Source organism: Biomphalaria glabrata, chromosome 7 (genome assembly GCF_947242115.1).
Source record: "Biomphalaria glabrata chromosome 7, xgBioGlab47.1, whole genome shotgun sequence".
Lineage (NCBI taxonomy): Eukaryota > Metazoa > Mollusca > Gastropoda > Planorbidae > Biomphalaria > Biomphalaria glabrata.
In genome coordinates this window covers 39,543,464-39,803,727 of record NC_074717.1, presented here as the reverse complement: position 1 = coordinate 39,803,727, position 260,264 = coordinate 39,543,464, and the positions used below count along the sequence as shown (strand labels likewise).

At 36.3% G+C, this 260,264-nt stretch overlaps 10 protein-coding genes across 24 annotated transcripts; 5 read left to right on the top strand and 5 right to left on the bottom strand.

Moving 5' to 3' along the window:
- Positions 1-10,870: 10,870 nt before the first annotated feature.
- LOC129927478 (uncharacterized) lies at positions 10,871-13,931 on the top strand. Its single transcript, XM_056036916.1, has 3 exons — positions 10,871-11,225; positions 12,849-12,925; positions 13,530-13,931. The coding sequence occupies exons 1-3, from the start codon at positions 10,882-10,884 to the stop codon at positions 13,787-13,789; spliced, it is 681 nt and encodes a 226-aa protein (XP_055892891.1). The 5' UTR covers positions 10,871-10,881; the 3' UTR covers positions 13,790-13,931.
- A 10,573-nt stretch (positions 13,932-24,504) lies between these two features.
- LOC129927189 (uncharacterized) lies at positions 24,505-28,185 on the top strand. The gene is made up of 3 exons (XM_056034572.1): positions 24,505-24,879; positions 26,103-26,179; positions 27,875-28,185. Exons 1-3 carry the CDS (start codon positions 24,536-24,538, stop codon positions 28,132-28,134), a joined length of 681 nt encoding a protein of 226 aa, XP_055890547.1. The 5' UTR covers positions 24,505-24,535; the 3' UTR covers positions 28,135-28,185.
- Positions 28,186-34,140: 5,955 nt separating this feature from the next.
- LOC129927146 (uncharacterized) lies at positions 34,141-36,100 on the top strand. The gene is made up of 2 exons (XM_056034387.1): positions 34,141-34,645; positions 36,007-36,100. Exons 1-2 carry the CDS (start codon positions 34,266-34,268, stop codon positions 36,098-36,100), a joined length of 474 nt encoding a protein of 157 aa, XP_055890362.1. The 5' UTR covers positions 34,141-34,265.
- Positions 36,101-41,243: 5,143 nt separating this feature from the next.
- LOC129927216 (uncharacterized) lies at positions 41,244-43,395 on the bottom strand. The gene is made up of 2 exons (XM_056034805.1): positions 43,324-43,395; positions 41,244-41,643 (listed from the first exon to the last, which is right to left on the bottom strand). Exons 1-2 carry the CDS (start codon positions 43,388-43,390, stop codon positions 41,384-41,386), a joined length of 327 nt encoding a protein of 108 aa, XP_055890780.1. The 5' UTR covers positions 43,391-43,395; the 3' UTR covers positions 41,244-41,383.
- Positions 43,396-56,177: 12,782 nt separating this feature from the next.
- LOC106067292 (eukaryotic translation initiation factor 6) lies at positions 56,178-66,917 on the top strand. The gene is made up of 7 exons (XM_013226458.2): positions 56,178-56,427; positions 59,252-59,337; positions 61,298-61,473; positions 63,529-63,639; positions 64,267-64,332; positions 65,713-65,894; positions 66,080-66,917. Exons 1-7 carry the CDS (start codon positions 56,321-56,323, stop codon positions 66,087-66,089), a joined length of 738 nt encoding a protein of 245 aa, XP_013081912.1. The 5' UTR covers positions 56,178-56,320; the 3' UTR covers positions 66,090-66,917.
- A 1,268-nt stretch (positions 66,918-68,185) lies between these two features.
- On the bottom strand, positions 68,186-182,622 carry LOC106067293 (junctophilin-1-like). 5 transcript variants are annotated; one of them, XM_056036797.1, is made up of 7 exons: positions 182,471-182,622; positions 127,090-127,864; positions 102,905-102,919; positions 92,027-92,828; positions 78,992-79,110; positions 76,333-77,387; positions 68,186-74,748 (listed from the first exon to the last, which is right to left on the bottom strand). In XM_056036797.1, the coding sequence occupies exons 2-7, from the start codon at positions 127,472-127,474 to the stop codon at positions 74,662-74,664; spliced, it is 2,463 nt and encodes an 820-aa protein (XP_055892772.1). In that variant the 5' UTR covers positions 127,475-127,864; positions 182,471-182,622; the 3' UTR covers positions 68,186-74,661. The 5 variants fall into 5 exon arrangements, with proteins under 5 accessions (XP_055892772.1, XP_055892773.1, XP_055892775.1 ...); XM_056036798.1 differs by lacking the exon at positions 182,471-182,622 and adding an exon at positions 160,324-160,659; XM_056036800.1 differs by lacking the exon at positions 182,471-182,622 and adding an exon at positions 135,171-135,181.
- Positions 182,623-205,754: 23,132 nt separating this feature from the next.
- On the bottom strand, positions 205,755-213,249 carry LOC106074527 (twisted gastrulation protein homolog 1-A-like). The gene is made up of 5 exons (XM_013235301.2): positions 213,041-213,249; positions 210,223-210,448; positions 209,313-209,519; positions 207,558-207,777; positions 205,755-207,012 (listed from the first exon to the last, which is right to left on the bottom strand). Exons 2-5 carry the CDS (start codon positions 210,431-210,433, stop codon positions 206,922-206,924), a joined length of 729 nt encoding a protein of 242 aa, XP_013090755.2. The 5' UTR covers positions 210,434-210,448; positions 213,041-213,249; the 3' UTR covers positions 205,755-206,921.
- Positions 213,250-222,535: 9,286 nt separating this feature from the next.
- Positions 222,536-235,979, top strand: LOC106075962 (E3 ubiquitin-protein ligase RNF166-like). 6 transcript variants are annotated; one of them, XM_056036818.1, is made up of 8 exons: positions 222,614-222,717; positions 226,188-226,329; positions 227,864-228,014; positions 228,875-228,978; positions 230,169-230,283; positions 231,458-231,565; positions 233,384-233,454; positions 235,606-235,979. In XM_056036818.1, the coding sequence occupies exons 2-7, from the start codon at positions 226,238-226,240 to the stop codon at positions 233,447-233,449; spliced, it is 636 nt and encodes a 211-aa protein (XP_055892793.1). In that variant the 5' UTR covers positions 222,614-222,717; positions 226,188-226,237; the 3' UTR covers positions 233,450-233,454; positions 235,606-235,979. The 6 variants fall into 6 exon arrangements, with proteins under 6 accessions (XP_055892791.1, XP_055892792.1, XP_055892789.1 ...); XM_056036816.1 differs by having other exon boundaries at positions 222,536-222,633; positions 233,384-235,979; XM_056036817.1 differs by lacking the exon at positions 222,614-222,717 and adding an exon at positions 222,537-222,592 and having other exon boundaries at positions 233,384-235,979.
- Positions 235,980-236,978: 999 nt separating this feature from the next.
- On the bottom strand, positions 236,979-245,718 carry LOC129927461 (uncharacterized). 4 transcript variants are annotated; one of them, XM_056036828.1, is made up of 7 exons: positions 245,700-245,718; positions 243,961-244,053; positions 242,971-243,128; positions 241,594-241,677; positions 239,362-239,493; positions 239,125-239,180; positions 236,979-237,230 (listed from the first exon to the last, which is right to left on the bottom strand). In XM_056036828.1, the coding sequence occupies exons 3-7, from the start codon at positions 243,125-243,127 to the stop codon at positions 237,123-237,125; spliced, it is 537 nt and encodes a 178-aa protein (XP_055892803.1). In that variant the 5' UTR covers position 243,128; positions 243,961-244,053; positions 245,700-245,718; the 3' UTR covers positions 236,979-237,122. The 4 variants fall into 4 exon arrangements, with proteins under 4 accessions (XP_055892803.1, XP_055892802.1, XP_055892800.1 ...); XM_056036827.1 differs by lacking the exon at positions 245,700-245,718 and adding an exon at positions 244,398-244,553; XM_056036825.1 differs by lacking the exon at positions 245,700-245,718 and adding an exon at positions 244,398-244,544 and having other exon boundaries at positions 243,961-244,074.
- A 5,067-nt stretch (positions 245,719-250,785) lies between these two features.
- On the bottom strand, positions 250,786-259,993 carry LOC106067850 (uncharacterized). Of its 3 annotated transcripts, none has more exons than XM_056036823.1 (6): positions 259,836-259,993; positions 258,916-259,072; positions 258,429-258,512; positions 254,864-254,989; positions 251,424-251,479; positions 250,786-251,005 (listed from the first exon to the last, which is right to left on the bottom strand). In XM_056036823.1, the coding sequence occupies exons 2-6, from the start codon at positions 259,067-259,069 to the stop codon at positions 250,883-250,885; spliced, it is 543 nt and encodes a 180-aa protein (XP_055892798.1). In that variant the 5' UTR covers positions 259,070-259,072; positions 259,836-259,993; the 3' UTR covers positions 250,786-250,882. The 3 variants fall into 3 exon arrangements, with proteins under 3 accessions (XP_055892798.1, XP_055892797.1, XP_055892799.1); XM_056036822.1 differs by having other exon boundaries at positions 258,916-259,070; positions 259,830-259,979; XM_056036824.1 differs by lacking the exon at positions 259,836-259,993 and adding an exon at positions 259,704-259,769 and having other exon boundaries at positions 258,916-259,070.
- Positions 259,994-260,264: the final 271 nt, after the last annotated feature.

Below are 260,264 nucleotides of genomic sequence, written 5' to 3'. Positions count from 1 at the left end.
TTTTTTTTTTTTTTTAAACCCTGCGCATCGTAATTTCTAAGACAGTCTCAGTAAGGAGTCTTCGTGAATAAAGCTTGTATTGGCAGTAACAACTAGGTGCAGATTGGCTATATGGGGCGTGTAGTGGACAAGAGGGATCACCGCGAAGTACTCCGCGGTTAATGAATGAATAAATAAATAAAGTTTGGCTTTCATACTTTAATGTTTATAGCATGCTCAGAGCGCTTTGGTCCAATCTCAGTTATGGACTAGTGGGGGGGGGGGGGGGAGGGGTATTTAGGAGAAGGTAAACACAACTCTGCCGGAGTTGGGTGTCGAACCTCGAGTCCCCTTCATATGTAACCAAGCCAAGCTAAGTTCAAGCGCACTTAGCCTCTCAACCACGTTCGTTCCAGATAAATATTTTCTCTAACCGAATTTACATTTATTTCTTATTTTTTTACTTTGAAAAATTATAACGGTCAAACTCGAGTTTTCCCAGTGCAGCTAACGAGCTTGTAATTTTAACCCAACAATATATAGCAGCTGTCAAATTGCTAGAGCTATTTTCGTGACCAGGTTTTGCCCACACGGAAGATTCTAAGAAGTTTCCACGAAGCTACCAATTTAATAGAGGTAATTTTAAAAAAAAAGTTTTGGTCTTAAAAAAATGGTTATAGAAAAAGAAATTATTTAAAATTTAGTCAGGAAAAGTTAGCAAAACTATTTTGTCTTTTAATAACGAAACCGAAAAAGTCTTCCGGATATTTAATAGTATATATAGTGTACGAGAAAAGTATTAGTAATATAAAACAGATGAATCCGGTTTATTGGACCATCGTTTAATCGAACCCTTCATTTACTAGGACAGAATCCTAAAGTACTCAGACAGATCCTATTATATGGTGAATCGGTTAATTTGACAAGCCGGTTGTTGTTGTTTTTTGGTAAACCAAAGCGATCGAATCCCGATGTCGTCCGATTAACCCGATTTGACTTAATAACAAACTGAAACCCCGAAGTGGTCCACCCAGGCAGGTAAAAAGGCAGGTTTCAATATTATCAGAAAGAAATTCTATCAAAGACAAATGACAGAAAATAATGAAAAAAAAAGTTAACAGATCTTGTGTAGTGCCCCAACGGTCCAGCAGACCAAAGGATAGGTGAAAGTGAATGTGAAGCTAGATTTGAACCTGGCCTAACTGATGTCTTTTTTTCTCTTTAAAAAAAGCAAAATTTTTTTGTGTGTAAATGTTGTAGTTAATATGACAGAGCTTATTTAATTTTGCAATAGAAATTTAAAAAAATATATATTTTTTATTAAATATTGTAAAACCATTTGTATAAATGTATTAAGTATATGGTAATTAGCTATCTCCCCTACTAAAGAGCCTCCCGTGTCTGTTACTATTAATAGTGAATAGTTGTAAAAGTGGTGTATTTTTATGAAAAAACTGCTTGCATAAGTGATTTAAAAAAAAAAAAAAGATTTTTCGCTTTCAGAAAAGAAAAAAAGTAGCCGTTGCATCAGAACTTTAAATGGACTAAAATATTGTGATGTCGGATTTTCACTATCTTTTCTAGTTTACGAGATCTAAACGAGACGGACAGACGGACAGACAGGCCACACAAAACTAATAGCGTTTTTTCCCTCTTTCAGAGCCGCTAAAAAGTAGATATAGATCTTGACACTAATATTACTTTATGGAGCAGAGACATGGAGAACCACCGTCATCTCCATGAAAAATAAAAGTTCAGGTGTTCATCAATATGAAGAATTTTTATGACCCCCCCCCCCCCCCCACCGGGGCCAAACAAGATCACTAATGAGAAAATGTGGCAACAAACAAACAAAAAAGAAGAAATCATTTCGAGACGCTGAGATAGGCAGGCCACGCCCCTGTATAGCTGGCATCCAGTTTGAACAGTTTTATTTTGTTTTGTCACAAAGCACAAGTGCTACAAAGTAACAAATCATAAAAATATAGGTACAAATAATAAACTTACTCAAGATAATTAATAGAAAAAGTAATAATACTGTCAGAGGTATTAATAAGCTATAAATTATAATTATTATAAACGGTTTTGTAACTATCAGATTCAGATCACACAATTCACAAACAGTGAAATGTGAAATGATTATCTTAGTACGTAACTGCCTTCCAATCCATCAACAATCCAACTTCGCAAGCCCTCACCTGTAAACCCCCCCCCCCCCTCCCAAGGAAAGATCAAGTGAGGACGGTCCAATAAAACATGGCGGTCAAATTTAAAAGCAGATGGGAACAGTTGGAGAGACTCGCCCAAAAAAACGAGACGCCCGGACGAGCCTGAATGGTGGCCTTATGCCCCAGACGGGTTCACAGGCAGAGATGAGACCTTTACACATAGATCGTCGTTGTTGTATTTTTTTTTGTTGTTTTGTTTTTGTTTTTGGAATACGTTCAAACAAAACACAACTTTTGTTCAAACTAATTGTAATTGTTTGCGTCTAGTTATTGAAGAACTTGATGAATTGACCTCATTCACTAATCGTATATAAACACATTTAGCCACGTCATAATATTGATAAAAACAATGAAAAATACCTATCACGTGACATCCACGATGGATGACATACTTTGTACAGAAGAAGTAGAGAATCACGTGGCTAAATGTTATTTTTTTACGATTGGTGAATGAGGTCCATTGAGAAGAAACAATTCTTTTAGGTAGAAACCATTTAGAAGTTAGGTTGCTAAGTTGCTGCTTAAAAGAACATTGATTTATTTCCTCCCATCATACCGCCGTTTTGTTTAACCGGATGAGCATTTAATTTCTCCTTCATTTTGTTTTTTATTCGGGAACGGTGATGAGCGGAATTGATTTTTTTTATTTTTTTTTTATTTCCTTTGCAAATTGAATCAGAAAATTGTTTTCAGTCGGTGATTTTAATCTGAATCAATTTCTCCTCTATCAGTTGCTCGCAGCCAGGGTATCAAGACTTGCCTCAGAGTAGAAGGAGTCGTGGAATTTATTTTCAAAGTTGAAGTGAACAAATTCTATTTCGTTTTTAAATGTCTGATTCAGGACTTAAGCTCTATATTATTTAATATATATTCATTATCTCGGTAGCTAAGTTTAAGTTTAATTAAAATATATCTAGGTTATACGAGAAAAAAAAATCGATTTGCGATATACCTATTTTAATCCCTCGGTTCAGCCTGACAGACACACAGTCGTACATAAAGTAATACACTATGTGGATGATGATTTTTAAAAAATATGAATTTAATACTATGATATTTTCACCATGATATTGACAGGTATAATGTGAATAATGAGTTATCAGAGTTAAAGATGAAGATACCAAATCTTATTTATATTCATAGCAATTTAATAGTAAAATATGAATGTAATGAGCATCTTTTGTGATATTGCATAACAACAATGACAAGACACGGACAGCGACTTTATCAACATCATCTGTTCTACAACTTACACCTTCGTCACTGTAACAAGAGAAGGCACTTCATAAGCTGTCAATGGAACATCAACTCTGACAATGGCAATCAAGGACTGTCATGAACATCTGGACGTCAACACTGGCAATGATGACGACTACACTGTCTATGTTAACACCAATACCTACAAAGTAAGCCCAACGTTGTAATGGGTAACGCCAACACTGAAACACACTCATTGTTATGTTGGAGCGTTCAGACTAGACCAATATATGAGATGAACTGCGCAGTGGTTTCCAAATCAGGGAGTTCTCCATATAGTTTTCTTTCTATTAGTGTGTTTGGGGCCAGTGTCTTATACGGGCCTCTTGGTAAAGAGAGCAGTTTTGGAGGACGTGGTCGGCATTCTCTGGTGATACTCCACATGGGCAGATTTCACTGGTTCCAAATTTGATCTTGCGGTACATGTGTTGTCGCATTCTGTTGTGTCCGGTCCTGAGTCGAAAGATTAGACGTTGGTCTTGTTGGGATAGCTTATAGTAAGCGTCATCTTTCTTGTGATTTGGACTCTTATGTCTAATCTAAGACTATAAATACCAACGAATCCGCATAAAGAATATCATAGCAATATGAAATAAAACTGACCCTAAACAAGGGTCAAAGAGTCCTACCCAGAACAGATCCAAGTCAATACAGCTAAGGCTGTCCAGTAGCGTAAAACTAAGAAGTATATAGGACCAAAAGAAACACGGCTTGTCTCTCAAGTACAAGATGGCGAAATGCTTACCTACTTAGACTTAGGTCCTCCCTACCCCGTTCGGTGCATTGAATAGCAAGCTGTCACTGGCAATGTCTGAGGCCTCTTCCCACCTGGTGTTCACTGCTCTGGGGTCCTCCATGAAAGTGTGGCGCCAAATTATACGAGGTCGTCCCTGTTTGCGCTTTTCTCGTATTGGCCTCCATGTCATCGCAACTCTTGGTATGCGTAGTTCATTTTGTCTGAAAACTTGTCCCACAAACCTCATGCGACGCTCTGTCACAACCTCACTAAGTGTTCGACTCCCAGTTCGGCATAGGATTTCCTTGTTTGAGACCGATCTGTATAACTAACTCCCAAATTCCGTCTCAACCATTTTTGTTGAGCCACATTTAGTCTTTTCTCAATTTTGACAAATGACTTCCATGTCTCACATGCATATGTTGCTGTTGGGATGACGAGTGTGTTAAGTAGGTGTATTTTTGTCTCGAGTCCAATGACTTGGCTTGTCGGAAATGCAACCCAAACTAAGTGACCAACGACATCACAAAACCCTGACAAAACGACAAGGAAAAAAAAAGACTACATAAAATTCTAATTGTAAAATGACGTCATAGGCCCTAGAAGAAAGCGCCGCGCCTTGAACATTTACGAAAAATTAGTAGATTTGTCTCTTTTAAGCTTTCCAACATTGATCTAATACCAGACATTCCATTAACTAATACAGGGTTTGAATGGTAATGAATGTTTAACACTAAACTCATGTATACATTAAGTGCTTCCAAGTAGACATCTGAATCAAATTTAATTTTAATAATAAAAAGATACTCGGATTCAATGACTTTTTAAAATACAATTATGTTGATCTATTTCTTTTTTCACTGTTTCTCTCTTATTCTCTTTCTATATCATTCTTTCTTTCTCTCTCTCTCTCTCTCTCTCTCTCTCTCTATATATATATATATATATATATATATATATATATATATATATATATATATATATATATATATCGATCTCTTTCTCGTTCTCTCTCCATTTCTCTCTCTCTCTCTCACTATCTCAGGCCTTGCAATCTATGGGTCAGATGATTTAAAGGTCACCTGTTTCTGTGGTCCACGGTTAACGAGGATGTCATGTGGTCAGCACAACGACCACCCGCCTTTATTTATTCCCAACTACTGTCAGGTACCCGTTAGAGCTGGGTGGACTCAGAGGTGCCCAAAGCTCCCGAAATTAAAAATCCCATTCATCACCAGGATTCGAACCCGGGACAATCTGGTTCGGTTCTGGATAAGTTACAGTCCATGTAAAGCTTATGAGATGTATATGATGAAATCATTGCAAAGATGTTAAGTTTGTGTAAAGCTAATGATATGTACATGATGAAATCATTGCAAAAATGTTAAGTTTGTGTAAAGCTAATGAGGTGTACATGATGAGATCATTAAAGTGATGTTAAGCTCGTGTAGCGCTAATGAGGTGTACATGATGAAATCACGGGACAATCTGGTTCGGTTCTGGATATGTTACAGTCCATGTAAAGCTTATGAGATGTATATGATGAAATCATTGCAAAGATGTTAAGTTTGTGTAAAGCTAATGAGATGTACATGATGAAATCATTGCAAAAATGTTAAGTTTGTGTAAAGCTAATGAGGTGTACATGATGAGATCATTAAAGTGATGTTAAGCTCGTGTAGCGCTAATGAGGTGTACATGATGAAATCATTGCAGAGATGTTACGTTTGTGTAAAGCTAATGAGGTGTACATGATGAAATCATTAAAGTGATGTTAAACTCGTGTAAAGCTAATGAGATGTACATGATGAAATCATTAAAGAGATGTTAAGCTCGTGTAAAAGCTAATGATATGTACATGATGAAATCATTACAGAGATGTTCACAGTTTGTGTAAAGCTAATGATATGTACATGATGAAATCATTAAAGTGATGTTAAGCTCGTGTAAAGCTAATGAGATGTACATGATGAGATCATTACAGGGTTCATGAGAGATGTAATGTTAAGGTGAATGTTATTAACAATAAATGAAGTCAGGGTTTGTCTGGCAAAGAGAATCGCCACCTCACACTTACACACACCCACTCATCCAACATCGTCTGTGCTCAATAGCCTGTGCGTGTGTGTCTGTACGCGCGCCTGTGACGGCGTAGGGACAATCTCTCTTCTTTTGACGTTTCTCTAGCCCTGCAATATCGTAACACAAATTTCTCCCAGACAGTTAAGCTGCTATTTATACACACGAACTCAGAAGCTTCCCTGGAGTAGCGATTTTGTCAAAAAGATAAATATAGATCTAGATTTAAGCTTTCCATCGCCTCTTTCAATAAGATGGTTACTTGGGAAATGGTAGGGGGGCGGAGAGATATTTAAATAGGAATACCAATTTGTTGACCAAACAAGAAAATCAAAACACTTTCTTTGGGACCCAGCGAAAACACGAAGAAAAGCCAAATCAATTATTTCATCAGCGCTTTACAAAGAATGTAAATCTTTAATATTTACAGCAATATATTTTCCTTTGTGTTGTATTGTAGTTATTGGGAGATTTTAAACTTGTTAACTGTTCTATACACAATTCCACCAGGTGGCTTTTTTTTTTTAAACACAGATTTTTATCACGTGATTGTTAGAGAAGTAAATAGACTCTATCGTTAAGCTTTCAGTCTATGTAAATAAGAGAGATGGTTTTGTATTTATGTGTAGAGTTTAATAGAAAACAATTAGAAACACCACCTTTGAAAAGGCCTGGGGGGGGGTGCAATCATTTTCTTAATGCCCTGTATTTGGTTTGGTAGACAAATCAAGGCCAAACCTGGTACCCGGGTCTTTCTTCTTATCTTATCTTATACATTACAGACGTTACTTCAAAAAAAAGAAGATGATTACGTCCTACGCGTCATGCATTCATTGATGTAGCAGTTAAATATGGAGCCATCCAACAATCTTTCTTAACGCGAGCTGGTCTAATGTGTTTCCTTTAGAGCCAAGTTTAAGTAGAGATTAGTTTCACGGCTGTAGCTGGGGAGGCAGACAAATTACACCCTCCCTGGTGTCGCCTACCTCCTTACTTCCCGCCCCTCAAGGAGGATCGCACAGAGGAAGGGAGGAAATGAGACATTCTTTAGTCAGCGCGGATTGGTCGGTGCCGATTGACTTGATACATGACTGAAGTGAACGTGATTGAATTGACTGATACATGACTGGGGAAGTCGTGTTTGACGTGACTGTTACATAATGGAATGGAACGTGAATGAAATATAGTCATTGACATAGTTTATGAGTTTTTTTTATCCAATTGTTTGAATCATTTTGAACGTGCTTCTCTCTCTCTCTCTCTCTCTCTCTCTCTCTCTCTCTCTCTCTCTCTCTCTCTCTCTCTCGGTAATTCGCAACTCATGTTGTAGGGAGACACTTTCGAGTGTTGCTTATCGTGAATGAAAAGGACATTTATTTACATAAGACAAAACAAATCTTGTACGTGCGTATATTGTAATCGATCGGTGTGTGAGTTTGGGGTGGAGGGTCAAGTCTGGCTGCCTGGTCGTGTGGTATGCACTCTGGGCTGCCGTCTTGATAGTCTCAATGGTCTCGGGTTTAAACCCTGCCGCCGCTAACTTCCGCCGTCCTGTGACGGGTTTGGGATAGTATGCAATAATTTTCAACTCTGAATGAACATTCGAAACATGTAAAACAAAACAAGTCAATAGGATTCTACCTTGTAGATTAATGTTTAAAGCTAGGAGCCACTAGATTAGGATGAAGCAGTAAATAGATTAGTGCGATACTTCTGGTAGGCCGCATGGAGTCACCAGCACTCCTTAAGAGTTAATCTCTTATGCGATATAACAAGCAGTCTTATCCATGTAATGTCTCTCACTTTGAGGTCTTTCCTACACTTTGTCCATCACATGTCCAAGAGTCGCCACTGGCTTACTTAATATAAATGGGGATATTTGTTTTATTGAATTAAATGACCAATCATTTGTTTTTACTTAAAAATTTAAGCTCGTGTGGGTACATAGGGGGAGGAGAACAGAAATGTCCACTGCCCAAATGTGACGCACGAAAACTATCAAATAATATTTTTTGCTCAAAACAAAGAAATATGAACACAGAAGCTTTATGTCATAAGAAATTGTATAAAAACAATAATTCTACACACCTGGGCTATGGTATGTTTTGTACCTCAATGGTCAAGCTTTACAAAGCACCATAGTAACAAATTACTCAGACCTATATGTAGGCCTAGAATTAGAAAAAAATAAAGTTTCCCTTTCAGGCCTAGAGATTATTATAATTATTATTATAGCTTTTATATAACGCTACTTTCATACTTATAGCATGCTCAGAGCGCTTTTGGTTCAATCTCATTTGTGGACCAGTGGGGGGGGGGGGCGGAGGGGGTAGGAGTTGGCCTTTAGGCGCTCAGTAAACACAACTCTGCCCGAGTCGGGTGTCGAACCTCGAGCCCCCTTCTAGGTAGCCAAGCCAAGCCAAGTTCAAGCGCAATTGGTCACTCGACCACGCTTCCCACGATAGATGGGACAGATGATGTAAAAGACATCCTTTTTTTTTTTGACGGATGTCTCGTGGCCTGCTTAACGACCAAGAGATTTACACTTACCTAAATAATGTTAGATACCCATTAGAGCTGGGTGAACACAGAGGCGTCCTAAAAATCACGAAATGTAAAACAACAGGATTCAAACCCGGGACACCCCCCCCCCCTCGCGGTTCATCAGCCACCGCACCTCTATATATAGAATTATAATCATTTTTTTTTAAAAAGGAATCACAGTTGTATATAAATCATTCAAATTTGATTTATCAAATGAAATGCTAATTTTTTCTCTCTAATCTCATATTTCATTCGAAGATAGACGTTATAACCTGGTCTTTAATTAGTCCGGGTCGTGTTTGAACCCAAACCATCTGGGATTAACAAACATCCGCGTTTACCATTAAAACTTTAAAATTACAGCGTCCAAAAAAAAAAAAATAGTTCTATCCTTCATACTGGAAATATTTAATTAACAATAATCTTAAACAATAACGAATGACAAAATGAAACGTCAGTAGTAGAATTTCAAAGTAAAAGTACCGCACCCACAATATAAAATAACTTTCTCCTTAACAACACCCTCTCTCCCTGTCCTCACGTCATCCATCAATTAGGTTTTCATTCAATCCAATCCCTCAGGCCAGGCTGACACTGGACCATATTTTCACAATTATTTGTTTTCTAAGTATTCAGGGATATTAACAAGGCAATTCTAACAATTACAAAGTCATCTGGCTGATCAAAACATTCACGTAAACAACACCTTTGCCCCGCACACTATGCCCCACACACTATGCCCAACACACTTTGCCACGCGCACTTCTGTTTTGTATGAAGTGAGAGAGGATTGTGATTGTTGAAAGTTTGTACTTCACAGCTTGCGGTATTCATGCTGAAAATAGTATAACTTTTTAATCTACCACATAGATCAAGACAGATGACCCATGGGGTTGCGTCCAAGTTTATGTGAAAACACAAACTCCATTTGTTAATAATATGGAGTCTTTTTTTTTTAAATAATAGATTGAGAAAAATTAGAAAACGACAACAGAAAAAAAAAAGGAATAAAGTTGAGGGTTAGGCCCGGTTAGGGCTAGATGATTAGAGATCGATCATTAGAGATTAGAGATAGATGATTAGAGATCATTAGAGATAGATGATTAGAGATCATTAGAGATTTGAGATAGATGATTAGATATAGATCATTTATTCAACTTCTACTTCAATCGTAAATCTCAAAATATTATAAAGTAACCTCTTTTGTTTTATGATAAAAATGTTTAATAGATTTCAAATAATATGTCTAGCTCTACAGTCGAGCATTACAACTGTAGCTATGTAGTGTTATACTGTCTTGTTTGAAAAGTCATGTGTGTAGTGTTATACTGTCTTGTTTGAAAAGTCGTGTGTATAATTGGTCATTAAATCGCTTTTCTCGCTATTTGGTTTTGAGAATCTGGGTACATCTTCGTTTAAACAATGGCTCTAGCCAAACCACAAACTTGACCTGGTGACAAATTGTAAGATTCAGCCTGAAGCCAAGAGTGAGGCCTATGGATAAGAAACCCGGGGAAGTGGTGTGGGGGTGGGGGGTACAGGGTGAAGTATATATAATAGATTTCTATTTTTATATTGCCAAAAATAAGCGAAAAGGAAAAGGCTTAATCTATGAATGTAACCAATTTCAACGATCCTTATCGTCTAGCTCTAGTCACCTTGAGTCTTTGAATCGTGACATTGATTATAAAAGAGTTGAATTGAAAACAAAACCTTAGGCTCGCAAAGGTGAGAGGGAGACTGGTGGTCATTGTCTTCTAGTGGTCGTTAGGATTGGTTGCAATTGTACGTTTCAATGGGCGACTGGTCAAGCAGACGACACTTTGGTGCACACATTGGTAAAAGTCCGTGTTATCACAAGGAGAATAATGTCCACTCCCCGTATACCATCAGGGGGAAAAAAGGTCTAAGATAAAACAAAAAATACAGATAAATATATGATGTCACCACCCGTATGCCTAAAGCTAACTATAAGCCTATATATAAGAGGGGAATTAGTTGCTAGCTTCTGTCACTTCTTGTATGACTTTTGGGAAGAGCAACAACGTTAGGAAAGAAATGTTTCATTTTATTCACCTTGTGCGATTTTTGGCAGATCTAAATAAACTCCAAAGTGGCATGATTGCTCCATTTTTAATTGACATGGAACTTTTCCATCTTGTCGTGGAAGACCTATTTATGTACTATAGATCCAAATCACTGAACCTGGGATTAAATCGCGGTGCAACGGATTTAAAACTTATCTACAACTTTGTGGCTTCTTTGCATGCATGTTGCATCGAGGCAGCCCTTGATCGCTACAGCTTGCATAATATATACAGAGTCAAGACGTTACACAGGTACCTTACAGAACATGATGTTGTATCAGCCAGAGATTTTTCTTTTATTCGTGGAGCAGATGGGTAAGTCTCTCTTTTTGAATGATACTTCGATTAGACTATCTATATATTATATTTATTTTTTGCAAAAAATAACCTTACAATCATCTAGATTAGTTATATAATTAGCAATTAAAATAAATTATAAATTATGGCTTTTATATAGCGCTACTGTCATGCTTATAGCGTGCACAGAGCGCTTTAGTCCAAATTCAGTTGTGGACCAGTGGGGAGGAGGGGGTATCTAGGAGAATGTTTTTCCGTGCTGCCTTTAGGCGGTCAGTAAACACAACTCTGCCCGAGTCGGGTGTCGAACCTTAAGCGCACTTAGCTTCTCGACCACGCTTCCCACAATTATCGGTGCAGATGTATTGTCCAGCAATAATATATAATCGTATTGGTTTAAACCAGTGATTCCCAAAGTGGTCTATATAGACCCCCAGGGGTCTACGAAGACTTCCAGGGGGTCTACGAAAGTGAAAAAATAAATTGGGGGTCTATGAGAGGTCCACGGGGGTCTATGATAATAGATTTCATTTAAAGCAGATCATTTTAATTTTTACATTCATTTAATGTAATTATTTTATACAGTAATATATGATTTTTACCTTGGTAAATCATTTAAATATATATCCTGCTAATCAAACCTTGGCTTGGCTTGGCTTCCGTACCGGGGGTCCCGGGTTAGAATCCAGGTGAAGACTGGGATTTTCAACAATATAAGTTAAGCAGGGGGTCTACCGAAAAGCAGAAAACATGGCAAGGGGTCTAATAGACAAAAAAGTTTGGGAACCACTGGTTTAAACAAACAAATCTATGTTCTAAATCAAGTATAGATCTCTGTTCATATATCAGTAATTGACATGTTCTTAAACGGAAACAAACGACATAATAGAAACAAAAAACTTTATTAGTTGTTTTTGTCTATTGTATATATTTGTTGTTTCAAAACGTACACTGCCAATGTAGAATGTGAGATTTAAATGTGAGACTTGAAGAAATAATACACGAAGCAGTTGATCTTTATCGTAATTAGGTCAGGGCGGGATGTGTGTGTGTGTGGGGGGGGGGTGTTTAGTCCATTATACTTTGGAATGTCTCTGTTTTGTTTAAGGATTTAAATTAAAATCGTAATTTATTTGTTTATTTCCATTTATTATAAATTTTCCAACAACATTTTAAACTACATTTTAAATAGAGACGAAATGAGACCAGCTTAAAAAAAAATAAAAACACTAAAATTCATTGCCTTTGAAACTAGTGGAGAGACTACCTGCTGACATTCTGTTCATGTAGCTTTTCTTTTTTATAAAGCGTATGTCAACTTACTCCGTCTGTCTTTCTATCTGGTATACATTTGGAAACACGTACTTTCTCACACTTCCTAGGAATCGAATAAAACATTTACACACTTATTCATTGATCCTAACAAAACATAAATAAAAAAAAAAAAGTTAACCAATTAGTAAATGAAATCGGTTTATAAATTATATTTGCCTAATACCAAAAATTGAAATACATACAGTATTTAGATATATAGTTGTAAATGTGGAGCTTTTCTCCTTAAATATGCATTCTCTCTCTTTATTTATATTTTGCTTACTTTTGTTATTTAGCTGTAATTGTATTTACACCAAACTTTTTCAGATCCCTTCAGATGCCAGTTATGCCTGGCCTATATAACGTCCTCAGAAATTGTCTCTTAGATCTCATGGCTATACAACGTAAGCATGAACTTTGTTTCATTCTTTAGAATAAAGACACAAAGATAGCAATTCGTCCCATCAACACGTGGTTATGGGACAGTGTGCAAGTGTGTAGGGGTGTGATAATATCCCCTGTTTCCTCCTCCGAAATCCGACAACTCTTTTTCATATTTACAATTGATTGAATTTTAAATTGAAGTGAAAAAAGGGGGCCACAAAATGTAATAATTAAATATCAATAAGTAACTAATATGTATATGTAGCATATAGATATAGCTATTTTTACAACTGATGTGACACAATTGTCTTTACCTCACTAAACGCTAGTGCTACAATCACCATATCGGAGTGGAGGGCGGCGAAATGATATAAGAGATATAGCCTATCTTATTTTATCTAATACAGACTTTATTTCAAAAAAGAAAACGATTACTCCCTGTATATTATTATCATTAGCATGAACTATATTTGTACACATATTTTGTGATTTGTCTGTGAAATTTTCGTGTGATCTTCCCTGCCCAGTCTTCACCCCTGGATCCGCCAATAATTATGGGTCGAAGAGTCAGCATTCTGGAGGATTTATGGGTAAAATAACTGGTACCTTATTGTCTATTTTTAGATCACAAGGACCGCATCTGTCAGGTGGCTGACAAGGCAATAAACAATGTCCCACTGGACAGTGATGAGGAGACTATACTTCAGGACACACTCAATGAGTTAGAGACACGTGAAGAATGTGTCGTCTTATTTTATAGAACAGAATTCAGCCAGGAAGACAAGGATCTGTTTCAAAGGTTTTTGCAATTCATGGACCTGAATGAGCGGCTGGAGTACATCACAGAAGGAATCAACACGCTCTTATGGCATGCTACGGAATGAGAGCTCCCTTGGCAGAGGCACCAACTGATAGTGTTACAATTATTTCAGTTATATGTTAGTGCAAGGTTTGTGTCAATAACATTCTAGTATGTCACTTTAGACATTATTTATTATATGAATTTAAAACAATTTTGTAATGATTCTGGATGTTTTGTTTTAATATGTTAAGCTACCTTTTGCTGTATGCTTTTTCTTATGTACGTGTACATAATTCCATTAGCAATTTCATAAATAAAATTTTAAAATTCCCTTTTTAAAATTCTTCTTCGTTTTAATTCCAAGTCATTAACCTTCAATGAAAACACTTTACTTCGAAAACATAGATGTAATTAATTAAAAGCTTTAGATGGAAACTATTTGATTTGAATGAGGTCTTTAATTATGTGCCTTCAATTTCACTGTTACAGACATGTACTTAATATTATTAAAAATACATCAAACACTCTTTCAATGTCAAATATATGATTATTTAACTTAAAATCTCGTTGGAAAGCACTTTGAAAGGTACACATATTGCCATGCAACTTGGCTTAGTTCATATACATATGCAAATTCATAAATAGTATTTTATTATTGGGATAATGCTATTTAAGTTAGGACAATATTAGAATATGCATCGTCTGTTTGAGATCCCTCAACGTAAGAAAAATCTTTCAACTAGAACAAAATACAAAATAAAACAGTGAGATTTATAACAAAAGAATGTTCCAGTTTGATTGGAGTGACACCATTAGTAAAATTACTAAACTTTGAGACACTTCAGAACAGAAGAATAAAAAGTAAAGTGTATAACACATAAAACACTATATCATAACTTACAAATAGAAAAACAAAACCTAATAAAATACTAAAGAAAGACACAAGAATAGACGCACATTTCTTATTCCATATGCTAGAACAAAATCATATAAGGGCTCCTTGACTCATTTTTCCCTTGTGTGATTAGAGAATGGAATGAGTTTAAGTCATTGATTAATATGCATGACTAGATTGACACATCGAATAACGATGTCGTCCGATTAACCCGATTCAACTTAATAAAAAGTAGACGTAGATCTAGACCAGTGGTTCCCAAACTTTTTTGTCTCGTAGACCCCTTGTCATGTTTTCTGGTTTACGGTAGACCCCCTGCTTAACGTGTATTGCATATTGTAAATTCACCAAATCCATTGTTTGTAAAAACTTATATCTAGCTTGTAGTGAGTCGAAGAATGAAGAAGTAATTTAATTTAATGGTTCATTTTAAGTTATAGAGATCTATTTTATTGATAAAATCCAAATTTAAACCAATTAAAATAACAATTTATATATATTACTAGAATCACAAAACACACAGGGAATGTGTTGTTGATTTTTTCAGGTTTATCATCCCTTGCTACGGTTATTATGTTTCATATAGGAATTTGTTGTTCAATGAAATAGTCCTTCAAACATTAATTTATTTTTTAATTTGCCTTAAGTAGGCCCTATCATTGTAAAAATCATCTCAAGGAACAGCTTCTCGTGTATTTCTTGATCTTTCACGTCTGGCTCAATTATTGGGTTCGCGGAACTATTTTCATTAACAAGAGAAGCGGAGAAGGCGAATAACTGGCGCCTAAAACAGTCAGCTTTAGGCAGGAGGGATTCCTTGGCTTGGCTAGAAACCCACCTAGCAGGAAAACGGAATTCAAACCTCTGCTGCCTTGCAGCTATACCCACATATGGGAAAGATTTCGTTGGTCAACCCTGAGGAAAAATAAGGAGCCAGCGACCATCAGGCAGATGCAGCACACAGCGCTAATCCTAAACTATATATGTCATTTGCAAAGAATTACATAATGTGCCATTGAATATTAGATGTAGGATTGTGTAAAACAGTTTTTTTTAAACTACTTCAAGGGCTGGTAAAATAAATGTTTTATCTATAATGTTTTCCATGTTTGACTATAAGTAAAGAGATCTTGTAAGACTCACACAAACCACCATCTTCTTTTTATATGATGATGAAGGGAGATTTTGTGGGTTTATTCTGAACTTTATCTTTGAGAGTTTGAAAGTTTTTCAAAGCTTTATCTTTTATCAAGGTGACATCGTCTCAAATTATCCTCCAGTGTAATTAGTTCATATCGACATGAAAAGTAAGTCACTTAGGCAACCGCTTATTTGACAAGGAAGGCATGAATGCCAGATTTAAATAATCAACGCCTTGCAATCTACATTTCTGTTTGTTAAACATTTTTTTCCATGATCGTAGACTCCCGTGGACATTTCATAGACCCCCAATTTATTTTTTCACTTTCGTAGACCCCTTGGAAGTCTTCGTAGACCCCTTGGGGTCTATATAGACCACTTTGGAAATCACTGATCTAGACTTTCACTGGAGATAGGCAGGCCACACCCCTCGCAAGCTCGCATCCAATTTTAAGTTTTACTTTATGGAGCAGACACGTGGATAACCACCGTCATCTCCATGAAAAATAAAAGTCCAGGTGTTCATCAATATGAAGAATTTTTATGACCCCCCCCCCCGGGCCCAACAAGAAAAGAAGATATCATTTCGAGACGCTGAGATAGGCAAGCCACACACCCCTCGCAAACTCGCATCCAATTTTAACAGTTTTATTTTGTTTTGTCACAAAGCACAAGTGCTACATAGGCAGTCAAAGTAACAAATCATAAAAATATACAAACAATAAACTTACTCAGGATAATTAATAGAAAAAGTAATAGTACTGTTAGACGTATTAATAGGCTATAAATTCTATAAATCATAATTATAATAAACGGTTTTGTAACTATCAGATTCAGATCACACAATTCACAAACAGTGATTGTCTAAGCACGTAACTGCTTTCCAAACTCATCAACAATCCAACATCGCAAGCACTCACCTGTAACCCCCCCCCCTTCCCCCCAAGGAAAGATCAAGTGGGGACGGTCCAATAAAACATGGCGGCCAAATTTAAAAGCTGATGCCAAGAAGATAGGAACAGTTGGAGAGACTCGCCCAAAAAAAAAGAGACGCACGGACGAGCCTGAATGATGGCCTTATGCCCCAGACGGGATCACAGGCAGAGATGAGACCTTTACACATAGATCTTCGTTGTTGTATTTTTTTTTTCGAATACTTTCAAAGGAAACACAACTGTTGTTCAAACTAATTGTAGGCTCATGTTTGCGTCTAGTTATTGAAGAACTTGATGAATTGAGAAGAAACCATTCTTTTAGGTAGAAACCATTTAAAAGTTTAGTTGCTGTTTAAAAGAACGTTGATTTATTTCCTCCCATCATACCGCCGAAAGCCATTTTGTTTAACCGGATGAGCATTTAATTTCTCCTTAATTTTTTTTTATTCGGGAACGGTGATGAGCGAAATTGATTTCTTTTTTTATTTCCTTTGCAAATTGAATCAGAAAATTGTTTTCAGTCGGTGATTTTAATCTGAATCAATTTCTCCTCTATCAGTTGCTCGCAACCAGGGTATCAAGACTTGCCTCAGAGTAGAAGGAGACGTGGAATTTATTTTCAAAGTTGAAGTGAAAAAATTCTATTTTGTTTTTAAATGTCAGAGTCAGGACTTAAGTTCTATATTATTTAATATATATTCATTATCTCGGTAGCTAAGTTTAAGTTTAATTCAAATATCTCTAGGTTATACGAAAATAAAAATATTTTTCCCATTAAATTATAATTATTATAATCCCTAGGTTCAGCCTAACAGACACACACAGTCGTACATAAAGTAATACACTATGTGGATGATGATTTTTAAAAAATATGAATTTAATACTATGATATTTTCACCATGATATTGACAGGTATAATGTGAATAATGAGTTATCAAAGTTAAAGATGAGGATACCAAATCTTATTTATATTCATAGCAATTTAATAGTAAAATATGAATGTAATGAGCATCTTTTGTGATATTGCATAACAACAATGACAAGACACGGACAGCGACTTTAACAACATCATCTGTTCTACAACTTGCACCTTCGTCACTGTAACAAGAGAAGGCACTTCATAAGCTGTCAATGGAACACCAACTCTGACAATGGCAGTCAAGGACTGTCATTAACATCTGGACGTCAACACTGGCAATGATGACGACTACACTGTCTATGGTAACACCAATACCTACAAAGTAAGCCCAACGTTGTAATGGGTAACGCCAACACTGAAACACTATAGAAATAAGTAACTCCGATGTCTTCTTCTTCGTTCTCATTGTTATGTTGGAGCGTTCAGATGGCTAGACCAATATATGGGATGAACTGCGCAGTGGTTTCCAAATCAGGGCGCTCTTCATATAGTTTTCTTTCTATTAGTGTGTTTTGGGGCCAGTGTCTTATACTGGCCTCTTGGTAAAGAGAGCAGTTTTGGAGGACGTGGTCGACATTCTCTGGTGATACTCCACATGGGCAGATTTCACTGGTTCCAAATTTGATCTTGCGGTGCATGTGTTGTCGCATTCTGTTGTGTCCGGTCCTGAGTGGAAAGATTAGACGTTGGTCTTGTCGGGATAGCTTATAGTAAGCGTCATCTTTCTTGTGATTTGGACTCTTATGTCTAATCTAAGACTATAAATACCAACGAATCCGCATAAAGATTATCATAGCAATATGAAATAAAACTCACCCTAAAGAAGGGTCAAAGAGTCCTACCCAGAAAAGATCCAAGTCAATACGGCTAAGGCTGTTCAGTAGCGTTAAACCAAGAAGTATATAGGACCAAAAGAATCACGGCTTGTCTCTCAAGTACAAGATGGCGAAATGCTTACCTACTTAGACTTAGGTCCTCCCGCCCTGTTCGGTGCATTGAATGGCAAGCTGTCACTGGCAATGTCTGAGGCCTCTTCCAACCTGGTGTTCACTGCTCTGGGGTCCTCCATGAAAGTGTGGCGCCAAATTATACGAGGTCGTCCCTGTTTGCGCTTTTCTCGTATTGGCCTCCATGTCATCGCAACTCTTGGTATGCGTAGTTCATTTTGTCTGAGAACATGTCCCACAAACCCTCATGCGACGCTCTGTCACAACCTCACTAAGTACTCGACTCACAGTTCGGCATAGAATTTCCTTGTTTGAGACCCAATCTGTGTAACTGACTCCCAAAATTCGTCTCAACCATTTTTGTTTAGCCACATTTAGTCTTTTCTCAATTTTGGCAGATGACTTCCATGTCTCACATGCATATGTTGCTGTTGGGATGACGATTGTGTTAGAAGGTGTATTTTTGTCTCAAGTCCAATGACTTGGCTTGTCGGAAATGCAACCCAAACTAAGTGACAAACGACATCACACTAAATCATGACAAAACGACAAGGAAAAAAATATACTAAATAAAATTCTAATTGTAAAATGACGTCATAGGCCCTAGAAGAAAGCGTCGCGCCTTGAACATCTACGAAGAATTCGTGTGTTGTTATCTTTTAAGCTTTCCAACATTGATCTAATACCAGACATCCCATTAACTAATACAGGGTTTGAATAGTAATGAATGTTTAACACTAAACTCATGTATACATTAAGTGCTTCCAAGTAGACACCTGAATCAAATTTAATTTTAATAATAAAAAGATGACTTGGATTCAATGACTTATTAAAATACATTTATGTTGATCTATTTCTTTTTCACTGTTTCTCTCTTATTCTCTTGCTATATCATTCTCTCTCTCTCTCTCTCTCTGTCTCTCTCTCTCTCTCTCTCTAAATATATATATATATATATTTATATATATATATATATAAATATCGATCTCTCTCTCGTTCTCTCTCCCTTTCTCTCTCTCTCTCTCTCTCTCTCTCACACACACACACACTCTCAGACCTTGCAATCTATGGGTCAGATAATTTAAAGGTCACCTGTTTCTGTGCTCCACGGTTAACGAGGATGTCATGTGGTCAGCACAACGACCGCCAGACTTGATTTATTCCCAACTAATGTCAGGTACCCGTTAGAGCTGGGTGGACTCAGAGGCGCCCAAAGCTCCCGAAATTAAAAATCACATTCATCACCAGGATTCGAACCCGGGACCCTCTGGTTCGGTTCTGGATATGTTACAGTTTATGTAAATCTTATGAGATGTACATGATGAAATCATTACAGAGATGTTAATTTTGTGTAAAGCTAATGAGATGTACATGATGAAATCATTACAGAGATGTAAATTTTGTGTAAAGCTAATGATATGTACATGATGAAATCATTACAGAGATGTTAAGTTTGTGTAAAGCTAATGATATGTACATGATGAAATCATTACAGAGATGTTAAGTTTGTGTAAAGCTAATGATATGTACATGATGAAATCATTACAGAGATGTTAAGTTTGTGTAAAGCTAATGATATGTACATGATGAAATCATTACAGAGATGTTAATTTTGTGTAAAGCCAACGAGATGTACATGATGAGATCATTACAGAGATGTTAAGCTCGTGTAAAGCTAATGAGATGTACATGATGAGATCATTACAGGGTTCATGAGGGATGTGATGTTAAGGTGAATGTTATTAACAATAAATGAAGTCAGGGTTTGTCTGGCAAAGAGAATCACCACCTCACACTTACACACACCCACTCATCCAACATCGTCTGTGCTCAATAGTCTGTGCGTGTGTGTCTGTACGCGCGCCTGTGACGGCGTAGGGACAATCTCTCTTCTTTTGACGTTTCTCTAGCCCTGCAATATCGTAACACAAATTTCTCCAAGACAGTTAAGCTGCTATTTATACACACGAACTCGGAAGGTTCCCTTGAGTAGCGATTTTGTCAAAAAGATAAATATAGATCTAGATTTAAGCTTTCCATCGCCTCTTTCAATAAGTTGGTTACTTGGGAAATGGGAGGGGGGAGGAGAGATATTTAAATAGGAATACCAATTTGTTGACCAAACAAGAAAATCAAAACACTTTCTTTGGGACCCAACGAGAACACGAAGAAAAGACAAATCAATTATTTCATCAGCGCTTTACAAAGAATGTAAATCTTTAATATTTACAGCAATATATTTTCCTTTGTGTTGTATTGTAGTTATTGGGAGATTTTAAACTTGTTAAGTGTTCTATACACAATTCGACCAGGTGGCTTTTTTTTTTTAAACACAGATTTTTATCACGTGATTGTTAGAGAAGTAAATAGACTCTATCGTTAAGCTTTCAGTCTATGTAAATAAGAGAGATGGTTTTGTATTTATGTGTAGAGTTTAATTGCAAACAATTAGAAACACCACCTTTGTAAAGGCATGGGGGGGGTGCAATCATTTTCTTAATGCCCTGTATTTGGTTTGGTAGACAAATCAAGGCCAAACCTGGTACCCGGGTCTTTCTTAACGCGAGCTGGTCTAATGTGTTTCCCTTAGAGCCAAGTTTAAGTAGAGATTAGTTTCACGGCTGTAGCTGGGGAGGCAGACAAATTACACCCTCCCTGGTGTCGCCTACCTCCTTACTTCCCGCCCCTCAAGGAGGATCGCACAGAGGAAGGGAGGAAATGAGACATTCTTTAGTCAGCGCGGATTGGTCGGTGCCGATTGACTTGATACATGACTGAAGTGAACGTGATTGAATTGACTGATACATGACTGGGGAAGACGTGTTTGACGTGACTGTTACATAATGGAATGGAACGTGAATGAAATATAGTCATTGACATAGTTTATGAGTTTTTTTTATCCAATTGTTTGAATCATTTTGAACGTGCCTCTCTCTCTCTCTCTCTCTCACTCTCTCTCTCTCTCTCTCTCTCTCTCTCTCTCTCGGTTATTCGCAACTTATGTTGTAGGACATTTATTTACATAAGACAAAAAAACAAAATCTTGTACGTGCGTATATTGTAATCGATCGGTGTGTGAGTTTGGGGTGGAGGGTCAAGTCTGGCTGCCCGGTCGTGTGGTTATGCGCTCTGGGATGTTGTCTTGATAGTCTCAATGGTCTCGGGTTTAAACCCTGCCGCCGCTAACTTCCGCCGTCCTGTGACGGGTTTGGGATAGTATGCATTAATTATCAACTCTGAATGAACACCCGAAACATGTAAAACAAAACAAGTCAATAGGATTCTACCTTGTAGATTAATGTTTGAAGCTAGGAGCCACTAGATTAGGATAAAGCAGTAAATAGATTAGTGTGATACTTCTGGTAGGCCGCATGTAGTCACCAGCACTTCTTAAGAGTTAATCTCTTATGCGATATCACAAGCAGTCTTATCCATGTCAATGTCTCTCACTTTGAATTCTTTCCTACACTTTGCCCATCACATGTCCAAGAGTCGCCACTGGCCTACTTCTAACATAAATGGGGATATTTGTTTTATTGAATTAAAGGACCAATCATTTGTTTTTACTTAAAAACTTTAGTTCGTGTGGGGACATAGGGGGGGGGGGAGAACAGAAATGTCCACTGCCCAAATGTGATGCACGAAAACTATAAAATAATAATTTTTGCTCAAAACAAAGAAATATGAACACAGAAGCTTTCTGTCATAAGAAATAGTATAAAAACAATAATTCTACACACCTGGGCTATGGTCGTGTGGTATGTTTTGTACCTCAATGGTCAAACTTATACAGAGCATCATAGTAACAAATTACTCAGACCTATATGTAGGCCTAGAATTAGAAAAAAATAACGTTTCCCTTTCAGGCCTAGCGATTATTATTATTATTATTATAGCTTTTATATAGCGCTACTTTCATGCTTATAGCATGCTCAGAGCCCCCTTCTAGGTAGCCAAGCCAAGGCAAGTTCAAGCGCACTTGGTCTCTCGACCACGCTTCCCATGATAGATGGGACAGATGATGTAAAAGACATCCTTTTTTTTTTTGACAGATGTCTCGTGGCCTGCTTAACGACCAAGCGATTTACGCTTACCCAAATAATGTTAGATACCCATTAGTGCTGGGTGAACACAGAGGCGTCCTAAAAATCACGAAATGTAAAACAACAGGATTCAAACCTGGGACTCGCGGTTCATCAGCCACCGCGCCTCTATATATAGAATTATAATCTTTTTTTTTTTCAAAAAAGGAATCACAGTTGTATATAAATCATTCAAATTTGATTTATCAAATGAAATGCTAATTTCTTCTCTCTAATCTCATATTTCATTCGAAGATAGACGTTATAACCTGGTCTTTAATTAGTCCGGGTGGTGTTTGAACCCCAACCATTTGGGATTAACAAACATCCGTGTTTACCATTTAAACTTTGAAATTACAGCGTCAAAATAAAAAAAAAATAAAAATAAACTTTTCAATTTTAGTTGTATCCTTCATACTGGAAAAATTTAATTAACAATAATCTTAAACAATGACGAATGACAAAACAACACCCTCTCTCCCTGTCCTCAAGTCATCCATCAATTAGGTTTTCATTCAATCCAAACCCACAGGCCAGGCTGACACTGGACCATATTTTCACAATTATTTGTTTTCTAAGTATTCAGGGATATTAACAAGGCAATTCTAACAATTACAAAGTCATCTGGCTGATCAAAACATTCACGTAAACAACACCTTTGCCCCGCACACTATGCCCCACACACATTGCCCCGCACACTTCTGTTTTGTATGAAGTGAGAGAGGATTTTGGTTGTTGAATGTTTGTACTTCACAGCTTGCGGTATTCATGCTGAAAATAGTATAACTTTTTAATCTACCACATAGATCAAGACAGGTGACCCTTGGGGTTACGTCCAAGTTTATGTGAAAACACAAACTCCATTGTTAATAATATGGAGTCTTTTTTTTTAAATAATAGATTGAGAAAAATTAGAAAACGACAACAGAAAAAAAAAGGAATAAAGTTGGGGGTTAGGGCTAGATCATTAGTGATAGATCATTAGAGATAGATCATTAGAGATTAGAGATAGATCATTAGATATAGATCATTTATTCAACTTCTACTACAATCGTAAAACTCAAGATATTAGAAAGTAACCTCTTTTTATTTAGGATAAGAATGTTTAATAGATTTCAAATAATATGTCTAGCTCTACAGTCGTGCATTACAATTGTAGCTTTTGTAGTGTTATACTGTCTTGTTTGAAAAGTCATGTGTATAACTGGTCATTAAATCGCTTTTCTCTCTATTTGGTTTTGAGAATCTGGGTACATCTTCGTTTAAACAATGGCTCTAGCCAAGCCACAAACTTGACCTGGTGACACATTGAAAGATTCAGCCTGAAGCCAAGAGTGAGGCCTATGGATAAGTAACCCGGGGAAGTGGTGTGGGGGTGGGGGGGGGGTACAGGGTGAAGTACATATCATAGATTTCTATTTTTATATTGACAAAAAAAAAGCGAAAAGGAAAAGGCTTAATCTATGAATGTAACCAATTTCAACGATCCTTATCGTCTAGCTCTAGTCACCTGGAGTCTTTGAATCGTGACATTGATTACAAAAGAGTTGAATTGAAAACAAAACCTTAGGCTCGCAAAGGTGAGAGGGAGACTGGTGGTCATTGTCTTCTAGTGGTCGTTAGGATTGGTTGCATTGTATGTTTCAAGGGGCGACTGGTCAAGCGGACGACACTTTGCTGCACACATTGGTAAAAGTCCGTGTTATCACAAGGAGAATGATGTCCACTCCCCGTATACCATCTGGGGGAAAAAAGGTCTAAGATAAAACCAAAAAATACAGATAAATATATGATGTCACCACCCGTATGCCTAAAGATAACTATAAGCCTATATATAAGAGGGGAATTAGTTGCTAGCTTCTGTCACTTCTTGTATGACTTTTGGCAAGAGATACAACGTTAGGAAAGAAATGTTTCATTTTATTCACCTTGTGCGATTTTTGGCAGATCTAAATAAACTCCAAAGTGGCATGATTGCTCCATTTTTAATTGACATGGAACTTTTCCATCTGGTCGTGGAAGACCTATTTATGTACTATAGATCCAAATCACTGAACCTGGGATTAAATCGCGGTGCAACGGATTTAAAACTTATCTACAACTTTGTGGCTTCTTTGCATGCATGTTGCATCGAGGCAGCCCTTGATCGCTACAGCTTGCATAATATATACAGAGTCAAGACGTTACACAGGTATCTTACAGAACATGATGTTGTATCAGCCAGAGATTTTTCTTTTATTCGTGGAGCAGATGGGTAAGTCTCTCTTTTTTAATGATAGTTCGATTAGACTATCTATATATTATATTTATTTTTTGCAAAAAATAACCTTACAATCATCTAGATTAGTTATATAATTAGCAATTAAAATAAATTATAAATTATGGCTTTTATATAGCGCTACTGTCATGCTTATAGCGTGCACAGAGCGTTTTAGTCCAAATTCAGTTGTGGATCAGTGGGGAGGAGGGGGTATCTAGGAGAATGTTTTTCCGTGCTGCCTTTAGGCGCTCAGTAAACACAACTCTGCCCGAGTCGGGTGTCGAACCTTAAGCGTACTTAGCCTCTCGACCACGCTTCCCACAATTATAGGTGTAGGTGAATTGCACAGCAATAATATATAATCGTATTGGTTTAAACAAACAAATCTATGTTCTAAATCAAGTATAGATCTCTGTTCATATATCAGTAATTGACATGTTCTTAAACGGAAACAAACGACATAATAGAAAAAAAAACTTGTTTAGTTGTTTTGTGTCTATTGTTGTTTTTTTTGTTAGAAACGTGCACTGCCAATGTAGAATGTGGGATTTAAATGTGAGACTTAAAAAAAAAATACACGAAGCAGTTGAGCTTTATCGTAATTAGGTCAGGGCGGGATGTGTGTGTGTGGGGGGGGGGTTAGTTCATTATACTTTGGAATGTCTCTGTTTTGTTTAAGAATTTAAATTAAAATCGTAATTTATTTGTTTATTTCCATTTATTATGAATTTTCCAACAACTTTTAAACTACATTTTAAATAGAGATGAAATGAGACCAGCTTTAAAAAAAAAAACAAACACTAAAATTCATTGCCTTTGAAACTAGTGGAGAGACTACCTGCTGACATTCTGTTCATGTAGCTTTTCTTTTTTATAAAGCGTATGTCAACTTACTCCGTCTGTTTTTATATCTGGTATACATTTGAAAACACGTAATTTCTCACACTTCCTACGAATCGAATCAAACATTTACACACTTATTCATTGATCCTAACAAAACATAAATCAATAAAAAAAAAAAGTTAACCACTTAGTAAATGAAATCGGGTTATTAATTATTTTTGCTTGATACCAAAAAGGGAAATAAATACAGTATTTAGATATATAGTTGTAAATGTGGAGTTTTCCTTGTTAGATATAGCTTCTCTCTTTTTTTAATATTTTGTTTATTTGTTTTGTTTAACTTGCAATTGTATTTACACAAATCTTTTTTTCAGATCCCTTCAGATGCCAGTTATGCCTGGCCTATATAATGTCCTCAGAAATTGTCTCTTAGATCTCATGGCTATACAACGTAAGTATGAACTTTGTTTTATTCTTTAGGTTTAGAACAATAAGAGCGCAGTAAAGCGCTTAGCTTACGAACCAGCTGTAATGGCTACCTGGCATTAGGTTGGTAAAAAAAGTAAAGGCGGTTGGTAGTTGTGCTGGCCACATCACACCCTCGTTAGGCCAAAGAAACAGATGATCTTTACATCATCTGCCCTATAGACCACAAGGTCTGAAAGGGGAACTTTACTTTTGACTTTTACCCTATAACCATTACAACTTTTCACTTGCGCTCTCTTTGTGGGTGGGGACACAATTTTTGATAAAAGATGGCCGGAAAGTGGAAGGGTATTTAGAAAATGGTTATAATGATTTTCCTAGAAATTTGACAGTCTATGCTTTGTTTTCAAAGAAAAATAAATTGCTAGGTTATTTGCCACACTCTATTTTTACGGTTATTTTTTTTTTTTGTAAGAAAATTTGTCCAAAATTAAAATTTGGATACCTTCTTTCCATCATTGAAATTGTTACTAATGACATCAAAGAATTTTTTTCTCGGCTTTAACGGGAATTCCCGCACTTGACTCCAATGTCTCTTAGTATTCAATGAGAAGTGTTATAGACATACAATAAACTACCGCAGTTGGAGTAGTCTTATACAAAAGTTTAACTTGGATTCAAATTTCCCCTTTCTACTGCCTCACTAATCTAGATAATTATGGCAGAAAGGGGAGGGGGGAGGTAGTACTTCCTGTCCTAAATGCGCTACTGCCAAACAAAGAAACAAAAACATTTCGTCAAATGTTTCTTTCAAGCCGTGACCTTTGGCTACCTAGCCATATGCAATTGTATGGTGATATTTTGTTTCGATAATGCCGGCAATCCCCCCTCTATCCTGTGGGAGGTTAGTGCTAGGATGTTATAATCCCCGATTTAAAAGGAACATTGGGATCATCCGTCTGCCCTTTTAGTCTAAAAATGTGTAACCCGCGACCATTTTTAAAATAGTCCATATAATGTTTCAATAAAGAATAAACTACTAAACATTCCTATATTATTTTTCATTCAAAAATAAAAAAAAGTCCAGTATGGGTATCTAACTCCATATTAACCCAACCTTCAGTTCATTATGCACTGCGCTACAGTGGCACAAAGATAGCAACGCGTCCCATGAACACGTGGTTATGGGACAGTGTGCAAGTGTGTAGGGGTGTGATAATATCCCCTGTTTCCTCCTCCAAATTCTGACAACTCTTTTTCATATTTACAATTGATTGAATTTTAAATTGAAGTGAAAAAAGGGGGCCACAAAATGTAATAATTAAATACCAATAAGTAACTAATATGTATATGTAGCATATAGATATAGCTATTTTTAAAACTGATGTGATACTTCTAGACACAATTGTCTTTACCTCACAAAACGCTAGTGCTACTATCACCATATCGGAGGGGAGGGCTGCGAAATAATATAGAAGATACATCTTATCTTATCTAATACAGACTTTATTTCAAAAAAGAAAACGATTACTCCCTGTATATTATTATCAATAGCATTAACTATTTTTGTACACATATTTTGTGATTTGCTTATTAAATTTTCGGGTGATCCCCCCTGCCCAGCTTTCACCCCTGGATCCGCCAATAATTATGGGTCGAAGAGTCAGCATTCTGGAGGATTTATGGGTAAAATAACTGGCACCTTATTGTCTATTTTTAGATCACAAGGACCGCATCTGTGAGGTGGCTGACAAGGCAATAAACAATGTCCCACTGGACAGTGATGAGGAGACTATACTTCAGGACACACTCAATGAGTTAGAGACTCGTGAAGAATGTGTCGTCTTATTTTATAGAACAGAATTCAGCCAGGAAGACAAGGATCTGTTTCAAAGGTTTTTGCAATTCGTGGACCTGAATGAGCGGCTGGAGTACATCACAGAAGGAATCAACACGCTCTTATGGCATGCTACGGAATGAGAGCTCCCTTGACAGAGGCACCAACAGATAGTGTTACAATTATTTCAGTTATATGTTAATGCAGTTTGTGTCAATAACATTCTAGTATGTCAATTTAGTCATTATTTATTATATGAATTTAAACAATTTTGTAATGATTCTGGATGTTTTGTTTTAATATGTTAAGCTACATTTGCTGTATGCTTTTTCTTATGTACGTGTACAGAATTCCATTAGCAATTTCATAAATAAAATTTTAAAATTCCCTTTTTAAAATTCTTCTTCGTTTTAATTTCAAGTCATTAACCTTCAATGAAAACACTTTACTTCGAAAACATAGATGTAATTAATAAAAAGCTTCAGATGGAAACTATTTGATTTGAATGAGGTCTTTAATTATGTGCCTTCAATTTCACTGTTACAGACATGTACTTAATATTATTAAAAATACATCAAACACTATTTCAATGTCAAATATATGATTATTTAACTTAAAATCTCGTTGGAAAGCACTTTGAAAGGTACACATATTGCCATGCAACTTCATATACATATGCAAATTCATAAATAGTATTTTATTATTGGGATAATGCTATTTAAGTTAGGACAATATTAGAATATGCATCGTCTGTTTGAGATCCCTCAACGTAAGAAAAATCTTTCAACTAGAACAAACTACAAAATAGAGCAGTGAGATTTATAACAAAAGAATGTTCCAGTTTGAATGGAGTGACACCATTAGTAAAATTACTAAACTTTGAGACACTTCAGAACAGAAGAATAAAAAGTAAAGTAGCTATAACACATAAAACACTATATCATAACTTACAAATAGAAAAACAAAACCTAATAAAATACTCAGAAAGACACAAGAATAGACGCACATTTCTTATTCCATATGCTAGACCAAATTCATACAAGGGCTCCTTGACTCATTTTTCCCTAGTGCGATTAGAGATTGGAATGAGTTTAAGTCATTGATTAACATGCATGACTAGATTGACACATTAAATGCGTAGGACGTAATAATCTTATTTATTTTTGAAGTAACGTCTGTAATAGATAAGATAAGAAGATGAACTAAATCTATTCATGTACATGTCGCTCGGACATTGCAGCGTATTGGCGGCCGATGACAAAAGGGAACCTGGAATAAGCACATTCCATGTATACTATATAACATTTACAGAATGCCACTGTACTGTAGTACAGTTGTGAAGGACGGGCAGACATTCCACACAAAAGTAATAGCGTCTTTTTACCTTTCTAGGGTTGCTAAAAAAACAACATGTTTTTGTTTTTTTTTCGGTCTAATTACAATTGTATTGTAATTTCTGGTTGAAATTTGTTTTGATTAGTTTTTGCGATCAAGAAATACAGGTTACCATTAAATGATTATCTCTTGGAATCGTTTTAAATTTGTAAAAAGCTCGACTCCAATCATAGCACAATATTGTGCATTGTTTTTAGCGACGATAAAAGTCGTGACGTAGCCAGACGAATGACGTTGCAGAATAAGGGTACATGATAGGAAAATAATATATATTGTATAAAGATATATACTAATTAGACTGCAAATTAAAACAACGGATAGATAGACAAGGCCATCATCCACATCTGTAAATAAACATCAGTTGAAGTCTTCACAAGTTTTATTAAATATATTTAATTGTTGTGTCCCTTGGATGTATTCAGACTCGAGTTTAGAAAAATGAAATAGTATCAAACGGGCAACACACAAAATCCAAGCCATATGCTAGAACAAATTCATACAAGGGCTCCTTGATTAATTTTTCCCTTGTTTGATTAGAGAATGGAATGAGTTTAAGTCATTGATTTACATGCATGACTAGATTGACACATAAAATGCGTAGTATGTAATAATCTTATTTATTTTTGAAGTAACGTCTGTAATAGATAAGATTGTGACGGGCCTCGTGTATGACGTGTTTGAGTGGCTTGTTTGGTGTATAGGGAATGATTTTTTTTTAATTGCCACACACTGGTCCACCAGAGATAAATCGGGAGCAGACACGCAACGAGACAAACAATGGAGAAGGATACAAATGTTGAAAAATTAAAGAATAATTATTTACATAAATATACAAAGTAGAATAAAATAAAGGGGGGGGGGATTTGCATCTATCTCGTTAGCAATATTGTATCATCATACTAAGCACTTAATTAGAGAGTATGTCACTTTCGTCTTCTGCACTTAACTGGTTGTCCTGCTGGTGTGGTAGCTGGCAGTGTTCCTGGCAGGAGGTCTTCCAGCTGGAGGTGGCGTTCTAGAGGGTCGCCGGTGATACAGTTCTTGTGGAGTCTCAATCCAAAGTTCTGATATCTGTAGTGGACACAGTAGGGCGGGTGGCCGGCTACCGTGGGCACAAAGATGCTGCGGGCAGAGCTGATCTGCCGTGGGCAGCGTCGTTAGCAGGATAAGTCCAGTGAGTTGCATAGATTTGGAGAAGCTATGATGTCTCGCACAGACACGTGGGTAAAGTCTGGCTGAAAGGTCGTGTGGTTATGCGCTCTGGACTGTTGTCTTGATAATCTCAATGGTCTCGGGTTTAAACTCTGCCGCCGCTAACTTCCGCCGTCCTGTGACGGGTTTGGGCTAGTATGCATTAATTATCAACTCTGAATGAACATTCGAAACATGTAAAACAAAACAAGTCAATAGGATTCTACCTTGTAGATTAATGTTTGAAGCTAGGAGCCACTAGATTAGGATAAAGCAGTAAATAGATTAGTGCGATACTTCTGGTAGGCCGCATGGAGCCACCAGCACTCCTTAAGAGTTAATCTCTTATGCGATATCACAAGCAGTCTTATCCATGTCAATGTCTCTCACTTTGAATTCTTTCCTAAACTTTGCCCATCACATGTCCAAGAGTCGCCTCTGGCTTAATTAATATAAATGGGGATATTTGTTTATTGAATTAAAGGACCAATCATTTGTTTTAACTTAAAAACTTAAGCTCGTGTGGGGACATAGTGGGAGGAGAACAGAAATGTCCACTGCCCAAATGTGACGCACGAAAACTATCAAATAATAATTTTTGCTCAAAACAAAGAAATATGAACACAGAAGCTTTATGTCATAAGAAATTGTATAAAAACAATAATTCTACACACCTGGGCTATGGTATGTTTTGCACCTCAATGGTCAAACTTATACAGGGCACCATAGTAACAAATTACTCAGACCTATATGTAGGCCTAGAATTAGACAAAAATAACGTTTCCCTTTCAGGCCTAGCGATTATTATTATTATTATTATAGCTTTTATATAGCGCTACTTTCATGATCAGAGCGCTTTTGGTTCAATCTCATTTGTGGACCATTTGGGGGGGGGGAGGGGGTAGGAGTTGGCCTTTGGCGCTCAGTCAACACAACTCTGTCGGAGTCGGGTGTCGAACCTCGAGCTCCCTTCTAGGTTGCCAAGCCAAGTTCAAGCGCACTTGGTCTCTCGACCACGCTTCGCACGATAGATGGGACAGATGATGTAAAAGACATCCTTTTTTTTTTTTTGACGGCTGTCTCGTGGCCTGCTCAACGACCAAACGATGTACACTTACCCAAATAATGTTAGATACCCATTAGAGCTGGGTGAACACAGAGGCGTCCTCAAAATCACGAAATGTAAAACAACAGAATTCAAACCCGGGACACCTTCCCCCCCTCGCGGTTCATCAGCCACCGCGGCTCTATATATAGAATTATAATCATTTTTTTTTTCAAAAAAGGAACCACATTCAAATTTGACTTATCAAATGAAATGCTAATTTTTTCTCTATAATCTCATATTTCATTCGAAGATAGACGTTATAACCTGGTCTTTAATTAGTCCGGGTCGTGTTTAAACCCCAACCATCTGGGATTAACAAACATCCGCGTTTACCATTTAAACTTTGAAATTACAGCGTCAAAAAAAAATTAGTTCTATCCTTCATACTGGAAATATTTAATTAACAATAATAAGTACCGCACCCACAATATAAAATACCTTTCTCCTTAACAACACCCTCTCTCCCTGTCCTCAAGTCATCCATCAATTAGGTTTTCATTCAATCCAATCCCACAGGCCAGGCTGACACTGGACCATATTTTCACAATTATTTGTTTTCTAAGTATTCAGGGATATTAACAAGGCAATTCTAACAATTACAAAGTCATCTGGCTGATCAAAACATTCACGTAAACAACACCTTTGCCCCGCACACTATGCCCCACACACATTGCCCCGCACACTTCTGTTTTGTATGAAGTGAGAGAGGATTTTGGTTGTTGAATGTTTGTACTTCACAGCTTGCGGTATTCATGCTGAAAATAGTATAACTTTTTAATCTACCACATAGATCATGACAGGTGACCCTTGGGGTTACGTCCAAGTTTATGTGAAAACACAAACTCCATTTGTTAATAATATGGAGTCTTTTTTTTAAATAATAGATTGAGAAAAATTAGAAAACAGAAAAAAAAAAAGAAATAAAGTTGGGGGTTAGGGCTAGATCATTAGAGATAGATCATTAGAGATAGATCATTAGAGATAGATCATTAGAGATAGATCATTAGAGATAGATCATTAGAGATTAGAGATAGATCATTAGAGATAGATAATTAGAGATCGATCATTAGAGATTAGAGATAGATTATTAGAGATAGATCATTTATTTAACTTCTACTTCAATCGTAAATCTCAAAATATTAAAAAGTAACCTCTTTTTATTTAGGATCAAAATGTTTAATAGATTTCAAATAATATGTCTAGCTCTACAGTCGTGCATTACAATTGTAGCTTTTGTAGTGTTATACTGTCTTGTTTGAAAAGTCATGTGTATAGTGTTATACTGTCTTGTTGGAAAAGTCATGTGTATAGTGTTATACTGTCTTGTTGGAAAAGTCATGTGTATAGTGTTATACTGTCTTGTTGGAAAAGTCATGTGTATAGTGTTATACTGTCTTGTTGGAAAAGTCATGTGTATAGTGTTATACTGTCTTGTTGGAAAAGTCATGTGTATAGTGTTCTACTGTCTTGTTGGAAAAGTCATGTGTATAGTGTTCTACTGTCTTGTTGGAAAAGTCATGTGTATAGTGTTATACTGTCTTGTTGGAAAAGTCATGTGTATAGTGTTATACTGTCTTGTTGGAAAAGTCATGTGTATAGTGTTATACTGTCTTGTTGGAAAAGTCATGTGTATAGTGTTCTACTGTCTTGTTGGAAAAGTCATGTGTATAGTGTTATACTGTCTTGTTGGAAAAGTCATGTGTATAGTGTTATACTGTCTTGTTGGAAAAGTCATGTGTATAGTGTTATACTGTCTTGTTGGAAAAGTCATGTGTATAGTGTTATACTGTCTTGTTGGAAAAGTCGTGTGTGTAGTGTTATACTGTCTTGTTCAAAATGTCGTGTGTGTAGTGTTATACTGTCTTGTTCGAAATGTCGTGTGTGTAGTGTTATACTGTCTTGTTCGAAATGTCACGTATTGGTCATTAAATCGCTTTTCTCGCTATTTGGTTTTGAGAATCTGGGTACATCTTCGTTTAAACAATGGCTTTAGCCAAACCACAAACTTGACCTGGTGACACATTGTAAGATTCAGCCTGAAGCCAAGAGTGAGGCCTATGGATAAGAAACCCGGGGAAGTGGTGTGGGGGTGGGGGGTACAGGGTGAAGATCACAGATTTCTATTTTGATATTGACAAAAAAAAAAGCGAAAAGGAAAAGGCTTAATCTATGAATGTAACCAATTTCAACGATCTTTATCGTCTAGCTCTAGTCACCTGGAGTCTTTGAATCGTGACACTGATTACAAAAGAGTTGAATTGAAAACAAAACCTTAGGCTCGCAAAGGTGAGAGGGAGACTGGTGGTCATTGTCTTCTAGTGGTAGTTAGGATTGGTTGCAATTGTACGTTTCAAGGGGCGACTGGTCAAGCGGACGACACTTTGCTGCACACATTGGTAAAAGTCCGTGTTATCACAAGGAGAATGATGTCCACTCCCCGTATACCATCTGGGGGAAAAAAGGTCTAAGATAAAACAAAAAATACAGATAAATATATGATGTCACCACCCGTATGCCTAAAGCTAACTATAAGCCTATATATAAGAGGGGAATTAGTTGCTAGCTTCTGTCACTTCTTGTATGACTTTTGGGAAGAGCGACAACGTTAGGAAAGAAATGTTTCATTTTATTCACCTTGTGCGATTTTTGGCAGATCTAAATAAACTCCAAAGTGGCATGATTGCTCCATTTCTAATTGACATGGAACTTTTCCATCTGGTCGTGGAAGACCTATTTATGTACTATAGATCCAAATCACTGAACCTGGGATTAAATCGCGGTGCAACAGATTTAAAACTTATCTACAACTTTGTGGCTTCTTTGCATGCATGTTGCATCGAGGCAGCCCTTGATCGCTACAGCTTGCATAATATATACAGAGTCAAGACGTTACACAGGTATCTTACAGAACATGATGTTGTATCAGCCAGAGATTTTTCTTTTATTCGTGGAGCAGATGGGTAAGTCTCTCTTTTTGAATGATACTTCGATTAGACTATCTATATATTATATTTATTTTTTGCAAAAAAAAACCTTACAATCATCTAGATTAGTTATATAATTAGCCATTAAAATAAATTATAAATTATGGCTTTTATATAGCGCTACTGTCATGCTTATAGCGTGCACAGAGCGCTTTAGTCCAAATTCAGTTGTGGACCAGTGGGGAGGAGGGGGTATCTAGGAGAATGTTTTTCCGTGCTGCCTTTAGGCGCTCAGTAAACACAACTCTGCCCGAGTCGGGTGTCGAACCTTAAGCGCGCTTAGCCTCTCGACCACGCTTCCCACAATTATAGATGTGAGAGGAGGACCCAGCAATAATATATAATGTTATTGGTTTAAACAAACAAATCTATGTTCTAAATTAAGTATAGATCTCTGTTCATATATCAGTAATAGACATGTTCTTAAACGAAAACAAGCGAAAAAATAGAAAGAAAAACTTGTTTAGTTGTTTTGTGACTATTGTATATATTTGTTGTTAGAAACGTGCACTGCCAATGTAGAATGTGGGATTTAAATGTGAGACTTGAAGAAATAATACACGAAGCAGTTGAGCTTTATCGTAATTAGGTCAGGGCGGGATGTATGAGTGGGGGAGGGGGTTAGTCCATTATACTTTGGAATGTCTCTGTTTTGTTTAAGGATTTAAATTAAAATCGTAATTTATTTGTTTATTTCCATTTATTATGAATTTTCCAACAACTTTTAAACTACATTTTAAATAGAGACGAAATGAGACCAGCTTTAAAAAAACAAAAAAAAAAAAAAAAAACTAAAATTCATTGCCTTTGAAACTAGTGGAGAGACTACCTGCTGACATTCTGTTCATTTAGCTTTTCTTTTTTATAAAGCGTATGTCAACTTACTCCGTCTGTCTTTCTATCTGGTATACATTTGTAAACATGTACATTCTCACACTTCCTACGAATCGAATCAAACATTAACACACTTATTCATTGATCCTAACAAAACATAAATCAAAAAAAAAAACTAACTCCGTCTGTCTTTCTATCTGGTATACATTTGTAAACACGTACTTTCTCACACTTCGTGCGAATCGTATAAAACATTTACACACTTATTCATTGATCCTAACAAAACATAAATCAAAAAAAAAAAAAGTTAACCACTTAGTAAATGAAATAGGGTTATTAATTATTTTTGCTTGATACCAAAAAGGGAAATAAATACAGTATTTAGATATATAGTTGTAAATGTGGAGTTTTCCTTGTTAGATATAGCTTCTCTCTTTTTTTTAATATTTTGTTTATTTGTTTTGTTTAGCTTGTAATTGTATTTACACAAATCTTTTTTTCAGATCCCTTCAGATGCCAGTTATGCCTGGCCTATATAACGTCCTCAGAAATTGTCTCTTAGATCTCATGGCTATACAACGAAAGCATGAACTTTAATTCTTTATAAAAAAAATAAGAGCTCAGTAAAGCGCTTAGCTTCCAAACCAGCTGTAATGGGTACCTGGCATTAGTTTGGAAAAAAAAGTATAGGCGGTTGGTAGTTGTGCTGGCCACATCACACCCTCGTTAGGCCAAAGAAACAGATGTCCTTTACATCATCTGCCCTATAGACCACAAGGTCTGAAAGGGGAACTTTACTTTTGACTTTTACCCTATAACAATTACAACTTTTCACGCGCGCTCTCTTTGTGGGTGGGGACACAATTTTTGATAAAAGATGGCCGGAAAGTGGAAGGGTATTAAGAAAATGGTTATAATGATTTTCCTAGAAATTTGACAGTCTATGTTTGTTTTCATAGAAAAATAAATTGTTAGGTTATTTGCCACACTCTAGTTTTACGGTTATTTTTTTTTTTTTTTGTAAGAAAATTTGTCCTAAAATTAAAATTTGGCTACCTTCTTTCCATCATTGAAATTGTTCCTAATGACATCAAAGAATTTATTCTCGGCTATAACGGGAATTCCCGCACTTGACTGCAATGTCTCTTAGTATTCAATGAGAAGTGTTATAAACATACAATAAACTACCGCAGTTGGAGTAGTCAAATACAAAAGTTTAACGTGGATTCAAATTTCCCCTTTCTACTGTCTCACTGATCTAGATAATTATGGCAGAAAGGGGAGGGGGGGGTAGTACTTCCTGTCCTAAATGCGCTACTGCCAAACAAAAAAACAAAAACATTTCGCCGACTGTTTCTTTCAAGCCGTGACCTTTGGCTACCTGGTCATATGCAATTGTCTATTGAGATATTGTTTCGATAGTCCCGGGTTAAAACATTGATGCAATCCCCCCGCTATCCTGTGGGAGGTTAGTGCTAGGATGTTATAATCCACAATTTAAAAGAAACATTGGCAGCATCCGTCTGTCCTTTTGGTCTAAAAATTTGTAACCCGCGACCATTTTTAAAATAGCCCATATAATGTTTAAATAAAGAATAAACTACTAAACATTCCTATATTATTTTTCATTCAAAAATAAAAAAAAGTCCAGTATGGGTATCTAACTCCATATTAACCCAACCTTCAGTTCATTATGCACTGCGCTACAGTGGCACAAAGAAAGCAACTCGTCCCATCAACACGTGGTTATGGGACAATGTGCAAGTGTGTAGGGGTGTGATAATATCACCTGTTTCCTCCTCCAAATTCTGACAACTCTTTTTCATTTTATATTTACAATTGATTGAATTTTAAATTGAAGTAAAAAAAAGGGGGCCACAAAATGTAATAATTAAATACCAATTAGTAACTAATATTTATATATAGCATATAGATATAGCTATTTTTACAACTAATGTGATACTTCTAGACACAATTGTCTTTACCTCACCAAACGGCTACTATCACCATATCGGAGGGGAGGGCGGCGAAATAATATAGGAGACATATCCTATCTTATCTAATACAGACTTTATTTCAAAAAAGAAAACGATTACTCCCTGTATATTATTATCATTAGCATTAACTATTTTTTTACACATATTTTGTGATTTGCTTATTAAATTTTCGGTTGACCCCCCCTGCCCAGTCTTCACCCCTGGATCCGCCAATAATTATGGGTCGAAGAGTCAGCATTCTGGAGGATTTATGGGTAAAATAGCTGGCACCTTATTGTCTATTTTTAGATCACAAGGACCGCATCTGTGAGGTGGCTGACAAGGCAATAAACAATGTCCCACTGGACAGTGATGAGGAGACTATACTTCAGGACACACTCAATGAGTTAGAGACACGTGAAGAATGTGTCGTCTTATTTTATAGAACAGAATTCAGCCAGGAAGACAAGGATCTGTTTCAAAGGTTTTTGCAATTCGTAGACCTGAATGAGCGGCTGGAGTACATCACAGAAGGAATCAACACGCTCTTATGGCATGCTACGGAATGAGAGCTCCCTTGACAGAGGCACCAACAGATAGTGTTACAATTATTTAAGTTATATGTTAATGCAAGGTTTGTGTCAATAACATTCTATTGTGTCACTTTAGTCATTATTTATTATATGAATTTAAACAATTTTGTAATGATTCTGGATGTTTTGTTTTAATATGTTAAGCTACATTTGCTGTAGGCTTTTTCTTATGTACGTGTAGATAATTCCATTAGCAATTTCATAAATAAAATTTTAAAATTCCCTTTTTAAAATTCTTCTTCGTTTTAATTTCAAGTCATTAACCTTCAATGAAAACACTTTACTTCGAAAACATAGATGTAATTAATAAAAAGCTTTAGATGGAAACTATTTGATTTGAATGAGGTCTTTAATTATGTGCCTTCAATTTCACTGTTACAGACATGTACTTAATATTATTAAAAATACATCAAACACTATTTCAATGTCAAATATATGATTATTTAACTTAAAATCTCGTTGGAAAGCACTTTGAAAGGTACACATATTGCCATGCAACTTCATATACATATGCAAATTCATAAATAGTATTTTATTATTGGGATAATGCTATTTAAGTTAGGACAATATTAGAATATGCATCGTCTGTTTGAGATCCCTCAACGTAAGAAAAATCTTTCAACTAGAACAAACTACAAAATAGAGCAGTGAGATTTATAACAAAAGAATGTTCCAGTTTGAATGGAGTGACACCATTAGTAAAATTACTAAACTTTGAGACACTTCAGAACAGAAGAATAAAAAGTAAAGTAGCTATAACACATAAAACACTATATCATAACTTACAAATAGAAAAACAAAACCTAATAAAATACTCAGAAAGACACAAGAATAGACGCACATTTCTTATTCCATATGCTAGAACAAAATCATACAAGTGCTCCTTGACTCATTTTTCCCTTGTGTGATTAGAGAATGGAATGAGTTTAAGTCATTAATTAACATGCATGACTAGATTGACACATAAAATACGTAGGACGTAATAATCTTATTTATTTTTTGAAGTAACGTCTGTACTAGATAAGATTATGACGGACCTCGTGTATGACGTGTTTGAGTGGCTTGTTTGGTGTATAGGGGATGATTATTTTTGAATTGCCACACACTGGTCCATCAAAGATAAAACGGGAGCAGACACGCAACGAAACAAACAATGGAGAAAGATACAAATGTTGAAAAATTAAAGAATATTTATTTACATTCATATACAAAGTAGTATAAAATAAGGGGGGGGGGGTTGCATCTATCTCTTTAGCAATATTGTATCATCATACTAAGCACTTAATTAGAGAGTATGTCACTTTCGTCCTCTGCACTTAGCTGGTTGTCCTGCTGGTGTGGTAGCTGGCAGTGTTCCTGGTTGGAGGTCTTGCAGATGGAGCAGGCGCTCTAGCGGATAGAAGGTCGCCGGTGATACAGTTCTTGTGAAGTCTCAATCCAAAGGTCTGATATCTGTAGTGGGCACAGTAGAGCGGGTGGCAGGCTACCGTGGGCACAAGGATGCTGCGGGCAGAGCTGATCTGCCGTGGGCAGCGTCGTTGGCAGGATAAGTCCAGTGAGTTGCGGAGATTTGGCGAAGCTATGACGTCTCGCACAGACACGTGGTCTATATAGGGACGTCGTATCTAACAGGTTAACGAGGTGACTGTCAAGTAGGTCGGCAAGTAGAGCCAATAGCGTCAAGTAGTAGAGCCAAATAGGCAGGTGGGCCAATAGGCAATTAAGTTCCAAGTGGGCAGATGACACTGGATAGTAGATCCAAGTAAATAGTATCCGATAGCACATATGGCCGTCTGCAACAAACAATGGAGCGAATTTGAATGGAGATAGAGCGTCCGTTCAAGGGGCGCAATTCTTGTTATAGTAAAATGAGTAAATGGGGAGATAATTCATATCTCTCACGTTGGTAAAGTTTGACTAAAGTTGCACCTTGGAAGGGCCAAGAGGCGTGGTGAAACGAATAATCTCCTTGATCAAAGAGAAACGTGGGTGGGGTGGAAGAAATAATGAAGCGTATTCCATCCCTAAAAAGGTAAAAAGACGCTATTAGTTTTGTGTGGAATGTCTGTCCGTCCGCCCGAACTCATTTAGTGGACAGTTGCACTCTGTAAATGTTATATTGTATACAGTATACATGGAATGAGCTTATTCCTGGTTCCCCTGTCCCTCGGAGCTGTGTCATCGGCCGTCAATACGCTGCAATGTCCGAGCGACATGTACATGAATAGATTTAGTTCATCTTCTTATATTATCTATTACAGACGCTACTTCAAAAATAACTAAGATTATTTCGTCCTACGCATTTTATGTGACAATCTAGTCATGCATATTAATCAATGACTTAAACTCATTCCAATCTCTAATCACACATGGGAAAAATGAGTCAAGGAGCCCTTGTATGAATTTGTTCTAGCATATAGAATAAGAAATATGATTCTATTCTTGTGTCTTTCTGAGTATTTTATTAGGTTTTGTTTTTCTATTTGTAAGTTATGATATAGTGTTTTATGTGTTATAGCTACTTTACTTTTTATTCTTCTGTTCTGAAGTGTCTCAAAGTTTAGTAATTTTACTAATGGTGTCACTCCATTCAAACTGGAACATTCTTTTGTTATAAATCTCACTGCTCTATTTTGTAGTTTGTTCTAGTTGAAAGATTTTTCTTACGTTGAGGGATCTCAAACAGTCTATGAATATTTTAATATTGTCCTAACTTAAGATAAATAGCATTGTCCCAATAATAAAATACTATTTATGAATTTGAATATATATATGAACGAAGCCAAGTTGCATGGCAATATGTGTACCTTTCAAAGTGCTTTCCAACGAGATTTTAAGTTAAATAATCATATATTTGACATTGAAATAGTGTTTGATATATTTTTAAGAATATTAAGTACATGTCTGTAACAGTGAAATTGAAGGCACACAATTAAAGACCTCATTCAAATCAAATAGTTTCCATCTAAAGCTATTTATTAACTACATCTAAGTTTTTCGAAGCAATGTGTTTTCATTGAAGGTTAATGACTTGGAATTAAAACGAAGAAGAATTTTAAAAAAGGCTTTTTAAAAATTTATTTATGAAATTGCTAATGGAATTATGAACACGTACATAAGAAAAAGCATACAGCAAATGTAGCTTAACATATTAAAACAAAACATCCAGAATCATTACAAAATTGTTTTAAATTCATATAATAAATAATGACTAAAGTGACATACTGGAATGTTATTGACACAAACCTTGCATTAACATATAACTGAAATAATTGTAACACTATCAGTTGGTGCCTCTGTCAAGGGAGCTCTCATTCCGTAGCATGCCATAAGAGCGTGTTGATTCCTTCTGTGATGTACTCCAGCCGCTCATTCAGGTCTACGAATTGCAAAAACCTTTGAAACAGATCCTTGTCTTCCTGGCTGAATTCTGTTCTATAAAATAAGACGACACATTCTTCCTGTGTCTCTAACTCATTGAGTGTGTCCTGCAGTATAGTCTCCTCATCACTGTCCAGTGGGACATTGTTTATTGCCTTGTCAGCCACCTCACAGATGCGGTCCTTGTGATCTGAAATAGACAATAAGGTGCCAGTTATTTTACCCATAAATCCTCCAGAATGCTGACTCTTCAACCCATAATTATTGGCGGATCCAGGGGTGAAGACTGGGCAGGGGGGACCACCCGAAAATTTCATAGGCAAATCACAAAATATGTGTACAAAAATAGTTAATGCTATTGATAATAATATACAGGGAGTAATCGTTTTCTTTTTTGAAGTAAAGTCTGTATTAGATAAGATAACTTGTATCTTCTATATTATTTCGCCGCCACACCCTCCGATATGGTGATAGTAGCACTAGCCGTTTGGTGAGGTAAAGACAATTGTGTCTAGAAGTATCATATTATTTGTAAAAATAGCTATATCTATATGCTATATATATATATTATATATTTGTTACATATTGATATTTAATTATTAAATTTTGTGCCCCCCCCCCCTTTTTTTTCACTTCAATTTAAAATTAAATCAATTGTAAATATAAAATGAAAGAGAGTTGTCAGAATTCGGAGGAGGAAACAGGGGATATTATCACACCCCTACACACTTGCACACTGTCCCATAACCACGTGTTCATGGGACGAGTTGTTATCTTTGTGCCACTGTAGCGCAGTGCATAATGAACTGGAGGTTGGGTTAATATGGAGTTAGATACCCATACTGGACTTTTTTATTTTTGAATGAAAAATAATATAGGAATGTTTAGTAGTTTATTCTTTAATTTAAACATTATATGGACTATTTTAAAAATGGTCGCGGGTTACAAATATTTAGACCAAAAGGACAGACGGATGCTGCCAATGTTCCTTTTAAATTGTGGATTATAACATCCTAGCACTAACCTCCCACAGGATAGCGGGGGGATTGCATCAATGTTTTAACCCGGGACTATCGAAACAAAATCTCACCAGACAATTGCATATGACCAGGTAGCCAAATGTCACGGCTTGAAAGAAACATTCGGCGAAATGTTTTTGTTTCTTTGTTTGGCAGTAGCGCATTTAGGACAGGAAGTACTACCCCCGCCCCTCTTTCTGCCATGATTATCTATATTAGTGAGACAATAGAAAAGAGGAATGTTGAATCCACGTTAAACTTTTGTATTTGACTACTCCAACTGCGGTAGTTTATTGTATGTTTATAACACTTCTCATTGAATACTAAGAGACATTGGAGTCAAGTGCGGGAATTTTCCGTTAAGGCCGAGAAAAAATTCTTTGATCTCATTAGGAACAATTTCCATGATGGAAAGAAAGTAGCCAAATTTTAATTTTTGACAAATTTTCTTTTCCTAGCAATTTATTTTTCTTCGAAAACATACATAAACTGTCAAATTTCTAGGAAAATCCTTATAATCATTTTCTAAATACCCTTCCACTTTCCGGCCATCTTTTATAAAAAATTGTGTCCCCACCCACAAAGAGAGCGCACGTGAAAAGTTGTAATTGTTATAGGGTAAAAGTCAAAAGTAAAGTTCCCCTTTCGGACCTAGTGGTCTATAGGGCAGATGATGTAAAGGACATCTGTTTCTTTGGCCTAACGAGAGTGTGATGTGGCCAGCACAACTACCAACCGCCTATACTTTTTTTTTTCAACCTAATCCCAGGTACCCATTACAGCTGGTTCGGAAGCTAAGCGCTTTACTGCGCACTTATTGTTCTAAAGAATGAAACAAAGTTCATGCTTACGTTGTATAGCCATGAGATCTAAGAGACAATTTCTGAGGACGTTATATAGGCCAGGCATATCTGGCATCTGAAGGGATCTGAAAAAAGATTTGTGTAAATACAATTACAAGCTAAACAACACAAATAAACAAAAATATAAATAAAAGAGAGAAGGCATATCTAAGGAGAAAAACTCCACATTTACAACTATATATCTAAATACTGTATTTATTTCCCTTTTTGGTATCAAGCAAAAATAATTAATAACCCTATTTCATTTATTAAGTGGTTAACTTTTTTTTTTTTATTTATGTTTTGTTAGGATCAATGTGTAAATGTTTGATTCGATTCGTAGGAAGTGTGAGAAAGTACGTGTTTATAAATGTATACCAGATAGAAAAACAGACGGAGTAAGTTGACATACGCTTTATAAAAAAGAAAAGCTAAATGAACAGAATGTCAGCAGGTAGTCTCTCCAGTCTCTAGTGTTTTTGTTTTTTTTTAAAGCTGGTCTCATTTCGTCTCTAATTAAAATGTAGTTTAAAGTGTTTTGGAAAATTCATAATAAATGGAAATAAACAAATAAATTACGATTTTAATTTAAATCCTTAAACAAAACAGAGACATTCCAAAGTATAATGGACTAACCCTCCCCCCCACTCACACATCCCGCCCTGACCTAATTACGATAAAGCTCAACTGCTTCGTGTATTATTTCTTAAAGTCTCACATTTAAATCTCACATTCTACATTGGCAGTGCACGTTTCTAACAACAAATATATACAATAGACACAAAACAACTAATAAAGTTTTTCTTTCTATTGTTTCGTTTGTTTCCGTTTAAGAACATGTCAATTACTGATATATGAACAGAGATCTATACTTGATTTAGAACATAGATTTGTTTGTTTAAACCAATACCATTATATATTATTGCTAGACAATGCACATACACCAATAATTGTGGAAAGCGTGGTCGAGAGGCTAAGTGGGCTTAAGGTTCTACACCCGACTCGGGCAGAGTTGTATTTACTGAGCGCCTAAAGGCAGCACGGAAAAACCTTCTCATAGATACCCCCCTCCTCCCCACTGGTCCACAACTGAATTTGGACCAAACCGCTCTGTGCACGCTATAAGCATGACAGTAGCGATATATAAAAGCCATAATTTATCATTTATTTTAATTGCTAATTATATAACTAATCTAGATGATTATAAGGTTATTTTTTTGCAAAAAAAAAAATATAACATGTAGATAGTCTAATCGAAGTATGATTCAAAAAGAGAGACTTACCCATCTGCTCCACGAATGAAAGAATAATCTCTGGCTGATACAACATCATGTTCTGTAAGATACCTGTGTAACGTCTTGACTCTGTATATATTACGCAAGCTGTAGCGATCAAGGGCTGCCTCGATGCAACATGCATGCAAGGTGGCTACAAAGTTGTAGATAAGTTTTAAATCCGTTGCACCGCGATTTAAACCCATTTGCAGGGATTTGGATCTATAGTACATAAAAAGGTCTTCCACGATCAGATGGAAAAGTTCCATGTCAATTAGAAATGGAGCAATCATGCCACTTTGGAGTTTATTTAGATCTGCCAAAAATCGCACAAGGTGAATAAAATGAAACATTTCTTTCCTAACGTTGTCGCTCTTCCCAAAAGTCATACAAGAAGTGACAGAAGCTAGCAACTAATTCCCCTCTTATATATAGGCTTATAGTTAGCTTTAGGCATACGGGTGGTGACATCATATATTTATTTGTTTTTTTTGTTTGTTTTATCTTAGACTTCCCCCCCCCCACCCCAGATGGTATACGGAGAGTGGACACGGATTTTTTCCAATGTGTGCTGCAAAGTGTCGTCTGCTTGACCAGTCGCACATTGAAACATACAAATGCAACCAATCCTTACGACCACTAGAAGACAATGACCACCAGTCTCCCTCTCACCTTTGCGAGCCTAAGGTTTTGTTTTCAATTCAACTCTTTTGTAATCAGTGTCACGATTCAAAGACTCCAGGTGACTAGAGATAGACGATAAGGATCGTTGAAATTGGTTACATTCATAGATTAAGCCTTTTCCTTTTCGCTTTTTTTTTGTCAATATAAAAATAGAAATCTATGATATGTACTTCACGCTGTACCCCCCACCCCCACACCACTTCCCCGGGTTTCTTATCCATAGGCCTCACTCTTGGCTTCAGGCTGAATCTTACAATGTGTCACCAGGTCAAGTTTGTGGTTTGGCTAAAGCCATTGTTTAAACGAAGATGTACCCAGATTCTCAAAACCAAATAGCGAGAAAAGCGATTTAATGACCAATACGTGTCATTTCGAACAAGACAGTATAACACTACAAAAGCTACAATTGTAATGCACGACTGTAGAGCTATTCATATTATTTGAAATCTATTAAACATTATCCTAAAACAAAAGAGGTTACTTTATAATATTTTGAGATTTACGATTGAAGTAGAAGTTGAATAAATGATCTATTTCTAATGATCTAGCCTTAACCCTCAACTTTATTTCTTTTTTTTTTCTGTTGCCGTTTTCTAATTTTTCTCAATCTATTATTTAAAAAAAAAGACTCCATATTATTAACAAATGGAGTTTGTGTTTTCACATAAACTTGGACGCAACCCCAAGGGTCACCTGTCTTGATCTATGTGATAGATTAAAAAGTTTTACTATTTTCAGCATGAATACCGCAAGCTGTGAAGTACAAACTTTCAACAACCTCAATCCTCTCTCACTTCATACAAAATAGAAGTGTGCGGGGCCTAGTGTGTGGGGCATAGTGTGCGGGGCAAAGGTGTTGTTGTAATTGTTAGAATCGCCTTGTTAATATCCCTGAATGCTTTAACCAACACCCTGCACGGCAGTGCTGAACAACTGAAGAAAACAGCACACTTTTTTTTCCTTGGCACAGTCTGCGCTCACAGCTCAGCAGCAAAAAGCTGGCTAAAAGAAGAAGAGCCATGAATGCTTAGAAAAAAAATAATTGTGAAAATATGGTCCATGTCAGGGTTCAAATTAATATATACTGCTGCTGCTTGTCTCTTGTCTTGTTGTGTTTCTTAACTTGGCTCCTGTGGCTCACTAGGGGTTTCTTGAATATTAAATAATGCTTGATACTTTCTTGGTTACTCAATTATAATTCATCAATACTTGCTCAAATACGAACACTTAACACTTGATATACATCAACTCTAACTCCTTATATTCATGAATATCGATAATACTTTAATACTTAATAAAGCACACGATTATATCACTCGTATGAAATAGTAATACACAAAACACCAGTCCATCAACTTATAAATATATAAATGCATAAATACCAGTCCAGGAAGTAAACGTCCAACCTTCCTGGACCGGGAGCAAGACCTTACTGACCTAACACATTGTCTCGCACATTCAACGAACTTAATCACTCAGTTCACAACACGTGCAACACTTCGCATTCATAACAAGGGGATATAACAACCATACCAAAATATTAAAGTAACATTCATTCTCGCCATACCTCTCCCTGACAGTCCAGTGTCAGCCTTTCCTGAGGGATTGGATTGAATGAAAACCTAATGGATGGATGACGTGAGGACAGGGAGAGAGGGTGTTGTTAAGGAGAAAGTTATTTTATATTGTGGGTGCGGTACTTTTACTTTGAAATTCTACTACTGACGTTTCATTTTGTCATTCGTTATTGTTTCAGATTATTGTTAATTCAATATTTCCAGTATGAAGGATACAACAAAAATTGAAAATTTTATTAAAATTATTATTTTTTTGACGCTGTAATTTCAAAGTTTAAATTGTCAGCGCGGATGTTTGTTAATCCCAGATGGTTGGGGTTCAAACACCACCCGGACTAATTACAGACCAGGTTATAACGTCTATCTTCGAATGAAATATGAGATTAGAGAGAAGAAATTAGCATTCGTGGCCAGCACAGCGACCAAACGTTTTTACGCTTACCCAAGTATTGTTAGATACCCATGATTTATGTACAGCTGTGGCTCCTCTTTGAATACATTAATGAATATATTTCTATATATAGAGGGGTTGTGGCTGAATGAACCGAGAGGGGGTGTCCCGGGTTTGAATCCTGTTATTTTACATTTCGTGATATTTAGGACGCCTCTGAGTCCACCCAGCTTTAATGGGTATCTAACATTACTTGGGTAAGTGTAAAAACGTTTGGTCGTTGTGCTGGCCACGAGACACCCTCGTTATACGTTGGTCCAAAAACGGATGTCTTTTAATCATCTGTCCCATCTATCGCTAGGCCTAAAAGGGAAACTTTATTTTTTTCTAATTCTAGGCCTACATGTAGGTTTGAGTAATTTGTTACTATGGCGCTCTTGAAATATCTGTAAAGTTTGACCAGTGGTAGGCCTACACAACATACAATAGCCGAAGTGTGCAGAATTATTGTTTTTATAAAACTTCTTTCAACATAAAGCTTCTGTGTTCATATTTCATTGTTATGGGCCAATACTATTTTTTGATAGTTTTCGTTATTCACATTTGGGCAGTGGACATTTCTGTTCTCCTCCCACTATGTCCCCACACGAACAAAAGTTTTTAAGTAAAAACAAATGATTGGTCCTTTAATTCAATAAAACAAATATCCCCATTTATGTTAGAAGTAGGCCAGTGGCGACTCTTGGACATGTGATGGACAAAGTGTAGGAAAGACTTCAAAGTGAGAAACATTGACATGGATAAGACTTTAAGGAGAGCTGGTGGCTACATGCGGCCTACCAGAAGTATCGCACTAATCTATTTACTGCTTCATCCTAATCTAGTGGCTCCTAGCTTCAAACATTAATCTACAAGGTAGAATCCTATTGACTTGTTTTGTTTTACATGTTTCGGGTGTTCATTCAGAGTTGAAAATTATTGCATACTATCCCAAACCCGTCACAGGACGGCGGAAGTTAGCGGCGGCAGGGTTTAAACCCGAGATCATTGAGACTATCAAGACGACAGCCCAGAGCGCATACCACACGACCAGGCAGCCAGACTTGACCCTCCACCCCAAACTCTAACACCGATCGATTACAAAATACGCACGTAAAAGATTTTTTTTGTCTTATGTAAATAAATGACCTTTTCATTCACAATAAGCAACACTCAAAAGTTGCGAATAACCGAGAGAGAGAGAGAGAGAGGCACGTTCAAAATGTCATGGTAAAAAAAATATGTATTCTCTTTCTATCTATCTATCTCTCTCTCTCTCTCTCTCTCTCTCTCTCTCTCTCTCTATATATATATATATATATATATATATATATATATATATATATATATATATATATATATATATAATTCTCTTCTTCGCTCAAGAGTTTGGAAGAGAAGAAGAAGTAAAGGAAAGATCACTCTCTTATTTCTGGTTTAATTTAATAATTTATACACCTTGAATTAACGCGGGTTCTATGAAAGTGCGGGGCCCACTGCGGTCACATAGGCTGCAGTGGCCTAAGGCCGCCTCTTCAAAATAGCGGCGTATAGCGGCGTATGCTACGCCGCCGGTCGACTAGTTATGTAATAAAGCTAAAAGTCCGGGTATGGTACGTAAAGTAAAGGATAGATCCGAATGGAGAAGTGTGCTATAGCAGGCCAGGGCCCTCCATGAGATATATCCGAATGGAGAAGTGTGTTATAGCAGGCCAGGGCCCTCCATGAGATAGATCAGAATGGAGAAGTGTGTTATAGCAGACCAGGTCCCTCCATGGGATAGATCAGAATGGAGAAGTGTGCTATAGCAGGCCAGAGCCCTCCATGGGATAGATCAGAATGGAGAAATGTGTTTTAGCAGGCCAAGGCCCTCCATGAGATAGATCAGAATGGAGAAGTGTGTTATAGCAGACCAGGGCCCTCCATGAGATAGATCAGAATGGAGAAGTGTGTTATAGCAGACCAGGGCCCTCCATGAGATAGATCAGAATGGAGAAGTGTGTTATAGCAGACCAGGGCCCTCCATGAGATAGATCAGAATGGAGAAGTGTGCTATAGCAGACCAGGGCCCTGCATGAGATAGATCAGAATGGAGAAGTGTGTTATAGCAGACCAGGGCCCTGCATGAGATAGATCAGAATGGAGAAGTGTGCTATAGCAGGCCAGGGCCCTCCATGGGATAGATCAGAATGGAGAAGTGTGCTATAGCAGGCCAGGGCCCTCCATGAGATAGATCAGAATGGAGAAGTGTGCTATAGCAGGCCAGGGCCCTCCATGGGATAGATCAGAATGGAGAAGTGTGCTATAGCAGGCCAGGGCCCTCCATGGGATAGATCAGAATGGAGAAGTGTGCTATAGCAGGCCAGGGCCCTCCATGAGATAGATCAGAATGGAGAAGTGTGCTATAGCAGGCCAGGGCCCTCCATGGGATAGATCAGAATGGAGAAGTGTGCTATAGCAGGCCAGGGCCCTCCATGGGATAGATCAGAATGGAGAAGTGTGCTATAGCAGGCCAGGGCCCTCCATGAGATAGATCAGAATGGAGAAGTGTGCTATAGCAGACCAGGGCCCTCCATGAGATAGATCAGAATGGAGAAGTGTGCTATAGCAGGCCAGGGCCCTCCATGGGATGTGGCGCCACAGGAATGTTTGTAATGAAATCTCAATTTCGACTGTTATTAGAAGAATCCCACCGAATTCGTATTTGTACAATTGCATGTCATCTGCGATATAAAGTTAACAATCTTCAGAAGTTCATAACTCTATTTTGACAAGTGAAAACTGTAGAATATTCGTGTTACACAAATAACAAACTAGTGTTTAAGAGGGAAGACATATTAGGAACTCCATTTATTACGTAAACACAAGCGGTGTTGCACTGACGCGCTAGTGTGCAAATGTACATATAATACCATTATGTTACATCTCTCTTCTTTAATTCAGAAAATCTATTTATCAGAATAACTAACAAACTAGTCAACTAAAAAGTCAATTCACAAATCAAGTCTCTTGGGTTTGTTAACTATTCTGCCTGAGCGTGTTACGTAAGGTTCATGTGGTCTAGAGGTGTTAGAAGAAGCAGTGTGTAGTGGCGGCTCACAATCTAGTGTAGTTTGTAATCTTGGACTCTCTAGATCTAGTGGTTCTGGTTGTTCTGAGATGTCATCTGGAAAGTCATAATTATTGTCAAATCTGTTTGCTTTCTCAGAAGACTTTCTGATGTGTTTTCTGTTTCTTCTGTAGACCTTATTTCCACTTTTGACATTATATGATCTAGGCTTAGAATGCTTCGAAACTACTGTTCCTGGTTTCCACTTAGAATTAAGTTGCATTCTGACTGCTGTTCCGTCTTGTAGTGGATTATGACTCTTAACTCCATTCCTCTTATCATAATAATGTTTCTGAGACTGTTTCTCGGAGTCAAAGTGTTTCTTCACCACCTTGAGATCTGGTGTCTTAGGTGTGAGTATTTCCTCGCTCGAAGGTAACAAATTTCTGGGTCGGCGTCCCATGAGTAATTGTGCTGGCGACAAATTAATATTACTCAGTGGAGTAGTTCTGTAGTCTAATAGCGACAGAGATTTGTCTTCGCTTTTCTTCCAAAGTTTCTTCACTGTTTGAATAGCTCTTTCAGCCTCGCCATTAGAACTCTGAAAATGAGGACTCGACATTTCATGCTCTATTCCGTATGATTTACAGAAATTCAGGAATTCCCTTGAAGCCAACTGTGGCCCGCTATCTGACCTTAACCTTCTAGGTATTCCATGGCATGCGAATATACTCTTCATTGCTTCGATGATATCTGATGTGGTTTCCTGTGACAGTTCTTTGACATCAATAAACTTTGAGAAGTAGTCAACTAGAAGAACATACTTTTTACCCTCAAAGTTAAACAGATCACACCCAACCATGCTGTATGGAAGGTCTGGTGTCTTGGTAGGCATTAGCGGTTCTGACACATTTTGATTCTGATGTTCAGCACACCTGCTACCATCCCTAACTGTCACTTCAATGTCTGCATTCATGCCTGGCCAATACATGACTTCTCTGGCTCGCTGCTTACACTTGACTATTCCTAAGTGAGACTTGTGAATCAGATTTAGCATGTATTTACGTAAGCTTGGTGGCATGACTATTCTCAGACCTTTGTATATAATACCATCCGAAGTTGATAACTGGTCTCTTGAATCCCAATATGGTCTGACTTCAATTGGAGTCTCGCTTCTTGTGTCTGGCCAACCAGTCATAATTACTTCCCGAAGCATTGAAAGTTCCTTGCTTGTACAGTCTTTAATTTCACTGTATTTCGAATCACTTACAGAGATCATATGCACTGAATCATCTGTAAATTCACATGTCTGTGTATCAGTATTTGGTAGATGTGCACGAGAAAGTGTATCAGAGATAAACATTTCCTTGCCTTTTCTGTAACAGACTTTCAGATCATACCACTGTAGTCTTATTAGCATCTTCTGTATTCTCATTGGTGCTGACAATAGAGGTTTCTTGAAGATTTGCTCCAGAGGTTTGTGATCATTATAAACTGTTACTTCTTTACCAAATATGTAGCAGTGAAATTTGCTTGTACTATACACAATTGAGAGCATTTCCTTCTCAATTTGAGCATATCTTGTTTCTGTATCGGTGAGAGCTCTTGATGCGTATGCAATTATACGACCTTCCTGGAGTAATACTGCTCCCAGTCCATCTGTACTTGCATCACATTCTATCTCTACGTTCTTGTTGACATCATAATATGCTAAAACTGGAGGGTTTGTACAAAGATGTTTCAATTCTTCAAAACTCTTGTTTTGTTCATGATTCCATTGAAATTCTACATCATCTTTTAGAAGCTTTCGTATTGGAGCATCTGCTTGACTTAGATTAGGAATAAATTTTGCTAGGTACTGAATTAAACCTAGAAATCTTCTGATTCCATCTTTGTCTTGAGGAGCTGGCATGTCAATAATTGCCTTTATCTTTGCTGGATCTGGTTCTAAACCTTTCTCTGACAAGATGTGACCCATATAAGGTACTCTGTTTTGCCTTATCTTGCACTTGTCATAGTTCAGCTTTAGATTGTACTTCGTTGCTCTTTGCATGACTTGTTTCAAAATGTGATCATGATGCTCAACATCTCTACCAGCTACTAGAATGTCGTCTATGGTGACATATGCTCCTTCAATACCTTGAAGCATTTCATCCATAATTCTTTGGTAAATTTCTGGCGCTGATTTGATACCAAAAGGTAATCGTAACCATCTATATCTTCCCAGAGGTGTGTTGAAAGTTGTGAGAAATGAAGATTCTCTTTCAAGCTTTATTTGCATAAACCCTGACTTGGCATCGAGAACTGAGAATATCTTCGAATCTGGAATATTAGTGATCACATCTTCAATAGTTTTCATCGGGTGATGTTCCCTTCTGATTGCTTTATTGAGATCTTTTGGATCAATACATATTCTAACTTTGTCATTCCTGAACGAAACAACCATGGAGCTAACCCATTCAGTAGGTTCATGTACGGCAGTAATAAATCCATCAGCCTGCATTTCTTTAAGTTTTTCTTCAACTTTATTGCGTAGAGATGCTGCTAAGCGACGTGGTGGATGAATAACTCCTTTAGCATTTTCCTGTAACTGAATCTTGTATTCTCCTGGCAGTGTTCCAGTTGTTTTAAGCATTTCAGGAAACTCTCTTTGTAACTCGTCTTCTGCCTTGGATTCTATGCTGTCAATCCGTTGTAGTAGTCCTAAACATTCTGCTGTGTCACCACTCAAAATGTTCTCTTGACGAATGTCTACTACCTCAAACCTTGCTTTCACCTCTTGGATATTATTTTTCAAAGGTAGCACTACTGCTCCTAAAGTCTTAATAACGTGATTAGAGTAAGACTTGAGCGACTTTGCTGAATAAGCAAGTTTTACTTTGTCTTTGAGCTTTTCAAACTCTGACTTGACAAGAATGTTACATCTTGCACCAGTGTCGATACGAAAAATTAATGTCTTGCCATGCACGACTAGTTTTACAGTCCACTTGTCTTCAACGACATTGATATTCTCAATATTACCCTTTTTATACTGGCTACTTGCAGTGCTAACAGATATAATATTTTCATCACTGTGACTGTCATCTTCTACTAGATTGACGTTGCGTCTTTTTCTGCACATTTGAAACCAGTGGTTTTTCTTTTTGCAGAAATTGCATGTGGTTCCTATTGCTGGACATTTTCCCTTTTCGTGGTTCTTGCCGCATTTACTACATAATTTATCTGAGTTGTCTTTAGACTTCTGCTTGAGTACATTGTGTGACCCTCTCTTGATCGCTAGAACTTCTTGGCCCCTAAACATTTTCACTTGGCTTTGCGACATCTCATATTGTTGTCCTATTTCTATAGCCTTGCTAAGGGTCAACTTCTGTCCCTGATCAAGAAGTCTTAATTGTACCTTTTCGTGTATGACTCCACTAATGATCAAATCAATAAGCATATCGTCTGGGTTGTCATACTCACAGTCCATAATGAGAAGCTTTAGGTCTTTAACAAAGTTATCAAAACTTTCTCCTTCTACCTGCTTTCTCTGATGTGCTCTAAATCTAGACACTCTTTTATTTTGTCTTGGCCTTATGTAGTCTTCTATTTTCTTTAATAGCAATTGCGGATCTCCCTCTTCACTATCAGTAATATTTAGAGTTTTGTAAACTTCACGGCCTTGTTGACCTATCCACATTCCCAGCCATCCGGCTTTTTGTTTACTATCGGCACCAGCTAACGGTCCTTTGAAACAAAAGCTCACCTGCTGTTGAAACCTTAAAAACTCTTGATACAGATCTTTAGCATTCCAATTCAAGATTGGTTGCTCAAAATAAAAAGAAGCCATTATTAGATTAATAAAAACCTTTGTCTGGACAGCTTTTCAAGTTTTATTCTGACACCATGTAGAATATTCGTGTTACACAAATAACAAACTAGTGTTTAAGAGGGAAGACATATTAGGAACTCCATTTATTACGTAAACACAAGCGGTGTTGCACTGACGCGCTAGTGTGCAAATGTACATATAATACCATTATGTTACTAAGGACACATATAGGTCTACACTCAACGAAGAAGTTCACTTGAAAGTAATAGTGGCTAATATAGCATGATTCAAACAATTGGATAAAAAGCTCATAAACTATGTCAATGACTATATTTCATTCACGTTCCATTCCATTATGTAACAGTCACGTCAAACACGACTTCCCCAGTCATGTATCAGTCAATTCAATCACGTTCACTTCAGTCATATAGGCCTATCAAGTCAATCGGCACCGACCAATTCGCTCTGACTAAAGAATGTCTCATCTCCTCCCTTCCTCTGTACGATCCTCCTTGAGGGGCGGGAAGTAAGGAGGTAGGCGACACCTGGGAGGATGTAATTTGTCTGCCTCCCCAGCTACAGCCGTGAAACTAATCTCTACTTAAACTTGGCTCTAAGGGAAACACATTAGACCAGCTCGCGTTAAGAAAGATTGTTGGATGGCTCCATATTTAACTGCTACATCAATGAATGCATGACGCGTAGGACGTAATCATCTTCTTTTTTGAAGTAACGTCTGTAATATATAAGATAAGATAAGAAGAAGACCCGGGTACCAGGTTTGGCCTTGATTTGTCTACCAAACCAAATACAGGGCATTAAGAAAATGATTGAACCCCCCCCCCCCATGCCTTTTCAAAGGTGGTGTTTCTAATTGTTTGCTATTAAACTCTACACATAAATACACACCCATCTCTCTTATTTACATTATAGGCTGAAAGCTTAAGATAGAGTCTATTTACTTCTCTAGCAATCACGTGATAAAAATCTGTATTTTTTTTTTTTAAAGGTCACCTGTTCGAATTGTGTATAGAACACTTAACAAGTTTAAAATCTGCCAATAACTACAACACAAAGGAAATTACATTGCTGTAAATATTAAAGATTTACATTCTTTGTAAAGCACTGATGAAATAATTGACTTGGCTTTTCTACGTGTTCTCGCTGGGTCCCAAAGAATGTGTTTTGATTTTCTTGTTTGGTCAACAAATTGGTATTCCTATTTAAATATCTCTCCTCTCCCCCCCCCTCCCATTTCCCAAGTAACCATCTTATTGAAAGAGGCGATGGAAAACTTAAATCTAGATCTATATTTATCTTTTTGGCAAAATCGCTATTCCAGGAAAGCTTCTGAGTTCTTGTGTATAAATAGCAGCTTAACTGTCTGGGAGAAATTTGTGTTACGATATTGCAGGGCAAGAGAAACGCCAAAAGAAGAGAGATTGTCCCTACGCCGTCATAGGTTCAGTGCTTTTTGTATAATTGCTAGTTACTTTTAAGTTACTTTTAAGTCTTATATCATGAAGGCTTTCTAAATTTAGTGATTTTACTAAAGGTGTTACTCTAGTCCAGGGTTTCTCAACCTGTGGGTCGCGACCCCGTTGGGGGTCGTTTGACGATTAGCCAGGGTTCGCCTAAGACCATTTTTTTCTATTCTTCTATTGCTGTGTGGGTGGGGGTCGCGGCAGAGTGGGGGATTGTAAAAAGGGGGTCGCCGTCGAGCTTAAAAGGTTGAGAACCGCTGCTCTAGTCAAATGCAAATGTAAACAAAGACAGCTAGGCTTAGTAAGTAAAGTTTTATCTTGTTTTTTTTGTTAATTCCCTTCCTCTACAACACACTAATATGTACCAATAACCATACTTTAAAGGACTGACATTTTAAAATTGTTACTAGGGCATCTGCATTAGAAATAGTCACTACACAAAAATTGGTACACGGATGACTTAGTTTGGCCACCCCTGATCTAGAGTTATTTTGGATAGATTAGATATAGGCTAGTGCACAGACTTTTATTATTTTTCTTTTTACACAAAGTCTGATGACGTATTTCACATGCACAATATCTCACGTTGCTTATTTTGATTCATTTACTTGTGTTGCACAACCACTAGATATTTAGAAGTCTAGATCTAGAAATCTAGTCTAGTTTGTTAGACAGTTTATCTTAGGATTGTTTCAAAATGGCAATTCGTGCTCAATTCGAAGGCAATAATGAAATTGGAGTTTTCGCAAAATTGACTAACAGCTATTGCTTGGTTGCGATCGGAGGTTCTGAAAATTTTTACAGGTGAGTCGCTCAAATTGAAATTGAGTCAAATAGTGAAATACAATTAATTTAAATTATTTTGAATTCAATAATTTTAGATCTAAATTATTCTAAATCAATTGAAGCCCATGATTGAGTAAAATTTATTATTAAATTTAATTCACTCTTAAAGTTAATTAAATCTAAATTTTTATAATTTTAAACTAAAATACTAAAATCTAAATATTCTGATTCTATTAATTTTTAAAATTAACAATCCTTTATTAAAGTTGATTACTTTATACTTTAAACTTTATCCTTATCCTAGAATCCTAAGAATCCTACTATTTCCTACTATTCCTACTCTTACTTAAGATTCTTAGCCTAGCTAGATTTAAAGATTACTCTAGAACTCTAGGTTTAATTAGTATTAGTAGATATAATCTATGTTTGTAATATGTTTTACAAGTTTTGGATGTTCCTTCAGTGCTTCAGCCTTCAGAGTTGAAGATACTAGAACTAGTAGTTTACATCTTAGTCCAAACCTCCAGCAGGATGATGGGGGATGGGAGTGGGCAGGGTTTGAACCCTGGACCATCCATAAATCCAAATGACAGTCCAGAGCGCAAACATAGATCATTAGATCTAGATCTATACTTATTAATACTAATACTACTATTAGCTATAGATGCGAAATTCCCTGGATGTTTACTAATTTTGAGTGGTGCGAAAATTGTGCCACCATTTTGAACATTTATTTTTATTAAATTTTAAGTATATTAGTGCTATTGAATTAAATTTGATTTTTATTTTAATTGACAATAAATAAATAGTCCTGTTAGAACTGTTAGAAAGGATTTCGACTGTTATTTTAGAAGTGGGAACATTTTTTCCGTGCTGCAAACACAACTCTGCTCAAGTCAGATGTCGAACCTCAAGTCCCCTTCATAGGTAGCCAAATAATTAGCCTCTTGTCCATGTTTCCTGCATGTATATATGTAAAAGTAAGTCCCCCTTTCAGACCTTGCACTCTGTATTGCAGATGGCATTGAGGTCAACAGCTAATGAACAGGGTGTCATGTGGCCAGCACAATGAGCAACTGCCTTTACTTTCCCCCTTTTAAAAAGGCAAACTAGTTAAGTTGTCTTGAGGCAGATAGTTAATAGAATATAATATTATATATGTAGTAGTAGTATTTAATAGAACTAATTAATTTACATTTATATTCTAATATTATATATTATATATATAGAAAAATATATTATAAAATTTGAAATTTAAAAAATTGTTAGAAGGAAGTGTGAGTTGAAAGTTGAAAATAAATATATTTCTAAGTATTATCTAAGCTTAGTGTATAGAAATAGAATAATCTAGATCATTGCTATAAATTTTACTATCTAGATTTATAAGCCATTGTAGTTTTTTAGAAAAAAATCCACAGATTTCTTCTAAGTTAAAGTATTTGGAATTATAATTTATCAACTTTATCAAAGTACTTGAACTTAGCTTGATGGCTTAGCAAGCTTTATTGCAAGACATAAATATTGTCATACTTTTAGATCTTAAATCTTAATTTAAAGATAAAGTCACATTTTTATTATAAAAATGATATCAATAACTAATCTAGTATATATATTGAGTTCAAATTACTTTTAAATACATAGTGAATGATTATACAATTAGACTATCTGGAGCCACTAATATGGTACAAATAAATTCCTTATAAATAATCCTCTTATACTAGATAGATAATAGCCCAAAATACTATTCATACATATATATATATTTATGAGTGTGTATATTAAATATATATACATATATAAAAAAAATGCATATATATATATATATATATATATATATATATATATATATATATATATATATATATATATATATATTCCACAATAATTATTTTTAATTCATGCTTTAATTATAAAAGCCAACTTTCATGTCTATAAACAACAATATCTTCATACACATTAGAATGAGCTTAATACAAGATTTATACTTTCAAACAGAGAGGTCCTGTGTTCAAATCTTGTTGAAGACTTGGATTTTTAATTTCAGGATTTAAAGATGCCCCTGAGTCCACCCAGTTATAATGGCTACCTGACTTTAATTGACAACATGACACCTTGCTAGTTAATTATTGGCAAAAAAAAACTTTTACATCATTTTTCTTCTTTTTTATTAAAATTTTGTCACATACCTAATACTATCTGTAGAATAATCTCTAGAGATTTAGTCTAAGTTAGTCTAGATTCTAGACATATACTGTATTATTTACATTTCATTTTTTACAAGCTCCCAATTGAGGAATTGTTCAAGAGTTAGCAGTTTCTGAAACTAATTTTTTACGAATATTTGTTAAATTTTGTTATTGTAATTATTGTTTTTTTTTACATCACATTTCAGTTGAGTTGTTCTACCGAATGTGAAATATTTAACTAATTACAATCATGTATAATTTGTTATATCTATTATTTGTACGTTTGGAATTGGCATAGAATTATTTTGGCTTTGCAAGTCAGTCTTTTCCAATAGCAGGTCTGTTGGGTTGATTCATTTAAATTGATACTATTTACTATATATATTGAGAGTAAGATGCCCATCCTAGGGAATGAAACATTTTTTTTAATGCTGATTTTAGCTGGCCAGATAACACAACTTCGAGGGCCATATGTGGCCAGCAGGCCATATGACATATGTTGAGCATTACTGTGCTATATAACTCAGTTTGATGGTTTAGTTTTAAAATCTATTGTTTAATTTTCACATTGACAAAATTTAAATTTATTGGACATCGGTTCTTATGCTTGTAATATCTATTGGCTTAAATTTTATTGTTTAAATTTTTTTTTTTAGTGTGTTTGAAGGTGAAATAGGTGACACTATCCCTGTTGTCCACGCAAGTATCGCAGGATGTAGAGTCATCGGTAGAATGTGTGTAGGTAAGGTTAATAGAAGTAGCTTAACTCTTTGACTCCGGAAAAACGCACTCGACATAGATTTAAAATGGGCAAGAAGTCGGATCAACGCTGACATTTTTTTTTTTCTATTTCTTCTGTTCATGTTTTTTATTGCTTAAATTCTTATCTAGAATAGTTTCCCTTTGCTAAACATCTGGAATTTCCTTCATTCAACATGTTTTTATTTTGTATGAAGATTTTAAAGAGACATTTATTTTTTCTGTGTGCCTGTTTTTTAACATGGAACCTCAACCAGGGCCATCTGAGCTTTGTAGCTCTAAATATTTCTTTGATGAGGAAGAATTTATTATTGAAAAAAATTCAGATGACAGTGATTTTGTTTTATCTGATGGTGATATTGATTCTAGATCTAAATCTAATGATATAGTGAATTAATTTCTAGATCTAGGGCTAGGTCTAGTAATGATGAAGTTTATCAGCTGATGAAGCAGTCCCACCACCAGCTAAAGTTCATTGTAGATCTAGAACTAATCTAGCTGTCTAGATCTAGATTAATTAGATAGAGGTAGATCTAGGCACTGAGACAGAACAGTTTCAGATTTTTTCCAGCAAGAAATATGGGTGTCAACCTGGACTTAGTCAGCACTGCATCTAATGAGTCAGCACAATAAATAGCTATGCTGACCATAGGATTAAATTGAACACCCCTGCTAGAATAAGATCCATTTTCAGAGAATGCATCTAATGAGCTGGACTGTTGTTTTTTTTTTATTGACAATGACATTGTTGATAGTCTTGTCAGCACAATAAATAGCTATGCTGAACATAGGATTAAATTGAACATTCCTGCTAGAAGAAGATCCATTTTCAGAGAATGGAGACCTATGACTTAAAAAGAAAGCCAGAGTATTTTAACACTGTAGGTCAGGGAGAACGGTTTATGCTTGCGCCCTGTAGGTCAGGGAAAACGTTCTATGTTTGCGCTGGATGCGAGTCGAACCCACACATTCATATTGACTGCTTCCATGAATATCGCAGCTAGAAAAAATATTTATATATTATGTACATGAAGAACTTTAGAAGAAAATACAATATATATATATAGATATATATATGCTGTACAGTTGGACTAGTTTTAGTATAAAAGTTTTTTGTTCCAAGTGTGTTGCTTTTTTTATGGGCTTTTTATTAATGTAGTGACATTGGATTATTAGTTCCAGTTTATTATTTTGCGTCTATTGCTGTTTCTTCTATGGTGTTTTGTAAACAAATGGATAAAAATGAGAAAAAAAGTTGTTTGGATTCAATTCGGACAATAAATTTCTTATAACATGCACCTGGAGGGATATTTTTAATGCCAGTTGTTGAGTTTTTCATTTTTAATTTTTATATTCAAAACCCAAAATTACAAGAACAACATGATTTGCAAGCTAGAAAATTTAAGAAATAGAAAGAGCATGCATTTCTCTTTAATTCTATATCAAATTTATTATTTTCTGATAAAAAATAAAAAACGTTATACAAACTGTACGTTAAATCAAAGCAAAGTAGCGCACTCCGAAATGGCGGAAACATTTATTCCGTACAAAGGTGGAAAAAAAGTCTGGAGTCAAAGAGTTAAGTACATAAGTTGTTTTTGCTCTACCTGTTAGTGCCGCCAATTTTTTTTTTTTTTTTTTTTTTTTTTTTCAAATTTTTATTTCAAAAGAACAAATTTTTCATTGTTTCACTAAAGCATTGCTGAGCTTGTAATATTTCTTTTTTTTTAGTAGCTCCAGTTTAGTTGTATTTTTTTAATGCTTATTTTCCTCTTCTGTGGAAAAGCTTCACATTACATTTCTTTTGACTGCTTTGTAGAGATTTAATGATATTTTTATTTAATGTTTTTTTTTAAATAAATAGTTGATCTAATATTTAAAGTATTTTATACAAAATATATATCTGCTTTATATTATATCTGCTTCAAATATTTTTCTCATAGGAAATCGTCATGGGCTCTTAGTACCAAACACAACCACAGACCAAGAGCTACAACACATTCGGAATGCATTGCCTGATACAGTAAAAATTTACAGAGCAGAAGAGAAGTTGTCAGCCCTTGGGAATGTCATTGCTTGTAATGATTATGTTGCATTGGTTCACCCAGATTTAGACAGAGTAGGTTTTAATTTTACAATCATTTTCGTAAATGATTTTTTTTTAGTAAACTGAAATGGTTAATCTCATCTCTATAGAGATAGACATTTGTGTCTATCCACTGTTTAGAATAAGAAGACAGTGTTACTATTAGGTCTGTGAAGACTGGGATTTTGAATTTTGGAATTTTAAGACACCCTTCAGTCCACTCAACTCTAATGGGTTCCTGTCTTTTGGTGGGGAAGTAAAGGGATTTGGTTATTGTGCTGGCCACATGGCACCCTCATTAACAATCAGGCATAGAAACAGATGAACTTTACATCATCGGCCCCCATAGATATCAATGTATTAAGTGTTACTTTTACTTTTAATTAACGGTTCATAATGTATTTTAAGAATTTTATAAATACATTTTAAATATTTCGGAAAGTAGAACTAAGGTGTTGTTTTTTTTTAAAATAAAAGATGATAATCTATTAGTGAGTCACAGTTGCCATTAAAAAATAATGGCTAATTACAGCAGGGGTGCCTGACTTGCTCAACTGGGAGTCATAAATCTCTGACACAGGTCAGGGGTAGCATAATCATAAAAACAAAATTCCCAGTGTAGCTGAGCCTCTGCAGTTTCATTGTGCATTGTGGGAAGATGTTTTAGGTAGCACAGCATAACAGGCTGAACATGCTTCGCAGGCAGCACTGATCTACATTATTTTTTCTAAACATCCCTGGAGAGTTAGGTCAATGAAAAAAAGGCTGCATATTTAAGAAAAAATAAATGTAGTTTAATTTTAAATTTTGGAATGAAGATAAATCATAAAGTAAAGAAAATCTTTTGACAAAAGTATGTGATCTTTAAATTTCTTTACATTAATCCATTAAATGCAAAATAGTCAAAGGTTATACAGTTTTATAAAGTAATGAATCATGACCACGTTATTTCACACTATTTAAACCTTTTTTCTTTCTTACTGGTTTATGCTTATTACGACATCAACAGAGATTTCTCCATACAAGATTCTCTGGAAAACTCTTCAATGTATACATATTGAGGACAAAAATCAAAGCCTGAAAGATACTTATCAGGGAACTTCTATGCTGATGATGTAGCTATTGTGGCTGACTCTTACTCAGCTTCTGAGTCTGGTTGACAGACTGTGTGCTGCATTCCAGAAGTTTGGCTTTAATAATAGTCAAAGCAAGACCAAATTACTAGTTCAAAACACAAGCACTCCACCTCACAGGACCATTAATGGCCAACCTCTGGAAATTGTTGCCAATTTCTGCTATCTTGGCTCCATCATCTCCAACGATGTGCTATAGGATAAAGACATCAACAATAGGATAGCCAAGGCAATGGGCACCATGTCATTGCTGTGGAAAAGAGAGTGGGACAATACCTTGCTGACTACCAATACCAAAGACCGAGTCTACCCGACCTGTATTATGTGCTCTCTCCTCTATGATAGTGATACATGATCAACCTACTCTAGGCAGGAAAATAAAACTGACTATCCCCCTCCTCTGATGCTTAAGGCAGATTTAAAAAAAAAACGTAAGATAAAATAATCAATGAAGAAGTGCTGCAAAGAGCAGAATGCCAGGACATCATCACTGTAATCAGCAGTAAGCTGGTTTGGACATTTTCACAGGATGCTATTAGGTCAACTCTCACCAAACTTTCTGTATGGTGATCTACTAGAAGACAGGAGAGCTGCAGGTCACCTACTTTTAAGGTATACCAATGTATGAAAACATGACATGAATCTCTTCAAAATTGACACCAACAGTTGGAAAAATGAGACACTGGATAGATCCAGGTGGAGAGCAAGCCTAAAGGAAGGGTCTTGGATTTCAGATGGCATACACACCAGAAGTTGAAATAAGTGTGAAAGTGCTATAGCGTCTGGTGATAACAGATGCCCAACCTGTGACTGCAGTGTATAAAGGATTAGCATCTTTAGTCACAGAAGTTGCAAATAGAAAAAATTGTCTTTCAAGATGTAAAATGCCACAGACATAAAACCTTTTGTTTTCAAAAATATTTTAGATTGTTTTTTTTTTATTCATTTTGTTTAGGAAACAGAAGATCTTTTGGTGGATACACTTAATGTAGAAGTCTTTCGTCACACAGTGGCTAACAATGTTTTAGTCGGTAGTTACACAGTATTCAGCAATCAGGGTGGAATGGTAAGTAGCTGCCAATAAATAGTTCAGATCACTATTATTGATTAGATTGCTAGATCTTTTTAACTTGTAAACGGCATACCATTTCATAACTGCTCTAGGTCTCCCCAAAAACATCTGTAGAAGATCTCTGTTTTAAAAAAGATCTTTTTAACTTGTATACAGCATACCATTTCATAACTGCTCTAGGTCTCCCCAAAAGCATCTGTAGAAGATCTCTGTTTTAAAAAAGATCTTTTTAACTTGTATACAGCATACTATTTCATAACTGTTCTAGGTCTCCCCGAAAACATCTGTAGAAGATCTCTGTTTTAAAAAAGATCTTTTTAACTTGTATACAGCATACTATTTCATAACTGCTCTAGGTCTCTCCAAAAGCATCTGTAGAAGATCTCTGTTTTAAAAAAGATCTTTTTAACTTGTATACAGCATACCATTTCATAACTGCTCTAGGTCTCCCCAAAAGCATCTGTAGAAGATCTCTGTTTTATAAAAGATCTTTTTAACTTGTATACAGCATACTATTTCATAACTGCTCTAGGTCTCCCCAAAAGCATCTGTAGAAGATCTCTGTTTTTATAAAAGATCTTTTTAACTTGTATACAGCATACTATTTCATAACTGTTCTAGGTCTCCCCGAAAACATCTGTAGAAGATCTTGATGAGCTGTCCTCCTTGCTCCAAGTCCCTCTAGTGGTGAGTTGTTGTTGTTTAAATCATATTCTCTTCCATTACTGAATTAATTTTGTGCTTTTGTTGTCATAATATTATTTGGTCTTCAGTATTTTTTAAGGAAATGTAAACATTGATACACTCCTTGGTCATGGCCACTTTCTTGTATGCTTGCAAATCTTGGGTGCTACGGCAAAACTAGAGAGGAGGATCGTAGCAGTGGAATTGAAATGTTATATTAGGATCCTTGGTATCACTTACAAACACTGTATCAATAACAGGATCACAATGGCAACTGGGTCCCACGATGACCCACTGACCACTGTAAAAAAATGCAAATTAAAACTTTATGTCTTATGTCTATTTCACAAGGTCTTCAGGGCTCACAAAAACCATCCTTCAGTAAACAGTACCAGGAAATAGTAAAAGAGGCAGATAATGAAAGTGATGAGAAGACAACATAAAAGAATGTCATTGAAAGTGATTCTATTGAAAGTAAAAGAGAGGAATGGAGAAAGACTGTTGATAGATCATGTATGGTGCCCAAAGATCCTACATACTAAGGGATAGGTGTCGGTGAAGGAAGCAGTGTTGTACAATGAAACCTGACTATCCCAATCATGGTTTTCAACAATCCATTTTACTCTCTTTTTTGCCAGTTTTAGCCTCTTCCATAGATTCCATTCCTTAATGTTGTACTCTCATTGCTTCCTCTGTCTGCCTCTGCTTCTTTGTCCTGGTACTGTTCTTTGCATGAAGGTCTTTGTGAGCCCAATCTCATTATTTATATGGCTGGACAGTCTTTGCTTGCAGATTTAAACAGTGGTTAGAAGCTCATCATGGGGCCTTTTGTGATCCTGTTTTGGATTTCCATGTTTGTATCTTTTAAAACTAGGATGTTATAACTGTGAACATTTCATCTTAAAATACAAACTGATGAGTCAATAAGCTCATTAGTGTCAATGTCACACTCCAGTGTGTAAACTGTAAACTAAGAGAGAGAATAGGCTCGTCACAAGTCTGGATTATTTCACACTTGACAGAGCACAGTCAACTGACCAGTGGAAGGTCAACTGTATCAAATGTTCTTGTGTCGTGATGTTTTTCAGTTTAATCATTCCTGAAACTTCTTTCTCAAGATACTTGTGAACGTTACAACATAAGCACTAACTTAAAGGCCAAACTGATGATTACAAAATACACCTCTTAGAATAAATTGTAGGCTACCTTTGTACAATTCAGTACACATCTACATACAATAGACAAGCTATAATGTTGGTTGGTTTTGTGTTTAATAAACAAATAAAAATAGTAAAAAAAAACAACTCCACTGCTAGTGAAACAGTCAATGCACATTTGAATCATGATCCTATTACATAAACTTTAAATTAACGTTTCTTTCAGGCAGGTACAGTGAACAGGGGTAGCGATGTCTTGGCTGCAGGCCTAGTAGTCAATGACTGGATGGCTGTGTGTGGCCACGACACTACTTCAACAGAAGTCTCAGTCCTAGAAAGTGTCTTTAAACTCAGTGACCATGAGCCATCACAGATACAGACACAGATGAGGGATTCTTTAGTAGATACGTACGTACAGTCCTTCATTGAAACTGTTGTGATATAATTTGATACTTGTAGTTTCTTTGTTCATTTTCACAGTTTCACTGCTATATGAGCATACTGAAAATATGTGTTTTACATTTAGGATTATCTTTTTGTTTTAGTAAAAAACTTTTATTATGCGTTAAATTATCCTTTCTTTGTTATTACAGGCTGTCCTAAACTGTTTTCTAACAAAGCTGAACTTCATCAAGACATCTTGCATTGAATTACATTTACAAATTGGCCCACTGTCAGTCATGATTTGTCACTACATCGGTTAAATTTTGTTTCGTGTTCAACTTGGTCATTAAAAAATATGAATTTATGTACATACTAAACAGACTTTTTTCATGTTAATCATTAATTAGTTATTTTTGTTAGTGCTGAGAATATTTCTAGTGAAACTTAATTTGTTATGCTGCGTATAAAGCTTCATTTTGAAATGTTGAGACTGTTCAACCTTAGTATGGCTGCCAAGTGTTCTTAAATCAACCTCATGAACAAAATTTTTTGACACATGTATTAGTTTTTATTTGATAGTGAAGCTATGGATAAGTTTGTTTAGGTTGAAAACTCCTTTATCTATACAATACTTACTTTTGGCCAAGGTGACTAACTTTGGTGCTTGGCGACCTAAATTGGACTTGTAATATATGGTCTCATGAGAATGAATAAGTAATCTGGCTGTTGGCAAACAAAGATATTCCCAGCTTTATATTTTGTCGTAAAACTGTTAATAAACTGAGATTTTTTATGTGCTTTCAAATATTTTATTGCCATAGGATATTAAAAAAAACATTATTTAAAAATTATAAAGATTCAAAAGCTGCATAACCAGAATTAAGAAAGTGTTTAGTACTGTATTAGTTTGTGTAGTGTGTTTGTGAAGAAGAATGCAAAGGATTAGAATCTTCAACTAAACAATTTAAGGAAGGTGATATAATATAATAGAATTGTAACTTTGCATTAGCAGATTGAGTATTAAATGATGGTATTTCTCAACAGCAATTGTCTTCAGAGCTTTCAATTAAGAAAAAGTGCTCGATTTTTTCATTTTTGTTAACACCTTACCATGACAACTAATTAAATGAAATGTATGTCTGCTAAAAACCAATTTGGTGAGGAAGTTCTCTTCTAAGTTTTCCTGACACTTGCTGCAAGTGTTCTTCGTAACCAATTAAAGTGAGGTAGGTATCTGAGCTGGTCTTGAAGCTTGTATGTGCATAAAACAAAAGCATTAAGTTAACTCTCATACATAATAGATGATCCATCCAATACTATAAAATTTCATTTAAAAAATAGAAAGCACTCCTTTCAGGCCTTGTGATCTGTCGGATCATTGGATGCTTTCTATTTATTATCTAGGCTTTAAAGCCATATGGATGAGTTGTAAGGACTACTGGTAGGACTTGGAGGATTTTGTCTGGAGCAAAAAAAAAGTATCTTTGAAATACTTTTATGGTCACACTATTACTTAGTGTGGTAGTTGACATTTTTTGGGCAGCATTCAGTCTAATAAAACATGGCTGTCAAGTGAAATAGACTATCATTTGGCTAAAGCTAACAGTGTGTTAGATATTCTTCATAGAACAGTTTGTATGTACAAGTTTTTATCATACTTTCTGTTAAAACTTGTATGTAGTCTGTTTAACAAATAAGCTTTTGGAATGAAATTTGGCAAATCAGATAAATAGTGCTTTTCTTATTAGGATTGAATTATGCTTGAAAGAAAATCTAATAATGATGTATTGATTAAAAGGAAGTTAAATTTACATTCAAACCACTTATAATGCATGTAGTTTTCTATTTTCTCTATTACTAGTATTAAGTACCAATTTATAAAATGGATGTGAATTGCATAGCCAAAACCTTGAACTGTGTTTGATATTTCTGTGTGTTTGGAGTTTGAATTTAGTTGTGTTTGCCAAGATGTGAGTTAGAAATAATGTAGAACTCAAGAGTTGAGGTCAATCGTGTTTGCCAAGATGTGAGTTAGAAATAATGTAGAACTCAAGTGTTGAGGTCAATCATGTTTGCCAAGATGCGAGTTAGAAATAATGTAGAACTCAAGTGTTGAGGTCAGTCATGTTTGCCAAGATGTGAGTTAGTAATAATGTAGAACTCAAGTGTTGAGGTCAGTCGTGTTTGCCAAGATGTGAGTTAGAAATAATGTAGAACTCAAGTGTTGAGGTCAGTCGTGTTTGCCAAGATGTGAGTTAGAAATAGTGTGGAACTCAAGTGTTGAGGCCAACAAAAAAATAGCACAACAAAAAAGGAAATGTGGCAAAAGGGAAACAAAAAAATTTATTCTTCAATAGCTGTTGTCATGAGTACATAAATCCTGGGCGTCCACCCAGTCAGACAAACAAATTACTTCAATATAAAATGGGGGGGGGGGGGGGGAGATGAGCAAAAGATAAAGCTGAGAAGAGGGGGGGGGGGTTAAAAAAAACAAAAACAATAGGGATCTTGAAAGTGTGTCTGAACAATAGTAAAGTGATCTGAAGAACAAATAGATCTGTTTAAAAATGACATCAATAAATAACAAGTCTTTAATAAATAAAGACTAAACTAGAGCAGAGGTACATGCTGCACTAAAATAACCAGAAATAAAATTGAAATAAGGTTACATGGGAATAAACTTGAGTTTTATGGTTCAAATGATGCAAACTTAACTGTTTGGCCTCTTTGAACCTGTTTAGCTCTAGTAGCTATCTCATCATAACTGATCAGTGACACTAATGAGAGCATTTCTTATACTCAGTTCTTCTTTCTGGTGCACTAGCCTTGGTGTTCTAGTACTTCAAGATATTAGTGTTCTTCAGCAATCATCCTAGAGAGAAAAAATATCATTTGGTGCATATTGTATACTGCATTTTTAATTCAAAGCTGTTCCTAGATTTTGTTTTCTCAACTTGAACCATTGTTGTTCTTCTCCAATTTGTTACAGAAAGTTGAATTTTTTCCACCATGTAACATTTACAGTCACACATTTGCATGTCAGGTCATAATTACTTTCATTTGTATATCTCATTAAAAAAAAAAAGGAACTATAGTATTGCAAGTTTTAAAAGGTAGATTATAAGATGTGTAAAATGAACAAATGGGAAAGGAGGAATAGATTACTACATGTCAATAGAATATATCAAGCAGACTCTTTTATTTATCTACATAGTAATGTCTATTTCAATTGATTTTTTTTATTATCATGAAGTTGTTGCCTCGTCTGCATATGAATGAATAGCTGACCATAAGTGTGTAAAAAAAAGATTTAGAATACAGGTTATCAAACGTCTGAGCAGATTTCAATGTTACTATTGGTATCAAGTAGTTGTGACTTTCACCAGGCATTGCTTTTATGCCATTGATGTATAGTCTGTGGTTTGGATTAAATTAAAAGTTGGTTAGGTTGATGTACTTAAACCATGAATTCAGAAATGTTGGCCTACTACTCTTTACGAATAGCTGTCTGGCTACAGCACCAGTCATTTGGTCATTGTTTGTTTTACGTTTTGGTTGCTCTTTACAAATTGTTACATCCTATCCTTAGGGATGGCAGTGGGCAGGGTTTGAACCCAGGATCACCTAGAGGACAGTCCAGACTGCAAACCTCATAACTAGGTAGCCATCCAAATTACTTGTTTTACACATATTTGCTGGTCTGTTTTTTGTTTTATTCTTCTGTTTAAGACTTGTTCAGTACTTTATTTATTATATATTATTATCAGATTTTATCTTAGTTTTGTTGATTTAAATGTTTTATGAAAGTTATTTCCTAAAAAGTTTTTGAGTTGAACCTAAAGATTTAACTCTTTCTCTCCTTATTGACAATACTATCTTTGTTTTGACCTCTTTAAATTAAATTAATGCTTGATTTTATATTTATAAATTATACTTTGTGTTATATAAAAAGAGTATGCATTTCCTTTTAAAGCTATACCAAATAAAACATTTTCTGATGACAAACCAAAAACGTTATTGAAGCTTAATCATAACAGGATAGTGAAATACTAATGAGCGAAATGAATAATTCCATCGGAACCTGGAAAATAATTACAGAGAGAAAGAGTTAATAAGAAAGTTTAAGCCTTGACTTGTTTTTGTTTTTTTTTGCTCAGCTTACATACGAACTGAGTCTTAAATAACAATTTTTTTCATCACATAAAACAAAAACTAATTCTATCTTGTAATAATGTATGGCTCCTATATCTATTGAGACCTCTAAGCACTGGTGACAGAGCAAAGCCTAGAAAGCAAATAGGAACTCTTGATGTGAAGACAACTAATATTATTGCTCAAACCACACACACACATAAATAAAAGAAATGATACAACGTATCATTGGGTCAAATTCTTTGAGTCTTCCTAATCATGTTAAATGAGCTATAACAATGACAACATGTTGCCTGGCCATTAAAATATTCAACCAGCATTGAAAAAATATCCTTTCTAAGTCACACACAAAGATGTGTACATGATTCATTTAGACTAAGAGAAAAAATGAAACAAAATCTTTGGAAAGGAAAATAAAAATGAACTTTTAAAAATTCATAGTATGTAAATATATATATATAAATATATATAGGTGCTGGTGGGGAGCTCTTCAACATGCTATAAATCCATTTCAGTTGTTAATTTAATTAAAAGTTATAAAAAAAATTACTACAGTTGATGATAGCATTAAAAAATGATGTGTTTTTGACAAAAAGAAAAAAAAAGTGTACACTCATTCTGAAAAAATTCACCAAAGAAATGTACAATGTAACAATGCTATGTTGTAACATCTTTCATATTGGCATCTTGTCTTTGACATTATTGTAAAAGACTAGAAAAAAAAATTTGAGTAATATATGATGCTTGTATGTACAAGGTCAAACTAGAAACCAGGAATATAAGCACTCCTGCAGAGCCAAGGTTTAACAAAACAAGATTACTTGTTTCGTTTTTTTTATTTGTAGAATGCTGACAACAGCGAAACCAGCAACTCATTTTTAAATCACTCATCTTAAAATATAGTTTTAACAATAGATTCCAAAACAGCTAAAATAATGTGTTTAAAAGTGTAAATGTTTTCTTTAGAAAAAAGTATTTACATACACAAAATCAAATTACCACTGAAAATCTCACTCTTCAATAACACAATCCAAGATAAATTTTTTATAAAAGATGTGGAAGAAATATAGAATTTTTCAGGATCAGATACAAATATCACATAATTTTTAAAAAATCACATGAAATTTTGTGAATGAAGAAGAGAAACCATTTTAAAGTGTTTCCATTTTGTATTGAGGATAAATCAAATGAATGAATGCAATAAAAGTGTTGCTTTTTAAGGCCTTAAAATTCCAGAAACAAAACAAAAAATAGAAATAAAAATGATTGAATTGATTAAACTCCATTCACACAAGAAAATAAATTGGTGTTTATAATTTTATAGACTATTTCATTACGAACTGATTTATAAGACATTAGTCAATCATGTCATTTTAGTATTAATTAAAAAATTGAATGAGGCATGACAGTTTTTCAAACTTATTACATTTCGAAACTGTTGTTTCAACAGCTTAACTTGTCTTCTTCTAATGTGGCGTACATAATAAAGTCAACTATCACATCACAGGGATTTTGTACATAAGCCAAATGATTGCAGGCCTATGGTGTAATTATGAAATTAGGAGTCTGTTAGTGTGGCTTATTTAAAACAAAAGTATGTTAATAGTAACAGTAAATACTATTGGCACAATATTTTTTTTTAATAATAGAAAGGGTTGAAGAAACTGATCTATGAAAAGTACATTTTCTTCTGTACTTGGCAACTATGTTTCATTCAAATTCTACATTGTTTAATAGATAATATAGTATTATTTAGATCTAGTTCCTTGTGTGTAAAATACATTTTATTAGACCAAGTGAATTTTGAAGTGCTCGTTAAACTTCAAAACAATCATTTTGATCTTCCTAAGAATTGTAAGGAAAACAGCAAAAGATATCCTCTTGTTACAAGAATTTAAATTGTATTGAATAGTCTACTTTTCTAGACCTTTACATTAATGAACTGTTATTAGAATGTTAAAAAAAAAATGCATTAAAAAATGATGCGTATGCAAATTAATATTAGGTTTAATATACTGGCTACATAACAGGCCTACATTTGTTATTTCTTGCATTCCAGTTTTTTCCAATATCATCCAAATATTTTAATAATAATAAATTTAAATAGTTTGAAATTATTCTATTACTTTGAAATTATTTCAGTTAATGAGAGAAAAAAAAATTTTAGTATTGAGAAGCAGAACCTGGCCAAGGAAATACCTGATTTCATTGGTCAATCTATAACTAACCTCAAGTCATAATTACAAGTTGTATATGACAACCATGACAAAGGGAAATAACCTTGCAACAAAAGGTAACAATAACTAGCATGCACATTGCATGCAAGAATAAAATATAAATAAATTGCAGAATTATTCAAAACCAATGAATTTAGCATTAATATTATCTAGTATGGAAAAATGTTTAAAAAATAGTGAATATTCAAGGGAAAAAAATGATTTTGAAAAAAAAAAAAGGTACGGTAATATAACATTTGTCGAAAGTGTATAGAAAAAAAAATATTTTAAAATATTCTATATTGCTATAATATTATAATGCAGTCTAGTCATCATTTTTATTCTCCCCCCTCCTACAAAAAAAAAAAACGCCATTTTTTTTTGACATTGAGGTTTTGCAGAATTTCCAGCCTTTATCTCAAACTGTGCTTACTTTCTGTCAGACCATCTACTTCCTTTTCTTTTCATTTAGAACTATCCTGACCATAAGTCTATATGGAACATTACCCTAACCTTTACTCTCAAACTGTTTGGTTTGTAAGTGTTAGGATTGAATTGAAAAACATTAAGATGCAGTGGAATTATTATTTAATTAGAAAAAAAATAATAAAAAGCCTACTGAAGAAAAAAGTAGAATGATATCAGAGGCACTTTTTTTGTATCACAACTTTGAGGCAAACCTTTACACACAAATTCTTTTAGTGGCATCTCTCATGCTAAAACTAATTGAATACACAATCAACATGGACAAGCATACTACTTAATTAGGTTCATAAAGAATTTTAAAAAAAAATCAAGACATATCAAATGTACATGTGTTTAAAAATATGACCAAATCATTAATGTTGTAAACCAAAAAGATATATTATATAAATATAAATATTTATATGACCTAAAGTTGGTTTTAAATGTGGCATGGGTGTAATAAAAAGGTGATTTCCAAAAGAAATAAATAATATCACAAATCTTTTTTTTATATTTTTTTGGGTATAGTATTTCTTCAATTTTTAAAACATAAGGTGAAAGAGTCAGACTGGGTGTACCTCTGAATGATTTATGGGTCAAAAGCCGTAAGAAAAAGTTCTGAAAAAAAAATATCTAACCATCAAAGAAAGACAAGCTGAGGATGAATGCAATAAAATATTCAATTTAGCAAAATGTCCAACGTAGAGACAGCTCATGTCTATTAACACAATTGTCCTGTCGTGTTCAGTGTTGGAATAGTCTGCATACTTAATTCATCTCATAAAAATGTGTTGATAGTCCTTTTAAAACTTTCACAATGAATTACACATTTTTAAAGTATTTTTAGCAAGGACATCCCAGCAAAACAAGACCTTTAACATGAAAAAAAAAAGATGCTTTTTAATAAATTTTTCCATTATGGCCATTTAATAATTTAAAAAAAATGTCTCTTTTTTTCCCCCTTGTTTTAGGTAAATAATTTTTTTTTAATTTGTAATATAGCAATGCAAGAAAGAAAAATTAAAAAAAAAGATTTCTACTATCTAAGGGGTTATGCATTTGATTATAATGTGTGATACAGAAGAGCTGGCCTTACAAATATGCACAAATATAGTTTTCGGCAAAGAAAACTATATAAACCACTCATGATTTCGAAAGCTCGAAACGTTACACAAGTATTTTTTTTCTTTATCTTTGCTCTTTAGGTTGCTTAGAATAAGACGCTTCCTTAGGGAAAAAAAGAGTATTTTAAAACCTAATCAGAAAATATTCCAAAATAAGCTAAGCAAAAACTGAGATATTTGTCTTTATTTTTAAGAACTGTAAGCCTAGTCAACAATAACAAATGACAATAAATATTCTGTTAAGAATGAAGTCTAGTGAAATTAGCAAAATTCACTTGATACTCATAAACTGCTAACATTTGTAATTTATCTCAGATATTTTATCATTTTCCAGATATTTAGCTTTTTTCTCCTATTGGTATCAAAGTATAAATAAAAAAAATAAAAATAAATTGGAGATTGTTATAGATAGACCCTTAATAATTTTTTCATTAATTTTCAACATTTTAACACATACCTATATAACACTTGAATACTCATTAAATTGAAATTTTTAAGGAAAAATGGGGAAGGGGATAAAAACACTTTTTTAAATTCTGGTGCATTCTATGAAAAAGGTCTTTCATGCTTTTTACATTCGCATCCAAATATAATGTGTGTTTATTTCATTTTTATCTCCTCAGGAATTAGTCGTCCAATCGGTAACCTTTCTCTGTAGGCTTTGTAGCGGTCAAATCCTCAAAACTTGCAGCACAGCTTCTGAGTGGCTGTTCCTCACAGGGGTTCAGGAAGCCAGCCGTGGGTTGATGCCATACCTAAATCTGAGTCTGGCGGGCAGGAAGAAGCTAGGGTTAAGTCTGAACAAAATACAAGCTTTCTGGCAATGTTGATCTTTCATGACAGGAGATTAAAAAACATTGTTGCTAAACTCAAATTGAGAGCAATTACTAACACTAGGAGTTGTCTTTCTTGGCACCAGTCCTGTTTGAAAAGAAAAAAAGGAAAGGAAATTAATTGGCATTTTTATATATAAATGTATAATGAAAATCAGTAAAACATTATTAATATGTAACTCTTGTAAAATGTATGTAAAATGTTTTACATGTTTCCGATGTTCTTCAGAGTTTTGAAGATAATTACAACCAAGCCCAAATTGAAGCTCCCACCTGGTGGAAACGGCAGCAGCCAGGGTTCTAACTCAAGACTAACAAGACCACCAAAGAACAGTTTAGAACACATACCACACAATCAGACTTCCATCCTTAATTGAGGCTCTCACCACTTTGTTTTGTTGTATAAGTTTCAGAAATATATGCTATATTTTTTGAAAATGTATTTTTGGTTGCCACGGAAACACCACCAATTTTAAATTTCTTTTTAGGTAAATTTTACAGATCTGCTTGTGAAGTATTTGCTAAAAATGGATAAATAACTTGAATCAAATACTTAAACAAAGTACCTATAAAGCTTAAGCTATAGAAACAGAAATTGAATAAGCCTTTTTACTTTTTAAAAAATATATTTATTAGAACTTAATATATTTTGTTTTCTAAAAAAAAATAATAATTTGGAAACAAAATGTTAAAAATTTTTAAAAAGGAAACCAAATATTGAAAAATTGACTCTATAGAATGGAATAGGCTACCATTATTCTTTTAATATATATTCCAAATTTCTTAAGAATCCATCAATAAATTTTAAAAAGTCAATATATGTTTTATAATGTGAATGAAGAGAAAATCAGATTATTGAGAAAAACATCTTAAAAGAATTATTTCATAAAAAGATTATTATATCCTAATCCAAACCTAATGCAGAGTGGCAGGAGATGGAAGTGGGCATAGTTTGAAATCTGGACCTTCGTGACAACCTGACCAGGCAACCATCCAAATCTAGGTAGCTGGATATGCTAAATCCAAGAGCCAAAAAACTTTGAATACTTTCAAGTTTCGTTTAAGACAAAAGCTCTTAAGTGTCAAAAAGCATAATTCTGTGAAACATTAGTGAAGACAAGCTAAGCTATTTCTTAGAGCTGCTGAAAATCTATCTTCTTGCCAATATTTTCCTTCAGAATTTTTTTTTTAGTTCCATTCTGCAATTCTCTCAAATTTTGCCAAAATTTAGTTGGAGTTATGAGTTAAAAAAGAAAAAAAATCTTCTTCCAAGATGAATGTTTTATATTGATCAATTTAATGATACTCCTGATAAAAATTGGTTAGCATGATAATAGAGTTCTATAATGACTCATCATCTATTCTCTGAAATCATTTTTTGCCTAATAAAGTAATAGGCCAAATCTATTCATAGCCCTTAATAGGCCTATGTTCCTTTTTGTTTTTTGTAATATGGGCCTAACCACAACAAAAAAAAAGTTCTTTTTAAAAGTATTTTTTACCAGATTAAAAAAATTAGAATATCCTCCCCACCCTTACAACTATGGGATAGTTAGCTTATAATGAAAATCTTCAATAAAAAATCACTGCTTTAAGCCTATTGGCTTGGAATAAGTTGGAACTCATGCACTTGAACCCTAGCCTAATTTCTAAATCAACAAGTCACTCTTACCCTAACATCTCCTAATATAACAGACATGTCTCCTTGTCGCCTCCTTTCTGCTAGTTCTTGCAGACGTCGAATCTCTTCCCTTCTGGCAGTACCTAGCTGATAAGCTTCTCGTCTAGACATGGGCTTGAAAGTGGAGACATTTTTCAGATCTGGAAGACTGCCCCTTTTGTCAAGCCCGCTTCCTGGGAGCTTGTCAGAGGCTGGCACAATTCTGTATTCTTTTGGCAGTTGCATTGTCTCTTTGTTAGATTTCGAATGGACTTCTGCCTGGATTCTCTTTCTAATTCCATTTTCTATAATGAATGTGTCAGTGTTTTTACTAGTGAGGTTATCATTGCTACGAGCTGTCTCCAGCTCAGAGAGTTTCTGCTTGGCTGTAGCCAACTCTATATTTCTAGCGGTGTTTGCATCATCCACAATGCATGGCATTGTGCGTCTCCGTTGCAGGGAGCGAATCTTGCTGGTGTCATCTTCCATTGTGTCTGAGACTCCTGAATCGGGTGAGGGATTAGTGGAGGGCTGGCGCTGGCGTGGGTTGTGGTTGCTATAGCTGTGAGGGTTGTTGCCATGGTGGTTGGTGCTAGAGTTATTGGGCAGTGTGCCTAGACTGTCGCCACCGATGCCACTGTCCGCTGCTGCATACTGATCAAAGTGGTCATTGAGAATGGTGGAGTTGAAGATTTCGCTGAAGCCCCTCCCTCTACGAGACCCAGCCAGGAAGCTGTATCTGCGCACTTTCAAGGAGGGACTGCGAGAATGAAGATTGACGTTTAGGGCTTGATTCTGCTCACCCCCACCCCCAGGCCCGCCTGGCATAATGTTAAGTAGTTGTGGGTGGTTGCCGTAATCATTGGGCAAACGGTGGCCCCCTGGTTCACCATGGAGAGCTGTGAGAGCTGTCAACCCACTGGGGTCCTGCCCCTCAAAGTTGGGCTGTGCATGTGGTGAGTTGAGGGATTTTGACCTGAAAGGCTGGTGATTGGCCAGACCTGTCACGTGACTAAAATCGTACTCCATATCATTATTTTCCAGTTGCTTGCGCATGATATCTGTACCTGGACAAAAAAAATAAATAAAATGTTTTAAATATATTTTTTTGACATTAAAATTTCAAAAATGTTATTTTCTGTTGCATTTTGAGAAAGAAAGGGAGCGCAATATTCATTACTTGTTTATGTGTATCATTTTATTTGGCCATTTTTAAACAAGTCTCCCTAAAAAAAATATATTGCTCATTGAAAAATATGCCTACACCTGAATCTCACTAAAATACAAGTCTCAAAGTTGAGGCAATAGCTAATTATTTTCTTATAAAAAAAAATAACCGTCTAATATGCCAGTGTTTCTTTAAATGGGGTATGCGGACCTCCAGGGTCCGCGAGACGATCGAAAGGGGTCTGCAGAAAGAGAAAAAATTGTACACAGTTCAAATTAAAAGACAGTTAAACAGATCTGATAACTTTAAGAATAACCAACTCTCCCATCACAACTGTTTGATATTTCTATTACGTACTATTCTATCGAAGATTTGAAGATATTCTTCACTTGAATATACCCTTTTGCGCGTAAACATACTTTATTGCAATATCCACAAATGGGAACTTAAATAAATTATTTAATGAAGGGTACCACCCATTCTGCATTTCGGGTCTTTGTAAAGAAATTCCCGTCTTCTTGTTGGGTACAAAGTGGATTCAGTGCCGTCATGAACCTCATCACAAATACAAGAAACCGACTAGAAATATGTGCTATTTGAGCCGAGCATAAATACACTCACGAACTTTATCCAAGTCATTATTTGTTTTTTGAATTTTATTTTAAACAAAATCTATAATCTCAATAAACACTTCTTCAACACAATGCTTTATAAAAATAGATTTTTCTACTTATACATTATGTATTTATGTAGATTTTTCATTTAGGGGTCGGTGGGCAAGGTTTGACTATTAAAAGGGGTCGCGGGGCAATAAAGTTTGAGAACCTCTGTAATATGCAAATTTATTATTATTTTTTTTTTTTTTTTGTAATGAAAAATCAATCTGCTAACATCACAACGTATATACAGCGTATCTAGGTGTTCGAACGAATGTGAACTGGGACAGTTCTGTGTTCAACCATGTCTCTGAACATGAAGAGATTTTCGGAACACTTGGGGAAGTCCGTCAACTGGTTAAGTGCGCGCTGATATACGGTGACTAGTTGATTTAGCCTTCCATTAAAGGTAGACTTGAATGTTGAGCATTGGGATTATCTTTGATGTTGTTTTTTTCTCTTTAATAAATCAATCCGTGAACAGAGAAAAGAAAAGGAAGAGATTGAGAACGTCTATTGAACAGAAAAAGAAAAGTAAGAGATTGAGAACGACCATTGAACAGAAAAAGAAAAGGAAGAGATTGAGAACATCTATTGAACAGAAAAAAGAAAAGGAAGAGATTGAGAACGTCTATTGAACAGAAAAAGAAAAGGAAGAGATTGAGAACGTCTATTGAACAGAAAGGGAAAAGGAAGAGATTGAGAACGTCTATTGAACAGAAAAAGAAAAGGAAGAGATTGAGAACGACTATATAACAGAAAAATAAATTCTGGGGTGGTCGTGAACCTTGATTCCACTGACAATATAAGTTGACAGTTAACTAGCCCTAATTCAACAAAGTCCTACCTGGCTGGTGAAACTCCGGAGCATACTCCTTGGCTTTCAATCTGGCTAGATCGCTGTCTTTCTGGGCGCGTTCTGCTGCTTGATCGGCTGCTTCTGCTTTTGCCCTTGCATTGGCCATCCTAAGGATTAGAAGGATAAAACACAGTTGAAAATATCAAAACTTTATAACTCTCTACTCACTACGCAGTTCCTCGCATTCCCAATGGCAGCTCTTGCAGGGTAGTACTGGTACAGTGTGAGAACATTAAGGGCCCCCTAGGGGCTCATCCCAGTAGAGAGAAGCGAGGATTTAAGGTTTACAGAACCGCATCCTCAAAATGGTGTGGCCTAATTAAATGAGCTTCTAGAGGATGAGGACCCTTAATATAGAGAAATTGGTGAAGAGCCAATCTCTCATTCCCGCCAATGACAGAAAGCCTTTCCAAGGGTCAAGGGTCGCAAAAGAGCTTTGCTCTGGCTCTTTTTTTTTTCTTTCGACACTTAAAATTATGGAAGTAAACAAAACTGGGCTGCACTGGAGTAGGCAGTCAGGGCGAAATATTGCTTTAAAAACTATGTCACGTGAAATTAATTTCTCGCTATTAAGGGTAAGCCTTGATGGAAAGTTGGCAATAGAATTACTTGTACTCGGTATATTATCATACTCATTATTTCATACTCACATTCTATAGTTTTTGCATTAGTGGGAGACTGAAACTGAAAGTGTGAAATGTCGAACTGAGTTTAACACTTTCTCCGCCCAAGCAGTATCGACTTAACTGTACTTATGATTTCTGAACGAATCTGGTATCGATTCAGTCAGCTTACATACGGCACATTTGAGATAATAAAAAACAACAACCTAGGAATGTGTGGGTGAAAGTGAATAATGTAGTTTAAGAAGAAGTTTGAGAGTGATGCTATGAGTTTGCGATCCAGTCAGATGGAAAGTTATGTGTGACGGTTTGAATGATAATTTGAGATATGTTATTGAAGACAAGTGTAACTATGTACTGCCAAAAGATTTTTTTTTTTGGGGGGGGGGGGGGGTAGCGTGACTTGTCGTCTGCATACATAAATAGTAACATAAGTTTGAAGTCGTCTGCTGGATTTTTTCAAATGTAGTAACTTTATATTACTAACATGAGACTTAAAAAGACACGTTCGTGAATAGATAAGTGAAGACCGCCAGAATAAAATGTTGACCAGTAGTTTTCAGCTCCCGAAGCGCAACCCCACTGGGCATGGCAAACTATAGGCGGGGAAGGGGGGGGGGAGTGGAATAGTCAGTTCATTGAAATTAATGTTGCATAACATTAGAAGAAAACAAGATAATAAGGGAAATAATGTTACATCTTAACTCAAAGGCGGCCCCTGTGGGTCATTGGTTCCTTATGCTGTAAGTTATACACAAACTGGCATCTAAATCACACACACAAAAAAAACATTGCTGATATAAGTTTGATATTTACGAACTATTAGCATATGCTTAGGGCTTACATGTTTTTTAAAAACAAAACAAAGTGCACAAATTCGTAGGAACCTACACACATATTATATAGCAATCATTAAATACTGATATATATATATGAAAGTTCACACACGTGAGATGGTAACTGCGATCCCACATATTTCATTAGAGCGATAGCATGATACAGACGATGATGAAATCTCAACAGCTTGCTTTCAGTTGTTATTCTGATTCTACAAACTGGAATTTTTTTCCTGAAGTTTTAAAAACTAAGCAATTAGCAATGCCCACGTGAGAAGATCCAGGCTCTTCCGATGATGAAAAAAGCGTAAATTCCATAAGCTTTATGGATAATGTCAATCAATTGAAACATAACACTTTATGCAGGGCATTCATCAACTATAAGCCCAAGCGAATTTAGTAAAGTAAAGACTCAACAAATATCTTTTTTAAACAGACACAGTTGCCTGACGGATGTATCACACGCCATTAAAACGTAAGGGAACAGAGGGTTTTAGCAGAAGTAAGTTAATGGGCAGAAATAGTCTTTGAGATAACATGTTAGAGGAGTTACGTTTCCCTTGTAGTCTGCTCATTGAATTACGTTTCCCTTGTAGTCTGCTCATATTTGAAGTTATAGCGCAATTGTAAATGTCCTATTGGAGATTTTCATCTTTAGCAAATAACTATAAATAGCTAGAGATTTGGTGTATCCGGTGTATAGAAAATAGGGAGTGTTGATTAGCTATATACTATATCTTCGTGATACTCCCGAATGTATGTATAAATTCTTTTGCTTAAACTACACAAACAGATTTGTATTAATAAGTTGGTAACTGATATTTTAATATATTGTCTTGACATTTTTGAGAATAAAAATATAGGCTTCCGTGAAAATCTCTAATTAGACACTAATGTTTTTTTGTCCATAAAGACCATATTTAAATATCTGAAGATTATATTTGGTAGACACAAGATGGTCATATTTAAACATACTTAAAAAACTGTTTAAGCCCTTCTAAAGGCTAGATACATACATATTTGATTGCCAGATTTAACATCTAAAAGCCAGATTTAAACATATATAACTTGATTAGAGTAATACGATTAGTAAAATCACTTAGCTTATAGACACTTCAGGACAGACATAGCAAATGTAAAATACCTATAATACATAAAACACCAAACCATAATTTACAAATAGAAAAAAAAAACCTAATGAACTATTCAGAAAGACAAAGATAGAGGCACATTTCGTATGCCATAAGATAGAACTAATTCGTACAAGTGCTCTTTCTTCCCTAGTGCCATTAGAGAATGGAATGAGTTGCCTGAATTAGTCAGGAAAACCAACAACTTAGCAGAGTTTGTCATTGATAAGCATTGATTAACATGTAAGACTAGATTGACACGTGAAATGCGTAGAAACGTTTGTAATATATAAGATAAGATATCTGAAGTCCATATAAATGTAAGAGCCTTATTTAAACATGTTTGTATCTATGTATGCCAGATAATACCAGATTTAAGCATATTTGAAGACAGGTTTAAACGTATCGAAGTTCAGATTTTCATATTATATTAATGGAGCTCATTTGCCTTTACCTTTACCCTTAGTCTGTTGGACCTTTGTGGGACAATGCAAGATTTGTCGACCGTCTTTCTCAATTCCTCTGTCTTTTGCCTTAGTTAGAGCCTATTTCAATGGCAGTCCTGTCCATTTTTTTATGCTGCCCTCTCATCGCTTTCTGTCTGCCTCTTCTTCTTTTTCCTGGTACTTTTCCCTGAAAGAAGGTCTTTGCGAGCCCCGAAGACCTTGTAATATGGCCTTAGATTTTTTGCGCTTTTTTTACGATAGTTAGCAGGTCATCATAGGGTCCAATCGCTGCAGTAACCCTATATCTAATCTCTAGGTTAGTGATGCGGTCTTTCAATGGAGCTCATACAGTTTATAAAAAGTCCAGCTTGCAAAACACAAGTAAAAGAAAATTGTTTCCTAAGACAATTGAATACTCTGCAAGACATGTACGTTTTCAGACGTTCTGTCAGGAGTGACGTTTCTTATGCCCCGGCCAAAACATTCTGCAGGACGCCAAGGGATAATGGTGGCAGTCAGAGTTCAAATCGAAAACAATCAAAAAGACATTCCAGAAAGCTTACCAGTCACGTTGGCATGATCTGTGAAGACCCTATTCAGTAAAAACATAGTTTTTGATCAATTGAAGGAGATTTTAGATTCCCATATCAAAATGATTTATTTCCTGGAATTTAGAGCTCGATTAACCGTCTGTATGCTCACAGAGCTTTGCAAGGACGTGACAGCAGCTTAAGAGTTTCTTGTAGTTCCAGCTAGTCTACATTTCTGGTCTAAAAAGAACGTTACCAATCGATTTTTAATTTAAAAGATCAACATGTTTTATTTAGAAATGTCAAGACAACTTCCTGTTACAGGCTAGCAGCTTATTTTAAAGTCCTGGTTGGGAAGCACCGGAAGTCTACAGAACATGTTCGAACAAAGACTTTGACTAACTTTTAAAAAACCAAAGATAGGAAACAGCTTTATGTATATTTTTTTCCCAGGATTACTTTTATCTCCATCGAAACAGATAATTTATAAAAATTTTTTATTTCAAATTAATGTTACTATGCAATGACATAATACGAATGATGTTTAAATAGATACTCTTTGCGATCAATCGCATTCAATTCTAAGCTAGTTTCGACAATGAACGATCAGCATTTTTCTTTCATATCTATATCTATATCAATATCTATAATGTATTTCTTTTACACTTGATTGATCCTACAGATATCACATGTTGATCACAGAATGTGCATGCTGTTCCCAGACAGACCTACTGACTGAGTGTGGATACTATACTCCTCACAATAAAATTTCTTAAAACAATAAAGTAGAAATGTTCTCAAAACAAATATGGTAGAATCTATTTTGAAATAACAAAAGAGAGTCTTTTCTCGAAACAAATACAGTAGAATATTTTCTAGATATAAATATATATTAACAAATGTAGTAAAATCTGTTCTCTTTACAAAATAGAAGAATCTAATTAAAAAAAATATGTTGAGTCTATTCAGAAGACAAATGTGTAACATTGAAAACTAATGATCTAATCTAAATATATATATATATATGTGTGTGTGTGTGTTGAGTCTATTTACAAAACAAATGTTCAATATTGAAAACTAATGATCTAATTGTTTTCTCTGTTTAGGACTAGAAACTGAAAATCTTCCGAGAATTATGACCTATTTAAACCAGGAGTACATCTTGAACATTGATATCGATTTTATATATATCTTCAAGGGTAAATGGCAAGAATAGCAACAATATTGACATTCCAAAATTATTTCCCTTTTTTTTTCTCTCCCTTGGACATGACCCAAGAGTGACATCGATGGTTTTCCCCCTTGCATTGAGCGTGTTGTTTGAGAAAGGAGGGCAGTGACTTGTGGAGGTCTACAGACGTGAACATTTCTGGACGTATTGGTTTCTCTGACTTACATAGAACCACTGAATGACTGATAATTGGATGAAACCGACTTACAGTTTTTCTGTTCAGACTTACGGAAACATTATGTAAAAACTCATCTACTGTTAGGTCCGAAGGTTTATGTGGCCAGAACAACAACCAATCGCCTATACTTCTTCTTATTGATGATCCATTGTAGTCTGGGTGTCCCAGGGATGTTCTAAAAATCCCAAAGCTCAAAATGCCTCAAATTCACTGTCTTCACATGGAATCAAACTTGCCACCGCTCGGTTCGAAAGCCAAGAGGCCATCACATCCCCCATAATGAGATAGCATAGCACCTTTAGACGCTTTATTTTCTAATTGAGGGTTTTAAATCTCTTTTTAACTGGACTTTGCTGGGTTGGTTTATGGCTGATAGTGCCGTAGTTTTGGCAGAGTTGCAAATTGCCTTTCTTTGGCAGGGTGAAAGAGATATTATCAAGGACTTAAGCCGTTATCCTGACTACCAGATCCTGTTGCAAAAAAACAACAACAAGGTTACAAAGACAGTTTGTGTGGAAACACAAACTCAAAATAGGCCCCCGAAGTGGTCCGAACGGCAGGAAAAAAAGGCAGCTTTCAATATTTTCAGAAGAATATCGGTATTAAATTCTATCAGAAGTGGTCCACCCAGGCAGGTAAAAAGGCAGGTTTCAATATTTTTAGAAAGAATGTCATAATGAAATTCTATCAAAGGCAAATGACAGAGAAGAATGGAGAAAGAAGGTTGACAGATCTTGTGTGGTGCCCCAAAGGTCCAGCAGACCAAGGGATAGGTGAAAGTGAATGTGAAGTTAGATGTGAACCTGGCCTCTCTGATGCCTTATAATGAGTATCTAATTGATCTAATTGTGTTATAACCGGCAGTTCACGCGATAATATGATAAACTACTTATTAATTGTTGTTTTAAATTATGTCCAACTTATTTGCATAGTAAATAGATTTTTTCTCTTGAAAAAAAGTAAAAAAATTTTTTGTAAATGTAGTATTTAGTATGAAACAACTTACATAAGTAAGCAATACAGGTTTATACTATAAGTAAGCAATACAATTTTTAAAAAATAAAAAAATTTGATCAAAAATCTAAAACCATTTGCATAAATGTGTTAAAAACTGCTAGCATAATTGATTTTAAAAAGTAATATTTTTCGCTTTCAGAAAAGAAAAAAGTAGCCGTTGCATCAGAACTTTGAATGATCTAAAATATCATGATGTCCGATTTTCATTTTCTCTTCTGGTTTCTAAGATCTAAACGGGACGGACAGACGGACAGACAGGCCACACAAAACTAAAAGCGTCTTTCCGGGTTTTCACCTTTCGGGGGCCGCTAAAAAAGTGCGTTTATCATGGCTTCACCTCCAGCCTGTTATAAACTATACTAAACCGTCTAAAACCAATAGCAGACAAAATTATATCATAGGGAACAAGCGGACCTCAGCACAACAGAACAAATTCTAAAACTCAGGATACTCTGCGAGAAATAGTTTCACACAAGCAGAATCTCTTTCATGTCTTTGTTGATTTCAAGAAGTCTTTCGACAGAGTCTTACAATGGAGCACTCTGGGCGACAATGGAAAAGTACAATACAAATAAAAACAATTACAATCATCCAGAACCTTAACAAGCATGGCCATATCACAAGGTATATATGGGATATTCTGAAAAGTGATGCTATTATTGTTAGCACACTTTTATTTCTTAGTGGTAGGCACTACCTTTTGAAGATATTCTAGACATTCCTTCAGGAAAGGAGATAATTAGCAGGTAGGCATAGTCATGTGTAAATGTAGCCTTGCATATTAAGTAGAGACTTAGAAAGCTGCTAAGTCATTCGTTTTCTTGGCTGCTTCAGGCAACCCATTCAATGCGAGGTGACTGAGTGGTTAAGCGCTTGGCTTCCGAACCTGGGGTCCTGGGTTCGAATCTCAGTGAAGGCTGGGATTTTGAATTTCGGGATTATTAGGGCGTTCTGATTCCAGCCTGGATATCTGACTTGAGGAGAGTAAGGCGGTTGGTTAACCGTTGGCCAATGAAACGGATGACCTTAACAGCCTTAACATCATCTGCTATATATATAGAAATATCTGAAAGGGGAACTTTACGCTTTACTTTACCTCTATTCAATGCTATAATGACCAAGGGAGGAACGGGTACTTGGGTGAATTAGTTCCAGCCTATGAACTAAGAAATGTGCTTTTATTTAATTTTTTTTTTTTTTTTTTTTTTTTTTTTTTAGAATTTTTTTTTTTGGGTTTGTAAATTATGGTTCAGTGTTTTATCTATTATTGTTACTTTACTTTGTAGTCTTTTGTCCTTATGTGTCTTTAGATTTAGTGATTGTACTAATGGTGCTACACTAGTAGAATGTGAATGTTATACATCTCATGGCTCTTTTTTTTTTTGGGGTCTGTTCAAGTTCCTTTGTGGGATTCTAAACAGAGAATGAATACTCTATCATTGGTCTAACCTAACCAAGGTTACATAGCATTTTAGTAGTATGTTCCTGTTTGATTTGTAAACATCTTTTAATGAACACTAATAGTTTATTTGATTCTTGTTTTTATAATGCCATTAATATAGAGTTTCAATGTTTGTACTTTATATAGTTTTTTAATATAACACCTTGTTTAACTATGAATTATTTGGTTTGTGTAACTGGTTTACAATGATTTAGATTCAAAACCTTTGGATACTCCCTCTATAAGTTATTGAATATTATACTATTTTAAGTTTTATTTTAAATGTGGTTTTATTATTATATATTTTAAATATAAGTATTGTTGAATTCATTAAAAATATTGAAATTAAGCTCATTGGAACATTGGGCCTCAAACAGTCTGACAATATTAGAAATGTCAAGCTTTAAACTAGTCAAAGTAAGGCGTGGAATGCGTGGTCGAGAGGCTATGTATCCCTGAACTTGGCTTGGCTAGTCTACCTATGAAGGGGGCTCGAAGTTTGAAACCCGACTCGAGCAGAGTTGTGTTTACTGAGCGCATAAAGGCAGCACGGAAAAACCTTCTCCCAGATACCCCCTCCCTCCACTGGTCCACAAATGAGATTGGACCGTAGCGCTCTGAGCATGCTACAAGCATGAAAGTAGCGCTATATAAAAGCTATACTTTAATTTTTTAATGTCTCCTCTAGTGGCTACATTCAGTATATTTCTTTGCTTGCTTATTAAGTTTGTTACGCACTAAATCCAGTTAAACCATGTCTGTTCATGAAAAAATAATACCATTTTTGACGACAGTTTTGAAATTTTTCAGGAACATTAAAGTGCATCCATATCTCTGTTGTGCCTTCAATGTTAACATTCTTTTCACTGAATGTATAATTTTGTAAATCTAATTTTTTTTTCCGTGACTCAATTTGACAAAGTAGAAAACACCAAACTGTGGGTGACCAGTGGATTAAAAAATATACAGGTGCAGATATTAGAGAGGAAGTGGAGATGGATTGGTCACACCCTTAGAAAAGATACTACTAACAACAGAGCTAGACAGGCCTTAGAGTGGAACCCCAAGGGAACAAGACATAGAGGAAGACCAAAAAGAATGTGGCAACGCAGTATAACAGATGAAGTCAAGAGGATAGGAAAGAGCTGGGAAGCTATTAAGAAACTAGCAAGAGACCGTGGAGAGTGGCGTGTTTTTACTTAGGCCCTATTTTCAAGGAGGAACACAGAGGCAAGATGATGACAATGAACTCAATTTAAACATCAGTAACTGGTGTTTAAAAATTGTCATTTTTATTTAAATCTTTTGTAAGCCTTTTTCAAGTCATCGCCAACAGATGAATTCCTAAATTGTGTTAAATAGCTATACAAAACGAGCAATGCAACACCCTTTTCGAAATCCAGCAAACATCATTCCAATAAGAGTCATCGTTAATTGTACAAAACTGTTGAAAAATGAGCTTTTAGAAAAATGAGCTTTTAGAAAAATGAGCTTTTATTCGGCATGGGTTTGTATTTTATTTACAGTTTTTATAATAAGATTCAAATAGGAATGAAATGGTGGGCTAACATTTTAACAAGATGTTGCCTGTGTATCACAACTCGCAAGTTGAATAGGAATAGATTTGGATTATCTTTATCTATATTACTTATGAAGCCTTTGTAGCGTCCAACCACTGATGGTGCCCCATACGTCGCATACCATACCTGTATAATTTTGAAATAATATTTCATCACTAACCAAAAAGATCTTTTGTTGTCAAAGATACGTTTTTAACAGTTGTTGGAATAGGAAAAAAGTTTTTTAATTGTTCATAAATATTCTTAAATTACTTTTTGGATATTGCTCTATGTTCGAGTAGTCGACTTTGTTTCATGACCTCATTTGAAAAAATTGTCATTGAAAGTAAAACAGTGGAATACCTTTTAATTGGTGGCAATTCAATAAGGCTCCATGCCGTACTAGTGAATGCTCCTCACGACCGACTTTCTCAATGTTTTCATTGTTTAAAAAAAGGTTAGATTATTCTATTTGAATGTTAGATTTAGCGGGTTTTTTTTATAAATTGACATTTACATATTAATATATTAACATATTTAGATAAAATAATCTATAATCTAAAAGGCGTAGTTTGTTTATCAAATCATAAACGTTAACGCGCGCAAGAACTAGAAGAGACAATGAATAGATACCCTCCGAGTTTAACAAGAGTAAGAATAAAAAACATAGAAAAAAAAAGGGATTCCCGAACTCAATTTCTAACGTTGTCTCTGTTCTTAAATTAGAAGCAAGCTAACTCTAATTTGTCTATATATAGTTTGCCAGCGTTTATTTTGAAGAATTTGTTTGTTTTGTTTCAGTACACCTCTGGTTTCTTCTGCCATCTCTACGTCCCCCTACCACCCCATTGGCTCCAAGCTTCCCTCTACTTTCCCGAAATCTATTTGGAGGGGGGGGCGGGGGAGTATCTATATATATAATTCTCTTCATGACTCAAGAGTTTGGACAAGAAGTAAAGAAAAGATAACACCTTTCTTTCTAAAAGTCGGACTAGAGTTACCCCACGTAAAAAAAAGAGGGGGGGGGGGAGAACAAGTCACTAAATAGAAGGGAACGGACTTAACCATTGTGACCAAGAAGTCATGGAAAGAGAACAAGTAATCTACTCTGTATTCACCTGACAGTAAATAGCAGGGCCGAACTTAACCATTGTGGGCCCAATGCGAAACGGATTTCGCGGGGCCCAGTTTGGGTAGGGATACGAATAATAAGTGAAAATTAAGAGTTTGTATTAGAAAATATATTCCTCTTTGCATTTTATTCATTCTTTACTACTCACATAATTAGTTCACGAGCCTTGCGTGTAGCGAAGTCATACAGTATATCATAAGAATTCTGTTTCCTATATATATTTTGCAATTTCAGATTTCCAGGAGCTCCTGGTAAATCGACAGGAGGCCGCGGGAAATCTGTTATAAGTTTTAAAATACTTTAATTTAATAATTTATACACCTAGAATTAGCGCGGGGCCCACTGGAGTCGCATAGGACCGGGGTCGGCAACCTGCGGCTCGCGAGCCACATGCGGCTCTTTGGATGTGAAGCTGCGGCTCTTTCGTTAGATACGTAAATATTATTTATTTTATCGAAACATTTTTAAAAATAGTTCTGAATCGTTTAACGAGGATTAAGTACCTATTAGATCTCTCAGCCACTTGTACTCGCTGTTCACCACACCCCTCCGCCATTACACTCGTCGTTACTGTTTTCAGTCCGTCGGAAGCTCTCGGCGGAAGCTCTCGAATAACGCCGTGGTCGAATGTTTCTATGTAGGTTTTAATTCTCTTTGACGCAAAATAAATTGGCATCTTTACCACGTGCTTTGACTGTGACGTATAGTTTGTTGTTTCAAGTAAATGAGTTAGAAGCTACAAGTAATGCTAATCTGGCACGGTTTGCGGCACCACTAGAAATTGCACAAAAAGGCAAACCAATTTAGAGATAGTGAGTATGTCAAAGACTGCTTCCTACGTGCATCCGAAGAACTGTTTCGTGATTTCAAAAACATACCAGAAATCTTTAAAAAAATAAATAAAAGATTTGCCACTGTCCGCTTAAACAGTAGAATACAGAATAGCTAAAATGTCTTCAAATGTAACATATTTGGAAGATATTCTACTTTATTCTGTCTTATCACTTGCTATAGATGAGTTTTGCGACATAAAGACACGGCACAAGTCGACAATTTGGTCAGGTATATGTCTTCTGAAGGTCCAAAAGAAGAACTTCTTGGATTGTTACCGCTCTCGGGACAAACTAGAAGGGAAGATAGAGCAAATGCCGTGCAAAAATACCTTGAAGAAATTAAGATGGGTTTAAATAAAATCATTTAAATAGCAACTGATGGAGCCAGAAGTATGACCAAAATAAAAGGGCAACTAGAATTTGTCGGAGTGAAATAAACCACGAAAGTCTTACGTTCTCTCTGACACCAAGAAGCGCTTTGTGTCCAAACATTTCCTGGCGATACAGTTGAGGTCCATGAATTTGGTAATCAAGATTGTTAACAGCATTTTGTTAAAAGCACTTTGCCATCGCCAGTTTAAAGAATTCGTAAACATAATGGAGACTCAGTATTCCGAGGTCCTTCTTCCCAATAAAAAGCTATGACTTTCCAATGGTAAGGCGATTAACGTTTTGCTTTGTGCTTGAAGGAAATAAATACATTCCTAAATGAAAAAGCCATTAATCACCCCGAATTAAAGAACGACAAATAGTTGCACAAATGTTACTTTATGGTTGATATAACAGAGAAATTAAATGAGCTAAATCTAAAACTGCAAGGAAAGGAAAACACATCCTATGTTTTTGTAGAAGAATTGGTTTGTTTTGAAGAAAAATTAATTGTTTTTGCAGAGATATTCAGAGAGGTATGTTACTTAATTTCCATGTCTAAATCAGTATCGCGATAAAATCAGTTCAACGTTTGACAAGAATTTCTTCAGCATAGATATAAAAAAAATACAGATGAATTTGCTGACAGATTTGAGCAGTTCAAAACCAACAAAACCATTCTAGCATTCATAGTAAATCTAACACACATAATACCGAAATCCACATTGAGACATTAGGAGTTGATACTAGATCTCTAGAAATGCAATTGAACGATTTAAAAAGTAAAGCTTTGTGGGGTGGAAAATTTCCAGAGTTAAGTTGGAAGTGATGGAGGTCCAGAAATGTAAGTACATAACACAACAAAAGTGGACAGTTTTAAAAAGCAATGCCGCGCGTTGATTCGGCGCAAGAAATTATCTTCCAGATTGCTAGTGAGGGGAAGAAGTTGACATTTAGAGTGCTGACTTTCTTTGGATCGACATATTCGTAAGAGCAATTGTTCTCTTGCATGGATAGAATGAAAAGTCAAGTAAGTAGCCAGCTAACAAATGAAAATGTAGAATCGTGTTTGAAACTAAAAACAAGTTATGAGCCAAATGTATCCAAACTTTCTAAAACCATGGAAGTTAGTGTTGCAAATAAATGTTTAATTGCTTTAGTTGTTACCGAAATAAAAAAAAATAATTATATACTAATGCCATAAATATATTATCAAATTTGTTGTGAAAAACACTACTAATATAGGAATTTGTTTTGTTTTTTTCATTAAAAAAATAATTGTGTGAGTACTATATATAATTGGCAAGAAAAAACTTTGTGGCTCTTTAACAACTTTGAAATTTTGTAAATTGTTATTTTTGGCTCTTCAGACTCAAAAGGTTGCCGACCCCTGGCATAGGACGATAGGTTGCAGTGGCCTAAAAAGGGGCGAATGCTACACTGTGGGTCGAATAGTATTTTGTAATTTATGAAACAATTTTCAGTACATATCAAATGGCATGTAAATTAAAAGATTTGTTAGAGGATTGATTATATCATATTTTTGAAGTTCAGAAAAATGGTATTAAGAGTGTGCATTAAAATAATAAAACAAGTTTTTAGATACTTTGCTCCTCAGTTTATGTCCATACAAAATAAGAAGGATCTGTTTATAAAAATATTGTTTAAAAAAAAAGAAGAAAGAAACAGGCTACTGACCTTGTTATAGCTATGTCCGCCTTCTGAAGCGCGATCTGGCCAGCCCTCTGGGCCGATAGAACAGCGTTGTCTACCCTTTCCCGCAACTTCGAAGTTCTTATGAGAAACAATTTATTCTTTTTGCCAGAAGAGATGAGCACATTGTTTTTGTATTTGCCCTCTTCCCGGGTTCCATCTTTGAAAGTGGTGACGCCGTATCCGTACTTCCGGTTGTTGTACCACTCCCCTTCGTACTTGAGTCCGTCCGAGCGCTCGCTGATCCCGAAACCCGACCGCTTGTCGTTCTTCCACTCGCCCATGTACGTCTCGACCACATTGACGTCCGTGATGTCGTCCTGGCTGACGAAGCTCAGGTTGCTATCCGTGTACACCGAGGCCGTGGTCACGCCCGATTGGCTCGAGTCAGCGCTGACGTGGCTAATGTTGGAGATGGTGGAGCGCACGGAGCCGGTCTGGCGCTTCGGGGAGTCGTTGATGTCGCCCGTGCTCTTTTGCTTCTTCAACTTCAGCCCGGACATAAGCGTCTTCCTCAGGCTGGAGCGCCCTTGCTTGTCGAAGATGGAGCGCCGCCGTGTGGGGGGCGTCTCGTCCGACTTGGCCTTCAGGACGAAGCCGCCCCTGCTCTCGTCCAGCTTCTTGTCGCGGGACTTGACCACCAGCTCGTCTTCGTTTTCGGAGCGCAGGGAGGTCAAGGACGCCCGCATGGCCTTGGGTCGGTAGTGGGAGGCCAGTCCATAGGGAACACTCTGGCGGACACCATAGCCGTGTCTGGTTCCTCGGTACCATTGTCCTTGATATGTACCTGTCAAGGAAAAAAAAACTTTTTAGAGATAATGGAAACTGAAAGATTCAATGAAGCTACAAAATACTGAGATAAGCTTCATCTAACTTTAATAAACAATATCAATTTCTAAATATCTGGATAAAGGAAATGCAAGTTACAAATCTTGGTATTTACCAGGACAAGAAGAAAGTGTTATTTTTATTTAAAGACAAAATAAAATGAGCAATAAGGTGATTTGAAGAATAATGCGATGCCGGCTAAGAGCATTATTTTGCCTTTCAAGAAAAACAAACGATGACAAGTAAGAACAAAAAAAAAATATAATGTCGATGATATTTGTAAGACCAATATGCTGAAAAATGCAAAAACAAAGTCTTAAAATTACTCAGACAAATATATAATAGCATATTTCTTATTCCATAAGCTAGGACGAATTCGTACAAGTGAAAGGCCATTGAACAATAAAGTGAGTTGGAGACATCTGTACATACAGATTTATATAGTTTATAGTTCATTGGTTAATGAAAAACAAAGATCCACATTTCACAGTACAGAACGCTTAGAAGAAAGCAACGATTCAAAGTGAACGAGTGACTAAAAAAAAAAAAACATTGGCAGAGAATTCCCATTGACGGAGTGTGGAATGAAAACATTTTAAATTAACCTAGATCTAGGACCATTAACTACCTTGAATTGAGTAGCTTAGTAAGGTCTGTTCTAATTATAGTAACGGAAATTGGGTCAGCTAATTTGATTTCCCTTGACAGAGACTTTTGAATGAGACACGAAGACGGAGCAAGAACCATTTCATTTATTTCTGGAGTTTTGGCTATTTGGAAGTATTAGGTTTTGATTGTATTCTTTTCATCACTTCGTAGAGTGGGAACTACATTTCTAGATCTATTTATAATGTCCGTTTATCATACAAATACTGTTTCGCTTTTATCTAAACAAAGAAACAGACATGTAAACCTAGTTTCTGAATCATCTTTGATTGTTGGCAACATAAGAAAATAGCATGGGCGTAACCAGGAGTTTTTGTGGGGGGAGGTAGTTGTGGGGGAGTTTGTTTTTTCTCTCCTCACATTTATATATATGGTTTTTCAAAAGCCGTCACAAAATTCTACCCCTCCCTTTCCGGCTACGCCCATGGTAAATAGTTCTAAGATATGTTTTGAAATTTAGACTTCAACTCAAATATGACTTTTTGACTTCAACTCAAATATGACTTTTAGACTTCAACTCAAATATGACTTTTAGACTTCAACTTAAATATGACTTTAAGACTTCAACTTGAATATGACTTTTAGACTTCAACTCAAATATAACTTTTAGACTTCAACTTAAATATGACTTTAAGACTTCAACTAAAATATGACTTTTAGACTTCAACTCAAATATGACTTTTAGACTTCAACTTAAACATAACTTTAAGACTTCAACTCAAATATGACTTTTAGACTTCAACTCAAATATGACTTTTAGACTTCAACTTAAACATAACTTTAAGACTTCAACTCAAATATGACTTTTTGACTTCAACTCAAATATGACTTTTAGACTTCAACTTAAACATAACTTTAAGACTTGAACTCGAATATGACTTTTTGACTTCAACTCAAATATGACTTTTTGACTTCAACTCAAATATGACTTTTAGACTTCAACTTAAATATGACTTTTTGACTTCAACTCAAATATGACTTTTTGACTTCAACTCAAATATGACTTTTTGACTTCAACTCAAATATGACTTTTTGACTTCAACTCAAATATGACTTTTTGACTTCAACTCAAATATGACTTTTTGACTTCAACTCAAATATGACTTTTTGACTTCAACTTAAATATGACTTTAAGACTTGAACTTAAATATGACTTTAAGACTTGAACTCGAATATGACTTTTAGACTTCAACTTAAATATGACTTTAAGACTTGAACTCGAATATGATGGCTATAAACAAAAATCAAACTGAATGCTATAACCTTTACTCTTTTAAGATTCCTAAAAAGAAAATATTTTGTATAGTTGTCAGTGACATTTGTAATTCCCTGACTGTCACAGAGTTTCAAATGATTTGGTTAAAAAATTAAGGTAACACACACACACACACACACATACACACACACGAACGCACAAACGATATTATTTATTTATTCCAGAAAAAACAACAACTTTACAACTCAGTTAGATTTTTCAAATATGGCTTTTTAATAATATTTTTAAACGTTCTACAAACACAGACACATACAAAAACACACAAACACACACCGATAAAGGCTGCTCCAATCAAAAGCCTTGAAGAAGTAAGGACGCTCCCCCTTTCAAAAGAAAAGGTTACATTAAAAGGCGCATTTGCAAACAACATAATCAGGGGGGAAATGCGTGTGCATCTAAATAATAGTAAACATTAAAACCCAGATTTTTCCTGTACTTGCATCTACCATCACAACCAAGGCCGGCCTTACAAATTGCAGGGCCCAATTTAATTGATGCTTGTGAGACCCTTCTTATAAATTTTGTTAACATTAACAACTAGTACCTTTAATTAGATCATTATATCTACATTTATTATACAACGTGCATAGGAAGCAGATCAGACAGGCATCAGTGGGTTAATTAAAGTTACGTCAATCGTATAATATACGTGGCCGAGAGGCTAAGTGCGCTTGAACTTGGCTTGGCTTGGCTACCTAGAAGGGGACTCGAGATTCGACACCCGACTCGGGCAGAGTTGCGTTTACTGAGCGCCTAAAGGCAGAACGGAAAACCAACTCCTAGATACCCCCTCCCCCCCCCCCCTCTGGTCCACAAATGAGATTGGACCAAAGCGCTCTGAGCATGCTATAAGCATGAAAGCAGCGCTATATAAAAGCTATAATAATAATAATAATAAGTTAACCCTTTAATTCCTGTATCTTTAAAACTGTGGCAAGAGCCATGACTTATAGCCCTAGTGACATGCTAAATCTAAATTGCGGGGACCAATCGGTCAAATCGGCCTAAGGCCGGCCCTGATCACAACAAATAGACACACTTACTAGATAAGAAGAAAGTGAATAAATCAACGAGTCATTCTTGGTTTAAACTTAGGCTACTGAGGGATAAACTTGATCAACACATTTTTCGATGACGACATAACAGCTGTTTGTTTTTGTTTTTTTAATCCTCACACACAGACTAACACAACATTAAGAAATCGAGCAAAACAAAATTTTGTACTGCTTGGACTAATCACACTCCCACATCTCTATTTTGTTTTTCTGGCCGGCTTAAAGACAGTTCGACCCCAATAAACAAACTATTCGCTAACTTTTTTTTTTTAAATGACCACGAGTGATGTGTTTGTGTGAGCGCGCGAGTGTGAAAGTAGGCGCGGGCGTTTGTGTGAGTGTGAAGGAGTTGTGCTACGTGGGACGAGTAATCAGAAGAAATACAGGTTAGTAGTAAAATTCCTTTCAGGACCGAGGGCTGAATAGTCACGCTATGACGTCAATAAATGACGTCTGCTGTCTAGAGTCGTATGATCTGTAAGTACTCTCTTGGAAAGGTGAACAATAAAGTGTATAAACTGATGTGGGTCTATTTTGAAACGACTGTCAATGTTCACTAGTGTGGGCCTATTTTGAAACGGTCACGACTCCGTGAAACCTATTAACTAGGTTAGCGCGACATACTTTAAGACGCAGGTTCGATCAATGTCACACAGCCAGCTTTCTAATGTACAAGGAAAATCAATTTAGAAATCTATGCAAAGTAACAGTTCTGATTGAAAAGTTGAAATCACTAACATTTAGACCAGTGAAGCAAAACTGTGTTGAAACACAACTTTCGTTCAAACCAATCTTTTAGACAGTTTTTGTAAAGCTCACACATTTCTTAGTTCAACGTTTATAATAAAGATTATATTAACTCTGTCTGTCTGTCTGTCATAATTCTTTTACACGTTTTTTTCCAACTTCTTAATCTCTAATCAGGTTGAAACTTTGCACAATCATTCAATGTTGATAACACCTTATTAATCAATCAAAACATTAACCAACTAGTTAGTTAAATAATGATTAATAATAAATTATATTTTATATAGAAAAAGGGAAATACGTTCTGAAATATTGAGAGAAATGTCATAAATTGAGCGGTTCGTTTGCTTGTAAAAGCTTTGACTTTATTTTTATTAAAAGTATTTGTTATATTTTGCTTGTTTTATTTTTTTTATTATCAATCTGGTACAAGGGTTATAACATATTGTCCTGAAATAACAGGAAATCACTTTCCACACCCAGTCCGAGATTAGTAAAAATGTTGAATAATAATCGTAAAATCGACAACATTCGCTCTTCTAGTTCAAGATTTACGCGGATGTGGGCTCAGCCTGCGTCAAGAAGACCACTCTTACATCAAACAAACACAAAAAATTAAAATGAGAATTTGTTTCATTTGCCGATAAACTTCGACCCACTAGCCCCTGACCCTTATCAAATCTGCATAGCACGTGCTTTGATCTCTTCAGCTCAAGAAATCGTCCTTGACCTCCACTCTCCTTAAACCGTTCTGTTGGAATTTTCCAAGTAATAGCGTTAATAGCACCAAATCGAAGAACCAACCAGCAACCGAAATGTCGATTTCATTTTTCCAGTCTTTTTTTTTTTTTTTTTCTTATTTCAGGAGATCAGCGGAAAATAACCACATTATTTGTTCTCAAGGACTTGTTCCTGTCATTGGCTACTTTTACTTTTCAAAAGTTTTACGAAACTAAATATTCTAATTTTTACGGTGAGTTGTTATAAGGAGACAATGTCATGCATATTGTTGTACTTTTTTTTTCCTAGATCAGATTAAGTCCCTTTTGTTCCTTAACAAATTCTGCACAGAGTTCAGACAAAAATGATTATTTCCGAGAAATAAACATTATCGAAAAATACGGTATTGATAAATTGTTTCTATTGAATGTCAAAACAACAACAACAACAAAAAACATAAAAAGATACTTAAAAAAAAACAAGGCTTATATTAAATGTAATTTTATTCATTAGTTTTCACCAGTCACGTATATGTATATGTGCGAGTGGACTAGACATAATAAACATGTGCGATTAGAAATATTTATTTACCAATTGTTTTTGTTTAGCTTTTAGCTTTCTCAATCCTATCACTTGTCTCGGTGGTTCTCAACCTTTTAAGCTCGGCGACCCCTTTTTACATTCCCCACTCTGCGGCGACCCCCATCCACACAGCAATAGAAGAAAAGACAAAAACAATATTTTCGATGGTCTTAGGTAAAGGTAAAAGGTAGGCGACCCCTGGCAAATCGTCAATCGACCCCTAAGGGGGTCGCGACCCAAAGGTTGAGAACCCCTCATATTGTCTTGCCTGGAACAGTTGTGAAAGGGGGAGAGAAGAAGGGCTATCTTGGTGAATGTTTACAGCTTGGTCAATGATCTTTTTTTAGTAGCTGATTTAAAAATTGAAACAGTTTAAACTTGTAAGTAGGCCTACATCTGCCAGGGTCAAGTTTCGTTAAAGAGAACCAAAAGGGAAAAGTCATTGTAGTCCCTTTATCAGTGTCTACTGAGGAATTTTCTGGCGATGTGGCAGGTCTGCTGCAGTACCACCATCTGACAGGCAGAGAGAATCTTCTTAGGAATGTTAAGGGCCTTGAAGGTATCTGTGAAGTCAGTTGTCATTATCCCCTCGGTTGGTATAACAATAACTTCCATAATAAGACGAGATTCTGCTACTACGCACGCTCCATTGGCTTCCCGTGAAAGCGAGAATCGATTACAAGGTCGCCACACTTTGTCATTAGTGTATATATAACAATGAGATGCCCTTGTACCATAGCGAACTGATTACTCCATATGTCCCCCAGAGAGCCCTGCGCTCAATGGACTCAACGCTTTTAGTGGTGCCACGTTTCTCCCTCAAAAGCTACGGTCTGCGGGCTTTAACAGTGCACGGACCAAAGGTTTGGAACTCACTCCCATTGATCTCAGACAGACAACATGCTACACCACTTTTAAGAAGAATATTAAGACCTATCTGTTCCAAAATTTTTTATATTAGTTTGTCATGTAAACTATCGTGCTTTTGTTTGTAATGTTATTACAGCGCCTTGAGCCTACATTTTGTTTGTTAACAGCGCTTTATAAATAAAATTATTATTATGATTATAATTATTAATGGTGTCTCTTATTTTCTTTGTTTTTTCCATTTCATTTTTTCTCATATTATTATTATTATTATTATTATTAACTCGTTCTATTTTTTCTCCTTCTTTGTCTATGTCTCTGATTGTCTGTCTCTTTGTTCTCTGTCTCTTTGTCCCCTGTTTCTCATTTGTCTGTTTTGTTTTCTCATTTTTTTCTGTCTGTTTCTTTGTCTATCGCTCTCTCTCTCTCACAAATAAAAGATTCTAATTTCTTATGCAAGGACAAATATATACAAGTACTAGCTTTTGTCTGGAATGTCTTAAAAACGAGGCAACATGTTGTCAGAAGTTCTGAATCAGCATCTTCTACTGACAGACTTAGGATTAAATATTGATCAGAGCAGTGGGGTCTAAAATGTTTTGTTTTACATGTTTTTTTTGATGTTCCTTCAAAGTTAAAGATAATCTACATTCCAGCCCAAACTTCCCGCAGGACGACTGGGGATGGCAGCGGGCAGGGTATGAATCTGGTAACATGGAGACGACCGAACCACAGTCCAGCGAGTTTACCGCACGACCAGGAAGCCACCTAAGACGAAATCATTTCAAAAATACAAGAGCAAACAAACAAAATACCGAAATGTCTGAAGCTTTTTTTTTTCTCTGTCTATGTAGTCTCAAGGCCAGATTTACCAAAAGCTATGGCTTAGGGCCCTTAAGAAATATTTAGCTCTGACATAAAATATCTGGACTTATAAAAGAGGCCCCATATCTCAAATAGATTATGGCCTTTTTAAGTCAAAATGTAATAGAGTTTAACAATACATATAAATTCTGTTAGTGTTTTTTTACTGTCAATAGCAAAGTGTCGCGTGTCAAACATAATGAATATAGATCTAAAGGAGAAATAGATTTATATCTAGATCTACTCATTATATGAAAAATTATTGTCTTACGCTACAGAGTACGGTAATCTTATCCAGCGCCAAATATAAAGGAGGGCAGGCGGGGTACTGCCCCTGGAGATCTCTTTATTTGTTGTTATTAAGTTGTTGTTTTTTTACGACAATGTTTAAAAAAACAACAACAGAAGAGCAAATGAAAACGCAATATTGTTTTAATAAAAATGTGTCAAATATAAAAAAAATTGGATCGAAAGAAAGAGAACAAATATCGATTTGGAAAAAAAGCGGCCATAGTGGTCATTTAGATTGCGTACAGAAGCTGGAAAAGTGCACAGTCATAGTACGTGGGAGAATTCGTGATGAGTCTGTCCATCTGGGCTTTAAAATCTATACATAAGAGAGTTAAGCAAATTTTAAAGACCTTTTCTAAGCCATTAAAAATTTAATGACCCCAATGGAAATTGTACTCATCTAATGCTACAAAGCAAAGCAGAATTATACATATGCGAATTGATTGAAATATCTAATCATGATAAATACACTGTTTTTTGCCAACCTGTATTCCACAAACTACTGAAATAACTAGATATTAACATACCTCGCGAATTCATCTCTATAAAATAAGAGTTCCACTAAATACTCAGAATGTGCAAAGTGTTCCATTAAAGAAAAAGTTTGGGAAACACTGCTATAAACTTACAAAACAATCACAGCATCGGTGTAAGATTAAGCGTGTGAGGCAATCCGTAACTTTATTTTCAAAATGATGGTATTGGTGGAAAAGGGGGGGGGGTGACTATAACAATAAGCAACAGGTGAGAAAGTCCTAAAGGAAGTGACATTTTTCAACCTTACTTTATACGCTCCCACCAAATCCAATAAAAAAAAAAAAAAAAAAAAAACATTTTAAAATATTGCTTTAGATTAGAAAAAATTACAATAGCAAGACGAGTTATATGGAGAGAAAATAAAAACATCAGAAAGTTTAGAACAGGATACATAACAATTTTGAGGAGGTTAAGATGAAATTCGACACTAAAAAAAAACAGATTGAATAACAAAAAAAAACAAACTCGTGCAACAAAGAGGTCAAAGATGTGTTGTGACACGCTCGTGCAACATCAACACAGACAAAATCTGCTGAACCATACACGAAGTCAGTGAACACTCACACACACACATTTATACAGTGAAAAAAAAAAGATAAGAAATTATATAAATATATTGGTCAGTCACATTTGACCAGGTTGATTGATTCAGAAACTTCATGGCTCTTTAGACATATGGGTGTGTGTGTCTCAAGGACAAACTGAATTATGGGAAGCTTTATGCTAAGTGTTAGTGAAATTACTTTCTTGGCTGGGGCAACAGAATAAAATGTTTCTAAATTCAACCTTCCAACATTTTCTAACAAATAGACAAACGAAACAAGATAATAACTTCGAACAATGAAAAATAAATGTACTAAGGAAATTCCCTACTTATAAGAAAACTTGTGTCTACAGAAAAAGAAAATCCATTTTATTGTATCGAAGAGCCGGCACTAGATGGGTGTCAGGCCTGGAACACACAGCAATGTGAGGTTTTGGTCCGGCCCTGACTCTACTTTGTTCTATGTTTGGTAAATAATTAACAATCTTCAATGTTACAATATAAGAGGCAAACAGAAAGTTTGGAATAGTGATTTCAGGGAATACATTTTGACCACAATGTATGTTTGTTATCCAGTAAATAATTGTTGAGTTGTGCGCAGGTGCGAGGTCAATTACGTGTAGTATTTGTCCCCTAAAGTCTCGAGTTTATTTACGTGTAGTCTTTGTTCCCTAAAGACTCTCCAGCTAACTTTTGTAAGAACTAACGAAAATCAACTTTAAAGTTTCTTATTTCCCTTTCACTTCACTGGGTTTTTTTAAATGAGATTTCTAAAAACAGTCAGTACTTGCTCCAGATTGTTTATGCCTCGGGAGATTTTATTAAGTTTCCACAGATTTTAGAGTTGCCATCACAATCAATGTTAATCAAAATATGTATACTAGCCTCGACCTCACCTCTGCTAGGAACCTTTCCATATTTCTAGCTGAGCATTCCTGTCTCCCAATCTCTTCAGAGATATAGGTATTATTAAATACAATCAATGTAGAGCCTTGACATCTACAACTGTCTCGATGCGTCTAGATTGCAGACTCCACAACCATAAAGTTGGATTTACAATCTTGGCAAGTCGTTCATAGAGACTTGAAAGACGTCTACAGGCCTGGCATGACGCCTACAATTACAAAGAGAATGCGTTACCAAGATTCTTTCTGTTGTTCTATTGTTGCAAGCACCTTCCTACGAATACTTTTTTTTATGCGTTTGTCTTCATCTGGAAGCAGATATTTTGAACCCTCTCTTAGGATAGCGAAAAATCAATAACGGATGGACATTTACATTAGTACCAGCACGGCCATTTCATAAAAGAAACGTCAGCTTCCGAGGCTAAACTGTTCACTCATTTCTCATATAGTTTGTAGGTATTTTTGGGGATGAATATGTATTTTCCTTCTTCAGGAAATAATTATTATATCCATAGATGGTAGTGTTCGTTTGTTATACATGTTTCGGATGATCCTTCAGGATCGTGCATTATTGGGCCTAGACTATGCATCCCACTATACATGGACAATTTAATGTATTGGGTGTTGTGACATATACGCAATGCATATCATATTATAAATGGATATTTTTAATGGCTTTAAAACAACTTTTTCCTAGTTTACATTTTATTCCGAAACTAAACTGTTTGTGAATGTCCACTTTTGTTTTGATATTCAATTATTCAAGTGAATGTAGATGTGAAACAAAAAAATAAAAAAAATATACAAGAAATAACTGGTGCAGGGGGAGATAAACACCAACTGAGAACACTAAAAAATAAATCAATGTGATGACATTCCAAAGAGTTGCCTCCCTTACATAGACATCGATATGGAACAATATTAAAAATAAAAATTGAAGAAAAAAATATGTGTAAAAAAGACCAGCATAATTAGACTTACCCAAAGCACCGTGGTCTATATGATGTGATGGGGGTGAAGGATTGCATGAATAAAAAAATACAAGGAAATTAATTCTATGACAAATAAAACAGCAGGTAGATCTAACTTACGATGATGAAGAGATAACGAGATAAACAAATAATTGACTATAACACAAGGGTAGAAAAAGGAATCAAAGAAACGTCTTATTATTGACGTAGGTGTATATATGTGTGTGTGTGTGTGTGTGTGTTGAAAATGGACAAATCAAAAGATTGTCTAATCAAAACGAAAAAAAAGCATTCTTTAAGTTGTTCTGTGTAGGCATAATTTTAATGGACTACGTTTGTGTGTACATGTATTGAGATGGTAACCAGAGCGAGCTAAGCACATGCCAACTCTTAAACGTAATGGATTAACCTATCTTTTTAGTCGATTGATGAATTGTCATCGACAACGAATAATTGTGCAAAGTTTCAACTTGATTCGAGAATGGAAAGTGGCAGAGATAACGTGTACAAACTTTGCACCAGACAGACAGTGACAGACAGACAGACAAACAAACAGCGTTAGTTAATATTATGAGTTTTGTAAATAAAAAGAAGTATATTTAAACGAAATGCTACTTTGTAAGTAAAAGCAACCCAGTGTAACTATTCAAGTATTTTTAAAGTGCAAAATAGACAAAATACTCTTCAGTGATAAATATAGCCTTTCAAGTAGAATTATATATATATATTAAACTAGCTTACAAAAAAGCTAGCCGAGTCCATAAAGGGATTCCTCTTTAAGATACATGGGGGAATGTTCCTCAGCCGAGGACAGACGTGGACAGCAAGGGTGAATCTAAATTGACCACCGGCGGACAATGGTTATGCCTGCGTTGGGCATGAAAAAATGAGTTAGTCGCAGCTGGGGCAACGTTGCCACGTGAAATACTGCACGCCTCATTAATCTTCGACAAGCTTTATAATAATATATAGTTGAAAAAACAAACATGGTAGATCTAACGTACTGAGGTCCGGATTTGAATAGATAATGTCTTAAAGTCTAAGATATCTATATCCCCTGCACTATATTATTCCGATCTTTTATGTTAGATTTATAGTATATGATTTAGACTTAAGTTAGGTGAATGCCTTACATTATTTAAAGTAACAGCAACCTGTATTAAAACGTCTTTTGGCTCACAATTAAACTTTTTCATACCAAATATGATTTAACATGCTCAGAGATTAATATGATATATTTAAGAAGAACACAAGGAGAGTGACAGAATAAATATCTTAAATTTTGATTAATACATTTTTCATAACAATCTCGAACAATTTTAGGCAGGCCCATAAGAAAGTGGGGGGGGGGGGGGGGGGGCTCTAACCTTGTGTTGCCAAGAGGTCAATCCTGCACTGGCTAGGCAAACGACTGCTTGTTGTTTTGTTTTGTTTTTTTCTTTTTGTTTTTCTTTTTGTTTTGTTTTTTAAATAAAGGGGGTAGGGCGCTACAGTTTTTACTGCTGATTCAACTTTTTGTTGCTTTTTATCAGCTTTCTGGACATGGGAGATAAGTGTATATTGTTTTAGTGTTTAACAAACACAACTCTATCGGGATTCGAGCTAGAGCCCTTCAATTTAAGGCAGGCAAGCTGTAAAAGACTGGACCATATCGCATTGGTTAATATTGATGTGGGGGCGCTGTGGCTGGGTGGCTAAGCGCTTGTCTTCCGAAACTGGGATCCTGGGTTCGAATTTCAGTGAAGACTGGGATTTTGAATTTTGGGATTTTTAGGGAGCCCGTGAGTCCACCCAACTCTAATGGGTACCTGACTTAAGTAAAGGGAGGTGTGTCGTTGTGCTGGAAAGATGGCACCCTGATCTTTAAACGTTGGTAAAAAAAAACAACAGATGACCTTAGCATCATCTGCCCTAGAGATCGCAAGGTCTGAAAAGGGAACTTCCCTTTTTTTTTTTTTTAACTCATATTGATGTGCGCCTTTTTCTCTAGAAACGAACGTCCAAACCTACCTCTAACAGAGTGCTCCTAAACCTGACGGAGAATGTCCAGGCGTCAATGAACTATTTGTCTTTGACCCACAGCAGACGTATTGCTTATCAACTGAGCATGTACCGTTAACAAATGATACTTATCTATATATAGACTTAGCCACGATCTGCGAGTTCCTTGGCGTCCAGCCAGCGCCTTCCAAAAAGCCAAGAGGATTCGATGTTCTTACTAGCACAGGGGAGACTATCTCTGCAGTGAAGCCAATGACTAAGGAAAGGGTTTAGGGAATAAGCAGCTTGTTTCGGTAAATTTCCAGAGTGAACTTTTTCACATTAAAAAACAGAATCCCACGATTAGGGTTATGTTGAGGGGCTTAAGAGTTCTCATAAGTGAAAGTCTAGTAACAATTAATAAGATAGACCTGACAAGAAGTGCATGCTTATTGTTTTTTTTTAATTGTGTATCAATAAGACTCTTATCTTATATAATACAGACGTTACTTCAAAAAAAAAAAAAGAAGATGATTACGTTCTACGCGTCATGCATTCAGTCATGCATATTAACCAATGACTTAAATTCTGCCAAGTCACTGGTTTTCTTGGCTAGCTAAGGCAACCCATTCCAAGCTCTAATAATACTAGGGAAGAAGGAGTATTTGTACAAATTTGTCCTAGCATATGGGACGAGGAATGTGCCTTTATCTTTGTGTCTTGCTGAGTATTTTAGTAAATTTTGTTTTTGTATTTGAAGATTATGGTTCAGTGTTTTATGTATAATTGCTACTTTACTTTTGAGTCTTCTGTCCTGAAGGCTTTCTAAATTTAGTGATTTTACTAAAGGTGTTACTCTAGTCAAATGTGAATGTTTGTTTGTTATGAATCTTACTGCTCTATTTTGTGTCCAGTTTCTTAATGTTTTCTTGAGTTCAGGAGACTCGATGTGATCTCCTTGGTTTGAAGACAATCATAAATGCCCTCACACACACAGACAACACACATACACAGACACATGCACACCAATGTCGAGTCTGGAGAGTCGGTAAGAAAATTTGTAAAAAATGATTTTTGATAAACTAAACAGGTGAACTAGAGAGTCAGTTTTACGATTTGCAAATGATTGCATAACAGAACAACAAAAACAACAAAAGATGCTGACATTTTAGAATTAAATGAAATGGGAATCAAAACTGACTATGTCTTTCCACTCAGAAAAATTTCATTTATTGAACGTGAGAGAAAAAAAAAACCCAACTAAAACCACTTGTTTTATTAATAGTAAACGTTCCACAGACTAAAAACTCAAAATACCTACATCTAGGTGTTTTATGGACATTTGTCATGAAATTACCATTTAGATGAAATTATATAAAAAAAAGACGTATCTGGGCTCGCATCTAAATATTTGGATAAAATTTTAAACACGAATCTTTGGCCTCCCGCAGTCACAAGTGGCGAAACGACTATGGATCATGTCATAGAAAGACTGGGCAGCTGATGTTTCCAAAGGAACGTAGGTGCAGATAAAGTTTGGATCAGAGGCGTCGCAGGCTCTTCCAGGGTGTAGCACTCTATGCTGCAAGTTTCCTACGGATCATCGGCTCCGGAATTTTACCTCAGAGTTAACTCCCGAAGTGTTTTCCATGTTTAGGTGTAGCCGCAAGGCAGAAGAGGTTAGATTTCAGAGTTCTCTTTCTGGGTAGGTAGCCAACCAAGGCCAACGAACCAAACTAAGACGTCTGCGTAAATGTAAACATCACACAGTTTTCTCCACATTGTGAAAACCAAATATCTTAATATGACCAAACGGTTTCAAACCCAATTCTTGCAGAACACAGTGCCAGGTAGAAGGACAAGAGAAAGATAAGAGACACATAACAGTCATTGGCGGATATTAAAAGACCGGATACCAGAAATAGTTTACATTTAATATCTTTAATATCATCCACTGTGTTCTATTTGAATTATTTCACTATATTGATTTATAGTCTGAAGTAACAAAGTTATACGTTATTACTTAGGTGATAGTCTGAACTAACAAAGTTATACATTATTACTTAGGTGATAGTCTGAAGTAACAAAGTTATACATTATTACTTAGGTGATAGTCTGAACTAACAAAGTTATACATTATTACTTAGGTGATAGTCTGAACTAACAAAGTTATACATTATTACTTAGGTGATAGTCTGAAGTAACAAAGTTATACATTATTACTTAGGTGATAGTCTGAAGTAACAAAGTTATACATTATTACTTAGGTGATAGTCTGAAGTAACAAAGTTATATATTTTTACTTAGGTGATAGTCTGAAGTAACAAAGTTATATATTTTTACTTAGGTGATAGTCTGAAGTAACAAAGTTATATATTTTTACTTAGGTGATAGCCTGAACTAACAAAGTTATACATTATTACTTAGGTGATAGTCTGAAGTAACAAAGTTATACGTTATTACTTAGGTGATAGTCTGAAGTAACAAAGTTATACATTATTACTTAGGTGATAGTCTGAAGTAACAAAGTTATACATTATTACTTAGGTGATAGTCTGAAGTAACAAAGTTATATATTTTTACTTAGGTGATAGTCTGAAGTAACAAAGTTATACATTATTACTTAGATGATAGCCTGAAGTAACAAAGTTATACATTATTACTTAGATGATAGCCTGAAGTAATACAGTTATACATTATTACTTAGATGATAGCCTGAAGTAACAAAGTTATACATTATTACTTAGATGATAGCCTGAAGTAACAAAGTTATACATTATTACTTAGATGATAGCCTGAAGTAACACAGTTATACATTATTACTTAGATGATAGCCTGAAGTAACACAGTTATACATTATTACTTAGATGATAGCCTGAAGTAACAAAGTTATACATTATTACTTAGGTGGTAATAGTTTTTCTTTAATCATTTTGACTCCCAGTAGAGCATAGGGCAACAGCACCAGTACTAAGCCATCGGACTCTGTTCTTGGTAATCTCCATCAGCTGGGTCCATGTCCATCCTGCCATTTTTGTTTCTTGGTCTACTGATCTTCCCCAAGTTTGCTTCGGTCGCCCAGCCTTTCCCTTGTGGGTTCCAGTCTGGAGCCTGTTTTGCAAATGTTTTCTTCTGTAGATGGTGGTAACAGTGACGACCATATAATAGCATTAGATATGTTTTACCAGGCGTCAGAAACATCTACCTCTCTGCAAATATACACTTTAAAAGACCAGACCTTCTCAAAGACCTTCTCAAATACCTTCTCAAAGCAATACATTCTACATGTGCTTCGGTAACATCGCCAAAGCTTATGCTTGTAAATCTTAACTCTTGTTTCACTGCTGGGGTGAGCTCGTCCTCTATACAATGAGTTTTTGTGTGTCAGGTAAATCTAAAGGCACGCGCTGAGAGAAACCTGTTTCAAGTCAGGCGTGCCAGGTACAGTGTGAATGTGTGCGTAGAAGGTAGCTTGTGTGTGTGTGTGTGGATTCTAGACATGCTCATAGTGGCATTAGCTTGAACATAAAAAATTATTGTTTGCAATTTTGCTGTGAAAACAGAGAGAGATTGAGTGTGTGTGTATGTGTGAGAGAGAGGGATAAAGAGAGGAAGAGAGAGGGAGGGAAGATAAACAAAACGGGAAAGAAAGGGAGGTAATATTGAGGAACAGAAAGGGGGCATATTTTTATAGAGAGAGATCTTAATTAGAAAAAAACACGTGAAAGTCTCATGAAGAATATGCCTGCAGTCGTGTGCGCGTGACAAAGAATAAGCATACATATAATTCCTCTATTGTTGAATACATTATAACAGTCACAAGAAGTGTCCTGTGATGTAAAGACCTTGTGATCTATGGGGCAGATGATGTAAAGGTTATCTGTTTCTGTGGCCCTTGGTTAACGAGGGTGTCATGTGGCCAGCACAACGACCAACCGACTTTACTTTTCCCCAACTTTGTCAGGTACCCATCATTGCTGAATCAGAGGTGCCCTAATGATCCCGAAATTCAAAATCCCAACCTTCACCAGGATTCCAAGCGAAGCGCTTCAACACTCAGCCACCGCACCTCCTCTCCTGTAATGGAGTTCACAAAAGCTCTGGCAAATTTTCTTATAATCATTAAACGCTGACGTTTCCCAGACATCTCAATTGATGACAGAGATGTGTAGAAAAAATACTTTTTCTTGGCTTTCTTTTCCAAATTTGTTTCGCTTTGCTAAAAGAAGAGATGAACCCTAATTCAAAATACCATTTTTTAGAAAATTACAGTCTCTTATGTTATCTTCTGAAAACAAAAACGTTTCTTTCAGAGAAACATAACACAGAACAAAATAATTGTAGCCTTAAAGTTTCTATGTGTATAAATATCAGAACGACTATCATATTGAAATGTGTACCTACAAATGAGATATATATATATATATATAAATTAATTGTAGGTACTCATTTATTATATAGGTATTATATATATATATATAATCGGTAGATTTTAAAATTGATTCCTCTACAACTATTTTCTCAAACGTCAATCAGTTTGCAAACCCCATCAAACAAGCTAGTGGTCAGGAGAAGCGCTGTAAACTCACGCGGTGGGTTCTGGGAAGGTTTAAAAATGGAATGAAAAAAAAAAAGAAACTTAAAATCACTCTTTTTTTTCCGATTTGTATTTTGCATATATTTTCTACAAAGTTTGAAATCCAAAATTACATGATGAATGTTTACAAATTTTTTTTTGGTCAGAAATTGAGTTTCGTAAATAATTTTAAAACCATTCTTTCTGGAGAGAGGGGGGGAGCAGGTTCCCTCCTCCTGCCAGCAAAGGAGTGTGTAAACGTGCTGAAAGGCCTCCAAAATTTTCCTGTGTTTTGAGGTTCAGGACGTGCTTTTCTCCAGTCGTCTGCAACTTTTTTTTTGAGTAAGATGGACGCATGTCGAAAAAAAAGTTGAAATGTGCGGGTCTCGCCGATATTGAAGAGTTTTCTTTCAACCGTAACATAGAAATGTCTGGTCTACTTAACTCTTTTTCTCCGTAATTATTTACCACATTCTGGTGGAATCAACGTTGGTATCGTCAGTTATGAGAAAAAGAGTTAAGTCTCACAGAAGAGGAGGCAGCACTGGCCTATCATATCACGCAAAGAACATTTGAGGTGCATGTGGCGCAGGTACGTCTCTAATGAACGAGATCGTCCTAAGATCATTCTCGTGTCAAGTAAGATATCTTGTCACTGACCTAATATTTTGTTTCTTAAAAGTTGTCAACATACCGATGTAAGGAATCATATGTTATATGTAATGGCCCGACATACGATTGTCAAAAATAGTATCGGAGACGTTTTAAAATGTCTTCCTGTAAAACTTTTTCAGTAGAGATTGTTTTAGACTCCTCTTGAGAAAAATTTTTTGCATTGTCAGTGGTCAAACTTATAACCTGAAAGTCTCTAGCTTCAAATATGTTAATGTTTAAAACATTGGTAAGAACTTCATTTCACTTGCTAGAAATTCAAAACAAGGATTTATAAATACAATGAAACACATTTTTTCCTTTGAAAAACAAATCTATCGTCTTCGCGTCCCATTATGCTAACCCAATCATTCCTCTGTGCTAACCCAATCATTCCTCTGTGCTAGCCCAATCATTCCTCTGTGCTAACCCAATCATTCCTCTTTGCTAACCCAATCATTCCTTTCAGCTCAGCTAACTCAATCATTCCTCTGTGCTAACCCAATCATTCCTCTGTGCTAACCCAATCATTCCTTTCAGCTCAGCTAACCCAATCATTCCTCTGTTCTAACCCAATCATTCCTCTGTGCTAACCCAATCATTCTCTTCCATTTACCTACATATTGCTTTGGTGTTTTTATTATTTGCTTATTCCATGCACCAGTTCACTCAGGCCCAAAAATAGTCTTCACATGAACTATTTGTGTATCCATGTTACATTCTACAAATCTATAGGTGTATTCACTTTTCTGTGTATATAACACTGTACATGTTTATGGCTTCAAATCTATAGGTGTATTCACTTTTCTGTGTATATAACATTGTAAATGTTTATGGCTTCTCAAGCAACTCCCTCTATTTTTATATCATGCTTCAAGGTTCTGTTGTACTTTTCAATATCCTTAGTTGTTTCCCTTTGTATCCCTCGTTCGTTTTCTCTCTCTTTCACTGCCTCTATTTCACTCACTACTTTCTCTCTCTCTCTCTCTCCCTCCCTCTCTCTCTCTCTCTAAGCTAAGCGCAGTAACACACCTTCTCAAACGCTGGCAACAGTTCATTCTCTCTCTATATTTCTCTGTCTATCCTAGAGACAATGCATTATTCTTTTATAAACTCTCTTTCCCTTTTTGACTCCCTCGCTCACTCTGCATTTGGTGCGTGTGCGCGTGTGTGTCTATGTGTATGTGTGTCTGCGGTCTGGATGTTACCATGACAACACAAGCGCTATAGGGTAGGGAGAGAACAGCATATAGAAAACTAGAATTGGGTCAATAGATAATAAAGCTGTTAGGGAAAAGAAAGAAAAATTAACGAAACAAATTGAAATACATGTAGTCTTTTAAGTCACTCGCAAAGTAGGACCTCAAGGCATTTAGTAGAAAGATAGAATGGCCAAGACTACTTTAGACTAAATACAAATGACCAAATTAAAAATAGATTTATATCTCAACAATTAGTAAATAATTAAGAAAAGAGACAAATTTAAAAACAAGATATTTTTAAAAGATCGGTGAACATTGCGTCAAGACTTTCTGTACGTGTGTGTGTGTGAGTGTGTGTGTGTGTGTGAGTGTGTGTGCGTGTGACGCTGTGTCTAACAAAAGACTTTCAACAATTGACAGAAGACAAAAAAAAAGTTCTTCCCTATCCATGTCTTTGATGTCAGTTTGCTGTATTTGTGGATTAAAATAACACGACATTGTTCTGTGCTGCCTCTTCCGTCTTTTCTGTTTCTTCTCTTCAATCTTCTTATCTTATCTTATATTTTAAAGACGTTACTCCAAAAAAGAAGATAATTACGTCCTACACATTTCATGTGTCAATCTAGTCATGCATGTTAATCAATGTTTTAAATTCTGCTAAGTCGTTGGTTATCCTGGCTGATTCAGGCAACCCATTCCATTCTCTAATGGCACTAAGCAAAAAGGAAAACTTGTAGGAATTTGTTCAAGCGTTTGGAATAAGAAATGTGCCTTTATCTTTGTGTCTTTCTGAGTATTTCATTAGGTTTTGTTTTTGTATTTGTAAGTTATAATTAAGTGTTTTATGTATTATCTTCTTATCTTTTTATTCTTCTGTCCTATGTTTAGTGATTTTTACTAATGGTATCACTCTAATCAAACTGGAATATTCGTTGGTTATAAATCTTATTGCTCTATTTTGTATTTGTTCAGATGTTCTGTATATTATCCTCTATCAAAAGTTCTATGCAGTGAGCTGCAGTCTCTTCTGTCATTTCTGATTCTTCTCTTTTATCAGATGTTCTGTTTCTTCTATCAGATGTTCTGTTGCTTCTATCAGATGTTCTGTTTCTTCTATCAGATGTTCTGTTTTTTCTATCAGATGTTCTGTTTCTTCTATCAGATGTTCTGTTTCTTCTATCAGATGTTCTCTTTCTTCTATCAGATGTCCTGTTTCTTCTATCAGATGTTCTGTTTCTTCTATCAGATGTTCTGTTTCTTCTATCAGATGTTCTGTTGCTTCTATCAGATGTTCTGTTTCTTCTATCAGATGTTCTGTTTCTTCTGTTCTGTTTCTTCTATCAGATGTTCTGTTTCTTCTATCAGATGTTCTGTTTCTTCTATCAGATGTTCTGTTGCTTCTATCAGATGTTCTGTTTCTTCTATCATATGTTCTAGCGCTTCCTCGCTCTGTTAATATTGTACAATATCTTGGTACAGGTAAGACAATGTCCAGCCTTAACTCTACAGCAAAAGAGAGTTTAGTTAGGTCTCTTCACTTTACAGCCCAAAAGAGTTTAGTTAGGTTTCTTCACTCTACAGCCCAAAAGAGTTTAGTTAGGTCTCTTTACTTTACAGCCCAAAAGAGTTTAGTTAGATCTCACTTTACAGCCCAAAAGAGTTTAGTTAGGTCTTTTCATTCTACAGCCTTAGAGAGTTTAGCTAGGTCTTTTCACTCTACAGCCCAAGAGAGTTTAGTTACGTCTTTTCACTCTACAGCCCAAAAGAGTTTAGTTAGGTCTTTTCACTCTACAGCCTTAGAGAGTTTAGTTAGGTCTTTTCACTCTACAGCCCAAAAGAGTTTAGTTAGGTCTTTTCACTCTACAGCCTTAGAGAGTTTAGTTAGGTCACTTCACTCTACAGCCCAAGAGATTTTAGTTAGGTCTTTTCACTCTACAACCCAAAAGAGTTTAGTTAGGTCTCTTCACTCTACAGCCTTAGATAGTTTAGTTAGGTCTTTTCATTCTACAGCCCAAGAGAGTTTAGTTAGGTCTTTTCACTCTACAGCCTTAGAGAGTTTAGTTAGGTCTTTTCACTCTACAGCCCAAGAGAGTTTAGTTAGGTCTTTTTACTCTACAGCCTTAGAGAGTTTAGTTAGGTCTTTTCATTCTACAGCCCAAAAGAGTTAAGTAAGGTCTTTTCACTCTACAGCCTTAGAAAGTTAAGTTAGGTCTTTTCATTCTACAGCCTTAGAGAGTTTAGTTATGTCTTTTCACTCTACAGCCTTAGAGAGTTTAGTTAGGTCTTTTCACTCTACAGCCCAAAAGAGTTTAGTTAGGTCTTTTCACTCTACAGCCCAAAAGAGTTTAGTTAGGTCTCTTCACTCTACAGCCTAAGAGAGTTAAGTTATGTCTTTTCATTCTACAGCCTTAGAGAGCTTAGTTAGGTCTTTTCACTCTACAGCCTTAGAGAGTTTAGTTAGGTCTTTTCACTCTACAGCCCAAGAGAGTTTATTTAGGTCTATCACTCTACAGCCTAAGAGAGTTTAGTTAGGTCTTTTCACTCTACAGCCCAAAAGAGTTTAGTTTGGTCTTTTCACTCTACAACCCAAGAGAGTTTAGTTTAAGCTTTTTCTCCTTAAGATAGCCACTAGACTTGAATGAGTTATGGTTCAGTAATCCGATCTGCATTCTATAACGTTATAAAATTACTAAAAAAAATAATATAACCTTAAAATTGGACAAAATGATACATGGTATAACAATAGAGCTGAAAATGGGGACTAGTACATTTTGACTTTGTGTAGTGTCACAGAATGCCGACCATGTCCTACAAAACTTCATTCTCTATCAAGAGGCACGAACTAGACACTGGCCTCATACCCCCACCCCGGTAGAAGAAAAACTATAAGGACAGCTGCCTAATCTGGAAACGACTGCGCAGTTCATCTCATATAATGATCTAGTCATCGAAACCTTTCATGAAGAAGAATTTATTTATATCCATAATACGTCATCACAATATGTACAATTGTCTTGTGAAGACACCTTTAAAAAAAAAGTTTTATCAGGTTAGATAAACTGTCATACTAAATGTAACCTGTTTAAACAATAATTCACACATCTGAACTGATGCAATGATTTTAATTGTAACTAACCATAACACTTTAATTACAAAACAAAAATATAATGTTTTCACAGTGGATAAAAGTAGACACCGAAAGCCATCCTTTTATTACGTCACATCCTTTCAAGTACTTTTCACAAAAACATCCACAACAAATAATGACATAATATAAACATATTAGCACAGTTTGACAACCAGAGGTCATAGGTCACACGTAGAAAAGAGCATTTCCGCCTTCGTTTGTCGATCTCCAAATTCGATTTTGGATTAGAGTGACAACTAGAATATGTAGTTGCTTGCTGAGAACTTTTATTTGGATTCATAGTGAATGCAGTCCAATCTGGCACTACTTTGCGTGCATATGAACTATTAAGAATCTTATAACAGGAAACAGTAGCTGTTTAGTAGGTTACATGTTTGTCATATCTCAAACAGGGACAGGTCACACTTTGTATATAAGCATGGTACGAGAAGGGTACAATTGAGGTGCACAAGGAGGCGAAGGAGACTTCAATGTGTGTGTGCGTTTGTGTGTGTGTGTGTGTGAGAGAGAGAGAGAGAGAGAGAGAGAGAGAGAGAGAGAGATCAGTAGTGTGAAAGTGCACTTAATTGAAGTGTAAGTTCGTCTTAGACACTAGGCTGAGAACCACTGAACATTGAACGGTGATATACGTTGCCACGATCAAGAGATTACTGTAGTCTGAATCAATACCAGTATATTGAGTAGCAAAACGTAATTTTATGCGTGACTATTAACTCACCTACGGATCAAAGGCGGCAACATAGCCAGGTGCAAGAGCACTCGACCTCCAAACTACCCAACATCCAGGACAAAACTTGGCCTCTTGAGTGTGTGTGTGTATATATATATGTATGTGTGCGTAGTTTAGAGCTTCTTGATTTTTTTTAACCCTTTAAAATAATGAAACTCTCTTTTAAATTCAGCAGTAAAATACTTGTTACTTGTGCTAATAGTTGTAATTAGAGTCATCAAGACTACAAGAGATAAGAAAAAGTAACGAAAATGAAATGTAATTAAATCTAAATGTAAGAAAAGTAATAATGGCTATTACATGGGCCTCAAGAATTCCAATTCATTTAGTTTCTGCAATGCATAGATCTATACCGTTTGTTTATTTTTTAAAGGTATAATTATTTTTTTCTTAATTAAAATTATCAATATATTAATATATATATTCGGGTATTCGGGTAAGTTGATAAAGCGTTGTTTTGTTTTTGTGAAATAAATGATAACTTTACATCTATACACATTTAACACATTTACAAATTGAAAAAGACTAACGGAAATGGAGATAAAGAATAATTGAAAAAGATTTACATTCTGTCACGATTCAGACACATGAGTGCTACTAATAACGTATATCTAACAAGATAGATTAGAGCATGGAATGGGTTGCCTGAGCTAGCCAGGAAAACCAGTGACTTGGCAGAATGACGCGTAGGACGTTATCGTCTTCTTATTCGGGGTACGTTCTGCATTATATAATATAAGATAAGTAAAATATAAAATGTACTTCATTAAACTCGTAACTGGTGTGAAATGAAATAAAATTTTTAGTATGTCTAGATTTACAATAGAGTTACAATAATAATTTTGTGCGATTGGAAATATTTGTACTAATAGTTTTTGTTTGGCGCAGTTTTCATGTCTATAGCATGCTTAGAGCGCTATGGTCCAAACACTTCTGTGGACCAATTTGGAGGGTTGAGTGGTAGAAGCTAATATCTTGGAGAATGTTTCTGTGCTGCCTTTTCAAAAGCTATTTAATTTTGTAAATTACCTTCACGATTGAAGACTGACGCTTTAAGCACTGAAATAATGAAATAGTCATATAGTCATCTCTTGTTTTGTTTTATTGTTTGTTTTAGCCGACGAACTGACTCTCTACACAAGGTTTATCTCCCCTTAGCTTAGTACATTTTCTATATAAAACAAAATTAATTAATTATATTTAATTATAATTAATTCAGGTGTGGTCATCGACGATGAATAATTGTGAAAAGTTTCAAATTGCTCCGAGAATGGGAAGTGGGAGAAATACCATGTACAAAATTCCACCCAGACAGACGGAGAGAGTTGATGTAAGCATTGTAAATGATACTAAATGATACTATTTATTTTCTATCTAACGTGATTTTACATTGCTATGGGCCCGACCAATGCTTCTCAGCCTCAAAGTGGCGCCCGGGGGGGGGGGAACGTTGGTGGAGACGTTTTGGCCAATAGGGAAGCAAAACAGAAGCCCCCCGATGAGGTACCTAAGACCATTGCACTGGTGGGGATGGAAGAAAATCCCAACAACTATCTCACATTCCAAACACAGTCCTCAAGGGACCGCTTTGTGTCGGACACCCGTACGGCAGATGTGGCACAGATAAGAAATGTGGGGAAGTTTCCTTAGTGTGTTCGGCCTCCGGCCTCGCCTATAACTCTTAAGATACGTGCCATCGGTAATAGGGATGTAACAAGCTACATCTGCTTGAATCCCTCCCAGACAGTCCGATGGAGGGTAGCTTCCAATGGGCCTTGAGTTCCGGCAGTCTTAGACAATTACAAAGGAGAAGAATATTGTTATGAAAGCTTAATGCCTAATGTTGAAGCTGAAATGCAGATCTTTGAGATCGAGTGCTTTAGAAGATAGCTAGATCATTACCGATAGAGGAGTCTTCTTACACGTTCTTAGCTCACTAGGCAAACAGCTCTTTAGTAGTGGGATGCTTCTTACGAACAAGTCCTCGAACAAGACATTCTTGCGAAGTATCGTTAAGGAGCAGTTGGTTTTGGCAATGTAAATTAGTGAGCAGGTGGCATCTGACCGAGTGGAGGTTTAGAGTCTTAAAATTACATCATCACATGACTTTTGTGAGGCACGTGAAGAGTCACGTGACTGGTTCAGTGAGATTTGTACAAAAAAAAAGGCCGCCTATATTCTTATGCAGCCGTTGGAGGATTATGAAACTAACAGAAGAAATAGTTTAGATGTAAGATCTTTTTTGGGGGGAGACGCGGTGGTTGAACGGTAAAGTGCTTGGCTTCCGAACCGCGGTCCTGGGTTCGAATCCTGGATTTTTAATTTCGATATCTTTGGGCGCCACTGAGACCACCCAGCTCTAATGGGTACCTGACATTAGTTGGGGAAAAAGTAAATGCGGTCGTTCGTTGTGCTGGCCACCCTCGTTAATCGTAGGCCACAAAAACACACGACCTAACATCATCTGCCATATAGACCACAAGGTCTAAAAGGGGAACTTTCCTTTTAATTTTTAAGATAAAAAGTCCCTTCCCAGTTTTGAATTGAATTCTTATAATATCCTTTAAACAAGCGCATGGTCCGAACGTAAAATGCTGTGTGTGATAGATTAAAGGTTTAAAATAAAGAGCTAATGAAAACAGGAAGTAGATGTTTACTCCCCCCCTGGATTTTATTAAACTAATGCCCACCTCTTATTAAAATGCATCCTAGATGTAAAACACAGATCAAAGGCACCGAAAAACGTGAGCAAGTTTTACCTCCAGACCCTAATGAGCAGTGGTTCTCACTTTCAGGTCTTCGTGAAACCAATTGATGAAAATATTAATTTTGGCTTGACTTATTTATTATTCCTGTAAAGTAATTAATTTGGAAAACACGAAGAATAAAAAAGGTAAACTTTTTTTTTTGTCTTTTCTTATGATAGTTATAAAAAGAAGTGGAACTTTTTGGGGGCAGCACTGAAATAAAGGTCAGGGTCATAGACATGTATATTATATCTAGACTGGAAATGGGAAACAAATTATTTTCCGCGATTGATCGATTAATATATATGTATTATGTACGTAGCTCTTTTTTTTAACTGTAAGAGTAGTCGCCCCAATCAATCTTTTCTGTCTTAGAAAAGTAATGATCTTTAGTTTTCAAAGTTTAGAAATAATGCAAAATCATTTCTCGGATTTTCTTTAGAATGGGCTATTAATCACAGAATTCACGCAAATATATTAAACAAAGCCATTTCCTGTTAGTTTCCATTGAGATAATGTTTCAAAAATTCCAAGATCGAAATAATTCATGTCTGTTGATTTTAATCATTTTATGCACATTTAAATAGATTTATTAGCTAGATCTTAAATTATATGCTACATACCTTAGGGTTGAAAAAAAAACACAAAAAAACACTATATTTCTTATAACTACTTTACAAAAAAACAACATCACAATAATAATACAAGTTCCTTTAAGTCTTTATTTGCAACGAATTTAATATCTGTATATATATAATTCCCTTCATGGCTCAAGAGTTTCTACGAGAAGAAGAAGAAGTAAAGGAAAGATCACTCTTTTATTTCTGCGGATAGAGTTATCCCACGAAAAAACAAGAGAGGGGGAGAACAAGTAGTATTCAACCGTCACTACGGATGGATGCCTGGTCGTACTGTTTGCGCACTGGACTGTCGTTTGGATTTATCGATAGTCCCGGGTTCAAACCCTGCCCGCTCCCATCCCCCTTCGACCAGCGTGAGGTTTGGACTAGGAAGTACTCTGAAGGAACACCCGAAACATGTAAAACATTTTACAAACAAACATTTTACAAACACTAAATAGCATAACCATTGTGACCAAGATGTTATGGAAAGAGAACAAGTAATCTACTATGTATATTCACCCATCACTAAATAGCAGGGCCGGACTTAACCATTGTGGGGCCCTGCTATTTTGTGACGGGTGAATAAAACGTGTTCTTCCCGCCCTCCCTTTTTTTTTCGTAAGATAACTCTAGCACGAATTTTAGAAATGAAAGAGTGATCTTTCCTTTACTTCTTGAGGGAATAAGAGAATTATATACAGAGAGATAGATAGATAGATAAGGTAAACATTCAACACAAACGAATCCTCTAGATCAGTGAAATATATTATCATAGACCCCCTTGGACATCTCATGGACCCCCAAATTGTTTTTTCACTTTCGTAGACCCCTTGAAAGTCTTCGTAGACCCCTGGGGGTCTATATAGACCACTTTGGGAATCACTGCTCTAGATGTTTCTTTCTCCTTGTTGACAACACACACCCGTGACTGCCCTCCAGTCCACTAACTGTCCAGGTACACAACACTTGACCAAGTGTCACGCTTGGCCGCACATGCTGTATAGTAACTGTGTCACAACAGCCTTGTTTCAAATTTGTAAAAGATCTTCAAGACATTTTTTGTAGAGTTAAAAGATCCCCATGTCCAGTCTAGATCTCATATATATATATATATATATATATATATGGTCTGGGTGTACACCGGAAGTAATTAGCAGACGACTGGATGTACCGCAAAATAAACAATAGCACATCGACAAAGTAAAAACAATGAACTGACAAAACAAAGAACAAAAACCAAATGAAAGACTACTTGCAATAACTATAATAAACCAACAAAAGAACGACAACCTAGACGGTAGGTAGTAAAATAGACTGATGTAATAATAGAAACCTATTTTTGAACAACTGATGTAAAGTTCTGAAGGGGGGAAAAAAGAAAGCATTATGCAAGGATGTCTACAATAGTTTCATAGTATTTCGTCAACAAAAACGAAACTATTGATGCTACAAGGCGAGCACAAGAAGTATTGTTTTGATAGCTCTTCTGCTGAACAGCACGATGCGTAAGCCCAACCAGATGCACACTAGTTCCCTGGTACCCCAGTAGTTCCTTTCAATTCTTAAAGAACAAGTTATTGTTTAAACTTTGCGCAGCGGAGAACGGAACGCAAGTACGAAACATTGACTTGACATGTCTCTATGTATGCCATGAACTGCTCGTGTCATACAATAGTAGCAATCATCACCAGAGTAAGTGTATTTCCTTTCCATATGGATATCCACTCCAGATTGTCAAGGGTATTGATTTTGATTGAAGTGCCACGAACCATTATTTTAGAGTCGATCTGAAGCTTCAGTAGCTTGATACCAACACTAGTGAAGAAAAGAACTTTGACCTTTAACCGCATTCTCTTTGGGCAGCTTCCGTACGATGCAGTAGCCAGACAACAGTCGAAAATACGTTCATATATCAGGCATATGTTGACAATACTTCCATATATCAGACCTAACAATCGACAATACGTGCATATGATATAAAAGACATTAGGGTCGACAGTACGACCACGTGATATATCAGACATAACAGTCGAAAATGCGTCCTCATATCAGACATAGCAATCGACAATATGTTCATATATCAAGCATAACTGTCGGCAATAAGAATGATTAGGATGGCGGTATGCGGTATGCGCGCTGGACTGTCGTCTGGTCGTCTCGATGGTCCCGGGTTCATACCCTGCCGCAGCCACCCCCCGACGCCCTGCGGGAGGTTTGGAAGTAGATATCTTCAAATCTGAAGAAAAATCCTAAACAAATAAAACATATTACAAACACTAACAAACAATACGTCCATATATCAATCATAACAGTCGACAATACGCCCATATATCAGACATAACAGTCGACAATACGCCCATATATCAGACATAACAGTCGACAATACCCCCATATATCTGACATTACAGTCGGTAATACGTCCATATATCAATCATTACAGTCGACAATACGCCCATATATCAATCATTACAGTCGACAATACACCCATATATCAGACATAACAGTCGACAATACCCCCATATATCTGACATTACAGTCGGTAATACGTCCATATATCAATCATTACAGTCGACAATACGCCCATATATCAATCATTACAGTCGACAATACACCCATATATCAGACATAACAGTCGACAATACCCCCATATATCTGACATTACAGTCGGTAATACGTCCATATATCAATCATTACAGTCGACAATACGCCCATATATCAGACATAACAGTCGACAATACCCCCATATATCTGACATTACAGTCGGTAATACGTCCATATATCAATCATTACAGTCGACAATACGTCCATATATCAATCATTACAGTCGACAATACACCCATATATCAGACAAAACAGTCGACAATACCCCCATATATCTGACATTACAGTCGGCAATACGTCCATATATCAATCATTACAGTCGACAATACACCCATATATCAGACAAAACAGTCGACAATACCCCCATATATCTGACATTACAGTCGACAATACGCCCATATATCTGACATTACAGTCGACAATACCCCCATATATCTGACATTACAGTCGACAATAACCCCATATATCTGACATTACAGTCGACAATACGCCCATATATCAATCATTACAGTCGACAATACGCCCATATATCAGACAAAACAGTCGACAATACGCCCATATATCAGACAAAACAGTCGACAATACCCCCATATATCTGACATAACAGTCGACAATACACCCATATATCAGACAAAACAGTCGACAATACACCCATATATCAGACAAAACAGTCGACAATACCCCCATATATCTGACATTACAGTCGGTAATACGTCCATATGTCAGGAATTGCAGTTTATTATTTTGTTTGTTTAAACAGAGAAAATGTTTTTAATTTACTGATAACAATTACATTTGTTTATATTTGTCCACATTGACTTACTCATATAAAAGTGAATGTGTTATTAAAACAGTGAATGCAGTGTGTGCTGTACTATGAAGAGACGAAAGTGTAAAACATGACTCTCTAACAAAAGTCATTCTTCTAGGTACAGTGTAAAACATGACTCTCTAACAAAAGTCATTCTTCTAGGTACAGTGTAAAACATAACTCTCTAACAAAAGTCATTCTTCTAGGTACAGTGGAAACCACGAAGAAAGGGTCATCCATAGAAAAGCTGGCTAGATAAAGTAAAAGAATGGACAGGCCTCCCTCTAGATATCCTGCTATGAGCAGCTGCTGACCGGAAGGAATGGAAGGATTTGGTTACGCGAACCGTCACAGCACCCTTACAACGAAAGACAAGGGACAGATGAATGATGAATGTAGTGATCATACATTTGATAGTATGATTTTTGAAGTATAGTGTTGCCTTTCTAATCTATTTCTATTATAGTGCGATCAATTTAAATTAAATAATTAAATGTTATCAAATGCCCAAAAGGTAAAAAAAAAAAAAAAAAAAAAACTATCTCATCTTGCCTTTTTGTATTTCCTTCACGGCTGCCTACGAACGAACGAACGTTCCTCGAACGATACTATCAATGTAAATATTTTAGTGAAATTAACTAATGACCGATTTCAAAGCCAAAAATAATTTCGTTGCTATTATTTCAATTTTTAACTGTGTGCTGTTCTAGTGCTTGTCCATCACAGATTCTGATGTCAATATATTTATGTTTACACTAGATTTGACCTTTGTCATACGCATTTCGAACGCCCGGAAAATCCCACTAATCCGATTCGACCGACTATTTATTATTTGGTCAGTCATTACTATACTAAACTAGAACATAAGCTTCTTAATGTATAATATTTCAGTTTAATATATTTGAAAGCGTTTTATATATTTGTGACGTTTCACAAGCAACGTGCCTATTCAATTGTTGTAAACCTATTATACAAATGATATCGTTTCTTTAAGAAGTCGGCAAACGAGAGTTATTTGATTTCACTGAAAGCACTTCTACTTTAAAACGTTTGTCTGCATTTGACCTCAAGAGGCAATGCAAAAAAAAAATCCTATGAAATATTTTTATTTATTTTAGGAATGTATCCCCAAAAGTACGTTTTCTACCAATGTTTTACATTAATCTGTCACACTGACGTGTAATTGTGTGTATGGCATTGTATGTCTCATAAGATGATATTTTCTCTTTGCAACTTCTAGTTCTAGCCCCTTCGTACAAGTCAGAATTTTGCTCCAAAAAAAAAAAATTTCTTGGTCTGGGTTATGATGTCATGGACCTCCAGAGTTGGTCAAGCATAACATTTCGTGCATCGTTCAATAATTATGCAAATGACATCACGTGTACATGTGTCAGTGCTGCACAAGGGGACATAGAGTAACTTAAAGGCACATTCTAACGCAAATAATTAAACAACCAAGACAAATCATGTATTTATTTACTTATATCAAATCCATTTATTTGCAATGACATTTTCAAAGCCACTTTTGTTTTTCCTACTACTACAACATGATACATTGCAGTTTGAGCTGCTTAACTTCGCCCTATCTTTCCAGTTGTACATCTCTGACCTAGTTCTGTCACAACTTAATTCTATTGTACGATAGTTGGTCTTACAATACTACAATATTTAAAGATTTCGAAGATAAAGTAAGCAATGTAACATATTTAAAAAAAAAAAAAAAAGCTTATTAACACTTCCGTCATTTCGTGAACCGGATACACCAAGAAGCGTGCTATTTATAGGTTTTCCGCCATGTATGAAAATGTCCAATACCTACTGCATCGGGTACGGTTGGGGGGGGGGGATGGTAGCAACATAAACGCTGCTGACGTCATATAAAGTATGTTATTTTGTAACCAAAGTAAGACACAGACAGAGAGAGAGAGCGGGGTGAGAGGGCACATTGTGCAGGGGAGCAGAAGTCAGGCTAATGGTAAAGTAAGAGTGAGCAAACAATGTGTCAAGATGAATGGGGGGGAAAGAAGGTGGGAGGTAGGGAGGGAGGGAGGGAGAAGACTCACACTCCTCTGCCCTATCGTTTTCTCCCCGTGTGGTTCTATGTTGATTTTCAGGAGAATCTCGAACAAGTTCAGACTGGGACAAGTTGGGGGAGAAAAACACGAAATGGAGCTAACAATAATGGCTCAAAGAAACAGCTGTAAGACACAAGCTCATCTCAGTCAGAGAGAAAGACACGGACAAAGACAGGGAGAAAGAAAGTCAGAGAAAGAAAGACAGGTAGAAAGAAAGACAGGGAGAAAGGCAGGGAGACAGGGAGAAAGGCAGGGAGAAGGACAGGGAGAAGAAAAGACAGGGAGAAAGGCAGGGAGAAGGACAGGGAGAAGAAAAGACAGGGAGAAAGGCAGGGAGACAGGGAGAAAGACAGAGAGAAAGACAGGGAGACATGGAGGGAGAAAGACAGGGAGAGAAGGAAAGAGGGAGGGAGAAAGACAGGGAGACAGGGAGAGAGAAAGACAGGGAGAAAGACAGGGAGAAGGACAGGAAGAAGAAAAGACAGGGAGAAAGGCAGGGAGACAGGGAGAAAGACAGAGAGAAAGACAGGGAGACAGGGAGGGAGAAAGACAGGGAGAGAAGGAAAGAGGGAGGGAGAAAGACAGGGAGAGAAGGAAAGACAGGGAGAGAGAAAAAAACAGGGAGAAGGATAGACAGAGAAAAAGACAGGGAGAAGGATAGACAGGGAGAAAGAAAGACATGTAGAAAGAAAGACAGGGAAAAAGACAGGGAGAAAGAAAGACAGGGAGAGAGAAAGACAGGGAGAGAGAAAGACAGGGAGAAGGAAAGACAGGTAGAGAGAAAGTTGGAGAGAGAAAGACAGGGAGAAAGACAGAGAGAGAGAGACAAGGTGAGATATAGATGAAGGTAGAGAAAGACTCGGAGAAAAAAAGAAGACAAGCAAAGCTACCGATTGAGATGAACATCGAAAGAAAAACTGTGAGAGACAGAAAGAAAGACAGCGAGACATGAGACAGGGAAAAAAAAGAAAGGAAAGACTGATCGAGACAGATTGAGATAAAGAGTAACAGAAAGTGAAAGAGAGACAGAATGACAGACAATAGAAACTCCTACAATAAAACGAACAAGTAACTTGTATCAATATAACCATCAAGTGAAATAAAAGAAACAGTCTTAAAGATAGAGAGAAATGTGAACATGAAGACCAGCCAGTAGACAAACTTAACAAATAAACTCAGAGCGTCTTTAAATTAAGGAATGTTATTCTTTACAAATGCATTTAAGATAAAGGAAGGAAGAGCTCAAGAGACTAATGACAGTAATGAGACTATAGAATAAGAGCTAATGGAATAATGAGCCAAAATGAGAATCAAGAAAAACATAAATATACTTTAAAAAAAAAACAAGCTTATACAAAATGTAATTGTATCAATTTGTTTGAATCAGTCAGTAATTAAATTTGTTATAGATCTCTATCAACTAGACCAACAACAAAAAATCTGTGCGATTCATTATATTTTATCAATTGTTTTTGTTTAGAGCTGTTTCCTGATTAAGCTTTCTCAATACGCTATGGTCCTATCACTTATCTGGACCAGTTGGGAAAATTGGGGGGGGGGGGGGAAAGATAGAGATATCTAGGTGAATTTTACCATAATTGGCTTATAAAAGCATTTATAAAAAAAAGGGGGGGGGAACGACCTAAATTCGAACTCGTGTCTCACTTTTCCTTGGGCCGACGTGCTAACCACTCTGCTTGTGAGGTACTTATGTCAAGAACAGTTTGTATAGTTACATATTGTTTGTTTCAATTTAGAGCGGCGACCTATAAAAGGGACTGATTCAGCTTACACCACCACTTCAGCCAAGTACAATTGCTTTCCCTTGTTTGAGATACCAAACAAAACAACTAATTATCAAAAGTTAATTAACTAATTGGTTAATTCTTTAAAATTGATTCTTTTGTTATCAAGGGGAAAAAAAATGGGTGAAATTTCAACTTGATCCGAGACTGGGTGTGGGAGAAATAACGTGTACACACTTTTTAACCAAAGTAACAGACAGAGTTGATATAAGCTTTGTAAAAAGAAGTCTATAGAATAAGTGGCTTTAGAGACTTGAGTTTAAAAACGTGAGAGTGCAATTCTAAGGGATGGTCTGTACGTACCTTAGTAAAAAGTAGAGAGAGAGTGAGCTACAGGTAGTTTGGAATGTGGGAATAAATGCCAGTAGACAGACATGCAAACAGACAGACGTATTGTTAGGTGAGTAAGCTAGAAAGGTATTTGAAATTGTTCCCGGGTAGAGATGAAAATATATAGACCATCCGAGAGACAGACAGATGGACAGAAAGAATAGAGACTGTGGACAGACAGCTAGACTAGCTAGATGGATGGATGGATGGATTGATAGACTGAGAGATGGAAAGATTAAATAAACAGAATGACGGATGAACAAATAGACAGACGGACAGATAAATAGATAGTTATACAGACAGACAGACAGACATACAGACAGATAGATAGATAGATAGATAGATAGATAGATAGATAGATAGATAGATAGATAGATAGATAGATAGATAGATAGATAGATAGATAGATAGATAGATAGATAGAAATAATATTAACATAAAAAAAAAAGATTAAGAAAGCAAATATAAAAAGAGTAGATAGAAGACAGTCAGACGTTACAGATTAAATGTACAGATAGAAGACAGACAATCAGACGTTACAAATTAAATGTACAGATAGAAGACACACAGTCAGACGTTATATATTCAATGTACAGATAGAAGACACACAGTCAGACGTTGCAGATTCAATGTACAGATAGAAGACAGACAGTCAGACCTTACTACAGATTCAATGTACAGATAGAAGACAGACAGTCAGACCTTACTACAGATTCAATGTACAGATAGAAGACAGACAGTCAGACCTTACTACAGATTCAATGTACAGATAGAAGACAGACAGTCAGACCTTACTACAGATTCAATGTACAGATAGAAGCTTTCTCTTCTTGGTTTAGTTTACGTGTGTTGACTTCAAAGCAAAAGATAACATCGTAGTTTTTATAAACATAAGATTCTTTTAATAAAACCTTACCGCCATCAGCATAGCTTTCACATCCGTATCCATCCTGCAGCCCGGTAGTCCATGTGCCTTCGTACCTTGCTCCGGAGGTAGTGCTCGCCCTGACGCCGTATCGACCTTTGAACCCTTGCGTCCATTCTCCCTTGTATATCCACCTCCCTTTGTTTTCCACCCCTAGGCCATGCCGCTTGCCCTGGAACCACTGCCCCTTGTAGGCGTTGCCGCTGGGCCAAGTGTAAACTCCAGACACCTCGAACCCGTACTGCCAGGCTCCGGCGTACTCTCCCTGACCCTTCGGCCCGGTGCACACGCCGTTGCCGTGGGCCTTGCCGTCCTCCCATCCACCGCAGTAGGTGCCGCCATCGTCGAAATCGAATCTCCCTCCACCGGATGTCATTGGTCCGGTCTGGTCACGTTGAACATGACGTCATGGGAACCGACTGGAAGGATTTCATTGGGTGCTCCACGAAAGTAATAGGAACAAAAGAAATGAAAGGGCACGCAACTGCAATGCATAAAAAGAAAATTTACAGTTCGAAGTTATGTTCTCCCTTTGATATACCCCGATATGATATTCAGCCTTTTTTTATATTAGACCTTCTCAAAGTCGAAGGAGGCGTACAGCGAGCCCTGTTTGTTCCTGCTCATTATGTTGAGTCGTTGCTGAGACCAGTATACAGATAATATGTCCATGAGGTCATTGTGTTCTTTTTGAGCTACGAAATCAAATGCCTTGAGGAAAAGAGCCGTCCCATGGGTCAGCGCTTGCGTACTTCACTTGCTGATGCTATTTGATAAAGAGAAGAAAGAAAAAAATGCTTATTGAAAAGTGACATGAAAGCGAGTTACGAAAATAAGATACAATGAAAATATATGCAGACAAGTAAAATATAGAAAACACTATTTAATTTAACAAAAGGGGGGAGAAATCAACAGTTACAGTCATATCTCTCAATATTGTAACATTCATTTCCTTTTTTTATATTAAAAGATATTAAAAATTAATTAGTTACTAATATTTAATTAACTAATTGGTTTATTTTTTGTATTGATTCATCATATGTTAGGAACAAGGAATAATTGTGTATATTTTCAACTTGATCCGATACTGGATTGTGGGAGAAATAACGTGTTCAAAATTTTTACCAGACAAATGGAAAGACAGAAGACATTGTGAGTTGATATAAGTTTTGTAAGGTACGCTCTCGTTATAGATCTAATACACGCAGATACACATTTACAGATATATATATATATAATTTATAACGGCTTTGTCTGCCTAAGGTGTGAGAAAATATGTAGGTGAATGAAAGGTCTATGTAGGTACTTCAAATACAACAGTCTTAGACATTCGCCTTATTATTATTGTCTCCTACGTTCATTTTGTCATAATACACTTGATGTTACATTCATTAATATTCATAAGCAGTCAGCAGTCTGTTGAAAATTACAAGATCCTTCATACCTAATGCCCAACGCAAACCAAAGGGTTCACCATAGCAACAGAATCGTAAACTTCCGGAAAGAGTAAGATGAAGACAATGATTTATAATTATACCCGTTTATTTTTTTTTAATTTAGATGGTCTGGGGTGCGAACATTTATCTGGCTCATGTTTCTGATATACTCTAGTCTAGCAGTATGTCTTTACTGCATTTATTAGTGAACAAAAAGACAACAGCATCAACCTTCTTTAGTAAATGTAATACACTTAAAATAAATATTACATATATTACATTTTCATACTCTGCCTTAGAGAGGTCAATTAGACTTCTCAAGTTGCGATTGGGACCTTTGGTATTTCTAGAGTTATGTTATATTACGTACGGTACGGAGTATACGATGCTGTACATGTATAACACTAGTAGAGTCTGTAGTGCATTCATTTGTATATTTCTTTTTTCATTCTACCTAGTCTCAACTTATACACTTGTTTTAAGTTGGCCTCTTGCAATTTAGCTTTTTTTTTTTTTTAAATCTGTTGTCAAGCTAGCAGTTTTATACCTAGAGGGGAAAAAAGGCATAAAGAATTATGTAATTACGTATCGAAGTTATAACATTTCTCCATTTGTAAAAAGTACCATCTCAGACTTTGTAATCTATAGCAGAAGATGTAAAGGACAAAGGTGATCTGTTTCTGTGGCCTACGGTTAACGAGGGCATCATGTGGTCACTAAACCACCAATCATCCAACTTTATGTTAACCAGCTAATGTTAGGTACCCATCAGAGTTGGGTGGACACAGGGGCGTCCTAACAATTCTGAAATACAAAATCCCAGATTTCACTAAGATTTGATACTCCACATGGGCAGATTTCACTGGTTCCAATTTTGAGCTTCCAGAAAATGCCGACCACGTCCTCCAAAACTGCTCTCTCTACCAAGAGGCCCGTATAAGACATTGGCCCCAAATCACCCCAATAGAAAGAAAACTATATGGAGAGCTCCCTGATTTGGAAACCACTGCGCAGTTCATCTCATGTATTGGTCTAGTCATATGAACACTCCAACATAACAATGAGAACGATGAAGAAGAAAAAGAAGAACTAAGATTTGAACGCTAGACCCATCAGTTCGCAAGCCAAGCACTTTACCACTCATCCACCAAGCCCCCTTTTCCATTTGCACCTACGCAATAAGGTTCTTTGTGCCCTTAGAGAATGGAACGGGTTGCCTGAATCAGCCAGGAAAAGCAATGTCTTTGCAGGGGACGTTATAATCTTCTTAAAAAAGACATCTCTAATTTATAAGATAGGATAGATAAGATAGTTAACGTCCATAATCTATACTTTCTTCAAGGTGGGCACATTGTAATACATAGTGGCACACATTTTTAAAAAAATCGCTAGCTAGAAAGTATAATTTAGCACATTTTTTTTTTGACAAAATCCAAACACAAATATTTGCGCATACACAAATTGAAAGAAAGATAACCTGAGTGAGTACCAGCACAACAGGTAATCGTAAGAGTCCAGAGAAATCCTCGCCTAAACGCAAACACTAGTTTAACAAAAACAACTGATTCCTTAAATAAACATTCGCATTTTTAACAATATTATTAATGTGGCGGGCAGATAACACAAAGGAAGACTGGCAGTAACATTGCTTCTTACAGAACAAGTACTCGATATGTCACTCACAAACACTTGAGATTACGAATATTCGTCCAAGCAAACAATTACGTAGTCTGACTATTTTATGAATGAAGAAGTAGAAGCAGAGGATATATCCAGGGCAGTATCGATCCGATATTTCTGTTGTTCAACTGAAAGCTCAGTAGCATATCTCTCTTGTTTATATCCTTGATCAGTGCTGCTGTTCAGGTTTTAGAATTAATACCCAGAATCTAGGTATTTGATACCAAAGAAAAGCATAGACTAATCTTAGAATCGTCTGGTGTTATTCTTTAATGTAAAGGGAAACACCGTGTCTAAGTTCCGGTCAACTGTATTCAACAAGGCACATCTAGTTTTAAAAACGGATTATCGATGTTAATATAAAAAGTATAGTCATCTTTTGTACAGATAAAGAAATATAACATTTAAGTGTGCAATTATTTTGTAACCACAAGGTTCCATTTTACAACGAATAAACAATGTAACTAGTGTTGATATTCAGAGACTGTTTTAATATCTATCTATCTATCTATCTATCTATCTATCTATCTATCTATATATATATATATATATATATATATATATATATATATATATATATATATATATATGGTGTGTGTGTGTATATTGTGTGTGGGGGGGGGGGGGCGTGCGTTGTAGTGCAGGTAGACTAGAAGGCTACAACTGATGAGCCTAAGAAGTGTTGGTGTATATTCTATAATAGGACGCTGGGGGCCATTCAATTTCAAGGTGAAAGAGACAAAAAGAGATCTTATAGAATTCAGAATTTGAGAACCAGAAAATATTATGCTGGGAGTGGGAGGGGAGGGGGGCGTTGTAAAGCGGTTCGTTTTATTGAAGAATAAAAAAGTGTTCTGGGGAAAATAAACATTTACCAACTATTCCATTCGTAGAGTTTATGTTCGGAATGTATATACACTAAACACATGCATTTATATATATATATATATATATATATATATATATATATATATATATATATATATATATATATATATATATATATGCATGTGTGTTTACTGTGTATAATTAGCTAGTTCTCAAAACGTGACTTATCAGTAGTTCAGATAGAAATTATTTTGGCTTTTATGGAAAATAAGTTGACAAACAAAAAATGATACCAAACAAAAACCTGGCTTGCTTTAGAGACCGTGTCAGACTTTGTCAAGATTGGTCAAGATTATTCTTCAATGTGACTTTGAGGGAGGGCGCAGAAAATGTCCGAAGAAAAAACAGAAACACTGAATAATACTAATAATTTAATTTATAGATCGCTGTTAACAAACAAAATGTAGGCTTAAGGCGCTGTGATAACATTACAAACACAAACACGAGAGCTAAAACGACAAACGCAACGAACGGGTGGCTTGTGTCTAGAAGGAGGAAGCGCTATGGTTTAGGATTTAAAAAAAAACAACTATCCATTACGTAACCCTTTTTTAAAATACAAAATACTTAAACATAGTGGTAAAAATCAAGCCGCGGCAACGCTGTGCTCAGTACTCACACACAGCGCGCGGCGGTCCACTCGTAACGATTGACACACACTACTATCGCGAGGGTGGGGGGAGGGGAAGCCAGTATTGATTAGCTCGTAGGTTTATTCGTACGATGATAACCAGACGGGGGCACGCTGGAGCGTTACTTTGATCACAAGGAGAAGAAGTTGTGTGCTCTATGTGACAAGTGTCCTTGTGCCAGTGACATTTATTTACTTGACTATGTCCTATGGCAAATGATGTTTACATTTAATTTGACATCATCCAGTTGACAACGTCCTACTGTCAGTGACATAGAGTGGATGTTTGTGCGACAACATCCTCCCGCCAGTACCATTCTTGATGTTGGCATAAGTGCCCCCCCCTCCCTAACGTGACTGGTTGATGACGTGTTTTTAAATGAAATTAAAGATTAGATGACGTCAGTGACATTAAATCCCCGGGGTGACAGACTTTTAAAGTGACGTTATTTCATTTTAAGATTTCTCCTGCAACAGAAATATTGTTATTATGTCTTAGAGTAAGATCCTTCAGTGCCGGCAAGCTGTCTCCATAAAGATCTGTCACTGGCAATGTCTTAAGTCTCTTTCCCCCTGGTGTCCACTGCTCTGTGGTTCTCCATAAAAGTGTGGCGCCAAGCTATATGAGGACGCCCCTTTTTGCGCTTTCCTCGTATTGGCCTCATTTCAACTCTTGGTATGCGTAATTCATTCTGTCGGAGGACATACCCGGCAAACCTCATGTTATTATATCTATGTTCTAGTATCATTTCTCCAAGCACAAAGTTCCCCTTTCAGACCTTGTGGTCTACAGGGCAGATGATGTAAAGCTCATCTGTTTCTGTGGCCTACAGTTAACCAGCGTGTCATGTGGCCAGCAAAAAGACCAACCGCCTTTCCATTTTCTCAACTAATGTCAGGTACCCATTAGAGATGGGTGGTCTCAGAGGCGCCCAAAGATCCCGAAAATAAAAATCCCAGTCTTCACAGGGATTCGAACCCGGTACCCACGGTTCAGAAGCCAAGCGCTTTACCGCTTAGCTACCGGGCCTCAAACCCTGAACTATGGGCTATTAGTTCTTTATTAGACACTTGCCTTCATAATTATTTTGAAATTGAAGAATGTTGCATTCTTTTGTTAGACAGCCATTGTGTCCTACACACAACTGTGTTATAGTGTTATATCAGTAAAGTAAAGTTACCCTGTATGACATTGCGTTCCATGGAGCAGTTGATGCAAAGCTAATGTTTTTCTCTGTTGAGAGAGGGTGACATGTGGCTAGCACAACGAACAACCACCTTTGCTTTCACTTTTCAGAACTAATGTCAGGTAGAATTGGGTGGACTCAGGGTTGTCCTAAGAAATCCGAAGCTATAAATCCAGAATTTGAACTCAAACTCCACCCGTTTACCGCTTTACCTCTCCTCAACCAGACACCACACTGCCATATTATTATTAATGTGACAGAAGCAGGATGTCATAAGAATTCAGCGTGTTAAAAATGTACAACGAGGATGTGTAGATCAATAATTAACAATCAGATTACAAATATTTGACCAGTGTGACAATGGATTGAACTAGTCGGCGTACAATTCAGAATATTTTAGTGAAGAATAAAACTTGACCACAAAGGCAAGTGAAAAAAAGAAAATGTATTAAAAGCATTCTATAATGTTATGTTTTAAATCTTTCATTTTCATTGGACACTTAGAGCGTCTCATGTTGTAACAAATGCAAATTCACAACGACGGAAAACCACAACCTTTAAAAAGACAAAACGCAACAAAAAAATAGTCCTTAAATAACTTATTAATTAAACAATTCCTCAAAATAAACTCTTCCCTAAAACTAAAACTATGCTTCATAACAACAATACGATTATGGTAAATTTTATTCTCATATTAAAAAATTGTCCCAATTCATCTCAAACTATTGGTGATTTTCATACCTGGTAGAAATGTAAGGAACTCGCAACCTTTTTTGGTGTATCCGGCGTACAAAATTAAGGAAGCGTTGATAAGGTAGGTTCTTTTTTTAAAGAGATTTGGTATTTTTTTGTGCACATTTTTACAACTGCAGAATCAATATGTTTAGACTTTTACTTGGACGCTGACTGCAGATCTAGAGAGGATGATCCTAGCAATGGAATTAAGATGCCACAGAAGGATCCTAGGTATCACATTTAAAGGCCGCATCACAAACCAAGAGATTAGAGACAGGGTTACTGCAGCGATGATGACCTGCTAACTATCGTAAAAAAACGCAAGCTAAAAAGCTATAGCCATATTACAAGGTCTTCAGGGCTTGCAAGGACCTTCCTTCAGGGAACAGTACCAGGAAAAAGAAGAAGAGGCAGACAGAGAACGCGATGGGAAGACAACATAAACAATGGACGGGCTTGACATTGAAAGAGGTTCTAACTAAATCAAAAGACAGAGAGGAATGGAGAAAGAGGGTCGACAAATTTTGCATTGTGCCCAAACGGTCCAACAGACTAAAGTTAGGTAAAGATTTTTTTTAAAAATGTATGAAAACGACTATTACTTAATTTGATTTAAAACATATTTACAAATAAATGGGCAACTAGTTAGTGGTAATACAGACACTTTAACCTGAAGATCGACTGCCAGGTATTGAGATATCGTTAAAATGATAGTTTAATTTTTTTTTATATGGTTGGCAACACGGAAGTACATCATATTGTCCTTGACATTGATACGTTTATCGTCAAAATCTCCAATACGTATTGAATCTCAATCCTCAACAACAGTTGATTTGCTGGAGAAAAAAAAATCTCTATTGACAAGCTAAATAATGTCAAGGACACGTAACTGAACTTCCGTGTTGCCAACTAATCAAAAAGGAGTGAAATAAATTTTAATAATATCTCAATTGTAATCGATCTTCGTCGTATCAAATACTCTCTATTACCGCTAGTTAGTTGTCCATTTGTCTTAAATACATTTTAAGTCATAGAGTGATAATCTAATACTCCCGCCATATTGAAATTAGTTTGTGCTAAATTTGGAAGAGTTTAGAAAACTTCATTCTGCAGTGCTAAAAAGTGCACACACAAAAATGATCCCAAACCTTTCAAACCAGAGCTAATGAACACGCCTTGTATGTTTTACACCGGAAACACCAAAAAGCTATCTATTTATAGTTTGTCCTACATAAATATAAATGTGAAGTAAGGTGCCGAAACAAATGAATGATACACACATAGTGAACATAAAATGAAAAGCAGCACAAGGGACCATGTTTTGAAATGAGAGAAAGTAGTGAACTAAATGCTACGAACATAAGGGACTGTGAGGCTCGAACAGAGGAAGGGGCGGGGGCTAGCTGGGGCATTTGACCTTTGACCACTTGGGATGGTAATTTGTGTACGGAACTCTGGACCAGAAGAATGTTTTTTAGACATTCCTAGACTCTAGAGGTGGTTTCCGTCCAGGACTTTGCAAGAGAGGACATGAGCCTCTCAAGCCCTCACATAAATGATGAGGATGGTCCCGATGTTAAATTTGCTTTGCAGTGCGTTACTGCTAGGCGGATGTTGTCGTTTCCAGGGTGGCTGGTAAGCAGAAAAAACAATAAAGACAACATATTTCATTGTATGGGATATAATGCTCACCCGCCATCTGCGTTTGTTGATAAGCACCTCTAGTCACCATGCAGTGGTCAACTAGGATTAGTTCCAACTCTCCAGATTTAGTATTGAGTCGTACAGTTATAGTTAAAGACCAAACTAAACAATGTATTGAAATAAAAACATCACTGAGCACTACTGGCGACGTACCAAGCTGGTATTGTACCCTGGTTTGTTTTTGCTTTTTACCGTGTGCAAAGACTGAATTTCAGGATGAAAAAGTGTTGAAGATTTTAATACATGGCGGAACAACTATAGATTGCTAGTTTTTTTTTGTGTTTTTTTTTTGTGTGTATCCAGTGTGCAGAATAAAGGATGTTGATAAGCTGGGTTTTTTTAAAGGTACAAGATAATTTTTGTCCGCTTTTTAGCCCTACAGAAGGAAATGTTCTAAGCTCTTCTGTTTATAGAGGAAAATAAATTTCGTAGAGACTTTCACTTAAAACTTAACTTTACACTTGGTAAGAATGGAAAATAATCTTTACACTTGGTAAGAATGGAAAATAATCTTTACACTTAGCAAGTGTACACTTTAAAACGGCTGTAAATAATCGGTGCACTTTACAGTGGCTGTATATAATCTAGGCCTACATACTTGACAATGGCAACAAATAATGTATTAATATATTTTCAAGTTGCTGCAAATAATCTGTACACTAAATAGTGGAAGTAGGTTGCAAATTGGGCTGCGTAGCCAAGGGACATTCTATATTCCTCATTAATCATTAATGTATTATTATTATTAATAATTTATTTCTATTAATATTATTTTGTTATAAAAGAACGAGTATTCATTCTCTGGCCCTGCCAGGGTCGAGTTTCGTTAAAGGGAAACAAATTTCATCGTAGTCCCTTTATCAGTTTCCACTGAGGAATTTTCTGGTGATGTGGCAGGTCTGCAGCAGTACCGCCCTCTCACAGGCAACGAGAATGTTTCTAGGAATGTTAAGGGCCTTGAAGGTGTCTGTGTGGTCAGTTATTATTATCCTCTAGGTTGAAAAAAACAATGAGGTATATTGTTATTTTGGATAACTTCCATAAACGCTTAATCTCCAAGCCTAGGTTCCAATACTATCGTTGCTTTGCCAACTCAGTTTTTCTTAAATTATGAGACAGTGTTACGGCGATGTCGATAATGGTAGCGGTTTTTTTCTTCTTTTTTTTTATCAATGAACAGCAGATCAGGGTGATTAAAATCTATCGTTTTGTCGTTCAAAATAGGCCTATCCCAGTACAGCAAATGATCAGTAGACTCGAGAACATCTTGTGGTGAGTATTTGTAATAAGGAGGAGTATCCTTACCGATCAAATTGTGTGTCAAAGCCAAGTGCTGGTGTATTAGCTTTGCAACTTGCTTATGGCGACCTAGATAGGCAGATTCTGATAGGCTGAACATATTATTATTTTAAATAGGGGCTGAAAAACTTTTCATTGGAATGAAAGTAGTGCACTTGGCAGGGAAATAAAGTAAGATGTTCATTTGCTTCTTCACCTGTCCCTTGGTCTGTTGGACCGTTGGGGCACCACACATGAATTGTCAACCGTCTTTTTCCATTTCTCTCTATCTTTTGCCTTGACTAGAAAATCTTTTCTTTCTACCTCATCTTCGTTTTCCCTGGTCCCTGTAGAAATGTTTTTGTGAGGACCTCGTGATATCTATCCCAGTGGCACTACAGGGCCCCCCCCTGATCTGCTTTAGCACATCTCTCCTGCCTGATCAATCCTGAGTTTTACGTCTCCATGCCCGGACTTTTAGCTCTAGTAGATCTGCCTCTACGTCATCAGATATAAAACAGAAAGATTTAAAAACTCTTTCATCCCACTGTCGGTCAGAGTTTTACAAGATCATCTGTCGTCATCGAGAAGTTCATAGAAGTCTAATTCATAAAGCGCTGATTATGAGTGTGTATGTGTTTCGTGTGTGAATGCTGTTCGTATTCGCATCTATAATATTATTTTTACAGTAGTAACGATGAGGTCGTCAATTGTAGTCAAACTGAATTTCCATTTGATTGGATCAATAAAAATTATCTTATCTTCTTGTCTTATCTATCAGGCCACCTTACTCGTGATATAGCCATATATTTATAGGTTGCGTTTGTTTTTGACAGTCGTCAGCTGATCATCTTGAAGCTGATTCTTCAATGTGATCGTGTTTTGGTTTCATTCATTTGTGATGAATCTTTATAGTTGATAAATAAAATGCTTAGGTAGCAACTCGATTTAAAGGAAATAATCTTCCTCGCTAATTCTGCAGTGCCGTTACCGTAAAGATTTGCATGCATACTAAAATGTCTTCTTCTTCTTCTAGCCAGCTTTATTGCTGCTGAGCTGTCAGCTCTTTTGCAGACTGTTCCAGGAAAAAAAAATGTGCTGTTTTGTGCAGTTGTTCAGCACTGTCGTACAGGGTGTTGGTTATGTTGGGCTGTAGTGGAAGTAGGGTATGCCTAAGATGGATTAGGAAGGGGCATTCAAAGAGGATATGGTTTACGGTTTCATAAGGGTGGGCGCAGTGTCTGCAAAGGGGGAGTTGTGTGGAGTTTATTTTGTTCAGATGGTAATCTAATAGAGGTGTGTGTCCTGTTCTTACAAAAATGTCGCCATGACAAAAGAGCCCAGCAGTCTGACTTTTATACAGAGGGCTAGTTCTTTTGTATTTCCAGATCATCTTGAGATTCGCAGGTGTTGCCGTGGAATGCGATCCATGCCAGTAGTTCAGGTTCGGTTCCTTCGGTCTGAAACGAATAGTTTCGATCTATTTAAAACTTATATTACTTATCAGCTTTTTCGCCTCCCGATAATAAAGTTTATTTAAATGCCTTGTTTATTATTGGTCATAAAATTTGGCTTTTATTTGTATGCCATCTGCTGCAAAAAAAAATCTTTACCTTCGATAATTGCATTAATTAATATGTATATGTATAGTTGTGACAAAATGGTTAAATAACGAATTTAGAATGTTACATTCTGACTGTAAAACAATTTCTAAATGTTTCTTTCGTCGAAATTCTTCATTACCTTTTTAAGCATTAATCTAATTTGTTTTTCATTTTGAAATTAGTTAGTAATTAGTGAAATAAAACAATATAAGAAACAGTGTTACACAAATCTAAATGTACAATCGCCATTGATAAGAGTGCAATCTGCAGTTGTAGCAAGCACATCATTTGATAGTGTAATTTGATCGTGCATTGCCACTAGAGCTCATTTATTTTACTTATGATTCAGTTTCTTTACCCAGCTGTCTCCTAAAGCATTCTGAGCTGAATTTTGAATGACTATTACATAACATTAAATCCACAGCCATATACTAGGACAAATTTGTACAAATGCTCCTTCTTCCCAAGTGCTATTAGAGCATGGAATGGGTTGCCTGAGCCAGCCAGGAAAGCCAGTGACTTAGCAGAATTTAAGTCATTGTTTAACATGCATGACTAGATGCATGACGCGTAGGACGTAATTATTTTATTTTTTGAAGTAACGTCTGTATTATTAAATAAGATAATTTGTGTGGTCAATATGTACTGTTGATTTTCATTCAAGCAACATTTTTCTTTTCGACAAATTTTCAGGTAACTTTTAAGTGTTATGACATGATTAGGAATTAGTTATTTGTTTCGGGAATGGGGTAAAGTTTTACTTAGCGACGATGACGTAAAGTTGGTTAAAAAAACAAGAACGCTCTTATTGACGCTAAAAGGAAGACGCTTCTTGTAGAGCAGTAGAATAGATACGGATTTACGGACATAGCTGACATCGGACGATTCCCTTCTTGATTATTAAATATATTTGTAGAACAACATCAGCGTCGACTACATATTTGATTGTTTCGGCCTTTCGCCGGTGTTACTGAAGTAGTTTGAGGTACGCATTACTTCCAGTCAGACGTAGATCTACACTAGATATATTTCCAAGAATCAACACCGCGCGGAAGCCTTAACATAAGAGCTTTTATCAAAACTCCATTTTTGTTTAAATCTTCCCAACTCTTGAAAAAAAAAGGTCTTTTACATTTCTTTTAGATTCATTTCTTTTTCTAAACTTCCCACCACTCGAGTCAAGTTTATGTCTTTCAAAGTTTGCGATCAAAGGCACACAGAAACAAAAAACAACTGTTGTAATGGTCAGTGGGTGTGTGGGGGTGTGTGAGTGTGTGTGTGTGTGTGTGACTGAGAGCAAGGCCCTACATCTCTTGGCGTCCTAAGCCCTCCGTTCAGTCATCATTAACTACACAACTTGTTGTACGGCCGGTCCAGGCTCGTGGATGCTTCGCCTGCCAGTGGAAAATATCGATTCACACTCTCTTCCACCTCACTCTTCACTTTCTGTCTATCCAAACAGTCGGGTTTTTTTCGCGGTCACCTCCCTCTCAACACCCCCACCCCCACTTCTATACTTCTCTTTCCCAAGCAGCCATAGTTGTATATGTCAAGGCCAAGGACATCTGTAAGAGCAGATCTCATTTTTTTAAATGTCGTTTCTTTTGTCTCAGTATTAGACGATTGCGCCATTACATTCATCAGACGACATTACATTCATTAGACGACATTACATTCATCAGACGACATTACATTCATCAGACGACATTACATACAAACTGTTTCCATAACCTGACGAGATTAAGAGAAAACAAAGTGGAGCTATCAGCAGCACCTCACTATACGGAGGATTCTGGGTTTTTTTTTTTGTGTGTCTGCATGTGTCTGTGTATACAAGGGAATGTGACGAGGTCTAGAAGCAGACGACAGCAACTTTGGACAGTCAAGCAAATGTGGTCATAATTTGTCATGTGATTATTAGAGCATCAAACCGGAAGCTGATTTATATGTCGTCTGGGAAATCGCAAAAAAAACAACAAAATATTAAATCCGATTACAAACTAATACGATTTGTTTTGTTTTTTTTTTGTGCTAAAAGTAAATATTTTTCTTTCTAAACAATAAATAACAAGAAAAACATTTTAAAAATACTTTAAAAAAAAAAAAAAACTTATATTATTATATCGGTCTTATTAAATTTGTAATAAGATCTAGACCTTAGTCTAACAATAAAAAAAGCATTTAAAAAAAAATAAACAAGGTTACAAAGACAGTTTGTGTGAAAAAAAAAAAAAAACGGCCCCGAAGTGGTCTACCTAGAGTCTTCACCAGGATTCGAACTTGGGACTTCTGGTTCGAAGTGCTTTACCACTCAGCCACAGCATCTCAATATATTCATTTAGCGTACACTTACATTTTTTAAAAATAATAATTATTAACCTTATCCATACATTCAAAATTAATAACATGTTACATGTAATAAAGAGAAACTTAAAAAGGTTTATTCTTCTTACAAAATAAGATAAATTGACAACACGAACAAAAATAATTCTTGAACTATTTTAGTTAGGTAGTGAGCTAGCTAGAAATGACTTGAAAGACTTGGAGTAGGTCTACTTGGACCAGACATTCCCTTCGCAAAATAAAAATCAATATCTCCATTATCATTTGTCATACAAAATAGACATATATCTAGCTAGATCTATACCCATTTTAGATCTAAATCTAGATTCAAGATCTAAGTCTAGGTCTAGAACTAAATCTAAGTCTAGATCTAGAAATTGATCTAAGTCTAGTCTAGAATTAGATCTAAGTCTAGATCTGGATCTAAGTGTAGATCTAATTCTAGATCTGGTGCTAGAACTAGATATAGAATCTTGATATAGAATCTACTATATCTAGACTAGAACTCGTATGAATTTACACGGTTAATCTTAAAATTACTAGACTTAGACCAATGTTATGATCATGAATAGTAGGCCTTTTGTTAATGGGCAATGCCATTACTAATGGTGTACAATGCTGTTCGTACCGATATCATTGTTTACATAATAAATAAATCTGCACCCCTTAGCTGTCAGAAGATAAGTTATTGCCTTAATAATTAAAATTTGTTCAAATTATAAATACATTTATTATAAATATATCTGGATCTGGGCTCTATTTAGTCTTATTTAGACTGTCAAGTGTAGGCCCCTATAATGAGGATATGTCAAACTGCGCGTTATTAAAGTAGTTTGTTATTTTTTTAAACTTATAACTAAGTATCAAAATTCTTTTTTAAAACAACATTTGAATCAATATTCTATTCAATGAGTTAGTTAATAAATGGAAAATATATTTTATAATGAACCATTGACACTTTTAACATTGTGACCTTAGATGCAATTTTTTTGTACCAATGCGCGAATCTACGAATGACGCTTGAGTTACTAATGAAGAAAGAAGTCCATGACCTTTTTAATAAAAAACGTTAGCCCCCCTGAAGTTTTTCATTGAAAAGTGGTGTAATTTTTTGAAAAATCTGCATGCATATATAATTTTAAAAATTAGATGGTTCACTTTTGGAAAAGAAAAAGTAGCTTTTGCATCAGAAATTTGAATGATCTAAAATATCATGATGTCCTATTTTCATTTTCTCTTCTAGTTTCTGAGATATAAACGGGACGGACAGACGGACAGACAGGCCACACAAAACTAATAGCGTCTTATCCCTTTTCGGGGGCCGCTAAAAAACGGGTAACGACCCGAATTCGAAGTCATGGCTCAAGTCTTCTCAGGCTTCTCAAGCCACACGGTATCCACTCTGCTACAGGATTGCTTATGAACATGGAAGATTATAGAGCTATCTATTGCTTCTATAGTCTTGACCTATTTTTCAGGTTTGTGTTCACTAAGACTCAGACGACGACCTATGAAGGGGACTAATTCAGCTTATACCACCACTTCAGTCAATTATAAATTCTTTCCCTTGTTCGAGATACCAAACCAAATAATTTACCAAAAGTTAATTAACTATTGTTTTTTTTATTGATTCTTGTAGGTAAAAGAAATAATTGTGCAAAATTTCAGCTTGATCCGAGATTGGCGTGGGAGAAATAAAGTGAAAAGACTTTTTACCAGACAGAGTTGATGTAAGCTTTGTAATAAGAGGTGCTGAACTACAGAAAAAAATACAATAAATGCCCAATACAAATACATACATACAAGGCCTCGTACCCCAATCGACCTTTGCTTTTCCTTCTTCCAACAGGATTTCCTATACTTATATGCAGACCTGTTATACAACTAAAACCTAATGCTTATAGCGCACTACTGAAAAGCAATAGCTCCAACCCTCATATGGGCGCACTGGCCACAATTCATTTGGCTACATGATGTTTATAAGACATTAATAACCCTGGCTTTATTCCTTATCCAGAACCTATGGAAGTCGTCAGAAGGATAAAAATCAATACTAATGGAAAGGTCAAGGCCTCGCAATAATGCGTTTCATCTTATAGCATTTAAATGCTTACTACTTGAGATGTGTAGGCTGTCAACATTTTACAAGGGACAGGAACCAGGAAGAAACACGATTACAAAGAGAGTTTGTGTTATCAAACAAGCTCAGAGGCGGCCCCAACTTGATCCGCCCATCGTCTCGATATTTTCAAGCCATGTTTTTGATTTTCTAAGTAATAAAAATTTTAAAAGAATTATTTGAGGCTGCTTTTCACTGAAAAAGAACAGAACGACCCATTATCGATAATAAACCCTCTAGTTATTTTGCCGAAAAATAAACTACATTTAATATGTCAGATGATCATTTGACGCTGTTGTTCTTTTAAAAACATGAGCTTCTTATTATCGATAACGATATTAATTTTAATTATGTTGTCGAAAACAGAAAACACCTTTCAATAGATTTTCTAGTTCTAAACGTGACAGACCGACAGACAAAAGATACAAAACTAATAACAGCTTTTTATCTTACGGGGCTAATATTACAACAGTAAAAAAAAAAAATATTTGCACCCTTTTTTATAGGGCTTACATAGTCCTTTGTGTACATTCAAGGCAAGCACTGCAAAGCCCCTGTGTATTGAATTTGGTGAGAATATATTCAGGCTGCCTTTACAAAGCAATTTAAAAACAAGAAAAATCTTTTTTTTTAAATTTTAAACAAAGCTTATATTAAGCGAAGTTGTATTAATTAGTTTGGATCAGTCAAGTAATTACGTTTGTAATAGATCTAGACTAACAAAAATAAATCTGTGCGATTAGAGATATTGTTACCACTCGTTTTTGTTTAGCGCAATTTCATGCTTTTAGCTTTCTCACTACGCTGTGATGCAATACGCTCATAGCCACTAAGCCAGGGGTTCTCAACCTGTGTGTTGCGACTCCTTTGGGGGTCGATTGACCATTTGGCAGGGGTCGCTTATGACCATTGAAACTATGGATTGTTATTGTCTACTCTTCTATTGCTTAATGTGTGTGTGTGTGGGGGGGGGGGGGGGGTCGCGGCAGAGTGGGGGATTGTAAAAAGGGGTCGCCGAGCTTAAAAGGTTGAGAACCGCTGCACTAAGCCAAATTCGTGTTCTTTGGAAATGTCGTTTTTACTACAATAATAGGCAGATCTAGTTCTAGAACTACAAATAGTCTAGATAAGTTTCATGTAGAAACAAAGTTTAACAACAAACGGAAAGCAGCATATAAAATAGTAATATTTTATAATGTGGATCTAGATGTCAGTATTATAGCAAAATAAGATACATGATAATAAAATTATCTAACGATAATTGATTGTTTCTGCGAAATTGTTTTCGAATTAAAAAATTAACTTAGATCTTGACCTAGATCCGGGTACTATTTGGGTTGACGTCAGGTACATATGGAGGACGTTCTGATAAATGGATTAAAATAGTTAATAATGAGCCGGTAATGTTTTTCACTCATTAATATATTTGTATACCAGGACACGAACATCGGACCCTCCAATTCCACAACTTCGCCTAGCGGCAACATGCGAACAGACCAAACAACTATTTAAAACCATTAAAAAAAGGAACCTTTATGATCAGAAGCCTTGGCCTGTCTCGCATATTGCCACTTTTTAACTCTTTCTCTCCGTAATTATTTTTCAACATTTTGAAGGAATTCTTCATTTTGCTCATTACTATTTCACTACCCCTGTTATGATTGGGCTTCAATAGCTTTGTTGTTCGTTATCAGAAAATGTTATATTTGGTATAGTATTAAAGGGAAATGCATGCTTTTTTAAAATAACACAAAGTCTAGTTTAAAAAAAATAAACATTAATTTAATTTAATGAGGTCAAATCAACGATTAGGAGAGACAGAGTTAACCCGTCTGTGCACACATCAGGAAACAATCAATTTGGTATTTGAACATCTATCATGTTTTGTTTAATGTATGATGTGTGCGATGTATACATACACAATGAACTAATGGTAAAGAATACTTTTTTAAAAAAATCGAATAGTGTTCGTTCCCAGGCTGGTAACATCCTAATGCCTTCAGATAATAATTTTATACTTTCATATTGTAACTGGGAGGGGAAAAAAGGCGCTTCAAACGTCAACATGAGATAATTAGAGCATTGGAGATTTTCAAGAGAAACCATAAACTATAATATGGTCTATCAGGGGTCGGCAACCTGCGGCTCGCGAGCCACATGCGGCTCTTTGGATCTTAAGCTGCGGCTCTTTAGTCCCTTGCGCAAATATTAATTATTTTATTGAAAAAAACAATTTAAATTTGATTTTAACTCATAGCCACTTGTACTCGCTTTTCAGCGCATCCCTCTCCATGTCTTGGAATGTAACATATTTGCAGGTGGAAGATATTCAATTTTCTTCTGCCTTATCCCTTGATATAAATGAGTCTTACGACATAAAAGACACGGCACAAGTTGGCCTTTTTGTTAGGTATATGTCTTCCCAAGTTCCAAAAGAAGAACTTCTAGGATTGCTACCGCTCTCGTGACAAACCAGAGGAAAAGATACAGCTAATGTCTTGCGAAAGTACATTGAAGACAATAAATCTATATAAATAAATTGTTTCAATAGCAACTGACGGAGCCAGAAGTATGACAGGAAAATGAAAGGGGCAACTACGATTCTTTGGCGCAAAATTAAATCATGAAATTTGTACGTTTCACTGCAAAATATACCAAGAAGCACTTTGTGTCCAAACATTTCCGAACGAAATAGTTAAGATTATGAATTAGTTAATCAAGATTTTTAACAGCATCTTGTTAATAAGACTCTACCGTCGTCAGTTTTAATAATTCTGAAGGAAATTTTCGAAAGAAAAAAATCTTGTGGCTCTTTAGAAACGTTGAAATTTTGTAATTTTTGGCTCTTCTGACTCAAAAGGTTGCCGACTCCTTGTCTATGAGATAAACAAAACAATATCAAGGATGCTTTATGGACTGTCACAGTAGCCAACTATATAAAAAGGATTTAGTTATAATTTTACACTAATTGAAATTTAGTTTCTCAGCATACCAAATCTCAATTATTGCCTCTTAGATAGTTGTTCATTTTTGTTTTAAAATAAGTCTTTAAGTCATTGAATAAAAAGTCTAACGCTTTCTTCATGTTGAAATTATTTTGTGCTGTAAACGAAAGAATGTAGAACATTGGATTCTGCAGTGCTAAAACGTGCACAAAAAATAATGATTATAACCTTTAAAAAAAAACCTAGCTTATCAACACTTCTTTATTTTGTACACCGGATACACCAAAAAGCTATTTATATTTTTTTCTGCCATGTTGGAAAATCTCCACTAATCCTAATAAAGGCCAAAGCGTGTTTTGGTATAAAGCGAGATTCCGAACGAGATTCACAACATAAAAGGAGAAAAAAAAAAACAGGAGAGTTCAGAAACACTAGCGGAGAGAAAAATCAAATCTGGTGCTCTCTTGACCGAGCTATCGATTGGGAGTCGAAGCTGATCGATATCCGTAGCGTGGACTGTTCTATGGTGGTAATGGCCAGAAGGGCTCTGTCCAGACTATTTTTAAACTAACGGTAATGTGGAGTGTCCAGGATATTAATGGATATAGACCAAGGCGTCAATATTGACAGCGAGGAAGTTGTGGACATGGTGAATAGGCCTAGATTGAATTCAACGGACACAGTACTCTCACGGGGCTGCGTTATTGAGTTCAATACTTCGTGGCTATAGCAGACACAAGTTTCAGCTATCATTTAGACACAACAAAAACAAACTAGGTCCACATTGCCACTTCCAAATGTCGCTCGCCGAGCCCTGCGCTCCTTGGACACAACTTATCTTGTTTTAAAATGTTCTCCTCAAAGCTTAGAGTTTGCGGCCCTTTTCAGTGATTGACCTGTCTAGGACTTGAATGTGTTTGTGTCTGTTCGCTGCTCTTGACTTGATTCGAGGCCAATCGTTATAGAAGGCTGCAGATCACTGACCTGCAACGTCACAACCTGTGGGCGGTTTAGACCAATAGCTCATTGCCATATCACAGGTCTGTACGTCGTGGCGACTAGCTATTGGTTTAAACTGCCCACAGGTTGTGACGTCGCAGGGTAGTGTTGATGCCTTCTATATCGAATGGCCTCGCTTGATCTCACAAGATTACTAACTTCGATGACTTGGTAATTATTTCTTAATACTAAATGCGATCTCGAGGGACAGAAGAATAAGGTAACAAGGATACACTTTTTTAAGACGTGTGAAGACTTCAACGATGTTTACCTCATAAAGCAGGGGTTCTCAACCTGGGGTTCGATTGACGATTTGCCAGGGGTCGCCAATGATCATCAAAAAAATGAATTGTTTTGTCTATTCTCCGATTGCTGTGTGTGAGTGTCCGGGGGGGGGGGTCGCGGCAGAGTGTGGGGTTATAAAAAGGGGTCGCCGAGCATAAAAGGTTGAGAACCACTGTCATAAAGGGATGATCATGTCTCTACATCCGTCGATATTTCACTATCAGTCCATTTCCCACGCTTCTTGCTTCAAGCCCAAACCATATTCTCTTTTTATGTACCATTACTCCTAGTCTGCAACGTCATTCGTCTGACTGGCTACGTCACTACCTTTTACTGACACTAAATACAATGCATAATATTTACATACAAACTAATATACTCTCTAAGGCCACTACAGACCAAACGTTTGGCACTCGCTTTCCACTGAGCCCAGACACTCAACATGTCTCGCAATTCTCAAGAAGAGTATTTTTACCTGCTCAAAATTTACTTCGATTAGTTTGTCTTTGAACTCTCGTCTTGTTTATGCCTGTAATTCTCTCTTAAAAGCTTGGGCTTCTTTACATTTGGTATCAACGCTATGTAAATAAAATTATTGTTTTTATCCTTAACCATATTTATACAACTTATGAACAGCGGTACCTGTAGTCCCACTGTAGTGGAATACATCTGGCACTGGGAAAGAACTAGTGTGGGCTGACAACATCAAGTCTAGGACGTATCTAGCTATGAATGGCACCACCAGAAGGTAGGCAACTAGAAAGAACTGGCTACAAATCACAATCCTGTGTCAGTCTAAAGTACGAACATCCAGACCATGAGATAGATCTGGGGAAAGTCAATCAAATATTTAAGACTAGAGCTATGGCCAGGAATGGATAACGGCGAGGAAGGCCCCAAAAACGCCTCTCACTAAAAACTATAAAAAAAAACGTAAATTGATTCTATTGTCCTCCCTCTTGACCACACTGTTGTCACGTGACTGCACTATGTCTAGCGCGGCAGCTTTAAGAATGTCCGAAGGGAGATGAATGTACCAAAAATTCTGAATTTTGGTGAAACAAAATAAATTGAAACTTTTTTATATTTACTACAGAACGATGTCAAAATCTAGATTTTGTCAGTTGAACTTTTCACACACTTTTACTTATTCTTTTTATGCATATAAATAAAACTGTATTTAGTACAGTGATACACAATCTTTATATCTGATTAGGGGCCATTGACAGTATATACACCGTCCCACATACTGGCCTCCTTCAGTCCTAGAACGACTATGGTTCATCTCAAAGTACACTTCCTCGTGTGGCTGTGGAGCCCTATTTTGGAGAGACACTCCAGTCCACAGATAGTGCAGGTTAAGGTGGCTTTTGCTTCGGTGGTAGAGGAGCTGGCCATTTCTCGGATTGTACTTTTTTCTTCCTGAGCTGAGACCCATGTACTTTCACTGTCCATAGCTTTCTTGGTCACTGTCCTCTCTATCTGGTGCGGTCTAGAGCTATATACATACAATCGTAATACAAAAAAAAGAGTCAAATGCAACAGAGCCTCTGAGGCTTCATTATGTACTGTGGGCTGAAGTTTCCAGGGGCGGATTGCAAGTAGGGTATCACTGATTTAGTTCAACTTTGCTTTAAAATTCAAATACTGAGCACACGATCAACGCTTTCACACGACCCTGTTGCAATAAGTCCAGGCCTTCATTTCTTTCCGACATCAAAATGTTGGCACATTTTTAGGAAAATAATTTATTCTGTTGGTGCGTTTTGTGTAATTTTAAAAAAAATATATCCAAAGGTTTGATATTAACAATTTCTAAAACAAACTGCCATTGCGACTAACAGATGTAGGTCTGTTCTGTTCCCTACAAAGCTTTAAAGACCTAAAATAAAATTATTCAGACTGTTCTCTTTGTGAGACCTAGACCTTGTTCTACTATAAGTTATTTCGAAGCTATTGTCATTGGACGGTACTACTTTTTAACAGAACTCTTAAGGCTACGGCTACATAGTAGGTTACTGTGAACTCGCTCGATCTGTTGTCTGACCCATTCCAAATATGTGTTACACACAGGGCTTGACCTTCACTCCAACGATCAATACACATCTGGACTCGGACATCTGCTGCCTGTGTACAGTGTAATAAAGTAGGCCTACTGACTCGAAAAGAACATAATAAAAATATGTACAAAAAAATAAAAAGAACTGTTGCATCTAGTACACAAGACGGTTACTTGTAGTATTAAAAACATATTTATGACCGACTCGAGTTGGATTAATAAATGTTATGTGCTGTCTTCAATAATTAATCACGCGCCATGTTGCCAGCCAAGTAAGCCCACATAGAAAGACACGCTCACACACTCACGCAAACATTAAGGAACTATCATCTCATCGTAGTTACAAAGTGTTGCTTAAGTTCTTTGAAAACAAAAATATATGTATACATATTATCTGTATATATATTATCTGTATATATATTATCTGTATATATATTATCTGTATATATATATTATCTGTATATATATTATCTGTATAGACTGTATATATATTTACTTAAGCTTAGATCCTCCCGCGCCGTTCTGCTCATTGGGCGGCAAGCTGTCCCCACAAAGATCTGTCACTGGTAATGTCTGGAGCCTCTTCCCACCTGGGGTCCATTTCTCTGAGGTCCTCTGGGGTTGTGCGCCAATTTATACGAGGACGTCCCTGTTTGCGCTTTCCTCGTATTGGCCTCCATGTCATCGCAACTCTCGGTGTGCGTAATTCATTCTGTTGAAGTGGAAGATTTCCTTGTCATTATGGGGCCCATTCTCCATTGTGATTCCTTTTCCGGATTTCCACGTTTATAAGTGATACCTAGAATCTAGAATCTTTCTGCAACATCTCAATGTCAAGGATAGGATCATTCTTTTCTAGCTCTGCAGTTAGAATCTAGTATTCATAACCGTTCATAAATGTCGCCATGACCAAGAAGTGAATCAATGTTTTGTTTTTTTCCTGTGTGTGCTAAAGGCCATGCTCTTATTTTTCTTGTGTGTACTGAAGGCCATGTTCTTATTTTTCTTGTGTGTGCTGAAGGCCATGTTCTTATTTTTCTTGTGTGTGCTGAAGGCCATGCTCTTATTTTTCTTGTGTGTGTTAAAGGCCATGTTCTTATTTTTCTTGTGTGTGCTGAGGGCCATGCTCTTATTTTTCTTGTGTGTGCTGAAGGCCATGTTCTTATTTTTCTTGTGTGTGCTGAAGGCCATGTTCTTATTTTTCTTGTGTGTGCTAAAGGCCATGTTCTTATGTTTCTTGTGTGTGCTGAAGGCCATGTTCTTATTTTTCTTGTGTGTGTTAAAGGCCATGTTCTTATGTTTCTTGTGTGTGTTGAAGGCCATGTTCTTATGTTTCTTGTGTGTGTTAAAGGCAAGGTTCTTATGTTTCTTGTGTGTGTTAAAGGCCATGTTCTTATGTTTCTTGTGTGTGTTAAAGGCCATGTTCTTATGTTTCTTGTGTGTGTTAAAGGCCATGTTCTTATTTTTCTTGTGTGTGTTAAAGGCCATGTTCTTATTTTTCTTGTGTGTGTTGAAGGCCATCTTCTTATGTTTCTTGTGTGTGTTAAAGGCCATGTTCTTATTTTTCCTGTGTGTCCTGAAGGCCATGCTCTTATGTTTCTTGTGTGTCCTGAAGGCCATGCTCTTAGTTTTCTTCATCTTCTTGAACTTCGCAAGTATTGCTGTTGCTGTGCGGATCTGACCAATGATTCCTCTGTTTGAGACTATGATTCGAGATATTTGAAGCTTTTGACACTTCTTAGTTTTTCTCCTCCGATGATGGCACTATGACCACTGTAAACGCAAGTTCTGTTTGACTGCCACACGCTTACTGATCTCTCGACAGATCTGGGAAACCAAAACTTCTCGACCTGTATGGTGACACGTATGCACTACGCAATACAGCAGGGTTTATGTCCAGGGCTTTTGTAGGAGGGGATTCGAGCCTCTCAAGCCCTGACTCAAATGGAGTTTGATGATGATGATGCACGCAAGTAAAGACTGTACCTCCATACAATGAGATCCTCACTACTAAGGAAGCGATGGAAGTACAACATTGATAATTTTAAAGGGCCCGTCTATGGAAGAGACTCTAAACCTGGCGACGGACTGAGGGAATAGAGAAAGACGGTCGACTATTCATGTGTGGTCCAACACACAAAAGGACAGGTGAAGGTGAATCTTTAGTTGTACGAGAAACACCTTTCATACCAATCTAAGGCGGGTTTTTTTTTTTGGTACCTTTTGATGAGAACCACCTCACAACGCGTAATTGTTTTTCCACACTCGGTTGACGACAGCGATGCACGCAATGACATCAGACAATACATTTCCCGGCAGTACCTAGACAAGGTTCATCATCTTGTTCCAACCATTCACTTATTCTTACAGTGCACTGGAGCAGTATGCTGCTGCGAGCCGCACCTAAGCTTCACGTTGTAAAAAAAAAACGTACAAGTTGGCAGCCAGTATTACTGGTTCGCACTGGTCAACTATTATTATGAAGATTTTTGATATAAGGGTTAAAAGAAAAAGACAAGGGACAGTGAATCAATTGGAGATTTCCACGATAATTTCAAAATGTCAAGGACGCCTTATTGAACTTGAATGTTGCCAACTAATTAAGACAAAAATTGATCTATAAATGAAAGAGTTAAAGAAAACTTGATTCTCAAGTGCTAAAAACAAATACACGAAAATTATCAAATAGCTTTTAAAATATGAACATTGATGAGCCAGTGACTTTCTTAATCAAAGTTAATTAGGTACACGTCAGGGTCTAATGAGATGTGTAAACAAAGATTTTATTACACATTAGCTTCGAGTAGTAAGGCAACATCCACACACTCTTTGTGGAGCAGGTTAGTTATTTCAAGTGTCTTTGGAATAAGTCCTCGGACGTTACATTGAAGGACTTTGAAAGTTTTAGCATCAGATTTGGAAATTTGGGGATCATGTTGTAGATACGATAGAGTTCCCATAATAAAAAACAACAACAACTCCATAATACGAATATTTGCTAGGACAATGTCGTACAAGTGATGTTTCTTCCCTAGTGCTATTAGAGCATGAGAATTTTTGCCTGAATCAGCCAGGAGAGCCAACGACTTAACAGAGTTTAAGTCACTATATTGCATGACTAGACTGACTTTGTAATTTTTAAGATACGACACAATAATAGATAAAATACATTTCCTTTAGTAATAAAAATAGCCAAAAAAAGTGTTTTTTTTTTGTTTTTTTTTTTTCGTTTTTTTTAATACTTTGTTAGAGAAGTTAATTTTAGTAGTGGGGGGGGGGAAGTAATAGATCTGTATACAAGGGAAGATGATAAGCAGGGTCAGTCAAGAAAGCTTCATACTACATACTAAGTCTACTTTGGTGAATCTGCTTTTGAAATTATAGTGTGTGTATTTAGCGTGTTCTAAATATTTTTGGGATTTTAACGTGTGGATACAAATTATTTTAATTCGTCAAGAATTAATTCTGTTATTCTCCCACCTAAACACGTATATCTGGCAACTCAGTGGAAACTAGTTTCATTCATGTACAGGGCACAATCACTCAATAAACATAACAAAGATATGGTTTATGAAGAGTTTCTTTCACCGTTCCTAAGATTTACAATGATGCTATGAAATGAGAAAGCGACGCAGCTTTTTCCTATAGCAGATTTCTTTAGTTACCAGGGATAAAGTCACGTGTACATCTCTTTCACACAGATTCAAAGAACGAAAGAGCTGAACATCCTTACTAATCGGAATACGATAAGACCTATCGTGAAACCAGTGAGCTGGAAAAATCCCGCAAGCGTTACTACACTGGAGCGAAGCCGAACAGCCAAGAGTTATGTGCGCCGGATTGGCGACTAAAGAAAATAGACTAGAGAGCTGGAACGTTTTTCAACACGAAGATATCATAGAGGTGGGGGACATGGTGGTTGAGTAGTGAAGCGCTTGGCTTCGAACAGGGAGCTTCCGGGTTCGAATCTCGGTTAAGACTAAGTTTTTGAGTTCCGGGATTCCTACGACGCCCCTGAGTCCCCCCAACCTTAATGGTACTTGACCTTAGCTGGGGAAAGTAAAGTTGGTCGGTCGTTTTGCTAGCCACATGACACTCTCCTTAACCGTCGGCTAACGGATGACCTTTAATAATAATAATAATAATAATAATAATAATAATCTTTATTATCCGTATGGAAATTTGTCTTACAATTTGTGCATTACACCAAACAAAAAACATTATAACTATAAGAAACCAAAGTGTACATTCACACCAGACTCACTCATAATTTACATGTGACAAAGTTTATACCAGATTGTTCTTATTTAATGATTTGATTGTCAGGGGAACAAAAGAGTGTACATTTAGGAGGTGTACATTTTTACAATTGTTTCCAGTTTGTTTGTTTACAAGTTTCGGACTTTCCTTTAGAAATGAAGATTATTACGCCCGATCCCAAACCTCCTGAAAGACGGCCGGGAGATGGAGGGGCTGTGGACAGGATTCAAACTCGGGATCATGGTGATGAGAGCCAGAAAACACACCAAACAACAAGGCGGCCACAGTGGTGAAGAGGGAACCCCTCCCCCCCCCAAAGAAATGCAGGCTTGCAGAACAAAGACTTTAATAAGATTGAAAGTAGTTCAGCATTACTAGAAGAAATATCAATAATGAGAAATATTAGATACTGACTTAACTCTTTCTCTCCTAATTGATGTAAACTCATTAGATTAAATTAATGTTTGATTTTATCAACTTTACTTGGTCTTATTTAAAAAGATCGTGGATTTCCCCTTTAATTCTTTACCAAATAAAACATTTTCTGATAACAAACGAAAAACGCTATTAACTTTATAAAAAAAAAGGGGGAGTGAAATACTACTGAAACAAATGAAGAATTCCGTCGGAACGTGGAAAATAATTACGGAGAGAAAGAGTTAAAAGTCAAAGAAAAATATTTTATATTAATTCCTCTTGTGGGCCTCAAGAGTCAATTGTAGAACATTAAAATCATATCAAAGAATTTTTTTTTTTATCTCTAATTGTTAGTATTGAGTTTCTCATTTCGTCTTGGGACACCAAACCAGCTGATCAAATCGTTGACCATTTTGTACAGGAATTGTAAAGATCGCAAAGCCAGCATCCACTTCAAACACACACCAGCTAAGAATCGATCCTAGACCCGTAGTCTAATATAGGAGCTATCGACACCGAAAACGTGCTGACATTCCATTAGCCTCTCTTCTCAATCAATATTCGCTCTCACGCGATGGCGGGGAGGCACGATTACATTAGAAATCGATTTTTGTTTCTTTCCCCCCTGATAAATGGAGAGCAGTATAAGCCAGGTGAAGTCGATACCGAGCCAGAGTCGAATCTGTTGTTTAAAATAATATGCAAAATGTTGCTTACTTAATTAAAGATGTAGATATTGTATTTATTTTGTTTGTGAAAGTCAATTTTAGTTATTAGAATAATTGGTCAGTTCTAAATATAGAGCTAACCAAACTATGAGTCAAGCTAAATATCCATGGTTGCAGGTTTAGTTTTCCTTACTATATTTCTATAAGAAAGTATGGTAGAGATCAATGGATCTCATTATTGCATATGTCCAATAAACATTTATTAATGTATTAAATCTAAACCATTATGAGATTTTTACCCCGATTCCCTTCCATAGTCCCCAGCACTTACTTCGGCGCAGTAGACGAGCTTCCACCCTCTTCTCATGCGGTGCTAAAAACAGTTGTTTTTTTGAACGTCTGATACACTTTATGATTCGATAAATAGATTCACAATCTAATCGACTACCCTAAATACTATCTAAGCAAAAATGGTCGACCTGTACAATTAAAATAAGGTTAAATTTCTTTTTAAAAAGTGGGCTAGATCTTCTCCGAGACACACACCCTCAACTCGCATTCCCCCCCCTTCTTTTTCAGGAACCTGTGTATTTCAGGTGTTGAAAAGGTGATCTAGTACCTTGGAGTAAAGTCTTTGGTCAGAAATAGTTCCTTGTACAGGCTGACCACGTAAAGCACGACAAGGGTTTTTCTACTGAATTATTCTACAAACTATGAATTGCATCTCCATTCCTCTCTCACCTGCCTTGGATAGAGAGGAATGGATAAAATAGGCTGACAAATCTTGTGTGGTGCCCCAATGGTGATAGGTGAAGGTGATGAGTTTTTTCCTTGTATAGAGACATCGGCATATCTAGTACTAAAATTCACGGGTCAAAAGCATATATGTGTGTGTGTGTGTGTGTGTATTTCGGGGAAGGGGCGTTATATAGCGTGTCGTTCCAATTCAAGTCAAAAGTCTATGTAAGAGAGCAATAAGATGCAAGGGTTTTTACTTTGTGATGCTCCTTGTATTGAAGAGTACAAACGTGGCCATTCTTATTTATATAGAGTGATTATGTATTGGCCAATTTTCTATTACAGAAAAAACACAAATTGAATTTTCATTTGTTTGGACCAATAAAATCACATTATATTATCTTAACGCACAGTGGCGTAGCTAGGAATTTTCAATCATTTGGAGGCCCGGGGGCTTGACCTCTTTGGGGGCCCCTGCATTTTTTGCTTAGTACTTAATATTTAAAGAAAAAAAAACACTCATTTGGGGCCCCCTCAGGTGGGGACACGGGGAGATTTTCAATTTTTCCCCCCTCCTTCCCCACCCTAGTTACGCCACTGTTCACTCAAGAAATCTAAGGGGATCTACCCTTACAACATTCAATAAAGATTTGGACGATTCCAATTTAAATATATCTACCATATTAGATAAAGATCAGCAATTGTAGTGACGCTAATCCGCCAAGGGAACTGACTCTCACACAACATTACATCACATATCAACATCCTTCTTTCACTACAAATATAGCAGAATACATCTGAGCACATCTAAAATAAACAACATAGCGACATTGTAAATCGGTCTTGTCGTTTATCTACTCGTATCTACTTGTAGTATCAACAGTTCCGGATGTTCCGACGGATTCGAAGACTACTACGTCCAATCCATAAAACAAAACACCTGCGGGACGGCAGGGGATGGTAGTGGACAGAGAAATCGGGACCATTATGATTAAGTGCATATTACAAGAAGAGACAGTAATCCCAACCAGGCTAGCTTGTTGCCCAATGTCAAGGACACTAAATGGAAAGCTTTGTTTCCAACTAAATATCTCGTGAGGAATTTGTTTTCTTATCTTCTCTTCTTATTAGAGCTAGTTCGATTTTTTTATAAAGATTATAACTACTCACTCACTCTGTCTATCTGTCTGTCTTTCTGTCTGTCTGGTAAAAAAAAAAGTGTGTACACGTTATTTCTCCCACAACCAATCTCGGATGAAGTTGAACATTTGCACAATTATTCATTGGCACAGACAAGACATGAATCAATATAAAAAAGGTAACCAATTAGACAATTAATCACTGGTAATTTAATTATTTTGTTTGATACCAACAAGGGAAACTAATCCTTCAGTATTCACAAATATGGCTAAATTTGGTGGGTTTAATCTCCGTAAATAATTGTTGACGTTATTTCTCCCTCACGTATTCTCCAATCAAGTGGATACTTTAAACAATTATTTAATATACCTAACAAAACATGAATCAATATACAAAAATACTCAATTAGTTAATAAATTATTGGTAACTAATTATTTTGTTTGATATCAAATAATGGAAATAATGTGTACATTTTGATAGATATATTTTTATGGTCGGATTTCTTCCACTTTGCATGCTTTTGTATTTTTTTTTTTAAAGGATTTTTTAAAAACATTCATACTTAGGGTACTTTCACTGAGCGAACCTCAAATACGCCCTCCTTATCGTTATAAGCTATAATCAAATTTAGGAATTTGATTATGAAGTACTTAAAATTCACAAAAATTATCATATACCTTTAAAAACTGCATAGCTTATCAACATTTCATATATTCTTTGCATCTTTTGGAGTTATACAATCGTCGTCTATATACAGCTATCAACCATAGATTAAAATCTCCAATTAATCCTCATTGAGGTGAAAGACAGTGTGCATAAAAAAGTGTCTCTGATGCACGTTTTGATTGTAAGACTTAGAAATACTTCAGATATCGTTTTCTTTCTTGTTATCAAAATGAGGACATTGTGCCAACAGGTATATTATTATTTCCACCTTTTCCCCTCCCCAGCCATTATACCAGGCACACGTGCGCAAGCAAAAAATAAAAAAAGGTGAGCAGAAGCGTGTGTGTTAAAACAGCATACAAAGAGGTAACTAGGGGGGAGGTCACAGAGAGAGTAAATTCGATTATGAGGAACAAGAAATAGAACGACTTGTGTGTGTGTGTGTGAGAGAGAGATCAAAGTGTTTGTCAGGGATCAAATGCTGAGGTGAAATATGTGTCTGGTAAAGCCTGTGAGACAAAGTGTGTGCGTGTGTGTGTGATAAAAGTGTGCAAGATAAATGTGTGTGATAAAATATTTGTGCGATAAAGTGTGTGTGTGTGTGTGTGATAATGGGTATGTGTTTGTTAAAGTGAATGTGTGATAAAATGTGTAAGCAATACAATGTATGCGTCATATGTGTTAATATGTGTGTTTATGTGATAAAATATGTGTGCAATAACGGATGTGTGATAACGTATGTGTATAATAAGTAGTGTGTGTAATAAAGTGTGTATGTGACAAAATATGTGTGGGATAAGGTGTGAGTGAGACAAAGAGTGCGTGTATGAGATAAATATGTGTAATAAATTGTGTGTGCGATAAAATGTGTATGTGATAAAGTGTGTGTGTGTGTTATATTTGATAAAATGTATATGTGATTAAGTGTGTGTGTGTGTGTGATATTTGATAAAATGTATATGTGATAAAGTGTGTGTGTGTGTGATATTTGATAAAATGTGTATGTGATAAAGTGTGTGTGTGTGTGTGTGATATTTGATAAAATGTATTTGTGCTAAAGTGTGTGTGTGTGTGTGATATTTGATAAAATGTATATGTGATAAAGTGTGCGTGTGTGTGTGTGATATTTGATAAAATGTGTCTGCGATAAAGTGTTTGTGTGTGTGTGATATTGGATAAATTGTGTCGGAGATAAAGTGTGTGTGAATGATATTTGATAAGATATGTATGTGATTAAATGTATTTTTAATAAAAATTTCTGTTTGATTAAATGCGTGTACGACAAGTGTTTTTATCTTTATAAAATGTTTTTGTGAAAAAATCTGTGTGGGATTAGTGTGCGTGAAAAGTGTGTGTCTGTGACTCAGAGAGAAACTTTATTTGCGCCTCCCCCCACTCTCTTTTCCATAAGCAACACAAAAAAATATAGGCTTATAAATAAAAGTATTGAGTAATAATATAACACAAATTAGAATGTATTACTTAACTAAAATATGTACAAACAATTTTTTTAGGCGCCCCCCCCCCTGAGGGTGGCGCACGGGATTCGTGCCCCCCCTTGCCTCCCCCCTTCACTACGCCTCTGGTCTGTGTGATAACGTGCTTGTGTTCAGGACTTTCTTTTAAAACTTGTATTTTAGTACTAGCTTTCCTCCACTTTGGTACAGTTTACTTGCTTCTCGTGCATGCATTTTGAAAGATGCCGAAGGCGGTGTCTGCAGCCACGACAGACCGCACCGTCAAAGTCACTTTCAGGTGAGGCAAAGTGGGTGTGTATGTGCGCGTCAGTGTGTTATCGAACGAAGGTGAGCTCCTTTGACCTACTTAACAGTGCTGATCCAAGCTCTGAGCTGTAATTAATTATATGCGTGTATCATAGGTGCGTACAAGCCAGCGACTATTATGTATGCACTGATCTTTTAGTGTACAGGCCAAGATACTATTAAATGTGTAGTGCTTCTTGTGTTGCAATTGACTACGAGTGGACAGTGAATTAGCTTTATTTCCACATTTTAGTAGCAATTATTCCCATCTATTTATAAGTCTAAATATAATTTAATTTATGATTTAAACCAGGTGGAGGTAGTCGCTCATATATAACATTTCTCTTCAGAACTAAGGGTTCCTAGAGTATATCGAAAGAGATTTATCGACTTTGTTTGTTGTTGTTTTTCAATATAGGCTATTTTTTTTCCTTTTTAAAGAAACAGTTAGTTGGTTGATAGTCATGCTTAGAAGCCACATATATAATTATTGTTAGTTGAACATAAATATGCTAATTATATGACGCCAAACAGCCTTCTGATATCAAAATTATAAAATGTGTGTCATCTGTTATTCATAAACGGGCAGACATTGTGGGCAAATCATACATGTAAAATTCGCAAAGTTCTGTTTGTTACATTGTTTATTTTACATTGTTCATTGTTGGGAAATCATATTTTCTGGTCCCCATGTTGTAAGAACACTAGAATGATATTGCGTATAATAATATAATTATCAGTGGAGATAGGGTTAAAAAGGAAAATGGCCAAAAGGTCCAAACTTGAGGATATGGTCACAGGCCAGGTGTGTTTGTGTGTGTGATTGAGAATGAACGTTACAAAATATAAAAAAAAATACTTTTTTAAATTTATAATAGATCCACAAAACAATAATAAATGTGTGCGATTGGAAATATAAATCACGTGTACAAACTTTTAATCAGACAGACAGACGGACAGAGTGAGTTGATATAAGCTTTGTAAAAAAGGTAACAGTTTAACTTTAACAACAAATGTAAAAGTTTTTTTTAAATACTTATATGTCTAGTGCTGACATACAGAGTGACAGACTTAGATCTTGGTATCAAACTCATATAGCATACATGGAAGATAGGGTTATGTAAACGTATGTACCTTGTCCCAGCAGAGTGTGTGTGTGTGTGTGTATGCGTGTGTATGTGTATATATATATATAATACACATACACACACACATATATATATATATATATATATATATATATATATATATATATATAAATATATATATATATATATATATATATATATATATATATGCAGAGAGAGAGACTAAGAGAGAGAGAGAGTAAGAGAGAGAGAGAGAGAGAGAAAGAGAGAGGGGGGAGGTTAATATTTATTGAAAGGTGTTCAATATTTGTGAAATTATTAGTTTAAAATATTTTTGAACATTTCATTGCCCGGTAACAAAAACTCGCCATTTTATTGCAGAAAAAAAAAACAACAGTCAATGAAATCTTGACCGCAGTCTTCAAATTCATTCAGGATGATTAGTTTTTTTAATGTTTGCCATCAGTCATAATGATAATGGATGCCGCCTTCAAAATGTGTCTGCTGTGGCTAAGCAGGGGGAGGGGAGATGTGGCGTGCACGCAGGGCGCATGCATTAGGAGCAATAGACAAGATCAAATGTTGAACTTACTTGTGGAATCCTGGAGAACAATCCATGTACACACCCTCGCAACGCGCGCACAGGCACAGCTAAGTCCGATGAAATGACACAGTAACACAGCTGAGAGGAGGAGGGGGGGGTGGTGGTGGTCCAGACCCCTAACGGGGATCGCGAATAAGTACTAAACATCCAAAATGACAAGAGAAGTGTTAACCGGGAACACTGCGGTCATTAGACAAAGCACATTATGTTTCAAAATAACACGAAACGCACGCATAACACACACATTTAAAAAAAAACATCAAACAGCGGTGTAATCTCCGGGAGAGAGGCACGCGCCACGGACATTCGGTGGCCAGACTAGAGCGAGGGAGACGGCGCTAGGGGGAAGCTGAGCACGACGGCGCGCGACGCTCACGCGCAGTCCCAATCAAGGTGGAACAGTATGCGTCGGTATGTTACCTGAGGACTCAACTATTAAGCAGGGGAGATAAGCCGGGCAGCCAGACGTGGCCATGACAGCCTGGAAATGAAGAAAACGTTCCGTTAAAATAGTGTTTCTTAATAGTAGAGATTTTAGTTTTATACCCGGGCAAATACAGAAAGTATCAACATAAATACTGAAGGCATTTTTATTTAAATCAAAACTCAATATGCAAAAATACATCGCCTGAATAGAAACAAGCATTGTTTTCTTCATATGTGTTATAGGAAACAAAGATATAAAAGCAAAGCACACATACTAAATTAATAAATACTCACAATTCGACAATACAATTCCTTCTGCAATCTAGAATCTACTATATATTTGTAATAGATTTAATTGCCTTGCCCAAGAGAAGTCATAGAGTGTACTAAGGACTAACTTTTGTGTTATGGCCCGGGGGTGGAGGCGGATGAGCAAAAGTGACACAGGACTAACATCTTAATATATGAGCAGTATAAGGCTCTTGGTCTATATTCATCGGACAAGGCTTTTAAGACCCAACGTGTGAGACATGACCCTTGCAGATCTCCAGGAGGTATTTGGATAGGATGTTCCCAAATAATCTTCATTAATAAGTGAGACGTCCACAACATGGATGGCTGCCTGGTCGTGCGGTTTGCGCGCTGGACTGTCGTTCGGATTTATCGATGGTCGAGGGTTCAAATCCTGCCCGCTCCCGTCGTCCTGCGGGAGGTTTGGACTAGGAAGTAAACTATCTTCAACTCTGAAGGAACATCCGAAACATGTAAAACAACAAACATAAGAGGACCCTCTCTTCGCCCCCTCTACCTGGCCAGTGGCGTAAGGAGGGCCCGGGTTCAAGGATATGATATGCCCCCCCCCCAACCCTAGATAAGTAAAAAAAATGTCATCATGAATGTACCAGTACAATATGAAAAAAAAAAAAAAAAACAATAAATAAAAATTTAATTAATATATTTATATATATATACAGTGCTTTTTGTGACGGTACGCACCGGTACGGCGTACCGGCACCTTTTTGAATGTGGGAAAAAAATATTACTTTTCTTGTATTTTAACGTTTATTATTAATTTATTAGTAGTTAAAGGTTAGGGCAATTCATCAGAGTACTGGCACCTATTTTTATTTTACAAAACATGCACTGTATATATATATATCGAAGGAAAATGACATCACAATATCTGTCGTATCTCTTGATACTGCAAGGTTTAATTCCCCTTTTTCAATATAAAACAAAATTAATTAATTATCATTAGTTGAATATCTTTTTTTTCCATGTATTTTCATAGGCTATAAATAATTATGCAAAATTTTAACTTGAGTGGAGAATGGGAAGAGGGAGAAAAAACGTAAAAATTTTAGTACCAGACAGACAGACAGGCAGACAGACAGATGGACAGACAGACAGACAGACGGACAGACAGACAGACGGACGGACGGGGTGAGTTGATATAAGCTTTGTAAAAAGAATGGATTTCCTAGGGTTGTATTGCCTTTCAGAAGTAATAGTTTCGATTTACTGTATTAAGTTATAACTACTTATAAGTAGTAGTGTTATGAGAGTCATTGTTTTTACCAGTTCCTTTCTGTGCTGTAAGCAAGACGGCATCACGACATGGGCTGGATATGGCCCTCGGACTGTAGCCTGAAGTCTCTGCCCTGTACGAACAGCCCCTAACCTCACAGAACATTTGTGATGTTACTCGTATACATGTATGTGTGTGTATGTAAATGTATCTGAATGTATGTGTGTGTGTGTAAACGTATGTCTATGGTGACCCGACAAAATAGCGCGAAATTTCCCGACAAAATAGCGCAAGACAAATATGATGTGTATAAAAGTACCGGATTTTAGTAAGTAAAGTCTGGCAGCATTTTTTTTTAATGCCTCTATCGTCTTCAATATTATTAGATCTCAAAGTTTGCTGTAGTTGCAGAGAAAGAGAGAGGAAGAGAGTTCTTTAAAATTGCATTTCCTTCTTCTTTCTCACCAATGTTTCAAATGCATTACTTGCTAACAAATATGTTTTTAAAATGTGGTGACCCCGCCTTTGTACGTTTGGGTGTTTGTATAGGTGTGTGTAATTAAAATACAAACAAAACAAACAAGAAACATTTGTTTTCTTTCGTCACACAGTCATTTATGTCTAATCCTTTGAAGTTTGTTTTTTTCCAAAATAAACTTTCTCCCCTTTCTCTCTCTCTCCCCCCCCCCCCAAAAAAAAATAATTTAAAAATTCTTTAGTGCTTTTTTTTTTTTTAGTTCAAATGTCTTTGTTCCTTTTTTTTAGCATTTTTTTTCTGTTGCGTCAAGTTCTGAGTCCTTGTTACTTAAATGTCAAGCTGTTAGAGCTTTAATGTGCACATGGGCAGCACTGTATATCAGATCTACATGGTCAGTGCCCCATCTATAAGATCCACATGGGCAGTGCACTGTATGAAACCAATAGGGAAGTGCACTGTATATGATATTTACATGGGACGTGCATTGTATGAGATCTACATAGAAAGTGCACTGTATATGATATTTACATTGTCGTGTACTGTTCAAGAGATCTACATGGGCAGCGCATATATATAAGATCTACATGGTCAGTGCCCTATCTATAAGATCTACATGGTCAGTGCCCTATCTATAAGATCTACATGGTCAGTGCCCTATCTATAAGATTCACATGGACAGTGCACTATCTTTAATATCTACATGGTCAGTGCCCTATCTATAAGATCCACATGGGCAGTGCACTATCTATAAGATCTACACGGTCAGTACCCTATCTATAAGATCTACATGGTCAGTGCCCTATCTATAAGATCTACATGGTCAGTGCCCTATCTATAAGATTCACATGGACAGTGCACTATCTATAAGATCTACATGGTCAGTGCCCTATCTATAAGATCTACATGGTCAGTGCCCTATCTATAAGATTCACATGGACAGTGCACTATCTATAAGATCTACATGGTCTGTGCCCTATCTATAAGATCCACATGGTCAGTGCCCTATCTATAAGAGCCACATGGTCAGTGCTCTATCTATAAGATCTACATTGGCAGTGCCCTATCTATAAGATCCACATGGTCAGTGCACTATCTATAAGATCCACATGGGCAGTGCACTATCTATAAGATCTACATGGTCAGTGCCCTATCTCTAAGATCCACATGGTAAGTGAACTATCTATAAGATCCACATGGGCAGTGCACTATCTATAAGATCTACATGGTCATCTATAAGATCCACATGGTCAGTGCCCTATCTCTAAGAACCACATGGTCAGTGCCCTATCTCTAAGATCCACATGGTTAGTGCACTATCTATAAGATCCACATGGTCAGTGCACTATCTATAAGATCCACATGGTCAGTGCCCTATCTCTAAGATCCACATGGTCAGTGCCCTATCTCTAAGATCCACATGGTCAGTGCCCTATCTATAAGATCCACATGGTCAGTGAACTAACTATAAGATCCACATAGGCAGTGTCCTATCTCTAATATCTACATGGGCAGTGCCCTATTATAAGATCCACATGGTCAGTGCCCTATCTTTAAGATCTACATGGTCAGTGCCCTATCTATAAGATCCACATGGTCAGTGCACTATCTATAAGATCCACATGGGCAGTGCACTATCTATAAGATCTACATAGTCAGTACCCTATCTATAAGATCTACATTGTCAGTGCCCTATCTATAAGATCTACATGGTCAGTGCCCTATCTATAAGATTCACATGGACAGTGCACTATCTATAAGATCTACATGGTCAGTGCCCTATCTATAAGATCTACATGGTCAGTGCCCTATCTATAAGATTCACATGGACAGTGCACTATCTATAAGATCTACATGGTCAGTGCCCTATCTATAAGATCCACATGGTCAGTGCCCTATCTATAAGAGCCACATGGTCAGTGCTCTATCTATAAGATCTACATTGGCAGTGCCCTATCTATAAGATCCACATGGTCAGTGCACTATCTATAAGATCCACATGGGCAGTGCACTATCTATAAGATCTACATGGTCAGTGCCCTATCTCTAAATTCCACATGGTAAGTGAACTATCTATAAGATCCACATGGGCAGTGCACTATCTATAAGATCTACATGGTCATCTATAAGATCCACATGGTCAGTGCCCTATCTCTAAGAACCACATGGTCAGTGCCCTATCTCTAAGATCCACATGGTTAGTGCACTATCTATAAGATCCACATGGTCAGTGCACTATCTATAAGATCCACATGGTCAGTGCCCTATCTCTAAGATCCACATGGTCAGTGCCCTATCTCTAAGATCCACATGGTAAGTGCCCTATCTATAAGATCCACATGGTCAGTGAACTAACTATAAGATCCACATAGGCAGTGTCCTATCTCTAATATCTACATGGGCAGTGCCCTATTATAAGATCCACATGGTCAGTGCCCTATCTATAAGATCTACATGGTCAGTGCCCTATCTATAAGATCTACATGGTCAGTGCCCTATCTATAAGATTCACATGGACAGTGCACTATCTTTAAGATCTACATGGTCAGTGCCCTATCTATAAGATCCACATGGTCAGTGCACTATCTATAAGATCCACATGGGCAGTGCACTATCTATAAGATCTACATGGTCAGTACCCTATCTATAAGATCTACATTGTCAGTGCCCTATCTATAAGATCTACATGGTCAGTGCCCTATCTATAAGATTCACATGGACAGTGCACTATCTATAAGATCTACATGGTCAGTGCCCTATCTATAAGATCTACATGGTCAGTGCCCTATCTATAAGATTCACATGGACAGTGCACTATCTATAAGATCTACATGGTCAGTGCCCTATCTATAAGATCCACATTATCAGTGCCCTATCTATAAGAGCCACATGGTCAGTGCTCTATCTATAAGATCCACATGGTCAGTGCCCTATCTATAAGATCCACATGGTCAGTGCACTATCTATAAGATCCACATGGTCAGTGCACTAACTATAAAATCCACATGGGCAGTGCCCTATCTATAAGATCTACATGGGCAGTGCCCTATCTATAAGATCCACATGGTCAGTGCACTATCTATAAGATCCACATGGGCAGTGCACTATCTATAAGATCTACATGGTCAATGCCCTATCTATAAGAACCACATGGTCAGTGCCCTATCTATAAGATCCACATGGTCAGTGCCCTATCTATAAGATCCACATGGTCAGTGCACTATCTATAAGATCCACATGGTCAGTGCACTAACTATAAAATCCACATGGGCAGTGCCCTATCTATAAGATCTACATGGGCAGTGCCCTATCTATAAGATCCACATGGTCAGTACACTATCTATAAGATCCACATGGGCAGTGCACTATCTATAAGATCTACATGGTCAGTGCCCTATCTATAAGAACCACATGGTCAGTGCCCTATCTATAAGATCCTTATGGTCAGTGCCCTATCTATAAGATCCACATGGTCAGTGCCCTATTTATAAGATCCACATGGTCAGTGCCCTATCTATAAGATCCACATGGTCAGTACACTGTATGAAACCAATAGGGAAGTGCACTGTATATGATATTTACATGGGACGTGCATTGTATGAGATCTACATAGAAAGTGCACTGTATGATATTTACATTGTCGTGTACTGTTCAAGAGATCTACATGGGCAGCGCATGTATATAAGATCTACATGGTCAGTGCCCTATCTCTAAGATCCACATGGTCAGTGCACTATCTATAAGATCTACATGGTCAGTGCCCTATCTATAAGATCTACATGGTCAGTGCCCTATCTATAAGATCCACATGGTCAGTGTACTATCTATAAGATCCACATGGTCAGTGCACTAACTTAAGATCCACATGGGCAGTGCCCTATCTATAAGATCCACATGGTCAGTGCCCTATCTATAAGATCCACATGGTCAGTGCACTATCTATAAGATCCACATGGTCAGTGCACTAACTTAAGATCCACATGGGCAGTGCCCTATCTATAAGATCCACATGGTCAGTGCCCTATCTATAAGATCCACATGGTCAGTGCACTATCTATAAGATCCACATGGGCAGTGCACTATCTATAAGATCTACATGGTCAGTGCACTATCTATAAGATCCACATGGGCAGTGCACTATCTATAAGATCAACATGGTCATCTATAAGATCCACATGGTCAGTGCCCTATCTCTAAGATCCACATGGTCAGTGAACTATCTATAAGATCCACATGGGCAGTGCACTATCTATAAGATCTACATGGTCATCTATAAGATCCACATGGTCAGTGCCCTATCTCTAAGAACCACATGGTCAGTGCCCTATCTCTAAGATCCACATGGTTAGTGCACTATCTATAAGATCCACATGGTCAGTGCACTATCTATAAGATCCACATGGTCAGTGCCCTATCTCTAAGATCCACATGGTCAGTGCCCTATCTCTAAGATCCACATGGTCAGTGCCCTATCTATAAGATCCACATGGTCAGTGAACTAACTATAAGATCCACATAGGCAGTGTCCTATCTCTAATATCTACATGGGCAGTGCCCTTTTATAAGATCCACATGGTCAGTGCACTATCTATAAGATCCACATGGGCAGTGCACTATCTATAAGATCTACATGGTCAGTGCACTATCTATAAGATCTACATGGTCAGTGCACTATCTATAAGATCTACATGGTCAGTGCCCTATCTATAAGATCCACATGGTCAGTGCACTATCTATAAGATCCACATGGTCAGTGCACTATCTATAAGATCCACATGGTCAGTGCACTATCTATAAGATCTACATGGTCAGTGCCCTATCTATAAGATCTACATGGTCAGTGCACTATCTATAAGATCCACATGGTAAGTGCACTATCTATAAGATCCACATGGTCAGTGCACTATCTATAAGATCTACATGGTCAGTGCACTATCTATAAGATCCACATGGGCAGTGCCCTATCTATAAGATCCACATGGTCAGTGCACTATCTATAAGATCTACATGGTCAGTGCACTATCTATAAGATCCACATGGGCAGTGCCCTATCTATAAGATCCACATGGGCAGTGCACTATCTATAAGATCTACATGGTCATCTATAAGATCCACATGGTCAGTGCACTGTGTTTACGACCTTATCACCTCTGGGAAAAAAGTAACGCATGAGCTCAATGATACCGGAGGCTTTATAAATTATTCTAATGCATTGTGGGAAGCAGTTTCAAGGTGTTGAATAGAGCAGCATCTGATGGGCGGGAAATAATTCGAATATCACTGGTACAGTGGATCTGCATGAGAAGCACGCTCTACCATAGACCCATAGGGAAAGTACACTGTATACTATGCTTTAAGATGTTAACAAATACACCTGTCGGATATTACATTAAGCCTATTAATACATTTAATATAATAGATCCACAGAGATATACGACCTCTTTCAGATTGCGAATTATTTTTCTATTTCTATTAGCTGACACTTTTTTTTTCACAGTCTAGGGTTGATGATAGAAAGTTGAAACTTGGATAGAAGACACTATTATTATGAGTAGAAAACTCAAGTCGATAATTGAATTATTTATTTCAAGCTAAAATTCCGCATATAGAAAAAGTATGGCTGGAGAGCTAATAATAATCCTATATTTGATAATCCTTATGTCGCGGGTTTGATTACCATGCTGGCCTTTTTTTTTTCAATGACAAAATATATGAATATTTAGTTGGCTATATTATTTGAACATAAAGTAGAAATTGATTTTTTTAATTGCTCGTTGATAAGTTGAAACATGAAAAAGACGAGTAAGAATGCAAACTTTCAATTAGGAAATAAATAATGTAAAGATATTCTCTGACTGACAACCGTTTCAGAGGATGGGAGACAGGGGAACTCGTGACTGTAGACATTAAAACTATTACAATAACATATATTCTTAAGAAGCCTAAATATAGAACAAAACTTATGACGCAACACAAGTTTCAAAAACCTAACAAATACTACACATGATAGTACTCAACTAATAGTAGTAATTCCCCTTTCAGACCTTGTGATCTATAGGGCAGATGATGTTAGGCTCATCTGTTTCTTTGGCCAATGGTTAACGAGTAGGGTGTCATGTGGTCAGCACAACGACCAATCGCTTTTACTTTCTTTAACTAAAATAAGGTACCAATTAGAGCTGGGTGGACTCAAAGGCGCCCTAAAAATCCCTAAATTTAAAATCCCAGTCTACACCGAGATTCGAACCCATGACCCCAAGCGCTTAACCACTCAGCCACCGATGCTGAAATAGAAGCTGCACTGAACTATATATATGTATATAGCTGAATCTACAACGAGTCTTAGTTTCAAGCAAATTCTTTTTGCAGCGGACGAAAGCTTGCATAATCAGCAGTTCTATGTTTAGATAAGTTGTTGGGGTTTTTCTTTTTGTTTTTTGCTGTAACCTTTGGGAAAGTGTTTATATTCATTTTTTTGTTCTTTCGGGTGAAGTGATTAGCGCCAAACACAACACCTCAAACGACAACCAGAGAATAGAAGGTCAAACCCTCTAATAGGGACCTATGCCTTGTCAAACTTAGCTCAGTGGTACGGTATTGGTACCCTTTATAATAGGTCTACATGAAGGGAAAAAAAATCACATTTTCGACAACATTCATAATAAGAAGAAATTAAATAGAACTATGTGCTGATAATAATCAAGCAGCGTGCCGAGTCCCCACGTAATTACCTAGAATCGGATCTCTTTTTACAATACCTCTAGTCAGCTCGTACCTTCGTGGAAACTAAAATCTAAAACCTTCAGGGCGAACTACAAAACTTGAGTTACAGGGATCTTGAAAACGGTTCTAACGATTTTCCAAAAAATTTAATAGACGAAAATCTTGTTCAGTTTTTTTTTTTTTATCAACATTCATTTGTTATTAAGAAAGATAATAGTTCTAAACGTTTTATAAATAGGTATTACCATTTACCATGGGCGTAGCCAGGATTCCATTACGGGGGGGGGCGGGGTAGGAACTCCACCCCCCCCACGGCTACGCCTATGGGTCTTCCCTTTTTCAAAAAGCACTTTCTAAGTTTTTTTTTTATTTATTCGGAATTGAAAAAATAGGTTCTGTTGCTAGAGATTTTTTAGTTCTGACTTGGTAATAAAGACTGGTCTGTTTGAGCAGTCTAGAAGTTTTAAGCTTTATATTGAATCTATTTCTTTTGGTTTGTCATTGAAATTAATGTTTCATCCGATATTGTATTTTGAAATGTATGCTAATGCTCAATGTATGATACATAGGTAATTAAAATAAAACTTTCATATTTTACAACGACGTGGTGTGACACAGTTCTGGGCCAAATAAAAAGTTCTATGTTTCTGAATATAGCTCACACATGCTGTTCATACTTGATCAAGTGTAGGGAATATGTTTCTGGACCACTTTCTTTCCTTTTTTTTTTTATAAGGTCAACTGGTTATTGCCATGGCCATAAGATAATCAAGTTTTAGCGACCACCATTCGCTGGAGTATTTAGTATCTGATACTTTTGCAAGTCATATCACTTTTATATTAGAAGTTAACTACGTTATTGAAAACTTTATTCTAGATTATTCAGAATTGTTTGTTTTTTCTCGCTCTTTTTTTTTTCTCTTTCTTTCTCTCTCTCTCTCTCTCTCGCTCTCTTTCTGTCTCTTTCTCTCTCTCTCTTTTCTCTCTCTTTCTATCTCTCTTTATCTCTTTCTCTCTCTCTCTTTTCTGTTTCTTTCTCTCTCTTTCTGTCTTTTTTCTCTCTCTCTCATTTCTCTCTTTCTCTCTCTCTCTCTTTCTCTCTCTCTCGTTGTCTCTCTCTCTCTCTTTCTCTTTCCCTCTTTCTCTCTCTATTTTTCTCTTTCTCTCTTTCACTCTCTTTTTTTCTCTCTCTCTTTTTTTTTCTCTCTCTCTTTCACTCTTTCTTTCTCTCTTTCTCTCTGTTCTTCTTGTCTTTCCATTCAGGATTTTTTTTCTCTCCTTCTCCTCTTGTTCTTCTTCTTCTTTTCTTTTCTCTCCATGTTTCTGCATCACATTCCCATCAGTAACACATTGAGTAGGTTGATACAAATGTGGATAGTGCTGATATTGATTCTCATGGCTTACAACATTCTTCCCTATAGAAATACTTGATCTTCTTTGCTCAAAGTTCTAATCGTTTAATTATACTGGCAATAGTCCATAAGAACAAGTGTACAAACGTGCGACAGCTTTTGGATGTTCCTTCAGATTTCAAGACAATTGCATCCTAGCCCAAACCTCCCGCAGGACGACGAGGGTCGGCAGCGTTCACGGTACGAACCCGGGTCCATAGAGACCACCGAGCGACAGTCCAGAGCGCATGCTACACACGACCAGGCAGTTTGATCTATTGCTTTCAATAAAGAAAATATTTCTTATTCATATATTGATATTGCTAATTATTTACTTATGGAGCCCTTCAATAAATTCCCTGTTAATCGAACTAAAAAAAAGTGGAAGTATAAACATTATATGAACAGCATATGAACATTATATACACAACATAAAAAAAATATAAACATATTATAAACAACATTATAACAGCATATAAACAACATATAAACAACAAAGTCCCGTCCTAAGTTAAAGGTTTAGTCTTGCTGACGCCACTTTAAGCTATCAACCCTCAAAGCTGTAACGTTGCTGTTTTCTGAGGTACGGTAAGTCAGTTGATTAATTCCTAAAGTTGTGTAGGTATGCACCCGCGTGCGTCTGTCTCTAGTCCGAAAGGTAAAGAAAAGGTGTGGGGGGGGGAGCTCAGAAGGTAAGGCGAGTTGACCTTTTGTCTGGAAGATAGCGAGAAAATACCTGCAAGCAGATACCCAGAGGAGCGCCTGTGATTTAGACAATTGACATTTGCTGCCGTTACTGTGTCATGAGTAATTGGATGTCATCTGTGGTCTAATGTCATGGCGATTGCTTGACCAGGTCTGCATTTAGTGACGTTCAAGTTCCAGCTGAGTTTCTGGGTATAAACGCCGTAAAAGGCTGAGTTTCTGTGTATAAACGCCTGAAACAGCTGAATTTCTGTGCATAAACGCCTTAAACAGTTAAACAACTGAGCTTCTGGGTATAAACGCCTTAAACATCTCTAGGGGATGGAGTTGTGGGGGGGCTATGTAAAATTTACAAAACGAACTTTTGTGAAAGTATCAGTAGTCAAACTTGGTATCCATGATGTACATTTATTGAACTAAAAAATAAAAATTTTATAGTTTAAACTAGAAGAAATATACGGCGTTACTCGTGTTTAATCTAAAAGGTTAAAAAAAATTTGTCAATACAGACGAAGCGAAAACTCTTTAGAGAATCGCGCGTGGTGTCTAGGATGGGTGGCTTGAATTCTAATATCTCCTAAATCCTCTGAACTAGAAAACAAAAGGGGGTTAGGGGAAATCTAACATCTCCTAAGTCCCCTGAAACAATCTAAAGAATTTTCATGCAGTTTTCGCGTGGCCTAAACTTTGTCAAACCTTGGTGTGTCTCTCCCCAGATCCGGTTTTAGGCAAAGGCAAAAGAGGCAGCCGCATATGGCCTCCGATTGATGGGAGCCTCGCATAGGGCTCAAAATTGTTTTTATGGTAAAAATAGTGAGACTTGTGCCCAATGTTTTTGTTGGAGAACAGTAGCCTGACTTGGTTTTAAATAAATTGCGTGTTGTTTTTTTTTGTTATTTGTTTTTATTCATTTGGGGGCCACCATATTCACTTTGCCTAGGGCTTCCAATTGTCTAAGGCCGACCCTTCTCTCCCATTCGCTTGTATATAGATTGAAGAGATGCATTGGTCACACCCTAAGAAAAGATACCAACAACAGAGCTAGACAGAACTTAAATTGGGGCTATGGATTGATCAACTTTAAGAAAATATGCTTACAACAGAGCTAGACAGGCTTTAGACTGATCCCCCCCCCCCCCCAGGACACAAGATGCAGAGGAAGACCAAAAAGAACATGTTGAGGCAGTGTACTAGATGAAGCTGAAAGGGCAGGAAAGAGCTCGGAAGCCATGAAACTACTAGTGGTGGTGATGAAGATGATGATGGTGGTGGTGATAATGATACTACATGGATAGCACGACATATTCATGTTATGATTTTGAAAGGGAACATTCCCCTTTCAGATCTAAGGCTAATACGACAGATGATAAAAAGGTCATCTGTTTCTATCGCTCACTGTTAACGAGGATATCACGTGACCAGCACAACGACGTGCCGCCCTTACTTTCTCCAACAAATATCATGAGCCTATTAGAGTTGGGTAGACTCAGGGGCGCACTAAAAATCCCATAATTCAAAATCCGTCTTCACCGAGATTGGATCTTAAGAGCTCTTGGTTAGAGGATAATACGTTTGACCACTCATCCCCCACGCCCACTGGTGTTACTATTTTAACCTATTACTGGGGATCGAACTGTGGAAGACAAATTGTCGATGTCATGTGTTTAGCTAATGCGCTGTTAGTTGTAAGTGATTGTACCAGCATGCTTGGCTCTGTCAGCTTCATTGACCACAAAAAGAAGAACAGAAAAAAAAAGTATGCTGCAATAAAGAATCTTTGCCACATTCAGTTCCACCCACATGTGGTCTATCACGCAACTCGGCCATTGAATGCTCTGCAAACCTGGTACTGTATTTGAATAATTGATGGAATGTCAGGAAAAGCTGACACCGCTAATAAATTGTAAGACAAGCGACTAATACGATCTAACAATGGCAACATAGCTTCAAGTTTTCATTGATAATGTAGGTAACTAGGCTTCAGAGGTGGCAAGAACAATCTTATTGTTTCTTTATTGTTAGTGAAACAGGAGGAAGATAGAGTTGAATTTAAAATATATGACAGCATGCATGCATTTATAAACATTTTCTATGCTTATAAATCAGAAAGCATTCTCTGTAAGACTCTTAAATATAAAACAGTCATCAATGCAATAGTGTCCCAGTCTCAGTTGACATTGCCTGATTTAATGTTCACCTCATGGTAAGGCGTTGAAAAGACTCGTGAATTCCTGATGTAGAAAACAGGAAATAGAATGACTAAAATTGACTTTGAGTTCAGTTCAGTTAGTAAAGTCAGTTCAGTCAGAAAGAGTCCTCTGAACGAAGTAGTTATGTATTATCCCAGTAGTAGCGAATTTGTCGAGTTGTAACTTTGAGTCAAATAGTATCTTCTGGTCCAGTACGGACTTAAGTATTTTGATAGTTTTTCTCTGGATTTAGAGAGTCAAGTAGTAACTGTGAAGTATTATCGTTACCCGCTGTGTTGCGGACGTTACTTGTGATTTAGTCTGTAACTAATCCTTTTGGATATTCAATACCGCTGTTATGCGGATGTAATTATGTTTCACATCGGAAGTCTTGATGTAACTGCCAATAAGGTGCAGTAGTGTTATTATCGTCATTAAATAAACATTATATTTGTCTGCCAAAGAGAACTTGAGTCAATCTGTAATGTCTGTGTCTGTCACGTGTCAAGTGTGACTCCAGGAAGCACGAACACAGCAGTCTACGCATTCGCGCCGCACTAATAGTAGCCGGCCTCATGTGTACTACGTCAACGCACAATAGAACCTTCTAGAAATAGTAATGCTTGTAAATACTCTTCGTTCCTCATAGGCTTACACGCAGACAATTTCAAGAGTGCCCTAATGCCATGCAACATGAATACTCTGAGGTGCTTTACTACAAGAAGTAAGACGACTTAGTGCAAGACGCGTTTTCAAGAGAGAATTTGGGTACTGAAAAACGACAAAGTTTCTTTCAAGGAACAGCTTCTTCTATTTGCCAATCAGCTGTTCCATGAGGATAAATTCACTAACTAGTGTGACTGCTCAGAAAATGTCTTCATGTACTTAGCAGCTTTTTCAGTAATGTTACTTAGACTTAGCTTTGTCAGAAATAGATTTACGGGTGAACACCTCAGTCCACTGAAAGTCCACTCTTTGGAATAACTACGTCCTGATTTGAAACAAATAATATCAGCTGTTAGTTCACCTTCATAGATCGCATTAGTTCAATTAAGTTTTTGGCCCGCTACTCAAAAAGTTTTCCCTTCACTGGTATAGGAGGTAAAAGGAACATCTGCGGATCAGTACGACGGTTTAAGAGATCTCTTGATCAATGAATGGGTGGTATTTTACAAATATATCGTTGATTGTCATGAATTAAAATGTCGACACCGTTGCTAGTTATTTTCCTTTCTCTTTTTTTTGTGTGCATTTTAAAGTAAAAGTAAGCTTTTTTTTTCATTCTTCTACAACACACAAATCTAGATTTAGAGCAAATATTAAGCAAGCCAAAGAAGCATCAAATTATGTTGCCCATGAAACAGTTAAAGATGGTGAATGAAATCCAATCCGTGCCATGTTTCGCATCGTTGTTACCCTTACTCAAGACTTATGAAATAGTTGATCCAATCATTTCCAATAATGTTTTGTGATCTCCGATGACGGAATACCCAAAGAAATAGCAACTAGAGGGTCATTTCTTTTTTTTATTTATTTGTTAGAACCAGAAGTCTGCAGAATTAGCTGAACAAATGTTCCAAGTAATGAAAAATCACCATTTATCTTTCAATAATGCGAGGCGAAGGCTTCCAACGTTAGAAGTCAGTACAAAGACCTTCTAGCATTCATTCAACACAACCAGACACTTGGACATTATGTTCACTATGCTAACCACAGCTTAAACTTGGACTTAAGTGATTGCGTCAGCTGTGGTCAAGAAGTTGCTGATGAAACAGATTCCTATGGCTTGGAACATAATAAGTACTGCGATGGCCACTTCTCAATTCAAATGGGAGAGCATAGTTTATAGAACATTAAAAACAAAAATTGCGCCATACAAGGTGGTCATCAAGGAATGAGATTCAGATATTTTGATTTACTAAATTTGTTAACACGAATTACTTTGTGCTTCACAAAGGGAAAAACTTCCGGAAGATGCGGCGCTGAGGGGAAATTATAATATAAAGGCACATTCCTCGTTCCTTATGTTAGGACAAATTTGTACAAATACTCCTTCTTCCCTAGTGCTATTAGAAAATGGAATGGGTTGCCTGAGCCAGCCAGGAAAATCAGTGACTTGGCAGAATTTAAGTCATTGGTTAACATGCATGACTAAATGCATGACGCGTAGGACGTAATCATCTTCTTTTTGAAGTAACGTTTGTATAATATAAGATAAGAATATTAAAACATTTAATACTATTGTTCTACTTATTCAAAGTTATTGTCGAGTTTAAAATTGTAAATGCAATAATCGTTGTTTCAAAAATGTTGAAACCGTTGTGAACCATCGGCCATAAAAACATGATCTTTGTCATCTTTTCCATCATCTGCCCCATAGATCGCAAGGTCAAGGTCTTAGCAACGAGCTATTGAAATGATAGACGGAAGTAAGAATACAATGCTAATCGTGGCTACTTAGGTTTTGTTTTTTTCTATTTAGTCCAAATATAGCCATGCGTCCCCAATAAAAGTTAAGCGTCAGTTGCAGATCTTGTTTTATCAACATGATAATTATAATGTCGAGAATTGTGCAGTGGCGTAGCAACCAGGGGGTTCATTAGCTAATTATTTTTAAGAAATAGAAAAGGTACACTATCTTGTATGAAGTTATTACTCACTACTGAATAGACTTTAATGGCACTATTTTAATGGCGCTTCTTTTCAACATGCATACGGCGCAACACACGTTAAAGTGTCCTTTTGTAACAACGTACAGGTAACTGAATGTATTTTATCAATCCGTTTTTGTTTTTTTTTGGAGGGGGGGGGGAAGGGGGGCATCATATTCTTGAACTCAGGCCTAGGGGTATCTTGTTACGCCACTGTGAGTGTTTTCTATAATATTGTCATTTAAAAAATGCTTCGTTTTGATATTTAAAATTGAACTAATGTGTAGAATATAGTTTAGTGTTGCAAAAATCGAAACATCTTGAAACTAATATATTGCTTGTCATTTCTGATTTGAAATACACATTGGTTAAAAGCCTTGGCCTTCTATAATGTTTTTATTACCTCCATGTAAATGATAAACAATTAATATTTTTTTTTCTTACATAACGGAGAGTTTGTTGGAATAAAATAAAAGAGAATCATGTAAAATGAGAAATTGATTCAGTTCTCCCCCCTTAACCATATACGTTTTCTTGTTTAAATTACATATTTATTTATTTATTTGGCTTTCAAACGCCAGCCTGGCACAGACTAACCACAGAATATATGCGAAGTTTTTGTAATCGATGGATGAAGAATACTCGGTGAGCTAATGACGTCGGGGGAGACGAATATGTGTTCGGGTGATGTCGAGTGTGTTCGGGTAATGTCGGGTGTGCTTGGGTTGTGTCGTGTGTGTTCGGGTTGCGGATAAAAGAAATCAAAAGAATAATCATGTTTTGGTATTGTTGTGATATGGCCAATTAGGTCACGTGAGTGGCTCAAAGGAGGAGCTGGGGCGGGGTGGTAGAGGGATGTCGTCTGTTTAGCTAGAGATATTTATTCGCTTTCCACGATTTGATAAAAGAAAATACTCTATAAATGTGCAGGGGCATAGCTAGGGGGGGGAGGGGAGAACTTGAAAAGCCCCCCTCCCCCGGATCCTCACTTGAGGGGGCCCCCATTTGAGTGATTTTTTTACATTGAAAAATGAAATATTACACAAAATGCATGGGCCTCTAAACGATGGAAAATCTCTAGCTACGCCCCTGTGCATGTACGGAGATGACTGAAGAAACATAAATATATAGGTAGCCTAAGTGATAGAGACGTAGTGATTTTTTTTTTTGGGGGGGGGGGGGGAGAAGGGGGTTATCTAGTGTCGTGTTTGTAATACAAACGAGGCCGTTTATAAGGTCTATTATATTTTTCGGCACTTCACTTTGAAAATAAGCAAAATAATATTTAAAAAAATACTTAAAAAAAAAACAAAAGAAAAAAAAAAGCATATATAAACGTACTTGTATCAATTAGTTTGTCTCAGTCAAGTAATTAAATTTGTAATAGATGTAGAAAAACAATTATAAATCTGTGCGATTAGAAATATTTTTATCTATTCTCTTTTGTTGGACTTTTGTTGTAAGCTTTGTTTTGTATTCATTTTTGTTTTGTCGAGGTATTATGTTTTTATTTTTTTTTTTATGTTTAAGCTCGAGTCTAAAGACACTGATTTCTTTTCTGGTTACCCTCGGGAAATGTCAAGGAAAGAATAGAACTCTGCAAAGATATTTGAATAGTATTTTCTTTATAGAGTAGTTGACATGGGAAATTGTATGGATATTACTTGCTATGTACAAGATCTAGACTTACAATAAAATCAAATAATTTAAGGAATAGTTCGCCATGTCCGAATTTCGAATATAAAGAGGAGGTTTCGGTTAGATTTGTAGACTTTAAAAAAGGTAAACTATCTATATATATAATTCTCTTCTTCCCCCAAGAGTTTGGACGAGAAGCAAGAAGTAAAGGAAAGATCACTCTTTTATTTCTGCCGAGTCACCCCACGAAATATTAAGAGAGGGGGGGGGAAGAACACGTGGGTATTCACACGTCGCTACGGATGCCTGCGCGCTGGACTGTAAAACCCTGCCCGCTCCCATCCCCCTTCGTCATGCGGGAGGTTTGGACTAGGAAGTAAACTATCGTCAACTCTGAAGGAACATCCAAAACATTTTACAAAAAAACATTTTACAAACACTACATAGCAGGGCCGGACTTAAGCATTGTTGGGCCCTATTTGAAACGGATTTCGAGGAGCCAAGTTTGGGTAGGGAAGCGGTCAATAAGTGAAATTTAAGAGTTTGAATTTGGAAATAAATTCGTCTATGCATTTTATTCATTCTTTACTACGTACTTTACGAGCTTTGCGTGTAGCAAAGTCATACACTATATCATAATAATTCTGTTTCTTACATAGATCCCGCTCAATAGCAAGAATTACCAAATGTTTCAATCTATCTTTGAGAATTGTTGACCTCATGTAATTCTTCATTAGTTTGAGGCGCGAGAAGCTTCTTTCACCTGATTACACAATTTCGAGAGGTTTCCAGGAGCTCCTGGTAAATCGACAGGAGGGCGCGGGAAATCTGTTTTAAATTATAAAATGGTTTAATTTAATAATTTATACACCTTGAATTAGCGCGGGTCCTATGAAGGTGCGGGTCCTATGAAAGTGCGTGGCCCACTGCGGTCGCATAGGTTGCAGTGGCCTAAGGCCAGCCCTGCAAAAATAGCGGCGTATGCTACGCCGCCAGTCGACTAGTATATATTAGTTTCGTACATCGTACCAGTTTGCATGTAATCATAGCTAAAAATTACCTGCGGTTCCTTGGTACTCTATTAATACATTTGAAAAAAAAATGGGGGCTAGATCTAGCTTTTAGAAAAAAAAAAAGCTGATTTAAAATAGGGTTACAAGTTACTTAAATTGTACAACTCCGCCCTGTATTTGAAGTTATCTTTGATCTACTGCTGTGCTGTTTTCGTTTCAAAAAGATTTTTTTTTCCTCTGTAATTTTTTTAAGGTGAAAAAAAAAAAGAAAGTAGGTTATGTTTTTCGTCATTGTTATAGGAATGTAGATGTAACAACACAGTCTGTAACTGACATTTGTAACAACATACTCTATAAACAATGGCGTAGCAAGATACCAGTGGGCCCGGGTTCAAGAATATATTGGTGGGCCCCTTCCCCAATTAAACAAATAAAATGTATGACAAAACAATTGAGTAATCTGAATGTATCGGTTCATTGACAAAAAGACATTTTCAATGCAAGAAGAGTAGCTTTTTAATCATCTTATTACGATTGATTCTGTTAGAAGTCTCCAGCACGAATTCAAAGTCAATGTTTGTACAATTTCTTTGGATGTTCCGTCATCGGAGATCACTAGCAGTATTAAAAAAAAATAATAATAGGAATCTGGTATCAACTTTTTATTTGTCTGGAGTGCTGCCACTAATGAAAGAGACAAATGGTACAGAATGGATGTCCTAAAATACCAGTATGTTAGCAAGACACTGAGAGGTCCTGAGGTTCTGTTAGAATCACCAGAGACTGAAAAGATGTCAGTCTTAGTATTGTAATTCAGAAACTGTAACTATAAAAGTACAAAAAGATGACTTTACATACTTTAAATACAAAACAAATATAAAACATATTAAGCCTTGAAAAAAATTGAATAATTTGCAGCTGTATCGAAATTTTAATTAGTGACACTCGGGACTATCCATACTTCTTAACCAAACTCTCTTCATCCCCCACCATTCCTGTACTACCCATAAGTGTATAACTATAAACAGACAAGAAGAAAAAAACGAACGCAAGGATATGGAGACGATTGTCACCTCAACCGCACGACTAGGGTTAGCCACCATTACAAGTCACAAAACCTGATGGAAAGCAAATCCTTACATTAAAGCTTTAAACACTGCTTTTTAAGTTTATATAAATCCTGGGACAAAGCTCAGGATATTTTGAGGGAGCTTTTAAAATTCTATTTTTTATCGGTTTTTACAAAAGTGCATTTATTTTTTCACTTTGGTGTTACCCCAAAGTTCTCAACTAGTCAAGAGTTATGGGCCCAGGCGCAGTCGGGCCCTAATGGTCGTGGGCCCGGGTTCATTGAACCCCTTCGCCCCATGGATGCTACGCCACTGTCTGTAAATTACATTTGTAACAACACACTCTGTAACTGAGATTTGTAACAATACACTATGTAACTGACATCTGTAACAACACACTCTGTAACTTACATTTGTAGCACACTCTGTAACTGACATCTGTAACAACACACTCTGTAACTGACATTTGTAACAACACACTCTGAAACTGACATTTTTAACAACACACTCTGTATCTGACATCTGTAACAACACACTCTGTAATTGACATTTGTAACAACACACTCTGTAAATGACATTTGTAACAACACACTCTGTAAAGGACATTTGTAACAACACACTCTGTAAAGGACATTTGTAACAACACACTCTGTAAAGGACATTTGTAACAACACACTCTGTAAATGACATTTGTAACAACACACTCTGTAAAGGACATTTGTAACAACACAATCTGTAACTGACACTTGTAACAACACAGTCTGTAACTGACAGATGTAGCAACAAATGTTTCAGGTTAATATCTATCACGAAGACTTGGTTAGGATGAATGAGGAATGTTTAATCATTGGGTATCTTATATTATCTTATAAATTGCAAATTTGACTCCCAGAAAGAAGATAATTACGTCCTACCCATTTATTGTGCCAATCTAGCCATGACTTGAACTCTTTAAAGTCATTGTTTTTCCAGGCTGATTCAGGCAACCCATTTCATACTCTGATGGCACTAAGGAAGAAGAAGCACTTATAAGACTTTGACCTAGCATATGGAATAAGACATGTGCCTTATTCTTTGTGTCTTTCTAAGTATTTTATTTTATTTTGTATTTGTTAAATATGGCTCTGTGTTGTATGTACTATTGCTACTTTACTTTTTAAGTCTTCTGTCCTGATACGTCTCTAAATTAATTGATTTTAATAATGGTGTTAATCTAATCAAATGTGAGTATTCGTTGTTGTTTTTTTTTATAAATATCACGACTCTATTTTGCGTGTTTTAATTTCTTTGTTTACCAGTGTTGAGGGGTGCCAAACAGATCTCTTTCCCTTGTTCAAGGCACCAAACAAAATAATTAATTACCAAGTTAATTAGCTAATTGGTAAATCTGTTTTATTGATTCTTGTGTTGTCAGATAAAAGAAATAAGTGTGCAAAACTTCAGCTTAATCGAGATTGGGTGTGGGAGAAAAAACGTGTACAAACTTTTTACCAGACAGAGTTGATATAAACTTTGTAAAAATTATACGGTCTTACTGGTGTTAGTCAATGCCAAAGGGAGACCACTACCATCCACTTCTGCTTTGTGTTTCCTTGCAGCAATACAAATATTAGGCTGAATTACTTCTGCATCACCCCCCTCCCCCTCTTCGTCCCCTATCCACCAACGCACTCTCACATACATATACACGCACTCCAGTCAGCTCTTTTAACATGACTTCAGTCAACCAGACTATGTACACATGACTCGGTCAGGCAGCGAGATTCAGCGCGAGTCTACCTGAGGCATCCGCGAAGGGGTCTCAAACCGTCACGCAGGCCCACGCCGCACGCATGACGGATAAAGCTCAACCCTCCTCCCAGAGGTCGTAACTTCCCAAGAGCTGTACCGAACCGAGCCGAGCCATTTAGTTCAACACAGAAGACAGTAGACTTACAGAAGCTTTAAATACGCTCTCAAACATATTGTTTCAACATTCGTAATGAGGTATCGATAGACATGTGCTGTCTGTGTACGAAGGGGTTGAACGATTTCTGATACTAAACGAGCTCATAGGAAGTACTAAATTATACACTTAAACCAAAGACTCCCAGTCAATGACTTATCAATACGTCAAATAAATTTACTGTAAAATATGCAACAATTGTTTTACAGTAAAACACAGATGAAAGCCACAGGAAAAAAGATACGAAAAAAATACATGTTGCGGTATATGCTAAGCATTGCAGAGTAAAAAGTTTTAGAAAAAAAGATTTTGAAAATGTTCTCAATGATTAGTAACATTTCTAAGAAGTTACAGTAAAGATAAAACAATAATATTACTTACTTTGCAAGAGATGAAACCAGCTGAATATAAAGAGAATGAACGCTAGCAGGGCCTAGATGGGATGTGTGTGACAGAAAGAAAGAGAGAGAGAGAGAAAGAGAAAAAAAAAAGAAACTGCACGTGCACCGTGCGTACAGGTAACAAGATAGAGCCTGGGGTGTGTTAGAGATGTTTCGCTTAAGTTCTGACATCACGCGTGTTGGGCTCACAAAACGTTTCATACCTAGGCCAGCCTGGAACACACTCAACCTTTTTTTTTTGTATTGTAGGTGAGCGCTGTCTCTCTCTCTCTCTCTCTCTCTCTCTCTCTCCCCTCTGTCTCTCTCTCTCTCTCTCACCTCACTCTGATCTTCCTCTCTCTTTCGCAAGGCACAGTATTAAAAGACTTTGCTATATGCATTCTCACTCTATGAGATTTGGAGTGCACCGGGTTGCCATTAGTACCTTGCTGGATCCTATAAAGCAGTTCTCAAGTTGTGCAGAAAGAATGCATTATAAAATAAGGGTGGGCCTTCATGAAAGCCATTACATTTGGTGCATTAATACACTGCATTTAGGCCTATATTTCTATAAGTGAGAACTGTAGCTACATATGTGAATATATATTTTTACAGTTACATATGTTGGCAAGGCCGGATTTAAGTATGTGGATGCCCCGGGGCACTATTTTTGTGGAGGACCCTACACTTTTTTGAAAGCTTTAATAGAAATCCACTTTTTAACACTTATCAATAAACATACTCATATCTAATTGCAAGGCATATTTTAGAAGAAATAAATAGAATACTTGTAAAAAAAAAAGCCTGCTCTGTCTTAAATCCGGTCCTGTATGTCTGCTATATAACTTTGACATGAATAAGAGCTGTTAGATTTATATTGGAGGGCGTTTTTACATTAACATTGTTGGGCGTTTTTTCATTAACATTGGCGGGCGTTTTTACACTTGTAATGGTGAGTACTGGGCGTTACCGCGTTGACATTGATAATCGTTAAGTCTTTTACAGAGAGAACTTTATCACATTCACATTGGTGGGCGTTTCCTTTACAAAGCTTACATCAACTCATTCTGTCTTTCTGTTTGTCTGGTAAAAGTTTGAAAACGTTATTTCTCATACACCCATTATCGGATCAAGTTGAAACTTTGCACAGTTACTCATTGGCGAAGAAACTCCATGAATCAGTTACAAAATATTAACCAATTAGTCAATAAATTGCTGGTAATTAATGATTTTGTTGGATACCAACAAGGAAAATTAATTAAATTGAAATGTACGCGTGGGTTGAAGATAAAGAATCTCTTTTTAGCCTGTCTTGACTTTAATTTTGACAATTGGAATCTTTTCATACACACATTTATGATTTGTACCTCAGGAAATCCTTAAATTTTTATCATGCTGATTGAATGAAAAATTGTTTTATTTCATTGAATAACTAGATTTAAAGTAGTGTAGTTTTCTCTAGTTATAACAACACAAAGAACTGTACAGCGTTAAGTATTTGAAATTGAACTTCAGTACTGCCTTGTCAAACAAGCGAGTTTTAATGTGTCGTTTTTTTTATGATGCTATGAAACCAATTAAGCTGGAGGATCATTTGAGATGATGCCACCCTGATAAAAAGATAAAGGTTTGCAAAACTTTCAAACACTCAAAGATAAGTTCATAAAACACCCACAAAATCTCTCTTTGACCTGACAGTGAGAAGAAGATGATTAGTGAACGTTTTACTATATCTCTTTACTTATAGTAAAATACTGAAAACCTCACACGATAGGCATATTATTGATTTTAACAGCCGTTGAAGAAATTGTAAAAACTCTTACACAAACTTGTATCGTTAAAAGAATTTCATGTTTGGGTTTTGTGGCCGGTGTCTTGATTTGGGCCTCTTGACGAAGAAGTCAATTTTGAAGACATGGTCGGCATTCTTTGGTGACACTCCAAAAGGGCAAATGCCAATGGTCCCAATTTTGAGCTTCTGGAACATATGTTTTCTCATTATGATGTGTACGGTTCTGATGTGAAAAAATTATAGGTGGTCCTATCGGAATAGTTTATAATAGGTGTCATCGAATGAGAGCTTGTCCATTTCTCGTTTGTGCAATTGACTATTAGTTTCTTCATTTCTTCCGGATAGAGTGCGATGTTAAAGTGTGTATTTGTTTTCTCAAATTTGGCAAGTGTGTCAGCCTTTTATTTCAACATTGGAGAACAGTGTTCTTGCTGTTGTTGAGCTTTACAAGGTCACACAATTATGTTTTGTACAAAATCTCTTGGATGTTCATTCAGATTATGTGGATAATTACATCCTAGCGGCCTAGCCCAAACCTACCGAGTAGGCAAGGTGACCACCGAACGTCACTCCAGGCATCATAAGTTATTTTATTCAGGAGGCATCAGAGTTTGTCAAGCTTTGAAGGACTATTTTTAGATTGGTCTCGAACAAAAATTAACTGTTTGGCGAACTTGGCCAGTGCTCCTATTTCTTCTCTATTGATGTCATAGAGCTCATTAGTTACAATGATCTTAATTTTAAAATTATTTTTCTTCATTGGGCCATTCAATAAGTATTCCAGCTCCCCGTTTGTTGTGGATCTCTGAGAACCATCCATGCAAACTCTGACCCATTGGTTGTTAGAGCAATGGATTTGTAGAAGATTTTCACTAAATTCTTGAGCTCTGTTGGAGTATAGACAAATATTTATTTTTTTTCTTATGTAAGTCTTTGCAAACGACATATTTCTGCAAACAACAAATTTCTCTATACAGCTGGCTGAGTCAACCTTGTCTGGTAATGATGTGTTGTTGTTTTTTTAAATTATTATGGCTCAATAAATCTACGAAAAACTGCTCTTTGTGAAAAATTTTACTGTGATACTTAAGACACATTAATATTTAATGTTTTAAATAACTACTTCATAAAACAGCAAAGCCCTATATGAAAAATTATTTCAGTAGCAACAGATGGTGAGCTTGCATACCTTTAAATACAAAAAGTTTCCAATGTGTTTATTGATTGTATGCTATACGTATTCACTGTTCTATAATGGGTTTTAATGTGTGCCTGTTAATAGATCTATTTAAAAAATTAATTCAACTTAAATTGTAGTTTTAAATTACTTTTTCACTCCTCGTGTCACTGGTTAGAAATTATTTTAAACAAAATTTGTAATTTGAAATTGATGAATTTTCAAAAATTTAATATAACTTAAGCAGGAAGTCTACGGAAAACCAGAAAACACGGCAAGGGGTCTACTAGACAACAAAGTTTGGGAACCACTGCTCTATCTGATAAAAAGTCTGTACACAGTTATTTCTCCCTCACCCATTCTCGGATCAAGCTTAAAATTTGCAGAATTATTTCTTTTTTTTTCTGACCACACAAGAATCAATAATAATAATAATAATAAAAACAATTAGTTAATTAACTATTGAGTTAGGTATCTCGAACAAGGGAAACTTGACCTGATTGACACGAATACAAAATTTTAGTTGCAAATTATTCAACTTTTGCTAAGCTTAATCTGTTTCTTTCTTTTTTTCTACATAAAAAAAAAAAAAAAAATTGTAACATAGTAGTAATAAAACACGAATGATAATCACTTAGAGGCTGCGATAGGATCGTTAGAGATTGATCATTGGTAATTGGTTGAAACTTGGATCATAGTTCAACAACATCATATTAATATAAATTTTTCATTTAAAATTGATATGAATATTGAGATATTTGATAGAAAAGCAAAGCCCCCACAGATTCAAAACGAGATATGCCAAACTGCGAGACCAAGGTTATGTTGGTAACTTCAATATGACAGGAAAGTAAAATGGCTCTGAGGCATTGCTTCATCAAAAGCAGCCGAGCGAGCACTATATTCACCGTGCTAACCACAACTTATACTTGGTCTTAAATAATTCCGTCAGCTGTGTTCAAGAAGTTGCAGATTTCTATGACTTTGCATAAAATGTGCATATGTTTTTATTCACAGCATATCAAGATGGGCGCTTCTTGATTCCAATAGAGAGAGCATAGTTCGGTACGTGACGTTTTGGCGCCGCCGTTTTGGCGACGGGACGTTTTGGCGCCAGCCGTTTTGGCGACGGGACGTTTTGGCGCGAGATATCATTTGACGATAATTTAATAAGCACGTAGCTTTTATAACAATGTTTATTTCACTCTACCATAATATTGTATTTATAGTATGAATTCTAACACCGTTCAGTGAATTGTTGTTGTTTTTTAATTATAAAGGTTTTGCTTATTTCATGAATATAGGTCTATAATAAGTCAGATTCCTGAATGGTAATGACATGCTATATGTGAGTTCTGCTAATCGCACTGGATGACATTTTTGGATTTCTTTCCAAAAGATTTTTTTTTATTTGACATTAGTGTAATATACGAACAAGCTAAGTGTCACACTTTAATATAACAAAAACCATGTTAACATCTAAAGCTCTAGTACGCTGAATGACGACAACAACTCCACACATAGTAAAGATCAAGACACGGAATGTGGTCAGTACAAACTCTAACGTGAAAAGATATATTTTGAGAAATTGGGTAGGGGTGATTAGGGTGACACATCTCACATTGACGCAGGTAGAGTTAAACAAATGAAGACAAGACCAGCACCGAGCACTGGTCGTTGGCGTCATGCGTCTGGCGATCATCTCCTTGGGAATGGTCATTACATGTGACACCTATCCCGCCCCCTCTCTTCTGCTCACATTTCACTCCTTGTACATACTCTTTCCTCCACCCCTCCCCTCTCTCACGCGATTTTTGTTTTTAATTTTAAAGTAATTTCTGAAAAAACTTTTTTGAAAATAAAAGTGTGCCTCTTAATAAACACACATACACAAGCCAAAATGTTTATTAAAGAAAATGATGTGAAAAACAAACACACATTTACATTTAGTACGTGAAAAATATGTGTTAACACAAATACTCATGCAAAACATAGATATGAATAATTCTTTTAAAAGAAATAATACAATAAACGTACATAATGTATTTCGCACCAAAACGTCCCGTCGCCAAAACGGCTCGCGCCAAAACGACCTTCGCGCCAAAACGGCGGGGCCAAAACGGCGGCGCCAAAACGGCGGCGCCAAAACGTCCTGCTTCGAGCATAGTTTATAGGACAGTTAAATAATTGTTCCCTACGAGGTGGTCATCAAGGAATAATGCTCTAACTGCAATGAGATACAAATATTTTGATGTACCAAAGATGATTACACAAATTACTTTCTGTCCCTCAAAGGAAAAAGAACGCATGGACGCTGCAGCACTTAAAGGAAAATTAGAAACTTTTGATATTATTGTTCTGTACAAAATTGTGAGCGCAATCAACGTTGTTTAACAAATGTTGCAACGTGAGCATCAAGATCTACGTAAAGCTGTGAATCATCTGGAGAAGATCTAGACTGAAGTAGGCTACAACATTGGAGAAGATCTAGACTGAAGTAGGTTACAACATTGGAGAAGATCTAGACTGAAGTAGGCTACAACATTGGAGAAGATCTAGACTGAAGTAGGCTACAACATTGGAGAAGATCTAGACTGAGGTAGGCTACAACATTGGAGAAGATCTAGACTGAGGTAGGCTACAACATTGGAGAAGATCTAGACTGAGGTAGGCTACAACATTGGAGAAGATCTAGACTGAAGTAGGCTTCAACATTGGAGAAGATCTAGACTGAAGTAGGTTACAACATTGGAGAAGATCTAGACTGAAGTAGGTTACAACATTGGAGAAGATCTAGACTGAAGTAGGCTACAACATTGGAGAAGATCTAGACTGAAGTAGGCTACAACATTGGAGAAGATCTAGACTGAAGTAGGCTACAACATTGGAGAAGATCTAGACTGAGGTAGGCTACAACATTGGAGAAGATCTAGACTTAGGTAGGCTACAAAATTGGAGAAGATCTAGAGTGAAGTAGGCTACAACATTTGAGAAGATGTAGACTAAAGTAGGCTACAACATTGGAGAAGATCTAGACTGAAGTAGGCTACAAAATTGTAGAAGATCTAGAGTGAAGTAGGCTACAACATTTGAGAAGATCTAGACTAAAGTAGGCTACATTATTGGAGAATATCTAGACTGAAGTAGGCTACAACATTGGAGAAGATCTAGACTGACGTAGGCTACAACATTGGAGAAGATCTAGACTGAAGTAGGCTACAACATTGGAGAAGATCTAGACTGACGTAGGCTACAACATTGGAGAAATGACTTTGAAAGTGTGAACATGAGGCTGCTGTAGTAGATCTTGGGGTGTTGATCCAGTTTTGTTTTTACATGATTGAGCAAAATTAAGATCCAATTTGACTACTGTAAAAAATTAAGAAGAAATTTAAGATCCAGAGACTACTTTCAAAATCAACGTATTTTACCTAAGTATCGATGTCATTGTTTCTCAATTACTTGACAGATTTCATGCGCATATCAAATGTCAATATTTTAAGTCGTTCATTTAAGTCGTTTCATTTTAAGTGCAAAAGATAATGCACACATGCGTCTTGTCTCATCTGACACAGATGATATTGCCATTGAATATTATTCAGAGATGCAATCTTTAAAAAAAGCCTTCTATAAACACATATAAAGACTGTGTTCAGTAATAGATTTTGTTGTTTTATTTATTATAGATAACTACATTTTATCGTCAATCTTTCCATTGTCACAGCATGCATGTTATTTCTGGCTTTATCACAGATTGGTCAGCTGAGCTGTTATTCTCGAAGTTGCGACTGAAAAAATGATTGAAGAATTTCTATGACAAATATAGCATGTTGGCTTCACTTTGTGTGTGTGTGAGTGTTTGTGTGTTGTTGTTGTTTTTTCTCTGAGCAAAAAACTGCCTGGTTTTCATTAAGTAAATGTGTATAATAGGAAAAATTACACATAAAACTTAATTCTGTTCAGAAGTTGAAAAAAAAATGCAATTTGAGACTCTGTTGCCCGATGGAGTCCTAATTGAATACACTTAATGACATTATTACTTATAAAGAGGAGCAATACTTGAATTGGAATGTCGTTTTCTAAATACATTCAGATTACTCGAGTTTTTTGTCACCCACTAAATTAGTCTTTTTGAGGAGGTGGGGGGCCCCACCTAGATATTCTTGAACCCTGGCCCACGGCTACCTTGCTACGCCACTGTCTATAAGATAGCATTTAAATCTAGAGATATACGTCTACAGAATCCCCGGCACGTCACAGTAACTTCTTGTAACATCTGACATCTCAAGAAAAAGTCTACAACTTTAGCTTGAGAGCTTGTGACACTCGGAATAAGTAAGCACTTTTCGAAATCCGTTGCTCACTATACATGACTGTGCCGTACATCTGCCCATTCAGGTAGGACATAAAATACTATACCTGTGCATACAATATGTTTACTTTATTTTAAAACATAAGTTCAAAAGTTGGAAAGAAAACGATTTGCTTCTTTTTTGCACCAACAAAAACGTAATTTTTTTTTTTTTCATAAAATTCATCTGATAAATTCATTTAATCAATTCATTTGATAAATATCAACAAATGACATATACGGGTTAAGAGAAACAGTTCGATTTTCTCCATATATTGTCTGCATCATGGGCGTAGCCAGGATTTTTTTTCGGGGGGGGTTTTGGGGGGGGGGGTGAATTTCTTTCTTCCCCCCCCCCGCCCCCCCCCCCTTCCCCGGCGAAAAAAAAAATCTATTTATGTGTGTGTGTGTGTGTGTGCGTACAAAATCTTTATTACATTCTGACCTTTCATTCTTTCGGAAGACGTTTATTGTGCCCTAGAATAGGTTCTTCCATGAGTTGGTGGAAAAATTGTAGATTCTCCGCCATTACTAGCAAAGGGGTCTGGGGGAGCGCTAGGAGCTCCCCCAGCGCGGGGCGAAGCCCCACCGCCAAGCACTATTTCTGATATTGAAAACCAACAAAATGCATATTCTGAGGTATCTACAGTGCATTTTCCTGCTATTAAAAAGTTATATTTCAAAAACCTAATGTGCTATTCTTACTGACTTAGACCCTCCCTCGTAGTTCGGCGCATTTGCCATGAAGCTGTTTTCATAAAATTGTAGACTCCCCGCCATTACTAGCAAGGGGGTCTGGGGGAGCGCTAGGAGCTCCCCATCGCGGAGCGAAGCCCCGCCGCCAAGCATTATTTCTGGTATTGAAATCCAACAAAATGCATATTCCGAGGTATCTACACTGCATTTTCCTGCTATTAAAAAGTTTTATTTCAAAAATCTAATGTGATATTCTTACTGACTTAGACCCTCCTACGCCGTTCGGAGCATTTGACGTCAAGCTGTTTCCATAAAAATCTGTCACTGGTAATGTCTGAAGCCTCTTCCCATCTACTATGAGGACCTCCATGAATGAGTGGCGTCAAGTTGTACTAGGATATCATTGCAACTCTTCTTATGCTTAATTCATTTTGTTGGAGAACATGTCCCGCAAACCTCATGCGTCGTTCTCTCACAATCTTACTAAGGGGTCGACTCCCAGTTCGGCATAGGATTTCCTTGATTTAAACCCGATCTCTATAACTGACTCCTAAAATCTGTCTTAGCCATTTTGGTTGAGCTACATTTAGTGTTTTTCGATTTCGGTAGATGACTATTCACTGCAGTTTATTAATGGAGCCCTGCCACTGGTAAAAATGTGTAACCTCTCTTGAATACACTCTTGGAATTAAGTGACTGTAGTTTGCTTTAGATTTTATATCGAAAAGAGAAGTTTTAACGTCAAAATCTTCTGTTGGGGGTTTTCCACCTCAAAATGCTCTGTAGGGGGATCTTAAACTCAAAACCATCTGGAGGGGTTTTAAACTTTAAAAAAAAGCCATCTGTAGAAGAAGGGTTTAAACTCAAAACCCCCGATTGGCTTGGCTACGCTCAAATAATTTTAGTGTGTAATTTGCTTTTTTTTTATATTGAAGATATATTTTTAGCACCAAACCCCTCTGAATGGGGGTTTAAACTCAAAACCCCTTTCGGCAACGTTCATAGCATTTTGAGTGCGTAATTTGCTTTTTTTCTTACACTGGAGATGTATTTAAATTTATCCTCAAACCCCACTGGAGGGGAGTTTAAACTCAAAACCCCTTTGACTACACTCATAACATTTTTAGTGTATAATTTTCTTTGTTTTTATTACTAAAGAGATATTTTTTACCTTCAAACCCAGCTGAAGTGGGGTTTAAATTAAAAACTGAGTCAAAACAATTTAGCCACGCTCATAACATTTTGAGTGAGTAATTAGCTGGTTTTTTTTTATATTAAAGAGGGGGTTTATCGTAAATTTTAGACGGGGTTTTAAAATCAAAATCTTCCTTAACTGTGCTCTTGGAATTAGGGGATTTTCGTTTGCATTTTTTTTTTGTTTTGTTTTATAGAAGAGGGGGAGTTAACTGCAAAAACCCCAGGTAGGGGGTTTAAAACTCAAAACCCCTGGTAGGGGGTTTTAAACTCAAAACCCCTAGTAGTTTTTTTTTAACTCGAACCCCTCTGGTAGGGGTTTTAAACTCGAACCCCCCCCAGGTAGGGGTTTTTAAACTCGACCCACCTGGTAGGGGGTTTTAAACTCAAAACCCCCTGGTAGGGGGTTTTAAACTCAAAACCCCTTTGGTTGTACTGGGGCAAGTGATGGTTTAGTATTAAAATCTCACCTAAAATAAACAAAATCAAAGCAAAAAATCAGTCACTAAATTCCGACTCCCCCCCCCCCCCGAAGGGGGGGGATTTCATTCCGTGGGGGGGTTTGAACCCTAAAACCCCCCCCCCTGGCTACGCCCATGGTCTGCATTCTTTGACTGCTATGCTACACTACAAAATACGTACTGCTCAGCTTGTTATTAAAACAATGGTTACTGGTATAAACAAAAAAAAAAAAAGCTGCATATTTAATTTATCAAAATAACAAATTATGATTCGTGCCTAGTGAGGATTGTTCATTATTTGGCTCTATTTAGTCCCCAGTATATACGGACTCCTTCAGTCGCGATGTGATTGTGGATCATGTAGAGGATTCAAGTTGACCGGGCATTTAAACACTGGTCACTTCATCCCCTGTCAATTCATCTTTGGTCACTTCAACCCCTGTCATTTTATTCCCAATAAAATATTTTTTTTAGACATTGTGTAATTGTGCTGTTGATAATAACTATTAACTAGTAGATACATTGTAATGCACAAACATTTGATGTACGATATATTACAATATTATACTGCGCATATTGCATGACGTAACTATCAAAGGCCGAGATGTGGTGGAAGTAGTGAAAATCGTTTGACAGATAGAAGTACGAGTAGATTAATTATGATACCGCTGATAAATTATCTCCTGACGATCATCTATCGCTTTATCTTTATGTGCCAATCGCTCTTTCTTGAATATGGGCACGCCATTTTTAACCATGAGATAACGTTGTATTTATTTAAATAAACGCTGACTTCAACCCTCCTCTGTAGCCGATTCCTATCGCCTTTAAACGCGTTGTTTTAATCCCCAGCAGTACTAATCAATGGATCGTCTTCCAGCCATAGCCTGTTTATCTTATTGCTTTCCATTAACACGCACATTTTTTAAAATATATTTTTAACGACATTAAATTCTATTTTTGTTTAATGTGTCACACTTTTTGTCATGTAAAAAAATATAAGAAATATTGTTAATTTCCTACTTTTTACAATTTTTATTATTTGGTCAGAGGATGAAATGACCAGGGGATGAAATGGCCAGGTGATGAAATTACCAGGTGATAAAATGACCAGGGGATGAAATGACTGGGGGTGAAGTGACCGGGGATGAAGCAAACCGGGAATGAAAAGACCGGGAACCATCATCTACTAGAAATGAGATGAATGCACAGGCTCTAGCTATTGTTGGAACGATATCGCCAAAATAGTATGTATTCTCTCAACGTAGCTGATGTGTCCAAAGGCACGTCTATTGCTGATACGGTTTAGTATCAGCGGCGTCGCAGGCTCTACCAGGATGTAGCACTGTGTGCTGTATGTAAGCTGTCTAAGGGTCGCTGGCTCTAGGTTTTCTTCCGAAGCCTTTCCCATGTTTGGGTATAGCAGCAAGGCAGCAGAGGTTTAAATTCAGAGTTTTCCTTCTCCGAGGTAGGTAGCCAGCCAAGGTTAACGACCCATTCTTGTCGGAAGCTTACTGGTTTAGGCGGCAGTTATTTTCCCCTTTTCCTGTCTATGATAAAAGTTCCGCCGCACCCGATATCTGAGCCACACTTGAAGTCCAGGAGTTGGATTGGTCGTCAGATGCATTTTACATGTAGTGGAGTGCTCATATCTATTACCACTTCCGGCTATAACAATTTTAAGGAACCAAGTTCTTCTGCTGCCTTTGTATATGTAATATGTATGCAAAGGATTCGGCTTTCCAAAGACCAAAAGTTTCTTTTGTACCTATATTGAATTAGACACAGGTGATGCTCAAATCAGTTATTCAGTTGCACTTTTAGTGTTTAAGATCTAAACGTGATATTCTTTTTTTTATTAGGGTTTTGGGATATTATGGAGCGTGGGTGTGAGTGTTTCTGATGTAACAGTGAGTTAGAAATCAAGGGAAGGGGATAAATTGTTTATGTTTTCTTTTTTTGTATTGGCTGAGTAGATTTTGATGTAACTTCTAGTAAGTCCATCGTTGTTGAGGCTATAAATAAGGAAGTGAAAGTTGAAGCGAGAGGAAAAACTGAAGACGAGTGGCGCAGGATTCCAGCTCCAGCCGCCTCAGCTAGACTAAGAACGAGGCTGAACAAAGCCTTCAGTGGGCTACAACAGAATGTTCTAGCAAACGTGCATGCACGTGGTGAGGATGCTAACCCAGTCTCATCCTTTGCATAGTTTACCATCGGGACCATGATGGTCCTCCGACGATTTGCTTAGGAATAAGGAGAGTCCCCGTTGGGCTCGGCCTTCGACCTTTAACTAAGAGGAGGAACTCACGTCATCGGCTCAAAGAGTTGCATCTCATTAATGGCAGGTGATCGATTTGTTGTTGGGGGCCTCCTGACAGGGAGGTCGGTGAAGATCCACGGATAAAAGCCGTTTCCGGGTCAAAGGTTCATAGAATATATCTAGACGAGGAGGTGAGAGGCAGAAAGACGCGAAGCTTTTAAAAGAGTTGTCTTCTGTTTCAACTGTTGGAGACATTAAAATTCATTATTCCACTTGCGGTTTTTTCGCATACATTTACATTGAAGTTGAAAAGAAGTTAAAATACTTTTAATAAACATTATGTTCATTTTTGGTTTTAAAAGTTTTATTCTTATTTAGCTTCGTCTTTAATAAATTAATACGCTGACAACGGTGTTGAGCTTTCTGGACCAAGGAGCTAAGGAAACACCAACGATCGCGAATCAATAGAGGGGCAGATGGGGATGCGATAAGTGGGCTTAGGTTGATGCTGCTGCAAATGCTTTGTGTTTTTTCAACATGGGATTCCATACAAAATGAAAAATTGAAAGTGATCACCGGAGGAGTAGGGGTCGTCGTTTGAATTTCGGGGGAGGGGGGGGTTTATCGCTCCATAATGATCCCCCACCCCCCGATCCAGCAGTGGCTTTACACTGTAGATCTAGATATCTGTATACTGATTGTTGTTCTGTCGCAGAACAAAGTTATTCCTAATGAGTTTACCCCCCCCCCCCCCCGTACATCTTCTAAGAGTTTCTCTATTACCTTTTTTGTTGGCCCTCTGTGACTGCCAGCACGGCTGCACTAGACGATAAAATACAGGGATAGATAACTCGAATTAACAATATGTTTGTACTTTGGTGGAATCAAGGGGGGGAGGGGGAGCAATCACATCTCCTCCTTCATATGCCATATACGGGTGACGCACCCAGGGGTCAGGGGTCATAGGTATATTTTTACTTACCTGGCGCTTTTCCTTTCTTTCCCCTCCCTCCTCTCTCTGCTCACTTCAGGTTTTTTTTCCCCTGCCTTTTTTATTTTGCATAGGCATTGCGAGAGCGCGCGTGCGTGTGTACCTTTCCTCTCTCTCTCCCCCTTCCTTTAGCTCTCCTCTATCTTCAGCTCACTCTCTCTGTATATATAATCTTTCACAGAGTTTCTTCTCTCCGTCTAGACTCTCTTTTATGTCTTCATGGTTTTCATCTTTCCTGCCATCAGAAGATATCAAAATTTAGGTTTGCCCCTTGTCATCGAAAATCTAAGATCGCTTTATTTCAGCATCCCTGTTCTTTCAGAGAAACCAGAAGTAGTACCCCCACCCCCAAATCTCCTTTCATTTTTTTTAGGGGTGGGGGGCGTGTTTATCCCCTAGGCCCTTGTTGCAAATGTCTCCCCCCCCCCAACCCTCCATGTCGATCTAGTGACTAGTACTGTAAAGATGCATTGACGTCATACTTGGGGTAGACAATGTGTCCCGATGTAAAACACATCACGTTGAAACAGCATCAATCAAAGCATGTTTTTACCCGGTGATCACTTTACTTTTTCATACCCCGTTGTGTGGTGTCCCATTGTAAATCATCATATTGAAGCAGTATCAGTCAAAGCCTGTCTTTGTCCGGTGATCACTTTACTTTTTCATACCCCGTTGTGTGGTGTCCCATTGTAAATCATCATATTGAAGCAGTATCAGTCAAAGCCTGTCTTTGTCCGGTGATCACATTACTTTTTCATACCCCGTTGTGTGGTGTCCCATTGTAAATCATCATATTGAAGCAGTATCAGTCAAAGCCTGTCTTTGTCCGGTGATCACATTACTTTTTCATACCCCGTTGTGTGGTGTCCCATTGTAAATCATCATATTGAAGCAGTATCAGTCAAAGCCAGTCTTTGTCCGGTGATCACATTACTTTTTCATACCCCGTTGTGTGGTGTCCCATTGTAAATCATCATATTGAAGCAGTATCAGTCAAAGCCTGTCTTTGTCCGGTGATCACATTACTTTTTCATACCCCGTTGTGTGGTGTCCCATTGTAAATCATCATATTGAAGCAGTATCAGTCAAAGCCTGTCTTTGTCCGGTGATCACATTACTTTTTCATACCCCGTTGTGTGGTGTCCCATTGTAAATCATCATATTGAAGCAGTATCAGTCAAAGCCTGTCTTTGTCCGGTGATCACTTTACTTTTTCATACCCCGCTGTGTGGTGTCCCATTGTAAATCATCATATTGAAGCAGCATCAGTCAAAGCCTGTCTTTGTCCTGTGATCACATTACTTTTCGACCCCACATTGTGTGGTGTCCCATTGGAAAACATCACATTGAAGTACACGGCCGGTCCTACAGGTTGCGGGGCCCTATGCGAAACTGATTGCGCGGGGCCTAATTTGGGTTGTGATAAGGATAATAAGGGGAAAATAAGATTTTGTGTTAGAAAATAAATTCGTCTTTGCATTTTATTCATTCTTTACTAAGTACAAAATCACTGTCAAATTAACTTTACGAACCATCTACGATAGTAGTTTTCCAACAAAAAGAAGATAAACATTCAGATTTGCATTTTAGATTTAAAATCAACTAGCGAGTAGGATTGGCGTTTTCCATATTGAAAGACACCCCGAAATGACAATTGTGTCTGTTTTAAGGAGATTTGCATCAGTTTTTCAGAAGATTTTAATAATTTCAGGAGATTTTCATGACTTTTTTATATTTTATAATTTCAGGAGTATTCTTGGAACCTTTTAATAATAAGTTAAAATGGTTTAATTTAATAATTTACACCTAGAATTTGCATCGCGCGGGGCCTATGAAAGTGCGAGGCCCACTGCGACCGCATAGGTTGCAGTGGCCTAAGACCGGCCCTGTTGAAGTAGCATCAGTCAAAGCGACTTTTTGCCCGGTGATCTTTTTTAACTTTTCATAGCCGTTGTGTGGTGACCCAAGTTTAAAACATCACATTGAAACAGCATCAATCAAAGAGTGTCCGGTGATCACTTTACTTTTTCATACCCCCTTGTGTGGTGTCCTGTTGTAAAACATCACATTGAAGCAGCATCAATCAAAGCCTGTATTTGTCCGGTGATCACTTTACTTTTTCATCCCCGTAGTGTTGTGTCCCAAGTTTTAAAACATCACATTGGGCGGCACGCGATCAATTCTCCTCAAGATTTCGTACCGAAAATGAACTAAAGTATCGAAATTAAAATGCTGAATATTTAATATTGTAGCTTGCAATAATATCGTAAAGAAAATCTTAATCGACCACCGGCGGGCAATGGTTATTTATGCTTGCTCAGGATGTGGCAAAATACGAAGGTCACAGCTGGAGCTGCGTAGCCACCGGAAATACTGCATTCCTCATTAATCTTCGGACTCGAAGACAAGCCTTATTATTATTGTAGCTTCACTTCTTGCTCCTCAGCTTGTGCTCTGGCGCTCCATCGTGTTTCACACCCACACTGTATTTAAAGCATTTTAAATTATTCCTATTTTAATGTTGAACGTGAGAAAAAGAGATATATCCTGTCCATTGCCCCCAAAGCATGTAGTAAAGACCGGATCTTGCTTAGCTGCAGTAAATCCTACTGACAGTGGCGTCACTGAGGAGGGTGCGGTCCGCACAGCGTGACTACTACGCTGGTGACGCCACTGCCTACTTAATTTTGAGATTAATGATCACATTTCGCAAATATTGCTTTGTTAGTTTCTTCCATAATTATTTGTTGAGCGCCACTTATTTGACCCGACATCACGGAGGACATTATTACCACATAGGGATATATAGTAAATCAATTAAATCTAATCAAAATTAGTATAAAAATGTATTTTCTTTGGAGGATGCATCGTTATTATGTAGTTCATTAATTGCCACACAAAAAATAAACGATTCTTTGATATAAACTTCTCTGTTGATAAAATAAATATCTACATAACGTGTGACAATGGATCTCCATCAACAAAATAAGAAGTGGAATCAAATAAAAGTCCAAAATATATATTTTTCTTTCAATCTCGTGTATTAGTTGATTAAAACTGTCAGAAGAGGAATAAATTCCTTTTGAATTTGTTTTGAAATGGATGAAACAGTTTTTGTCAATTCCATGACATTTTTGGAAGAGATTTATTAGTAGTGGAACAAACTCGGCTGCAGATAAAGATCATAGGTTTCCGACATTTGTACCATCTTGAAGCTAAACTTTTCCAAAATGGCCTCGTAAAGAGATATTTTATAAAATAAGATGCTGTTCCATTTGTTGTCTGTCTATCAGTTTTTTTAAAGGGGTTTCTGAACATTGTGACCAGACAGCTAAATAATTCTATGATGCAACTGAATATTTAACATATAATGAACATGTCAACAAATAATTTACCTCGTTTAAATATAAAATGTGATCAAATAAATGAACGGATCTCAAGTCTCAAGATGAGCCTAAACATGGGTCGTTCGGCTCATTACTAATGGACCTCATTCACCAATTGTAAACAAACAACATTTAGCCACGTAATTCTCTATTTCTTCTATACAAATCACGTAATACACAATGGCTGTCACGTGACAGTTTGTTTCGTTGTTTTATCTATATTATCACGTGGCTAAATGTTGTTTGTTTACGATAGCTGAATGAGGTCCATTGATCAGTTGCTAGAGCCACCAGTCTTTTTTTTTTCTTTTTTCTTTCTTTCGTTATTGATACGTTTCTCTTAGTTAAACAAAATCGTTTTATTTTTTTAGAATACTTTTTTCATTTTTGTTTCGTTTCGTTTTTTAGAGAGCATAAAGTTTTTAGAATCTTTGAATTGTCTTTTAATAATGCTAATAAACTACACCTGCCATTGCTTGCATGCTAGAATTCCCATTTCATTTTCAGATGTAAACTGCAGTCATTCTCTCTGCTGTAACACTGAAACGAGGCTCAACGCCCTCAGACTTCTGCTCTGACATCTGATAGTTTTCTTATTGCTTCCCCTTGATATAAAGTCTGTCTATTTTGCACTTTGAATGAGATCATTATTTTCCAGTAGATTTTTTGTTTTGTTTTGTTTCCTGTGTTAGTCTTATAGCAGGGGGGTAGTTTGTTCTTCTGTTGTGCACAAATTAAATGCGGTTTGATGTAAGGCCTGCTCCTATGACTGCAAACAGGCCAATATGCTAATTTTGTTGTTTTAATCGATACTCGAATTGCTGATCATCCAACGCTGATTTCTTTTTGTCAGTAACGGAACAATTAATTTATCAACCATTTTACATGTCTGGCAGTGTTTTTTTTTATTAGTCTGTATGTATGTATGTTTGTATTTATGTATAAAAGAATGTAGGCCTATATATGCAATTCTGCATGTATGAATATATATATATATATATATAGGCTATATATATATATATATATATATATATATATATATATATATATATATATATATATATATATTAAGAGAAAGTTTTCATTGTGTCGCGAATTTCTTCGCTCAAATTGCAAGTCTATCATAAATCATAAATTCATATTGAGCACCATAGAGGGTTAAAGGAACCTGTGTACGAAATTTCGGTGGTTCCATCGATCTCTTGATGAAATCGATGAATAAATTAATAAGTCCGTGGGTGGTATTTGCAAATATATTATTTCTTTTGTGCGTGTATGTATAAAAGTATGGGTGTATGAATTTTTTTTATATATTTACACTATGTCCAATGCAACGTGAGGACTATTTGTTTGTGTGCGTAGGTATGAATTTCTCTATTAACCCTTTGCTCAGGGTAACATGTAGACTATTCGTCGAACTAGTCTCAGGACAGCCAGAAAGTCAGATCCGCCATTTTAATCGTGGGCGGATGTATTTTTATATTTATAGGTGAGGTTGGTGCACTTAAGATTGAGGCTATAGCCGACCCGTACTCTTTGATGCACCAGTTTCACCAGAATATGAGCTACGTGTTTCAGGAACACCTGTATAAAACTGTAAGCGAATCGGTAGTGCTATTTAGCCTCTTCAAGAGTAAAACTGGTGCAGTGGCGTGCTGAGGTCTCTGAATGCCCGGGGCTAACCTTTCCATTGGTTGCTTGCCCCCTTCCCGCCCCCCCCTCATCCCCACACACACATATACACATACACACACACATTCATATATACACACACACATACACATGCATACATACATACATACACACACACACATGCATACATACACATACACACACATGCAGACATATATCTTTTTCGTAACTTTCAATGGAGAATGACGAAGAGCTTCAAATGCGTGAAAATCTAAAATCTAAATCGGTGGAGGTTTCTGGATCTAGGAATGAGTGCTATTAGAATATAGGCCTAAATATTCTTTAGATTTCACATTAAAATATTTAATATCCTGCATTTTAATTAAGTGAATTAGTTTTAATGTATTGTAAAGCTGCGATTCATTATTAACACGAGCTATTCTTTAAATCTCAGCCACTCTACCAGCACGCCCCCCTCCCCTCCATAGTTTGAGTGTATTCACTTAATAGATACTAAAACAGTATTTAGACATACCTTTGCGTGTATTTTTAATGCTTTAACTATTTCAGATGTTGCTTCAAAATTGAAGATTGTTAGGCTTACATCCTAGCCTCCAGCAGGAGGGCGGGGTTCCACCGTTGAGACGACAGCCCGGAGTGCATACCACACAACCAGGCTGCTGTCATGATATTGGGCAATTGTTACAATCACCCGTCTGTACATTACCCCTTTACAGTATGCTAGTTAATCTTGGTTTAAAATTGGTGTATGCGTTTGTAAACAAAGTTTGCACATTTATTTTAAAAAGCGAATTCGCTTTGAGAAGACAAAAAAAAATAGCTGATACAAATATATTTTAATCTAATACAGGCAAAGGTGAAAATTTCTTAAAAGCACCCTTAGTTTTTGATAGCATAAAGTGAAAGTAGACGGACAGACAGATAAAGAAAAGTTCGCCTTTCTGGTAGGCCTATAATGTATATATATTTATAAATAGTTGGGTTTTTTTTTTTCAGGTAGCTTTAAAATGGAGACTATCGAGTACGCTATAAAGTAAGCTTTTAATGCTTCGAAACATGCAGGAATTTAGCAATTCTTCATTTAATGGTTGGGAAGCAATGCATATCATTTATTCTTTAATCTTTTAATATAAACGAAAATTCGGACGAACTTTTTAGCCCAGCGCTATGCGTCCTTGACCTTACTGCTCATATGGACGAATTCCAAAAGATCTCTTTCGATGCGGAACTTCCTGAAGTAATGAACATCCAACGCTAAGTCAGTTGTCTGGAAAATGGACATAAAGATATCAATAAGAAAGTTATGAGCTAATTAAAAAAAAAACTTTGTCCAAGTCATCAGCTAATTCATATATAACAGTTTTTCCCAAAGGAAGGTAGGCTAGGAGTACCCCCAAAGGTAAGGGAAGAGTTTGAAGGGGGGTAAGCGTTGCACATGGTTAACAATGCTGATTTGTTTTAAATACCCATTCAGTTTATAAATTAGAATAGAATATCATAAGTTTTAAATCCTTTTTAAAATTTATTTTAAGTTTTAACAAACTCAAATACGGTGCTATTTAACAGCTTAAGACGAATTTCTACAAAGATCAGGAAAAGGATAGAGATATTCCAACTTCCGTCGATACGCCCACTTTTTCAATGTAAAAACTATGTTTTCATTTGTTTACAATGTATTTGATATTTTTCTAAAGCAGTGTTACCCAGACAACTTTACATATCTGGGAATCATTGTATCAAATGACGCATTGCTTTAAAGAGAGGTTGATATGTGATCAGGGTTAGTCGTGCTTTTGGACGTCTGCAAGCGAGAGTGTGGCGAAATAAATCGTTCCGCTTGTCTACAAAAATCATTGTCTACCAAGCAGTGCTTCTCTCAACTCCTCTTTGTGGATCTGAGACATGAGTACTTTAAAGATAGCAACTAAGACTTCTTGAACGCCTTCACCAAAGATATTTGCACATCTTCAAGGACATACGGTGGCAAGACCGCACTACAAACAGCGATATTCTTGCGAAATGGTATGAACTTCTTATAGTCCGACAGTCACGCTGGGCAGGGCACTTATCCCGTATGGGGAACGAACATATGCCAAAGGCTATCTCTTTTTTAGTGAGCTGAAAGGTGGTCGGCGTAACAGAGATGCCCCACAATAACGCTACTTGAGAATACTAATGCGATGTTTTTAAGTCTCTTAGGAAAAAAAAGCGTTATTTTACTTTATTACAAGGTGCAAGTTTTATCCTGTAACGTAAAGATTTTGTATCACTTGATGCTTCGTACTAAAGCCATAATGAATATACTTATTGCAATATTAAATGTCAGAACTTAACCATTTCAGAAGTTACACTGCAAAGACTTTCTCCCAAGCCAATAATAGCCCAATAGTTTTACGCAAATGATGCAATGTAAAACGTTACGGCATGAGCTGTGGTTTTCTATACTGTTGTGGGACTTAAGAGACTTTCTATTTTAATCGCAATGTACAATTACATTTAGAACTAACAGAAGGAAAAAGCAACTCTTCAGATTGAAAGTCTTTACCCGATCATTTTCGTAATTACAAAAATATTCCCAAAATGACTTTGGGTATATAATCTTCCTTAACAAATTATTCATCCGAGCGAGGCTCGGTCACCTGGCACTATATATATATATATATATATATATATATATATATATAATTATTTGCTTAAGAGTATAGGATTTAACTATATCAGTTTAAGTTGATTTAACTGTATCAGTTTGAGTTGATTTAACTGTATCAGTTTAAGTTGATTTAACTGTATCAGTTTGAGTTAATTTAACTGTATCAGTTTGAGTTGATTTAACTGTATCAGTTACAATTGATAATGATCTCAGGTTTTAATTCTGCTCATCGCCAGAGTTCAGATCTGAAGCAACATTCGAAACGTTAAATAAAGCAAACAAGGACAATGGATCAGATTTCCGGTTACATTTTTTATAGAAACTAGAATTATGGTACATTCAAAAGGGAAGCAATCTGTACATGTAACCTATTCTAAAACTAAATGCAACTATTGTTTTTTAGTAGAATTTTTATGGGCAAATCGCTATGAGACAGTGAACATGACTAGATGTCCCACTGGTGAATGTTAGCTCTTAAAGCTAGTGTAACAAATCATTCACTGAACAAAAAAGATAAATATTTCAAAAGTCTAAATGCATTGATATTAATGTCTTTAATTCCAGCATCTGAATTTTGTAACTTTGATCTGGAGAAAGTATGTGCACTTCAAATCACAAACAAAATCTAAAAATAATAGTACATTGATCACATATGAATGATGCACTTACTGCTATAGCTTTGATTTACTGACACAGCAAACAGTCAATAAAAGCTGTATTCTTACATTTATATAGCATAGTCATTTCATGTCTGTCTATTGTCCCATAAGCTATTACTGGGCAGGAGGGGAGGGATGTAAGCTGGGGAAATCAATCATCAAAATTTGAAAGATCAATCAAAATTCAAAGACCAAATATTGTCAATTGTAGTTGGTAGGAAAAAGTTTCTCCAAATCTTATCTTATATAATACAGACGTTACTTCAAAAAAGAAGATGATTACGTCCTACGCAAATGTATATACTATGTAGATTTTTTAAAAATTACTACACACAAAACATCTCAGAATTTTGTCAAAAACTTGACATATCATTAAATATAACATACTAGCCAACTCACAATGTCGAAAATTGCACAGCTAAATAAGCATGTCTCTCAGGCTGATTTTCATGAGAATCTATAATAATAATATCTAGTATATGTCTAGTAATTCATAATCAAAGAATGTAATCCCTTTATAAATTTCTCTTGTATTAAAATAAATTATTTGCTTATGTATATAAAGTAAAATACAGTACAAATCATTTAAAGACTGAATTATTTTTTTGGTTCAATCAAATATCAAAATATTGTAAACAAAGCAGAAAATAAAATGCGTTGATCAAGATAGTCACTAGAATCAAGTGTATAGTCACACTATGCTCCACTGTGAGGCACATGATATGTTCAGTAGATAAAAACATCACAACTACAAATATAAAGTTTGGGCCTAAACAAAATATTTACACAGAAATCAAAAGTATATATTTACAATCTCAGAATAAAACTAATGCCAATGACAGGGTTTTTATTATGGTGAAGCCAAGTGCTTTAGATCTTGACAAGTTTTAAGATCATCAAGTTTTAATCAGGTATTCCATCTCCCAAAGTGCATTAGTAAAAATGACCTAGGTTGTCTACCTTTCTACACCAATAGAAGTGTTGTTTACTTCTACTAATGATGATTTTCTAAGCCTACCATAGGAATTAAAGTTTATGTTTTTGTTTTGATACTGAATTAGATTAGACACTAAAACATGATTATAAAAAAAAGTGAAAAAATATAGCATCAATACAGTGTACTTCTACAAGCTTGTAGAGTCCAAACTTTAATATATTGCATACTATCCATCTGGACCAAAATATAGAAATCATTGACCTTCTATGAGCACATAGTTCATAAACACTCAACTTTAGTCATTGCACGCATAACAAATTAGAAATATTTTTATGTAACAAATCTGAATTATAAATTGAAATATGAAAAAAAAAGTTCAAAGTTTGGTACTAGATAGTTTGGTACTAGATAGTTTGGTACTAGAAAGTTTGGTACTAGATGTGCTTTTCATTTTTTCTTAAGAAACATAAAAACGAAAGTCTAAATGCCAAATAAAATGATATATGCACAAGGTAAGAAAGCTAGTGTTGCTCTTCAACTTCAAAATAACTTTTGACATTTACCTAGAACATATAACAAAATTTATAGCTTTGATTTATTTCAATAAAAGTAAACAAAGCATTTTGTGGTGATGGCCCTTGTTGGATGTTTGACTTTTGTCATGTGTTTGACTTAAAATGCAAGTGTCATGTGTTTGACTTACATGGCCCTTGTCATGTGTTTGACTTACATGGCCCTTGTCATGTGTTTGACTTACATGGCCCTTGGCTTCACCACAAAACAAAAATTTAAATAGCTTGCACATATTTCTTAATTTGAAAACAAAAAATGCATTGTTACTATTTGTATGTGAGTGTACATTTAACAATCAACTTAATAAGTAGCAACTAATAAGTTTAAACTGAAGAGTTATGAATGTGGATTCTAAATTGTACTAAAACAGGCACATACATAGATAATACTAAAAGGAAATACAAAATTTCCTTATGCAAAACAATAAAGACCTTATTTGTTTCATTCTGTGTATACATTATAACTGTCACCATTTCTGGTGCTTTTTTAAAGTACACATAAAAATAAAAATAAAAAAAATAAAAAACTCTTAGCTCAAATTATTTCATTGCTTGCATCATAAAATTAATCATTAAAAATTCTTAAAAAAGAATTAATATTACATTCTTCTTTCCACTGCCCTCATTAGCAACTGAATAGTTTGTGTGTCTTTATACTGGCAATAATCAAACAGTTTTTAGGTCATTAAATTTTTGTTACAACATGTAAAGAACATACATGAAGAGTCAAAGTAACCAGAAGTAAGTATAATGTAATCCTTGGTATACTACTACTCACACCTAGTACACAAACTTATATCACAATGTCATGTTAACCAAGTCATGGTTCTAGCATCATCACACACACACACAAAGTTTAAATAATACAAAGTTTAAATAATACAAATTTTCTTTTTGACAAAAAATTTTTTAAGTAGTACAAATTGACTTTTTGACCACACAAGGTTGTAGTCCAAGACATAGAATCAAAAACAAATCATTACAGGTATATTCAAAGATTGTTTCTGATAAATGCCTGGGTTTCTTTTGTAAATTGATTAACTAAAAGTACTAAAAGTGAATAAGGTTTAGAAAGATCAAAATATGAATAACATAAGAGTATAGTTGTATACTTTCCTTTCTTGTAGGATGCACACTAAATGTAAATATATAAAAGATTACAAAGAAAAAAAAATCTACCTTATTTCAACACAGTCATCTAGACCAAGGCACTAATTGAGGGCTTAAACAAAGAAAATAAAAAGATTCTGATCATACAAAACTTCAATGTAAAGTTCAGTCAACACTCCATTAAGAGACCATTGTATCCTTCATGTCATTTTCAATGCGATAAAGCTAAACAATAAATAACAAGAATATGAACAAAAACCACAACACAGATCTGTACACCATCCCCCCAAAACAGCCCTTACATTGCCAATGCACAACTAATCAAATCAGATCATGTTTCACAAGAGTTATATAAATAATAAATATGTAAACAAAAGAATGTCTTGAACTCCTCTGACACCGCAGGTGTGTGTAGGACTTGATAAGGCAGATCAAAAAAAGTTTGTTCAAATACTGTTTTCTACTTGCTTGTGAGGTTCATCAAAGATCGTTTCTCAGAAAAACTTGTAAAATCCATTCAATTATAAATCTATCGCCCTAGGAGGCAACACAAAATGAGCTTAGTTTCCAACAGCAGATTCTGACTTATGTATCCGATGACCTTTAGCATTGTGCGGCTGCTCTTCTTCATCAGATAAACACTTTAAACATCTGTGGATGTCAAAAGATGATGGAAGAAAACGGTTAAATAGAATCTTCAAAGTTTACAAGGATATGAAGACTTAACAAACTCTAGTGCAAATTTTAATTGAAAACACTAAAATAGTAAAAAATTAGTTTTGTTATAAAGGCCTCAAAGTTTCTTTTGAAAAAGGAAATTTTAAAGTATAATGACCATTCACACGGTAGCAGGGGTTAACATCAAGCGAGTTTAAACCTGCAACTACCCGGATCTTCTACATGACCAGATGGCAAAGAATTCAGAAACTGAAAAAATACACATAAGCTTTAGTACAGTGTTTCACAAACTTTTTCCTAAATGAAACACTTCGCATATCCTGAGTATTTAGCGGAACACGTTGATTATTTTTGAGATAGATTAATTCATGTGGTAGCCTACTAGTTATTTATCCCAGTAGTTTGTGGAAAACCTATTTAGGCCTTGCAGAACACTAGGGTAACGCAGAAAACTGGGGAACACTGCTTTAGTGAAACTAATTTTCTACATATTAAAACGAGAAACAAAAGATACTTACTTGGGCTCATTGAGGCCATAGTCATAGCATGTACTACCAACACACTGGCAACAGCCATTGGAGTGAAACCACCTGAATTTAGACGCTCCCATGGACTTGCATGAAGCTTTACATTTGGTCATAGGCATGCAGTCAGAGAAAAATGCCACAGTGCAATTTTGTATTCCAAGCACAACCTCCTTCCCTGCCTTCTTGTCAGAGCTGAGCTTGTCCCCCTTGACTAGTTCATACAGAAAGAGCAAATATAAGTTTTCATTACTATTTATAATGACTTGGTAAGTTTTAGAAATAACCATTGACTATCTACATGTGTAGAGGTGTCTGACAAATTTAGCCACCTCACAATATAGGCACCAAAATAATATTTAAAACAAGAAAAACACAAAAAAAAACATTCTTTAACATGACAATACCTCCATTGTACAACTTAAAATATAATAAAATATTTTTACAAAATTAATTTTAAAATATTTGGTTCAAACTGGGTATCGAAAACGTGATTTTGACACCATCAGCTTCGTGAACGTACGTCGATAACTAATCGGCCAGCAAGCAGGATATTTTAATGATTTTTTATTGATATTATAATTACATGGACATCTAGATCTGATGCTAGGCTTGGACTTCTGATTTAGAGCTCTTTAAGATCTAGTCTACATCTAGATCTACTTCTAGAATCTAGGTGTAATCTATATCAGATTTACCTATAAATTTTTTTTAGTAAAGCTTAGATAATTTCAATAAAATTGAAGCAACTTTAAATTTCTCAGTTATCGCATAATTTCAGTACACTATAGCTGAGTATACTGTGATCTTTTTTATTTTTGAATAATTCCAATGATAGGCCTTTAAATCTAGATTAAGAAGATGATACGCAAAATTTTCCAGATCATTAATTTATTATACTCTTGAATTAATAATGCCTTACATTTGATAATGCCTGAACACGATAGTCCTTTCAAGAACCTGATAGTCCTTTTAAAATCGATGTTGGATATAGACCTAGATTTAGTCTTTCAGCATAATTAACATTTATTTATTTTTTACTTTGAAAAATTATAATGGTCATACTCTAAAGCTTTCCACATGTGGCAAACAAGATAGTAATTCTTTTCTCAAGGATATACATCAACTGTTAAATTTCTAGGAAACTCATTAGAGCTGTTTTTGAGATAGCGTCCCTCCACCCAGGTTCCTCCATGAAGGAGTTACTTGAATAGATGTATTGTAAAACTAGTTTGAGTATCTCAAATTAAAATTTAAATATTACCAAAACATTTTTTGAACATAATGCATTTGTCAAACTATATGAAAAGAGCAAATAAACATAATGCATTTGTCAAACTTGATGAAAAAGAGCACAAAATCTGTCTAGAAAAGGCAGATAGATACTTAAGACTTTTACTCTATTATGTATTTATCATCTTGAAAAAAATAATCTTTGTGTTTTAATATTATATAATAAATATACCCCATAACTTCATTAAGGGTCATTGGCCTGTAGTACCAAACTTTCCTAAGCTTCATTAGCTCCCACAACAAAGTACCCATTAGAGATGAGTGGACTCTGGAATGTCTCTCCAGAATTTTAACTTACTACAGAAGACAATGTTTTATAACATTGGCACCAAGCCCTGTGAGATTGTCCACATTAGTGCCGTCCTTAACAAGAGTCTAGAAAAATGCTCTCTAGCAGCTTACCAATTCTTAATACATTATATTGTCAAGTGTACAGTCTAGTATCAGTCTACTGACCATCAGAGATTATGTGCAGATTATTTTTAGGATTTGACTTTTGCAACAGTTTGTCTAAGTCTACAGCATAAGTGAATGTTGTCCATCTCTGCTCATAGTCTTCTTCATCTGTCAGCACTTTGAAGAGGTGGGGAATGGGGTCAGTGATGTCCTCCACAGTGCTGCTCTTCGTCATTTCATCTTCTGGATTTGGAGTGGGACACATTCCTGCAGTGGTCAGAAAACACAATTTATAAATTTATAGAAGCAATTATGTTTGTGAGTATGAAATATTTTAATCTGGTCACTTGTGAATTAAATGAGATATATTTCAAAAGAATATAGATGTCTATGTATAAAAAATCATCATGTCACAGGACTTTGCCCCCTAAGCAAAATGCCGACCGAACACCATATGAATTTCATGCATATTCGTGGACAAGATAAAAAATGGAAGCCAACAATAGGAAAATGAAAACAGGGACATCCACATCTAGCATGGCTTCACAGCTTCTTAGAAAACATAAAATCTGTAGGCACTAGCTGTGGAAGCCACATGTGAGGAAAAAGCTTACCTAGACGCTGAATGGCGCAGAAGGATCTAAGTAAATAAGTAGGTATAAAATATCTGGTCAAGGCAATAGTGAATTAAAAGACAAATATTCAAGTATTTATTATATTTATAACTAAACAAAAAACTATTAAAAAAAAAGTTATGTTGGACAAAGTTAGGTTTATAATCTGTTTTCAAAAACACATGTTATGCTATGCTCAGAAGACCCACATCCAAAGACACTTTTATAAGTCTTAGTTAACATGTATGTTTATTTTCAAAATATACAGTGTGAAATATAGATCCCCCTAAATAAATAATGAGTTCATAAATGACAATCTTATTTTAACAATGATCTCAATTTTAAACTGCACTTACCTACACAAGAGCAGCATTCAGTATAGAGCTTTGATAGACAAACACTGCAGTTCTTACAGCAGGAACAATTACCTTCAGTCATCTCACAGTCGCAGCACTTGATAAGCATGCACTTGCTGACTAGAGGTGCACACACCGCCTCATTGCATGCATCTGAGACATAGGTCACTGTTAAGACAGTGACACAAAAGACTATCGCCTTTAAAAGCATCTTTGTTATGCTGTCCTAAAATTAAAAGAAATGAATTTGAATAATTTTGGAAATGTCTAATCACCCTGGAAAATAGTAAATATACAGCCATAAAATCTTTTTTTTTTTAAAAGATGAGATTAACTATTTAATCATTATTCCAAAAAAGCTACCTTAAAAAATCAATTAAAGTAGGAGGACAGATATTAACATTACATAACATACAAGGGGTTAGAAATTTGAATCACATATTTTAACAACTTAACCTATCAAGCTGACATTTCGCACATTAACTTGTGCTACGTGACAACATATTTTATTGAAATTTTAGAATGATCAGTTCATTAATTATTGAATTAATTAAAATTATCTATATACAAAAACACTACTAAGGAAAGTAGCTATATTTATTTAAACATTAGGTCAAAGACAGCTAACTTATGCTCCCCTACATTCTTACACTACGACAATGCTCAAATGACACAATATCTTTAACAACAGACTAGGCCTCCATACTTTATCGTAGACTTGTTTGAGATCTATGAAAACACCAGCACCGCTAGCACCAACTGGCCAGGTCGACTTGTGTTACCCCATTGGAAGCCGTTCGCCACCTTCTGCATGAATATAATGTCACCTGATAGATCGCATTTTGGTGCTGCCTGAACCCGCCCTGTTCAGGAGCAATGAGATCTTTCCTCTCTAGGAACCATAATAGCCTTATGTTGATCATTCGCCCCGCCATCTCCCCAATGTTGGACATCAACGAGATGGGTCGATAGCTTTTTGCACAATCCAGGATCTTCCCCTACTTGAGAAGGGGGGCAAACGTTGCCACTCGCCAAGCCTTTTTAGAAATCCCCTGGGGTCCACATAACATTGACCAATTTCAACTGTTTGCATCTGCCAAAAGGGCCAATATTCTTCAGCATCTTGCTGTTGAGACCATCTGGCACTGGTGCCTTTTGTAATTTGGACTTCCAAAGTGCAAAATCTGGCTCTCCAAGGGTGAATGGTAAATGTGTTTGTCACATCTTCCCCATCTAATGGACCATTTTGCATTTTGTTTTAGCCTTTCTGATACCGTCTGGGGCATTTGGCGCATCACTCCTTTTCTCTGACTAAGAGATAGCCATGAAGGCATGGATCAGAGTGTCTAACCTTTTACAGTCTGTGACCTTAGGCGATTAGGAGGAGCGCTGCTACCTATGCGTCTTTCGTCCTATTAAAGTTATTCAGCTGTCTCCATGCCTGTCATCCATCCGCGTAATCCAGGTTAATGCGGGTCTTGATACACTTCAATCTCATACATGCAGCAATGGCTTCCTTCACCTCCACTGACAGCTTGTTGTAAGCACATTTGGTTAGCTTAAACCAATATAGTTTAAAGAACTGAAAGGAGGGGAAAATGTGTGTGGTGCATGTGAATTATAAAGGACAAAAATATGGCGCACTAAACCAAAAGTCAAAAGGTAAGATTGGCCACCTCTGATCTATAATTTTAGATCTATCACTAGATTCTAGATCGAGAAAAGAAGAGAGCATCTAATAGATAGTAAAATTAGTATAGATACTAAGAAAGCAAAATGACTAAGATAATACCAGGGTATAAAGCTAGATTACTATGATTGATAATAATACTGTAAATATAGATATATATATCTTATTTATATCATATTATATATGTATTTAGTTTTATTAATATAGAAGACATTACTACTACTAATAATGTCTAATAGATCTCCTTACACACCAATTATATAGTGATGATCAGATGGATAATAGTATGAGGACTATATATATTATATTTATATATATTTATTTATTTATAAATATCTCTAGACTAAAGTAAGGACTATATAAGTATAAGACTATATTACTATATAAGTCATATAAGTATATATATACATCTATTTTTCTACTACTATTATAACTATGTAGACAAGTATTGTGTAGACTTAATATAATAAGAGTAATAGAGTCACTATATAGACTGTATAGAGATTAGACTTGATAAACTTGAAAAATGATTAGAATTAGATTAGAGAGAAAGTATAAAAATAGTTAGATCTATTATAGTAGACATTAAAGACTAAAGATTACCAATATCATCATTGATTAATAATTAATGAATTTTTATTCATTGAATCTCTTGAGACTAATTGTAATTCCCTCGTCTTAGTCTTTAGTCTTTAGAAAGACTAAGACTAGACTTAGACTAGTTCAGTCTAACTTAGTTACTTAGGACTTAGTCTTAGTAAGTCTTAGTTACAACTTAGGACTTAGTAGACTTAACTAAAGACTTAAGAGTAATATGACTAATATGATTATGAGTAATAAGTTAAATAAGATTAAGTCTTAAGACTAACTTTTAAAAGAATAAGTTAGACTTATTAATCACTTAGCCAGGCTTAGTCCTCTTAGTTAACTTAGACTTAGTTAAGTTAGTACTACAGTAACTACTCGGAGTAGTGTGTCTAACTTTTACTTTAGACACTTTACTTTAGTCTAACTGACTTACTTACTTTACTTAGATCTACTAGTACTACTTAACTTAATCTTAGTACTCTTAGTAGTCTTAGTTTTCTGTCTAAGTCCAGGACTGGGAAACTAACTCACTAAACTCACTTGAAAATGAAATCCAAATTCAATTCAGATTTTCAAGCAGTAGCCTTCAGTAGGTGTATTATTGCCAAAATAACACAACACCTTTGGTGGACTTATACGTATAGGTCTACACACTGTAAATGTCTTAAGTCTAATCCTATAATAAATTAATACTTATAATAGTAATAGATTTGTCTGATTTATCTCTAAACTCTAGTGTAATCGACAAAGAATGAGAAACCGGAAACCAAAATGCCTCTTTATTTTCGATTATTTTTATTTTATTTTTTTTAAAGAGCCTAAAAACAAAAAGTTGCACGCGTACATTCGTAGAAAGCCTGAGAACCGAGAATTAGATTCTAGATCTAGATTGGATCTAATAGATAAGATCTAATTCTAGTAACGAAGATCTCTCTCTCTCTGTTTTTTTTTTTTTTGGAAAAGATTGAATGAACTATGATCATAACTACAGTGGCGTAGCATCCATGGCGCAAAGGGGTTCAATGAACCCGGGCCCACGACCATTAGGGGCCCACTGCGCTTGGGCCCATGACTCTTGGCTTGTTGAGAACTTGGGGATGACACCAAAGTGGAAACATAAATTCACTTTCGTAAAAACCGATAAAAAATAGAATTTAAAAAGCTCCCTCAAAATATCCTGAACGTTGTACCAAAATTAATATAAACTTCAAACCCAGTGTTTTAAGCTTTAATGTAAGGATTTGCTTTGCATCAGGTTTTGCAAATTGTAATGGTGGGCTAGCCCTAACCGTGCATTTAAGCTGTGGCGTAGCATCCATGGCACGAAGGGGTTCAATGAACCCGGGCCCACGACCATTAGGGGCCCACAGCTGCTGGCGTTGCAACAATGGCACGAAAGGGTTGATTGCTCTTGGGCCCATGACTCACGACCAGTTGGGGGCTCAGATGAGAATTTGTGGGATATCTAAGTGAATAAGTAATTGCACTTTTGTAAAAACTGATTTAAAAGCTACAACAAAGCATACACGAAGCCTTAAATACCTAAATTCAAAAAAATGTATTACATAAATTTGTAAGTTTTTTCTTTTTTTCAGGTGAACTTTCTACTACTTTCATCAAGTTTCTGGTAATGGGCAAAGTAAATATATTTTTTTTCTTGGCCATCTGTTTCTATGACTTATGGTAAACGAGGATGACATGGGGCAAGTACAACGACCAAACCCCTTTTCTTTTCCCCCATTTAATGTCGGGTACACATTAGAGCTCGGTGGACTCAGAGGCGTCCTAAAAAAATCAACAGGATCCGGGACCCTGCAATACCTACAAGCCTCCCTTATTGTAGGCTAATTGTGATTAATTATGCCTTTGGTGACAATTGTTGCCAGATAAATAAATAAATGTTAGCTCTTATATAGCGCTACTTTCATGCTTATAGCATGTTCAGAGCGTTATGGTCCTATCTCATTTGTGGACCAGTGGGGGTAGTGGGGTATCTAGAAGAAGGTTTTCCGTGCTACCTTTAGCACTCAGTAAAAACACAACTCTGCTCGAGTCGGCTGTCGAACCTAGAACCTCCTTCATAGCCAAGCTACTTAGCCTTTCGACCACGCTTTCCATTTTTTTTTTTTTTTTTTTTTTCTGTATGCTGTTGTGGCACGATTAGGATTTTGGCGGGGAAAGTGATTTGTTTCAAGAGACATTGAAGCAACGAATTTAAAAAAAAAATCAGGATTTGAGATGTTAACACAATAGATTTTTGGCAGCCCTATAGAGTACGGTCAGCTTTAGTAACTGAAGTAGAGTTTTAGCTTGATGATATCGACGGCTCTTTTGTTATCATTTAACTTCTTGCTCGACATTGGTTAAGGCCTCTGCCAGTCTTATATTGTTGGCCTTTCGCCACTTTTATTTCATTTATTTCATTTCGTTATTTGAGTGTTACTTTGACTGCATAAAACAGCACGGAAGTATTACAGAAATTGGAGGAGCGGGGGTAGAGAGAGTTTGGTTGAGAAAATATTTGAATGCGTTGCACACACAAAAATGGAGGGGGCGAAAATGACAGTTAGGTCTATATGGATAGTCCTGATAGTCATGAATCAAAAATTTTGACATAGCTGCTAATTATTCAACTTTCTCAAGGCTCGTTTGTTTCTTTTATTTTCATGTTTTTCCAAGCATTGTCGCGGCATACATGATATGTCTGACACTGTGTCATTTTGTTCACTATAGGGGTCATTCTTAAAGTTTCGATTGATTAAAAATTATTTACTAACAGAAGCAAGTTGGCTTCATTTCGGTGTTCTTTCAATGGGACGAGAAACAGACAAAAGTTTAGAAATAGTTCCATTAGTTTCTAACTTTGCTTCTTCAAAGGCAAGAAATAAAATAAATGTTAGATCAATAGTTTTACACAAAGGAGACTTATGAAGCTATGCAGGGAAAGTCGAACGAATCCTGTGAGGCCGACCACTCTACTTAAACCAATGAAAAAGAAACACTTCCTTATTCAGAAGGCAGCATTTAACTTGGGAACATGGAATGTCCGCACTTTACTAGAACCAGGTAGATGTGCACAAACTGCCAAGGAAATGGCCAACTACAAACTACAGATCCTGGGAATGAGTGAAGTTCGATGGAACACATTCGGTGAAACAAGACTGCAATCAGGAGAAACCCTTCTCTTCTCTGGAAAGGAAAAAGAAGATGACTTACATGAAAATGGTGTAGCACTACTACTAAACAAGGAAGCTTTCAAAAGTCTTTTAGAATGGGAACCAGTTTCAGAACGAATAATTAGAGCCAAATTTTTGTCTAAGTTCAAAAATGTTCACATCATTATGTGCTATGCTCCCACCAACCTTGCAAGTGATACTGACAAAAATACATTCTATGACCAACTGCAAAGTATAGTTGACAAAATACCTACAAGAGATGTTTTGATCGTCATGGGAGACTTGAATGCCAAAGTGGGAAGTGACAACAGAGAGAGAGAGAAAAGTATGGGCACCCATGGACTTGGCACCATAAACGAAAATGGAGAAATGTTTGCAGACTTCTGCACATTTAATGAATTAGTGATAGGAGGCAGCATTTTCCCCCACAAAAAATGCCACAAAGTGACATGGGTTTCACCAGACAATAAAACAGAGAATCAAATCGACCACATTACCATACGGCGGAACTGGAGAAGCACATTACTAGATGTACGAAACAGAAGAGGAGCAGATATTGGCTCAGACCACCACCTAGTTGTTGCCAAACTAAAAATGAAGCTGGCCAGCAATAAAACAGAAAGAAACAAAAGGAAAAGATTTGACCTAGACAAGCTCAACAACACACAGATTAAAAAGGAATTCCAACTATCCCTTCAAAATAGATTTGCTGTGCTACAACTAGATGAGGCCAAACAAAGCGTCGATAAATCTTGGCAAAATTTCAAAGAAATTATTACTGAAACAAGCAATGAAGTACTAAGCCTTAACCCTAAGAAGAAAAAACAGTGGATTAGTGACGAGACATGGAAATTAATCGAAGAAAGGAAATGCGCTAAACAGGCAGTTAACCTAGCAAAAACAAGAAACCACAAGCAACAATCAAAACAAGACTACCAAGCAGTTTCACAGAAAGTCACCAAAATGCTTAGACAAGACAAACGATCATTTTACAATAATCTGGCAGAACAGGCAGAAGAAGCAGCAGGTAAAGGAGATATAAAACAACTATACAAAATCACCAAACTTCTCAGTACCAAAAAGGCTAATTGCAATGTTCCAGTCCGAAACAAATACGGAAAACTACTTTCTTCAATAAATGAACAACTTGAAAGATGGAAAGAATATTTTCAAGAAGTGCTCAATAGACCTAAATCACGAAATCCACCAGATCTAAATGCAGGACCAACACTAGACATAAACATGGAAGAAATAACAAAAGAAGAAATAAGGAATGCACTCAAATAAATGAAGACAGGTAAAGCAGCTGGAATTGACAACATACCACCCGAAGTCCTAAAAGAAGGAGGAAGTGAAATAGTTGACCAAATGCACAAACTATTCAACAAAATTTGGTTAACAGAAACACCTCCGGGTGAGTGGAAAAAGGGCTTGCTAATTAAAATACCAAAGAGTGGAGATCTATCACAATGTGAGAAATGGCGAGGCATCACTTTGCTGTCAGTACCAAGCAAGATTTTTAGCAGAATCCTACTAAACAGAATAAAGGGAGCATGTGATGAACACCTAAGGGAAGAACAGGCCGGATTCAGAAAAGGGAGATCTTGTGCTGACCAAATAGCTACACTCAGGATAATTGTAGAACAATGTGTCGAATGGCAATCTCCTCTCTATGCAACTTTTGTTGACTTTGAAAAAGCTTTTGATAGTGTCGACAGAGAATCTATCTGGAAAGTAATGAGACATTATGGGATCCCCAATAAAATAATAACCATAATCAAGAACCTTTATGATGGTTTCACCTGCCAAGTAACCCACTGTGGCAAGCTGTCAGAGGAATTTCCAGTCACAACAGGAGTCAAACAGGGATGTCTTCTTCCACCACTCCTGTTCCTTCTAGTACTGGATTGGGTCACAAAAGAAGCCTACTCTAACGCAGGGAAAGGAATCCAATGGACTCTCACACAAAAGCTGGAAGATCTGGAATTCGCTGATGACATAGCCCTATTATCACACAGACTACAGGATATGCAAGAAAAGGTCACAGCTTTAAGCGAAGTAGGAAAAAGAGTAGGCCTCAAAATAAACCACCAAAAAACTAAAGTACTTAAAGTAAACAATAAACAAAGTGGAGACATAGTATTGGATTCTCAGACAATAGACCAAGTAGAAAATTTTATATACCTTGGGAGTGTAGTCAGTATATCAGGTGGAACAGATGAAGACATTAAACGCCGTATAAATCTAGCACGTCAGACATTTACACAGCTAAAACCAACCTGGAAATCTCCTTACATCTCAAACAAGACTAAACTAAGAATCTTTAATTCTAATGTCAAGGCTGTCCTACTGTATGGTTCTGAAACATGGAGAACAACTGAAGCCACAACAAAAAAAATACAGACCTTCATCAACAGATGCCTGAGAAATATCCTAAAAATACACTGGTATGACAAAGTAGAAAACACCAAACTGTGGGAGATGAGTGGACAGAAAAATATAGAAGTGCAGATCTTAGAGAGGAAGTGGAGATGGATTGGTCACACCCTTAGACAAGATACCAGCAACAGAGCTAGGCAGGCCATAGAGTGGAACCCCCAGGGAACAAGACGCAGAGGAAGACCAAAAAGAACATGGCGACGCAGTGTACTTGAAGAAGCAGAGAAGACCGGGAAGAGCTGGGACACCATCAAAAAGCTAGCAAGAGACCGTGGAGAGTGGCGTGTTTATGTCGAGGCCCTATGTTCCATGAGGAACTCAAAGGAATGATGATGATGATGAATAGTTTTACACCTTGAAGTATTTTTGTCATGTAAATGTGTACAATGAGAAAAGAAGTTATAAAACATATGTTTGTTCATTCGAAACACATCTAAGTCGTTTAATTCTGTTAAGAAGTTGTAGAAACATTGAGTTTTAAGACACTATTACTGAATCCAATGTAATGACATTATTATTTACATAAAAAAAAGAAACGCCTATTGCATTGCAATCTTTTGGTACCGATACATTCAGATTACTCAATTGTTTTGTCATACATTGAATCCTATTGGGGGAGGGGGCCCACCAAGATATTCTTGAACCATTGCAGGGCCCATGGGTACCTTGCTACGCCACTGCGTTTGAGGTGACAAATGTTTTCATATCGTCCCATTCTTTTTTTCCTTGTCTGTTCATAAAACCATTGGTAGTATTACAGGAATGGGCGGGGGTGGGGGGGAGGGGATGGGTGAGAGTTTGGTTAAGAAATAGGGATAGTCCAGATTGTCACTAATTAATATTTCGATACAGCTGCAAATTATTCAATTTTCTTAAAGCTAAATATGTTTTTATTTTGTTTTGTATTTAAAATATGTAATATCAACTTATCATTACTTCGTCAATCGGTCTCGGGCATTCTATCTACTAATAAATGTAGATTCACTATTTTATATTTTAAGTATAGGTTAATCACATTACACAATTTCTGTTTAATTCTTTATACTTAACTATTTACGAAATCTGAGAACTTATAAATTAAAATAATAATAATAAAAAGCCCACAAAAGAGACAGGAGGGCCTAGAAAAGAGGCCTAAAGCTAAAATTGAATAGCGCAAATGCTGAGGACTCCATTAATAAAAAAGGAGCAAAACAAAAACAAAACAGTGTTCTATGGTCTGGACGTGGATGCGTTAACCTGTTTGTTTTGTGTGTTTTTTTACCTTTACCTATCCCTTAGTCTGTTGGACCGTTGGGGCACCAAGCAAGACTCGTCGACCGTCTTTCTCCATTTCTCATTCTCCCTCTCTCAATGGCATGCTCGTCCATTCTTTAATGTTGTCCTCCCATCGCTTTCTATGTCTGCCTCTTCTTCTTTTTCCTGGTACTGTTCCCTGAAGGAAGGTCTTTGCAAGCCCCGAAGATCTTGTAATATGGCCATATATTTTGATCATGCGTTTTTTTTAAATACAGTTAGGAGGTCATCATGGGGTCCGATCGCTGCAGTAACGCTGTCTCTAATCTCTTGGTTTGTGATGCGGTCTTTGATTGAGATACCTAGGATCCTTCTGTAGCATCTCAATTCCATTGCTAGGATCCTCCTTGTGTGTTAGTGTACATGAAGGTATAATCTGAATAAATCATTAAAAAAAACTATTGAATCCGATGAAGTTTATATTGTGAAATAGTGTAAGATATTCAATCAAGACGATGCGTCCTCGAAAGTCTTCATCGCATTGTTTTGTTGTCTTCTGTATTGTATACAAAATGTTAATGTAATCATTATATCAGAAGAAAAAGGAGATGAAATCTAACCAAAATAAAAATAACATTAAATATTTAGCAAGTCAAAGAAACATCAGAGTGTTAACATAGGAATCGTTCAAGTTGAACATGCTTGTGCTATTGCAATTAAGGAGGTACCGTAATCGAATTGGTGAGCAGGTTTATAACAAGATCTAGAAGATCAAATTGATCATAGATTAGTGCCATTCTCTGACAAATGCCTAGTATTTGGTTGAAACTTGGTTCATAGCTCTTAAAGAAATTTAACGCCACATATTTATACAAAAACATCAGAAAATTGCTTTGAATATTCAAATTTGACAGGAAATCAAAGCCCAACAGATTCAAAAACGAGATAATAGATCTGTTGGGCAATGCAGTTCTGGACAAAAAAAAAAACTGGTACTTTAGGACATCCGTTCTACACCATTCGTCTAATTCATTGGTGGCAGCGTTCAAGACAAATAAAAAGTTGCTATCAAATTCGTATTTTTTATATATTAACCAGTAACACAGAATAAAAACGCAAAATACCTAGGTGTTATAATAAATGAAAAAACTGTCATGGAATCCACATATTGATGAAACTACAAAAAAATCAAACAAAGCATTAGGATTTATTAAAAGAAATTTCTATAAATCAAATAAGAACATAAAACTAAAATGTTATCTAACCTTGGTTAGGCCAATAATAGAATATGCATCCTCTGGTTGGGACCCCTTAACTCAAGGAAACATTAAGAAACTGGAACAGACACAAAATAGAGCAGTGAGATTCATAACAAACGAATATTCACATTTGACTAGAGTAACACCTTTAGTAAAATCACTAAATTTAGAAAGCCTTCAGGTCAGAAGGCTCAAAAGTAAGGTAGCAACCATACATAAAACACTGAACCATAATCTTCAAATACAAAAACAAAATTTAATAAAATACTCTGAAAGACACAAAGATAAAGGCACATTCCTCGTCCCATATGCTAGGACAAATTTGTACAAATACTATTAGAGCATGGAATGGGTTGCCTGAGCTAGCCAGGAAAACCAGTGACTTGGCCGAGTTTAGGTCATTGGTTAATATGCATGACTAAATGCATGACGCTTAGGACGTAATCATCTTCTTTTTTTTGAAGTAACGTCTGTATTATATAAGATAAGATACTGCTAGTGATCTCCAATGACATTATACATTACACTGATTACAGCATATAATTACTAATATCTGATGAACTAAGTAAAGTACAGTTTTTAAATCTTTTTATTTTGTCCTTCTTTGAAAGGCTTTGTCCTCCTGTCTGTACGTAACCCTACATGCATGTGCACTGCACTCATCCTTATAATCTTCGGAATCGAAGACATAACATTACCATTACATTATAATGTAGAAAGATGGAAGACTACAACTGATGGGGCTAAGAAGTGTTTGTGCACACTGCGTATTCTATTTCTCTATGATAGGGAGCTGCGGGTCCTGCGTTTGTAGGATGAAAGAGACCCAAAAAAAAAAGTTACAAAGACAGTTTGTGTGGAAAATCGCCCCCCGAAGTGATCCACCCAGGCAGGTTTCAATTCTATCAAGGCAAATGACAGAGAAGAATGGAGAAAGAAGGTTGACAGATCTTGCATATGTCCCAGCGGTCCAGCAGACCAAGGGATGGGTGAAAGATAAGGTGAAGCGTAATGTATGTCTGGTTATACAGTTCAAACGATACAATGAAAAACTACTTATTAATTGCTGTTTAAACATTTTTTTTTGTGAATAGTATAATTAATATGACAGAATTACTTCACTTAGCAATACATTTGTACCTATTTTTTTGGACACAATCGTTTGCATAGTGTTAAAAATATGGTAAATGTCCATCTCCCTAACTAAATAGCATCCCGTGTTTGTTACTATTAATAGTGAATAGTTGTAAAAATGGTGAGTTTTTATGAAAAAAACAACTGCTTGCATAGTTGATTTTAAAAATGAAATTTTTCGCTTTCAGAAAAGACAAAAGTAGCCGTTGCATCAGAAATTTCAAAGGTCTTAAATCGTGATACCGGATTTTCAATATCTTTTCTAGTTTACGAGATGAAATTTTGATGGACGGACGGACAGACCACACAATAGCGTCTGTTCCCCTTTCAGGGGCAGCTAAAAAGGACATAATTTGAGGACTACAGAATTTTGTTTGAGGCTTGGGGAACTTGTAATGATGGGTAAACATAATCATATATACCAATGGCTGCCTGGTCGTGCGGTTTGCACGCTGGACTTTCGTTTGGATTTATCGATGGTCCCTGGTTCAAACCCAGCCAGCTCCCATCCCCCGTCGTCCTGCGGGAGGTTTGAGCTAGGAAGTAAACTATCTTCAACTCTGAAGGAACATCCGAAACATGTAAAACAAACATTTTTACAACTATTTCAACAGACATCAGCTAGATCTATATAGTCAAATCTATTTTTGAAAATACTTTTAACACTGTTGAATTGAATTTTAGTTATCACAGACCTATACATATATTACAGATCTACCGAAAAAAAAAATGCCTTTTTTATTATTTATATAGTTGGCAATAGTTTTTCTTTCACTTTCATTATTGCATCCCGTCCTTGACATTGTTGACTTCCATTTTTTATTTCAAAATCTTTCACAGATCAAAATGTAAACAAAGAGCAGATTACTGTGATTAACAAGACTATGACGTAGATCTAATTAGTCTCTTAGATCTACATGACATGATACACTCATACAGTAAACTATTTTTTAGACTAAAGTAAAGTGACTAGGTCGACTAGCTAGATTTAGACCTATCTAGATTAAACTAGATAATAGATTCTAGATGTATTTGTATCATTCATTGTCATGACATTGGATGATTGGGCTGGGTGACTTAGAATAAGAATTAGATCTATATATAGTAGTTTATTTATTTCGGACATTACATGAATTCGGACATTCGCTATTTTTTGTGGTCATTAAATAATTATTTTAATATGTATTATAAAACTAGCGCGCTGTATAATGTGCTTGTCCATTTTCCAATGATTCTAACCCAATTTCCTTCCATTTAGCTGTCTTTTTATGTAAGAAAAACGAATTTCAAATTTGTTAGTCAGGTTGTTGTTTTTTCCTATGTTACCCGGATGACTTTACCTCTTCCTAGAGTTAAGACTATATTTTTTGATTGGCTAAGTCTATACTAATGAGCCCGGCAATATTTATTCTGTTTTTCGATCTAATTTATTTGATTCATAAGCCAAGTTTTCTAATTCCATACCAAAAAAAAATTAATACGGTGTCCGAATTAAATTACGATTTTCTTACCAAAATTTATTTCGGACAGCCAGTTTTGGGCATCAATAAAAATGATCTTATATTATATTTGTTCGTTTGTTGTTGTTTTTTTTAAATAGAGAATAAATGGGCAAATGTTTGGAGTGAGCTTGGTACATTGAATGAAGTTAAATGCTTAGATCTAGACCTACTAGATAGATCAAGATTTATATAGAGAGAATATAGAGAATTCAGTTAGGCAAGAATGGCTATCGTAACCTGTAGGGGCCTACTATACTACAAAAGATCATCTGTATTACAAATTTATTAAATTAATAAACAAAAAAAAACACAAACATTCAACACACATCTAATCATGCAAACCCCAAACATTCAACACACATAAAATAAACAAACATAAAATAAGTCTAAAAGTCGGTGCAGAAATCACTATCCCAGTGACCTAATTTTGGTAGAATAAGTGTGTTCATAATTTTATTTTTTGTGTTCGTATTTATGCATAGTTTGAAAACATCGTAATGATTTCATGTGAGGGGCTATGCCTGGGGATCTTAAAATTTAGGTTATGTTAATATGGAATTAAAATCTGAGTTTACTGATGCCTAAATATAGAGACTGTCCGAAATAAATTATGGTGTCTGGAATCAAATAATGTGGGTCAAATGTGTCCGAATTAAATGAAAACACACGGCCTCTTTGACCTTAAATATAATAACAAATATAGGTTTGGGGAACAAATATAAGTAGTCATCCTTATTCTCCTTTAACTAAAGAAGATTTTGATACGTCATTTTCTTTTCTATGTCAAACCATTGTAAAATAATGCGCTGTCAAAGTCAAACTTTCAAATTTGGACCTATAGGTGTCCGAATAGCATAAACTACTCTAGATCTTAACTGTCTTAACTAAAATTAAAACAATTCATTATTCAAACATCCCTAGCTAGCCCTAGCCCTAACTAAGCCTAAACTTCTAAACTGCCTAAAGTTCTACTCAACTTCTACTAGGCAAAGGCTAAACTAACCAATTATTTTTTTTTACCAAGTCTCAAGATCAAAGTAGGCAAATATAGAAAAATCTAATACTATTGAAATTGAATTGAAATACTATTAATTATTAACAAAACAACCCTGCCCTAGCCCTAGTGACCTAGTGTCTAAGTCTAGTGTAAGTTGTAACCAAATAATGGCAAATAAAATATATACGACATGACTATGTTATGTTAACTATGTACATGTGTATATTGTATTTATACTTATTATACTGAAGCAGTTACTGTATACTCATACTGTTATACTTTTAGTTCTAAAATAGATAAGCTTCAAGACTAAACTTATACTAAGTCTAAGTACTCTAACTCTAAATAGTCTAAGTGACAGTACACAAATATAAACCTAAAACCTATAAACTATATCATTATAATGTACTACTCTAGATCTAGTAGTAGTACTAAGACTAAGACTATGCTTAGAAAGTAGTACTAGATCTAGTAGAAGTCTAAGAAGACCAGCACCAGTGTTTCCCAAACTGTGTTCCACAGAACTCTATAATAGTGCTCCATGATGCCTGAATATATAGGTGTTCGACAAACCACTGGAATAATTAACTAGAGTCTAGTCTAGTAGGCCATAAAATGAATTAATCCCTATAAATAAAGCCCTATCGAAACCATTCTGGCGTGGTGTGGGCGTGGAGTAATAAGGTTTTATTGGGTAGACCACCCTACTTGCACTCGCCCATATAAAAACGTTAACAGATCAGTGTGGGATTTTAGTTATTGGGCCGTTAACGTCTTTCCGCTTTCATGCTGGTGTGGGATTTCCCCAATCACGCCAGAATCAACATGATGAAATCTTTATTATAACATAAAAAACAATATTATGATGTTTTAAAATTTAGTATTAATTGTCTTAAAGCTAATTTTTCTTAGCATCCTTTTTGTAGGTAATATTAAGTGTTTTTTTTTTAAATTAATTAGAGTTCTATTGGGGAAATCCCTAACTCTAAGAAAATAAGCTGTGTTCAGCTGAATACTCAGAAGAAGGAGCACTTGTCCTAGCATATCCATATGGAAAAAGAAATGTGTGCCTTTATCTTTATAAAAGTCTTTCTGAGTATTTTAATAAGTTTTGTATTTGTAAATTTTGGTTCAGTGTTTTACGTATTATTGCTGCTTTACTTGTTGGTCTTCTGTCCTGAAAGTGAAAAAAAAAAAAAGTAAAGTTCCCCTTTCAGACCTTATAGGGCAGATGACGTAAAGGTCATCTGTTTCTGTGGCTCACGGTTAATGAGGGTGTTATGTGGCCAGCACAATGACTATCCGCCTTTACTTTCCCCAACTTAAGTCAGGTACCCCTTAGAGCTGAGTGGACTCAGATGGGCTCTACAGAACCCAAAATTAAAAAACCCAGGATTCGAAGCTCTTATGAAATTTGAATATTCATTCATAATCTTATCTTATTTTATAAAATACAAGATGTTACTTTCAAAAAGATAATTACATCCTACACATTGCCCTAGGTCAATTTAGCCATGTATGTTAATCAATGATCCATTTCTGCCAAGTTGTTGGTTTTTCTGGCTGATTCAGGCAACCCATTACATGCTCAACAGCACTATGGAAGAATGAGTATTTGGACAAACTTGCATATGGAGCATGTTGTCTATCAGTTTACATAAACCGTGTAAATCTTAAAATCCATTCAACACTTATTAGGTTGGGTTATTCAACCTTCCATTTATATGGTGGAAAGAAAACACCTGTACAGCCCTGCCAACATTTTATAAATACTTGTAAATATATATTTCAAAACATTAAGATGGAAGTTATTTATGAACAGGCTTCCATTTAGTGCTACTGTTGTGTAACAATTTTATTACAGCAAAGTACATATATTTTTAAAAATTCTCCATTGTTTTATTGTTTGATTCTGACTAACTGCTCTTATTTTTGTGTTCACAGATTAACTTCCATTTAAACATCTCTTTGTTATCCACTTGAGCATAGACATTATGTCAGCACAGCCTAGTGAACAAGAGTTTGAGTGTGCGATCTGTAAAGACTGTTATACAAAACCTTGTTGCATACAGCCATGCCAACATGTGTAAGTTTTAGGATGTGATATATTTGCTGTACCTCAGAATTTTCAACTTCTGGGCTTCAATAAAATTTTATTGGTTTGTTCAAGCTAGACATCTTAATTTTACTGAACTTTAAATAAAAAAATATGTATAATTAAAAACTAAATTGTTTATTAAATAATAATGTAATCCATTTCATTTTGAATGATGTGCCCTAGAAAAAATTTGAAAAGATTTTTAAAAATACATCTTATAATATAAATTTCCAAAAAAAAAAAAAAACCCAACAAAAAACACTAATTTATTTAAGTACCTATTAGAAGATCTCGTAAACTATCAAACGAATTTGCAAAAAATTTTATACAAACTTTCTTTTTACCAATTATGCACTCACTAGGAACTCACTAAGATGCCCTTTGGACAGATTCACATTCTTAACATTGTAATTTGTGAAAGACTGCAAACTTTCTATTGAACATTTGTATTTTATTTTAGGTATTTCCCCAAATGTGGGCGCAATCTGTATAAAAAGTATAATTAGAAATAACACAAAAATGACTTCATATTATCTTTCCTTTTTCTAAAGCCCACTTATTTTGAATTAACCTTATGTCATTTCCACTTTCTTATTGACACAGTCTAACTAAAATTTAAAACATAAACTTATTAGAATGAAAAAAGATAAATCTTCTGCCTTTTTTCTCTCTGTGTGTGTGCATGTATGTGTGTAGATAAGACTACTATACTCTGTAGCAGTTTTTTCTCTACATTCAAAAGGGGGTTAAATAAACAATTACAGTTAATAATATTTTTTTTTTAGAGGACACAATGCAAAATAAAAAAATGTAGTGTAGGAAATGGAAAGGGAGAATTCAAAAGAGTCTTTCGTAAAATGCTTCTTTTTCCTTATAGGCCTGAAACTGATGGTCTGAAGAAATATTTACAATATGTAATCATCATTTCATTCATTGCTTGCCTTATAGTAAAGGATAAAAAAAAGATAAAAATAAGCAAAGGTGCTATATCATCTGTCATCATCAAGAAGTACATAGAGGTCTAATTCATAAAGCGCATGTTTTTTGTGTGTGAATGTTGTTCGTATTTGCATCTATATTGTTATTGTTACAGTAGTTAATCTGAGGTGGCGAATTGTAGTCAAACTGAATTTCCATTTGATTGGACCATAAATTATCTTATCTATCTGAATTCAAAAGTTGGAAACTGTTTTGGGAGGGGACAATTGATTGGAGGATTTGACCCTTAAGACTATGCCTGTGTTTGAGTATGGACTATCAAATGCTCCAGAAGTTGACTTGTCTGATTTCTAGATAGAATTACAATAATATAAAAGGTTGTTTAAGCTGTTTAGAATTATCAATCAATTTCAAACATTCAATGTTTGACCAAGCAGCAATCTTCACTTGTTTACACATACAAGATAAAATGTACATCTCCTAGTATGATACTTCGAAGAACTTAATACTAGTAAAAAAAACATTGAGATTTGTGACATAATACTTAAGGAGATATCATTCTTAAATTGTTATATATTTACAGGTACTGTTTTGATTGCCTCCAGAATTTGTGTCTAAGCTTAGACCCATACTGTCCACAGTGCAGATGCTACATAGAATCCACAAGTCCAGCTCCTCACATTGAACGTTTAATGTCAAGGTGCATTATTAATTGCTCTGATTGCAATAACTCTGTGAGTTTTGATTTTATTAGTATACTTTTTCATCTATTCTATAATGTGTCTATTAATTAAGTTCGTAGTATGTCGTGTCATGATTCTCAAATTTTCCCAGTCAGCAGTCACCTGGCTCATCACTCCTGTGTGGCTTATTAGCTAGTTGTTGTTTTTTTCCCCAAAGTTATTCATAAACTTTTTCCCAAAGTTATTCATAAACATTTTCCCAAAGTTATTCATAAACATTTTCCCAAAGTTATTCATTAACATTTTCCCAAAGTTATTCATAAACTTTTTCCCAAAGTTATTCATAAACAGTTTCCCAAAGTTATTCATAAACATTTTCCCAAAGTTATTCATAAACTTTTTCCCAAAGTTATTCATAAACATTTTCCCAAAGTTATTCATAAACATTTTCCCAAAGTTATTCATAAACATTTTCCCAAAGTTATTCATAAACACTCAAATTTCCACCCATGAAGAGTTTGCAAGCTTATAAGATAAAGAAAAGATAATTTTTATTGGTCCAATCAAATGGAAATTCAGTTTGACTACTATTGACCACCTCAGCGTAACTACTGTAAAAATAACAATCTAGATGCAGATATGAACAACATTCACACACGAAATACATACAGTGCTTTATAAAATAGACTTCTATGTACTTCTTGATAATGACAGATAAACTTGTAACACTGACTGAAAGTGGTATAAAGGAGTTTTTAAATCTTTCTGTTTTTTCCTAATGGAAAGGAGACAACCACTTTGTTCAGATCTGATGTAACAGTGGTTTAATGCTTGCAGGTTGTCTTTATGAGAGGAATAGTAAAAATAAACTTTGTAGACAAGGCATAATACAATGGTAGTAATCTTTTCAGGTACCAGCCAGCAAGATGAAACAACACAAGTCTATTTGTCCTGCTGCTCAGAGAATGCAGCACATATTAACACAGTCTGCACCTACAGTACTTGGCGCCCACAGGTAAAACAAAAAAATGTTTTGCAGATAAACAACTCTCACCTCTCTAATGATCAGGCTTGAAAACATTTTTCTTAAATGGATACATTTGATTGAAACTGGATTCTAAAGACATAACTTTGATTTTATCAATCTTGATTTTGTTTTCATTTTGTAATAGGATAAATTAAACTACAGTTTATGTTAACATAATTTTTAGACAAGTATGTAATGATATTGTTTTTCTTATTTATTTCATTACTAGCAATAACAAGTATTATCTGACATAGTATGTTTTGTCTAAAGTGTTTCTTATCTTATTTTTTTTTTTTTCCAACCTGCTCTTCACCCCAACGTCTTTCTTTTGTTTAATTATTATTTTTATCTTACTGTAATATATATCTATATCTATATATATTTATATATATAGAGAGAGAGAAATGATAATCGATATTCATAGAGAAAAAAAGGAAAATGATATTGTTTCTGTAGCTGGAGAGACCATTGAAATAGTACAAGCTTTTTAATACCTTAGTACTGTTTTCGACTATAAATTAAATTTTACACTAATAATATCAGAAAAAAAAAGAGCAGCAAAGATTACGATTACTTAGAAAAATGTCTTCATTTAATGTTAGCGAAATGGCCTTGGTGATGTTTTATCACGTTCACATCTGCAATATTTTAAGTTTTAAATCACTGCCTGGTATGGCAATCTGAACATTAAAATCATAGAATCCCAAATGCTGCTGGTAAAGTCATTGGTAAAAAAACAAGCCCCATTTGGGCAGCTGTTTGAGAAAAACATTCATAAGAAAGCTAAAAAGATTCTAAAAATAAAAAATCACTATTTGGGTCTGGACTTAGGGTTAGGATTTTACCATCGCAAAAGAGATTCAAGACACCGATAGCAAAGACAAACAGACACAAAAACTCTTTTGTTCCCCTGGCAATCAAGTCATTAAAATTAAACTACCTGATATAAACTTTTTCACATGTATATTATGAGTGAGTCTGGTGTGAATGTATATTTTGGTTTTCTATAGTTATTATGTTTGGTGTAATGCACAACTTTTAAGACAAAATTTCCTTATGGATAATAATAATTATTATTATTGTATATCAGGCTTATCTCTGGTTGATATTTTGTGATATGTAACAAAATATGTTTAATATTAGCTTCTTACTAAAAATAAAATTATTCTTGTTCTCAGTAGCGTGCCCAACAGATCTACATTTTCTTGTCCATATTGTAACAAAGCCAACCTTTTACGAGACCAGCTTATACAGCACTGTAGTACTGACCATCATAATGACTTGAAGAGAGTGGTGAGTACTGAATGTGAAAAGTAAAGTTTAGTATTCACCATGAAGCATGCTGGTGCATACAATTGTCACAATTGAAACAAAAATACCTTTGTAAAAAAAAATGTTTGTTTACTTTTTTTATTTCTTATGCAGACAGAATATAGTCTTTTTAGGATTTTAAATTCTCCTTCTCTTTTCATGTGCTTTGCTTCAATGATGTCAGTCTGTGGTTCTTGAATTGTGCTAAGGTCTGACTCTTTGGACAGATATTTGCTGCCAGATTTTCTTCTCTGTTTCAGCAAGAGTAAGCTAACGTTTGATCTGATCTTTACAACCCTTTTGTTTAGCTCTCCATTTCTGAGCTCTGGAAAAAGAGTGTCAAACAGTCATCTCCCCTTAGAAAAAGTTGCTCCAACCATTAGTCTATATACTGTTCATATTGTATTCTCTATAACATTATTATTTAATGTGCAATGCTATTTATGGTAGGTAGGCACATTTTTCGTAATCTTTCTTGTTGCTTTAGAATTTGTTCTATATAGGACTCAACTTTCATAGCTCTTAGAAGGATTGTGATAATCATTGCCTAGTTTAACATAGACTTTGGTTAGACGACAAAGAGACTCATTCCAGCTCACTCTTATCTGAAGGTGGCATAAAGCTCTGCTAGCCTTAGATGATAATTTATTTCTCTCAGTGACACATGATTGAATGACATACTATCTACGTTACTAGATATGATAGATCTTCCACATTAAAAGAATGACCATATACTCGAGTGTGTGGGGTCAAGTAAGTCTATTGAAAATAGTGGGGTTGATTTTTTTATTTTTTTTTTGATAAATGTTTTTTTTTTATCTTCCTTGGTATTATGCTAAACCAAATAAAGCAAAAATCACATAAAGGCATTTACACCCGATTCTGCTTTGACAGCAATGTTTACAACATTTGTTGACTGCAGACTTAAAACTGAAGAGGTGATCACTGCAAAGCTCCTCTTTGAAGAGATTCTGCTTTGTGCAAAATATTTTGTTTAGATACGCAGTCTGCGAAAATTGAGAAAAGTTTTTAAAAGTATTTAGATAAGTAGCCCAGAAACTGCAGCATGAACTCTGTTGATACTGAGTTGTTTTGTTATCTAATAATAAAATATCTATAAGGTATGTTAATAAGTTATTTGTTAAAATTTACACAGGTGTGTCCAATATGTGCTTCCATGCCTTGGGGAGATCAGAATCTTAAGAGTTCCAATTTTCTTCGTCACCTCCACACAAGACACAAATTTGACTATGATACTTATGTGGTAATTTCATACACTTACTTTAAATATCTTCACATTATATTTAGTAACCACATGGCTATGGTTGTTTGTGGCTGTTCTGACCACAAGACAACCCACCCCTCCTTCTGTTGATAGCTAACCACATGAATATGTAAAGTTGTTATCATCTTCTCTATTGATTGATGTTTCTTAAAAATAAATTCCAAAGGTTGATTATTTGGATAAATAAAAAGTTTTAACTTCTTTGCCAATCATCAGAGCACAGTCTTTAAATAAATATAAAATATATATACATATATATATAGCTGTATGCATTGAAAAGTGTTTTGTAAATATTTTGAAAAAAATATTTTCAAATTCAGTTTTCTAGGTAGAACTTAATAATGTTATCTCAAAAAAAAAAGTATGTCTATCAGATTACATATATAAAGGCAGCTAAAAGGATCAATTTTTAACAAGAAAAATGATTAATCAAATTTAGCAAAATTAGGGACAGTCCTGACTATGGCAAGAACCATTGAACCTCCAGTTAGACAAATCTAGTTAGCAACAACACAAAACCAGGCAAAAAAAACAAACAATACTCAACCATCCAAATTTCAAAAAAATGAATCATTTTGATTGGTAGTGTTTTGCCTGCTTAGCACTTCACTACTTAAAGGTCAATGTTGACATGACCCTCACCTACCAGAACCACCAACAATTTAACAGAGTCCACTCTAATAGCTATCTATTTAACAGAGCCCACATCTTATCTCAAAGCTACAAAAAAAAAAGGTTTTGAAAACCTAAACCTTCACATACAAATAATGCTTTGAGAATTGATGAGTCTAATTATTCTCATCGCTTAGGAGGAAATATCCAAGTAAGGAGCAGTATGGATAGAGAACGGGGATATTGTGGAGGAAATATCCAAGTAAGGAGCAGTATGGATAGAGAATGGGGATATTCAGGAGGAAATATCCAAGTAAGGAGCAGTATGAATAGAGAATCGGGATATTCAGGAGGAAATATCCAAGTAAGGAGTAGTATGGATAGAGAATGGGGATATTCAGGAGGAAATATCCAAGTAAGGAGCAGCATGAATAGAGAATGGGGATATTCAGGAGGAAATATCGAAGTAAGGAGCAGTATGGATAGAGAATGTGGATATTCAGGAGGAAATGCTGCCTATTGAATAGCTGTTAAATAGAAACATTAGTTTTATATGTTTCAGATGTTCCTTCAGAATCTTTCTCTGGACTGTGGAGTTTGGCAGTGGGCAAAGTTCAAAACTGAACATATGCAACATGACCAGGCAGCCACTGTGTCATCTTTACATGCAAGAAATGTGGCAAAGTGTACCACTTTAGAATAGGCCTGTTTAGTCACAAGTGATTGTGACCCTGATTCAAGTGGTAGAAAGCAGCACCAATGAAACATCTAGATGTGTCAGTGAAGACAAAACAAAAGTAAAGTTCCCCCTTCAGACCTTTCAATCCATAGGACAGATGATTTTTTGATGTTTTTGTGGCCCATGGTTAACAAGGGTGTCATGTGGCCAGCACAATGACCAGCCACTTTTACTTTTCCCCAACTAATGTCAGGTATCCATAAGAGCTGGGCGAACTCAGAGGCACACTAAAGATCCCGAAAGTAAAAATCACAGTCTTCACCGAGATTTGAACCCAGAACCTCCAGTTCGGAAGCCAAGCGCCTTACCATTCAGCCACCATGCCTCCCCTTTGAAGACAGATCTATACATAAATATTCTAGCAGCATCATGTGTTTTGTATAGTTTTGTTATATCCTAATTAAAAGTTTGTGTCATTGATTTTTTTGTTGTATTTCTACTTCCAGGACTTTGAACAGGATGATGATGCAATGCTACATTTAGCTGTGCAAGCTTCTTTGGATGATTTTTGATAAATGTAGGTCATGAAAAAAATTACTCTAGCCTTGTATAGGTCAAGGTTGTTTTGTGTAGAAATAGCATTTTTTCCTTATATCTAAGCATAGAAGTGATTATGTTTGATAATCAAACTAAGGACAATAATTATTGGCTACCAGATTTTGCTTATATTTTATGAAATATTTATAAACAGTTTTATACATTTACATTATACTAATAGCATTTTTTTTAAAATCTGTACTTGATTTCTTGAATAAGTATTTAATGGCTGATGTATGCTCGTTGGCGACTTGTGAATTTCATAGTCTAAATTTTTAAGGACTAATCTTCAAATTTCTTTGTTATTGATCACATTCAACATGCTGCACTGATTATGCCTCTAATCAATATGATATTATTTGTCTATAATTGTTCACCAGTCACTTACCAATTAGTGACACCTGATAGGTTACTAAAAAATGTTTTTGAAATGTTCTCATATTTAGGAATGATTTCTAGTCTTATAAATCTGCATAATACAAGTAAAATAAAAATATGATGACTTTTTCACAAAATAATAGCCAAAAAAAAAGTTATATAATTATTTTAAAAAATTCTCAATAATATCTAACAAGAAAAACATAAAAAAAAAAACAAAGCTTATATTAAATGTAATTGTATCAATTAGTTTGGATCAGTCAAGTAATTATATGTATGAGTGACTTGGACATGTAAACATATGTGATAGAAATATTTTACCAATTGTTTTAATTTAGCTTTTAGTTTCCTTAATGCGCTATGATCCTATCACTTGTCTGGGCCAATAGTGAAAGGGGGAGGGAAGAAGGGGGTATCCTGGTGAATGTATATTTGGTTGTTTTTATAAATATAAAAAAAAAAATTCACTCAGGGCTCAAGGGGACTAATTATTATTATTATAGCTTTTATATAGTGCTACTTTCATGCTTATAGCATTCTCAGAGCGCTTTTTTGGTCCAATCTCATTTGTGGACCAGTGGGGGGGAGGGGGTATCTAGGAGTTAATTTTCCGTGCTGCCTTTAGGCGCTCAGTAAACACAACTCTGCCCGAGTCGGTTGTTGAACCTCGAGCCCCCTTCTAGGTAGCCAAGACTAGCCAAGTTCAAGCGCACTTGGCCTCTCGACCACGCTTATACCATCACATTTTTCAAGTACGATTGCTTTTCCTTGTTCAAGATACCAAACAAAATAATTAATTACCAATGTAAAAGACAGTTTGCACTTTAAAAAAAAAAAGGAGATTTTTTTTTGTCTAGGCCAGGGGAAAGCAACATTTTTTTTATCGAGAGCTGCCATAAAAAAAATTTGGGAAAGGGGGGTCACATATACTTGCATTTTAACTTTTGTAAACTATGTATAATGTCTTTTAACTAACATTTATATACATTCACTTCTAATTTTTCACATTCCCAATTAAGGAATTACAACAAGAGTTCTGGATATATATAGTCTTTTACATCTGATTTGATCACAAATGTTTAGTTGTTCTTAATGTACACTATTTGCACTAGTGCATAATATTTCTTAAAAAATCAAAAGATTTCTTTTTCCTGTGTTTAATATGCTAAAAAAAAATCACCATACCACAAACATGACTTTTACTTTATCATTGTAGATCATTTTTTTATTTAACAAATTCTTACAACAATGGTACAATCGCTGACCACACAGAGAGAAAAAGTCGAAAAGGTTTCTATTGTATATAAACTCTGTGATGTAAGCTTCTGATTTTATTGGACCAGTGTTATTATACTGGCCTAACTATTTTTGTATTATCTGAAGAATTTTTAAAATCTCTATTTTTTTATTGGTATATTTTGTTTCTTTAAACTACACTTAACACCCAAGCGCTAATGATGTCTCAATGATAAATCAGCTTGACCTTTTCTTTTTTGATGTGTTCTATTATACCAGTGGAGTTTGATATTATGGATAATAGTATTAAACATATCAATGTCCATTTTGAGGGCAGATCAGACTTTTTGTCATTGCTAAATGTAACTTATCCTCTTATCTTATAAAATACAGATGTTATGTGCATCCTTGGGTCAATCTAGTCACGCATGTTAATCAATGACTTAAACTCTGCCAAGTTATTGGTTTTCCTGGCTGACTCAGTTGACATTTTGTTCAACATTTCTGTTACCATCAGGGCACTTATCTTCTCACAAGTCTATTTTGATTACAGAGAAGAATGTTGAGGGTGTGTAAGCACTGATGTAAGAGAACTATGGCAAGGTCTAAGAGAATTAGCTTTTTTTTTTTTCGTTTTTATTTGTGATGTTTCTGGTTTTTTTTTTATTTCTGGAAAAGTAAGAGTCAGACAAGTGTCTTTATCAGTGACCAAGATAGATTAGTTAACAACGGAAATCATCATCTTGTTTGTTATGTACAGAGAGATAAAAAGTTAAATCTAAATGCATTTATTCACTTTGAAAATAATAAGATGAAATGTTGCTTTAGAAACTGTGTGTTCATAACAGTGAGACATTACAGTACCATGTAACAATAAAGATACGAACACATTCCCATGAGTTTTATAATTGTATGTTCTGTTTTAGTAGACCTACTGTGTACAATTAACTCTCTACTCATTTGATTTTGAGAATAAGAACATTCTTTCCATAGGTAAGGAATGAGTTCAGTCTTAATTAAAGTTTGTTAGTTATAATAAGCAAGAGAGCACAAAAAGGAATAGGCAATGCTGACGGTTGGAACCAGATTTATGATTGACTTCTAGTCACCACACATTACTGGATCATCTCCATGGGCAAGGGGAATAACTCTGGACACCCACTGCTTCCTTACCTGTGACTCCACGCAATTGAAGATGAGCACAATCTCTTTTTCATTTCCTGCCATCAACTCACACTCTCCCCATGTTGACAGTTAATAAATTTTGACAACTTTTCATTATCCTAACTAAGGCGACCACACATCCCGACTTAGGCGGGACAGTCCCGGTTTTGACCGTCTGACACGCTTTTCATAAAATTTCCGGGCGGGCTGGCCAATGTCCCGCTTTCATTTAAAAAATAATTATGTCACTTTTTGAAAAACAATCTTTATTGATCTTTGGACTAATCACTTTAAAGTACCGCCTTGCGGCGTTGTCTTCTTGATACTTATCACGTTCGCTGCTTCGAAGGCTCCAGTGTTAGAGGCGTGGGTAGCACTTTTATTTGGCATTCTGCCTTCAGACACTGACGTCAGTGAAACACACACACATAAAACACACTTCCTTCAGGCATAGGGAGACAAGGGAGGCACTATGCCCCTGGCGCCACACGCAGAGAGGCGCCAAAAAAAAAAAAAGTAAAATTATTGTAGATGTTTTAGTTTGGAAACCCATTTTAATGCTATTTGTATTATATTCAAATTAACTTTTTATTCACTAGCCTATATTTTCTATGTTATGTTATAGAAAGTGAGGGGGGGGAGGGGACGCCAATTAGGCGTTTTCCCCCGGGCGCACGTTTTGCTCACTACGCCTCTGCCTTCAGGTCAATAAAACTATAACTATAATTTTACTATTTTAGGTCTTTAATATTACGTGACAAATTCTTGCCATACGCTGACACTTCACTGTAAATGTGCATTCATAAGACTCAATCGAAACAACAGAGTTTAAAAAGAGTCATGTTAACAGTAGGTGTACGTAGTAAGAAACTAGTTATCCACATAGAGGCTGTTGTGTAACACTTTGACAGTCATATTGACACAAAACATTTGCTGTCGCTGTGCGGTCCATACCTGGCCGGTCCCGCTGTAGTCTCCCTGTATGAAACAGAAGAAAAAGAGATCTGCTTGAAGCCTGGTGAAATGTTATCTTAAAATACAAGAAACATAAATATAGGAAAACCTACTACTCCACTGATTTTGGTAACCATGGCATTCGGCCATTCTTATGCTTGACTATTCATGGATGTTTTAGAGCTTCACAATTGCTTATCTTACACGGTCCCATGACATAATTGTATGATGATTGGCTTGACATAATATCTCTAATTAACTAGTTAGCCACCACGTGAATTAATCTCTCTAAAACAATAAACAAAGTTTTTCTGATAAATACTGTCTATGTGCGAAGTGTTCTATTAAGGAAAAAGTTTGGGAATCACTGCTCCAGGAGATCTTATCTTATAAAAGACAGACGTTACTTCAAAAAAAAATAAAGAAGATGATTACGTCCTATGCGTCATGCATCTAGTCATGCATGTTAACGGTCTGTTAACCAATGACTTAAATTCTGCCAAGTCATTGGTTTCCCTGACTAGCTAAGGCAACCCATTCCATGCTCTAATAGCACTAGGGAAGAAGAATCATTTGTACAAATTTGTCCTTGCATATGAGATGGTGAATGTGTCTTTCTGAGTATTTTATTTGTTGTTGTTTTTTTTTTTTTTGTATTTGAAGATTATGGTTCAGTGTTTTATGTATGATTGCTACATTACTTTTGAGTCTTCTGTCCTGAAGGCTTTCTAAATTTAGTGATTTTACTAAAGGTTTTACTCTAGTCAAATGTGAATATTCGTTTGTTTTGAATCTCACTGCTCTATTTTGTGACTGTTCCAGTTTTTTAATGTTTTCTTGAGTTGTGGTGCCAAACGGAGGATGCATATTCTATTATTGACCTAACCAAGGTTAAATAACATTTTAGTTTTATGTACATTGTGCATCTAAGCTATCGCAAGTGAAAACAGTTTCGTCTATGCTCTTGATGAATGTATGTTGACCAGCTCTCACTACCACTAAAGGAATGCTCACTTTGAAGGCATTGCATAGGAGTACTTTTGTTGCCCGTATAGTTTGGTATTTTCGTTTAGAGAGTTTTGCCATTGCTACAGTCGCTATTCATTTCCTTTTGTCTCCCCCAGGTCTAAATTTAGATTGCTGGCAATAGTTGATCCCAGGTAGGTTAATTCCTGCACCACCGGTGATGCAGGATGAATCTATTATCTGGTGTATATAGCGTGTTTAATCTTTTCGTGATTTCTTCTTGAAGGATTCAACTTTTTTTTTTGTTTTTGGTAAAGAAGAATTCTATTATTTCCACATAAAAACAAGAATCCCTGGACATAGAGTCACCAGATTGAACTAGACGTTATCACCACCCAATTCCATTATAATAAAGGGCAAGATATTTGCACGTGAGTTTAAATATAGGAGGGAATGGCAAGGAAACATTTCTATACCAATAAGCATTAGTTTACATAAAAAAGAGAGTGGAAAATATGGTGGTCAGTGCAGAGTGGAAAGTCAATAAGAACAGTAATTAGCTCTGGGCAGAAAAAACTCAAATAGTAGGCTATACAGACTAATTGGAAGCGCAGTGGCTGAGCGGTTAAGCGCTTAGCCAGGTGTTCCGGCTTCGAATATTGGTGAAGACTGGGAATTAAGATTTGCCTCTGAGTCCACCCAGCTCTAATGGGTACCTGACAATAGTCTGGGAAAAGGCAAGGCAGTTGGTCATTGTGCTGACCATATGACACCCTCGTTAACCGTGGGCCACAGAAACTGATAATCTTTACATCATCTGCCCTTTAGATCGTAAGGCTTGAGAGGGGAACTTTTACTTTACTTATACCGACTAAATTATACATACACTACATAGATCTAGTTGTAACGGACCATGAAGTCTGAAATTATTATATTCTTATTCGTTACTTACTGGGTAGTCTCGTAGAGCGTTTAGGTCGGTGATAGTATGACGTAGGTTGACATGCACTGAGGAAATAATTCATAATAATAATAACCAAAAAAAAAACAACAACTTTAAAACTTATGAATACAAATCTCACACAGGTAACAAATACAACAGAATAACCGGTAGTAGAAGAAGTGTGTATTATTTGGATGAGAATTAATGAGTGGCGAATGATTGTGTCGGATGTCAAACAGTACTTACTTCCCTTCCTCAAGGGGCAAGGGACGTATTGCTTGATCATATCACAGTTGATGTCGTCTGAATAACCAAAGAAGAGTTGACCTTCTCCGTCGTACAGGCTGACATTGAACCAACCAGCGCTCCAGTCATAGGCTGCCAAGACAGTATAAGATACACACAGGTTTTAACTTCATTTTTTTTAATCACAAGAGAGTCAGAAAAATATGTTGAAGTTTTCCTTGTGGGGATGGGGAGGGGGAGAGGTGTTAAAAGTTGTATGAACAGAAGAAAACGATTCTATTATGCAGGCGAATCTTGGAAGCTGACCGCATGTCTCGAGAAGAGGATCCTAGCAATGAACTTAAGATGGTACAGAAGATCCTAGACGTCCCTTACAAAGACAGCATCAAGAAGGAAGAGATTAGAAAGTGGATTAACACAGCAACTGGACCCCACGATGGCCTGTTAACTACTGTCAAAAAAACGTAAACTCAAACTCCATGGCCACATTACAAGGTCCTCGGTGGCTCTCAAAGACCTTTCTTCAGGGAACAGAACCAGGAAGAAGAGAATGACAGAGAAAGCGATAGGAAAACAACATCAAAGGAATGGCAGGCCTGTCAGTGAATGAAATCCTATTTAAGGCAAAGGACAGAGGGTAAGGGAGAAAGACGGTTGACAGATCTTGAGTGGTGCCCCAACGGTCCTACAAATTAACTCTTTCTCTCCTAATTGACGATACCATCGTTGATTTAACCTCATTAAATTAAATTAATTTTTGATTTTATAAACTTTATTTTGTGTACTATAAAAAGAGCATGCAGTCCCCTTTAATTCTGGACCAAATAAAATACTTTCCGATTACAAACGGCAAAGCTATTGATGCTTAATCATAACGGGGTAGTGAAAACGTAATGAGTAAAATGAAGAATTTGGTCCAAACGTGGACAAATAATTACGGAGAGAAAGAGTTAAGGAATAGATGAAGGTAAAGAACACAATGTATTCAGAAAACGTCATAAAGACATCAGTTGCGTTCTAACAGATTACGTAAGGTACAGGTTAGGGTAGGTCACATTTTTCCAAACATTTTATTGTTTTATATAATACTAGTCGACCCGCGGCGTAGCATACACCTCTATTACGTAAAGTACAGGTTAGGGTAGGTCACATTTTTCCAAACATTTTATTGTTTTATATAATACTAGTCGACCCGCGGCGTAGCATACACCTCTATTACGTAAGGTACAGGTTAGGGTAGGTCACATTTTTCCAAACATTTTATTGTTTTATATAATACTAGTCGACCCGCGGCGTAGCATACACCTCTATTACGTAAGGTACAGGTTAGGGTAGGTCACATTTTTCCAAACATTTTATTGTTTTATATAATACCAGTCGTCCCGCGGCGTAGCATACGCCTCTATTTTTCCGGAACTATTCGTGTAGGCAGCGTTTTGTCGAGCAGAGTGTATGACTGTGCTTCCGTGAGTAAGAACAACGGACAGGGCGTCGCCATAGTTATCCCAATGTTCGCAAACAAAGCTTACAGCCATCTTGCGAAGTTCGAGAGCCACAGTTTCGTCGATGACATTTTTTCCAGAAATGTGCGACTGATAGAAATAAACAGTTACCCGATGCAGGAATTTCGACTAAATTGAAAGACCTGTTGATCCACGAAATATATGTGAAGACTAAGACTTGCTTTATTGATCCTTACGGAAATTTGTTGTGATTACAAGGACTCTTTTCTCATATGAAGCGGTGGCATTGGTTAGAAAACGAAGGGCAAACCGAAGGGGCAAAATCAAAACAGAAAAAAAAACATGCAACTATTTTAATGACATCAGATATGGACGTGTGTAAAAAAAAATACACACATAAATGTAGTCAAATATATAGAATAAATAGAAAGATTACTTGTTGTTTTTTTTTTACAAAGTTTTTTTTATACGGAAGTTTCTTTAGAAATAAAAATTATTACGTTCTAGCCCAAACATAGGCCTACTGCTAGACTGCGGACAGGTTTCGAACTCAGAACCTTCTGGGCGACAGTCCAACGCTCATAGGTCCTACTACATGATCAAGTAGTCGTCATTCCTATCCTAAAAAAAAAAACACACACACAAAAACGGACGTAGCCGGTGGTTAAAATTTTAGTATTAAGAAACCCACAGATGCAACTAGGCTGTAATGTTTGGTAGTTTCAATTTAAAATTCAGAATGCACAATCATAGATTTTCGATTACTAACGAACTATATAGTCAAGTGAAATAGTTACTCCTTTGGATGGTGATAAATCCTTTGGAGACCATGTGACATTAATTGGTACTTTTCCTGTGGAAAACAAAATATTTTAAGACTTTATATATGCTCATATCTAAGTGGGTTGTGCTGTTAGCTATCTATCCATTTTCTAACATGTTATGAAAAAATGAGTTAGATAGTAATCGGGGTAATATAAAAGTTGATATTACTATTACTAGCAAAGACAAAAACTTTCTTAAGCTACTGATATTAACATAGGGCTTAAACGATTTCTAACTTGGTCTTAAGTGCCAGTATAAGAGATGCAAGGACTTTGTGCGATACGTAATGAGAAACTAAGAGAGTCGTTAATTATTATTATTATTATTATTAATGAAACAAAGCTTCTTATCTTATAAATTACAGACGTTCCTTCTTAGCAGAATATAATTACGTCCTACGAGTCACCAAGGGTTAATCTAGTCGCGCATGTTAGAGACAAGACAAGAGGTTATCTTAGCTGATTCTGTCAACCTGTTACATGCTTGAAATGCACTAGGCAAGAACTTGTATGACTTTGTCCTAGCATATGGACTAAGAAATGTCCCTTCTGAATATTTGTTTTAGGTTACTTGTATAATAGAATATTTAATTTAGTTCATCATTATAGGCAGGGCCGGTTTGGTGGGGGCATCGTACAAGACTCTTTAACCCTTTAGACGCGAGTGGTTGTTTAGCCTCTAAAGTTCTAAACATTAGAATGGTAATTCTATTTTGTATGCACGCATTGCAAAAAAGCTTAGCACTAAGGGTTAACAATGTATGTAGAGAAGAAATAGCAAAGCTTGTGCTTAATGTTAACGTTGGGGAATACTAGATCTAGGTTTTCAATAAATTACGTAATTGTATTTTTTGGTTGTTTATTATTTTATTTTTCTAAATTCTATTTCATTTGGGGGTCACCAGACTAAATTCACTTCGCCTAAGGCCTCAAATTATCTAAGGTCGGCCCTTATATAGGTCTATTTGTATTAATGCCGGTATATTTACATTGAATTACGTCTGTTTACAGTAATCCCCCCATGGAACTTTGAATCATACTCTCTTTGAATGCCCCAATTTAATTCATCTTAGGCAGACCCTATTGCCACTACAACCCAGCATCACCAACACATTTTATATGCGAGTGTGGAACCGCTGGGGGAAAAAATAGTACGCTACTTTTCCTAGACACAGACTGCAAAGGAGCTTAAAGCTTTGCACACAGACCTATATAGGTTTGAGTATAAGTCTGTGGATTTGATTCAAAATATTTGGCTTGAAGAAGTTGATTTCGTTTATTTATTTGGGAGTTGTTTGCAAGATTATTATACAATCATTTACCACAGTTTACTGCCTGTCCCGAATCATGTTCTCTGATGGGAATGCTCTCTTTGATCATAGTCATGAGATTAACATCAGACCTTCTGGCGAGGCTCAAGGTGGACACCAGACAGTACAAGAATATTGAGATTCTGACAATGTTCCAAGGTGCGTCCATTCTGATTTTAGAAAGAGATTTAACAATGAGCTATAAAAGTATCAACACTGACGTCCAGGGGAAAACATTAAATAGTCTATCAGCGTTTTGCGTTGTTGTTACCATTATCATTGTTTCTTCAGGGAACAGTGCCAGGAGAAGAATACTCAGGGCAGATGATATACTAATCAGCTGTTTCTATGTCCGACGGTTAAAGAGGGTGTCATGTGGCCAGTACAACGACCAACCGCCTTTACTTTTCCCTAACTAATGTCAGGTACTCCATTCTGAGGCGCCCTAAAGATCCCATAAGTAAAAATCCCAGTCTTCATCAGGATTCGAACCCGGGACCCCGGTTCACCGGAAGCCAAGCGCTATACCCCTCAGCCACCGCGCCTCCTTTTCCATGTTTTGTTTCGCAGCAAATGAGCTGTCCACATGACACCCTCGTTAACCGTGGGCCACAGAAACAGATGACCTTTACTAGATCTAGTTTACATAAAATTCTATTATTCTTTGTTCTGGACACATTATGTTTTTGTTTCTTCATTTTCATCTCCCGACCAATGACGGTTTTAACAGCTAGTAAAAAGAATGTCAATAGTCTAGTTAGAAGATGATAGTGAATATATTTTAACTCATTTACAATCTTGTATTAAGCAAAGCAAATTATATACATAATTTGATTTAAATGTCTCGAGTTTATGATGTTGCAGAAACACTTTGTAAATATACACTCAACAAAATGGCATGCTTTTTAATACGAGCTAAAACGTATCCTAAAACATTAGCTGAAAATAAAATTTAAAACACTTAGATGAAGACAATGAAGATTAATGCATTAAATAACATACGTATGATTTGGTTGCCTTGTCCTCAGTCGAAATTCTTTGAAGTTCTTCAAAGATTTCAAACAAATTTAATCAACTTTACACGATTCGATTCTTCTAGAGATGCATCGAAAAATCCAAATAAGAACATATCAATCATAAGCTATTTATCATTGAAAAAATAATTATATATCTTCATATAGACTATATACAAAAATATAAATTCACTGAACAACCTGAATCGATTTTTATTCTTGGAAACCAATGTGTAATTTACCAAGTATTCTTAAAGCAAATTGCACGGCGTAAAATGAAAAAAAAAAATTACGATAGGATGTCAATAGTGAGACGCATTTTTAATGACACCAACTGTAGTCAGTAACTGTTGGGGACATAGTAGATATGTTTTTAAAAAAGGGGGGCAGGGATAATGTATAAGAAATAAAGAATAAATTGCCTACGGTGCACATCCAAGACGTATTAGGTTTTGGGTCGAGTCCAATTATATGTCTATTCACCACGGATTGAGGAAAGTTTGGATCAAACCGTTCCGTCCTCTTCCCAGTGTCTGCCAAATGAAGGCTTGCATTGAATAGCAAAACCGAGAAAAATGCATCGTTGTTAGCCCAACTGATCTTCCTGGTTTCGGGCCACACCCCCCATCGACACTGCTTGCATCTCACAACACTGTCTATAAGTCTAAACCAGTGATTCCCAAAGTGGTCTATATAGACCCCCAGGGGTCTACGAAGACTTCCAAGGGGTCTACGAAAAGTGAAAAAATAAATTTGGGGGTCTATGAGATGTCCACGGGGGTCTACGATCATGGATGTCATTTAAGCCTAGCAAGTCTTGACTTAAATTTTTACATTCCATTAATGTAACTCTTTCATACACTAATATATTAGTTGTACCTCAGTTAATCCTTTAAATATTTCTCATGCTGCAAACTGCCTAAGGGTTGCCGGCTCCTTATTCTACTTCAGGGTGTACCCACAAAACCTTTCCCATATTGGAGTATAGTTGCATAATATCTGTTGCAAGGATAGTCAAACAAAAATTCAGTGTGTTTGTTGATTCCAGTAATAAATATTAAATGCTATTTTAGTTTGCTAAAATTTGAATGTTAGCAATAAAAAAGATAGATCTCTATAAATTTTAATGCTTTAAATGACTTTTTCAATATTCAACTCACTACAGTTAGAAATTCGTTTTTAAAAAAATGTTGACGAATTTGCAAAAATACAATACAAGTTAAGTAGGGGGTCTACCGAAAATCAGAAAACATGGCAAGGGGTCTACGAGACAAAAAAGTTTGGGAACCACTGGTCTAAACTAACAGAACGAAAAAAAAAATGGTTTCCGATCTGATGAAAACTTCCCTACATGGGAATTTACTTTAAAACTACTGAAAGCATCAAATTTAATGAAAATCTTATGTTGGAACTGCATGAATTTTTTTTTTCTTTTGTTAAAAGAAAGAAATGCAATCGTTTCCGGTTATTAACACGGCATCTGGTCGCGATCATTTTGATGATAATAACCGGATGGTCCAATTACACGAACATGTCCTGTGTAAGTTATTACAAGATGGTTTCGGTATTAAGGACTCGATCCTAATAAGCGGCTGGTCTAATTAATAAAGGAATTCGAAAGTATTACCAAACATGAAAGAAAACAACTAATAAGACAATTCCAAAAAAAAAAAAAGAAATATTTTAAAGTAGTAAAAAAAAATTGTACAGAATCTGTAACACACATACAGCCTAGATTTGAGCACACGCGAGAACAAGGATGTAGAGTTGAATTCAAAGAGAGAGATTTTAAATGTGGACGAAGACTGCTTGTTATTGCCAGCCCCTTCAGAGCAAGCTGTACTGTGGTCCAGTAAGTAACAATATGGAAATGGAAACTCTGTAAAGTGATACAAGTTCGTGGTTTGTTTTTTAATGAACTGTCCCTTTTATACGAAACTTACTTTAAGGGGAAAGTCACAAATGCAGATCGCAACGTGTACCAACCAGTGTTTGCAATGCTTAGTGTTTGAAATATCTAGCACTCATAGTGTTTGTAATATCTAGCACTCATAGTGTTTGTAATGTCTAGCACTCATAGTGTTTGTAATGTCTAGCACTCATAGTGTTTGTAATGTCTAGCACTCATAGTGTTTGAAATATCTAGCACTCATAGTGTTTGTAATATCTAGCACTCATAGTGTTTGTAATGTCTAGCACTCATCCATCCATCCATCCCAGTGGCGCTACAGCCCATGGAGGGCTCTGGCCTGCTTTAACACATCCTTCCATTCAGATCTCTCCTGGGCCTTTCGTCTCCACGCCCTAACCCCAAGCTGCTTCAGATCTACTTCCACGTCATCTATCCATCGCATTCGGGGTCTGCCTTTGAGTCGCCTGCCTTTTGGTTTTTGCCTGTATACGATTTTCGCCCCTCTGTTGTCTGACATTCTTTCAAGGTGACCTGCCCAACGTAGTCTGTTCTTTTTTATTTCGTTCACTATTGGTGGGTCTTCATATAATTGATATAACTCATGGTTAGTGCGTGTCCTCCACCCTGTTTCATCCTGTATGGCACCATAGATTTTCCTAAGGATTTTTCTTTCCCAAGTGTTAAGTAAATTTTCAGATGTCTTTGTCAGTGTCCAGGTCTCACTTCCATACATTGCTGCTGGTCTTATTATAGTTTTGTATATTATTTTCTTGGTTTTACTTGAAATCATTTTGCTCTTAAGTAGATGGTGGGTGCTATAAAATGCCCTGTTGCCTGCTGCTATTCTTTCCTTTATTTCTGTTAGTAGGTCATTTTTGAAATTAATAGTCTAGCACTCATAGTGTTTGTAATGTCTAGCACTCATTGTGTTTGAAATATCTAGCACTCATAGTGTTTGTAATATCTAGCACTCATAGTGTTTGTAATGTCTAGCACTCATAGTGTTTGAAATATCTAGCACTCATAGTGTTTGTAATGTCTAGCACTCATAGTGCTTGTAATGTCTAGCACTCATAGTATTTGTAATGTCTACCACTCATAGTGTTTGTAATGTCTAGCACTCATAGTGCTTGTAATGTCTAGCACTCATAGTGTTTGTAATGTCTAGCACTCATAGAGTTTGTAATGTCTAGCACTCATAGTGCTTGTAATGTCTAGCACTCATAGTGTTTGTAATGTCTAGCACTCATAGTGTTTGTAATGTCTAGCACTCATAGTGTTTGTAATGTCTAGCACTCATAGAGTTTGTAATGTCTAGCACTCATAGTGTTTGTAATGTCTAGCACTCATAGAGTTTGAAATATCTAGCACTCATAGTGTTTGTAATGTCTAGCACTCAAAGTGTTTGTAATGTCTAGCACCCACAGTGTCTGTAATGTCTGTTTGAACCTCTCAACTCAAGAAAACATAAAGAACAGAGCCCAAAACAGAGCCGTGAGATTTATAATACAAGGAGTATTCACATTTGATTAAAATAACAGCATCAGTAAAAATCACTTAATTTTGAGTCGTTTCGGGGCAGAAGAATATAAGGCAAAGCAGAAATAATAGACCTACATAAAACACTGAACCATAATCTACAAATAATAAAATACTCAGAAAAACACAAAGATAAAGACACATTTATTATTCCATATTCTAGAACAAATTTATACAAGTGCTCCTTCGCCCTTAGTGCTATTATAGCATGGAATCATTTTGAAAAACCAACGACTAGCCATATTTTAAGTCACTGATTAACATACATGACTAGACTGGCACAGGGATACACCTAGGACTTCGTAATGATCTGCTCATTTGAAGGAAAGTCAGAAATGTATAAGAAAAAAAAAGATTGAAATTATTCAGCAGATTATTTTGGCCCGATGTGAACAGACGAGCAGACAGGAAAGAAGCCTCTTCTGCAAAAAGCTTCTTATTTTTCTAAAAACTTAAATATTCTCACTATGGAAATACTGAAAAGCTTTTTAAAAAGTAACTCCATTTGAATAATTAGCTCATTATCTTCACATATCATTATAATGCGCGGACTATTCTGCTATTCTTTGTTTCTGATAGCTTGAAGTGTGGCTGTGTTTGAAGCTATCATTCGATCATTTCATTGTTAGTGTTGTCAGTTTATCTGATGGTTGCACTTGTCTCGTCAATTGGGTTAAAATGTTACTTTGTACTACAATGTGGAAGAACGGAGGATGTATGAGAGGAATGAAGAGAGAGAGGGGGGGGGGGATCAGGATACTAAGAGAAGCAGGAGTACGGGACTATCGATGTGTTTCTGTTTGATATTTACTTTCATTTGCATTAGTTGCACTGAATCTGTTTAAATTGACTGCCGTTGTAGCGCAGAGAAGAACAAGCAGGTTTCCGAAGAGGCAGATCATATACAGAGCAGATTTTCGTTTTACGAAATATCATAGAACAAAGTCTTGAGTACCAACAACAGCTTGAAGAGCTGGACAAGTTCACGTACCTTGGCAGCATCATAACAAATGATGGAGATGCTTATCATGATGTAGCATGTCGAATAGGAAAGGCAGGGAGCATTTTCCAAAGGCTGCAGCCTATTTGGACTAGCCAAGCCATTGGACTCGAGACAAAAATACACCTTCTCAACACAATCGTCATTCCAACTGCTACATATGCATGTGAGACGTGGAAGTCATCTGTCAAAATTGAGAAAAGACTAAATGTGGCTCAACAGAGATGGCTGAGACGGATTTTGGGAGTCAGTTACACAGACCGGATCTCAAACAAGGAAATCCTATGCCGAACTGGGAGTCGAACACTTAGTGAGGTTGTGACTGAGCGTCACATGAGGTTTGCGGGACATGTTCTACGTCAAAATGAATTACGCACACCAAGAGTTGCGATAACATGGAAGCCAAAACGAGGAAAGCGCAAACAGGGACGTCCTCGTATTACCTGGCGACACACTTTCATGGAGGACCTCAGAACAGTGGACACCAGGTGGGAGGAGGCTTCAGACATTGCCAGTGACAGATCATTATGGAGACAGCTTGCCGCCCAATGCGCCGAACGGCGCGGGAGGACCTAAGTCTAAGTCTAAGTAGCGCATGTGTGATTTATGGTAAAATAAACTGAATTGAACTGAATTTTTAAAAAATACTGCTATCACATGCATCTGTCATTTCACAACATATCAATGCAAGGGAGAGTATTTTGTATTATTTTTCTACCATATACTCTCAATAATAATGTGAAGTATAACTAAGAAATATATAAGCACACATGTTCAACATTCCACAGGAGGGGAGATCACAACTGTCCTTCAATTTTATTAGTTACGGGAACATGTTTTGACAGTTTACTTGCAATTTAATGAGTGTTAGTTTAATCAAGAAGTGTATAACTCCACTGATTGTACCGATAAGTTGTTGATGGGGCTCGCGTTTCGTTGCTACTTGATTCGATGCAGAAACCTTAATAAAGTTCAGAAAGTTCTTTTACTAACAAAATATTTCACTTGACTTAAGTTGCACATATAACACCTTTCAGTCCCACTATGGGACTATATCAAACACAAAAACATATAAATAATTTTGTAGTTGTATCAATTTGTTTGGATCAGTCATGTAATTAAATTATAATAGATCTAGACTAACAGAAATAAATCTGTGCAATTAGAAATATTTTTGCCGATAGTTCTTCTTTAGAGCAATTTTATGCTTTTAGCTTTCTCAATGCGCTAGGATAGTGGGGGAAAAAAAAGGGGGGGGGGAAAGGCTGGTGAATGTTACCATGATACTTTTTTATATGCATAAAAAACACATTGTATTCACCTAAGGCTCAAGCCTCCTCAAGGGGACTGATTCAACTTATACCACCACGTCTGTCAAGTACGAGTTCTTTCCCTTGTTCAATACCAAACAAAATAATTAATTAAAGATAGTTAATTAACTATTTTTTAAATTGCTTTTTATTTTGTCAGGTACAGGAAATAATTGTGCAAAATTTCAACTTGATCCGAGACTGAGTGTGGGAGAAATAACGTGTACAAACTTTTTTACTAGACAGACAGACGAACAGACAGACAGACAGAGTTGATATAAGCTTTGTAAAAATGCGTTTATTTTGTACCTAAGACACTGAAATGTGAAAACATGATTGGACTATTAAGGAATACATTTTGTATTATTATTATTTTTACTATTGTAAAAAATGTTTACCCCTAACATCCAATCTCTTTTGTAGACATATGGGAGGTGGGAGCATCTAGGACAGCGGTTCTCAACCTTTTAAGCTCGGCGACCCCTTTTTACAACCCCCCATTCTGCCGCGACCCCCCCCCCCCGGACACACACATACAGCAATAGAAGAGTAGGCAATAACAATCCATATTTTCGATGGTCTTAAGCGACCCCTGGCAAATGGTCAATCGACTCCCAAGGAGGTCGCGACCCACAGGTTGAGAACCCCTGATCTAGGAGGTTTACATGTTACCTCTAGGCGCTCCGCTAATACACTACTCAGCTGGAGTCGAATTTCAAAATTCATAGTCAACACATCGGGATGCGAACTTGAGACACCCCTCAGTTTGGTAGCCAAGTAGTTGATGCCACTTAGCCTGACATTTCACAAACGTTATTTGTACGGGTGCTAAAATCTATCTAAATATACAAGGAGAGTCTAAAGGGAGACTTTTATCAAGGTTCACCCGACAGAGGCGCTGAAATGATGCTGAATCTAATTTAGTCAAAACTCAGTCGTCTCTAATTCTACTAACTCTGAGTCACTGAAAGCTTAGTCTAAGTATTTTAACTCAAATAGGCCTACTGGTAGCCTGAGAGTAATATACAGTACAAAGTAAACAAGCACACACCATTAGTGAATTTTGTTTATTTACGAGCTTCAGACACTGTGGGTAAAGAATGAAAGAAAAATGTTTCACTCAGTAAATAAAGAAGATGCTTTAGTATCGTTAAGAAAAGCCATTTCTGATTGGTAGTGGTCCCAGTTCGTCCAGTATGGTCAGTGTAAAGTTGATACAAAACATATTTTGTAGATCTGAGTTCCACACTTGAGCAACGACGTCATAATCTCCCTTAGAGAGAAACATGTATTCATTATTTGACATAGATCTTACTGGTTCTGTAACTATGCGATTTAGTCTTATTTTTATTAGGCATCATTTTGTATTTATGACATTTTATCCTACTTCTGATATTGTAACTGTGACGTTTAGTCTTGTTTTGTAACTGACAGTTTTGTTTTGTAGTTGAGGCTTTTGAAACAAAGTTTTTCTGGATTCATTATGATCTGTGTTTTGTCCTATTAACTACTGCATCATGATCTTTATAAATACTAGATAATAATCTTCTTAAATACTTTTTGCAGTGCTGGGGATCTACTCAATGATCTTTATAAATAGTGCTTGCATTGATAGATATAAACTACTTAAAACCAACAGGATTGAAAGGGTTAGCCCCCTTAATAAATGTAATTTTTTTCAGCTTACTTACAGCATAGCCTCCCAAATTGCGTAAATTGAAAATAACTTGACTTTTGACGACGTGATCTGTTTATCAAAAGAAATAATGTATTAATATCACAGATTTAATGTATATAAATTGTTTAAGCGTCAGCGCAGCACTGGATGTTAAATCTAATTTAATAAGTTGAATGCTTTTAATCTCACATAGAAAATAGGAACACAAAATGTCTGAATAATCTCTAGAAAGAAATGTTACACTAGCAAACAGGTCCGCATGAAATTTGACACACTCTTTCCTATTATAACTTTATAGCTCTCGCTAAGACAGGGTTTTGACAGATTCGCAGTCTGAACACCGCGATTCGAGAAAGATCTCAAGCTTTCTATTAACCCTTTGTATTGTTAGGAGCTTCCTCGCTGCGTCTTATGCAGATAAGTCAAACAGATGTAACTTTCAAAAAAAGAAATCAAATAACACAACACAAGATAGCAAATGTCGATTAGGTTTAATAATAACAAAGGGAGCCGTCGAATGTCGTTAAGCTAAATCTCTACGTCCATAAAAGCTGCCTCTCTCTGAAGCCGTCAAAAGTATTCTGGTTACATTTCGCTAATCTATCTAAACTCCGAGTCTTGTTTTTACTAGACGCCCGTCATTGTCTCGAAGTGAAAACTTTTCCTTTCTATGTAACAAATATCTAATTCCTAATCGTGCCATAACATATTTTATTTTTTGTATTTCCCTAAAAGGTTGCATGCATTTTGTTGAAATATAAAACATATATAGAAATAGCACAACAAAAAAAAACTATTCCGTATTTTTTAACCATATTTTCTTTTTCCCTCAGTCAACTTATTTTTAATTTGCTTTACTACATATCGAGAGAGAGAAAGAGAGAGAGAGAGGGGGGGAGAGGGAGGGAGAGAGGGAGGGAGAGAGGGAGAGAGAGTGGGAGGGAGAGAGGGAGAGAGAGTGGCAGGGAGAGGGAGAGATAGAGGGAGGGAGAGAGAGAGGGAGGGAGGGAGAGAGAGAGGAATGATCATGATTTCGCTCGTATGCGTGTGTAGATAACAGGACTCGGTAGCACTTTATGTTTTTGACACTCAAAACGTGTCAAATAAACGATTACATCGATAAGCAATTAATAAAAACCAAACAGATATTTCTTTTTTTTAAGAGAACACAATGCCAAAATAAATGTAATCTGTAAGATAGGATGTGCCATTCAATTGAGACCTTCGAAAAATGCGGTGTCTAATACCGTACATTGCGGTGTCTAATACCGTACATTGCTGTGTCTAATACCGTACATTGCTGTGTCTAATACTGTACATTGCGGTGTCTAATACTGTACATTGCTGTGTCTAATACCGTACATTGCTGTGTCTAATACTGTACATTGCGGTGTCTAATACTGTACATTGCGGTGTCTAATACTGTACATTGCTGTGTCTAATACCGTACATTGCTGTGTCTAATACCGTACATTGCTGTGTCTAATACCGTACATTGCGGTGTCTAATACCGTACATTGCTGTGTCTAATACCGTACATTGCTGTGTCTAATACTGTACATTGCTGTGTCTAATACCGTACATTGCGGTGTCTAATACCGTACATTGTGGTGTCTAATACCGTACATTGTGGTATCTAATACCGTACATTGCTGTGTCTAATGCCGTACATTGCGGTGTCTAATACTGTACATTGTGGTGTCTAATACCGTACATTGCGGTGTCTAATACTGTACATTGCGGTATCTAATACTGTACATTGCTGTGTCTAATACTGTACATTGCTGTGTCTAATACCGTACATTGTTGTGTCTAATACCGTACATTGCTGTGTCTAATACCGTACATTGCTGTGTCTAATACCGTACATTGCGGTGTCTAATACTGTACATTGCTGTGTCTAAAACCGTACATTGTGGTATCTAATACTGTACATTGCTGTGTCTAATAGCGTACATTGAGGTGTCTAATACCGTACATTGCTGTGTCTAATACCGTACATTGAGGTGTCTAATACCGTACATTGCTGTGTCTAATACCGTACATTGTGGTATCTAATACCGTACATTGCTGTGTCTAATACCGTACATTGCTGTGTCTAATACCGTACATTGCTGTGTCTAATACCGTACATTGCAGTGTCTAATACTGTACATTGCGGTGTCTAATACTGTACATTGCTGTGTCTAATACCGTACATTGTGGTATCTAATACTGTACATTGCTTTGTCTAATACCGTACATTGCTGTGTCTAATACCGTACATTGCTGTGTCTAATACCATACATTGCTGTGTCTAATACCATACATTGCTGTGTCTTATACCGTACATTGAGGTGTCTAATACCGTACATTGCTGTGTCTAATACCATACATTGCTGTGTCTAATACCGTACATTGTGGTGTCTAATACCGTACATTGAGGTGTCTAATACCGTACATTGCGGTATCTAATACTGTACATTGCTTGAAGGATGAAAAAAGGTAAAACTAACAAAAGGTGCGCTATATCTAGAATTCAAGAGCAGAAAAATTTGTTGGAGGTATCGATCAATCGAAGCGGATAGAGAACAACATTGGACAGATAGATTAACTTAAGCCTATTTTGTGTTGCTTGTTTCTTTGTTTGTTTGTTTTGTAGCTGATGAAGGCCTCGTGGCCCAAACGTCCTTTGTTTTACTTGGTCCGGCAGGATCACATATAAACATGTTTATTGTATTTTCTATACAATCGTTCACCCCAGTAAATCTTAGTTTCAGACAATTGATTAGTGGCAATTAATTAATTTTTTAAAGAAATAAAGGAGATTATTCTTTCAGTACTGATATATTTATGGCAGTGATTTTGAGGTTCTTTCCCAATAGATAAACTTTTTTAAATTTTGTTTTTCTATTATAATCCCCCCAAACAGACTTTTCCAGAAAACATTCTTCCCCCTTGGAACTTTCTATATTTCGTTGACCCGCATATTTATTTTCATAAATAGCATTGGAATGACTTTTTAAAAATGTTTAATTACTTTTGTGAAGCGAATCTTTCATACCTATAGCATGCCAAGAGCGCTACGGTCCAATCTCATTTGTGGACCAGTGGGAGGAAGGGGGTATCTCGGAGAAGGATTCCGTGATGCCTTGATTAGACACTCGGCAAACACAACTCAGCTTAAATTAAGTCCGGTTTCGAACTGGAGCCCCCTCTCGGCAACTATTCCCACTTCATGAAGTTTCGATCTGACCCCCCTCCCCCAAAATAAATGGACCCATATTGTGATCATCCAAAGAGAGGGAGAGAGAGGGAGGGAGAGAGAGAGGGGGGAGGGAGAGAGATGAATGAATGGATGGACAGGTGGATGAGTGAGTCGGTTTGATTAATATAACAAAACTAAAACCATTTAATAAACATTCTCCACAGACGTGAAAGCTAGATAGTGGTAAAAGATTTCCATCTACTCACCTCCCTTGTTCAGTGGACAGTGATGTAATGTGTTGCAGGTAAAACTACCGTTATTGTTTATCATTGGTTTCATCTCGCCATGCTCATAAATAGTAAGGTTATAGGTGCCTTTGTTTAAGTCATAAGCTTAGAAGAAAAGAAACATGGGAATAAAGTGATATTTACAGTGAGAAACAATTTAATACGATCCTTGAACACAATTTTGTATATTTATACTGTACAAATAATGACTCAACATGACTAACAATATTTAATTACCTCCCCTCTGCTAGATTTACTTCTCTTAGTAGAGACACGAAGCACCAAGTTCAAGATAAACATTCTGTCTACGTACTGCGACCTTGACACGTTTTATCACGTGCCAGTTACAACTCTCCTCTAAATTATAACTGTGTTTCTATGATTAAGTAGATTTGATGATTGGTTCAAAGGAAGCATGCTGGCAGTTTAGAATCCAGAGCTTATATTTTGCAGAGCTTTTATCTCTCTCACTTCTGCTGTAGACAAAGCCGCTGTCCCACCGGAGATTTATTGAAGTGTTCTTTTCGTCTTCTGCGCCTGTCTTCAACAAGAACTTTTCTTTAAGTCTCAAATGTGTCCCGCAGCCTTTGTGAGACCTCTCCATCATCGTGAGCAAATCTACTCTTCCTCATCGTGGTTCTGGTGTGGAAACGACCATTAGAGGAAGTGGTTAGGCTAAATGGGTAGCAACACAAAACTCTCGTGGGGATGCCCACGGGTAGACGAGAGTCGACCCATTGCACGGGCGGAGTTGTAAAAGAGTCTTCATAACCTGTCACAATCCATGCGCGCGTTCCTCAAGGGACCGATACATGAATGGCGAGTCCCCCACGGTTAGCTTGGTATAGCGAAGGAAAAATGGCAGAGGCTCCAGGTGTCCTCGGCCTTCCGCCATGACCAGCCAAGAATGCGTTCGGGTTGCCAAAGGCATTGGAAACAGCAATGTTTTAATTAGGCATTGACTCGAGTCTCTCCCAGACAGAACGGTGGTTCAGACAGGTTTTTTTTTTACTGTTTGACGCTCAAACAGGGTTTTTTCCAAACTTAGAGCTCGAAGAGCATTCGGCTCAGCTCTTGGACGATCAACAAGACCTCTCCATGACTCCATCTGTCTGGGTTCGTCTAGTTATGTAAAACACTACACTCATCCTTAATCTTCTCATGGGCGTAGCCAGGATTTTTTTTCGGGGAGGGTTTTGGGGGGGTGAATCCCCCCCCCGACCCCCCCCCCCCCCAGCGAAAAACAAATTATATGTAGGCCTATTTATGTGTGTGTGTGTGTGTGTGTGTGTGTACATAATCTTTATTACATTCTGACCCTTCATTCTTTCGGAAGACGTTTATTGTGCCCTAGAATAGGTTCTTCCATGAGTTAGTGATAAAATTGTAGATTCCCCGACATTACTAGTAAAGGGGGTCTGGGGGAGCGCTAGGAGCTCCCCAAGCGCGGGGCGAAGCCCCGCCGCCAAGCACTATTTCTGATATTGAAAACCAACAAAATGCATATTCTAAGGTATCTACAGTGCATTTTCCTGCTATTAAAAAGTTCTATTTCAAAAACCTAATGTGCTATTCTTACTGACTTAGACCCTCCATCGTCGTTCGGCGCATTTGCCATCAAGCTGTTTCCATAAAATTGTGGACTCCCCGCCATTAATAGCAAGGGGGTCTGGGGGAGCGCCAGGAGCTCCCCATCGCGGGGCGAAGCCCCGCCGCCAAGCACTATGTCTGGCATTGAAAGCCAACAAAATGCATATTCTGAGGTATCTACAGTCCATTTTAATGCTATTAAAAAGTTTTATTTCAAAAACCTAATTTGCTATTCTTACTGACTTAGACCCTCCACGCCGTTCGGAGCATTTGACGTCAAGCTGTTTCCATAAAAATCTGTCACTGGTAATGTCTGAAGCCTCTTTCCACCTACCATGAGGACCTCCATGAATGAGTGGCGTCAAGTTGTACTAGGATATCATTGCAACTATTCTTATGCGTAATTCATTTTGTCGGAGAACATGTCCCGCAAACCTCATGCGTCGTAATCTTACTAAGGTGTCGACTCCCAGTTCGGCATAGGATTTCCTTGATTTAGATCCGATCTCTATAACTGACTCCTGAAATCTGTCTTAGCCATCTTTGTTGAGCTATATTTAATGTTTTTCGATTTCGGTAGATGACTATTCACTGCAGTTTATTAATGGAGCCCTGCCACTGGTAAAAATGTGTAACCTCTCTTGAATACGCTCTTGGAATTAAGTGACTGTAGTTTGCTTTAGATTTTATATCGAAAAGAGAAGATTTATCGTCAAAATCTTCTGTTGGGGGTTTTCCACCTCAAAATGCTCTGTAGGGGGATCTTAGACTTAAAAGCATCTGGAGGGGTTTTAAACTTAAAAAAAAAAGCCATCTGTAGAAGAAACTCAAAACCCCCGATTGGCTTGGCTACGCTCAAATAATTTTAGTGTGTAATTTGCTTTTTTTTTATATTGAAGATGTATTTTTAGCACCAAACCCCTCTGAATGGGGGTTTAAACTCAAAACCCCTTTAGGCAACGCTCATAGCATTTTGAGTGCGTAATTTGCTTTTTTTCTTACACTGAAGATGGCGGGGGGTTTAAACTCAAAACCCCTTTGACTACGCTCATAGATTTTAGAGTGAGTAATTTTCTTTTATTTATATTGAAGAGGTACTTTTTAGCTTCAAACTCCACTGGAGGGGAGTTTAAACTCAAAACCCCATAGACTACACTCATAACATTATTAGTGTATAATTTGCTTTTTTTTATTATTAAAAAGAGGTATTTTTTACCTTCAAACCCCACTGAAGTGGGGTTTAAACTCAAAACTGAGTCAAAACCCATTTAGCTACGCTCATAACATTTTGAGTGCGTAATTAGCTCTTTTTATATTAAAGAGGGGGTTTATCGTAAATTTTAGACGGGGTTTTAAAATAAAAATCTCCCTTAACTGTGCTCTTGGAATTAGGGGATTTTAGTTTGCATTTTTTTTGTTTTGTTTTATAGAAGAGGGGGAGTTAACTGCAAAAACCCCAGGTAGGGGGTTTAAAACTCAAAACCCCTAGTAGGGGTTTTTAAACTCGAACCGCTCTGGTAGGGGTTTTAAACTCGAACCCCCCTGGTAGGGGTTTTTAAACTCGAACCCCCCTGGTAGGGGGTTTTAAACTCGAACCCCCCTGGTAGGGGGTTTTAAACTCAAAACCCCTTTGGTTGTACTAGGGCAAGTGATGGTTTAGTATTAAAATCTCACCTAAAATAAACAATATCAAAGCAAAAAATCAGTCACTTAATTCCGACTCCCCCCCCCCCCAAGGGGGGGATTTCATTTCGGGGGGGGTTTGAACCCCAAGAACCCCCCCCCTGGCTACGCCCATGATTTATCTTCTGATCCGAAGACATTGGAATTATTATATTCCGAAGACATTGCCATTCAGAAGATATTGCCATTGTTACATTTTGAAGGCATTGCCATTATTACATTCCAAAGACATTGCCATTGTTACATTCTGAAGAAAAACAAGAAAACTTACGTAGGATGTAGTCGAGATACAGTGTTACTTCACCAGAAGGAGATAAATCTTTCGGTGACCAGGTGAAATTTATTGGGACGCTGCCTGTTAAAAGTGGAAAAAATGAACTTTTTTTTCTCCCATTGAAGCATTAGATTTAAAAACTATTATAGCACTGGAATTGCACAAAAATATTTTGATCGCATAATCTTGGACGTGAGCAGAAATTTAGTTAAATTTCTGCTTTGTATAATAATAATAATCATTTTATTTATAAAGCGCTGTTAATAAACAAAATGTAGGCTCAAGGCGCTGTAATAACATTACAAACACAAACACGACAGCTTAAATGACAATTAATCTAAAAAAGATTTTGATGAACAGTTTCAGCAGTTACAAGCACTATGTTGCCTTATGGGCTGATAGATTTATTCTGCCAACTTTTCTGTTTGTCTGATTTAGGACACTATTGTCTTATTATTATGTTTAATAATTACATTTAAATTACCACAGTTGTCAGCATGGCCAGAATCTTTGATTTTCAATGTCCCTTCCTTTAGCATAGACATGAATTGAATGTCCGCACTTCTTGCAATGGTCAAGGCGAAAACAGCAGAACATAATAACGCCACCAAGGATATAATCCTAGACGTACACTCCATCCTATAGAACAAGCATTATATAATAATAATTTTTAAAAAAGTATTGTCTCAAAGCGCCAGTTTGAAATTTATAAATATAAAAAAATAAATTTTTAAATGTGTTCATATTGCTTACGATGAAAACACAATGCCAATATTTAATGGAAATAATAATAATAAATGATCAGCTGAAGGGCCAGTGACTACTGACCTCATTTTTTAAAATTAAATTGTAAGCTGAAATATATTTTAGACAAAATATAATTTCTTATTATTTCGTAATTTAACGTAAAGCTTGGGTAATGCTTATCAAATATCTACATTATGATTACGACTGTTATAACATTATCCAAAGCGCAGTTACTTCAGAATATTATTTTACGGTCGCGGAGCGCCGCATGGTGGGGAATAGTAAAAAGAGGTCGGCGAACTAGAAAGGTTGAGAACCGCTGCGCTAAAGGAACACTATGTTAAGGAATGGACAGACCTGCAGATAAAAGTGACACTCATCCTGGCATAAGAGAAAAGGTAAGGAACAGAGAGAGACGGTCAATAGATTACATGTGGTACCTAATGATTCTAAAGACTAAAGGTCAGGGGTGGAGGTGAAAGACGTTATGACATTTAAAATGTATTGACAGAAGTGTGAACTTACCGTGAAATAAGAGAATCTATTTAAAATGTGCTACTGACACAGTACTAAATAACTTCATTTTACTATAGGAACTAGCTCTTAAAACTTGTTTTGTTAAAATAATGAGAAGAAAGACTTGAATGTTACCTCCCTTGATGTCCCAGAAAGATGAACAACAACGGAACAGTCTTCTGGTTAACTGCTTACTGGTCTACTGTGAGTGTCAGCTACTGAGGACGGATATTATAGACCTGAGTAGTGACTGGAAACCCCGGACTCTTCAAAAAAACTTATGTAATTCACTCAAGTATCTACTTATTAAACGTATGTCATTGTATTACTAGCTATTCGCCACCTACTATTTTTAGTACAAAGTTTACATTAACTCACTCCGTCTGTCTGTCAGTCTGTCTGTCTGGTCCAAATTTTTTACACGTTTTAATCGATACCGATAAATGAATCAATAATTAAATGATAGCGTAGTAGAGAGCACAGCCGCACTCAATGCCATCAACACTGTAACACAGTATATCAGAATAATAAGTACAACAATGGAGGAGCCGTGGCTTAGCGGTAAAGCGC

Excerpts from the sequence above, each read along its gene's own strand:
- LOC129927478 (XM_056036916.1), top strand. The coding sequence starts at position 10,882 with ATGTTTCATTTTATTCACCTTGTGCGATTTTTGGCAGATCTAAATAAA. Across the intron at positions 11,226-12,848 it reads TTTATTCGTGGAGCAGATGG|ATCCCTTCAGATGCCAGTTA; the intron begins GTAAGTCTCTCT and ends AAACTTTTTCAG. Across the intron at positions 12,926-13,529 it reads AGATCTCATGGCTATACAAC|ATCACAAGGACCGCATCTGT; the intron begins GTAAGCATGAAC and ends GTCTATTTTTAG.
- LOC129927189 (XM_056034572.1), top strand. The coding sequence starts at position 24,536 with ATGTTTCATTTTATTCACCTTGTGCGATTTTTGGCAGATCTAAATAAA. Across the intron at positions 24,880-26,102 it reads TTTATTCGTGGAGCAGATGG|ATCCCTTCAGATGCCAGTTA; the intron begins GTAAGTCTCTCT and ends TCTTTTTTTCAG. Across the intron at positions 26,180-27,874 it reads AGATCTCATGGCTATACAAC|ATCACAAGGACCGCATCTGT; the intron begins GTAAGTATGAAC and ends GTCTATTTTTAG.
- LOC129927146 (XM_056034387.1), top strand. The coding sequence starts at position 34,266 with ATGACTTTTGGGAAGAGCGACAACGTTAGGAAAGAAATGTTTCATTTT. Across the intron at positions 34,646-36,006 it reads TTTATTCGTGGAGCAGATGG|ATCCCTTCAGATGCCAGTTA; the intron begins GTAAGTCTCTCT and ends TCTTTTTTTCAG.
- LOC129927216 (XM_056034805.1), bottom strand. The coding sequence starts at position 43,390 with ATGCCAGATATGCCTGGCCTATATAACGTCCTCAGAAATTGTCTCTTA. Across the intron at positions 41,644-43,323 it reads AGATCTCATGGCTATACAAC|ATCACAAGGACCGCATCTGT; the intron begins GTAAGCATGAAC and ends TGTCTATTTCAG.
- LOC106067292 (XM_013226458.2), top strand. The coding sequence starts at position 56,321 with ATGGCAATTCGTGCTCAATTCGAAGGCAATAATGAAATTGGAGTTTTC. Across the intron at positions 56,428-59,251 it reads GGTTCTGAAAATTTTTACAG|TGTGTTTGAAGGTGAAATAG; the intron begins GTGAGTCGCTCA and ends TTTTTTTTTTAG. Across the intron at positions 63,640-64,266 it reads TCAGCAATCAGGGTGGAATG|GTCTCCCCGAAAACATCTGT; the intron begins GTAAGTAGCTGC and ends TAACTGTTCTAG.
- LOC106067293 (XM_056036797.1), bottom strand. The coding sequence starts at position 127,474 with ATGACATCCGGTGGAGGGAGATTCGATTTCGACGATGGCGGCACCTAC. Across the intron at positions 79,111-92,026 it reads GCGGACATAGCTATAACAAG|GATGGCCAATGCAAGGGCAA; the intron begins GTCAGTAGCCTG and ends TCTAATCCTTAG. Across the intron at positions 74,749-76,332 it reads TTATATTAGGAGATGTTAGG|GACTGGTGCCAAGAAAGACA; the intron begins GTAAGAGTGACT and ends CTTTTCAAACAG.
- LOC106074527 (XM_013235301.2), bottom strand. The coding sequence starts at position 210,433 with ATGCTTTTAAAGGCGATAGTCTTTTGTGTCACTGTCTTAACAGTGACC. Across the intron at positions 207,778-209,312 it reads TCTGCACATAATCTCTGATG|TCAAGGGGGACAAGCTCAGC; the intron begins GTCAGTAGACTG and ends TGTATGAACTAG. Across the intron at positions 207,013-207,557 it reads TATGGCCTCAATGAGCCCAA|ATGTTTAAAGTGTTTATCTG; the intron begins GTAAGTATCTTT and ends TGACATCCACAG.
- LOC106075962 (XM_056036816.1), top strand. The coding sequence starts at position 226,238 with ATGTCAGCACAGCCTAGTGAACAAGAGTTTGAGTGTGCGATCTGTAAA. Across the intron at positions 226,330-227,863 it reads ATACAGCCATGCCAACATGT|GTACTGTTTTGATTGCCTCC; the intron begins GTAAGTTTTAGG and ends ATATATTTACAG. Across the intron at positions 231,566-233,383 it reads TTGACTATGATACTTATGTG|GACTTTGAACAGGATGATGA; the intron begins GTAATTTCATAC and ends TTCTACTTCCAG.
- LOC129927461 (XM_056036828.1), bottom strand. The coding sequence starts at position 243,127 with ATGGACGCACCTTGGAACATTGTCAGAATCTCAATATTCTTGTACTGT. Across the intron at positions 241,678-242,970 it reads GGGACAGGCAGTAAACTGTG|GAAAAGTACCAATTAATGTC; the intron begins GTAAATGATTGT and ends TGTTTTCCACAG. Across the intron at positions 239,181-239,361 it reads TTGCCCCTTGAGGAAGGGAA|TGCATGTCAACCTACGTCAT; the intron begins GTAAGTACTGTT and ends TTATTTCCTCAG.
- LOC106067850 (XM_056036823.1), bottom strand. The coding sequence starts at position 259,069 with ATGGAGTGTACGTCTAGGATTATATCCTTGGTGGCGTTATTATGTTCT. Across the intron at positions 258,513-258,915 it reads TGGCCATGCTGACAACTGTG|GCAGCGTCCCAATAAATTTC; the intron begins GTAATTTAAATG and ends CACTTTTAACAG. Across the intron at positions 254,990-258,428 it reads GTATCTCGACTACATCCTAC|CTTATGACTTAAACAAAGGC; the intron begins GTAAGTTTTCTT and ends TTTTCTTCTAAG.